The sequence below is a fragment of the Oryctolagus cuniculus genome, chromosome 19, assembly GCF_964237555.1.
Source record: "Oryctolagus cuniculus chromosome 19, mOryCun1.1, whole genome shotgun sequence".
Taxonomy (NCBI): Eukaryota; Metazoa; Chordata; class Mammalia; order Lagomorpha; family Leporidae; genus Oryctolagus; species Oryctolagus cuniculus.
Window position 1 is genome coordinate 55103513 of NC_091450.1, and position 206578 is coordinate 55310090.

Sequence of the window (206578 nt, forward strand, 5' to 3'; positions counted from 1 at the left end):
TGTCTAAATCATTGTACGTCAAAGTATCAATATCACTAATATAGCTCACCTTTTAGGTACTCTGTTACCACAGATCAGGGAGAATATACAGTGTTTGTCTTTTTTTGGAAAGGGTTATTTTAAAGTGTAAGGTTTTACAGTTGCATCCATTTTTTTTCTTTTTGCAAATGACAGGTTTTTCTTTTTTCTTTTCTTTTTTTTTTTTTTTTTTTTACCAGAAAACGTTTCTTACCTGGAGCACATCGGAGATCAACACAGTCTTAGCCCGGAGCCAAGACTGCTGTCACCCACGTTTTTGACGCTGCCTGGCAGCTTCCGGTGCTGCTGTGCTTACTGGGAGGAAGAGGCGGGTCCTAGATGGCTGGCGCTTGTGCAGTCGGCCTGGTGGAGAGCAAGACGGTATTATCTGCTGGTGGCGGCATGTCGTCGGCTGCCGGAATTCTCGGCTGATGGCGGCGTTTTCGGCAGCTGTACTGGCCCAGAGAGTGCGGGAGTGAAGGTGAGTTTTTCTTATGAAACAATGAGAGGCCTGGGACCTCGTCGCGGGCGGGGGGGGGGGGGGGTCATGGCTCCTCGGAGCAGTGTAGACACTCATGTCCGCAGGCTGGCGGCCGTGGGGGCAGGCGGCAGCTCAGCTGTGGGAAGCGGAGAAGCGGGTAGCTGGGCTTGCGCTGGAGGACAGGACTGCGGGTTACAAGGTATGTTTATTTGTAACCTCTAACTTATTTATTTAGTCAGTTCTAGCAGTGTTTTTGGTGAGTGTTTTAGTTTTCATTGATTTTTATGAGTCTTTTTAGGTTGTCTATATCTTCTGGATTTAATCTTAGTAGGTCACGTGTATTTGTTATCCAGGGATTCCTCTGTTTCTTCTAGTTTTCCAGTTTATTAGCATATAGTACTGAATAGCAATTTCTCTGAAACCTTGTGTTTCAGTGATGTAGATTATAATCTCTGCTTTTTTTCTGTAATTTTATTTACTGGAGTTTTTATCATTTTTGTTAGTCTGGTTAGAAGATTATGTACTTTTTAAAATTTTATATCAGGTATGTAAATTTCATGTATTTCTTATATACAGATTCAAACATACTGATACTACTTCCCATGCTAGCATCTCTCAAGCCTGCACTCCCAGCCTTCTTCTTCCTCCTTCTCTTGTTCCCACTCTTAATTCTTCATCAGTTAAAGGTAGGGTGGGCAAGTTCCACGTGAGCTGCGTAGTGATCTTTTTTCAAAAAAATATATATTCTTAAGTGGCAGAGATCCAGAGATAGGGAAACACAGAGATAGAGGTCTTCCATCTGCTGCTTTGCTCCCGAAATGGCCACAGGGCCCATTGCTGGGCTGATCCAAAGCTAGGAGTCAGGAGTTTCTTCCAGGTCTCCCATATGGAGACTGCATTCAGTAAGAGTGGTAAAAGGGACATCTTTGTGTTGTTATATGTTTGACAAAATGATTTCACATTCTCCCCATCCAGCATGACATTGGCTGTTGGTTTGTCATACATAGCCATTATGATATTGATATGTATTCCTTCTGTGTATATTTTGTGTAGTTTTTAATCATTTTTTATTCTACTGATATCTGTATCTAATTAGATGATGTGGTTTTCAAAAGATTTATTTCATTTGTTTGCAAGATTTATACAGAGAGATATAAGTAGAGCAAGAGCAAAAGAGAAGGAGGGAGGGAGAGAGGTCTTCTGTTTGCTAGTTCATTCCCCAAAAGACCTTGATGGCCAAACTGAGCCATCAGGATCCAGAACCTTCTTCCAAGTCTCCCATGTGGCTGCGTGGCCCCAACTAATTGGGACATCCTCCGACATTTTCCCAGGCATGTTAGGAGGGAGCAGGATTGAAAGTGGAGCAGCCTGGATGCTAAATGGCACCCATATGAGATGCCGGCATTATGTGTTTTGGATTTAACCCTCTGTAACACAGCGCCAGCCCAGACAATGTGGTTTTATTCTTCCATTTTTTTGATAAAATTCATCATGCGTATTAATTTGCAAATGTGGAACATCATGGCATTTCTGATATAAATTCCAATTGAAGGTTTTATGTGAGCTTCAGCATGTGGTTTTGGTTTTGTTAGGCTAGAATTTTGTTAAGAATCTTTGCATCTTTTTCATTATGCATATAGGCCTTCAGTTTTCTTTGTATTTCATGTTTTGTTATCTTTTGTGGTTAAGGTAATGCCGGCCTCTCAAAAAGTGTTTGTTAGAGTTGAATCCTACTGCTTCCAGTTTATTATTTTGAAATAGTTGTAAAAGTATTGGAGTTGCTTTTTAAAGCTTCAAGCTCCTTGGATACCTTTATTCAAAGGTATTTAAATTTTAGTAGCTATTGTGAATGGAATGGATCTTCGAAGTGGTTTCTCAGCCCTGATATTGTGTGTATACAAATTCTATTGATTTTTGTGTGTTGATTTTATATCCTGCCACTTTTCCAAACTCTGTTATGAGTTTTAATGGTCTCGTGGTGGAGTTTCTTGGTTCCCCCATTTATAAAATCATGTCCTTTTGAAGGAGGGATAGCTTGACTTCCTCCTTCCCAATTTGTATCCATTTGATTTCTTTTTCTTGCCTAATGGCTCTAAAACTTCCAGATCTATATTGAATAGCAATAATGAGAGTGCATCCTTGTCTGTTTCCAGATCGTAGTTGGGAATGCTTCCAACTTGTCCCCATTCATAAGATGCTATCAGTCGGTTTGACATAAATTGCCTTGATTGTGTAGAGGAATGTTCTTTCTGTTGTCAGATTCCCTGAGGTTTTCTTTCTGAAAGGTTTTTGCATATTTTCCAGCTGTTTTCATCTATTGAAATAATTATGTTTTTTAAATATTTATTTAATTGAAAGTCAGATTTATGGAGTGAGGGAGATTTTCCAAGAATTTCCAATTCATTGGCAAACAGTACATTGTAGGAATTCCAGATAGTTGTTTTTATTATTGGGTTTCTATTATTACAGTTTGTTTTTCATTTCTGATTTTACTGATTGGGGTCTTATTCCTGTTTTGTTGTTGTTGTTGTTTTGGAGATTTTCAGCAATTTTCTAAAAAATATTTTTTAACCAGATTTTCATATCAGTGATCTTTTTATTTTTTTTTAGACAGGCAGATTTAGACAGAGAGAGAGACAGAAAGGTCTTCCTTTTCGTTGCTTCATTCTCTAAATGGCCGCTCTGGCTGGTGCACTGCGCCGATCTGAAGCCAGGAGCCAGGTGCTTCCTCCAGATCACCCACGCGGATGTAGGGCCCAAGCACTTGGGCCATCCTACACTGCACTCCCGGGCCACAGGAAAGAGCTGGACAGGAAGAGGTGCAACCGGGACAGAATCTGGCACCCCGACCAGAACTAGAATCCGGTGTGGCAGCGCCGCAAGTGGAGGATTAGCCTATTGAGACATGGCGCTGGCCTCAATGATCTTTTATAATGTTTTTCTTCAGCTTTGTTCATTTCTTCTCAAATTTCCATGATTTCTGTCATCCTACTAATTTGGAGTTTGATACGTTGTTTTTCTAGATTTTGTGATGCATTGAAAAGCTCATTTATTTGATTCCTTTCCAATATCTTGTTGTAGGCACAAGTTGTTATAAAGTTTCCTGTTAACATTGCATTTGCTGTGTCCCATACGTTTTGCTATGTTGTACTGTTATCTTTAATCATTTCCAGAAATTTCTGGATTTTCATTTTGATTTCTCCTAAGACCAACCATTCATTCAGGAGCATGTTGCTCGGACTCCACGTGTTTGCATATATTCTGGAGTTTCCTAAGTTGTTGATTTCCTGTTTCCTTTCATTTTGATCATAGAAGATGCATGAACTGATTTCAGTTATTGAGTTTTCTAGGCTTGCTTTATATCCTATCATATGTTGTGTCCTAGAGAAAGTTCCAGGGACTGATGAGAAGAATATGTATTCTGCAAGTTGTGGGATGAAATGTTCTGAGTTAGTATTTCAAACAAGGCAGCCTGTTCTCAGGGACAAAGTGATGAGCAACTGTGTCACCTACAATTTTGACATAGGGGAGGGGCTAGGAAACGACCAAGAGAAGACAGTTCAGGTGTTCTTGTAAGATACTGTTTTTTAGTTAAGAGATCCAAATTCCATGCATTTCATAAATGCAATTTAGGTACACAGTGATAGTCCCTACCCTACCTCCCTGTCAGGGGCATAACACATTGTGCACTTGTTTGTCTGACTCCGGGCAGCAACCCTGGCACTGACCAGGCCAAGGATGCTGGGCAGGTATCTGCCGTTCAGTAGCCCTGGCCATGGGCAGTTTGGCAGAGCTGTGCGTCATGTGGGAGAGGCTGGGTGTTAGCCCGGGAGGTGTAGAGAGCTCCACACTGCCCTGAGCTTCTGGTGGGCTGGATTGGGAGCAACGATGCCCTTGGAGTGCTCCTGATCATGGTGAGCACAGGAAAGGCATGTCAGGCTGGGGCTCAGGCTGCAGCCCCTGGTTCTTCAAGGCAGTGCGGCCTGTTCTGCTGACGCTGTGTTTCTCGGAGGAAGGGATGGGTGTTAGTTGAGTGGTACTTACGCAGTAGGCCTAGGGGAGAAGTAGGCTATATCCAAGGCAGTGTCGTTGTTGGCTGGCATTGGCAGTAGCGGTTCAGTAGGCTTGTAGAGTGCAGGATGGACTTGTTGTGTTTAAGTTTTTGGACAGAGAGATGCCCAGGGCCTGCCTCAAAGGATGGGGGATCCCGGTGCTTCCCAGCAGTGTTTTCCCTGCAAATCCACTGGTTCAGAGGCAGCGGGGGTTGGGCAGGGGCTCAGGTGTGAGGAAGCCATGATGCAGCTGTCTGCCTCACCTCCCCCCCTAAGAAGGACTCAGATGTGAAACTAATGCAGAGTGGACACTTAACCTCAGCTGCCAGGCAATCTTGTTCTTCTGGAGACTCTCGACTTCCTGTCATCAGTTCATGGACATCAGGTTTTATTCCATATCTCAGCTATTGTGAACTGAGCTGCAGTAAACCTGGAGGTACAGATAACCCTTTAAAATCTGCTGATTTCATTTCCTAGGGGTAAATCACCAGGAGAAGGATTGCTGAGTCATATGGAAGATTTATTTTCAGCTTTCTGAGGTATCTCCATACTGTCTTAGGCAGTGTCTTCCCCAGGTTACATTTCTACCAACAGTGTATTAGGGTAGCATAGTGCCAGATCCTCAGCAGCATTTATCATTTGTTGATTTTAGTATGAGAGCCATTCTGACTGTGGTGTGGTGAAACCTGATGGCTAGCGATCCTGAGCCTTTTTTCATGTGTCTGTTGGCCATATGAAGTTCCTCTCTTGAAACATGCCTGTTCAAGTCCTTTGCCTATTTTTAAATGGAATTTTTGTTTTGTTGTTGTTGAGTTCCTTGAACTCTTTGTAGATTGTGGCTATTAATCTTTTATAAGTTTTATAGTTGGCAGATTATTTTCTCTTATTCAAAGCCTCTTGACTTTGCTCTTTTTAGATTCTGGATATTAATCTTTATTTTTTGACAGGCAGAGTTAGACAGTGAGAGAGAGGGAAACAGAGAGAAAGGTCTTCCTTTTTCCATTGGTTCACCCCCAATTGGCTGCTGCGGCTAGCACACCACGCTGCTCCAAAGCCAGGAGCCAGGTGCTTCTCCTGGTCTCCCATTTGGGTGCAGGGCTCAAGCACCTGGGCCATCCTCCATTGCACTCCTGGCCACAGCAGAGGGCTGAACTGGAAGAGGAGCAAGAGGGACAGAATCTGGCGCCCTGACCGGGACTAGAACCCAGAGTGCTAGCGCTGCAGGTGGAGGATTAGCCTATTGAGCGGCAGCGCTGGCCTGGATATTAATCTTTTATCAGTTTCATAGTTAGCAAATAGTTTCTCCCATCCTTTTGGTTGCCTCTTTACTTTTCTGAGTGTTCCTTTTGTAGTGCAGAAGCTTCTCAGCTTGATGGAATCACATTTGTTTGTTTCAGCTTTTATTGTGCTACTGGCATTTTTTCCCAGAAATATTTCTTTAAGCCAATGTTTTCCAGTATTCCCCAATGTTCTCTAATAATATGATGATATTGAGGTTTAGATTTTGTTCCTTGACGTGTTTTAGTTGCTTTTTGTATAAGGTGGAAAGTATGGGTCTTCTTTCATACTTCTGCATGTAGAGGTCCAGTTTTCTCAGGACCTTTTTATAAAGAAACGGTCCTTTGAACCTGGGATTGATCTTTAGCTCCTTCTTGAAAGATAGATTAGTTGTAGATGTGTGCGTTATTTCAGGTGTTTCTTTTCTGTTCCATTGTTGTCATTTTTTTTTTTTGCCTATAGCATGCTGTTTTGATTGTAACTGTCCTGTGCCGTGTCTTGCAATCTGTTATTGTGATGCTTCAAGTTTTGTCAATGTTGTTTAAGGTTGCCTTCTCTATTCAGATGTTCTGTGTTTTCATATGAATTTTAGCATTGTTTTCTCTCCATCTGGGCAAAATGCTATTTGACCTTTGCTTGGGATCCCATTGTGTCTGTAAATTGCTTATGGTAGAATGGATATTTGCATTATGTTGATTTTGCCAATGAGTCAACGTGGAAGATTTTTCCATTTTTGTGTGTCGTCTTCCATTTCTTAATGTTTTGTAACTTTATTGTAGACATTTTCATGGATATGAAATTGGACACAGAGTTGACAGAGAAGTTCAGCTGCTGGGTAATCTTCCATTTCTGGGGACTGCTCTGCTTTCTTGTAAAACCCAGCTGTGCCTTCACCCTGGACAGGAGCAACTGGTTAGTAGTACATGTGGCTGTGTCCTGTTGATGGCAGCCCTTGGGCCCAAGGAGGAGAGAAGGGAAGGGAAGGGAACCCTGTGCCCTGGGGTTGGGCTGCCAGGCTGACAGCAAAGTGGACTTCCAGACTTTGTGAAGGAAGGTCAAGTGGTGGGAGCCCTATATACATGTGGAGACAGAAATGTGGGGGTCTAGTGTTCCTAGAATAGAGGAACCACAGAGACAGAGTTGAATAAGATATTGGGGAATGATTTCCCTGGGGCTTTGCCGAGAATTGTGGGGCAAAGAACATGCTAAGAAGGGAAGAATGGTTGTCCAGGCAGTGGGAGGGGAATCTGGGAGGAAAACTGTCAAATGTTTAATCAGAGGAAAAACATAAGAGTCTGGTTTGGAGAGATGTGGTAATAGTTGTTTGGGTTTTAGATTTTCAGGCTAAGGACGATGGGATTGCAAGTACTTCATGCAGTGGGAGTGGAGGGTTAGATGCCATGGAAGAACCTGGGGCGTGCAAGGTTTTGGGAGCTGAAAACAGTTTGTGTCTGTATGTCACCATCCTATGATAGAAAAAGGAAAATGGAAGGATTGTGGGGAGGAAGGCAGGCAACTTTGAGGAGAGTTGTAATAGGGAAGAGCTGTAATAGGTCTGCTTGTAAGAACTAGTGGAGTATCAGAGTGTGAGGTCCAGGATAGGCCCTGGGGAGAAACCTTACGAAAAGTGAGGGAAGGGATATCAGGAGGCGGGCAGAGGGAACTTTCAGGAGGGACTGGGGAATGGGTGCTGAGTTAATCAGGAAATTTGACCAAAGTGTGCAGACTACCAAGAGATAGAGAAGATGTTATCTGAAAGAAAACTGGGTTGATAGGGGTCTTGGGAACAGGGAGAACCTGTTTTAGCCTATGAATGAAGTTTGTGGCTTGTGGAAGTCAGAATATGGGCAGAGGAGTTTCTCTTGGTAAATATATTTTTCTTGGCTTTCAAAGGAGTGTCTGCTATGTGCCCACATTTGTTCTAGTTATTTAAGATATTGCAGAGAGCATCATGAGGGTCAATGAAAAAGTCTGTGGAAAGAGGAATTTGTAAGTTTGTTTCATTGTGTGTGTGTGTGTGTGTGTGTGTGTCTGTGTACAGAGAGATAGAGAATTATTCTTATCCATTCAACTGATGATGTTTGAAGTCCTTGACAATTTCTTGTTTTCCCTGCCATGAAGCATACTGCAATAAATATTGTGGTGAACGTATCTCTGATACAATACGTTCATGTATTTTGGGTTATATCAGTAGAGGAATTGTTCCATCATATGACAAGTCTGTTTTTATTTTCTTAAGAAATCTTTATATCGTTTTCCACAGTAGTTGCACTAATTTAAATTTTTACCACCAGTGTGTAAGTGTTCCACTTTTCCCACATCCTCCTCCTCATTGTGACTCTCTGTCCTTTCGGTTTTAGCCAGTATATACGTGTGAGCTGATATCCCATTGTGGTTTGGACTTGCATTTCCCTGATAGCTTGTGATGTTGAGCATTTTTTCCTATATTTGTTGGCCATCTGTATATCTATGGGGAACTGTCTGTTGCGTTCCTTTGGCAATTTCATAACCTGATTGGTGGTTTTTTTGCTGTTTTTTTTTTAAGTTGCAAATATATTCTTTTCTTTCTTTCTATTTTTTTAAACTTTTATTTAGTAAATATAAATTTCCAAAGTACAGTTTATGGATTACAATGGCTTCCCCCCATATCTTCCCTCCCACTCGCACCTCTCCCATCTCCAGCTCCCTCTCCCATTCCATTCACATCAAGATTCATTTTCAATTATCTTTATATACAGAAGATCAATTTAGTATATATTGAGTAAATATTTCATCAGTTTGCACCTGCACAGAAACACAAAGTGTAAAATACTGTTTCAGTACTAGTTATAGCATTACTTCACGTAGGACAACACCTTAAGGACAGATCCCACATGAGGAGTAAGGACACAGTGACTCCTGTTTTTGACTTAACAATTTGGCACTCTTGTTTATGGCATCAATAATCTGCCTAGGCTCTAGTCATGAGTTACTGAGGCTATGGAAGCCTTTTGAGTTCGCCAACTTCGATCTTATTCCCACAGGGTCATAGTCAAAGTGGAAGTTCTCTCCTCCCTTCAGAGAAAGGTACCTCCTTCTTTGATGGCCCCGTTCCTTCCACTGGGATCTCACTCGCAGAGATCTTCCACTTAGGTCTTCTTTTTTTTTCTTACCCCAGAGTGTCTTGGCTTTCCATGCCTAAAATACTCTCATGGGGTCTTCAGCCAGATCTGACTGCCTTAAGGGCTGATTCTGAGGCCAGAGTGCCATTTAGGACATCTGCCATTTTATGAGTCTGCTGTGTATCCCGCTTCCCATGTTGGATTGTTCTCTCCCTTTTTGATTCTGTCAGTTAGTATTAGCAGACACTAATCTTGTTTTTGTGATCCCTGTGATTCTTGGACCTATCGGTGTGATCAGTTGTGAACTGAAATTGATCACTTGGACTAGTGAGATGGCATTGGTACATGCAATCTTGATGGGATTGAATTGGAATCCTCTGGCAGATTTCTAACTCCACCATTTGGGGCAAGTTCAAATGAGCATGTTTCAAAATGTACATCTCCTCCCTCTCTTATTCCCACTCATATTTAACAGGGATCACTTTTCAGTTAAAATTTAAACACCTAAGAATAATTGTGTGTTAATTACAGAGTTCAACCCAATAGTACTAGAACAAAATGTACTAAAAGGGATAAAGTATTAAATTGTACAGCAACAGTGATGACAAGGGCTGATCAAGTCACTGTTTTTCATTGTGTCCATTTCACTTCAACAAGTTTTCCCTTTGGTGCTAAGTTCGTTGTCACTGATCAGGGAAAACATATGATATTTTCCCTTTTGGACTGGATTAATTCATTCAGCATGGTGTTTTCCAGATTCCTCCATTTTGTTGCAAATGACCTGATTTCATTATTTTTGATTGCTGTATAGTATTCTATAGAGTGCATTTCCCATAATTTCTTTATCCAGTCTACTATTGATGGGCATTTCGGTGATTCCAGGTCTTAGCTATTGTGAATTGAGCTGCAATAAACATTAGGGTGCAGACCGCTTTTTTGTTTGCCAATTTAATTTCCTTTGGGTAAATTCCAAGGAGTGGGGTGGCTGGGTTGAATGGTAGGGTTATGTTCAGGTTTCTGCTGAATCTCCAGACTGACTTCCATAGTGGCTTTACCAGTCTACATTCTCACCAACAGTGGGTTAGTGTCCCTTTTCCCCACATCCTCGCCAGCATCTGTTGTTGGTAGATTTCTGTATGTGAGCCATTCTAACCGGGGTGAGGTGAAACTGCTTGTGATCTTGAATATTTTTTCATGTGTCTGTTGGCCATTTGGATTTCCTCTTTTGAAAAATGTCTATTGAGGTCCTTGGCCCATCTCTTAAGTGGGTTGTTTGTTTTGATGTTGTGGAGTTTCTTGATTTCTTTGTAGATTCTGGTTATCAACCCTTTATCTGTTGAATAGTTTGCAAATATTTTCCCATTCCGTCCATTGCCTCTTCACTTTCCTTACTGTTTCTTTTGCAGTACAGATACTTCTCAATTTGATGCAATCCCAAATGGTAATTTTGGCTTTGACTGCCTGTGCCTCCCGGGTCTTTTCCAGAAATTCTTTGCCTGTGCCAATATCTTGAAGGGTTTCTCCAATGTTCTCTAATAACTTGATGGTGTCAGGTCGTAGATTTAGGTCTTTAATCCACGTTGAGTGGATTTTTGTGTAAGGTGTAAGGTAGGGGTCTTGCTTCATGCTTCTGCATGTGGAGATCCAGTTTTCCCAGCACCATTTATTGAATAGACTGTCCTTGCTCCAGGAATTGGTTTTAGATCCTTGATCAAATATAAGTTGGCTGTAGATGTTTGGGTTGATTTCTGGTGTTTCAATTCTGTTCCATTGGTCTATCCATCTGTTTCTGTACCAGTACCATGCTGTTTTGATAACAACTGCCCTGTAGTATGTCCTGAAATCTGGTATTGTGTTGCTTCCGACTTTGTTTTTGTTGTACAAGATTGCTTTAGCTATTCAAGGTCTCCTGAGTCTTCATATGAATTTCAGCATGGTTTTTTCCAGATCTGAGAAGAAGGTCTTCGGTATCTTGATTGGTATTGCATTGAATCTATAAATTACTTTTGGGAGAATGAACGTTTTGATGATATTGATGCTTCCCATCCATGGGCATGGAAGATTTTTCCATTTTTTGGTATCCTCTTCTATTTCTTTCTTTAAGGTTTTGTAATTTTCATCGTAGAGATCCTTAACATCCTTGGTTAAGTTTATACCAAGGTATTTGATTGTTTTTGTGGCTATTGTGAACGGGATTGATCTTAGCAGTTCTTTCTCAGCTGTGGCATTGCCTGTGCATACAAAGGCTGTTGGTTTTTGTGCATTGATTTTATATCCTGCTACATGGCCAAATTCTTCTATGAGAACCAATAGTCTCTTAGTGGAGTTCTTTGGATCCCCTAAATAAAGAATCATATCATCTGCAAAGAGGGATAGTTTGATTTCTTCCTTCCCAATTTATATCCCTTTAATTTCTTTTTCTTACCCAATAGCTCTGGTTAGAACTTCCAGAACTATGTTGAATAGCAGTGGTGAGAGTGGGCATCCCTGTCTGTTACCGGATCTCAGTGGAAGTGCTTCCAACTTTTCCCCATTCAATAGGATGCTGGCTGTGGGTTTTTCGTAAATTGCTTTGATTGTATTGATGAATGTTCCTTCTATACCCAGTTTGCTTAGAGTTTTCATCATGAAAGGGTGTTGTATTTTATCAAATGCTTTCTCTGCATCTATTGAGATAATCATATGGTTTTTCTTTTGCAGTGTGTTAATGTGGTGTATCACATTGATTGTTTTGCGCACATTAAACCATCCCTGCATACCAGGGATAAATCCCACTTGGTCTGGGTGGATGATCTTTCTGATGTGTTGTTGCATTCTATTGGCGAGAATTTTATTGAGGATTTTTGCATCTATGTTCATCAGGGATATTGGTCTGTAATTTTCTTTCAATGCTGCATCTTTTTCCGGCTTAGGAATTCAGGTGATGCTGGCTTCCTAGAAAGAATTTGGGAGGATTCCCTCTTTTTCGATTGTTCTGAATAGTTTGAGTAGAATTGGAGTCAGTTCTTCTTTAAATGTCTGGTAGAATTCAGCAGTGAATCCATCTGGTCCTGGGCTTTTCTTGTTGGGAGGGCCTTTATTATTGTTCCAATTTCTGTCTCAGTTATTGGATTTTTAGGTTTTCAATGTCTTCCTGGTTCAATTTAGGTAGGTTGCATGTGTCCAGGAATCTATGTGTTTCTGATAGACTTCCCTGTTCGCTGGCATGCAGGTCCTTGTAGTAATTTCTGATGATTCTTTTTATTTCTGCGGTGTCTCTTGTTACATTTCCTTTTTCATCTCTGATTGTATTCATTTGGGTCATCTTTTTTTAGTTAGTTGGGACAGTGGGGTGTCAATTTTGTTTATTTTTTCAAAAAACCAGCTCCTCGTTTGGCTGATTTTTTGTAATGTTGTTTTGGATTCAATCCTATTGATTTCTTCTCTGATTTTAATTATTTCTCTTCTCCTACTAGATTTGGGTCTGGTTTTCTGCAGTTGTTCTAGATCCTTGAGATACAAGTCCAGTTAAAAGACACCGAATGGCTGAATGGGTTAAGGAACAAAACCCATCTATTTGCTGCTTACAAGAAACACATCTTTCCAACAAAGATCCATACAGACTGAAAGTGAAAGGATGGAAAAAGATATACCATGCCAACAGAAATGAAAAAAGAGCGGGTGTAGCCATCTTAATATCGGACAACATAAACTTTACCACAAAAACTGTTAAGAGAGACAAAGAGGGACACTATATAATGATTAAGGGATCAATACAACAAGAAGATATAACAATTATCAAGGTATATGCATCTAACTACAGGGCACCAGTTTATCTAAAAGATTTTAACGGACTTAAAGGGAGACTTAGACCCCAATACAATAGTACTGGGGGACTTCAATACTCCATCTCAGAAATAGACAGATCAACAGGACAGAAGATCAACAAGGATACAGTAGATTTAAATGACACTATAGCCCAAACAGATCTAACAGATCTATACAGAACTTTCAATCCTACAGCTAAAGATTTTACATTCTTCTCAGCAGTACATGGAACCTTCTCTAGGATTGACCACATACTAGGCCATAAAGCAAGTCTTAGCAAATTCAAAAGAACTAGAATCATACCATGCAGCTTCTCAGACCATAAAGGAATGAAGTTGGAAATTAGCAACTCAGGAATCCCTAGAGCATACACAAACACATGGAGATTGAACAACATGCTCCTGAATGAACAATGGGTCATAGAAGAAATTAAAAGAGAAATCAAAAATTTTCTGGATGTAAATGAGGATAAGAGCACAACATACCAAAACTTATGGGACACAGCAAAAGCAGTGTTAAGAGGCAAGTTTATAGCAATAGGTGCCTACATCAAGAAATTGGAAAGGCACCAAATAAATGAGCTTTCAATGTATCTCAAGGATCTAGAAAACCTACAGCAAACCAGACCCAAATCTAGTAGGAGAAGAGAAATAATTAAAATCAGAGAAGAAATCACAACAGGATTGAATCCAAAAAAAAAAAAAAAACATTACAAAAAATCAGCCAAACGAGGGGCTGTTTTTTTGAAAAAATAAACAAAATTGACGCCCCATTGGCCCAACTAACTAAAAAAAAAGAAGAGAAAGACCAAATCAATAAAATCAGAGATGAAAAAGGAAACGTAACAACGGACACCACAGAAATAAAAAGAATCATCAGAAATTACTACAAGGACTTGTATGCCAGGAAACAGGGAAACAAATCTATCAGAAATGGATAGATTCCTAGACACATGCAACCTACCTAAATTGAACCAGGAAGACATTGAAAACCTAAATAGATCCATAACTGAAACAGAAATTGAAACAGTAATAAAGGCCCTCCCAACAAAGAAAAGCCCAGGACCAGATGGATTCACTGCTGAATTCTACCAGACATTTAAAGAAGAACTGACTCCAATTCTACTCAAACTATTCAGAACAATCGAAAAAGAGGGAGTCCTCCCAAATTCTTTCTATGAAACCAGCATCACCTTAATTCCTAAGCCGGAAAAAGATGCAGCATTGAAAGAAAATTACAGACCAATATCCCTGATGAACATAGATGCAAAAATCCTCAATAAAATTCTCGCCAATAGAATGCAACAACACATCAGAAAGATCATCCACCCAGACCAAGTGGGATTTATCCCTGGTATGCAGGGATGATTTAATGTGCGCAAAACAATCAATGTGATACACCACATTAACAGACGGAAGAAGAAAAACCACATGATTATCTCAATAGATGCAGAGAAAGCATTTGATATAATAGAACAACCGTTCATGATGAAAACTCTAAGCAAACTGGGTTTGGAAGGAATATTCCTCAATACAATCAAAGCCATCTATGAAAAACCCACAGCCAACATCCTATTGAATGGGGAAAAGTTGGAAGCACTTCCACTGAGATCCGGTAACAGACAGGGATGCCCACTCTCACCACTGCTATTCAACATAGTTCTGGAAGTTCTAGCCAGAGCTATTGGGTAAGAAAAAGAAATTAAAGGGATACAAATTGGGAAGGAAGAAATCAAACTATCCCTCTTTGCAGATGATATGATTCTTTATTTAGAGGACCCAAAGAACTCTACTAAGAGACTATTGGAACTCATAGAAGAGTTTGGCAAAGTAGCAGGGTATAAAATCAATGCACAAAAATCAACAGCCTTTGTATACACAGACAATGCCGTGGCTGAGGAAGAACTTCTAAGATCAATCCCATTCAAAATAGCTACACAAACAATCAAATACCTTGGAATAAACTTAACCAAGGATGTTAAGGATCTCTACGATGAAAATTACAAAACCTTAAAGAAAGAAATAGAAGAGGATACCAAGAAATGGAAAAATCTTCCATGCTCATGGATGGGAAGCATCAATATCATCAAAATGTCCATTCTCCCAAAAGTAATTTATAGATTTAATGCAATACCAATCAAGATACCGAAGACCTTCTTCTCAGATCTGGAAAAAACCATGCTGAAATTCATATGAAGACTCAGGAGACCTCGAATAGCTAAAGCAATCTTGTACAACAAAAACAAAGTCGGAAGCAACACAATACCAGATTTCAGGACATACTACAGGGCAGTTGTAATCAAAACAGTATGGTACTGGTACAGAAACAGATGGATAGACCAATGGAACAGAATTGAAACACCAGAAATCAACCCAAACATCTACAGCCAACTTATATTTGATCAAGGATCTAAAACCAATTCCTGGAGCAAGGACAGTCTATTCAATAAATGGTGCTGGGAAAACTGGATCTCCACATGCAGAAGCATGAAGCAAGACCCCTACCTTACACCTTACACAAAAATCCACTCAACGTGGATTAAAGACCTAAATCTACGACCTGACACCATCAAGTTATTAGAGAACATTGGAGAAACCCTTCAAGATATTGGCACAGGCAAAGAATTTCTGGAAAAGACCCGGGAGGCACAGGCAGTCAAAGCCAAAATCAACTATTGGGATTGCATCAAATTGAGAAGTTTCTGTACTGCAAAAGAAACAGTCAGGAGAGTGAAGAGACAACCGACAGAATGGGAAAAAAATATTTGCAAACTATGCAACAGATAAAGGGTTAATAACCAGAATCTATAAAGAGATCAAGAAACTCCACAAAAACAAAACAAACAACCCACTTAAGAGATGGGCCAAGGACCTCAATAGACATTTTTCAAAAGAGGAAATCCAAATGGCCAACAGGCACATGAAAAAATGTTCAAGGTCACTAGCAATCAGGGAAATGCAAATCAAAACCACAATGAGGTTTCACCTCACCCCGGTCAGAATGGCTCACATTCAGAAATCTACCAACAACAGATGCTGGCGAGGATGTGGGGAAAAAGGGACACTAACCCACTGTTGGTGGGAATGCAAACTGGTCAAGCCACTATGGAAGTCAGTCTGGAGATTCCTCAGAAACCTGAATATAACCCTACCGTTCGACCCAGCCATCCCACTCCTTGGGTTTTACCCAAAGGAAATTAAATTGGCAAACAAAAAAGCAGTCTGCACCCTAATGTTTATTGCAGCACAATTCACAATAGCCAAGACCTGGAACCAACCTAAATGCCCATCAACGGTAGACTGGATAAAGAAATTATGGGGTATGTACTCTTTAGAATACTATACCACAGTAAGAAACAACGAAATCCAGTCATTTGCAACAAAATGGAGGAATCTGGAACACATCCTGCTGAGTGAAATAAGCCAGTCCCAAAGGGACAAATAGCATATGTTCTCCCTGATCGGTGACAACTGACTGAACACCAAAAAGGAAACCTGTTGAAGTGAAATGGACACTATGAGAAACGGTGACCTGATCAGCATAGCCCTGACTGTTAATGAAGTACTTAATTCATTATCCCTCTTAGTAGTTCTTTTTTTTTGGTCTGTTCTACTTAATATGACTGGTTTTATTCTGTAATTAATACACAGTTATTCTTAAGTGTTGAAATTTAACTGAAATGTGATCCCTGTTAAACATAAGAGTGGGGATAAGAGAGGGAAGAGATGTACAATTTGGGACATGCTCAAGCTCACTTGCCCCAAATGGTAGAGTTAGAAACATACCAGGGGACTCCAATTTAATCCCATCAAGGTGGCATGTACCAGTGCCATCTCACTATTCCAAGTGATCAATTTCAGTTCACAATCGTCATAATGAAAGGACTAAGAGTCAAAGGGAGCACATAAACACGTCTAGTACCTGCTAATACTAACCGATAGAATAAATAAAGGGGAGAGTGATCCAACATGGGAAGCGAGATACTCAGCAGACTCATAGAATGACGGATGTCCTAAATAGCACTCTGGCCTCAGAATCAGCCCTAAAGGCATTCCGATCTGGCTGAAAAGCCCATGAGAGTATTTCAGGCATGGAAAGCCAAGACACAATGGCAAAAAAAACAAAAAACAAAACAAAACAAACAAACCTAAATGAAAGATCTCTGTGAGTGAGATCCCAGTGGAAAGAACAGGTCTTCAAAGAAGGAGGTACCTTTCTCTGAAGGGAGGAGAGAACCTCCACTTTGACTAGGACCTTGTCTAAACAAGATAAGAGTCGGAAAACTCAAGGGGCTTCCATAGCCTTGGAGACTCATGACTGGTGCATAGGGAGATTACTGATGCCATAAACAGGAGTGTCAATTTGTAAAGTCAACAACAGGAGTCACTGTGCACTTACTCCTCATGTAGGATCTCTGTCCTTAATGTGCTGTACATTGAGACTTAATGCTATAACGAGTACTGAAACAGTATATTTCACTTTGTGTTTCTATGGGGGTGCAAACTGTTGAAATCTTTACTTAATGCATACTAAACTGATCTGTTGAAGAAATTAGCAATTCCCAACTTGACTCTCACTGGGATTAAACATGACAATAGGTCTGATCTGATTTCATCATCATTTAAAAAATCATCTATTATTTTTCACTTTATGTTTCTGTGTGGGAGCAAACTGTTGAAATCTTTACTTAATGTATGCTAAACTGATCTTCTGTATATAAAGAGAATTGAAAATGAATCCTCATGTGAGTGGAAGGGGAGAGGGAATGGGAAAGGGGAGGGTTGCGGGTGGGAGGGACGTTATGGGGGGGAAGCCATTGTAATTCATAAGCCGTACTTTGGAAATTTATATTCATTAAATAAAAGTTAAAAATAAAATCTAGCTCCTGAAGGAGAGTTAAGTCATGTGGAGTCTTACTATCCCCCCAAACCAAGTGATCTACCTATAGGCATTTGTATCGTCTTCACAATTTTTAATTATTGGAAATCATTGCCTTAAGAATAAAGATGCTGAGTAATAATAATAAAAAAAAAACAACCAGCTCCTCATTTGGCTGATTTTTTTTGTAATGTTGTTTTGGATTCAATCCTATTGATTTCTTCTCTGATTTTATTTATTTCTCTTCTCCTACTAGATTTGGGTCTGGTTTGCTGCAGTTTTTCTATATCCTTGAGATACATTGAAAGCTCATTTATTTGGTGCCTTTCCAGTTTCTTGATGTAGGCACCTATTGATATAAACTTGCCTCTTAACACTGCTTTTGCTGTGTCCCATAAGTTTTGGTATGTTGTGCTCTTATCCTCATTTACTTCCAGAAGGTTTTTGATTTCTCTTTTGATTTCTTCTGTGACCCATTGTTCATTCAGGAGCATGCTGTTCAATCTCCATGTGTTTGTGTATGCTCTAGGGATTCCTGAGTTGCTAATTTCCAACTTCATTCCCCTATAGTCTGAGAAGCTGCATGGTATGATTCTAGTTCTTTTGAATTTGCTAAGACTTGCTTTATGGCCTAGTCTGTGGTCAATCCTAGAGAAGGTTCCATGTACTGCTGAGAAGAATGTAAATTATTTAAATGTAGAATGAAAAGTTCTGTATAGATCTGTTATATCTGTTTGGGCTATAGTGTTGTTTAAATCTACTGTTTCCTTGTTGATCTTCTGTCCTGTTGATCTGTCTATTTCTGAGATGGAGTATTGAAGTCCCCCAGTACTATTGTATTGGAATCTAACTCTCCCCTTAAGTCCCTTAACATATCTTTTAAATAAACCAGTGCCCTGTAGTTAGGTGCATATACATTGATAATCGTTATATCTTCCTGTTGAATTGATCCCTTAATCATTATATAGTGTCCCTCTTTGTCTCTCTTAACAGTTTTTGTGGTAAAGTTTATGTTGTCTGATATTAAGATGGCTACACCCACTCTTTTTCATCTCTGTTGGCATGGTATATCTTTTTCCAGCCTTTCACTTCGTCTGCATGCATCTTTGTTGGAAAGATGTGTTTCTTGTAAGCAGCAAATAGATGGGTTTTGTTCCTTAACCCATTCAGCCAATCTGTGTCTTTTAACTCTAGAGTTGAGGCCATTAACGTTCAATGTGACTATTGATTAGTAGTAACTTTGCCCTGCCATTTTCTCAAAGATATTTTCTAATATGTGCTTTGAACTTCCTCTGATCTTTTGCTGTGAGGTTTCCTTACTTTACCTTCTTTCATATTGATGCCCGTGTTTATATCTTTGTGTTTAACACATCTTTAAACATGTTTTGCAGTGCTGGACGAGTGGCGACATATTCTTTCAATTTCTGTTTGCTCTGAAAGGTCTTTACTTCACCTTGATCCACAAATGAGAGCTTTGCAGGATATAATATTCTGGGCTGGCAGTTTTTCTCTCTTAATATCTGGGCAATGTCTCACCATTCCCTCCTAGCCTGTAGATGCTGTGAGTCTAATTGGAGATTAGATTTCTCTTCACTATCACACTTTCCTTTTCCACTAATTTCTGCATTTCATTTTGATTCCTCTTTAAGATTTCATTTTCATGAGAGAGATTTTCTATCCTGTCCAGAAAGGATTTCTGCAGTTCAAGAATTTGTTTTTGAAAAATTCTAAATGTTTTTATCATAAATTTTTTTGAAATCCGTATCCTGCATTTCTTCTATCTCATCATCTTCATAATCTTGGCTTGGGGTGTCTTGTTCATTTGGGGGCATCATAATGTCTTCCTTGTTCTTGTTTCCTCGGTTTCTGCATTTGTTGCTTGGCATTGTGGAGATATTCTTTGGATTCTTCTTCCCTCGCTGTGGTGTTTTTTCTTGTTATATACTATGACTGTATTAAGTGGACTGTCTGCTTTTGATGGAGCCTTAGAGGCTTGAGATGGGTGTGGCCAGAGTGCTCTGTTTGGTTCTTCAGGGTTAAGGGTCTGCCAAAGGTGACACACCCAGGTTAGGCATGGTAAATCTCTCTCTCTCTCTGTCTCTCTCTCTCTTTCTTTTTTTTTTTTTTGATTCAGAAGGGAAGAATTTCCGCACAGCTGAGCGGAATATTAGGCAGTCAGCTTCTGATCTCTGGCTCCTGTGGGTTCAACATTCATCTGCTCTTTCCCAAGGATGACACCAAGACTCTGTGGTACCCCGACTGTGGGCTCAAATTCCCTTGCAGTCTCCCACCAGGTTGCCAAGGTTACCAAATTGTAGCGTCTCTGGCGAGTACTCACATAAACTCTGAGTTCTCTCACCCACCATCTCTTTTTTCACAATCTCAGTTCATTAGCTCCATGCATTCACTAGGTCCTAACCTTCTGTTATTTCACCCCCCCAGAGTCAGGTTTTTCTGGTTGGCTGATGGCGGGCACTGCTTTAAGTATGTCCAAAATGACGCCTGCTCTTTGTCTTGCTTGCTTTTTAGAGGTGAGCGGAGAGAGAGAGACTTGTGTCCATACTGGTCCCCCCTTTTTTTTCCTCTCTCCTCTAGTTAGCCTGATGAACTTTCCCCCACAAGACTTCAAGCCCTTAATGAGAAACCACTACAGATTTTTTGGTTTGTTTGGGGGATTTATTTGTTTATTTGAAAGTCAGAGTATCAGAGAGGGAGGGAGAGACAGAGATGTTTCATCCACTGGCTATAAGAAGCCAGGAGCCGGGGGCCCCACGTTGTCTCCCCACAAGGGTGACAGAGGCCCAAACAATCGACCCACCCTCAACAGCCATTCCTTAGGCCTCTAAAAGGGTGCTGGATCAGAAGTGGAGCAGCCAGGGCAGGCACTGTTCCCCACAATGGATTCCAGCGCTGCTGGTGGCCCTACCCACTACACCACAACACTGGTATCTGGCCTCACTGTTTTTGACCATACTTGTAAGAACAGTCTTCTGAGAAGTGCACGGCTGCCCCATCTCAGTTTATTTTTTATAAATGATGAGAGATATGGATCTAATTCCATTCTTCTACACGAATACATCGAGCTTTGCCAGCACCGTTTGTTGAAGAGATTATCCTTACACTGATGAAAGGTCTGAACCCTTTTGTCAAAAATCAGGTGGCCATAAGTATTTAGATTAACTTAGGGATTCTCTGTTTCGCTCCATTGGTATGTATCAGTTTTTTTATTGCCAGGCACATGGTGTTTTAATTAGTACACTTTTTTAGTACGCTGTGAAGTCAGGTATTGTGATGTCTCCAGCTTGATTTTTATTTCTTCAGGATCACCTTAGTGGTTCTGGATCTTCTGTGGTTCTGTATGAATTGGAGGGTTGTTTTTTCTAATTCTGTAAAGAATGTCATTGGTATTCTGTAGATTTCTTTCCATGAAATAGATATTTTAATGATACACATTCTGCCAATCCACAAGTAAGGAATATCTTTCCTTTTTTTGTGTGTGTCCTTGATTATTCTTTGGTCAGTGTTTGATAATTTTTATTGTAGAGCTCTTTCACTTATTTGATTAAATTTATTCCTAAATATACTGATTTTTGTTCCCTCTTAACATTGCATTTGCTGTGTCCCATACATTTTGTTATGTTGTACTGTTATCTTCAATCATTTCCAGAAATTTCTTGATTTCCATTTTGATTTCTCCTACGACCCACCATTCATTCAGGAGCATGTTCCTCGGTCTCCATGTGTTTGCATATGTTCTGGAGTTTCTTGAGTTGTTGATTTCCCGTTTCCTTGCATTTTGGTCATAGAAGATGGGTGAAATGATTTCAGTCATTGAGTTTACTAGGCTTGCTTCTGGCCTATCATATGTTGTGTCCTAGTGAATGTTCCAGGGACTGATGAGAAGAATGTGTATTCTGCTAGTGTGAGATGAAAAGTTCTGAGTTAGGACTTCAAACAGGGCAGCCTGTTCCCCAGGACACAGTGATGAGTGACTGCGTCATCTATAATTGTGACATAATGAAAGGGCTAGGAAACGACCAAGAGAAGACAGTTCAGGTGTTCTTGTAAGATACCGTTTTTTAGTTAAGAGATCCAAATTCCATGCATTTCATAAATGCAATTTAGATACACGGTGATAGTCCCAACCCTCCCTCCCTGTCTGTGGCACAACACATTGCACACTTGGTTGTCTGACTCCAGGCAGCAGCCCCGGAACTGACCAGGCCAGGATGCTGGGTGGGTATCTGTCGTTCAGTAGCCGTGACCATGGGCAGTTTGGCAGAGCTGTGCACCATGTGGGAGTGGCTGGGTGTTAGCACGGGAGGTGTAGAGAGCTCCACACTGCCCTGAGCTTCTGGTGGGCTGGATTGGGAGCAACAATGCCCTTGGAGTGCTCCTGATGATGGTGAGCACAGGAAAGGCATGTCAGGCTGGGGCTCAGGCTGCAGCCCGTGGTTCTTCAAGGTAGTGTGGCCTCTTCCGCTGACACTGTGTATTCTTGGAGGAAGGGGCAGGTGTTAGTTGGATGGTGCTTGCATAGTAGGCCTCGGGGAGAAGTAGGCGATGTCTGTGGGAGTGGTGTCGAGGTTGAGGCCAGCTGGCAGTGGCATTGGCGGTAGTGTTACGGTAGGCTTGGAGAGTGCATGAGGGATTTGCTGCGTTTAAGCTTACGGACAGAGAGATGCCCAGGGCCTGCCTCAAAGGATTTGGGAACTGGGGCTTCCCAGTGGCATTCTCCCCCGAAATCTGCAGGTTCAGAGGCAGTGGGGGTGGGCGGTGGCTCAGCCATGAGGAAACCGAGAAGCAGATGCCTGCCTCCCCTCCTGCCTCCCAGAGGACACGGATGTGAAATTAACCCAGAGTAGACTAGTGTTCTCTAGTAATTTGATGATACTGAGTTTTAGATTTCGTTCCTTGAAGTGTTTTTAGTTGCTTTTTTTTTTGACAGGCAGAGTGGACAATGAGAGAGAGATAGAAAGGTCTTCCTTTTCCGTTGGTTCATCCTCCAATGGCCACTGCAGTCGGCGCATTGTGGCCAGCGCACCACACTGATCTGAAACCAGGAGCCAGGAGCCAGGTGCTTCTCCTGGTCTCCCATGTGAGTGCAGGGCCCAAGGATCCGGGCCATCCTCCACTGCACTCCTGGGCCACAGCAAAGATCTGGCCTGGAAGAGGGGCAACCGGGACAGAATCCGGTGCCCCGACCGGGATTAGAAACCGGTGAGGTGCGCCGCAGGTAGACGATTAGCCTATTGAGCCACAGCGCCAGCCATTTAGTTGCTTTTTGTATAGGTGTAAGGTATGGGTCTTCTTTCAGAGTTCTGCATATCTGTGCAGTTTTCTCAGGACCATTTTTTGAAGAAACTGTCCCTTGTACCTGGGATTGATCTTCGGCTCCTTCTTGACAGATAGATTAGTTGTAGATATGTGTGTGTTATTTCAGATGTTTCTTTTCTGTTCCTTTGTTCTGTATGTCAGTTTTTTTACTATACCAAGCTGTTTTGATTGTAACTGTCCTGTTCTGTGTCTTGCAATCTGTTATTGCGATGCTTCGAGTTTTGTCAATGTTGTGTAAGGTTGCTTTCTCTATTCAGATGTTCTGTGTTTTCATATGAATTTTAGCATTGTTTTCTCTCCATCTGGGCAAAATGCTATTAGACCTTTGCTTAGGATCCCATTTTGTCTGTAAATTGCTTATGGTAGAATGGATATTTGCATTATGTTAATTTTGCCAGTGAATCAGTATGAACGATTTTTCCATTTTTGTGTGTCTTCTTCCATTTCTTTAATGTTTTGTAACTTTTTTGGCTGGTGCCGCGGCTCACTAGGCTAATCCTCTGCCTAGCGGCACCAGCACACCGGGTTCTAGTCCCGGTCGGGGTGCCGGATTCTGTCCCGGTTACCCCTCTTCCAGGCCAGCTCTCTGCTGTGGCCAGGGAGTGCAGTGGAGGATGGCCCAAGTGCTTGGGCCCTGCACCCCATGGGAGACCAGGAAAAGCACCTGGCTCCTGGCTCCTGCCATTGGATCAACGCGGTGCGCCGGCCGCAGCATGCCAGCTGTGGCGGCCATTGGAGGGTGAACCAACAGCAAAGGAAGACCTTTCTCTCTGTCTCTCTCTCTCTCTCACTGTCCACTCTGCCTGTCAAAAAAAAAACTTTTTTGCAGACATTTTCATGGATATGGAACTGGACACCGAGTTGACGCTGAATTTCAGCTGCTGGGTAATCTTCCATTTCTGGAACCTCCTTGGCTTCCTGGTAAAACCCAGTTGTGCCTTCACCCTGGACAGGAGCAGCTGGTTAGTACATGTGGCTGTGTCCTGTTGATGGCAGCCCTTGGGCCCAAAGGGGAGCGGAGGGAATGGAAGGGAACCCTGTTCCTGCAGTTGGGCTGGCCAGGCTGAGAACAAGGTGGACTTCCAACCTTTGGGATGGAGGGTCAAGTCGGGGAGCCCTATATACATGTAGAGACAGAAATGTGGAGGCCTAGCATTCCTAGAATTGAGTGGGGGCCACAGAGACAGAGGTGAATAAGATGTTGGTGAATGAGTTCCCTGGTTCTTTGTAGTTTATTAAGGGCCATAGAACATGCTAAGAAGGGAAGACTGGTTGTCCAGCCAGTGGGAGGGAGACCTGGAAGGAGAACTGCATGTGTTGACTCAGAGTACAAAACATAAGATGTATGGTTTTGGGAGACATGGTAGTAGTTGTTTGGGTTTTAGAGTTTCAAGCTAAGGACAATGGGATTGTAAGTACTTCATGCAGCGGCAGTAGAGGGTTAGATTCAATGGAAGAACCTAGGGCATGCAAGGTTTTGGGAGCTGAAAACAGGTTATTTCTGTATGTCACTATCCTGTGATAGGGAATATGGAAGGATTGTATGGAGAAAGGCAGGCGACTTTTAGGAGAATTGTAATAGGGAGGAGCCGGTAGGTCTACATGTAAGTACTAGTGGAGGCCGGCGCCGAGGCTCACTATGCTGATCCTCCGCCTTGCGACTCCAGCACACCGGGATCTAGTCCTGTTTGGGGTGCCAGATTCTGTCCTGGTTGCCCCTCTTCCAGGCCAGCTCTCTGCTGGGGCCTGGGAGTGCAGTGGAGGATGGCCCAAGTGCTTGGGCCCTGCACCTGTATGGGAGACCAGGAGTAGCACCTGGCTCCTGCCTCGGATGAGCGCGGTGCGCCGGCCACAGCACGCCAGCCACGGTGGCCATTGGAGGGTTAACCAACGGCAAAAGGAAGACATTTCTCTCTGTCTCTCTCTCTCACTGTCCACTCTGCCTGTCAAAAAAAAGAAAAGAAAAGGAAAAAAAGAACTAGTGGAGCATCAGAGTGTTAGACCCGGGACAGGGCCTGGGGAGCAACCTTAGGAAAAGTGAGGGAAAGGGTATCAGGAGGCAGGCCGAGGGAACTTGCAGGAGGGACCTGGGAATGTGTGCTGATTTAATCATGAAATTCGACCAAAGTCTACAGAGTACCAAGAGTTGGAGAGGATCTTATCTGAAATAAAATAAGGGTTAATAGGGGGCTTGGGTACATGGAGAACCTGATTTCGCCTGGGAATGAAGTTTGTGGCTTGTAGTCAGCTTATAGAAGTCAGAATTATAGCAGAGGACTTTTTCTTGGTAAATGTGTTTTTTTTTCTTTTTTTTTGCTTTCAAAGGAGTGTCTGTGATGTACCCACATTTGTTCTAGTTATTTAAGGTATTGCAGAGAGTGTCATGAGGGTTTTTGAAAAAGTTTGTGGAAAGAGGGATTTGTAAGGTTGTTTCACTGTGTGAGAGTGCACACGCGTGTGTGTGTGTGTGTGTGTGTGTATGTAGAGTATTATGCTTACGCATTCATCTGATGAAAATTTCTTGTTTTCGCTGCCGTGAAGCATACTGCAATAAATATTGTGGTGTACGTATCTCTCTGATACAATATGTTCATGTGTTTTCGGTTATATCCAATAGATGGGTTGCTCCATCATATGGCAAGTCTATTTCTGGTTTCTTAAAAATCTCCATACCATTTTCCACAGCAGCTGCACCAATTTACATTTCCACCACCAGTGTGTAAGTGTTCTTCTTGTCCCACATCTTCCTCATCATTGTGACTCTCCATCCTTTGGGTTTTAGCCAGTATGTACGTGTGAGCTGATATCCCATTGTGGTTTGGATTTGCATTTCCCTCATAGGTTATGATGTTGGGCATTTCTTCCTGTATTTGTTGGCCATCTGTATATCTATGGGAAACTGTCTGTTGAGTTCCTTTGGCCATTTCATATCTGGATTGGTTGTGTTTTTCTTGCTGCTATTTTTTTCTAAGTTGCAGATGTATTCTTGATATTTATCCTTTGTCAGATAGGTAGCTGACAGATATCTTCTGCTCATTCTGTTGTATGTCTCTTCCATCTGTGATGACTTCCTTTGCTGTGCAAAGCTTTTAATTTCATTTAATCCCATTTGTTTAGTTTTGATTTTTCTGCTGGTCTTTGAGGGTCTTTTGCAAGGGCCATTGCCTATTCCAGTGCCTTCGAGCTTTTCTTTGTATTACCTTCAAAAAGCTTCATAGTCTCGGGTTATAGATTTAGGTCTCTGATCCGTTTTGAGTTGATTTTCCTATTTTATGGGAGTTATGAATCTAATTTCGATGTTCTACACAGATACATCCATTTTTGCCAACAGCATTTGTTGAAGAGTTTTTCCTTACTCCAATGGATAAGTCTGAATCCTAAAAATCTGGTGTTGTACATATTTGGATTAATATTGGAGCTCACCTTGTTTTCTTCCATTGGTCTGTGTGTCACTTTTTCTGCAAGTGCTTTGATATTTTGTTTAGTGTACATTTGTAGAATACTTTGGATCAGGTATTGTGAGGCATCTAGGCTAATTTTGTTTTGTCTTTTTTCTCAGGAACACCTTATCTATTCTGGATCTTGTGTGATTTTGTATGAATTTTCGGTTTGTTTTATGTAATTCTGTAAAGAATGTCATCGGTGTTTGGATACACATTTAATTGAATCTTTAGGTAGCTTTAGGTGGGTTAGAGATTTTAATTATACTGATTCTTCAAATCCACCAAAAGGGATATCTTTCCATTTTTTGTGTCCTTTGTGATTTCTTTCATCAGTGTATGGCGATTTTCATGATAGAGCTCTTTGGCTTCTTTGGTTACATTTAGTCTTAAACATTTGATTTCTGTTGTTATTATCTTTGGGATTTTTTTGATTGCTGTGTCAGTGAGTTCATCATTAAGGAATAAACACTGCTGCTTACACAGTATGCTTATTTGTAACCTGTGACTTCACTTAATTGTTTCACCAGTTCTAGCAGCGTGTTTGGTGGATTGTTTTCATTTTTTCTCGTACCATAGCATGTCACCTGCAAGCATTTAGAATTTCAATTTCTCTTATATAATCTAGGTGCTATTTCTTTCTTTCTACTCCTTTCTTTCTCTTGTGAAAATTTACAGTACTGCATTCTGTCAGAGTGGTAAAAGGGGACATCCTTGTGTTACATGTTTGACAAAAATGCTTTCACTTTTTGCCCATCCAGCATGCCATTGGCTTCAAATTGTCATACATAGCCTTTATGATTTTGATACCTATTCCTTTTATACCTACTTTGTGGCGGTTTTTTTTTCTTAATAATGAATGGGATTGAATCTTTTCAGGTTATTTTTCTGTATCTAATGAGATGATAATGTGTTTTTTTTTTTAAAAAAAAGCTTTATTGCATTTTTGCAAGAATTACAGAGAGAGAAACATTGTGAGAACAGGTGAGCAAGAGAGAGAGGGAGAGAGAGAGAGGTGTTATAGGCTGCAGCAGTATGGTAGGCTTGGAGAGTGCAGGAGGGATTTGCTGCATTTAAGCTTATGGGACAGAGATGCCCAGGGCATCTACCCAGCAGCATTCTCCCCCCAAATCTGCAGGTTTGGAGGCACAGGGGGGCAGCAGATCTATTGTGAGGAAGCCAAGAAGTGGATGTCTGTCTACTCTGCTCCCTCCCACAGAGCACGGATGTGAAACTCACCCAGAGTGGACGCTGAAGCTCAGCTGCCGGGTGTTCTTCCAGTTCTGGAGACTGCACAGCTTCCTGCTCAATGTCAGCTGGACCTTCTTCCGGGAGAGAAGCAACTGGTGAGCATATGTGGCCCCCTTAGTTGTGTCCATGTCCTGAGTGCACAAGGGGAAGGGAAGGGATAGCCCGTTCCCAGGGGTTGGGCGGCCCAGGCTGACACGATGTAGACTTCCACCCTGTGGCAGGGAGGGTCATGTGGGGTAGCCCCACAGGCATGGGGAGAAATGCAGGGGCCTGGTGGGCTTCAGCAGAGTGTGAGAGCATGGAAACAGGAGTGGGTAGTATGTTGGAGAATGAGTTCCCCAGGGCTCTGCAGAGCACTAGGGGCCAAAAAACATGGTAATAGGGGAATACTTGGGTATGCAGGAAATGGGAGGGAGACCTGGAGGACAAGTGTGTGCTGTTGAGTCAGAGTACAAAACCCAAGAAGTCTGGTTTGGAGAGATGTGTTAATAAAAGTTTGGGTTTTAGATTTCGGGGCTAAGAATGATGGGATTGGAAGTAAATTGTGTGGTGTGATTGGATTGTTAGATGCCATGGAAGAACCTGGGGCATGCAATGTGTTGGGAGCTGAAATCAGGTAATTTCTGTATATTGCCATCCTGGATATAGACAGGGAAATGGAAGGATTGTATGGAGGAGGTCAGGTGACTTTCAGTAGAGTTGTAATAGGGAGGAGCTGGTAGGTCTACTAGTAGAACTGGTGGAGTCTCCAAGTGTTAGATCTGGGACAGACCTTAGGAAAAGTGAGGGTAAGAAAATGGTGAGGGGTATAGTGTGGTCTTTCTTAGGGACTGTGGTATGAGTGCACGGTTAATTAGGAAACTTCAACAAAAGTCTCCGGAATACCAGGGATGGAGAGAGGCTTATGTGAGAGAAAACTGGATTGGTGTGTGCTTAGGAAGACAAGAACCTGATCTAGCCTGGATTGAAATTTGTGGCTTGAGGTCAGCTTATAGAATCTGAATTTGGGCAGAGGACTCTCTCTTGGTAAAGGTGTATTTCTTTGTCTTTCAAAGATGTTTCTGTTATGTGCCAGCATTTGTTCTCGTTATTTAATGTAATGCAGGGGCCAACATGAGGTACTTTGAAAAGTTTGTGGAAAGAAGTGGTTGCGAGTTTGCTTTCAAGACATTTTGATGAACTGCACACAGCTTTGTCGTGGTGCATATTTTCCATATCCTTCTAGGCAGCTCTGTGTGAAAGCTTCTGCTTTCATGGAGTTTTTGTTCCGATTGCTGTTTGGGGGCTGGGGATGACTTAGTCCTGCAGCACTTTACCAGGTAGGAGTTCTTGAAATATCTTCCCCTTATGTTGCAATGTATACTTTCTAGTACTTGCTATTCCTCATTTGATTTTTTCCATCTCTGATATTTCCTTTATTTTATGATCTGTCAAACCATGTCTTTTTGTTTTACACTGTCACATTGTTTAGGAATGCAAATTCTTCCTTATGTTTTACTTTATAGGATGTGTCATTCTTTACAATGCAGTGTTATTTTTGAGTCACACTTATTCTGAATTATATAGCCTTTATACTCTTATTTTTTAGGTTATTTCTACAGAAAGATATGCAAGCTTACATTTTTATGAAAGTCAGGATTTTCCATGTACAGAATTTTATGAATGTGCAAATTTTATGTATTTAATTTTCCTGAAATGTGAGTGCTTACCTGTTTTATATAAATTTCTATTAAAGATTGATGTTGTCTGCAGTGGATGTATTTGGTTTTTTATTTTTTTATTTTTGACAGGCAGAGTGGACAGTGAGAGAGAGAGACAGAGAGAAAGGTCTTTCTTTTGCTGTTGGTTCACCCTCCAATGGCCGCTGCGGCTGGCGTGCTGTTGCCGGCGCGTCATGCTGCTCTGAAGGCAGGAGCCGGGTGCTTCTCCTGGTGTCCCATGAGGTGCAGGGCCCAAGGACTTGGGCTATCCTCCACTCACTCCTGGGCCATAGCAGAGAACTGGCCTGGAACAGGGGCAACTGGGACAGAATCTGGCGACCCAACCGGTACAAGAACCCGGTGTGCCGGCACCTCAAGGGTGGAGGATTAGCCAATTGAATCACGGCGCCGACTTGTATTTGTTTTTTTTGTTTTTGTTTTTGTTTTTTTTTTATTTTTTTATTTTTTTATTTTTTGACAGGCAGAGTGGACAGTGAGAGAGAGAGACAAAGAGAAAGGTCTTCCTTTGCCGTTGGTTCACCCTCCAATGGCCGCCGCGGCCGGCGCGCTGCGGCCGGCGCACTGCGCTGATCCGATGGCAGGAGCCAGGAGCCAGGTGCTTTTCCTGGTCTCCCATGGGGTGCAGGGCCCAAGCACCTGGGCCATCCTCCACTGCACTCCTGGGCCACAGCAGAGAGCTGGCCTGGAAGAGGGGTAACCGGGACAGAATCCAGCACCCCAACCGGGACTAGAACCTGGTGTGCCGGTGCCGCTAGGCAGAGGATTAGCCTAGTGAGCCGCGGCGCCGGCCTGTATTTGTTTTTTAGGCTAAAATAATTCTTGGGTATATTTTATAGAATAATTCTAAGAATAAACGACATTCCTTTTTTTTTTTTTTTGACAGAGTGGACAGTGAGAGAGAGAGAGAGAGACAGAGAGAAAGGTCTTCCTTTGCCTGGTTCACCCTCCAGAGGCCGCCGCAGCCAGTGCACTGCGGCTGGCATATTGCGCTGATCCGAAGGTAGGAGCCAGGTGCTTCTCCTGGTCTCCCGTGGGTTGCAAGGTCCAAGCACTTGGGCCATCCACCACTGCACTCCTGGGCCATAGCAGAGAGCTGGCCTGGAAGAGGGGCAACTGGGACAGAATCCAGCACCCCGACCAGGACTAGAACCCAGTGTGCGGGTGCCCCTAGGCGGAGGATTAGCCTGTTGAACCACGACGCCGGCTGACATTCCCTTTTCTGCTCTGCTTTCAAAACTGTCTTTCCCAGTGTACCTCTTCCTTTCTTTCTCCCTTTGTTCCTCCCTTCCTTACTTCCTTCCTTTCATCCATTTTTGGATGGTTTTTATATTTGCATTTTAGTAAAAGGCTAAGTGCTTTACCAAATAAGAAGTTCAGTAACCAAAAAGTAGGGTTGAGGCAATATTTGGCATCCCATACAGGTGCTGGTTCAAATCTCATTTACTCCACTTCTTTTTTTTCAAGATCTATTTATTTATTTCAAAGACAGTGTTATAAAGAGGCAGAGGTAGAGAGAGTGAGTAAGAGGTCTTCCATCCACTGGGTCACTCCCTGGAAGGCCACAGCTACCGGAGGTGCACTGATCCAAAGTCAGGGGCCAGGAGCTTGCTCAGGGTCTTCCTACACAGTTGTAGGGGCCCAAGGACTTGGGCCATCTTCTACTGTTTTCCCAGGCTATAGCAGAGAGATGGATCAGAAGTTGAAAAGCTTGGACTTGAACTGGCACCCATATGGGATGCCGGCACTGCAGGAGGTGGCCTTACTCATTATGCCACAGCACGGGTCTCTACTCCATTTCTGATCCAGCTCCATGCTAAAGCACCAAAGCATCAGAGGACAGCCCAAGTGCTTGTGACTTAGGAGCCATGTGGGACACCTGGAAAAAGCTCCTGGCTCCTGTCATCATCTTGGTGCAGTCCTGGCTGTGTTGGCCCTTTGAGAAGTGAACCAGCAGATGCAAGATCTATCCCTCTTTCTCTCTCTCTGTATGTAACAGTGTCTTTGTAATAAACAAAGTAAATCTCATAAAATTAAGGGAAGAACAGAAACCCTAGTTTATAGGGAATATAAGCAACAAGTATAATCAGTGGAATGAAAAAATGACCATTTTTCCCATACACCCTAAATTTAAAGTAATCACAGATCATTACAACTATACTAATGCTACATTCTTTTTTCTTTTCAAAATTTTTTTTAAGATTTACTTTTACTTACTTAAAAGACAGAATTACTGAAAGAGGTGCAGAGGTAGAGAGAGTGGTCTTCCCTTTGCTGGTTCATTCCCCAAATGGCCACAATGGCTATAAATGAGCCGATCCAAAGTTATGAACCAGGAGCTTCTTGCGGGTCTCCCACGTGGGTTCAGGGCCCCAGGACTTGGGCCATCTTCTACTGCTTTCCCAGGCCATAACAGAGAGCTAGATCAGAAGAGGAGCATTGGGGTCTAGAACCTGTGCCCATGTGGGATGCTCACCTTTCAAGCCTGGGATTTAACACACTGCCACACAGCCCCTACCCCTTCAATTGTTTTTAAAATGAATGAAAAGAGAACATATTTCATGAATTGTGTAGGTACAGTTCTAAGAATAAACCCAGAATTTCCTCTCTTCCCCTTTCCCCTCCTTCCTTTGCTCTTTTCATCTATTTTTCATGATATGATTATAATCCATGTAATATTCAGGGTAACAATAATATTCATAGGAAAAAGGTACAAAGAATAAAGTTCTACTGGAGCAGTATGATCTTTTATTTTAGGACATTAAATTTAAAAAAAAAAACATTAGTTTTCTTGAGATGTATTGTTACAGAGAGAGGGAGGCGTAGAGTTAGAGGTCTTCCATAAATATGGGCTCATTCCACAGATGGCCACAATGTCTGGAGGTGGCCCAGTGCAAAGCCAGGAACCAAGAGTTTCTTCCATCTTTCCCACTATGCTGCAGGGGCCCAAGCCTTTGGGCCATCTTCCATTGCTTTCTCAGGCCATCAGCAAGGAAGAGGATTGGAAGTGGAGCAGCTGGACTTGAACTGGTGCCCATATGGGATGCCGGCACTACAATGGATGCTTAACCTACTATGCCATAATTCCAGATCCAGTATTCTGTTGTTAACCATTGTTTTGTCCAGTTTTCAAACAAAGTTTTATAGGAGTATATTTGCGACAGTAGTGATACACATTCACATTTATATTTCTTTTTTTGTGTTTTGATTTTTTTTTTCAAAAAGTTAACTTTCACATGTAAGGTAATACATGTGGGTATTTTTCTTTTTCTGGCTGATTTCTCTAAGATGAAGTCCTCCAGTAACTCCATTTTGATGCACTTGATAAAATTTCATTATTTTTAAATCCTGAAATACATTTCATTGTATATCTATACCATGTTTTCCTTATGCATTCATCTGATGATAGAAATCTTTGTTTAATCTTTATAAATAAATCCATGTTTATTCCTTGTGATTGCTGTGAACCATATTGCAATCCACATGGTGGTGGAGGTATCTCTTTGATAGAATAATGTTCATTTCTTTTGGGTGTAGACCCAGTGGTGGGATTGCTGAAGCATATGGCTGGTTTGTTTCTGTTTTTTTTAAAGATCTGTTTATTAGAGAGGCAGAGTTACAGACAGAGGGAAAGACAGATAGAAAGGTCCTTCATCAGCTGGTTCACACTTGAAATGGCTGTAGTGGCCCAAGCTGTGCCAGGCCAAACTTGGGAGCCAGGAGTCCCTACTCATGTACCCACGGTTCTGCATGGGCATGCAGATGTCCAAGCTCTTGGACCATCCTCCACTCCTTTATGCAGGCCATCAGCAGGGAGCTGAATTGGAAGTGGGGCAGTTGAGACGTGAACTGATGAATATATGGGGTACTTGTGCTGCAGGTGAAGGTTTAGGCTGCTATCCACAGTGCCAGCCCCTCCTTTCCTTTTCTGTAGTGTCTTCTTCCAGTGTAAATTGAAATAGTAAAGCTTTATATTTATACGTGCCATCAACACTTAGGCAAAGCAAAGTATGGGCTGGGGATAAAGTCAACATTTTTTGAAAATTTGAAATTTTTGAAAATTTTTATTCATTTATTTGAGAGGATGGGAATTAGAGAAAGAATCTCATCCACTGATTGAATTCTGAGATACCTGAAATAGCCAAGGCTGCACTGGTGCCAGGAGCTGTTTTTCTCTCCCGGTCTCCCAAGCACTTGGGCCATCCTCCACTGCCCTCTCGGGCCACAGTAGAGAGCTGGACTGGAAGAGGAGCAACCGGGACTAGTACCCGGCACCCCAACTGGGACTAGAACCCAGGGTGCCGGCGCTGCAGGTGGAGGATTAGCCAAGTGAGCCACAGTGCCAGACTACTTCTTTGTAATCTTATGATCAATTTTTTGAATTCCATTTCTTTCAATTCTTCTATCTCATCATCTTCACAATCTAGCATTGAAGTGTCATGTTCTTTGTTTTAAGCTTTGATTATTATTTATTTGAAAGTCAGCACTACTGAGAGAGAAGGAGAGGCAGAGAGAGAGAGAGGTCTTCTGTCAGCTGCTCACTACCATGTTGTCTGCAATGGCCGGAGCTATGCCGATCTGCAGCCAGGAGCCAGGAGCTTCTTCTGGGGTTCTCCCATGTGGCTGCAGGGGCCCAAGGACTTTGACCATATTGCACTGCTTTTCCAGGCCAGAGCAGAGAGCTGGATTGGAAGCAGCACAGTCAGGACTCAAACCAGTGTCCATATGGGATGTTGGCACTGCAAATGCAGCTTTACCCACTGTATCACAGTGCTGGCCCCAAAGTATCACATTCTTTTGGTGACATTATGTTGTCTTCCTATTCTTGTTTCTAGAATTGGTGCATTTATTGTTTGGCATTTGTGGAGATACTTGTTGGTTTCCACTTTCTCTCTTTTTTTGGGGGGTGTGTGGCAACTTTTATCTTTGGACTATGACTGTGAAGATAGTGGAAAGTCTACTTTTCAGTGAAAATCTAGAGGCTTATAGTGGGTTTGGCCAAAGAGCTCTGTTCAGTTCTCCAGGGATAAGGGCATGCGCAAGTTTGTGTTACATTTATTCGCTCTGTCCCAAGAGTCACACAAAGGATCTGTGCATTCCTCAGTGTAAGATCAGTTTCCCTAACAGTATCTCTAACAGGTAACCAGGAAACCCTGAGCATATGGAGTCTCCCATTGTAACTGCTCAAAGTCCTAGCCACACTGTGAGTCCTCCCACACACCCTGAGTTTTTTCCCTGTCCAAGTACAGAAGCCTCACACAGTCACAAGCTGTCGGCCCCCTGTTAGTTCTCCCCAGCAGAATCAAGAGTCTCCACTTGGCTGATTGATGGGTAGAGACACGAGCTGGCTCACCTGTGATGTGTATCCAAAATCACACACCTCTACTGACATGTTACAGGATGCTGTTGTAAAGTTATTGGGGAGAGAGAAATGTGTCCATCCCATTCTTTTTCTTTTTTTCCTCTAGTTTGTCTAGTACAGTATCTCCCATGGGGCTCCAAGCCTGGTTCCCTCTAGACTCTTCCTGCAGCTTTTTCACCAGTGGCTGGTCTGCTGTGGTCTGGTCTAACTTCACTTTCCAGTGCTGGTCCATAGGCTCTTGGCTGAGTAGGCTGGAGTCCTGAGCCGTGGGCATCCATGCCTGCCACGTAGGTCCACCCTGTCTCTCTAATTTTGGTAGAGTTTCCTCTGCCATTTTCTCCCTAACTCTTCCCTGAGACTACCCTTTCCACATTTTTTAAACTATAATTTCCTGGGCTACAGCAGTAAGCTCCTCCCTGCTCTGCCATATTGGGACCACCTATGGGTTCTAATAGTCTCTGAGTGGAGTCTTTGGATCCTCTATATACATAATCATGGCATCTGCAAATAGGGATAGTTTGACTTCCTTCTTCCTGATTTCTATCCCTTTGATTTCTTTTATTGCATAATGACGCTTGCTCAGACATACAGGACTGTATTGAATAGCAGTGATGTGAGAGGGAAGCAACCGTTTTCTGGTTCCAGATCTTAGTGGGAATGGTTACGACTTTTCCCATTCAGTAAGATGCTGGCCATTGGTTTGTTATAAATTGTCTTGCTTGTGTTGAGGAAAGCTCGTTCTATACCTGATTTGCTTCAGGTTTTCATCATGAAAGGGCGTTGTATTTTATCAAATACTGTCCGTGCTAATGAAGAGATAATCATATGTTTTTTGTTCTTCAGTTTGTTAATGTGGTGTATCACATTGATTTGTGAATGTTTATAATCGCTGTGTACCAGGGATAATACCCCCTTTGTCCAGATGAATGATCATTTCTTATATGTTGTTGTATTCAATTGGCTAGTATTTTGATGATGATTTTTTTGTGTGCTTATCAGGGACATTTGTGTGTAATTTCTCTCTTGTATCCTTTTCTGATTGGAATTAAGGTGATGCTATCTTCATGGAAGGAGTTTGGAAGGCTTCCCTCTCTTTCAGTTGTTTTGAATAGCTTGAGAAGAATTGGTTTTAGTTCTTCTTTGATTGTCTAATAGAATTCAGCAGTGGAACTGTCCAATCCTAGGTTTTTCTTTGTTGGGAGTGTCTTCATTACTGATTCAATTTCTTTTTTGTTTATTGGTATGTTTGCTTTTGTGTGTGTTCCTGGGTCAATTTTGGTGGGTTGTGTGTGTCCAGGAATGTTTTTCTTCTAGGTTTCCTGATTTGTTGGGCTATAGCTCTTTGTAGTAATTCCTGATGAGAAGTCAGCTGTGAGTCTAATTGGAGATACTCTGATAGTAATCTGATATTTGTCTTTAGCACATTTTGGAATCTTTTCTTTATGTTTTACTGTGGAGCATTTGACTACAATATGTTGTGGAGAAGGTCTTTTCTGGTCATGTGTATTAGGAGTGCTGTATGGCTGGCGCCATGGCTCAGTAGGCTAATCCTCCGCCTGTGGCACTGGCACCCTGTGTTCTAGTCCTGGTCAGTGCTCCAGATTCTGTGCCATTTGCTCTTCTTCCAGTCCAGCTCTCTGCTGTGGCCTGGAAGTGCAGTGGAGGATGGCCCAAGTGCTTGGGCCCTGCACCCGCATGGGAGACCAGGGGAAGGACCTGGCTCCTGGTTTCAGATCAGCATGGTGCCTCATCCGCAGCACGCTGGCTGCAGTGGCCATTATTGGGTGAACCAATTGAAGAAGGAAGACCTATCTCTCTGTCTCTCTCTCTCTCTCTCACTGTCCACTCTGACTGACCGAAAAAAAAAAAAAAAAGAGTGCTGTGTGTTTCCTGTACTTGGACATCACTTTCTTTCTCCAAATTCGGCAAGTTTTCTGTAATCATTTCACTAAAAGGCCTTCTAATCCATTTTCCCTCTCCATGCCTTCAGTAAACCCTAAGACTCTATATATTATTCATTTGATAGTATCCCATAAATCTCAAACCCTATTTTACATTTTTCTAATTTCTTCTTCTTTTTGTTTGACTCTTAATTTTACAGAGATTTGCCTTATGGAGTCTGTTGTTAAGGCTTTCCATCACATTTTTTAAATTTGATCTATTGTACTCTTCATTTCTAATATTTAATTTTGATTTTTCTTTCAAATCTCAATTTCATGGGAAATTTTTCATGCATATCAGTTATGGATTTATTTAATTTGTGGTTTTGCTTCTGATTACTTCCGAGTAAGCCTACAGTTAATTTTTTGAAATATATTCCCTGAATTTTATGAATTTCTTCACCTTCCAATATTGCAGTGTTGTGTTTTTTTTCAGGGGCATCATGTTATTTTCTTTATTCTTGTTTCTTGAATTTCTGCATTTTATATTTATGCATTTGTGGAGATACTTAATTTTTTCCCTCTGATGGCTTTTATTATTGGACTGTGTCTCTGTGAATTAGTGGAGTGTCTGCTGTTTCAATGAATACCCAGAGGTGTGTGCTGCTTGTGACTAGGCAGCTCTGGTCACTGCTCCACGGTGGGACCAGTGTCCAGGATGACACCCATATTGGGCATGTTAGATCTCCTCTTGTTAATAGAAAAGAGGATATGGTCACTGCTGTTGGCATAATCACGCCCTCACTCCTCTTTTCCAAGGTGAGAATAACCCAGGTGTTAGCCCTCAGTGGGTACTATTCTGTTCTGTGGTTCTGCATGAATGGCACAAAGGATCTGTGCAGTGTTCAGTGTGAGCACAGATCCTGCTGCAGTGACCCACCCCAGGCAGCCAGGGTGCTGAGCTTGTGGAGCTACACACAGTAATCTCCCAGAAATGCAGCTACACCAGGCAGCCTCTCCTGCATGCATGGGTTCCCACAGTCTCAGTACCAGGGCTCCCATAGACACAGGGTGCAGAAGATCCACACCACCCCACTAACCTGTTCTGTCCATGGAGAAGCTGAGAACTTTGGAGAGCCAGTTGCCTATGGCTGCTCCACTAGGGAGTTTGAGCTCCAGAGCCTGCATTATGTTGAGAGGCTAAGGGCTCGTGATAGTCATAGGTGCATTTGCAGCCCCCTGTCAGTCTTTCCACCCAGACTGAAAGTCAGTGGGGAAGACAGACTTTTCCCTGTGGTGAAATCCCTGGTCATACACGTCCACAAGAGCTACTGGCCACAGCACTGCTTGTTTCACAATCATGCCTTCTTCCCGCCAGTTTATGGACACTTAGAAGAGTCTCTGCAGCTAGTGATGATGTCAGAATGGCTCCTTCTCCCTGCCTGTTGCTGGGTGTGTGCACCTGGGCTGTTGCTACTTGAGACAAGATGGCGCCTTTTCCCTGACTGCTGCTGGGAGCCTGCACGAGAGCTGCTGCAGCTACTAGCTACTTACATCCAACATGGTTGCTGCCCTCTCTGAGCTGCTAGTCAGGGTCTGTTGTGAGGGGATGGGGAGAATTGTCTCTCTTTTCTGCTGGGGTAGAGGATACCCTGTTACTCACAGGGTCCATGACACATCCAAGACAGTCTGCTAGGCTAGCTATTTCAGCATTGGCATGGGCCACTGCAGTGTGATCTCACCTTGTTCTTCAGAGCTGGCACTTTCTCCAGCTCTCACCTGCTGGGTCTTGTGTTGTATCAGTGCTTGTTGCAGCTTCCACACAGATCCACAGCATCTCTCCTCCTCTTACAGAATCTGCACTCTCCCCTGGGAATGCACTTTCTCTGCCTTTTTTCCTATTTTATCCTAGCTTATAGCAGTCCTCCTTTTCCCTATTCCTCTGTATGGAACCCCCTCCGAGAATTATCTGTTTTGTTTATCTTCTCAAAAAGCCAATTTTTGAGCATGTGTTGAAATGTAATACTCTGTGTGTTGTTATTTAGGAGCAGAGATGCTGGGAGCTGACTAGATCATGAGGGCAAATCTGAGACTGCTGTCACTGCCCTTATTTTTTAAAAAAGGTTTTATTTCCTTATTTGAGAGGCAGAATTACAGACAGAGAGAGGGAGAAACAGAGAGAAAGTGTTCCTTCTGCTGGTTCACTCCCCAAATGGCCACAATGGCCAGAGCTGAATCAATCTGAAGCCGGGAGCCAGGAGTTTATTCCAGGTCTCCCAGGTGGGTGCAGGGGCCCAAGGACTTGGGTCAACTTCCACTGGTTTCCTAGGCCAGAGCAGAGAGTTGGATCAGAAGTGGAGCAGCTGGTACTCAAGCCCGTGCCAATGTGGGATGCCAGACCTGAAGGTGGCTTTACCCACTATGCCACAGCACCATTTGAAGAATGGATTGGTGGAGCAGCTTGTTTATACCTTTGCAATTCTGCCATATGACAGTGCACGGACATTAGCCACCGAAGTTTCACCAGACACCGAGTCCCCTAACACTGTGACCTTGGACTTACCAGCCTCCAAAAGAGTGAGTAATAAATCCCTGTTGTTTATAAACTTCCCAGTGTAATGTGTTTTCTTACAGCATCCAAAATGGACTAAGATGGAGTAATAATCTGAAAAGTTTAGAAATGCGTGGGCATTGAGGCACAGCAGGTTAAACTGGCATTTGTGTTGTCAGCATCCTACATCAACCTGCCTGTTATGAGTCCCAGCTCCTCCATTTCCAATTCAGTTTCCTGGTAATTCCTCGGGAGGCAACACACAATGGCCCAAGTGCATAGTTCCTGCCACCGACATTGGAGACTGAGATGTAGTTCCTGGCTCCTGGCTTCTGCCTGGCCCAGTCCTGGCTTTTGGGGGCATTTGTGGAGTCAGTCAGTCATGAGGTAGAGGCTCTCTCTTTGTGTCTCTGTCACTCTGCCTGGCAAATGAACACATAAAACCTTATGAAAAACATCGTTGATGACATGACTTTGGTAAATGCTTTTTCAAGTAAGAAGTTTAAAAAGTAAAACATGGGGCTGGCACTGTGGTATCACATACAAGCTCTGGTTCAAATCCTGGCTGTTCTACCTCTGATCCATCTCCCTGCTAATGCACGTGGGATAGTAGCAGAGGATAGCTCAAGTGCTTGGGAGAGGGAGAGGGGGAAGGGGGGATGGGGAAGGGGGAAGGGGCTCCTGGCTTCATCCTGGCTTCATCCTGGCTGAACCCTGGCTGAATCCTGGCTGTTGTGGCCATTTGTGGAGTGAAGTGAGCAGATGGAAGATCTCTTTTTCTGTCTCTCCCTCTCTGTATGTAACTGTTCCTTTCAAGTAAATACAGTAAATAAAGTAAATATTTTTTTTTTTGACAGGCAGAGTGGACAGTGAGAGAGAGACAGAGAGAAAGGTCTTCCTTTGCCGTTGGTTCACCCTCCAATGGCCGCCGCGGGTGGCGCGCTGCGGCCGGCGCACTGCGCTGATCCGATGGCAGGAGCCAGGTACTTATCCTGGTCTCCCATGGGGTGCAGGGCCCAAGCACCTGGGCCATCCTCCACTGCACTCCCTGGCCACAGCAGAGAGCTGGCCTGGAAGAGGGGCAACCGGGACAGAATCCGGCGCCCCGACCGGGACTAGAACCCAGTGTGCTGGCGCTGCAAGGTGGAGGATTAGCCTAGTGAGCCACAGCGCCAGCCAGTAAATATTTTTTTTTTAAAAAAAAGGGTAAAAGAAACAGAAACCCTAGTTTAGTGGAAAATAAGCAACAGGTATGAACAGTTCAATGGAAAATGACCATTTACCCATATAGCATAAATTTTAAAGTAATCACAGATCATTAAAACTATACTAGTATAATGTTCTTTATTTTTAAATTATTTTTGAAATAAATTCTCATGAATTTCATAGGTGCTGTTCCAGGAAGACAGCCACATTTTTCTCTCCCCCATCCTCTCCCTCCCTTGTCTCTCTTCTTTTCATTATTTTTTATGAGGTATAGTTTTAATCCACTTTATTATTCACAGTCTTAATTCACCACTATCCATAGTATTCAACAAGGAAAGGTAGGAAGACCACAGTTCCACAAGAGTAGTATAATTGTCTTAACCATAGGTTTGACAAGGTTATAAAACAAAGTTTTGAGCAATAGTGATGTACAAAAGCATTCTTTATGATTTTGTGTTTTGATTTTAAAAATGTTAGCTTCCACATATAAGAGAAGACATGTGATATTTGTATTTCTCTGGCTGATTTCACTAACTGATGTCCTCAGTTGCATCCAGTGTTGTTATTTTTTTCTTCAACAGGCAGTCAGACAGAGAGAGAGACAGAGAAAGAGTTATAGACAGTGAGAGCAAGAGAGAGAAAGGTCTTCCTTCCATTGGTTCACTCCCCTAAGGGCCGCTGCGGCCGGCGCTGCGCCGATCTGAAGCCAGGAACCTGTGTGCTTCCTCCCTGTCTTCCATGCGGGTGCAGGGACCCAAGCACTTAGGCCATCCTCCGCTGCCCTCCTGGGCCTCAGCAGAGAGCTGGAATGGAAGAGAAGAAACCGGCACTAGTACCTGGCGCCACAACTGGGACTAGAACATGGGGTGCTGGCGCCACAGGCGGAGGATTAGCCAAGTGAGCCTTGGCACCGGCCAAGTGTTGCTATGTTTTATACCTGAATAAAAATTCCATTATAGATATATACCGTATTTTTCTTATGCATTATCTTGCTGTGTCTGTTGTGAACAGTGCTGCAAAAAACATGGTGGTGGAGGTATCTCTTTGATACATGATGCTAATACCTTATATGTATAAACCCAGTGGGATTTCAGGATCATATGACAAATTCCTTCTGGTTTCTTAAGAAATCTCCATACTATTTTCCACGGTCTTTGAACGAATTACATTCCCACAGTTGGTATACCAGAGTTCCCCTTTTTTCACATCCTCTCATCATTTGTTATTCTATATCATGGATTTTAACAATTAATAAAAGGCAGTTATTTATCATTGCAGTTTTGATTTGTATTTCCCTGTTGGCTAGCGGTGTAGAGCATTTTTTCCAAGATTTGTTAGACATTTGTAGTTCCTTAGAGAACTGTTTGTTGAGTTCCTTTGGCCACTTTTTAACTGGTTGTTGGTTTTTTGTTGTTCTTGTTCTCTTTTTTAAGTTGCTGATGTACTCTGATGATTAATTCTTTATCAGATGGTTAGCTTACAAATATTTTTCTTCATTCTGTTGATGATTTCCTTTGCTGTGCAGAAGCTTTTGACTTACATATAATGCCATTTGTTTAGTGTTGATTTTGTTGCCTGTGCTTTGAGGGTCTTGTCTAAGAAGTCATCCCCTCTCCAGTGTCTTGGAGCATTTCTTCTGCAGTTGCTTCCAAAAGCTTCATAGTCTCAGTGCTTAAATTTTGGTCTCTGACCTATCTTTGTTCTGTTTATTAAATAAATAGATTCTTTCCCTTGATCAATTAACGCTCATCAGCACATTTTTTAGAGGAAAGTGGCTTGATGAATGCATCAAATAAATATATACAAGATCATTCTACTTTGCTGTTTCATAAAAATTGGTTTTATTGCTGTACATAATTTTTTATTTATTTATTTTTTATTTTTTGACAGGCAGAGTGGATAGTGAGAGAGAGAGACAGAGAGAAAGGTCTTCCTTTGCCGTTGGTTCACCCTCCAATGGCCGCCGCGGCCGGCGCGCTGCGGCCGGCGCACCGCGCTGATCCAATGGCAGGAGCCAGGAGCCAGGTTCTTTTCCTGGTCTCCCATGGGGTGCAGGGCCAAGCACCTGGGCCATCCTCCACTGCACTCCCTGGCCACAGCAGAGAGCTGGCCTGGAAGAGGGGCAACCGGGACAGAATCCGGCGCCCCGACCGGGACTAGAACCTGGTGTGCCGGTGCCGCTAGGCGGAGGATTAGCCTAGTGAGCCGCGGCGCCGGCTGCTGTACATAATTTTCATCAACCATGTAGGAAATGCATCCATAACAGAATCCCTTGTGATGTTACTATATCATTGCTAAAGGCAATGTGACTTTGGTAAAGAATAAAGGAGTTTTACAAAAATTCATTGCATGTTCAAAATCTCTACTTCATGCATTTAATGTATTTTAGAGGGAGACACATAGTTATCAGAGTACATGACTTCTGCCTAGAGAACTTTCCAATTTACATTCCTCTTATTTTGTTTTACTAGTTGAACTTCCAAATATTTTTTTTTCTTAAATTTTATTAGTAGATGATGTTTCCTAAATAGAAATACCTGAAATAGACATGCATTAAGACCAGATTCAATTTATAGCAGAAACGTTAGATTTCAGTCTCTTTCAAGCAAATATATTTCATACATCCATGTAACCACCCATTCAGTTTCATTGTCTACAACACTAGTGGCTAAAATACGCTGCAGCCAAAATAATATATTTGAGATTTTAAGAATTTGAATGTCAGACTTCCGCTCTCCAGGCAAAAAATCAGATGTGAATTCCCTCAAGAAAATGACCAAGCTAGGAGGAAAGATAGCAAGATAACAACACTGCGGACTTCCCAAGGAAATAGTCTGCCTGCCTTGCCCTGGCAAACCTAAGGCAGCTCAGCAGCAGTCCAAGAGAAAATGTTCATTGCAGACTGGGGAACGAGGAGTCTCACACACTGCGGAATGGGGAGTCTCACACAGATCTGATTGAATGGTTTATCTGCCTATGGTGGACTGCCCTTAATGAGAAACCACTACAGAGTTTTTGGTTTGTTTGGGGGATTTGTTTGTTTATTTGAAAGTCAGAGTTACAGAGAGGGAGGGAGAGACAGAGATCTTTCATCCACTGGTTATAAGAAGCCAGGAGCCGGGGGCCCCACGTTGTCTCCCCACAAGGGTGACAGAGGCCCAAACAATCGACCCATCCTCAACAGCCATTCCCCAGGCCTCTAAAAGGGTGCTGGATCAGAAGTGGAGCAGCCAGGGCAGGAATTGGTCTGATCAATGGATGCCTGTGCCACTGGTGGCCCTACCCACTACACCACAGCACTGGCACCTGGCCTCACTGTTTTTGACCATACTTGTAAGAACAGTCTTCTGAGAAGTGCACGGCTGCCCCATCTCAGTTGATTTTTATAAATGATGAGAGATATGGATCTAATTCCATTCTTCTACACAAATCTATCGAGCTTTGCCAGCACCGTTTGTTGAAGAGATTATCCTTACACCAATGAAAGGTCTGAACCCTTTTGTCAAAAATCAGGTGGCTGTATGTATTTACATTAACTTTGGGATTCTCTGTTTCGCTCCATGTGTCTATGTCTCAGTTTTTTTATTGCCAGTCACATGATGTTTTAATTAGTGTAGCTTTTTAGTATGCTGTGAAGTCAGGTATTGTGATGTCTCCAGCTTGATTTTTATTTTCTCAGGATCACCTTAGCGGTTCTGGATCTTCTGTGGTTCTGTATGAATTTGAGGGTTGTTTTTTGTTCCTAATTCTGTAGAGAACATCATTGGTATTCTGTAGATTTCTTTATGAGGTAGACATTTTAATGATTTAGATTCTTCCAATCCACAAAAAAAGGAATACCTTTCCAGTTTTGTGTCCTTGATGGTTCTTTGGTCAGTGCTTTATAATTTTCATTATAAAGAGCTTTCATTTATTTGATTAAATTTATTCCTAAATATACTAATTTTTGTGGTTATTGTAAATTGGATTTTTTTGTTGCTCTCTTTGTCAGTGAGGCCATCGTTAATATGTAAAAAGGCAGCTATTTTTGTCTATTTGTATGTAAACTTTACTGAATTGGATTATCAGTTGAAGCAGCATTTTGGTGGAATGTTTGTGTTCTAGGAACAACATCATGTTTTCTGCAAACATTGATTATTTGACTTGTTCTTTTCTAATTTTAGTGCGTGTTATTTTGTTCTCTTCAATTGCTCTTGTGAAAATTTACAGTACTATATTCAGTCAGAGTGGTGAAAGTGGACATCCATGTGTTTTTACAGATTTTGATGAAATGCTTTAATCTTTTCCTCATTCAGCATAAAATTGGCTGTTGGTTTGTCAAATATAACCTTTATGATTTTCAGGAGTAACCCTTCTTTTCTTTATTCATTTGACAGGCAGAGTTACAGAGAGAGAGAGAGAGAGAGAGAGAGAGGAGCGAGAGAGAGAGAGGAGAGGGAGAGAGAGGAGAGAGGAGTGAGGGGAGAGGGGAGAGAGAGAAAGAGAGAGAGAGAGAGAAAGAAAGAGAAAGAGAAAGAAAGAGAAAGAGAAAGAGAAAGAGAAAGGTCTTCCTTCCATCGGTTCATTCCCCAAATGGCCGACATGGCCTGAACTGTGCAAGCCAAAGCCAGGAGCTATGAGCCTCCCCCAGGTTTACCTCATGGTTGTAGGGGCCCAAGCACTTGGTCCATCCCCCACCACGCTCCCAGGCCACAGCAGAGAGCTGGTCTGGAAGAGGAGTAACCGGGACTAGAACCCAACACCCATATGGGATGTCCGCGCCGGAGGTGGCGGATTAATCAGGTGAGCCATGGCGCTGGCCCCGAGGCATATTCCTTCTATATCTACCATCAAAGGGTAATGAATCATACCCAGTGCTTTCTCTGCATCTAATGAGAGTAGGGTTTTTATTCTTCCATTATGTTGATTAATTTATGATGTTGATTGGTTTGCAAATGTGGAACCACCGTGGCTTTTTCTGGATAAATTCCAGTTGATAGTTATGTATGAGCTTTTTGATGTTTTGAATTGTTTGGCTAGTACTTTGTTGAGAATCTTTGCATCTGTCTCCTTCGAGGATATAGGCCTGTAGTCTTCTTTCCCTTTTGTGTCTTTGTTTTTGGTGTCTAAGTGATGTTGGCCTCCTAAAAGGAGTTTGGCAGCGTTTCATCCTGTTCAGTGTTTTCAAATACTTTGAAAAGTGTTGGAGTTTGTCTTTAAATGTTTTGTGGAATTTGATAGTAAAACCACCAAGTCTTGGGCTTTTCATTGATGGAAGAATTTTGATTACTGCTACAATCCCATTACTTTTTATGAGTCTGTCAGATTGTGTTTATCTTCTGGATTTAATTTGGTAAGTTATTTGTATTTATAAACGTCTCCATTTCTCCAAGGTTTTCCAGTTTATTAGCATATAGTATTGGATAGCTATGTGTTTTGAAGCCTTTTATTTCAGTAGTGTTGGTTATAATGTCTACTTTTCCATCTAATCTTATTTACTTGAAATTTTGAGGGTTTTTCCTCTTTTTTTCTTTGTCAGTCTTGTTAGCAGATTATCTATTTTTTTAAAATGTTATGTAAAGTAAACAAATTTCATGTACTTGCTATATACATATTCAGGAGCATATTGATTCTTCGCATCCAATATTTCCTATATCCCATGCTTCCATACTTCTTCCTCCTCCCTCTCCCATTTGCACTGTTAATTCTTACAGATACCTATTTTCAGTTAACTTTATACTCATAATATTAACTGTACACTAAGTAAAAGTTCAAGAAATAGTCTGAAGAAAATAAATTGTTCCTCAAAGTGAGACAAGGCTTGTAAAAAAGCATCATATCTCAAAATGCCCATTTCACTCCTACACACGTGTTAAGTACTCTGTTAATTACCACAGATCAGGGACAACATACGGTATTTTTCTTTTTGAGACTAGGTTATTTCACTAAGTATAATGGTTTCCAGTTGCATCCATTTTGTTGCAAGAGACAGCATTGCATTTTTCCTGCTAAATAGTATCCCATATTGTGTGTATACCACAATTACTTCTTTTCAAGAGTTATTTATTTTAGAGGCAGAGTAAGAGAGAGGGAGAGACAGAGAATGAGAGGTCTTCTATCTGAGAATGAGAGGTCTTCCATCTGGTTACTCACTAAATGGCTGCAATGGCTAGAACTGGGCTGTTGTGGCCGGCCCTGCGGCTACCGTGCTAATCCTCTATCTTTTGGCCATGGCACTCCAGGTTCTAGTCTTGGTTGGGGTGCTGGTTGTGTCCCTGTGGCTCCTCTTCCAGTCCAGCTCTCTGCTGTGGCCCAGAAGTGCAGTGGAGGATGGCCCAAGTGCTTGGGCCCTGCACCCATGTGGGAGGCCAGGAAGAAGCACCTGGCTCCTGGCTTTGGATCGGCACAGTGCGCCAGCCATAGTGGCCATTTTGGGGTGAACCAATGGAAGGAAGACCTTTCTCTCTGTCTCTCTCTCTCTCTCTCTCTCTCTCACTGCCTAACTCTGCCTGCCAAAACAAAAGAAAAAAAAACAAAACAAAACAAAAGAACTGGGCTGTTCCAAAGCCAGGGGCCAGGAGCTTCTTCTGGGTCTCCCACGTGGGTGCAAGGACTTGGGCCATCTTCTACTGTTTTCCTAGGCCATCATCAGGGAACATCCAGGCTTAAAACTGGCACCACTATGGGGTGCTGGTGCAGTAGACTGAGACTTATCCCACTTTACCATGGTGCCTGCCCCCATAATTTCTTTACCTAGTCATCATTTGACAGAGATGTGGGAATGGTCCTCAGAAACGGGTAAGATACTCAGCATCCTGTACCAACCTAAGACAGGGCTCTAGGCCAAGCTGCCAGAGTTACCAATGACGGGTAAGGGCAGAGATGACTGAGGGCAGCCTAAGACAGAGGCCGTTCTCAATAAAATAAAAAAGGGGAAGATGTAGGCAGCCTTTGGACAAATCAGGGCCAATCTTGGCTTGAGAAATTTCTAGGATAAGAAAGTCACATACTCCCATCCTGAAGGAGGATGATAATCAAGAACACCCTGTTAAAATTATCTTTGCTGCCGGATGCCCCAATAACTTGCTTACGTATGTTACTATTTTTTGTGGTTCTTTGTGATTCTTTGTTCTGCAGCTGGATATGGATAAATGCCGCTGGGACTTTAGAATAAACGAGCCTTGATCAGCCTTGTTGTCTTGGCTCCATTCTCTGCACCCTTGTCCCTCTTTACAGTCCCACTCCCTCCTTCAGGTTCCATTCAACTGGTGCGGCAGGCCCGCACACTCAGCTCTGTGGGCATTTGGAGAGTGACCCATTAGATGAAAGTTCTCTCTTCTATCTGCCTTTCAAATAAAATAATTAATTAAAAATATTTTTTAGAAAAACAAAAATGGGTATGTTAAAAATCCTAACACCTGGTACCTCAGAATTGTGTTGGGTTTTGAAAGCATCCGAAGGTCTTTGGCTTGATTTAAGCTTGTAAATATCTGCAAAGAGGGGCTGCTTATTGCAGCAGTCACCTTGCAAATACAACTACTCTCATGTTTTCTGAGTCTTTTTGCAGGTGGAAAATCCAGAAAGCCGGGCATTAAAAAACATTATTAATATAAAGAACAGATTTCATGTATTTCATAGGTACAATTCTTTTTTAGAAAAGATTTATTTTAAGATTTATTTTATTTCTTTGAAAGAGTTACAGAGATAGTTAGAGACAGAGAGAAGGTCTTCTACCTTCTTGTTCGCTTCCCATATGGATGTAATGGCTTGAGCTGTGGTGATCCAGAGCCAGGAGCCAGGAGCTTCTTCCAGGTCTCCCATGTGGGTGCACGGCCCCAAGGACTTGGGCCATCTTCTACTGCTTTCCCAGGCCATAGCAGAGAGCTGGATCGTAAGAGGAGCATCTGGGATTAGAACTGGCACCCATACAGGATGCCGGCGCTTCAGCCCAGGTCTTTAACCCACTGTGCCATAGCACCAGCCTTATTTATTTATTTATTTATGTCAGAGTTACAGAGATTAAGACCAAGAGGGAATCTTACTTATTTAAGATTTTATTTATTTCAGAGATGGAGTTACAGACAGATGGAGAGAGAGACAGAGAGAGAGGTCTTCCATCCACTGGTTCACTTCCCCCCAAATGGCTGCAATGGCTGGAGCTGGGCTGATACCAGGAGCTTCTTCCAGGTCTCCTACACCGGTCCAGGGGCCCAAGCATTTGGGCCATCATCTACTGTTTTCCCAGACCATCAGCAGGGAGCTGAATGTGAAATGGAGTAGCCATTGGGACCATCTGGGGAATGAACCAGCAGATGGAAGACCTCTCTCTCTATCTCTCTGCCTCTCCTTCTCTCTTTGTGTAACTTTAACTGTCAAATAAATTTAAAAATCTTTAAAAAAAAAACTACATATAGCCAAAGACAACACACTTTTGCTTTCTTTTTATATTTTATTCAATTCTTTACTTAATTATTTTTGTATTTGAGGGACAGAGAATCTAGTAGTGGTGGGGAGGAGAGAGAGAGAGAATTTCTTACCAGCTGATTGATTTCCCAATTGCCTACAACAGCTGGGGCTGAGCCAGGAGCTTACAGTCCAATCTGGATCTCCTCCCACGTGCGTGTCAGGGACCCAAGTACTGGAGCCATCACCACTGCCTCCCAGGATGTGCATGAGCAGGAAGCTTCAGGAGTGGAGTGGGGACTCACACCCAGACACTGGGATGAGGGATGCTGGTGTCTATGTGGTGTCCTAACAGCTGCACCAACTGCCCGCCCCAGACAGCAGACTTCTAACAGGGAGTTGCAGGCTGTGTCCTCATCACCTAGTTATGAAGAAGGCCTTGTGGTCGATGTATGTTATGGTATTTAGCTAACACTTTAAATCTCATGAAAATTTTAATACGCAGCATGTAAATGTGTACTGCATTTGCACAGATAATGGTGTGTTTGGATGAGGTCACAGGCATTAGCACAAAGGGGTTGTTTAACAGTTATCTGCCATCCCCACTTGTCTTCAAATACTGTGATTGAGATGGAACTCTAGCACATGAAAGCACTTGTTCACAGAGCCATTTTTAGAACATAAATTGATATTATAACAGAAGCCCTCTCTTAGCTCAGCATAATAGATAGGAGCCATCATGTATTCCTGATCCAGGTTATGCTATGAGAATGAATTATTTTATTAACAGCTCTTCTAAGTAGCATTAGTGCTGATAAATGAAGAGATTTAATGTAATATTGATAATATTATGCATGCAGAATAGCATACTTCATCTCAGTAAAATAATTAAAATATACTTGAGGATGTTTTACACGCCATCCACACTTGAGAGTGTTTATTGGTTGTTACTGAGTACATCAGCATTAGCCAGGAATGCCAATGATCTCATAAACATCCTATATTCAGAATTCTGAAAAAAATTCTGAACAAAAGCATTTTTTAAGATTTATTTATTTACTTGAAAGTAAGAGTTACACAGAGAGAGGAGAGAGAGAGAGGACTTCCACCTGCTGGTTCATTCCCAAATTGGTCGCAACAGCTGGAGCTGTGTCAATCTGACCCAGGAGCTTCTTCCAGTTCTCCCGCATGGATGTAGGGGCCCAAGGACTTGGGCCATCTTCTACTGCTTTCCCAGACCATAGCAGAGAGGAGGATGGGGAGTGGAGCAGCCGTGACTACGGAAATTTGAATGCTTGTTTATGTTGTGCTCCGCTGGTCTCAGGAGGCCATCTTCTCTTTTGTTCCTTTTGTCTGACTGGTATATTTAAAAAGACTCGTCTTTGAGTTCAGATATTCCTTCTTTTGCTCAGTCTAGTCTCTGTTGTTGAGATTTGTAACTTTTTTGACTCAATCACTTCATGCTTTCTAAGATTTCTCTTTAGTTCTTTTTCAAGGTCTCTGTCTCTGTTGAAGTTTTCATTCATTGATATCATGCATAACGTTCAGCTAACTGTCCATATTCTCTTGTGTCTCTCTGAGGATCCTTATAGCCTGTCTTTTGAATTCGTTATCTGGCATTTTACTCACCACCTTTTCTTTGTGTTCTTGTACTGTAGTGTGGTTATATTCTTTTTGGGTAGCATATTGTTTCACTTTTCACTCTTCTGTCCCTATGTTGATTGTTGCACATCTGATAGATCAGTTTTTTTGTATCATTTTTAAGGGATGGTTTTCCAGGATGGAAGGATTTTTCCTGAATGTCTGTCTTTAGGTATTGACTATGTAGCATGTTTTTGTCTCCATTTCAAGTTAAATACCATAGCGGCCTCTCCGTATAGCTTATTTGGCTGTAGTTCACTACAGCAGCATCAAGGGTGTGGGTATTTCTGGGGTCCATTGGAGTTGCTTGGCCCCGTGGTATGGAGTCTCTCAGCCACCACTAGAGTGAGGGAACAGAGTTGCAGAAATGACATTCTTTCTGGAAGCACACCTGGCTGGCTCTGTGAGTGGGCCCAGTGACGGCTCACCACCCATCACCCAAATGTGATACAAGAAGTGCTAGAGACCACTGGTTCTGGGAGCAGGCCAAGCTGACCCTGGGACAGCCTGGTTATGTGGCCTGAGCCATTGCCTGATGTGCCAGAGCCCCAGGAGTAGCAGTGAAGCCCATTAGACGGGGCAAGCAGACCCCTAGTCACTGCCAGAGGGTGGGGCTGGAGCTGCTGTATTGTATTTGAGGCTGGGATTTACAGGCCACAGGACCTCCAGAGGGGCAGAAGTGACAGGAGTAGTGCTGGCGCTGGGCACAGATGATTTTTCTACTCATTTATTTATTTATTTATTTATGTACAGGCAGAGTGGACAGTGAGAGAGAGAGAGAGAGAGAGAGAGAGAAAGGTCTTCCTTTTTGCAGTTGGTTCACCCTCCAATGGCCGCCGCGGCCAGGAGCCAGGTGCTTCTCCTGGTCTCCCATACAGGTGCAGGGCCCAAGCACTTGGGCCATCCTCCTCTGCACTTCCCGGGCCATAGCAGAGAGCTGGCCTGGAAGAGGGGCAACCGGGACAGAATCCGGTGCCCTGACTGGGACTAGAACCCAGTGTGCCAGCACCGCAGGTGGAGGATTAGCCTATTGAGCCGCGGCGCCAGCCAATTTTTCTACTCTTAAAGAGAACCTGTTTGTGTTTCTTGTGGTAACATTTCCAAAACTATTTCCAAAACTCCACCTTGACCCCAATTTAAGAAGCAGACTCACAGAGAATGATTAATAACTGTTCACTTCCACTGAACTGTGATGCACTGGGTGATTCCAACTATGCCAGACATGGAAGCTGGGAACTAAATCCAGGTCTCCCATTTGCATGGCAGTGATAGATTTCTGTGAGTCATCATCTGACTCCCAGGGTCTTCGTTGGCAGAACCTGGATTCAAACTGAGGCACTGTAATTGTGGGTGTCTCAATGGGTGTTCCAACTACAAGGCAAAATGCCCATTCACAAAAATGTTTTTAACTGTCAAGGCAGGTCACCTCCAGCCTCCAGCAGTTGGACAGTTACTATGGAAGTGTCCTTACCATTTGCTGCATTCAGCAGCTTCTCTCTTCCTGGTAAGCTTGTATTTCTTGTAGTGGCCCATATTTCTCATGTTCAGGGACGCTGTTTTCCTTATGACCTCAATTTTTGGGCTAATCTAAGAAGAGAATTGGTGTTTAGTATGTTGTACTATTTTCTTGTCTTTACAAGTGACTATTTAGTTATTTACATTTTGGAGCAGAAATTTGACATTTCCTTTGAAATTAATTAAAAGAAAAATCACCAATTACAGATGCATAACACCTTGGTGTTAGTAGATTCATGTAATTGTGCAACCATCACTAGGGTTCTGTTGTAAAAATTTTTATTGCCTTCCAAAGACCAGGGAATCCTCTTTGTAGTCATTCATTTCCCATTCATTGATTACCATGACTGCAATTGAAAAGATCAAAAATCTGGAAAGCAGGTATCATCAAATTTGAATCATTAAATTTGAATTTTATTAGATTATGCCCTCATCCAATTGATCTTTTTCCTACTTTTGAGATAAACAGAGGAGAGATCTCATTATATCTATTGGGAATAATTTAAGGAAACAAGCCATCTAATAGAGCAGATCTGAAAAACCTAAAGGAGAATGGTGGAGTAAAGTCATAGTGAATGTGTTTTCTTAAGTAGTATTTAGTGTGTTCCTTAGTCTCAGCCTGTCAGAGAGTGGTTGAAAATCAGCTGAGTATTAATAATAGGGCTTTCTGAGCTCTGATAAAAGAGTAGTCCCATCTCATATATTTGAACAGTGGAAGTAGCTATGTTTGATCTAAAGTAAGCTGAAATACAGATAATAGATTCTGGGTGATGAGTTACATTCTTGGGACAGGGAGCCTTGAGGGCAAGGCTTGTGTGTGAATTCTGCTGCCAATCAGTTGCCACAGGAGTTTGCAAAATTCTCACGGCAATCATTTTCGTCAGTTTGTCAAGAAATAGGATAAGATCTTTGTACCTCTCTGGTGTCCGTTCTTCCGAGATTTCTCTGAGTTCCTGGGGTCCAGGGATGTGTGTAAAACACGCCTGGGGAACTGAAGATGAGACCTGATGTTTGTCATTACTCTGTGTCTCCTGCAGCAGCCTGGGCTTAGTCTACATTCTGAGCTCAAGAGCTGAGGGAGTGCATCAGAGACAGCATGTTTGTGGGACAGGAGTTAGCCCAAGCAACACCAGGTGACATTAGAGCAAGTGGCACCCAAAGAGGGTGCAGATAGGGATAAGCCCAGTCACAAACTTCAGGGGACTCTCACATATGCCTGATCCACTATCCAACTCCTCCAGGGGCATCCTGAGTTGAGCAGTAAGGACTGGGAGAGGAACTTATTCCACAGTGATGTGTGTACCTGTCCAGGGAGCTTCTCTGATGGATCCAGATTAGGTTTGTAGAGGAGTGGATGCACTCCCTCCTGTAGGATGAGGCTGTGAGCCTGAGGCTCTGACCAGACACAGGAGGCTCAGTTCTGGGGCTGTCCTTGCAGGTGATGCCCTCTAAGGAGAGTTGACTTAGAGAGAGCAGGTGGAACTTGAGGAAGGGATGGGTATGTCTGTTCTTACGTTAAATAGTTCTTCCCTAAAGTCAGGTATATCAGGGTAATGGGGCCCTTCCTCTGACGTGTTGGTACTAAGGATATTCTTCCAGGCTTTGAGTTGAGAAAGACTACACACAGTACTTTTTAGCTGTAAGAAGTATTTGGGATTCAGCTATCAATGTGTCCCTGCAGAAACTCAAGTCCATGAATGGTAGATCCCAGGTTGTTTTGCTAACAATGTGATGTTTCTGATACACTGGAGCCTGGCAGGGTAAGAAAAGTACATTGGCGGTCATGATAGTAAGATGAGGAGAGGAAACCTCTGTGCCATTCTATTTTTTTATTTGACAGAGTTAGACAGTGAGAGGAGGGAGAGAGAGAGAGAAAAGTCTTCCTTTCGTTGGTTCACCTCACAAATGGCTGCCACGGCCCAAGCTATTCTGATCCAAAGCCAGGAGCCAGGTGCTTCCTGCTGATCTCCCATGTGGGTGCAGGGGCCCAAGCACTTGAGCCATCCTCCACTGTTTTCCCAGGCCACAGCAGAGAGCTGGACTGGAAGAGGAGCAACCGTGACTAGAACGTCACACCCATATGGGATGCCGGCACCGCAGGCAGAGGATTAACCAAGTCAGCCAAGGCGCCAGCCCCTGTGACATTCTGTTTCACTGTCCTTCCTTGGATGGTGCAGGGTCCTCCTTAATGAAGTGGGTTTTCTGCCTCTGTGCTGAGAGCACTGTACACTTGACAGGGCCTTAGGGAAGGAGTCAGTCTCTCAGGGTATTGCCATCACTTTGACTCTCTGTTGACACACAGAAATTTATGCTGCCAAGATTGCCCAGGAAACTAATGTTAATTGTAACTATTATGTCCTGGCCAGCCAGGGAAATATGAAGGTAATATAAAAAAATCAAAGGACATCTTTTTCATACTGATGAAATAGGATTTGTTGTCTCCTTTATAAGTTAAGTAGAATCCAGCCCTCAAGATTCTCTCTCAATATAAAAAAATAAGTGTATATCAGCCATCTTATGAAAATTTTATAATTCAGTATTTTATCATCAAATTATAATTTATGTAAGTAGAAGTAAAGTAACTCCAAAGTTGATAGTGAGGTCCATGTAGCAGAATCTGGGGTTGAAGGTCATTCCATCATGGTTTTTATGCTTAGAAAGAAAAGAAATGACCTCTGTGTTGTTTATCTGCTTTTCCAACCCAGTTCTGTAACCTGTCCCTCACTGCCTATTGAAAAAACCTGAATTCTAAATGAATCAGGCCCATCTCAGGTATTTCCTGAGCAAACTGAGGGTCACACATGGTGCCAGTTAATGGGGCTCTGGGGAGATAGGGGTATCACAGAGCAGTCCTGTCAAAAATATCTTAGTGTCCCTTTCTCTAGTTTAGCCTGGGTTATCTGTGGGTGAGAATACCAGTAGTAAAAATGCATAGGCTCTTGTCGCATAACAGGAAGATGGTAATGAATGCTGTTGTCTGTCATGGATGCCGCTCATCCTCCCAAAAATTGAGGACCAGAAAGGTCTAAAGATTCTCCTGCACAGTACTTGAGTGCCCCCTGTAGTATGGGGATAGACAAGTAAACAGTTGTACTGCCTGGGTAGCGCATGACTTAAAAAGAAATCACTGGGGGTCTGCTCAGAAAGTGAAATTTTACGTAATACTGCACATAGATGGAATGAAGTTTAATTCAGTGCAAGATACCTCAGCATTCAGCAACGGAGGCCCCTCCTGTTGTGATGGTTGTCCATGCCAAATAGGAAAAAGAACTACTTGATTTCATTGGTCTTACAGAACTAGGAGGACCTGAATGCATTTCAGCAAGTTGAAAAAACAGCTCTGCCTCCAGGGGCCTTCCAATAGAATTGGTTTCATTGTGAGTGCCATACAAGGTGGTAGAATAGAGGTAATAATATCCTTGAGATGAACTGACTGAGAGCAGCACTACATAATTTCGAATCAACAAGGAGAGAAAATTTTTGCCTTGGTAGACATTGCACATTGAGCCCACAATCTGCAATCATCCTTTCACAGAATATATTCATTGTTACAGCTGCCAAGGCAAGTATTCATTACAAAGCCAACTTAGTTTAGTAAGAATCTCAGTGGGTGACCCCACGATCATACACTACTTCTGTTTTTAATAAATAAATAGTGATTTTTGAGCAATTTTACCCATTGCTACATTTATTCCACCAATAACTGCTATCCTTTATCTTTGAGTGGTTGGACATACCCTATGGACAAATGGGTAGTTTGTAAGTCTTCAGAATGGTTCTGAAGGCATATATTGATAGGAGTCAATTGTATTACAATGGTAGTAATTTGGTGTAGAGAGCTCCAGCTCTAGCGTTGCTCATGAATCTAGACACACAGGTGGAAATACACCTCACCAGGAGTTAGTATTGTCTTCTCAAAATCACCTGGTGATTCTAAACACTCAGCTTTGAACTGATTGATGTTGTATCTTTCCCTTTGAAATAAGCATGCAGCTTCTGCCGAGCCAGCTTCAGGCTATTGAATAACAGGAAAAAAACTGCCAAGTGTTGCCAGTTAAAATTTGCCTTTGGGTTTAGAAAGACTTACCTCCACAACCGGTCTGTGGCAGCCCTAAGCTGTGTAATGATGGGAAAATTACTTATCCTCTCTGAGCTTGTGTTTTTTTTTAACCTTATAACAAGAAGTGGCATATCTTAAAATTGTGATCAATGATTTATTAACAGTAAAGAAAAATAAAGACTCTTACAGGAGGCATCTAGCAGAGTCCCTATCACTCAAGAAATGGTACTATTTTTCAGTTACTATCTTGTCTGCTTTTGGTGGTTTGAAGGAAACAGGGCCAGTTATAATTTGCAGAATTGTTTCTGTTTATTCTTTGTCCAAAGTGCATGTCAAGGACCAAATTATTTGAGTCATTACCACTGCTTCCTAGGTTCTGCATTGGCAGGAAACTGGAATCTAGGGCAAAGATGGAAGTTGAGACCAAGTACTCAGGTATGGGACATGGGCAACCCAACCAACAATTTAACCTCTAGGCCAAATGTCTACCTCTGATTCCTAAATCTGTAGTTACCCTGTATCTTTTATTTTGGCTCCTTTTTCTTCTCCTCCTCCTCCTCTACCTTCTTTGTGTGGAGATAGGCACACTACTTCTGCATTTGCAAAATTACTTTCTTTTCTTATATCTAATGTAACATTATTTCAAAATGTGATGACTTAATAATATATCATTTTCTTACAGATTTATCTTTATTTATTTGGATGAGAGAGGTAGAGACAGAGAGAGAGAGGCCTTCCATCCGTTGGTTCACTCCCCAAATGGCTACAACAGCCAGAGCTGGGCTGATGCAAAATCAGGAGCTAGCAGCCTCTTCTGGGTCTCCCATGTGGGTGCAAGGGGCTCAAAGACTTGGGCCATCTTCTGCTTTCCCAGACCATAGCAGAGAGCTGGATTGGAAGTGGAGCTAGAACTGGCGCCCGTATGGGATGCTGGCACTTCAGGGTAGGGCCTTAACCTGCTGTGCCACAGCACCGTCCTGAATAATATTCTTTTAAAAGGGTTATTTATTTATTTGAAAGGCAAAGCTACAGAGAGAGGGAAAGATAGACATTTTCTTTATTTTTTTAAGAAATGTTTGCATCCCTCATCAGGGCCACTTTTCTTTCTTTTTGATTTATTTGACAGTTACAGAGAAGCAGAGAGGGAGAGGGGAAGGGTGGAGAAAGGTCTTCTGGCTGCTGGTTCACTCCTCAAATGGCCTCAATGGTCAGAGCTGGGCATATCTGAAGCCAGGAGCCAAGATGTTCTTCTGGTTCTTACACACAGGTGCAGGGGTAGAAGTACCTGGGCCATTTTTTTACTGCTTTCCCAGGCCACAGCAGAAAGCCGGATTGGAAGTGGGGTAGCCAGGGTACAAACTGGCACCTTGGGCACTTGCACTGCAGGTGGTGGCTTTACCCACTACCCCACAGCACTGGACCCCAGAGAGACATTTTATACCCTCTGGTTTATACCCCAAATGGTCACAAGAGCTTGAGCTGGGCCAGTCTGAAGCCAGGAGCCTGTAACTGCATCCTGATCTTTACCATAGGTAGCAAGGTCCCAAGGACTTGGCTCATCTGCTGCTCTCCCAGGCACATTAGCAGGGAGCAGCTGGGACTTGAACTGATACTTGTATGGGATGCCAGCCCTGCAGGTGGTAGCTTTACCTGAAATGCCATAATGTTGTCTCCAGGAATAGTTTGTTTTGCACTCTCATGCCTCAGTGGATTTAGTGAGCTTTCTGGACTCCGTTGATCAGTTCCTGTCTGTGACCCTTCAGGGGGTTATGATTATGTCAGTTGAGACTACTGGTGTTTGGGCTCACTCAGAAGACTGGTAGTTGACACTGTCTGTTAATGGGACACTAAGATTATAATGTGTTTTGCTTTCTTGTATTTGTTTAATTTTTCTTTTTGCAGATCTTGGAATCACTTATTTTTTAATTTTATTTAAGTTATACAAGTTTCATGTATTTCATATATACAGATTTAGGAACACAGTGATACTTGCTACCCTATCCTCCCTCCCACCCATGCTCTAACCCTTCTTCCTATTCCATTCCCACTCTTAATTTTTTAGCTTTTATTTAATTAATACAAATTTCATAGGTACAGCTTTAGGAATATAGTGGTTCTTCCCCCCCAGAGCCTCCCTCCCACCCCAACTCCCGTCCCACCTCATACTCCTCCCATCCCATTCTTCATTAGGATTCATTTTTAATTATTTTTATATAGAATACCAAGTCTATACTAAGTAAAGATTTCAACAGTTTGCACCCATACAGACACAAAGCACCCACACAGACACAAAACGTATAAAGTACTGTTTGAAGACAATTTGCAGCAGTGGGGTGGCTGGATCATAGGGTAGGTCTATAGAGGTATCTCCATACTGTCTTCCACAGTGGCTGCCCCTGTTTGCATTCCCACCAACAGTGGACCAGAGTACCTTTTTCATCGCATGCTCGCCAGCCTCTGTTATTTGTTGATTTCTGTGTGAGTGCCATTCTATGTGGAGTGACATGAAACCTCATTGTGGTTTTGATTTTCATTTCCCTAATGATTAGTGATCCTAAGTATTTTTTCAAGTGTTTGTTGGCCATTTTATTATTATTATTTAAAAGGCAGAGTGACAGAGAAAGAGGGGGAGACAAAGAGACATAGTGGGAAAAGAGATCTTTCTCTGGTTCACTAACAGAATGGCTGTAATCCCTGATGGAGTCAGGAGCCTGGAACTCCATCCAAGTTTATAATGTGAGTGGTAGCACTTAAGTATTTGGACCATGTTCATCTCATTTTCCAGGTGCACCTTACTGGTCAAGAATATATTATGGGGCCAACTAGAGTTCAGAAGATATTGGGGGCAGGCGCTGTGATGTACAGGTATAGCTGCCACCTGGAGTACCAGCATCCCATATGGGCACAGGTTTGAGTCCTGGCTGCTCCACTTCTGATCCAGCCCTCTGCTATGGCCTGGGAAGGCAGCAGAAGATGGCCAAAGTGCTTGAGCCTCTGCCCCAGCGTGGGAGACCTGGAGGAAGCTCCTGGTTCTTGGCTTCGGATCAGCGCAGCTCCTGCCATTGCAGCCATCTGGGGAGTGAACCAGTGGATAGGGGACCCCCCCCTTCACTCTTTCTCTGCCTTTCAAAAAAATAAAGACTTTTACAAATGATATTACAGAATGCTGGGTGAATGTGCAGAGGGTGTAACATCTTTTATATTGGGTGCAACGTTGTTTTCCAGTTTTGGAATTGTTGCCAAGAAGAAGTAGAATATGCCAAATACATGATTTCCTGGTGTGTATTACCCCTAGGGTAGACATATGCTGTCAGTGTAGCCAAACACAGACAGCTGCCCTCAGCTGGAAAGAAGCTGCTAAGTTGTCATTTCTGGCAGTGACTTCAGCAGTTGTAAGGTCACTGAGCTTTCACAGGCAGCAGTGCCTGCACTGGTATGATAGTGACACCAAAAGCCTGCATCAGTGACAGTGGGAGCCTTCGGTAAGCAAATCAGAAAGATCAAGATCTGGGGACAAGTTGTAGTTTAGAATCTCAGCCACACAGAGGACTCTCTTTGTGTCTTGCTCCTGGTTGTGGTTCACTATCTTCTTCAGGGGTTCTTTTGTATGCTGCCTATGATCCTTCAATGCACTTTTCAAAAATTTCTTGAATCAAGGTTTAATTCTCATTTTTTATGTCTTAGAATTCTAATTCACACAAAATAAATTATTTTAATGTTGTTTTTATGAGGCAATAAATCTTGGTCTAATGCTAAACTATATACCATGATCATATCAGGAAATCTGTAGTCAGAAACAAATAATTGCATCATTCTAACATTTTGGATATTGGTATTATTATATTATTCTCAAACATATGATATTTCAGCTTTACTGCTGCTTTTTGTTGAGGCTTTTGAAAATAAATACCACATTCCATAAATGTTTATTGTAGTATATGCATGGCTTAGCCCTTAGAGTGCTTATATTCCACTACAGAAATAAATTTGAAAAACAAAGATAAGATATGCAATATATGTATATAACTTAATTTCAACCTTTTCTCATTTTGCCTTCAAAATCTTTTTTGGTTAAAATATTTTGAAAGAAGTCAGAAAATATTCTAGGGAGTGCAACTGCTGAGTAGGGCTTTCAAAAGGCTGAGTCATCTCACCTGAGCTGCCAGGAGTCAGAAAGCAGAATATTCATGATAGTCGTGATTCCAGGAGCAAGAAGTGAAGACAACTCCTCATAAACAGCATTACCAAAAGCAGTGGGTTAAAATAAGTGAAGTAAAGGAATTGCTCCAGAAAAAAACTAACCCATCAAATTTTCTCAGACTATCAAAGGTGTTAAAATAAGTATCACATAGTGGAGTACTGGTAGCAATGCCACATTGCAATGTTAACTCTTGTACAGATATTTAAAGGAAGATTACCAAAAACATGAAAAAAAAATCTAAAAGCACAGCTAAATGGAAAACCAGAAGGGGAAAAGCTGTTATCATATGATCCCCTAAAACAGACATCAGACCGGCAGTGAATCTTCATCGTGTTTGATATAATTGTAGAGCAGTGAATTTTTCTCTCCTTACACTCTACTCTCTACATTGCTCACGTCTCAGTTAATTGGCTCGATTCTCTGTACAGACTACTTTATATCAGAGGAATGTGTGTGTGTGTGTGTGTGTGTGTGTGTGTACAAGTGCATTCTGAAGAGGAAAGGAGACCATAAATAGTTGAGAACAAAGTACTATCTAAATCAAAATGCAAATGTCACTCCTGTCTCTCCCTTTGTATTTTCAGCAGCAGAGTTGTTTGCCAAAGAGTGACTATCAAGGCCTTCACTAATGTTCTAAGGAGGGCACAATGTTCCACTCCCAAAACAATGTAACCCAGTGGTTTTCAGCAAGGAAACTGCTAAATTTCCCAAAGGATTCCTTACTGTTAGTAAGACTTCTGAAAATTAACTAGTGAGAATAAATGCCACGAAATCTAACATTAGTACTCTGAACTGAATTTGCTTATGCCGGACCTCTAAACAATAAATTGTGTTCTGCTGTGTTGCTATGCCCGTTCATGAGGCATAGCCATTTTAAAGTAAAGCATCTTGGAGATTCCAAAAGAGCAGAATGGGGAAGGGGTGTACTGCTTTAGGCTAGGGGAAAACAGCAAAAAAAAAAGTGGATGAAGTATATTCTTAGGGGAGACTTGGAGAGCAAACTACAGGAAGTGCTGAGGAAGGAAGAAGGACACCGTGGATCATGGTGGAAGGCCCACGTGGACGCAAAGCAGCAAGCACAGACACAGCACATGACCCCAGGAGCCGAGAGCAGGAGACTGCACCAGCTTTGGAGAGTGAGTGAGATCAGAGTGCAGAAACCTGTGACACTGGTGATCTAGCTGGAGGGAGAGCCTGGTCGACTGCGCTGTCTGTGAATGCGGCCTGGAGTCCTGATTGCGACAGGGCATCCACTTACCCAGTGGGACAAAGGGGCACATTTCCCTCTCCCTGTTTCCCCACAAACAGGTGGCTGAGAGAGGGCAGGTGGAATTATGGGTGTAAGTAGCAGCTGAGCAGGTCTCAGGCATGTGCCCAGCAGCTGGCAGTTCAGCTGGAGGATGGTGGGGAGAAGGTGCCATTGTGAAACAAGGAGGGGCTGTGGCGAGTGACTCTTGGTGCACGTGTGGGATCCAGGGATATTGCCAGAGAGCAAAGTCCCTGTTCCCCACTGACCTTGAGTCTGGCTGGGAGGATTGATGGGGGCTGTGTACCCAGGTAAAACTGTGAGGTACTCCCAGGCACTCAACATAGCAGAGGCTCAGGGGCTCAAAACCCAAGGTGGAGCAGCCACAGAGAGCTGGTTCTGGGAACATGGCTCTCTCTCCATGGATGGGTGGAGCAGATCTTCTGCACGCCATGGCTCAGAGAGCTTCCCCCAGGTGTCCCAGTTGGATTCAGAGGCCCAAAGACATGGGCCATCTTCTCTGCTTTCCCACGTGGGAGATGTGAATGAAGCTCCTGGTTGCTGAGTTCAGTCTAGCCCAACCATGGCATCCAGGATTCTCCTGGTAAACTTCTCTCTGGGGGAGGGTGTGTGGCACAGCGATGACACCACCTGTTGGGACGCTCCCATCCCATAACAGAGGACCTGAGTTCAAGTCCCAGCTCTCCTTCCAGTTCCAGTTTCCTGTAATACCCACCCTGGGAGACAACAGGTAGTGGCTCAAGTTGTTGGGTCCTTGCCACCCACATGGACCCAGGTTGAATGCCTGGGTCCTGGCTTCTGCCTGGCCCAGCCATGGATGTTGTACCTATTTGGAGGGCTAAACAAGGATGGACGTTCTCCCCATCTGTCTTTTTCTCTTTTGTGTGTCCCTGCCTTTCCAATCAATAAAAAAATTGGGGGCCAGTGTTGTAGCATAGTAGGTTCAGTCACCTTTTGTAATGCCAGCATCCCATATGGGTACTGGTTTGTATCCAGGCTGTTCCACTTCTGATCAGGATTCTCTCGAATGTCCTGGGGAAAGCAGTGGCAGATGGAACAAGTGCTTGGGGCCCTGCCACCCTCATGGGAGACCGGGAAGTCTCGACTCCTGACTCCTGACTCCCGGCTTTGGCCTGGTCCCATAGTGGTTGATGCAACCACCTGGGGAGTAAACCAGTTGGATGGAAGATCTCTCTATGTCACAGTCTCTGTATCTTGGGCTTTCAAATAAATACCTAATCATAAAAAAAATAAAAAAATTGTTTGGCACACTGGTCTTCCCCTGGCCCAAAGGGCCTCTAACCTTTGGCCAGCAGGACTGCCACTTTCCTGCATTCTGTCCTGTGAAGTTTGCTCTTTTTACTGGTGAGGACTTGAGCATGGGTTCCTTGCTCTCCCCTCAGCACCATGTCCAACAAACCAAACTGCTGGTTTTGATAGACACCTTTACCCACCCTGGTAGCACCACAAGCTCAGGGTGGGGAGGAAAGGGACACAGCTCCAGGCCAGCATACCACCTTCTCCCACTCTTCTTTCCTGGGCAGTCAGCAATTCTCCATCAATCAGTGCTGTCTGTTTTGTGGTTGGTTGGTTTGGGGTTTTTTTGGTGGATTCCCAGAGGCCTTAAAAGTTGTTGGTTTTGTCGTGTTTCATAGCTGTCGGACACATTGCTGGGGAAAGCCAGACATGAGCCTCCTTCAGCACCGGACACAGCCTAGGATCCTGCTGGGCTCAGGACCTCCCCTCCCATCTCTAGTCCCACGAGGTGAGTCGGCCCTCTTCAGTGAAGCTCTCCACTCAAAACCAGGCCTCCCTCAGCTGGCAAGGGGAGGTGCCAAAGATTTTATGTATGCCTGTGGGGGTCCCAACACTGTCTCAGGCAGTAGTACCCAGTGTGGTGTGCACGTGAACTAGCAGATGGAACATCACCTTCCATCCCTAGGGTGTGCAAACTCTTACACTCACTGACACTTCACAAGGGAGCCAACCTTTTTGGAGCTTCTGCTCAGCTAAGCTCCCACGTTGGAGCACTATTTCAAGTCTCAGCTGCTCCACTTCCCATCCAGTCTTCTGCTTGTGTGCCTAGGAATACAGCAGATCCAGGCCCAAGTACTTTGGCCCTACCACCCATTTAGGAGAGTAGTAGGAGTTCCCTGCTCCAGGCTCCATCCTGGCCCCTACCTGACTGTTGGGGTCCTGTGGGAAGTGAACCAGAGGAAGGAAGACCTCTCTGTCACCACCTCTTTTGCTCATTTCTGTTTCCAATGCATAAATCTTTGTGGAAAAATTACACACCACATGGTAGTTTTCAGATCAATGTGGAACCTTTATTTATAAACACAGGCAATGAGTTGGATCTGGTTCCAGGGATTCAAACCCTTGCCATTTCACAAGGGAGGGAAGGCCAGGTTGGGTTGAGAAATACCCAACACTCTCCCCACGTACCCATGGTGCAGCATGAATGCTACAGAGAGCCCCCCATTGCCCCCCCAGTCTCCTCTTCCACTGCTCTCCCCATTGTCCTGGATCCAGTGCCCCATTCCATGCCTGCCACCACCATCACCCCGTGTTCCCCTTCTCCCTCCCAATTCCACAAGAAGCCCATGCTCAGCCTCCCTCGGCCCACCCTCGGCCCACCCTCGCCCTCCCTCGCCCACCCTCGGCCCACCCTCGCCCTCCCTCGGCCCACCCTCGCCCACCCTCGCCCTCCCTCGGCCCACCCTCGCCCTCCCTCGGCCCACCCTCGCCCACCCTCGGCCCTCCCTCGGCCCACCCTCGCCCACCCTCGCCCTCCCTCGCCCTCCCTCGGCCCACCTTCGGCCCTCCCTCGCCCTCCCTCGCCCTCCCTCGGCCCACCCTCGCCCTCCCTCGGCCCACCCTCGGCCCACCCTCGCCCTCCCTCGGCCCACCCTCGGCCCTCCCTCGGCCCACCCTCACCCACCCTCGGCCCTCCCTCGGCCCACCCTCGCCCACCCTCGCCCTCCCTCGCCCTCCCTCGGCCCACCTTCGGCCCTCCCTCGCCCTCCCTCGCCCTCCCTCGGCCCACCCTCGGCCTCCCTCGGCCTCCCTCGCCCTCCCTCGGCCCACCTTCGGCCCTCCCTCGCCCTCCCTCGCCCTCCCTCGGCCCACCCTCGGCCTCCCTCGCCCTCCCTCGCCCACCCTCGCCCACCTTCACCCTCCCTCGGCCCACCCTCACCCACCCTCGCCCTCCCTCGGCCCACCCTCACCCACCCTCTCCCTCCCTCGGCCCTCCCTCGCCCTCCCTCGGCCCACCCTGGCCCACCCCTGAACCACTCTGTTTGTCCCCATCCTCCATTACCCTGCCTGTGCCCATACCCCCATCCTGCCTTCTCCCTTGCCTCACCCATGTCCACCACTCCCTTGCTCCCCAGGCCCTCTCCCCACAGACCTGCTCTCCCTGCTCTGTCCCTGCCCTCGGCGCCTGTCCCTGTGCCACTGTGCTGGCAGCAAGGCCTAATAACTGCCACGGAGGATGACATCACAGAAGTCTGGCCTGTGCCAACATTCTGTGCAGGTGAGGTCATTGCCCTCAGTGGGACTGTGAGCCACGTGTGGAGCACACTCGCTCTTGTGCACTGGCCACTCTCTCCACATTGGTCCACTTCCCAGCCCATCACGGGGTGGCAGGTGTAGATGGGCTCTTACAGGGCTCATGACCAATGGAACCTAGTTTTAAACTAACCCCAGAGCAGGGATGAGTAAGTGTACAGCATTCCTTCAAATCAATCACAACAGAGCTGCCCCTTTTCTGCTCGCAGGTCTTCCTCAGGCTGGGTAAGAGGTCAGTGCTGTGGGCTTTACCCTCAATTGACAGTCACCAGAAAACGATGACAAATTGAACATACCACAGTGGGACAAGGACACTGGCAGATGAACCTTGCCCAAATCTTTTATGTTATCTAAGATCTTAGCTAAGGACAGTATGATGTTTCAGTTGCCAAGGTATTCTAAACTCTACTTCCCTATTTTCATACACATGAGTAGACCCATGATGCATTTAATTAGACCCATGATGCAGTGTGTGTAAACTGCTTGGGCAATCTTTGGGCCCAGCAGTGAGAGCACCAGGATGAGACCTGGGGTTTCCATCCAGGCTCCACTCTGGTTTCCAGCTTCATCCTGGGGCTCCAGCAACTTCAGACACCTAGGAGGAGCATGCGCTCTCGCTCCCTCCTTCTTAAATAAATAAAGAAAAAATTCTTAGAAAATGAAATCTTCAAATTATAGAGTCTAGGCAGATTGAACATCAATGCTGGCCTCGGCTCCACACTGGCCCAGTGCCAAGGGAAGGGCCTAGAACAATTGGAGCAGTGGGCAGTGGAGCAAACTGCCCATGGACAGGCACCTGCCCAAGAGTCACCGTGCCCGGCCACTAGAGTACCTCCAGCTGCCAGGCCACACCCCCCCACCCTCTTGGAACCATTTCTCCCTCCCCACCCCAAGGGGTCCCACCCAGGTCTCTGCCCCTCAGTGACTTTGGGGGAGGGGCTCATATACACGGACCCAGTGCCAAGAGGGACAGCAGGTTCTGCCACCCACACCCACCCGTTGAAACCTCCAGAGTCAGCAACTGGGACTGTGTTGTGTTGTGGGAAGTTGCCTTGCAGGATCTGGGCTGCTGGGGTCCCTGGTGCATCTGTCAGCGAGGCCAGGCCCTCCTGGGGAGCTTCCACAACCACAGTGGGGGAAGGGGCACAGTTAGAGGGAGACAGAAGCCACAGAAGCTGACACTGTGCCCCAACCCCTGTAGCCTCTGTATCCCTGCCCTACCTGCCCAGGCCTGGCTGGCCCTTGCAAAACCTGGTTTCTCCCCAGGAATGTTTGTTCCCGTTCTCTGCTGGGGGAGTTTTTTCATGGCGGGGCCTCATCCTCGACAAAGCTGTGGGACTCAGAGCCAGGCTCTATGTGGCCCGACGATCCTGCTGACCCCGGCCTCCTGCAGACCATGGGCCGCCATACCCCTGGCCACATTTCTAGCTTTTCAAGTGGGAAGAAACCACCCCGCGTCCCAGGACTTGCACTTCTGTGGGCCATCCTCAGCAAGGTCAGTGAAGTGTCTATAGCTGCCTGGACCATTTCTATGAAGAACGCTGTTTGAAGCCTTGGCTGAGGGGGTCCAGGGGTGTGGAGTTGGGGGTGAGAACCCTGCAGGGAGAGAGGTGGTCACTGGTGTCCAGGAGCCAGCTAAGGTAGCCATGGGCCTCCCTAACCTGTCCTCGCCCACAGTGTTTCACGGTTGGTTTGGCATTTGTGGCCTCAGATCACGGGCTCCTTCACTGATAGGTATGTACCCTGCAAGCATGTGGGCCCCACCCTTAGGAACCTGCTGGGCGCTAGAGGCTGGGAGCTGCCAGAGGACAGGCGATGGCCTCAGGAGCTGGTGGACACTGGGGGCAGCTGCTGAGCGTGGGTGCCCTGAAGTACGCTTAAAGGAAGAGGAGCCCAGGTCCCTCCTATTCCCTATGGAGTTTTGAATGCAGCTTCTGGAACACTGTCCCCTCTGGAGCTCCTGAGTTTGTTTTACATGCAGCCAGTTGTAGCCTGGCTCTGAGCTCTGCAGTCACACATATGCAGTGCACACACACTCAGTCCAGAAGTGAACTCTGAATGGGCTGTGCACGGATGCATACTTCAGCCCACAGGCCCTTCCTGCACATGGTTCAACTGGCATGGGCTGGGGGGTGTGTGGGACAGACCCCCTCAGTGAGCCTGAGCAGCAGGCGGGTCGCTGGCCCTAGTGGAGGGCTGCTGAGGAGGGGGCAGTGGGCTCAGGGGTCTGTGGGCTCCACTCAGAAATGCACCCAGAGAAGGGACCCAGCAAAGCGGAAAGGACACCAGCACCTGTCCTGGACACAGGTGACTGCAGATGTCCAAAAGGGCCCAGATTAAGGGGCTGCCTCCCCCCCGCCAATCTCCTTGTGATGCTCACCTTGGAGAGGACGCAGGGCCATGCTGGTACCGGCACTGGAGAACCCAGGACCCTAAGTCTCCACCCACACCCCATGGCTGCTTTCATCCTGGTGAGTGTCGGAGACCCTGAAGGGCCAGGCCATGGTCCCAGGCAGAGGCCTGTCCTCAGTGCGCTGGCCCTGGCCTCTTGTTCCCTCTCTCTGGATGTGTTTGTGTCTTGCACTGGAGGAGACACAGCCATGCAGGTCCTGATCAAGAGTCAGAGCTGGCCTGGTCAGGGAGTCTTCCTCCTGGCCCAGACCCACCTGGGACCAGGAACGTTCTCAGTGCCAAGGGGTTCCACACATTCCTGCAAAAACCAATGTGAAACCCAGTCCTCGCAGCTGCCCATTAGGGCCCCAGGACTCCATTTCCTGAAGGCGGGGAGGGGCAGAGCACATTGCTGCACCTGGACTCTGCTCAGAGCCCCAGCGTCAGAGTTATGCCCACCCTGGTGGCTCCAGGGTGTGGTTACTGCTTCTGTTTTCCCTGTGGACCACAGCAGGCAGGCCACCCCCTTCCTGGAATAAGATCACCTGTGTGGACCGTGACGGTGATGTTAGTGTGTGTGTATGTGTGTGTTCTGTGTGCATGTAGGTTCACATGTGTATGTGTACTGTGCAAGTGTGTGGTGTGCACATGCATAGTTAATGGCTTCATCCTGGCGCAGCCCTTGTTGCTGTAGCCATTTGGGGAATGAACCAGCAGGTGGAAGATCTCTCTCTCTCTCTGCAAATCTGCATCTTAAATAAAAAAAAAGAATCTTAAAACCCTAAAACCCCACCATTTTCAGCACTGGGGACGCCTTCAGAGCTCTAGGAGCTCAGGCACTTGATGTTTGGTGGAATCAGGGACAGCGAGGTGGCACAGCTGGGCCTACAGCCAACACTGGCATGGCCTTCGGGTGCCAGCTTGAGTCCCAGCTGTTCCCAGCTCCTGTCTTGGGTGCTTGTGAGCCGGGAGAGACGCTGTGGAGTGGTACAGGTGCTTGGGATTCCTGGCTGCCCCAGGCCTGTCCATGTCTGGACCTCCCCTCGCCCCTCATCAGCACCAGTAATGCTGTGTCCTTGGTCGCTGGCATCTCTAGGGCCTCTCAGGTGATTCTGGGTCCTTAACATGGGGTCTGAAGCTGCTCTTACCGTTGGCTTCCACATGGCTGCTGTCTGTCGCTTTTGTGGCCACCATGGCTCAGCCATGGCCACACTCCCTGAAGAGTGGTTTAGGGGTGGGGCTTTTGTGTCCTCTGACCCCTGCCTTCCCAGGTGTGTTCACAGGGGGCAGCCAGGACTGGAACCAGTGCCTACGATGATGGCACTCCACCCACCACACCCAGCATTGATCCCTCACCTCACCTTCCCAACCTGTGTTCAGCTCAGTGGACAGGAGAGGGCGAACGGTGTGGGCCTCTCTGGTCAGGTGGCCAATGACAGGAGGAGGTGTCGAGCCAGGCCTGCTTTGTGTCTAGCTCTAGTTTTCAGGGTGGCAGCTCCCACTGGTGGGCACCTGACCAGCCACCTCATAGTGGTCTCCAGGGATTGCCTGTTGGGGGATGTGGGAAGGGAGTTCTGGCCCCCATGGTGGCATCTGCCACCCACCCTGTCACTTGCAGCTCTGTGGGAGATGGGTGAGGGCGCCCCTCTTCTGAGCAGGACCCAGAAGGGAGCTGTATAGATAGAGGTGCAGGCTGAGTGGTGGAGTTAGGCATGGCTGACAGGTTTATAAATGAAGACCTGGGGTCCCCATGGACCTAGATTGAGACCAGGACCTCCCCCAGGCCCTGCCTTCCAGTGGGAGTCTGCAGCCCAGCCTGCACACACCATGCTACCCTCCCCTGTCCCCCACCTTTCTTCCCCTCCCCTCTCCACCTGCCCCTTCCACAGGTGCTTCAGGCGCACCGGCCCCAAAGGCCATTCTCTCAGGTTCCTCCAGCCCCCAGGGAGTAGTCTTCCTGCAGTTTTCCATAGCACCTGCACTAATTTACATATTTAACAGCAGTGTGTAGGTGTTCCCCTTTTCCCACTTCCACCTTATCATTGTGACTCTGTCCTTTGGAGCTTAACCATTTTGAAAGGGCTAGCTCATATCATTGTGGTTTGGATGGCATTTCCATGATGGCTTGTGATATTGAGCATTTTTTTCATAGAATTGTTGGCCATTTGTATTTCTTTTTTAAAATTTTTTAACACAGTGGACAGTGAGAGAGAGAGACAGAGAGAAAGGTCTTCCTTTGCCGTTGGTTCATCCTCAATGGCTGCTGTGGCCGGTGCACTGTGGTTGGCACACCAAGCTGATCCGATGCCAGGAGCCAAGTGTTTCTCCTGGTCTCCCATGTGGGTGCAGGGCCCAAGGACCTGGGCCATCCTCCACTGCACTCCCGGGCCAAAGCAGAGAGCTGGACTGGAAGAGGAGCAACCGCCACAGAATCTGGCACCCTGACCAGGACTAGAACCTGGTGTCTGGTGCCGCAGGTGGAGGATTAGCCTAGTGAGCCGCGGCACCAGTGGCCATTTGTATTTCTATGGAGAACTCTGTTCAGCTCCTTTGGCCATTTCATATCTGGATTCATTGTTTCATTTTATTTTTTTTTAAGTTGCGGATGTATTCTGTACATTAATCCTTTTTCAGATAGGTAGGTAGCTCACAGATATTTTTGCTCATTCTGTTGGAGGACTCTTTATTGATGATTTCCTTTGCTGTCCATAAGCTGTTGACTTTGATATAATCCCATTTGATTAGTTTTGATTTTGTTGCTTTGCCCTGAAGGTCTTTTCTAAGAGTCAATCTGTACTTAAGTGTCTTCTAGTACTTACTCTACATTTGTTTCCAAAAGCTTCATAGTCCCTGGTCTTACATTTAAGTCCTTGATCCATTTTGAGTTGATTTTCTTCTTTTCTGTGAGTAATGGATCTAATTTCAATCTCGTACATAAATGCAGTTTTGCCAACACCAGTTTTTGAGGAGATTTTCCTTATAGCAGTGAATATCTGAGACCTTTTATCAAAAATCAGATGTCTCTACATATTGGTATTGATTTTGGGACTTGCATTGTTTTTTTTCCATTGGTCAATGTGTCACATTTTATGCCACTGCTGTGATGTTTTAATTAGTGTTGATTTGTAGTATGCTTTGAATCAGGTGTTGTGAGGCATCCAGGTACTTTTGTTTTGTTTTGTTTTGTTTTTTGGTAAGGAACCCCCAAGATGTTCTGGATCTTCTGTGATTTGTATGAATTTTAGGCATTTTTTTTGTTTTTCCACAAAGAATGTCACTGATATTTTGATAACAATTTAATTGAATTTTTATATTGCATTAGGTAAGGTTGACATTTTTTTTTTGACAGGCAGAGTAGACAGTGAGAGAGAGAGAGACAGAGAGAGAAAGGTCTTCCTTTTACCGTTGGTTCAACCCCCAATGGCTGCTGCGGCTGACACGCTGTGACCGGTGCACCATGCTGATCTGAAGCCAGGAGCCAGGTGCTTCTTCTGGTCTCCATGCGGGTGCAGGGCCCAAGGACTTGGGCCATCCTCCACTGCACTCCCGGGCCACAGCAGAGAGCTGGACAGGAAGAGGAGCTACCGCCACAGAATCTGGCGCTCCGACCGGGACTAGAACCCGCTGTGCCGGCTCCGCAGGTGGAGGATTAGCCTATTGAGCTGTGGCACCGGCCAAGGTAGACATTTTAATGATACTCATTCTTCGAATCCATCAAAAGAAATATCATTTCATTATTTCTGTTCTTAGTGATTTCTTTTATCAAGATATGGTAATTTTGATTATAGAGCTTTAAAACATCTTTAATGTATTAAACACTGCTGTTTCTACAGTATGTTTATTTGTAACCTGTAACTTCACTTAATTGTTTCACCAGTCCTAGCAGTGTTTTGGGTTCATTGTATTAGTATTTCTGTTACAATATCATGTCACCAGCAAGCCCTTAGAATTTGATGTTCAATTTTCAAACCTATTTACTGATTCTTTCTTTCTTCTCCCTCATTGTTTTTGTGAAAATTTACAGTACTACATTCAGAAAGAGTGGTAAAAAGGGACATCCTTGTGTTGTTACATGTTTGACAAAAATGCTTTCACATTTTCCCCATCCAGCATGACATTGGCTGTTGGCATGTCATACATAGCCGTTATGATTTCGATATGTATTCCTTCTGTATCTATTTTGTGTAGTTTTTTAATCCTTTTTTATTCTATTGATATTTCTGTATCTAATTAGATGATAATGTGGTTTTTCAAAAGATTTATTTCATTTGTTTGCAAGAATGATATAGATTGATAGAGATAGAGCAAGAGCAAAAGAAAGGGAGGGAGGAAAAGAGGGAGAGGGGTCTTCTATTTGCTAGTTTATTCCCTAAATGACCTCAATGGCCAGACTGAGCCAGTATGAAGTCAGGATCCAGAACCTTCTTCCAAGTCTCCCATGTGGCTGAAAGGGCCCAACTAATTGGGACATCCTCTGCCACTTTCCCAGGCACATTAGAAGGGAGCTAGATTGGAAGAGGAGCAGCCTGGATGCGAAATGGCACACATATGAATGGAGGCATTGTGTGTTGTGGCCTTAACCCACTGCAATACAGTGCTGGCCCTGACAATGTGTTTTTTTTTTCTTTTTTTTTTTTTACATGCAGAGTGGACAGTGAGAGAGAGAGAGAGAAAGGTCTTCCTTTTGCCGTTGGTTCACCCTCCAATGACCACCACGGCCGGCATGCTGTGGCCAGCGCACCCACTGATCCGATGGCAGGAGCCAAGTGCTTCTCCTGGTCTCCCAGGGGGTGCAGGGCCCAAGTACTTGGGCCATCCTCCACTGCACTCCCAGGCCAAAGAAGAGAGCTGGCCTGGGAGAGGGGCAACCGAGACAGAATCCGGCGCCCCGACCGGGACTAGAACCCGATGTGCCGGTGCCACAAGGCGAAGGATTAGCCTAGTGAGCCACGGTGCTGGCTGACAATGTGGTTTTGTTCTTCAATTAGTTTGATATAATTTATCATGTGTATTAATTTGAAAATGTGGAACATCATGGCATTTCTGGGATGAATTCCAATCAAAGGTTATACATGAGCTTTTGCGTGTGATTTTGGTTTTGTTTGGCTAGAATTTTGTTGAGAATGTTTGCATCTTTTTCATTTAGGATCTAGGCCAGCAGTTTTATTTACATTCAATGTTTAGCTATCTTTTGTGGTCAGAGTAATTCTGGCCTCACAAAAAGTGTTTGTTAGAGTTGAATCCTATTCCATCCAGCTCAATATTTTAAAATAGCTGGAAAAGTATTGGAGTTGCTTTTTAAATCTTCAACCTCCTTGGATACCTTTATTCAAAGGTATTTAAATTTTAGTAGCTATTGTGAATGGAATGGATCTTTGAAGTTGTCTCTCATCCATGACATTGTGTGTATACAAATTCTATTGATTTTTGTGTGTTGATTTTATATCGTGCCACTTTTCCAAACTCTGAGTTCTAATAATCTCATAGTGGAGTTTCTTGGTTCCCCCATTTAAAAAATCATGTGCTTTTGAAGGAGGGATAGTTTGACTTCCTCCTTCCCAATTTGTATCCATTTGATTTCTTTTTCTTGCCTAATGGCTCTAAAACTTCCAGATCTATATTGAATAGCAATAATGAGAGTACATCCTTGTCTGATTCCAGATCATAGTTGGGAATGCTTCCAACTTGTCCCCATTCATAAGATGCTATCAGTCGGTTTGACATAAATTGCCTTGATTATGTGGAGGAATATTCTACTGTCAGTTTGCCTAAGGCTTTCTTTCTGAAAGGTTTTTGCATATTTTCCAGCTGTTTTCATCTATTGAAATAATTATATGTTTTTTTAATATTTATTTAAATGAAAGGCAGACTTATTGAGTGACCAATTCATTGGCAAACAGTACATTGTAGTAATTCCCGATGTTTTTTTTTTTTTATTTATTGGGTTTCTGTTATTACAGTTTGTTTTTTGTTTATGATTTTACTCATTGGGGTCTTATTCCTGTTTTTTTGTTTGTTTGTTTGTTTTGGAGATTTTCAGCAAGTTTGTAAAAAATTTTTTTAATGAGCTTTCATTTCAGTGATCTTTTGTAATGTTTTTGCTTCAACTTTGTTTATTTCTTCTCAAATTTCCATGATTTCTGTCATCCTGCTAATTTGGAGTTTGATATGTTGGTTTTCCAGGTTTTGTGATGCATTGAAAAGCTCATTTATTTGATGCCTTTCCAATATCTTGTGGTAGGCACAAGTTGTTATCAAGTGTCCTCCTAACATTGTATTTGCTGTGTCCCATACGTTTTGCTGTGTTGTGCTGTTGTTATCTTCAATCATGTCCAGAAATTTCTTGATTTCCATTTTGATTTCTCCTATGACCCACCATTCATTCAGGAGCATGTCGTTTGGTCTCCATGTGTTTGCATATGTTTTGGAGTTTCTTGAGTTGTTGATTTCCCATTTCCTTGAATTTTGGTCATAGAAGATGCGTGAAATGATTTCAGTTACTGAGTTTACTAAGCTTGTTTTATGGCCTATCATATGTTGTGTCCTAGAGAAAGTTCCAGGGGCTGATGAGAAGAATGTGTATTCTGCAAGTTGTGGGATGAAAAGTTCTGAGTTAGGACTTCCAGCAAGGCAGTCTGTTCCCAGGGACACAGTGATGAGCGACTGAGTCACCTACAATTGTGACATAGGGGAGGGGCGAGGAAATGACCAAGAGAAGACAGTGCAGGTGTTCTCATAAGATATGTTTTGTATTTAAGAGATCCAAAGTCCATGCATTTCATAAATGCAATTTAGGTACACAGTGATTGTCCCCACCCTACCTCTCTGTCCGGAGCGCAACACATCGTGCACTTGGTCGTCTGACTCCTGGCAGCAGCCCTGGGACAGACAAGGGCAAGGATGCTGGGCGTGTATCTGCCGTTCAGTACCCTGACCACGGGCAGTTTGTCAGTGCGCTGCCCCATGCAGGAGTGGCTGGGTGTCAGCCTGGAGGTGTAGAGAGCTCCACACTGCCCTGAGCTTCTGATGGGCTGGATTGGGAGCAACGATGCCCTTGGAGGGCATTTGCTCATGGTGAGCACAGGGCAGCCATGTCAGGCTGGGGCTCAGGTCGCCGCCCCTGGTTAATCAAGGCAGTGCGGCCTCTTCCGCTGACGCTGTGTATTCTGGGAGGAAGGGGCGGGTGTTAGTTGGACGGCACTTGAGCAGTTAGTTGGACGGCCTCGGGAAGAAGTAGGAGATGTCTGTGGGAGTGGCGTCGTGGTAGGCTGGCGGTGTTATTGGCAGCAGTGGCACGGGAGGCTTGGAGAGTGCGGGAGGGATTTGCTGCTTTTGAGATTATGGACAGTGAAATGTCCGGGGCCTTCTTCAAAGGATGCGGGATTCAGGGCTTCCCAGCGGTGTTTTCCCCCCAAATCCACAGGTTTGGAGGCAGTGGGGGTGGGTGGGAGCTCAACTGTGAGGAAGCCGAGACGCTGGTGTCAACCTCCCCTCCCCCCATGGAGGACACGGATGTGAACCTGTACCCATAATGGACTAGTGTTCTCTCGTAATTTGATGATACTCAGTTTTAGATTTTGTTCCTTGAAGTGTTTTTCGTTGCTTTTTGTATAAGGTGTAAGGTATCGGGCTTCTTTCAGAGTTCTGCATGTGGAGGTCCAGTTTTCTCAGGACCAGTTTTTGAAGAAGCTGTCCTTTGCACCTGGGATTGATCTTTAGCACTTTTAAAAGACAGAGTAGTTGTAGATGTGTGCGTTATTTCAGGTGTTTCTTTTCTGTTCCATTGTTCTATATGTCATTCTTTTTTTGCCTGTACCAAGCTGTTTTGATCGTAACTGCCCTGTTCTGTGTCTTACAATCTGTTATTGCGACGCTTTGAGTTTTGTCAATGTTGTATATGGTTGCTTTCAGTATTTGGATGTTCTGTGTTTTCATATGAATTTCAGCATTGTTTTCTTTCCATCTGGGCAAAATGTTATTTGTCCTTTGGTTGGGATCCCATTGTATCTCTAAATTGCTTATGGTAGAATGGAAATTTTCATTTTGTCGATTTTACCAATGAATGAACATGGCAGATTTTTCCATTTTTGTGTGTCTTTTTCTATTTCTTTAATGTTTATTAATTTTCATTGTAGACATTTTCATGGATATGAAACTGGACACCGAGTTGACGCTGAAGTTCAGCTGCTGGGTAGTCTTCCATTTGTGGAGCCTGCTCATCTTCCTTGTAAAACCCGGCTAGGCCTTCACCCTGGACAGGAGCAACTGGTTAGTAGACATGGATGCGTCCTGTAGATGGCAGCCTTTGGGCCAAGGGGGAGAGAAGGGAAGGGATGGGACCTCTGTTCCCTGGAGTTGGGCTGGCGAGGCTGAGAGTAAGGTGGACTTCCAAGCTTTGGGAAGGAGGGTCAAGTGGGGGAGCCCTATAGACATTTGGAGACAGAAATGTGGGGGCCTAGCATTCCTAGAATAGAGTGTTGGCCACAGAGACAGAGGTGAATAAGATGTTGGTGAATGCATTCCCTCGGGTGCTGCAGAGAATTAGGGGCCAAAGAACATGCTAAGAAGGGAAGATTGTGTCTCCAGGCAGTGGGAGGGAGACCTGGGAGGAAAACTGCATGTGTTGACTCAGAGTACAAAAGATAAGAAGTCTGCTTTGGAGAGACGTGGTAGTAGTTGTTATGTTTTAGATTTTCAGGCTAAGGACGATGGGATTGCAAGTACTTCATGCAGCGGGAGTGGAGGGTTAGATGCCATGGAAGAACCTGGTTCATGCAAGGTTTTGGGAGCTGAAAACAGGTTATTTCTGTATGTCACCATCCAGTGATAGAAAGGGAAAAGAGAAGGATTGCATGGAGGAAGGCATGCCACCATGAGGAGAGTTGTAATAGGGAGGAGCTGGTAGATCTACTTGTAAGAACTAGTGGAGCATCAGAGTGTTAGATGCAGGACAGGGCCTGGGGAGAAACCTTAGTTAAAGTGAGGGAACGGATATCAGGAGGTGGTCAGAGGGACCTTTCAGAAGGTACTGGGGAATGTGTGCTGAGTTAATCAGGAAATTTGACCAAAGTCTCCCGACTACCAAGAGATGGAGAAGATCTTAGTTGAAATCAGATAAGTGTTGATAGGGGGCTTAGGTACATGGAGAAACTGGCATAGCCTGGGAATGAAGTTTGTGGCTTGTATTCAGTTTGTAGAAGTCAGAATTATAGCAGAGGACTTTCTCTTGGTAAACGTGTTTTTCTGGGTTTCAAAGGAGTGTCTGTGATGTGCCCACATTTGTTGTAGTTACTTAAGGTAATGCAGAGAGCATCATGTGGGTCCTTGAAAAAGTTTGTGGAAAGAAGGATTTGTAAGGTTATTTCACTGTGTGTGTGTGTGTGTAGTATTATTCCTACCCATTCAACGATGATGTTAGAAGACTTCGTCAGTTTCTTGTTTTCACTGCCGTGAAGCATACTGCAATAAATATTGTGGTGGACGTATCTCTCTGATACAATATGTTCATGTGTTTTGGGTTATAGCCAGTAGAGGGATTGCTCCATATCGTATGGCAAGTCTGTCTGGTTTTTTAAGAAATCTCCATACCGTTTTCCACAGCGTCTGCACTAATTTACATTTTTACCACCAGTGGGTAAGTTTTTCCCTTTTCCCACATCTTCCTCCTCATTGTGACTCTCCGTCCTTTGGGTTTTAGCCAGTATGTACGTGTGAGCTGATATCTCATTGTGGTTTGGATTTGCATTTCCCTGATGGCTTGTGATGTTGCGCATTTTTCCTATATTTCTTGGCCATCTGTATATCGATGGGGAACTGTCTGTTGAGTTCCTTTGGCTACTTCATAACTGGATTGGTTGGGTTTTTTATTGGTGTTTTTTTTTTAAGTTGCAGATGTATTCCTGATATTAACCCTTTTCATATAGGTTGCTGACAAGTATCCTTTGGTCATTCTTGTGAATGAATCTTCACTCTATGATGATTTCCTTTGCTGTGCAAAGCTTTTCATTTCATTTGATCCCATTTGTTTGGTTTTGCTTTAGCTGCCTGGGCTTTGAGGGTCTTGTCTAAGAGTCATCCCCTATTCCAGTGTCTTGGAGCTTTGTTTGTATTTCCTTCAAAAAGCTTCACAGTGCTGGGTCATAGATTTAGGTCTCTGATCCATTTTGAGTTGATTTTCATATTTTGTTGGAGTTATGAATCTAATTTCAATCTTCTACACAAATACATCCATTTTTGGCAACACCACTTGTTGAAGAAATCCAATGGATGGTCTGAGACCTTTTGTAAAAATATGGTATTGAACATATTTTGATTAATATTGGAGCTCGCCTTGTTCTCTTCCATTGGTCTGTGTGTCACTTTTTATGCAAGTGCTATGATATTTTGTTTAGTGTCATTTGTAGAATGCTTTGAATCAGGTGTTGTGAGGTATCCAGGCTAATAACTTTGTTTCACTTTTTGCTCAGAAACACCTTATCTTTTCTGCATCTTCTGTGATTTTGTTTGAATTATAGGTTTGTGGTATATAATTCTGTAAAAAACGTCATTGGTGTTTTGATGAAAATTTAATTGAATCTTTAGGTAGCATTAGGCAAGGTAGAGATTTTAATTATACTGATTCTTCAAATCCACCAAAAGAGACATCTTTCCACTTTTGTGTCCTTGGTGATTTTGTTCATCAGTGTGTGGTGATTTTCATTTAGAGCTCTTTGACTTCTTTGGTTAAATTTTTTCCTAAACTTTTTATTTTTGTGGTTATTGTCCTTGGGATATTTGTTGATTGCTCTGTCAGTGAGTTCATCATTAATGTATAAACACTGCTGCTTACACACTATGTTTATTCATAACCTGAAACTTCACTTAATTGTTTCACCAGTTCTAGCAGTGTTTTTGGTGGATTGTTTTAGTTTTTTTCTGGTACCATATCATGCCATCTGTAAGCTTTTAGAATTTCACTTTCTCTTTTATAACATTGGTGCTGTTTATTTCTTTCTTCTCCTTTCTTTCTCTTGTGAAAATTTACTGTACTGCATTCAGTAAGAATTTTAAAAGGGGATATCCTTGTGTTGTTACATGTTTGACAAAAATGCTTTCACTTTTTGCCCATCCAGCATGGCATTGGCTGTTGAGTTGTGATACATAGCCTTTAAGATTTTGATGCATATTCCTTTTATACCTACTTTGTGGAATTTTTTTTTATCATGAATAGGATTGGATCTTTCAGGTTATTTCTCTATCTAATGAGATGATAATGTGGCTTTTTAATAAAAACATTTCTTTTTTTCTAATTTTTTTTAATTTTTTTTTATTTTTTGACAGGCAGAGTGGACAGTGAGAGAGAGAGACAGAGAGAAAGGTCTTCCTTTGCCGTTGGTTCACCCTCCAATGGCCGCCGCGGCCGGCGCGCTGCGGCCGGCGCACTGCGCTGATCCGATGGCAGGAGCCAGGAGCCAGGTGCTTTTCCTGGTCTCCCATGGGGTGCAGGGCCCAAGCACCTGGGCCATCCTCCACTGCATTCCCTAGCCACAGCAGAGAGCTGGCCTGGAAGAGGGGCAACCGGGACAGAATCCGGCACCCCAACCGGGACTAGAAGCCGGTGTGCCAGCGCCCCTAGGAGGAGGATTATCCTAGTGAGCCGCGGTGCTGACCTATTTCATTTATTTCTAAGAATTAGAGAGAAGGCCGGCAATGTGTTTCACTTGGCTAATCCTCTGCCTGTAATGCCGGCATCCCATATGGGCACCAGGTTCTATTCCCAACTGCTCCTCTTCCAGTCCAGCTCTCTGCTGTGGCCCAGGAGGGCAGTGAAGGATGGCCCAAGTGCTTGGGCACCTGCAGCCGCGTGGGAGAACAGGAGGTGGCAGCTGGCTCCTGGCTTTGGATTGGTGTAGCGCTGGCCATAGTGGCCATTTGGGAGGTGAACCAACAGAAGGAAAACCTTTGTCTCTGTCTCTCCCTCTCACTAACTCTGCCTGTCAAAAAAAATCAATAAAATAAAAAAAAAGAATTAGAAACAGAACAAGTGCAGGTGAACGAGATTGAGAGAGTATGAGAGGGAGAGAGGTCTTCCATTTGCCAGTACACTCCTGGAATGACCGTGATGGCCAAACTGAGCCAATATGAAGTCAGGATCCAGGACCTTCTTCTGGGTCTCCCATGTGGCTGCAGGGGCCCAAGGAATTGGGACATCCTCCACCGCTTCCCCAGGCATGTTAGGAGGGAGCTGGATTGGAAGTGGAGCAGCCAGAACACACACTGGCACCGACATGGAAAGACAGCACTGCATGCCGTGGCTTTAACGCGGTGTAAGGCAGCACCAGCCCTGCTTGTCTGACTCCGGGCAGCAGCCCCGGCCACCGACTAGGCCAAGGATGCTGGGCAGGTATCCTCCATTCAGTACCCTGACCACGGGCAGTTTGTCAGAGCGCTGCACCAACGGGATTGTCTAGGTGTCAGCCCAGAGCTCTAGAGAGCTCCATACTGCCCTGAGATTCTGGTGGGCTGGATGGGAATCGACGATGTCCTTGGAGCATTTCTGATTGTGATGAGCACAGGGCTGCAGTGCCATTTAGAGCTAAGGCCACTTCCCCTGATTCATCAAGGTAGCTTGGCCTCCTCCACTGACACTGTGTTTCCTGGGAGGAAGGGGGAGGTGTTATTTGGATGGCACTTGCGCATTTAAGCTAACAGGACAGAGATGCCCAGGGGCTGCCTCAAAGGAGATGGGATCCCGTGACTTCCAGCAGCATTCTCCCTCGAAATCCACAGGTTCGGAGTCAGCGGCTCAGCCATGAGGAAGCCGAGAAGCGATGTCTGCCTCCCCTCCTCCCTCCCAGAGGATCTGGATGTGAAACTAACCCAGAGTGGATGCTGAAGCTCAGCTGCCAAGTAATCTCCCATTCCCAGAGAGACTGCACAGCTTCCTGCTCAACGCCAGCTGGGTCTTCTTCCTGGAGAGGAGCAACTGGTGAGCAGATGTGGCTGCCCCAGTAGTGGCCATGTCTGGATGCACAAGGGGAAGGGAAGGGAAAGCCCATTCCCTGGGGTTGGGCGGCCCAGGCTGACAGAGATGCGGACGTCATTCCCATGGCAGGGAGGGTCATGTGGGTAGCCCCACAGGCATGGGGAGAAATGTAGGGGCCTGGTGGGCTTCAGTAGAGTTGGATAGCATGCAGACAGGGATGGATAGGATGTTGGGGGAATGAGTTCCCCCGGGCACTGCAGAGAATTAGGGGCCAAAGAACATGGTAATAGGGAAAGACTTGGGTATCCAGGAAATGGGAGGGAGACCTGGAGGAAAAGTGTGTGCTGTTGAGTCAGAGTACAAAACCCAAGAAGTCTGGATTGGAGAGACGTGTTAATAAAAGTTTGGGTTTGAGATTTCGGGCCTAAGAATGACGGGATGGAGGTATTTAGTGTGGTGTGAGTGGAGGGTTAGATTTCATGGAAGAACCGGGGCATGCAATGTGTTGGGAGCTGAAATCAGGTAATTTCTGTATATTGCCACTCTGTGATATAGACAGGGAAATGGAAGGAGTGTATGGAGGAGGTCAGGTGACTTTCAGTAGAGTTGTAATAGGGAGGAGCTGGTAGGTCTACTAGTAGAACTGGTGGAGTCTCCGAGTATTAGACCTGGGACAGCATCTGGGCAACAACCTTAGGAAAATGAGGGTAAGAAAATGGTGATGGGTGTGGTGTGGTCTTTCTTAGGGACTGTGGTATGGGTGCACGGTTAATTAGGAAACTTTGACAAAGCTCTCTGGAATACCAGGGATGGGAGAGGATTATCTGGGAGAAAACTGGATTGGTGGTGTGCTTAGGAAGACAAGAACCTGATCAAGCCTGGAATGAAATTTGAGGCTTGAGGTCAGCTTATAGAAGTCTGAATTTGGGCAGAGGACTCTGTCTTGGTAAAGGTGTATTTCTTGTCTTTCAAGATGTTTCTGTTATGTGCCAGCATTTGTTCTCGTTATTTAATGTAATGCAGGGGGCAACGTGAGGTACTTTGAAAAGTTTGTGGAAAGAAGCAGTTGTGAGTTTGTTGTCTTTCAAGACATTTTGATGAACTGCACACAGCTTTGTCATGGTGCATGTTTTCCATATCCTTGTAGGCAGCTCTGTGTGAAAGCTTCTGCTTTCATGGAGTTTTTGTTCTGATTGCTGTTTGGGGGCTGGGGATGACTTAGTCCTGCAGGACTTTACCAGGTAGGAGTTCTTGAAATATCTTCCCCTTATGTTGCAATGTATACTTTGTAGTACTTCCTATTCCTCATGTGTTTTTTTATACCATCTCTGATGTTTCCATTTGCTTTTATGAGCCATTATACCTTGTCTTATTTCACGCTGTCACATTTATTAGGAATGCAAATTCTTCCTTATGTTTTTCTTTTCAATGCAGTGTTATTTTTGAGTAACACTTATGCAGAATTTATATAGCTTTTATACTCTCACTTTATAGTTTATTTCTACAGAAAGACTTTCAAACTTACATTTTTATAAAAGTCATGTTTTCCTTGTACAGAATTTTGTGAACATGCACATTTTACATTTTTAATTTTCCTGCAATTTGAGTGCTTACCTATTTTATATAAATCTCCATCAAAGATTAATACATCCCAGTAGATGTATTTGTTTTTTAGGTTAACAAAATTCTTCAATATGTTCTATAGAACAATTATGAATCAACATTCCCTTCTTTCTGCTCTCCTTCCAACGCTGTCTCTCCCAGTGTACCTCTTCCTTTCTTTCTCCATTTGTTCCTCCTTTCCTTACTTTCATCCATTTTTGGACAGTTTCTATATTTGCATTTTAGTAAAAAAGCTAAATTCTTTACCGTATAAGAAGTTCAGATACTAAAAAATGGGGGGGGGGACAATGTTTGGCATCCCCTATGGGTGCTTGTTCAAGTCCCATTTAATCCACTTCTTTTTTTTTTCTAAGACGTATTAATTTATTTGAAAGACAGTGTTATAGAGAGGCAGAGAGAGTGAGTGAGAGGTCTTCAATCCACTGGTTCACTCCCTGGAAGGTCCATATGGCCAGAGGTGCACTGATCCGAAGCCAGGAGCCAGGAGCTTCCTCAGGGTCTTCCAGTGCAGGTGTAGGGGCCCAAGGACTTGGGCCATCTTCCACTGCTTTCCCAGGCCATAGCAGAGAGCTGGATCAGAAGTCGACCAGCTGGGACTTGAAACCGGCACCCATATGGATGCCGGCACTGCAGGAGGCACCCTTACTCGTTATGCCACAGCACCGGTTTATACTCCATTTCTGATCCAACTCCATGCTAATGCACCAAAGCAGGAGAGAGCAGCCCAAGTGCTTGTGACTTTGCAACCATGTGGGAGACCTGGAAATGTGAACCAGCAGATGGAAGATCTCTCCTTCTTTCTCACTCTCTGTATGTAACAATGTCTTTGTAAAAAAAAAATAGATCTTCTAAAAATAAGGAAAGATTAGAATCCCTCGTTTATAGGGAATATAAGTAACAAGTATAATCAGTTGAATGGAAAATTGACCATTTTATTTATATACCCTAAATTTAAAGTAATCACAGATCATTAAAACTATACTAATGTAACATTCTTTTTTCTTTTTAAAATTTTTTAAAATTTACTTTTACTTACTTAAAAGACAGAATTACTGAAAGAGGTGTAGAGATAGAGGGAGAAGTCTTCACTCTGCTGGTTCATTTCCCAAATTGCCACATGGCTAGATATGAGCCGATCGCAAGTTATGAACCAGGAGCCTCTTCCAGGTCTCCCACGTGGATGCAGGGGCCCAAGGACTTGGGCCATCTTCTACTGCTTTCCCAGTCCATAGCAGAGAGCTAGATCAGAAGAGGAGCAGCGTGAACTAGAACCTGTGCCCATGTGGTGGGATTCCCACCTTTCAAGCCTGGGCTTTAATACACTGCCACACAGCCCCTGCCCCTTCAATTATTTTTAAAATGAATGCAAAGAGATCATATTTCATGAATTGTGGAGGTACAGTTCTAAGAATAAACCCAGAATTTCCTCTCTTCCCCTTTCCTCTTTTCATCTATTTTTCATGATATGATTATAATCCATGTAATATTCAGGGTAACCATAATATTCATAGGTAAAAGGTAGAAAGAATAAAGTTCCACCAGAGAAGTATGATGATCTTTTATTTTAGGACATTAAATTAAAAAAAAGAAACATTAGTTTTCTTGAGAGGTATTGTTACAGAGAGAGGGAGGCGTAGAGTTAGAGGTCTTCCATAAATATGGGTTCATTCCACAAATGGCCACAATGTCTGGAGGTGGGCCAGTGCAAAGCCAGGAACCAAGAGTTTCTTCTGTTTTTCCCGCTATGTTGCAGGGGCCCAAGCCTTTGGGCCATCTTCCATTGCTTTCTCAGGCCATCAGTAAGGAAGAGGATTGGAAGTGGAGCAGCTGGACTTGAACTGGTGCCCATATGGGATGCCGGCACCACAATGGATGCTTAACCTACTATGCCACAGTTCTGGCCCCAGTGTTCTGTTCTTAACCACTGGTTTGTCCAAGTTATCAGATAGTGTTTTCTAGGAGTATATTTGCAGCAATAGTGATACACATTGGCATTTTTTTTTGTTTTTGTGTTTTGAATTTTTCAAAAAGTTAACTTCCACATGTAAGGTAATACATGTGGTATTTTTCTTTTTCTGGCTGATTTCTCTAAGATGAAGTCCTCCAGTAACTCCATTTTGATGCACTTGATAAAATTTCATTATTTTTAAGTCCTGAATAACATTTGATCATCAATCTATACCATGCTTTCCTTAGTAATTCATCTGATGATGGAAATCTTTGTTTAATCTTCATAAATAAATCCTTGTTTATTCCTTGTGGCTGCTGTGAACTGTATTGCAATAAACATGGTGGTGGTGGTATCTCTCTCTTTTTTTTAAGACAGGCAGAGTTAGTAAGAGAGAGACAGAGAGAAAGGTCTTCCTTTCTGTTGGTTCACCCTCCAAATGGCTGCTACAGCTGGTGTGCTGCACCAATCCAAAACGAGGAGCCAGGTGCTTCCTCCTGTCTCCCATGCAGGTGCAGGGCCCAAGGACCTGGGCCATCCTCCACTGCCTTCCCAGGCCACAGCAGAGAGCTGGACTGGAAGAGGAGCAACTGGGACAGAATCTGGCACCCCAACTGGGACTAGAACCTGGGGTGCTGGTGCCGCAGGTGGAGGATTAACCAAGTGAGCCGTGGCACCGGCCAATCTCTCTTATTTTTTTGTAAGAGGAGAGAGTTTTATCAGTTCTGTTGTCATACTCTCATGCTCACCTTCTCTGCTCCAAGGAGACCAGTTGCAGAGCTCTAGCCCCAGTGAGTGTTGTATTCGTCCACACTGCCACAAGAACACACAAAGCATCAGTGCAGTTCGCAGTGTGAGCCTGGATCCTGCAGCAATGACTCTCACCAGAGAATCAGGGCAACCTGAGCATGTGGAGCAGCCCAGAATGACTGCTCAGGGACCCGGCCACACCCTGCACCCTTCCATGCAGCCACAGTGTTTTCACAATCCCAGCACACAAGGCTCCCGCAGTCAAAACCGCCCAGACCCATGTCAGTTCTCCCAGCCAGACTCAGGCGTCTCATCTCAGCTGGTTGCTGGGTACTGTCGCTCCCCCTCTTCGTGGAGGAACGACACAGGACCCTGCGTTGTTCTTTCGTCTGCTCGGCCCTCCCCGGGTTTGCTGCTGGTTCTTCCCGGGTTGGCTGCCGACCCTTCCACCTCCGTGGAAGGGTGGTTCCCCCTGCCACATCCCCCACTTCCGTGGGGGAGCGGCACACCGCCGGCCGGCTCTCTTGGGGGCTGCACAGGTGTTCCCCTTAGATGTTCCTTCTCCTCCTTTATAGTCCTCTTCCGCCAATCCCAACTCTGCTACCCACACGCCGAGTACGCTGCTCTCCTCCAATCAGGAGCAGGTCCCACAGTTTATTGGTTGAACTGGAGGCAGCTGTGTAGAAGCTGTTTCCCTTCTCAGCGCCATATTGAGGGAAAGCAGATGCATAGAATAAGTCTTAATTCCAGTAACTTAGTCTAGTCCGAGTTGCTCCCAGTTGCTCCCGACAGATCCCCCTTTCTTTTTATTTTTGGCGTTGTTACGCGCCTGTCTTCGGTGCCCCGCGGCACACACTCTGCTCTGCTTGCTAGAGTTGCCCACAGTTGCTTACAAGTCCTATCAATCAGGCAAACCGAATCCGGGTCCTCTCTTTGCCATGTTGTGAGGAGGTTTTTAGGCGCTGATGCGTGCCTGTGTTCGGTGCCCTGCAGCGCATGCTCTGCTCTGCCTGCAGGTGCTTACAAGCCCTATCAGGCAAACCGAATCCAAGCCTTCTCATTGCCATATTGTGGGGAGGCTTATTGGTGTTGATTCGTGCCTATCTTCGGTGACCTGCAGCTCATACTCTGGTCGAGCTGCCTACTGGTGCTTATCGCCTTACTAATCAGGCAGACCAAATCCAAGCCTTCTCATTGCGGTATTGTGGGGAGGCCTTATTGATGTTAATTCGTGCCTGTCTTCGGTGACCTGCAGCGCATAAGCTGCTAGCCGCCCGCAGGTGCTCACCGCCTTCCTAATCAGGCAGACCGAATCCAAGCTCTCTCATTGCTGTGTTGTGGAGAGGCCTTTCTCTATTTCTCTATCTCCGGGCATTCCTATTTCTCCTATTTTACTTCTATCTACCAGCATTCCTATTTCTCTCATTTTACTTCTAAACTTCTGTTTCTCTTATCCCTGCGGCGTCCCGGAGCCCGCCCTGAGGCTGCTTCTCGGCGGCTTCCCGGCTGAGCCGCTTCAGCCCGCTTCTCTTATCTGCGCGGCTTCGCGGCTCTGCGCGGCTCGGCTTCGCGCGCACACTCCGCGGTCTCGCACTAGCCCAGCATTCCCTATCTACTTGTGCCCCGTGCTCTCTCTGCACACGGCGGCTTCCGCGAGTCACACAGCGTAGCTTACGTCTCCGCCACTAGCATTCAATCTAAGTTCCCCGGGCTAACCTGGCGAATTCAACCCAGCTCACGTTTCCACCCCACGATCTGGCTTCCCGTCCTCTGCTCCTCGGGCTAATCAGACGGATCCCAACCTGGCTTACGTTTCCGCTTCTGGTTTCAACTCTTCGCCCCCCATTCCCGGGCTAACTTGAGAATATCCAAAGTGGCTTTCGTCTCCGCCTCGGCCTGCCCCCCGCGGCTTCAATTTCCCTAACATTTTTCTCTACCCAGTATGTTTCCCCAAGCTTTCCTCCAACGATACTCATTTCTCCTGGCCTCTCCCCACAGTCCGTATCTGAGTCTGTTTGTTCTAGCTTTCGCTTTCGACCTTAGAGATTTCTCCCAGCTTCCCCCCGTAGTCCGTATCCGAGTCTATGCCTAGGCTTTCAATAGCTTCTTCCGGCACCTTTTTCGTCCGGCTTTTCCCTAGGCTGTTTGCTAGTCTCTCTCTCCGATATTTTCCCATTTCTTCCCGTTTCTTCCCTCCTAAGTTTCCTATCCGAGTCACGGCCCCACTATGTCGCTCCCCTCTTCGTGGAGGAACGACACTAAACCCTGCCTAGGCTTCATATCCAAGTCACGGCACCATTATGTTGCTCCCCCTCTTCGTGGAGGAACGACACAGGACCCTGCATTGTTCTTTCGTCTGCTCGGCCCTCCCCAGGTTTGCTGCTGGTTCTTCCCGGGTTGTCTGCCGACCCTTCCACCTCCGTGGAAGGGTGGTTCCCCCTGCCACATCCCCCACTTCCGCGGGGAAGCGGCACACCGCCGGCCGGCTCTCTCGGGGGCTGCACAGGTGTTCCCCTTAGATGTTCCTTCTCCTCCTTTATAGTCCTCTTCCGCCAATCCCAACTCTGCTACCCACACGCCAAGTACGCTGCTCTCCTCCAATCAGGAGCAGGTCCCACAGTTTATTGGTTGAACTGGAGGCAGCTGTGTAGAAGCTGTTTCCCTTCTCAGCGCCATATTGTGGGAAAGCAGATGCATAGAATAAGTCTTAATTCCAGTAACTTAGTCTAGTCCGAGTTGCTCCCAGTTGCTCCCGACAGGTACATGGACAGAAGCTGGAACAGCTGATAATATGTCCAAAATGGTTCCTGCCATACCTCAGCTAGTTACAGGATACTGATGCAGGGTGGTTCAGGGAGATAGAAACATATGCCCCCCCTTTTTTCTTCTAGGTGGCAGGTACACTATTCCCCACAGGGCTCCGAGCCAAACTCATTCCAGGCTGTTCCCTCAGCTTTATCGCCAGTGGCTCAGGCTACTTCAGTGATCTCAGCTCACTCTCCAAAGCTGGTGTTGATGCTCTCGGCCACTTGGTTACTGAGTTCTGTGTGTCCACACCCTCCTCTACTTTGCGTGGAGTGTCCTCTGAAGTTTCTTCCCTTTCCTAAGATTGCAATCTCAAAATTTTCCCCCTCTTCTTTAAACTATCTTCTAGACTAGAACAATAAGCTCCCTCTCTATTCTACCATCTTGCAGTCTTGCAATCCTGTTGATTTCTTCTCTGATTTTAATTATTTCTCTTCTACTAGGTTTGGGTCTGGTTTGCTGCAGATTTTCTAGATCCTTGAGATGCATTGAAAGCTCATTTATTTGGTGCCTTTCCAGTTTCTTGATGTAGGCGCCTATTGCTATAAACTTGCCTCTTAACACTGCTATTGCTGTATCCCATAAGTTTTGGTATGCTGTGCTTTTATCCTCATTTACTTCCAGAAAATTTTTGATTTCTCTTTTGATTTCTTCTATGACCCATTGTTCATTCAGGAGCATGTTGTTCAATCTCCGTGTGTTTGCATATGCTCTAGGGGTTCCTGAGTTGCTCATTTCCAACTTCATTTCTTTATGGCCTGAGAAGCTTGACCCCAATTTAAGAAGCAGAGAGACTCAGAATGATTTTTAACTGTTCACTTCCACTGAACTGTGATCCACTGGGTGATTCCAACTCTGCCAGAAATGGAAGCTGGGAACTAAATCCAGGTCTCCCATTTGCATGGCAGTGATAGATTTCTGTGAGTCGTCATCTGCTGACTCCCAGGGTCTTCCTTGGCAGAAAGCTGGATTCAAACTGAGGCACTGCATTGTGGGTGTCTCAGTGGGTGTTCCAACTACAAGGTAAAATGCCCACACACAAAAATGTTTTTAACTGTCAAGGCAGGTCACCTCCAGCCTCCAGCAGTTGGACAGTTACCATGGAAGTGTCCTTACCATTTGCTGCATTCAGCAGCTTCTCTCTTCCTGGTAAGCTGGTATTTCTTGTAGTGGCATATATTTCTCATGTTCAGGGACGCTGTTTTCCTTATGACCTCAATTCTTGGGCTAATCTAAGGAGAGAATTGGTGTTTAGTGTGTTGTACTATTTTCTTGTCTGAGAGTCTGAGACCTGAGGTTTATCTTTACTCTGTTGTCTCCTGCAGCAGCCTGGGCTTATTCTACATTCTGAGCTCAAGAGCTGAGAGAGTGCATCAGAGACAGCATGTTTGGGGGACAGGAGTTAGCCCAAGCAACACCAGGTGACATTAGAGCAAGTGGCACCCAAAGAGGGTGCAGATAGGGATAAGCCAAGTCATAAACTTCAGGGAACTCTCACATATGCCTGATCCACTATCCAACTCCTCCAGGGGCATCCTGAGTTGAGCAGTAAGGACTGGGAGAGGAACTTATTCCACAGCGACGTGTGTACCTGTCCAGGGAGCTGCTCTGATGGACCCAGATTAGGTTTACAGGGAGTGGATGCACTGCCTCCTGTAGGATGGGGCTGTGAGCCTGAGGCTCTGACCAGACACAGGAGGCTCAGTTCTGGGGCTGTCCTTGCAGGTGATGCCCTCTAAGGAGAGTTGACTTAGAGAGAGCAGGTGGAACTTGAAGAAGGGATGGGTATGTCTGTTCTTACGTTAAATAGTTCTTCCCTAAAGTCAGGTATATCAGGGTAATGGGACCCTTCCTCTGACGTGTTGGTACTACGAATATTCTTCCGGGCTTTGAGTTGAGAAAGACTTTACACACAGTACTTTTTAGCTGTGAGAAGTATTTGGAATTCAGCTATCAATGTGTCCCTGCAGAAACTCAAGCCCATGAATGGTAGATCCCAGGTTGTTTTGCTAACAATGTGATGTTTCTGATAACACTGGAGGATTCTGTCAGCCCAGAGCCTGGCAGGGTAGGACAAGCACATTGGAGGTCATGACAGTAAGATGAAGAGAGGACTCCTCTTGTACAGATATTCTAGAAAATTACCAGCAACATGAAGCAAATCTGTAAGCACATGTGAATGAAAAAACCAAAAGGGGAAAAGCTGTTATCAAATGATCCCTTAAACATACATCAGACAGGCAGTGAATCTGCTGCATGTTTGAATATAATTGTAGAGCAGTGTATTTTTCTGTTTTTATCATAGCTCCCAAAGAGGAGTTCACTATCTTTGCATGGTGCAGTGCAGAGTTCTCCTTCATGAAGGGATCGTGCTGCATCTGTGCTGAGAGCACAGTACACTTGACAGGACCTTAGGGAAGGAGTCTGTCTGTCAGGGTATTGTCATCACTTTGACTCACTGCTGACACACAGAAATGGATGCTGCCAAGATTGCCCAGAAAACTAATGATAATAATAGCTAATTTTTTTGGTTAAAATATTTTGAAAGAACTCAGAAAGTATTCTGGGGAGTGCAACTGCTCAGTAAAATTTTGGAAAGGCTGAGTCATCTCACCTGACCTGCTGAGAGTCAGAAAACAGAATATTCAGGATCCTGGTGCTTCTGGTGCAAGAAGTGAAGGCAGCTCCTGTCAACAGGACTACCATAAGCAATGGGTTAAAATAAGTGAAGTAAAAGGAATTGCTCCAGAAAAAAATGTTACCCATCAGATTTTCTCAGAATATCAAAGATGTTAAAATAATTATCACATAGCAGAGTACTGATAGCAATGCCGCATTGCAATGTTAATCTTGTACAGATATTCTAGAAAATTACCAGCAACATGAAGCAAATCTGTAAGCACATGTGAATGAAAAAACGAAAAGGGGAAAAGCTGTTATCAAATGATCCCTTAAACAAACATCAGACAGGCAGTGAATATGCAACATGTTTAAATATAATTGTAGAGCAGTGTATTTTCCTCTCCTAAGACTCTAGTCTTTACATTGCTCACATCTCAGTTAATAGGCTCGATTCTCTGTACAGAATACTTTATATCAGATGAATGTGTGCGTGTGTGTGTGCATGTACAAGTGCATTCTGAAGAGGAAAGGAGATCAGAAATAATTGAGAACAAAATACTATCTAAATCAGAATGCAAATTTCTTTTTTTTTTTTTTGACAGGCAGAGTGGACAGTGAGAGAGAGAGACAGAGAGAAAGGTCTTCCTTTGCCGTTGATTCACCCTCCAATGGCCGCCGCGGCCGGCGCACCGCGCTGATCCGATGGCAGGAGCCAGGAGCCAGGTGCTTTTCCTGGTCTCCCATGGGGTGCAGGGCCCAAGCACCTGGGCCATCCTCCACTGCACTCCCTGGCCACAGCAGAGAGCTGGCCTGGAAGAGGGGCAACCGGGACAGAATCCGGCGCCCCGACCGGGACTAGAACCTGGTGTGCCGGCACTGCAAGGCGTAGGATTAGCCTACTGAGCCGCGGCGCCAGCCAGAATGCAAATTTCATTCATGTCTCTCCCTTTGTATTTTCAGAAAAGAGTTATTTGCCAGAGAGTGAATATCATGGCATTGACTAATGTTCTGACGAGGGCATAATATTCTACTCGAAAACAATGTACCCGGTGGTTTTCAGCAAGGAAACTGTTAAATTTCCCAAAGGAATTCCTTACTGTTAGTAAGACTTCTGAAAATTAACTAGTGAGAATAAATGCCACAAAGTCTAACGCTAATACTCTGAACTGAATTTGCTTATGCCATACCTCTAAAAAATAAATTGCATTCTGCTATGTTGCTATGCCCGTTCATGAGGCATAACTATTTTAAAGTAAAGCATCTTGGGGATTCCAAAAGAGCAGAATGGGGAAAGGGTGTACTGCTTTAGGCTAGGGGAAAACAGTAAAAAAATAGTGGATGAAGTACATTCTTAGGGAAGACTTGGAGAGCAAACTATAGGAAGTGCTGAGGAAGGAAGAAGGACACTGTGGATCATGGTGGAAGGCCCACGTGGATGCAAAGCAGCAAGCACAGACACAGCACATGACCCCAGGAGCTGAGAGCAGGAGACTGCACCAGCTTTGGAGAGTGAGGTAAGATCAGTCTGCAGAAACCTGTGACACTGGTGATCTAGCTGGAGGGAGAGCCTGGTCGACTGCACTGTCTGTGAATGCGGCCTGGAGTCCTGAGTGTGATAGGGTACCCACTAACGCAGTGAAAAAAAAGGGGGGACACATTTCCCTCTCCCCGTTTCCCCACAAACAGGTGGCTGAGAGAGGGCAGGTGGAATTATGGGTGTAAGTAGCAGCTGAGCAGGTCTTGGGCAGATGGTGGGGAGGAGAAGCCAGTATGAAATGAGGAGGGGCTGTGGCGAGTGACTCTTGGTGCACGTGTGGGATCCAGGGATATTGCCAGAGAGCAAAGTCCCTGTTCCCCACTGACCTTGAGTCTGGCTGGGAGGATTGATGGGGGCTGTGCACCCAGGTAGGACTGTGAGGTACTCCCAGGCACTCAACATAGCAGAGGCTCAGGGGCTCAAAACCCAAGGTGGAGCAGCCACAGAGAGCTGGTTCTGGGAACATGGCTCTCTCTCCATGGATGGGTGGAGCAGATCTTCTGCACCCCATGGCTCAGAGAGCTTCCCCCAGGTGTCCCAGTTGGATTCAGAGGCCCAAAGACATGGGCCATCTTCTCTGCTTTCCCACGTGGGAGATGTGAATGAAGCTCCTGGTTGCTGAGTTCAGTCTAGCTCAACCATGGCATCCAGGATTCTCCTGGTAAACTTCTCTCTGGGGGAGGGTGTGTGGCACAGCAATGACACCACCTGTTGGGACACTCCCATCCCATAACAGAGGGCCTGAGTTCAAGTCCCAGCTCTCCTTGCAGTTCCAGTTTCCTGTAATACCCACCCTGGGAGACAACAGGTAGTGGCTCAAGTTGTTGGGTCCTTGCCACCCACATGGACCCAGGTTGAATGCCTGGGTCCTGGCTTCTGCCTGGCCCAGCCATGGATATTGTACCTATTTGGAGGGCTAAACAAGGATGGACGTTCTCCCCATCTGTCTTTTTCTCTTTTGTGTGTCCCTGCCTTTCCAATCAATAAAAAAATTGGGGGCCAATGTTGTAGCATAGTAGGTTCAGTCACCTTCTGTAATGGCAGTGTCCCATATGGGCACTGGTTTGTATGCAGGATGTTCCACTTCTGATCAGGATTCTCCCGAATGTCCTGGGGAAAGCAGTGGCAGATGGAACAAGTGCTTGGGGCCCTGCCACCCTCATGGGAGACCGGGAAGTCTCGACTCCTGACTCCTCACTCCTGGCTTTGGCCTGGTCCCATAGTGGTTGATGCAGCCACCTGAGGAGTAAACCAGTTGGATGGAAGATCTCTCTATGTCACAGTCTCTGTATCTTGGGCTTTCAAATTAATAAGTAAATCATACAAAATTTTAAAAAATTTATTTGGTACATATTACTTATGTTGTAGAAACTGGAATGGATTAGAATCTGTGCACGCTGGGTCCAAGCAAATAGGTAATCAGTTGGCATTCCCTTACTTCTTCATGATGAACATAAATGTGGAAGTTTTCATAGTGACTTTGCCAACCTATCAGTGCCTACAGAGCAAGCATCATCTGCTGTGGGTGTGATCTACGGAAAGTGGAGTATCATCATCCCATTTAACACTAATTCTGTGTATTATAAAGAGTTTATTCATTTCATCGAAATTATTTAACTGGTCAGCATGAATTCCATCTTATTTCTATATTATTTTAATATCTGTAGGATATAATTTTTATTTCTGCTATTTGTTATTTTTGTATTTCTTTGTTAAATTATTCTAGTAAAGTTTTAGAAATTCCCCTTTTTTCCAATAGACAATAGTTACCATCATTAGTTTTCCTGTGTTCTTTGCTTTCAATTTAATTTTGTTTCACTCCATTACTCTCTTTCTCTTTTTTTGTTTTTATTGGTTTTATCTACTTTCATTTACTTCCTTAGGGTGTGTCATTGATTTAAACATTTTCTAATAATATGATCATTTTAAACATTAATTTTCCTATAAATTCTGCTATTTCTGTATGCCACAGATTTCAAAAACCCATGTTTTAATTATATTCAACTCAAAATATGTTTCAGTCCTGAGATTTCTTTTGGATTTGAAGATTTATGTAGAAGTGTATTGCTTAAAATGGTTGGATATTTTAAAAATATTTCCTTCTTACTGATTTCTAATATAGTCCTGTTACATTTTGACTGTTTTACTTTATCTCTTTCAAATTTATTGAGATTTAACTATGACACTTTAAAATACTGTCTAATGAGTCAACGTTTCATGTGTACCTGAAAATAACATGTATTTACATTTCTGCAAATAGAATTCTGTAAATGTTGATTAGGATGAGCTTATTGACAATGATTTTTTTTAAAGATTTAATTTATTTATTTGAAAGGCACAGTTACAGAGAGAGGTAGAGAGAAAAGAGAGGTCTTCCATCTGCTGCCTCAGTCCTCATAGGGCTGGAAGTGCTGGAGCTGAGCCGATCCGAAGCCAGGAGCCAGAAGATTCTTCTGGGTCTCCCACGTGGGTGCAAGGGCCCAAGGATTTGGGCCATCTGCTGCTGCTTTCCCAGGCACATTAACAGGGAGCTGGATCAGAAATGGAACAGCTGGGACTTGAACCAGTGCGTATATGGAATGCCAGTGCTGCAAGCTAGGCTTTAACCTGCTGCCCCACAGCGCCAGCCACGACAATGATTTTTGAAATGCATGTTTTGTGCTCTTTTTTTCTAATTTCAACAGTTACAAAAATTATGTGAGAATCTGCAACTATGATTGGAGATTTATCAGTTTATTTTCTCAGCTACATTTTAATTCAAATATTTTGAACTTACAGTATTATAGTGCTATATCTCATTGATATATTCACTATTTATCTTTATAGAATGGTATGCTTTATCTTGAGTTACTTTTTCCCTAGATATTAAGGGCACAGGAGTGACTGGGGATGGGGGGCATCTGCCCCAGGTGAGGATTGCAGGAGTGATGGAGGGGAGATCCACCCCAGGTGAGGGATGCAGGACTGATGGAGGGCAGATCCGCCCCAGGTGAGGGGTGCAGGAGTGACAGGGGCATCCGCCCCAGGTGAGCGGTGCAGGAGGGACAGAGGGGGCATCTGCCGCAAGTGAGAGGTGCAGGTGAGATGGAGGGCAGATCCGCCCCAGGTGTGGGGTGCAGGCATGATGGAGGGGGCATCCGCCCCGGGTGAGGGGTGCAGGAGTGATGGAGGGGGCATCTGCCCTGGGTGAGGGGTGCAGGGGTGATGGAGGGGGCATCCGGCCCAGGTGAGGGGTGCAGGAGTGACAGGGCATCTGGCCCAGGTGAGTGGTACAGGAGTGTCAGAGGGGGCATCTGCCCCAGGTGAGGGGTGCAGGAGTGAGGGAGGACAGATCCACCCCAGATGTGTGGTGCAGGCATGATGGAGGGGGCATCTGCCCCAGGTGTGGGTTGCAGGTGTGATGGAGGGGGCATCTGTCCCAGGTGAGGGGTGCAGGAGTGATGGAGGGAGCATCCGGCCTTTGCCCATTCTTAACTGGATTTTTTGTTTTCTTGTTGTTGAGTTCCTTGAGCTTTTTGTAGATTCTGGATATTAATCTTTTATCAGTTTCATAGTGTCCAGACCATTTTCTCCCATTCTTTCTGTTGCCTCTTCACATGGCTGAGTGTTGCTTTCTCAGCACAGAAGCTTCTCAGCTTCATGGAATCACGTTTGTCTGTTTCTGCTTTTGTTACTTGTGCTACTGGGATCTTTCCTCAGAAATCTTTGCCTATGCCAATATCTTTCAGTTTTCCCCAATGTTCTCTAGTAGTTTGATATTGAGTTTTAGATTTTGTTCTTTGGAGTGTATATAATTAAGGTATGGTTCTTCTTTCATAGTTCTTTATGTGGAATTTTCTCAGGACCATTATTTGAAGAGGATGTCCTTTGCACCTGGGATTGATCTTTAGCTCCTTCTTCAAAGATAGATTAGTTGAGATGTGTGCATTATTTCAGGTGATTCTTTTCTCTTTCATTTTTCTATATATCTTTTTTTTTGCATATACCAAGCTGTTTTGATTGTAACTGCCCTTCGAGTTTTGTTTATGTTGTCTGAGATTGCTTTCACTATTCAGATGTTCTGTGTTTTCATGTAAAATTTAGCATTGTTTTCTCTCACCTGGGCAAAATGTTATTTGACCTTTGATTGGGATCCCATTGTGTCTGTAAATTGCTTGTGGTAGAATGGATATTTTCCCTATGTTGACATTGCCAGTGAATGGGCATGGAAGATTTTTCCATTATTTTGTGTCTTTTTCCATTTCTTTAATGTTTTATAAATTTCATTGTAGACATTTTCATGGATATGAAACTGGACACCAAGTTGACACAGAAGTTCAGCTGCTGGGTAGTCTTCCATTTGTGGATCCTGCTTGGCTTCCTGGTAAAACCTAGCTGGGCCTTCACCCTGGACAGGAGCAACTGGTTAGTACATGTGGCTGTGTCCTGTTGATGGCAGCCCTTGGGCCCAAGGGGAAGGGGAAGGGAAGGGAACCCTGTTCCCTGGGGTTGGGCTGGCCAGGCTGAGAGCAAGGTGGACTTCCAAGCTTTGGGAAGGAGGGTCAAGTGGGGGATCCCTATAGACATATGGAGACAGAAATGTGGGGGTCTAGTGTTCCTAGAATAGAGTGTTGGCCACAGAGACAGAGGTGAACAAGATATTGGTGAATGAGTTCTCTTGGGCTCTGCCAAGAATTAGGGGCCAAAGAACATGTTAATATGGGAAGACTGTGTCTCCAGGCAGTGGGAGGGAGACCTGGGAGGAAAACTGCATGTGTTGACTCAGAGTACAAAAGATAAAAAGTCTGCTTTGGGGAGACATGGTAGTAGTTGTTATGTTTTAGAGTTTCAGGCTAAGGACGATGGGATTGCAAGTACTTCATGCAGCGGGAGTGGAGGGTTAGATGCCATGGAAGAACCTGGTTCATGCAAGGTTTGGGGAGCTGAAAACAGGTTATTTCTGTATGTCACCATCCTATGATAGAAAAGGAAAATGGAAGGATTGTGGGGAGGAAGGCATGCCACCATGAGGAGAGTTGTAATAGGGAGGAGCTGGTAGATCTGCTTGTAAGAACTAGTGGAGCATCAGAGTGTGAGATCCAGGACAGGGCCTGGGGAGAAACCTTAGTTAAAGTGAGGGAAAGGATATCAGGAGGCAGGCAGAGGGACCTTTCAGGAGGGACTGGGGAATGTGTGCTGAGTTAATCAGGAAATTTGACCAAAGTGTGCAGACTACCAAGAGATGGAGAAGATGTTATCTGAAAGAAAAGTGGGTTGATAGGGGCTTGGGAATGTGCAGACCCTGTCTTTGGCTGGGAATGAAGTTTGTGACTTGTAGTCAGTGTGTAGAAGTCAGAATTCTGGCAGAGGACTTTTCTTTTGGTAAACGTGTTTTTCTTGGGTTTCAAAGGAGTGTCTGTTATGTGCCCACATTTGTTCTGGTTTTTTAAGATAAAGCAGAGAGCATCAAGAGAGTCCTTGAAAAAGTTTGTGGAAAGAGGAATTTTAAGGTATTTTCATTTGTGTGTGTGTGTGTGTGGGTGGGTGTGTGTGTAGAGAGAGAGAGAGAGAGAGAGAGAACTTGTAAGAACTAGTGTCTACTTGTAAGAACTAGTGGAGCATCATAGTGTGAGATCTGGGACAGGGCCTGGGGAGCAACCTTAGTTAAAGTGAGGGAAACGATATCAGGAGGCGGGCAGAGGGACCTTTCAGGAGGGACTGGGGAATGTGTGCTGAGTTAATCAGGAAATTCGACCAAAGTCTCCAGACTACCATGAGATGGGGAAGATGTTATCTGAAAGAAAAGTGGGTTGATAGGCAGCTTGGGAACCCGGAGAACCTGATTTAGCCTGGGAATGATGTTTGTGGCTGAAGTCAGCTTGTTGAAGTCAGAATTCTGGCAGAGGACTTTCTCTTGGTAAATGTGTTTTTCTTGGCTTTCAAAGCAGTGTCTGTTATGTGCCCACATTTGTTCTGGTTTTTTAAAGTAATGCAGAGAGCATCATGTGGGTCCTTGAAAAATCTTGTAGAAAGAGAGATTTGGAAGTTTGTTTGTTTGTGTGTGTATTTTATTATTATTATTATTATCATCCATTCAACTTCTGTTTGAAGTCTTTGACATTTTCTTGTGTGGCTGCCATGAACCATACTACAATAAATATTGTGGTGGGCATATCTCTCTGATAAATATGTTTACGTATTCTGGGTTATAGCAGTAGAGGGCTTACTCAATCATATGCAAAGTCTGTTTCTGGTTTTTTAAGAAATCTCCATACTGTTTTCCACAATGACTGCACTAATTTGCATTCCCACCACCACTGTGTAAGTGTTCCCCTTTTCCCACATCCTCCTCCTCATTGTGACTCTCCTTTGGGTTTTAGCCAGTATGTACGTGTGAGCTGATATCTCATTGTGGTTTGGCTTTGCGTTTCCCTAATAGCTTGTGATGTTGAGCATCTTTTCCTATATTTGTTGGCCATCTGTGTATCTATGGGGAACTGTCTGTTGAGTTCCTTTGGCCATTTCATAACTGGATTGGTTAGGTTTTTTATTTTTTTTTGAGTTGCAGGTGTATTCATGTTATTAATCCTTTTTGTATAGGTAGCTGACAAGTATCTTTTGCTCATTCTCTTGGATGTCTCTTCACTCTGTGATGATTTTCTTTGCTTTGCAAAGCTTTTAATTTCATTTGATCCCATTTGTTAGGTTTTGATTTTGCTGCCTCAGCTTTAAAGGTCTTGTCTAAGAGTCATCCCCTATTCCAGTGTCTTGGAGCTTTTCTTTCTATTTCCTTCAAAAAGCTTCATAGCCCTGGGTTATAGATTTAGGTCTCTGATCCATTTTGAGTTGATTTTCATATTTTGTGGTAGTGATGAATCTAATTTCAATCTTCTCTACAAATACATCCATTTTTTGCCAACAGCATTTGTTGAAGAGTTTTTCCTTACCCCAATGGATGGTCTGAGTAATTTTGTAAAAATCTGGTGTTGTACATATTTTGATTAATATTGGAGCTCACCTTGTTTTCTTCCATTGGTCAGTATGTCACTTTTTATGCAAGTGCTTTGATATTTTGTTTAGTGTAGATTTGTAGAATGCTTTGAATCAGGTGTTGTGAGGCATCCGGGCTAACTTTGTTCCGTTTTTTGCTCAGGAACACCTTATCTATTCTGGATCGTGTCTGATTTTGTATGAATTTTAGGTTTATTTATGTAATTCTGTAAAGAACATCATTGGCATTTAGATGAAAATTTAATTGAATCTTTAGGTAGCGTTACGTAGAGATTTTAATTATACCGATTCTTCAAATCCACCAAAAGAGACATCTTTCCACTTTTGTGTCCTTGGTGATTTCTTTCATCAGTGTATGGTGATTTTCATTTAGAGCTCTTTGACTTCTTTGGTTAAATTTTTTCCTAAACTTTTTATTTTTGTGGTTATTGTCCTTGGGATATTTGTTGATTGCTCTGTCAGTGAGTTCATCATTAATGTATAAAAACTGCTCCTTACACAGTATGTTTATTTGTATCCTGAAACTTCACTTAATTGTTTTCACCAGTTCTAGCAGTGTTTTTGGTGGATTGTTTTAGTTTTTTTTCTGGTACCGTATCATATCACCTGCAAGCATTTAGAATTTCACTTCTCTTTTATAACGTTGGGGCAGTTTCTTTCTTTCTTCTCTTTTCTTTAACCTGTGAAAATTTACAGTACTGCATTCAATAAGAGTTTTGACATACTTGTGTTGTTACATGTTTGACAAAAATGCTTTCATTTTTTGCCCATCCAGCATGGCATTGGCTGTTGAGTTGTGATACATAGCCTTTAAGATTTTGATGCCTATTCCTTTTATACCTACTTTGTGGAAGTTTTTTTTTTTTTATCATGAATGGAATTGAATCTTTTCAGGTTATTTCTCAATCTAATGAGATGATAATGTGGCTTTTTAATAAAAATATTTATTTCATTTGTTTTTAAGAATTAAAGAGAGAGAAGGCCGGCGCCGTGGCTCACTCGGCTAATCCTCCGCCTGCAGTGCCAGAATCCCATATGAGCACCATGTTCTAGTCCCGCCTGCTCCTCTTCCAGTCCAGCTCTCTACCATGGCCCTGGAGGGCACTGGAGGATGGCGCAAGTGCTTGGACACCTGCACCTGCGTGGGAGACCAGGAGGCAGAACCTGGCTCCTGGCTTTGGATCGGCATAGCGCTGGCCATAGTGGCCATTTGGGAGGTGAACCAACAGAAGGAAAACCTTTTTCTCTGTCTTTCCCTCTGTCTAACTCTGTCAAAAAAATCAATAAAATAAAAAAAAAGAATTAGAGAGAAACAGAGCAAGTGCAGGTGAATGAGATTGAGAGAGAGTGAGAGAGGGAGGGAGGTCTTCCATTTGCCAGTACACTCCTGGAATGACCGTGATGGCCAAACTGAGCCAATATGAAGTCAGGATCCAGGACCTACTTCTGGGTCTCCCATGTTCCTTCAGGGGCCCAAGGAATTGGGACATCCTCCACCGCTTCCCCAGGCACGTTAGGAGGGAGCTGGATTGGAAGTGGAGCAGCTAGAACACACACTGGCACTGACATGGAAAGACAGCACTGCATGCCATGGCTTTAACGCAGTGTAACACAGCACCAGGCCTGCTTGTCTGACTCTGGGCAGCAGCCCCAGCCACAGACCAGGCCAAGGATGCTGAGCAGGTATCCTCCATTCAGTACCCTGACCATGGGTAGTTTGGCAGAGTGCTGCACCAACGGGAGTGGCTCTGTGTTATCTCGGAGGTCTAGAGAGCTCCCCACTGCCCTGAGCTTCTGATCGGCTGGATCTGGATCGATGATGTCCCTGGAGCTTTCCTGGTCATTATAAGCACAGGGACACAGTGCCATTTTAGAGCTAAGGCCACTTGCCCTGGTTCATCAAGGTAGCTCGGCCTCCTCCACTGACACTGTGTTCCCTGGGAAGAAGGGGGAGGTGTTAGTTGGATGGTACTTGCGCATTTAGCTTACAGGTCAGAGATGCCCAGGGGCTGCCTCAAAGGAGATGGGATTTGGGACTTCCGAGCAGCGTTCTCCCCTGAAATCCGCAGGTTCAGAGGCAAGGGGGGGTGGGCAGCGTCTCAGCCATGAAGAAGCCGAGAAGCGGATGTCTGCCTCCCCTCCTCCCTCCCAGAGGATCTGGATGTGAAACTAACCCAGAGTGGACGCTGAAGCTCAGCTGCCAAGTAATCTCCCATTCCCGGAGAGACTGCACAGCTTCCTGCTCAATGCCAGGTGGGGCTTCATCCTGGAGAGGAGCAACTGTTGAGCAGATGTGGCCGCCCCAGTGGTGGCTGTGGCCTGGGTGCCCGAGGGGAAGGGAAGGGACAGCCTATTCCCTGGAGTTGGGTGGCCCATGCAGACAGAGATGCGGACGTCATTCCCATGGCAGGGAGGGTCATGTGGGTAGCCCCACAGGCATGGGGAGAAATGTAGGGGCCTGGTGGGCTTCAGTAGAGTGTGAGAGCATGGAAACAGGGGTGGGTAGTATGTTGGAGAATGAGTTCCCCAGGGCTCTGCAGAGCATTAGGGGCCAAAGAACATGGTAATAGGGGAATACTTGGGTATGCAGGAAATGGGAGGGAGACCTGGAGGAAAAGTGTGTGCTGTTGAGTCAGAGTACAAAACCCAAGAAGTCTGGATTGGAGAGACGTGTTAATAAAAGTTTGGGTTTGAGATTTCGGGCCTAAGAATGACGGGATGGAGGTATTTTGTGTGGTATAATTGGATTGTTAGATGCCATGGAAGAACCTGGGGCATGCAATGTGTTGGGAGCTGAAATCAGGTAATTTCTGTATATCGCCATCCTGGATATAGACAGGGAAATGGAAGGAGTGTATGGAGGAGGTCAGGTGACTTTCAGTAGAGTTGTAATAGGGAGGAGCTGGTAGGTCTACTAGTAGAACTGGTGGAGTCTCCGAGTATTAGACCTGGGACAGCATCTTGGCAACAACCTTAGGAAAATGAGGGTAAGAAAATGGTGATGGGTGTGGTGTGGTCTTTCTTAGGGACTGTGGTATGGGTGCACGGTTAATTAGGAAACTTTCACAAAGTTCTCGGGAATACCAGGGATGGAGAGAGGCTTATGTGAGAGAAAACTGGATTGGTGGTGTGCTTAGGAAGACAAGAACCTGATCAAGCCTGGAATGAAATTTGAGGCTTGAGGTCAGCTTATAGAAGTCTGAATTTGGGCAGAGGACTCTGTCTTGGTAAAGGTGTATCTCTTGTCTTTCAAAGATGTTTCTGTTATGTGCCAGCATTTGTTCTCGTTATTTAATGTAATGCAGGGGGCAACGTGAGGTACTTTGAAAAGTTTGTGGAAAGAAGCAGTTGTGAGTTTGCTTTCAAGACATTTTGATAAACTGCGTACAGCTTTGTCGTGGTGCATGTTTTCCATATCCTTGTAGGCAGCTCTGTGTGAAAGCTTCTGCTTTCATGGAGTTTTTGTTCTGATTGCTGTTTGGGGGCTGGGGAGGACTTGGTCCTGCAGGAATTTACCAGGTATGAGTTCTTGAAATATCTTCCTCTTAGGTTGCAATGTATACTTTGTAGTACTTCCTATTCCTCATTTGATTTTGTCCATCTCTGATATTTCCATTTGCTTTTTTTTATTTTTATTTTTTACAGGCAGAGTGGACAGAGAGAGAGAGACAGAGAGAAAGGTCTTCCTTTGCCGTTGGTTCACCCTCCAATGGCTGCCGCGGCCAGTGTGCTGCGGCCGGTGCACCACGCTGATCTGATGGCAGGAGCCAGGTGCTTCTCCTGGTCTCCCATGGGGTGTAGGGCCCAAGCACTTGGGCCATCCTCCACTGCTTTCCTGAGCCTCAGCAGAGATCTGGCCTGGAAGAGGGGCAACCGGGACAGAATCCGGCGCCCCGAACGGGACTAGAACCCAGTGTGCTGCCGCCACAAGTCAGAGCATTAGGCTAGTGAGCCATGGTGCCGGCCTCCATTTGCTTTTGTGATCCATTAAAACATGTGTTTTTGTTTCACACTGTCACATTTATTAGGAATGCAAATTCTTTCTTAGGTTTTACTTTATAGGATGTGTCATTCTTTACAATGCAGTGTTATTTTTCAGTCATACTTACTCTGAATTATATAGCTTTTATACTCTTACTTTTTAGGTTATTTCTGCAGAAAGATTTTCAAGCTTACATTTTGATAAAAGTCATATAGGATTTTCCAAGTACAGAATTCTATGAACATACACATTTTATATATTAAATTTTCCTGTAATGTGAGTGCTTACCTATTTTATGTAAATTTCCATCAAACATTGATATTGTCTCGGATATATTTGTTTTTTCAGCTAAAAATTTCTTCAATATATTTTATAGAACAATACTGAGAATAAAGCAACATTCCCTTCTTTCTGCTCTCCTTCCAACACTATCTCTCCCAGTGTACCTCTTCCTTTCTTTCTCCTTTTGTCCCTCTCTTCCTTACTTCCTTACTTTCATCATTTTTGGATAGTTTTTAAATTTGCTTTAGAGTAAAAAGGCTAAATGCTTTATCAAATAAGAAATTTAAGAACTAGAAAACAAGGTGGGGGCAATGTTTGGCATCCCATACGGGCGCTGGTTCAAGTCCCATTTACTCCACTTCTTTTTTTTTCCAAGATGTATTCATTTATTTGAAAGACAGTGGTATAGAGAAGCAGAGGCAGAGAGAGTGAGAGAGACGTCTTCCATCCATGGGTTCACTCCCAGAACTGCACAATGGCTGGGGTTCACTGATCTGAAGCCAGGAGCCAGGAGCTTTCTCAGGGTCTTCCCATGTAGGGGTAGGTACCCAAGGACTTGGGCCATGTTCCACTGCTTTCCCAGGCCATAGCAGAGAGCTGGATCAGAAGCACCCTTACTCGTTATGCCACAGCGCAGGTCCCTACACCATTTCTGATCCAGCTCCATGCTAATGCACCTGGGAAAGAAGCAGAGGACAGCCCAAGTGCCCGTGACTTTGCACCCCAGTGGGAGACCTGGGAAATGCTTCTGGCTCCTGGCTTCCTTTTGGCCCAGTCCTGGCTCTCTTGGCCATTTGAGAAGTGAACCAGCAGATGGAAGATCTCTCCCTCTTTCTCTCTGTATGTAACGGTGTCTTTCTAATGAATAAAGTAAATCTAAAAATAATGAAAAAGCAGAAACCCTAAGTTAGTGGTAATATAAGCAGCAAATATAATCAGTTGAGTGTAAAAATGACCATTTTACCCATACACCCTAAATAAAAGTAATCACAGATCATTAAAACTAGACTAACACAATATTATTGTTTCCTTTAATTTTTTTAAGGTTTACTTTTACTTATTTGAAAGACAGAATTATGGAAAGAGGTATAGAGATAGAGAGAGGTCTTCCCTGTGCTTGTTCATTCCTCAAATGGCCAAAATGGATAGAGCTGAGCTGATCCAAAGTTCTGAACCATGATCTTCTTCCCTTCTTCCAGGTCTTCCACGTGGTTGCAGGGGCCCAAGGACCTGGGCCATCTTCTTCTTCTTCTTCTTCTTCTTTTTTTTTTTTTTTGACAGGCAGAGTTAAGAGAGAGAGACAGAGAGAAAGGTCTTCCTTTTCCATTGGTTCATCACCAAAGTGGCCGCTACAGCCTATGCGTTGTGGCCAGCGTGCTTCGCCAATCCGAAGCCAGGAGCCAGGTGCTTGCTCCTGGTCTCCTATGTGGTTGCAGGGCCCAAGGACTTGGGCCAGCCTCCACTGCACTGCTGGGCCACAGCAGAGAACTCGACTGGAAGAGGAGCAACTGGGATTAGATCCGGTGCCCATATGGGATGCCAGCACTGCAGGAGGAGGATTCACCTCATGCACCACGGCACTGGCCACTAGTGTACTGTTTTGCCACATCCTTTCCAACATTTGTTGTTTGTTGATTTCTGTATGCAAACCATTCTAACTGTGGTGAGGTGAAACTTCATTGTGGTTTTGTTTTGCATTTCCCTAATGGCTAGTGATCCTGAGCACATGTGTCTGTTGGTCATTTGCATTTCCTTCCTTGAAGAATGTCTGTTCAAGTCTGTTGCCCATTCTTAACTGCATTGTTTGTTTTGTTGTTGTTGAGTTTCTTGAGCCCTTTATACATTCTGGATATTAACACTTTATCAGGTCATAGTTTGCATATATTTTCTCTCATTCTGTCAGTTGCCCTTTACTTGCTGAGTTTTCAGCTTCTCAGCTTGATGTAATCCCATTTGTGTGTTTTTGCTTTTATTGCCTGTACGTCTGGGTTCCAAGAAGTCTGCATCTGGCAATGTCTTGCATCATTTCCACAATGTTCTCTAAGAATTTGATGGTATTAGGTTGTACATTTAGGTCTTTGATCCTTTTTTGAGTTGTTTTTTTTTTTGTAAGAATAAGGTAGGTTTTTATTTTCATACTTCTCCATGGGAGATCCACCTTTTATGCACCATTTTTTGAAGAGACTGACCTTGTCACATGGTTGGATTTTAGATCCTTTGTCAAAGATAAATTATTTGCAGATGTGTGGATTGAGTTTTGGAGTTTCTTTTGTGCTCCATTAGTCCACATGTGTATTCTTTACCAGTATCAGGCTGTTTTGTTTGTAACTGTCCTGAAGTATGTCTTGAATTCTGGTATTGTGATGCTTCTGGCTTTGTTGTTCACATATAAGATTCCATTAGCTATTCTGGGCCTCTTGAGTTTCCATTTGAATTTTAGCATCTTTTTCCCCTAGATCTGAAAAGAATGTAATTGGCATTTTAATTGGGATCACATGAATTTGTAAATTGCTTTTGGTACTATGGACATTTTGATTATATTGATTATTTTAGTCCTTGAATATTAAAGCTTTTTCCATTTTCTGTGTATTCTGTTTCTTTCACTAAGTTTGCTAATTTCCATAGTAGACATCTTTGGCATTCTTGATTAAATTTATTCCATGGTATTTAATTTTTTTGTTCCAATTGTTAATGGGATTGATCTTAGAAGTTCTTTCCCAGCCATGGTGCTCCAGGCCAGGGTGTTAACCTGCTTTGCCACAGCACCGGCCCTATTTCCCATCCCTCTTCATCCTCCATCCACTATTCCCATTCTTATTTAATACAAAAATCTATTTTCAATTATTTTATACTCATAATATAAAACCTACACTATGTAAAGAATTCAACAGTTTGAAAGAATTAAAAACATCCGTTCCTGAAGAGGCAAGACATGGTTTGTTTAAAATCATTCTATCTGCAAGACAAGAGTTGTCTAAATCATTGTATGTCAATGTATCAATATCACTAACATAGATCACCTTTTAGGTACTCTGTTACCACATTACCACAGATCAGGGAGAATATACGATATTTGTCTTTTTTTGGAAAGGCTTATTTTACAAAGTGTAAGGTTTTACAGTTGCATCTTGTTTGTTCTTTTTGCAAATGACAGGTTTTTTTCTTTTTTTGTACTTGAAAAGGTTTCTTACCTGGAGCACACCGGAGATCAACACAGTCTTAGCCTGGAGCCAAGACAGCTGTCGCCCATGTTTTTGACATGCCTGGCCGCTTCCGGTGCCGCTGTGATTACTGGGAGGAAGAGGCGGGTCCTAGATGGCTGGCGCTTGCGCAGTCGGCCTGGTGACTATCAAGAGGATGTTATCTGGTGGTGGCGGCATGTCGTCGGCTGCTGGAATTGTTTGCTGATGGCGGCGTTTTCGGCAGCGGTACTGGCCCGGAGAGTGCGGGAGTGAAGGTGAGTTTTTCTTATGAAACAATGAGAGGCCTGGGACCTCGTGGGGGGGGGGGTCGTGGCTCCTCCGAGCAGTGTAGACACTCATGTCCTCAGGCTGGGCGGCCATGGGGGCGGGCAGCGGCTCAGCTGTGGGAAGTCGAGAAGCGGGTGGCTGGGCTTGCGCTGGAGGACAGGACTGCGGGTTACAAGGTATGTTTATTTGTAAACTGTAACTTAACTTATTTCATCAGTCCTAGCAGTGTTTTTGGTGGGTGTTTTAGTTTTCATTGATTTTTATGAGTCTTTTTAGGTTGTCTATATCTTCTGGATTTAATCTTAGTAGGTTACGTGTATTTGTTATCCAGGGATTTCTCCATTTCTTCTAGTTTTCCTGTTTATTGGCATACAGTACTGAATAAGAATTTCTCTGAAATCTTGTGTTTCAGTGATGTTGATTATAATCTCTGCTTTTTTGTCTGTAATTTTATTTACTGGAGTTTTTATCATTTTTGTTAGTCTGGTTAGAAGATTATCTACTTTTTAAAATTTTATATCAGGTATGCAAATTTCATGTATTTCTTATATACAGATTCAAACATACTGATACTACTTTCCATGCTAGCATCTCTGAAGCCTACACTCCCAGCCTTCTTCTTCCTCCTTCTCTTGTTCCCACTCTTAATTCTTCATCAGTTAAAGGTAGGGTGGGCAAGTTCCACGTCAGCTGTGTAGTGATCTTTTATTCAAATAAGTGGCAGAGATGCAGAGATAGGGAAACACAGAGATAGAGGTCTTCCATCTACTGGTTTGCTCCTGAAATGGCCACAGGGCCCAGTCATGGGCTGATCCAAAGCTAGGAGTCAGGAGCTTCTTCCAGGTCTCCCATATGGAGACTGCATTCAGTAAGAGTGGTAAAAGGGACATCCTTTTGTTGTTATATGTTTGACAAAATGATTTCACATTCTCCCCATCCAGCATGACATTGGCTGTTGGTTTGTCATACATAGCCTTTATGATATTGATATGTATTCCTTCTGTGTATATTTTGTGTAGTTTTTTAATCATTTTTTATTCTTCTGATATCTGTATGTAATTAGAAGATGTGGTTTTCAAAAGATTTATTTCATTTGTTTGCAAGATTTATACAGAGAGATAGAGGTAGAGCAAGAGCAAAAGAGAGGGAGGGAGGGAGAGAGGTCTTCTGTTTGCTAGTTCATTCCCCAGAAGACCTTGATGGCCAAATTGAGCCATCAGGATCCAGAACCTTCTTCCAAGTCTCCCATGTGGCTGCATGGCCCCAGCTAATTGGGACATCCTCCGACATTTTCCCAGGCATGTTAGGAGGGAGCAGGATTGAAAGTGGAGCAGCCTGGATCCTAAATGGCACCCATATGAGATGCCGGCGTTGTGTGTTGTGGTTTTAACACCCTGTAACACAGTGCCAGCCCAGACAATGTGGTTTATTCTTCCATTATTTTGATAAAATTCATCATGTGTATTAATTTGCAATTGTGGAAGATCATGGCATTTCTGAGATAAATTCCAGTTGAAGGTTTTGCGTGAGCTTCAGCATGTGGTTTTGGTTTTGTTAGGCTAGAATTTTGTTGAGAATCTTTGCATCTTTTTCATTATGTATATAGGCCTTCAGTTTTCTTTGTATTTCATGTTTTGTTATCTTTTGTGGTTAAAATAATGCCAGCCTCTCAAAAAGTGTTTGTTAGAGTTGAATCCTACTGCTTCCAGTTTATTATTTTGAAATAGTTGGAAAAGTATTGGAGTTGCTTTTTAAATCTTCAAGCTCCTTGGATACCTTTATTCAAAGGTATTTAAATTTTAGTAGCTATTGTGAATGGAATGGATCTTCGAAGTTGTTTCTCAGCCCTTATATTGTGTTTATACAAATTCTATTGATTTTTGTGTGTTGATTTTCTATCCTGCCACTTTTCCAGACTCTATTATTAGTTCTAATGGTCTCGTGGTGGAGTCTCTTGGTTTCCCCATTTATAAAATCATGTCCTTTTGAAAGAGGGATAGTTTGACTTCCTCCTTCCCAATTTGTATCCATTTGATTTCTTTTTCTTGCCTAATGGCTCCTAAACTTCCAGATCTATATTGAATAGCAATAATGAGGGTACATTCTTGTCTGATTCCAGATCATAGTTGGGAATGCTTCCAACTTGTCCCCATTCATAAGATGCTATCAGTCGGTTTGACATAAATTGCCTTGATTGTGTAGAGGAATGTTCTTTCTGTTGTCAGTTTCCCTGAGGTTTTCGTTTTGAAAGGTTTTTGCATATTTTCCAGCTGTTTTCATCTATTGAAATAATTATGTTTTTTAAATATGTATTTAATTGAAAGGCAGATTTGTGGAGTGAGGGAGAGAGATTTCCCAAGAATGTCCAATTCATTGGCAAACAGTACATTGTAGCAATTCCAGATGAATGTTTTTATTTATTGGGTTGCTATTATTACAGTTTGTTTTTCCTTTCTGATTTTACTGATTGGGATCTTTTTTTTTAATTTTTTGACAGGCAGAGTGGAGAGTGAGAGAGAGAGAGAGACAGAGAGAAAGGTCTTCCTTTGCCGTTGGTTCACCCTCCAATGGCCACCGCAGCCGGAACGCTGTGGCCGGCGCACCGCGCTGATCCGATCGCAGGAGCCAGGTGCTTCTCCTGGTCTCCCATGGGGTGCAGGGCCCAAGCACCTGGGCCATCCTCCACTGCACTCCTGGCCACAGCAGAGATCTGGCCTGGAAGAGGGGCAACCGGGACAGAATCCGGCACCCCGACTGGGACTAGAACCCGGTGTGCTGGCACTGCAGGTGGAAGATTAGCCTAGTGAGCCGTGCGCCGGCCGATTGGGGTCTTATTCCTGTTTTGTTGTTGTTGTTTTGGAGATTTTCAGCAATTTTCTAAAAAATATTTTTTAACCAGATTTTCATATCAGTGATCTTTTTTTTTTTTTTTTGACAGGCAGATTTAGACAGAAAGAAAGAAAGGTCTTCCTTTTCATTGGTTCACTCTCCAAATAGCCACTATGGCTGGTGGACTGCGCCGATCTGAAGCCAGGAGCCAGGTGCTTCCTCCAGATCACCCATGCGGGTATAGGGCCCAAGCACTGGGCCATCCTACACTGCACTCCCGGGTCACAGGAAGGAGCTGGACAGGAAGAGGTGCAACCGGGACAGAATCTGGCACCCCAACCGCGAATAGAATCCAATGTGCTGGCGTCGCAAGTGGAGGATTAGCCTATTGAGCCACAGCATTGGCCTCAATGATCTTATTATAATGTATTTCTTCAGCTTTGTCCATTTCTTCTCAAATTTCCATGATTTCTGTCATCCTACTAATTTGGACTTTGATAAGTTGTTTTTCTAGATTTTGTGATGCATTGAAAAGCTCATTCATTTGATTCCTTTCCAATATTTTGTAGGCACAAGTTGTTATAAAGTTTCCTGTTAACATTGCATTTGCTGTGTCCCATACGTTTTGCAGTGTTGTACTGTTATCTTCAGTCATTTCCAGAAATTTCTGGATTTTCATTTTGATTTCTCCTAAGACCAACCATTCATTCAGGAGCATGTTGCTCGGACGCCACGTGTTTGCATACATTCTGGAGTTTCCTGAGTTGTTGATTTCCCATTTCCTTCCATTTTGATCATAGAAGATGCATGAACTTATTTCAGTTATTGAGATTTCTAGGCTTGCTTTATGTCCTATCATATGTTGTGTCCTAGAGAAAGTTCCAGGAACTGATGAGAAGAATGTGTATTCTGCAAGTTGTGCGATGAAATGTTCTAAGTTAGGACTTCCAGCAAGGCAGTCTGTTCCCAGGGACAAAGCGATGAGCGACTGTGTCACCTACAATTTTGACATAGGGGAGGGGCTAGGAAATGACCAAGAGAAGACAGTTCAGGTGTTCTTGTAAGATGCTGTTTTTTAGTTAAGAGGTCCAAATTCCATGCATTTCATAAATGCAATTTAGGTACACAGTGATAGTCCCGACCCTATCTCCCTGTCAGGGGCACAACACGTCGTGTACTTGGTTGTCTGACTCTGGGCAGCAACCCTGGCACCAACCAGGCCAAGGATACTGGGCAGGTACCTGCTGTTCAGTAGCCCTGACCATGGGCAGTTTGGCAGAGCTGTGCACCATCTGGGAGTGGCTGGGTGTTAGCCCGGGAGGTGTAGAGAGCTCCACACTGCCCTGAGCTTCTGGTGGGCTGGATTGGGAGCAACGATGCCCTTGGAGTGCTCCTGATGATGGTGAGCACAGGAAAGGCATGTCAGGCTGGGGCTCAGGCCGCGACCCCTGTTTCTTCAAGGCAGTGCAGCCTGTTCTGCTGACACTTTGTTTCTGGGAGGAAGGGATGGGTGTTAGTTGGGTGATACTTGCGTAGTAGGCCTAGCGGAGAAGTAGGCTATATCCAAGGCAGTGTCGTTGTTGGCTGGCATTGGCAGTAGCGGTTCAGTAGGCTTGTAGAGTGCAGGATGGACTTGTTGCATTTAAGTTTATGGACAGAGAGATGCCCAGGGCCTGCCTCAAAGGATGGGGGATCCTGGTGCTTCCCATCAGTGTTTTCCCTGCAAATCCACTGGTTCAGAGGCAGCGGGGGCTGGGCAGGGGCTCAGGTGTGAAGAAGACATGATGCAGTTGTCTGCCTCGCCTCCCCTCCTAAGAAGGACTCGGATGTGAAACTAACGCAGAGTGGACACTGAACCTCAGCTGCTGGGCGTGCTTGCCCTTCTGGAGACTCTCCACTTCCTGCCATTTTATGAGTCTGCTGTGTATCCCCCTTCCCATGTTGGATCATTCTGTCCCATTTTTATTCTGTCAGTTAGTATTAGCAGACACTAATCTTGTTTGTGTGATCCCTTTGACTCTTAGACCTATCAGTGTGATCAGCTGTGAACTGACATTGATCACTTGGACTAGTGAGATGGCATTGGTACATGCAATCTTGATGGGATTGAATTGGAATCCTCTGGCAGGTTTCTAACTCCATCATTTGGGGCAAGTTCAAATGAGCATGTTTCAAATTGTACATCTCTTCCCTCTCTTATTCCCACTCTTATATTTAACAGGGATCACTTTTCAGTTAAAATTTAAACACCTAAGAATAATTGTGTGTTAATTACAGAGTTCAACCAATAGTACTAGAACAAAAATTACCAAAAGGGATAAAGTATTAAATTGTACATCAACAGTGATGACAAGGGCTGATCAAGTCACTGTTTCTCATAGTGTCCATTTCACTTCAACAAGTTTCCCCTTTGGTGCTCAGTTAGTTGTCACTGATCAGGGAGAATATATGATATTTGTCCCTTTGGGACTGGATTAATTCACTCAACATGGTGTTTTCCAGATTCCTCCATTTTGTTGCAAATGACCTGATTGCATTGTTTTTGACTGCTGTACAGTATTCTATAGAGTGCATTTCCCATAATTTCTTTATCCAGTTTACTGTTGATGGGCATTTGGGTGATTCCAGGACTTAGCTATTGTGAATTGAGCTGCAGTAAACATTAATGTGCAGACAGCTTTTTTGTTTGCCAATTTAATTTCCTTTGGGTAAATTCCAAGGAGTGGGATGGCTGGGTTGAATGGTAGGGTTATGTTCAGGTTTCTGAGGAATCTCCAGACTGACTTCCATAGTGGCTTGACCAGTTTGCATTCCCACCAACAGTGGGTTAGTGTCCCTTTTTCCCCGCATCCTCACCAGCATCTGTTGTTGGTAGATTTCTGAATGTGAGCCATTCTAACTGGGGTTAGGTGAAACTGCCTGTGATCTTGAATATTTTTTCATGTGCCTGTTGGCCATTTGGATTTCCTCTTTTGAAAAATGTCTATTGAGGTCCTTGGCCCATCTCTTAAGTGGGTTGTTTGTTTTGATGTTGTGGAGTTTCTTGATCTCTTTGTAGAGTCTGGTTATTAACCCTTTATCTGTTGCATAGTTTGCAAATATTTTCCCATTCTGTCCATTGCCTCTTCACTTTCCTGACTATTTATTTTGCAGTACAGAAACTTCTCAACATGATGCAATCCCAAATGGCAATTTTGGCTATGACTGCCTATGCTTCCGGGGTCTTTTCCAAGAAGTCTTTGCCGGTACCTATATCTTGCAGGTTTCTCCAATGTTCTCTAAGAATTTGATAGTGTCGGGTCGTAGATTTAAGTCTTTAATCCATGTTGAGTGGATTTTTGTGTAAGGTGAAAGGTAGGGGTCTTGCTTCATGCTTCTGCATATGGAAATCCAATTTTCCCAGCACCATTTATTGAATAGACTGTCCTTACTCCAGGGATTGGTTTTGGATCATTGATCAAATATAAGTTGGCTGTAGATGTTTGGGTTGATTTCTGGTGTTTCAATTCTGTTCCATTGGTCTATCCATCTGTTTCTGTCCTTGTACCATGCTGTTTTGATAACAACTGCCCTGTAGTATGTCCTGAAATCTGTTATTGTGTTGCTTCCGACTTTGTTTTTGTGGTACAAGATTCCTTTAGCTATTCAAGGTCTCCTGTGTCTCCATATGAATTTCAGCATCATTTTTTTTCCAGATCTAAGAAGAATGTCATTGGTATTTTGATTGGTATCGCATAGACTCTAGAAATTGCTTTTGGGAGAATGGACATTTTGATGATATCTTTTTTAACTTTTATTTAATGAATATAAATTTCCAAAGTACGATTTATGGATTACAATGGCTTCCCCCACATACTGTCCCTCCCACCCACTACCCTCCCCTTTCCCACTCCCTCTCCCCTTCCATTCACATCAAGATTCATTTTCGATTATCTTAATATACAGAAGATCAGCTTAGTATACATTAAGTAAGGATTTCAACAGTTTGCTCCCACACAGAAACATAAAGTGAAAAACAATAGATGATTTTTAAATGATGATGAAATCAGATCAGACCTATTGTCATGTTTAATCCCAGTGAGAGTCAAGTTGGGAGTTGATAATTTTTTTTTTTACAGAGGATCAGTTTAGTATACATTAAGTAAAGATTTCAACAGTTTGCACCCGAATAGAAACACAAAGTGAAATATATTGTTTGGGTACTCGTTATAGCATTAAATCTCAATGCACAGCACATTAAGGACAGAGATCCTACATGAGGAGTAAGTGCACAGTGACTCCTGTTGTTGACTTTACCAATTGACACTCCTGTCTATGGCATCAGTAGTCTCCCTATGCTCCAGTCATGAGTTTCCAAGGCTATGGAAGCCCTCTGAGTTCTCTGATTCTTATCTTGTTTAGACAAGGTCATAGTCAAAGTGGAGGTTCTCTCCTCCCTTCAGAGAAAGGTACCTCCTTCTTTGAAGACCTGTTCTTTCCACTGGGATCTCACTCGCAGAGATCTTTTGCCAGAGTGTCTTGGCTTTCCATGCCTGAAATACTCACATGGGCTTTTCAGCCAGATCCGAATGCCTTTAGGACTGATTCTGAGGCCAGAGTTCTATTTAGGACATCTGCCATTCTATGGGTCTGCTGAGTATCTCGCTTCCCATGTTGGATCACTCTCCCCTTTATTTATTCCATCGGTTAGTGTTAGCAGGTACTAGACTTGTTTATGTGCTCCCTTTGACTCTTAGTCCTTTCATTATGATCAATTGTGAACTGAAATTGATCACTTGGAATAGTGAGATGGCATTGGTACATGCCACCTTGATGGGATTGAATTGGAATCCCCTGGTATGTTTTTAACTCTACCATTTGGGGCAAGTCAGCTTGAGCATGTCCCAAATTATACATCTCTTCCCTCTCTTATTCCCACTCTTATGTTTAACAGGGATCACATTTCAGTTAATTTTTAACACTTAAGAATAACTGTGTATTAATTACAGAATTAAACCAGTCATATTAAGTAGAACAGACAAAAAAAAACTAAGAGGGATAATGTATTAAGTTGTTCATTAACAGTCAGGGCTATGCTGATCAAGTCACCGTTTCCCATAGTGTCCATTTCACTTCAGGAGGTTTCCTTTTTGGTGTTCAGTCAGTTGTCACCGATCAGGGAGAACATATGGTATTTGTCCCTTTGGGATTGGCTTATTTCACTCAGCATGATGTGTTCCAGATTCCTCCATTTTGTTGCAAATGACTGGATTTCGTTGTTTCTTACTGCGGTATAGTATTCTAAAGAGTACATATCCCATAATTTCTTTATCCAGTCTACCGTTGATGGGCATTTAGGTTGGTTCCAGGTCTTAGCTATCGTGAATTGAGCTGCAATAAACATTAGGCTGCAGACCGCTTTTTTGTTTGCCAATTTAAATTCCTTTGGGTAAATTCCAAGGAGTGGGCTGGCTGGGTCGAACGGTAGGGTTATCTTCAGGTTTCTGAGGAATCTCCAGACTGAATTCCATAGTGGCTTGACCAGTTTGCTATCCACCAACAGTGGGTTAGTGTCCCTTTTTCCCCACATCCTCGTCAGCATCTGTTGTTGGTATATTTCTGTATGTGAGCCATTCTAACCGGGGTGAGGTGAAACCTCATTGTGGTTTTGATTTGCATTTCCCTGATTGCTAATGATCTTGAACATTTTTTCATGTGCCTATTGGCCATTTGGATTTCCTGTTTTGAAAAATGTCTATTGAGGTCCTTGGCCCATCTCTTAATTGGGTTGTTGGTTTTGTTTTTGTGGAGTTTCTTGATCTCTTTGTAGAGTCTGGTTATTAACCCTTTATCTGTTGCATAGTTTGCAAATATTTTTTCCCATTCCGTCGGTTGTCTCTTCACTCTCCTGACTGTTTCTTTTGCAGTACAGAAACTTCTCAATTTGATGCAATCCCAATAGTTGATTTTGGCTTTGACTGCCTGTGCCTCCCGGGTCTTTTCCAGAAACTCTTGGCCTGTGCAAATATCTTGAAGGGTTTCTCCAATGTTCTCTAGTAACTTGATGGTGTCAGGTCGTAGATTTAGGTCTTTAATCCTTGTTGAGTGCATTTTTGTGTAAGGTGTAAGGTAGGGGTCTTGCTTCATGCTTCTGCATGTGGAGATCCAGTTTTCCCAGCACCATTTATTGAATAGACTGTCCTTGCTCCAGGAATTGGTTTTAGATCCTTGATCAAATATAAGTTGGCTGTAGATGTTTGGGTTGATTTCTGGTGTTTCAATTCTGTTCCATTGGTCTATCCATCTGTTTCTGTACCAGTACCATGCTGTTTTGATAACAACTGCCCTGTAGTATGTCCTGAAATCTGGTATTGTGATGCCTCCGGCTTTGTTTTTGTGGTACAAGATTGCTTTAGCTATTAGAGGTCTCTTGTGCCTCCATATAAATTTCAGCACCAATTTTTCCAGATCTGAGAAGAAGGTCTTCGGTATCTTGATTGGTATTGCATTGAATTTATAAATTGCTTTTGGGAGAATGGACATTTTAATGATATTGATTCTTCCAATCCATGAGCATGGAAGATTTTTCCATTTCTTGGTATCCTCTTCTATTTCTTTCTTTAAGGTTTTGTAATTTTCATCATAGAGATCCTTAACGTCCTTGGTTAAGTTTATTCCAAGGTATTTGATTGGTTTTGTAGCTATTGTGAATGGGATTGATCTTAGCAGTTCTTTCTCAGCTGTGGCATTGCCTGTGTATACAAAGGCTGTTGATTTTTGTGCATTGATTTTATACCCTGCTACTTTGCCAAACTCTTCTATGAGTCCCAATAGTCTCTTAGTAGAGTTCTTTGGGTCCCCTAAATAAAGAATCATATCATCTGCAAAGAGGGATAGTTTGATATCTTCCTTCCCCATTCGTATCCCTTTAATTTCTTTTTCTTGCCCAATAGCTCTGGCTAAAACTTCCAGAACTATATTGAATATCAGTGGTGAGAGTGGGCATCCCTGTCTGGTACCAGATCAGTGGAAGTGCATCCAACTTTTCCCCATTCAATAGGATGTTGGCTGTGGGTTTTTCATAGATTGGTTTGATTGTATTGAGGAATGTTCCTTCCAAACCCAGTTTGCTTAGAGTTTTCATCATGAACGGGTGTTGTATTTTATCAAATGCTTTCTCGGTGTCTGTTGAGATAATCATATGGTTTTTCTTCTGCAGTCTGTTAATGTGGTGTATCACATTGATTGTCTTGCGCACATTAAACCATCCCTGCATACCAGGGATAAATCCCACTTGGTCTGGGTGGATGATCTTTCTGATGTGTTGTTGCATTCTATTGGTGAGAATTTTATTGAGGATTTTTGCATCTGTGTTCATCAGGGATATTGGTCTGTAATTCTCTTTCAATGCTGCATCTTTTTCCGGCTTAGGAATTAAGGTGATGCTGGCTTCATAGAAAGGATTTGGGAGGATTCCCTCTTCTTCGATTGTTCTGAATAGTTTGTGAAGAATTGGAGTTAGTTCCTCTTTAAATGTCTGGTAGAATTCAACAGTGAATCCATCTGGTCCTGGGCTTTTCTTTGTTGGGAGTTCCTTTATTACTGTTTCAATTTCTGTCTCAGTTATGGGTCTGTTTAGGTTTTCGATGTCTTCCTGGTTCAATTTAGGTAGGTTGCATGTGTCCAGGAATCTATCCATTTCTGTTAGGTTTCCCTGTTTGCTGGCATACAAGTCCTTGTAGTAATTTCTGATGATTCTTTTTATTTCTGTGGTGTCTGTTGTTACATTTCCTTTTTCATCTCTGATTTTATTGATTTGGGTCTTTTCTTTTTTTAGTTAGTTGGGCCAATGGGGTGTCAATTTTGTTTTTTTTTTTTTTTTTCAAAAAACCAGCTCCTCGTTTGGCTGATTTTTTGTAATGTTTTTCTTGATTCAATCCTGTTGATTTCTTCTCTGATTTTAATTATTTCTCTTCTACTAGATTTGGGTCTGGTTTGCTGTAGGTTTTCTAGATCCTTGAGGTGAATTGAAAGCTCATCTATTTGGTGCCTTTCCAATTTCTTGATGTAGGCACCTATTGATATAAACTTTCCTCTTAACACTGCTTTTGCTGCGTCCCATAAGTTTTGGTATGTTGTGCTGTTATCCTCATTTACTTCCAGAAACTTTTTGATTTCTCTTTTGATTTCTTTTATGACCCATTGTACATTCAGGAGCATGTTGTTCAATCTCCATGTGTTTGCATATGCTCTAGGGATTCCTGAGTTGCTAATTTCCAACTTCATTCCTTTATGGTCTGAGAAGCTGCATGGTATGATTCTAATTCTTTTGAATTTGCTGAGACTTGCTTTATGGCCTAGTATGTGGTCAGTCCTAGAGAAGGTTCCATGTACTGCTGAGAAGAATGTAAAATCTTTAGCTGTAGGATTGAATGTTCTGTATATATCTGTTAGATCCATTTGGGCTATAGTGTTGTTTAAATCTACTGTATCCTTGTTGATCTTCTGTCCTATTGATCTGTCTGTTTCTGAGAGTGGAGTATTGAAGTCCCCCAGTACTATTGTATTGGGGTCTAAGTCTCCCTTTAAGTCCGTTAACAAATCTTTTAGATAAACCGGTGCCCTGTAGTTAGGTGCATATACATTGATAATTGTTATATCTTCCTGTTGAATTGATCCCTTAATCATTATGTAGTGTCCCTCTTTGTCTCTCTTAACGGTTTTGGTGGTAAAGTTTATGGTGTCTGATATTAAGATGGCTACGCCCGCTGTTTTTTTCATTTCTGTGGGCATGGTATATCTTTTTCCAGCCTTTCACTTTCAGTCTGTATGGATCTTTGTTGGAAAGATGTGTTTCTTGTAAGCAGCAAATAGATGGGTTTTGTTCCTTAACCCAATCAGCCAATCGGTGTCTTTTAACTGGACAGTTCAGGCCATTCACGTTCAATGTGACTAATGATAAGTGGTAACTTCGCCATGCCATTTGCCAAAGATAAGTTCTAATATATGCTTTGAATTCCCTGTGATCTTTTGCTGTGTGCTTCCCTTCCTTGGTTTCCTTCCTTTACCTTCTTTCATATTGATGACCGTGTTTCTTTGTTTCTGTGTGTAACACATCTTTAAGCATCTTTTGCAGGGCTGGACGAGTGGCAACAAATTCTTTCAATTTCTGTTTGCTATGAAAAGTCTTTATTTCACCTTCATTCACAAATGATAGCTTTGCAGGATATAATATTCTGGGCTGGCAGTTGTTCTCTCTTAGTACCTGGGCTATATCTCGCCATTCCCTCCTAACTTGTAGAGTTTCTGATGAGAAGTCAGCTGTGAGTCTGATTGGAGATCCTCTGAGAGTAATCTGACGTTTCTCTCTTGCACATTTTAGGATCTTTTCTTTATGTTTCACTGTGGAGAGTTTAATTACAACGTGTCGTGGTGAGGATCTCTTTTGGTCGTGTTTATTAGGGGTTCTGTGAGCTTCCTGTACTAGGATTTCTCTGTCCTTCTCCAAACCTGGGAAATTTTCTGCTAATATCTCACTACAAAGGCCTTCTAATCCTTTCTCCCTCTCCATGCCTTCAGGAACTCCTAGAACCCGAATGTTGGGTTTTTTAATAGTATCCTGAAGATTCCCGACAATATGTTTTAGATTTCTAATTTCCTCTTCTTTTCTTTGGTCTGACTGTATCCTTTCCTGTTCTCTGTCTTCTAAGTCCGATATTCTCTCTTCTGCTTCACCCATTCTGTTTGTAAGGCTCTCTATTGTGTTTTTCATTTGATCTATTGAATTCTTCACTTCAGTCACTATCCCAGTTTCCTGTTGTACTAGTTGTTTCGTTTCATTTTGATTCCTCCTTAATATTTCATTTTCACGAGAGAGATTTTGTATCTTGTCCATTAAGGATTTCTGTAGTTCAAGAATTTGTTTTTGAGAACTTCTTAATGTTCTTATCAATTTTTTGAGATCTGCTTCTTGCATTTCTTCTATGTCATCATCCTCATAATCTTGAATTGGGGTGTCTCTTTCATTTGAGGGCTTCATGGTGACTTCCTTGTTTTTATTACCTTGGTTTTTGCGTTTGTTATTTGTCATATTGGAGATATTTGGTTTCTTCACTGTGGTGCTTTTTCTTGTTATACTATGACTCTAGATTAAGTGGACTATCTGTTTTTGATGGAGCCTTAGGGCTTGAGATGGGTGTGGCCTGAGAGCTCTGTTTGGTGTGCCAAAGGTGACACTCCCAGGTTAGGCGTGGTAAACCTCTCTCTCTCTCTCTCTCTTTCTTTTTTTTGATTCAAAAGGGAAGTTATTCTGCACAGCTGAACGAAGTTGGAGGTAGTTAGCAGGCAAATGATATACCCACAGGAGCCAGAGATCAGAAGCTCTTTCCCAAGGACCACACAGGGAATCTGTTCAGCCCTCAGAGTGGGCTCAAATTCTCCTTCAGTCTCCCACTGGGTTGCCAAAGTTACGGAATTGTAGTGTCTCTGGAGAGTGCTCACGTGAATTCCGTGAGTTCTCTCCCCCACCGTCTCTTTTTTCACAGTCTCAGTTCAGTAGCACCACAAATTTACTAGGTCCTAATCTCCTGTTAATTCGCCCCGCCCAGAGTCAGGTTTTTCTGCTAGGCTCAGGGCCGGTGCAGACCTGAGGTCGCTCTGCTTATGAGGTATGTCCAAGATGGCGCCTGCTCTTTGTCTTGCTCGCCCTTGAGAGGTGAGCGGAGAGAGAGAAACCCGTGTCCGTACCAGTCACCTTTTTTTTTCCTTTCTCTTTCTTCCAGTTAGCCTGGTGAAGTTTCCCCCACCCGGGGGTCGTTCCCTCTAGTCTCCTCTCTCCACTTGCCTGCCGGTGTCTCGGGCTATTGAGGTTCGGTTCACCTCGTGTTCCAGCGCTGATGTGTTGAGTCTGCTGCTGGTGTCCCGAACTGTGGGCTCCCACGCTCTCCACACAGGTCCGCTCCCCTTCCAGCGCCGATGTGTGGACTCGGAGCCCTGGATGTCCCAAGTCTCCCTGCTGTTGTCTGTGTGGCACGCACTCCCCTTCGAGCACTGGCACGCAGACCCTGCGGCTTGCGCAGCTCGGTCCCGCGGCTCGGTCCCGCAGCTCGGATTCCGCGCAGTGGGTTACCTTATTCTCCCAGTAGGTCCTCTGATTCACGGCCACTTGATCCAGAAGAGTTTCCTCTGCAATATTTTCCTGGTTCTTTTTTCTGAGGCTACTGTAACTCCCCTTTTATTAAACTAAATTTTCCCAGACTATCGGTGCACGCCCTCACTATTCCACCATCTTGGCTCCCAGCCACTGACATTTTGATGATATTGATTCTTCCAATCCATGAGCATGCAAGATTTTTCCATTTCTTGGTATCCTCTTCTATTTCTTTCTTTAAGGTTTTGTAATTTTCATCGTAGAGATCCTTAACGTCCTTGGTTAAGTTTATTCCAAGGTATTTGATTGGTTTTGTAGCTATTGTGAATGGGATTGATCTTAGCAGTTCTTTCTCAGCTGTGGCATTGCCTGTGTATACAAAGGCTGTTGATTTTTGTGCATTGATTTTATACCCTGCTACTTTGCCAAACTCTTCTATGAGTCCCAATAGTCTCTTAGTAGAGTTCTTTGGGTCCCCTAAATAAAGAATCATATCATCTGCAAAGAGGGATAGTTTGATATCTTCCTTCCCCATTCGTATCCCTTTAATTTCTTTTTCTTGCCCAATAGCTCTGGCTAAAACTTCCAGAACTATATTGAATATCAGTGGTGAGAGTGGGCATCCCTGTCTGGTACCAGATCAGTGGAAGTGCATCCAACTTTTCCCCATTCAATAGGATGTTGGCTGTGGGTTTTTCATAGATTGGTTTGATTGTATTGAGGAATGTTCCTTCCAAACCCAGTTTGCTTAGAGTTTTCATCATGAACGGGTGTTGTATTTTATCAAATGCTTTCTCGGTGTCTGTTGAGATAATCATATGGTTTTTCTTCTGCAGTCTGTTAATGTGGTGTATCACATTGATTGTCTTGCGCACATTAAACCATCCCTGCATACCAGGGATAAATCCCACTTGGTCTGGGTGGATGATCTTTCTGATGTGTTGTTGCATTCTATTGGTGAGAATTTTATTGAGGATTTTTGCATCTGTGTTCATCAGGGATATTGGTCTGTAATTTTCTTTCAATGCTGCATCTTTTTCCGGCTTAGGAATTAAGGTGATGCTGGCTTCATAGAAAGAATTTGGGAGGATTCCCTTTTTTTTTGATTGTTCTGAATAGTTTGAGGAGAGTGGAGTTTTTCTTCTTTAAACGTCTGATAGTATTCAGCAGTGAATCCATCTGGTCCTGGGCTTTTCTTTGTTGGGAGTTCCTTTATTATTGTTCCAATTTCTGTCTCAGTTATTGGTCTTTTTAGGTTTTGTATGTCTTCCTGGTTCAATTTAGGTAGGTTGCATGTTTCCAAGAATCTATGCATTTCTGATAGACTTCCCTATTCGCTGGCATACAAGTCCTTGTAGTAATTTCTGATGATTCTTTTTATTTCTGTGGTGTCTGTTGTTACATTTCCTTTTTCATCTCTGATTTTTATTGATTTGGGTCTTTTCTTTTTTTAGTTAGTTGGGCCAATGGGGTATCAATTTTGTTTATTTTTTCAAAAAACCAGCTCCTCAGTTGGCTGATTTTTTGTAATGTTGTTTTGGATTCAATCCTATTGATTTCTTCTCTGATTTTATTTTATTTCTTTTCTCCTACTAGATTTGGGTCGGGTTTGCTGCAGTTTTTCTAGATCCTTGAGATACATTGAAAGCTCATTTATGTGGTGCCTTTCCAGTTTCTTGATTTAGGGACCTATTGATATAAACTTTCCTCTTAACACTGCTTTTGCTGTGTCCCATAAGTTTTGATATGTTGTGTTGTTATCTTCATTTACTTCCAGAAAGTTTTTGATTTCTCTTTTGATTTCTTTTATGACCCATTGTACATTCAGGAGCATGTTGATCAATCTCCATGTGTTTGCATATGCTCTAGGGATTCCTGAGTTGCTAATTTCCAACTTCATTCCTTTATGGTCTGAGAAGCTGCATGGTATGATTCTAGTTCTTTTGAATTTGCTAAGACTTGCTTTATGGCCTAGTATGTGGTCAGTCCTGGAGTAGGTTCCATGCACTGCTGAGAAGAATGTACATTATTTAAATGTAGAATGAAAAGTTCTGTAGATATCTGTTAGATCTATTTGGTCTATAGTGTCATTTAAATCTACTGTCTCCTTGTTGATATTCTGTCCAGTTGATCTGTCTATTTCTGAGATGGAGTATTGAAGTCCCCCAGTACTATTGTATTGGAATCTAACTCTCCCTTTAAGTCCCTTAACATATCTTTTAAGTAAACCAGTGCCCTGTAGTTAGGTGCATATACATTGATAATTGTTATAGCTTCCTGTTGAATTGATCCCTTAATCATTATATAGTGGCCCTCTTTGTCTCTCTTCACAGTTTTTGTGTTAAAGTTTATGTTGTCTGATATTAAGATGGCTACGCCCACTCTTTTTTCATTTCTGTTGGCATGGTATATCTTTTTCCAGCCTTTCACTTCGTCTGCATGCATCTTTGTTGGAAAGATGTGTTTCTTGTAAGCAGCAAATAGATGGGTTTTGTTCCTTAACCCATTCAGCCAATCTGTGTCTTTGAACTCTAGAGTTGAGGCCATTAACGTTCAATGTGACTATTGATAAGTAGTAACTTTTCCCTGCCATTTTCCCAAAGATATTTTCTAATATATGCTTTGACTTCCCTGTGATCTTTTGCTGTGAGGTTTCCTTCCTTTACCTTCTTTCATATTGATAACCGTGTTTCTGTGTTTCTGTGTGTAACACATCTTTAAGCATCCTTTGCAGGGCTGGATGATTGGTGACATTCTTTCAATTTCTGTTTGCTGTGAAAAGTCTTTACTTCACCTTGATCCACAAATGAGAGCTTTGCAGGATATAATATTCTGGGCTGGCAGTTTTTCTCTCTTAGTATCTGGGCAATGTCTCACCATTCCGTCCTATCCTGTAGGTGCTGTGAGTCTAATTGGAGATTAGATTTCTCTTTACTATCACACTTTCCTGTTCAACTAATTTCTGCATTTCATTTTGATTCCTCCTTAAGATTTCATTTTCCTGAGAGAGATTTTCCAGTTTATCTAGTAAGGATTTCTGTAGTTCAAGAATTTGTTTTTGAAAAATTGTAAATGCTTTTATCATAATTTTTTTTTGAAATCCGTATCCTGCATTTCTTCTATCTCGTCATCTTCATAATCTTGGCTTGGGATGTCTTCTTCATTTGGGGGCATCATAATGTCTTCCTTGTTCTTGTTTCCTCGGTTTCTGCGTTTGTTGCTTGGCATTGTGGAGATATTCTTTGGATTCTTCTTCCCTCACTATGGTGTTTTTTCTTGTTATACTATCACTGTATTAAGTGGACTGTCTGCTTTTGATGGAGCCTTAGAGGCTTGAGATGGGTGTGGCCAGAGTGCTCTGTTTGGTTCTTCAGGGTTAAGGGTCTGCCAATGGTGACACACCCAGGTTAGGCATGGTACATCTCTCTCTCTCTCTCTCTTTCTCTCTGTCTCTCTCGCTCTCTCTCTCTCTTTTTTTTTTTTTTTGATTCAGAAGGGAAGAAATTCCACACAGCTGAGCGGAATATTAGGCAGTCAGCTTCCGATCTCTGGCTCCTGTGGGTTTAACATTCGTCTGCTCTGCTCTTTCCCAAGGATGACACCAAGACTCTGTGGTGCCCCCAGTGTGGGCTCAAATTCCCTTGCAGTCTCCCACCGGGTTGCCAAGGTTGCTGAACTTTAGCGTCTCTGGCGAGTACTCACATGAACTCTGTGAGTTCTCTCACCCAACGTCTCTTTTTTCACCGTCTCAGTTCATTAGCTCCATGCATTCACTAGGTCCTAACTTCCTCTTATTTCACACACCCCCCCCAGAGTCAGGTTTTTCTGGTTGACTGATGGCGGGCACTGCTTTAAGTATGTACAAAATGGCGCCTGCTCTTTGTCTTGCTCGCCTTTGAGAGGTGAGCGGAGAGAAAGACTCATGTCCGTACTGGTCACCCCCTTTTTATTCCTCTCTCTTCTAGTTAGCCTGATGAACTTTCCCCCACGAGGCTTCAAGCCCTTAATGAGAAACCACTACAGATTTTTTGGTTTGTTTGGGGGATTTATTTGTTTATTTGAAAGTTAGAGTTACAGAGAGGGAGGGAGAGACAGAGATCTTTCATCCACTGGCTATAAGAAGCCAGGAGCCAGGGGCACCACATTGTCTCCCCACAAGGGTGACAGAGGCCCAAACAATCGACCCATCCTAAGCAGCCATTCCCCAGGCCTCTAAAAGGGAGCTGGATCAGAAGTGGAGCAGCCAGGGCAGGCACCGGTCTGATCAGTGGATGCCTGTGCCGCTGGTGGCCCTACCCACTACACCACAGCACTGGCACCTGGCCTTACTGTTTTTGACCATACTTGTAAGAACAGTCTTCTGAGAAGTGCATGGCTGCCCCATCTCAGTTGATTTTTATAAATGATGAGAGATATGCATCTAATTCCATTCTACATGAATACATCGAGCTTTGCCAGCACCATTTGTTGAAGAGATTATCCTTACACCAATGAATGATCTGAACCCTTTTGTCAAAAATCAGGTGGCCATATGTATTTAGATTAACTTAGGGATTCTCTGTTTCTCTCCATTGGTCTATGTCTCAGTTTTCTTATTGCCAGTCACATGATGTTTTAATTAGTATAGTTTTTTAGTATGCTGTGAAGTCAGGTATTGTGATGTCTCCAGCTTGATTTTTATTTTCTCAAGATCACCTTAGCGATTATGGATCTTCTGTGGTTCTGTATGAATTTGAGGGGTTGTTTTTTCTAATTCTGTACAGAATATCATTGGTATTCTGTAGATTTCTTTCACATGAGATAGATATTTTAATGATACAGATTCTTCCCATCCACAAGCAAGGAATCTCTTTCCATTTTTTGGAACAGTGCAGGGTCCTGTGTCGTTCCTCCACGAAGAGGGGGAGCGACAGGCGACTTTGAGGAGAGTTGCAATAGGGAGAGCTGGTAGGTCTACATGTAAGAACTAGTGGAACATCATAGTGTGATATCCGGGACAGGGCCTGGGGAGCAACCTTAGGAAAGGTGAGGGAAAGGATATCAGGAGGTAGGCAGAGGGAACTTCCAGGAGGGACTGGGCAATGGGTGCTTAGTTAATCAGGAAACTTGAGCAAAGTCTACAGAGTACCAAAGATGGAGAGGATCTTATCTGAAATAAAATACGGGTTGATAGGGTCTTGGGAACATGGAGACCCTGTATTTGGCTGGGAATGAAGTTTGTGGCTTGTAGTCAGTTTGTAGAAGTCAGAATTCTGGCAGATGACTTTCTCTTGGTAAACGTGTTTTTCTTGGCTTTCAAAGGAGTGTCTGCTATGTGCCCACATTTGTTCTAATTACTTAAGGTAATGCAGAGAGTATAATGAGGGTTTTTGAAAAAGTTTGTGGAAAGAGGGATTTTTAAGGTTGTTTCATTGTGTGTGTGAGTGTGTGTGTGTGTGTGTGTGTGTATGTATGTATGTACAGTATTATGCTTACGCATTTAACTGATGAAAATGTCTTGTTTTCACTGCCGTGAAGCATACTGCAATAAATATTGTGGTGTACGTATCTCTCTAATAGAATATGTTCATGTGTTTTGGGTTATATCCAATAGATGGGTTGCTCCATCATATGGCAAGTCTGTTTCTGGTTTCTTAAAAATCTCCATACCGTTTTCCACAGCAGCTGCACCAATTTACATTTCCACCACCAGTGTGTAAGTGTTCTTCTTGTCCCACATCTTCCTCATCATTGTGACTCTCCATCCTTTGGGTTTTAGCCAGTATGTACGTGTGAGCTGATATCCCATTGTGGTTTGGATTTGCATTTCCCTCATAGGTTATGATGTTGAGCATTTCTTCCTGTATTTGTTGGACATCTGTATATCTATGGGGAACTTTCTGTTGAGTTCCTTTGGCCATTTCATATCTGGATTGGTTGTGTTTTTCTTGCTGCTATTTTTTTCTAAGTTGCAGATGTATTCTTAATATTAATTCTTTGTCAGATAGGTAGCTGACAGATATCTTCTGCTCATTCTGTTGTATGTCTCTTCTATCTGTGATGACTTCCTTTGCTATTCAGAGCTTTTAATTTCATTTAATTCCATTTGTTTAGTTTTGATTTTGCTGGTGGTCTTTGAGGGTCTTTTCCAAGGGTCATCGCCTATTCCAGTGTCTTGGAGCTTTTCTTTCTATTACCTTCAAAAAGCTTCGTAGTCTCAGGTTATAGATTTAGGTCTCTGATCTGTTTTGATTTGATTTTCCTATTTTATGGGAATTATGAATCTAATTTCAATGTTATACACAAATACATCCATTTTTGCCAACGGCATTTGTTCAAGAGTTTTTCCTTATTCCAATGAATAGATCTGAATCCTAAAAATCTGGTGTTGTACATATTTGGATTAATATTGGAGCTTGCCTTGTTTTCTTCCACTGGTCTGCGTGTCACTTTTTCTGCAAGTGCTTTGATATTTTGTTTAGTGTAGATTTGTAAAATACTTTGAATCAGGTGTTGTGAGGCATCTAGGCTAATTTTGTTTTGTCTTTTTTCACAGGAACACCTTATCTATTCTGGATGTTGTGTGATTTTTATGAATTTTCAGTCTGTTATATGTAATTCTATAAAGAATGTCATTGGTGTTTGGATACAAATTTAATTGAATCTTTAGGTAGCTTTAGGTGGGGTAGAGATTTTAATCATACTGATTCTTCAAATCCACCAAAAGGGATATCTTTCCATTTTTTGTGTCCTTGGTGATTTCTTTCATCAGTGTATGGCAGTTTTCATGATAGAGCTCTTTGGCTTCTTTGGTTACATTAATCTTTTTTTTTGGGCAGGCAGAGTGGACAGTAAGAGAGAGAGATAGAGACAGAGAGAAAGGTCTTCCTTTTGCCATTGGTTCACCCTCCAATGGCTGCTGTGGCCAGAGCACTGCGGCCGGTGCACCTTGCTGATCCAGTGGCAGGAGCCAGGTGCTTCTCCTGGTCTCCCATAGGGTGCAGGGCCCAAGCACTTGGGCCATCTTCCACTGAACTCCCTGGCCACAGCAGAGAGCTGGCCTGGAAGAGGGGCAACCGGGACTAGAACCCAGTGTGCCAGCACCGCAAGGCAGAGGATTAGCCTAGTAAGCCGTGGCACCGGCAAAATTTAGTCTTAAACATTTTATTTCTGTCGTTATGTCTTTGGGATTTTTTTGATTGCTGTGTCAGTGAGTTCCTCATTAATGTATAAACACTGCTGCTTACACAGTATGCTTATTTGTAACGTGAGACTTCACTTAATTGTTTCACCAGTTAGCAGCGTTTTTGGTGGATTGTTTTAGTTTTTTCTGGTACCATAGCATGTTACTTGCAAGCATTTAGAATTTCAATTTCTCTTTTATAATCTAGGTACTATTTCTTTCTTTATTCTCCTTTCATTATGAAAATTTACAGTACTGCATTCTGTCAGAGTGGTAAAAAGGGACATCCTTGTGTTACATGTTTGACAAAAATGCTCTCACTTTTTACCCATCCAGCATGCCATTGGCTTTGAATTGTCATACTTAGCCTTTATGATTTTGATGCCTAATCCTTTTTTTTTGACAGAGTGCACAGTGAGAGAGAGAGAGAGACAGAGATAAAGGTCTTCCTTTTGCCATTGGTTCACCCTCCAATGGCTGTTGCGGCTGGCATGCGGCAGCAGGCAAACCATGCTGATCCGATGGCAGGAGCCAGATACTTATCCTGGTCTCCCATGGGGTGCAGGGCCCAAGCACTTGGGGCCATCCTCCACTGCACTCCCTGGCCACAGCAGAGAACTGGCCTGGAAGAGGGGCAACCGGACAGAATCTGGCGCCCCGACCGGGACTAGTACCTGGTTTGCTGGTGCCGCAAGGCAGAGGATTAGCCTAGTGAGCCGCGGCGCCGGCCTGCCTATTCCTGTTATACCTACTTTGTGGAGGTTTTTTTTTTAATAATGAATGGGATTGAATCTTTTCAGGTTATTTCTCTGTATCTAATGAAATGATAATGTTTTTTTTAAGAAGCTTTATTGCATTTTTTGCAGAATTACAGAGAGAGAAACATAGTGAGAACAGGTGAGTGAGAGAGAGTGAGAAAAGATGAGAGTGAGAGAGAGAAAGAGGTGTTATAGGCTGCAGCAGTATGGTAGGCTTGGAGAGTGCAGGAGGGATTTACTGCATTTAACTTATGGGACAGAGTTGCCCAGGGCATCTACCCAGCGGCATTCTCCCCCCAAATCTGCAGGCTTGGAGGCCGTGTGGGTGGGCGGCAGATCTATTGTGAGGAAGCCAAGAAGTGGATGTCTGCCTCCCCTGCTCCCTCCCAGAGGACCTGGATGTGAAACTCACCCAGAGTGGACGGTGAATCGCAACTGCCGGGTGTTCTTCCAGTTCCAGAGACTGCATGGCTTCCTGCTCAATGACACCTGGACCTTCTTCCTGGAGAAGAGCAACTGGTGAGCAGATGTGGCCCCCTCAGTTGTGTCCATGTCCTGGGTGCCCAAGGGGAAGGGAAGGGACAGCCCGTTCCCTGGGATTGGGCGGCCCAGGCAAACAGTGATGTGGACTTCCACCCTGTGGCAGGGAGGGTCATGTGGGTAGCCCCACAGGAATGGGGAGAAATGTAGGGGCCTGGTGGGCTTCAGTAGAGTATGAGAGCATGGAAACTCGGGTGGGTATTATGTTGGGGAATGAGTTCCCCGGGGCTCTGCAGAGCATTAGGGGCCAAAGAACATGGTAATAGGGGAATACTTGGGTATGCAGGAAATGGGAGGGAGACCTGGAGGACAAGTGTGTGCTGTTGAGTCAGAGTACAAAACCCAAGAAGTCTGGATTGGAGACATGTGTTAATAAAAGTTTGGGTTTTAGATTTCGGGGCTAAGAATGATGGGATTAGAAGTAAATTGTGTGGTGGGAGTGGAGGGTTAGATGTCATGGAAGAACCTGGGGCATGCAAGGTGTTGGGTGCAGAAATCAGGTAATTTCTGTATATCACTATCCTGTGATATAGACAGGGAAATGGAAGGAGTGTATGGAGGAGGTCAGGTGTCTTTCAGTAGAGTTGTAATAGGGAGGAGCTGGTAGGTCTACTAGTAGAACTGGTGGAGTCTCCAAGTGTTAGACCTGGGACAGGGCCTGGGCAATAACCTTAGGAAAAGTGAGGGTAAGAAAATGGTGAAGAGTATAGTGTGGAACAACAGGGACAGAATCTGGCGCCCTGACCGGTACTAGAACCCGGAGTGCTAGTGCTGCAGGTGGAGGATTAGCCTATTGAGCAGCAGCGCTGGCCTGGATATTAATCTTTTATCAGTTTCATAGTTAGCAAATAGTTTCTCCCATCCTTTTGGTTGCCTCTTTACTTTTCTGAGTGTTCCTTTTGCAGTGCAGAAGCTTCTCAGCTTGATGGAATCACATTTGTCTGTTTCAGCTTTTATTGTGCTACTGGCATTTTGTCCCAGAAATCATTGTCTAAGCCAATGTAATTCAGTATTCCCCAATGTTCTCTAATAGTTTGATGATACTGAGTTTTAGATTTTGTTCCTTGACGTGTTTTAGTTGCTGTTTGTATAAGGTGTAAAGTATGGGTCTTCTTTCAGAGTTCTGCATGTGGAGGTCCAGTTTTCTCAGGACCTTGTTTTGAAGAAACGGTCCTTTGAACCTGGGATTGATCTTTAGCTCCTTCTTGAAAGATAGATTAGTTGTAGATGTGTGTGTTATTTCAGGTGTTTCTTTTCTGTTCCTTTGTTATATATGTCATTTTTTTTTTTGCCTATAGCAAGCTGTTTTCATTGAAACTGTCCTGTGCTGTTTCTGCAATCTGTTATTGCAATGCTATGAGTTTTTTATGTTGTATAAGGTTGCTTTCTCTATTCAGATGTTCTGTGTTTTCATATGAATTTTAGCATTGTTTTCTCTCCATCTGGGCAAAATGCTATTTGACCTTTGCTTGGGATCCCATTGTGTCTGTAAATTGCTTATAGTAGAATGGATATTTGCATCTTGTTGATTTTGCCAATGAGTCAGCATAGAAGATCTTTCCATTTTTGTGTGTCTTCTTCCATTTCTTAATGTTTTGTAACTTTATTGTAGACATTTTCATGGATATGAAACTGGACACCGAGTTGACACGGAAGTTCAGCTGCTGGGTAATCTTCCATTTCTGGGGACTGCTCTGTTTCCTTGTAAAACCTAGCTGGGCCTTCATCCTGGACAGGAGCAACTGGTTAGTAGATGTGGCTGTGTCCTGTTGATGGCAGCCCTTGGGCCCAACGAGGAGAGGGAACGGAATGGAACCGTGTGCCCTGGGGTCAGGTGTCCAGGCTGCCAGCAAAGTGGACTTCCAACCTTTGGGATGCAAGGTCAAGTGTTAGGAGCCCTATATACATGTGGAGACAGAAATGTGGGGGTCTAGTGTTCCTAGAATAGAGGAACCACAGAGACAGAAGTGAATAAGATATTGGGGAATGAATTCCCTGGGGCTTTGCCGAGAATTAAGGGCCAAAGAACATCCTAAGAATGGTAAACTGGTTGTCGAAGCTGTGGGAGGGGGAAACCGGGAGGAAAACTGCCATATGTTGACTCAGATACAAAACATAAGAGTCTGGTTTGGAGAGACGTGGTAATAGTTGTTTGGGTTTTAGATTTTCAGGCTAAGGACGATAGGATTGCAAGTACTTCATGCGGCAGGAGTGGAGGGTTAAATGCTTGGAAGAACTTGGGTCATGCAAGGTTTTGGGAGCTGAAAACAGTGTGTGTCTGTATGTCACCATCCTTTGATAGAAAAGCAAAATGGAAGGACTGTGAGGAGGAAGGCAGGCGACTTTGAGGAGAGTTGTAATAGGGAGGAGCTGTAATAGGTCTGCTTGTAAGAACTAGTAGAGTATCAGAGTGTGAGATCCTGGACAGGCCCTGGGGAGAAACCTTAGTTAAAGTGAGGGATAGGATATCAGGAAGTGGGCAGAGGGAACTTTCAGGAGGGATTGTGGAATGGGAGCTGAGTTAATCAGGAAATTTGACCAAAGTGTGCAGACTACCAAGAGATGGAGAAGAGGTTATTGGAAAGAAAATGGGTTGACAGGGGGCTTGGGAACATGGAGATCCTTATTTAGCCTATGAATGAAGTTTGTGGCTTGAAGAAGTCAGAATCTGGGCAGAGGAGTTTCTCTTGGTAAATATATTTTTCTTGGCTTTCAAAGGAGTGTCTGCTATGTGCCCACATTTGTTCTAGTTATTTAAGGTACTGCAGAGAGCATCATGAGGGTCCATGAAAAAGTCTGTGGAAAGAGGGATTTGTAAGGTTGTTTCATTGTGTGTGTGTGTTTTTGTGTATATATAGAGAGAATTATTCTTATCCATTCAACTGGTGATGTTTGAAGTCTTTAACAATTTCTTGTTGTCGCTGCTGTGAGCCATACTGCAAGAAATATTGTGGTGGACGTATCTCCCTGATAACAATACGTTCATGTATTTTGGGTTCTAGCCAGTAGAGGGCTTGCTTCATATCATATCACAAGTTTGTTTCTGGTTTCTTAAGAAATCTCCATACTGTTTTCCACAGTGACTGCACTAATTTACATTCCCACCACCAGTGTGTATGTATTCCCCTTTTCCCACGTCCTCCTCCTCATTGAGACTCTCTGTCCTTTGGGTTTTAGCCAATATGTACGTGTGAGCTGATATCTCATTGTGGTTTGGATTTGTGTTTCCCTGATAGCTTGTGATGTTGCTATTTTTCCCTATTTTTATTGGTTATCTGTATATCTATGGGGAACTGTCTGTTGAGTTCCTTTGGCCATTTCATAATTGGTTGTTTTTTTGCTGTTGTTTTTTTAAAGTTGTAGATGCATTCTTGATATTAATGCTTTGTCAGATAGGTATCTGACAAATATCTTTTTCTCATCCTGTTGGATGTCTCTTCACTCTATGATGATTTCCTTTGCTGTGCAAAGCTTTTAATTTCATTTAATCCCGTTTATTTAGTTTTGAATCCAGCACCCCAACCGGGACTAGAACCCGGGGTGCCAGTGCCGCAGGCCTAGGATTAGCCAAGAGAGCTGCGGCGCCGGCCTTGTTTCGTTTTTTGCCCAGTAACACCTTAGCTATTCTGGATCTTCTGTGATTTTCTATGAATTTTAGGTGGTTTTATGTAATTCTGTAAAGAACGTCATTGATGTTTTGATATAATTTTGGTTGAATCTTTAGGTAGTGTTAGGTAAGGTAGAAATTTTAATTAGGCTGATTCTTCAAATCCACCAAAAGGGATATCTTTCCATTTTTTGAGTCGTTGGTGATTTCTTATATCAGTGTATGGTGATTTTCATGATAGAGCTCTTTGGCTTCTTTGGTTAAATTTAGTCTTAAACATTTGATTTCTGTGCTATTGTCCTTGGGATTATTGTTGATTGCTCTGTCAGTGAGTTCATCATTAATGTATAAGCACTGCTGCTTACACACTATGTTTATTTGTAACCAGTGATTTCAAGAATTGTTTCACCAGGTCTAGCAGTGTTTTTGGTGGATTGTTTTAGTTTTTTTCTGGTACCATATCATGTCACCTGCAAGCATTTAGAATTTCACTTCTCTTTTATAATGTAGGTGCAGTTTCTTTCTTCTCCTTTGTTTCTCTTTGAAAATTTACAGTACTGCATTCAGAGTGGTAAAAGGGGCATCCTTGTGTTACATGTTTGACAAAAATGCTTTCACTTTTTGCCCATCCAGCATGGCATTGGCTGTTGATTTGTCATACATAGCCTTTTTGATTTTGATGCCTATTCCTTCTATACCCACTCTGTGGTTTTTTGTTTGTTTGTTTGTTTAGCATGACTGAGAGTGAATCTCTTCTGATTATTTCTCTGTATGTAATGAGATGATAATGTGGTTTTTTAAAAAAAAGTTTTCATGCATTCATTTGCAAGAAAAACAAAGAGAGAAACAGCAAGAGCACGTGAGTGAGAGTGAGGGAGGATGAGAGTGAGAGAGGGAGAAGGTCTTCCATTTGCCAGTACACTCCCCGAAAGACCGTGATGGCCAGACTGAGCCAATATGAAGTCAGGATCCAGGACCACCTTCTGGGTCTCCCATGTGGCTGTAGGGGCCCAAGGAATTGGGACATCCTCCACCGCTTCCCCAGGCGCATAAGGAGGGAGCTGGATCGGAAGTGGTGTTGCCAGAATGCACACTGACACCCACATGGAAAGACAGCACTGCATGCCGTGGCTTTAACGCGGTGTAAGGCAGCACCAGCCCTGCTTGTATGACTCCGGGCAGCATCCCCGGCTCCGACCTGCTCAAGGATGCTGGGCGGGCATCCGCCGTTCTGTACCCTGACCACGGGCAGTTTAGCAGAGCACTGCACCAACGGGAGTTGCTGGGTGTCAGCCCGGAGGTCTAGAGAACTGCACACTGCCCAGAGCTTCTGGTGGGCTGGATGGGGATCCACGATGTCCCTGGAGCACTGCTGATCGTGGTGAGCACAGGGCGGCCATGCCAGGCTGTGGCTACTAAGGTGGTTTTCCCTGGTTCATCAAGGCAGTGGGGCCTCTTCCGCTGACGCTGTGTATCCTGGGAGGAAGGGGCGGGTGTTAGTCGGATGGCGCTTGTGCAGTAGGCCTCAGGGAGAAGTAGGTGACGTCTGCTGCAGTGGCGTCGTTGTCGACTGGCGGTGTTATTGGCAGCAGTGTTATGTTAGGCTTGGAGAGTGCGGGAGGAATTAGCTGCACTTAAATTTACGGGACAGAGATATCCAGGGCATCTTCCCATGGCGTTCTCACCCAAATCCGCAGGTTCAGAGGCAGCACGGGTGGGCAGCAGCTCAGCCATGAGGAAGCCAAGAAGCGGATGTCTGTCTCCCCTCCTCCCCCGCAGAGGACACAGATGTGAAACTAACGCAGGGTGGACGCTGAAACTCAGCTGCTGGATAATATTCCAGTTCCGGAGACTACACGGCTTCTGCTCAACACCAGCTGGGCCTTCATCCTGGAGAGGAGCAACTGGTGAGCAGATGTGGCCGCCCCAGTGGTGGCCGTGGCCTGGGTGCCCAAGGGGAAGGGAAGGGACAGCCCGTTCCCTGGGGTTGGGCAGCCCAGACAAATAGTGATGTGGACTTCCATCCTGTGACAGGGAGGGCCATGTGGGGTAGCCCCACAGGCATGGGGAGAAATGTAGGGGCCTGGTGGGCTTCAGTAGAGTTGGAGACCATGGAGACGGGGGGGTGGATAGGATGTTGGGGAATAAGTCCTGGGGCTCTGCAGAGAATTAGGGGCCAAAGAAGATGGTAAGAGGGGGAGATTTGGGTATCTAGGAAATGGGAGGGAGACCTAGAGGAAAAGTGTGTGCTGTTGAGTCCAGAGTACAAAACCCAAGAGGTCTGTCTGGTTTGGAGAGATGTGTTAATAAAAGTTTGGGTTTGAGATTTTGGAGCTAAGCATGACAGGATTGGAAGTATTATGTGTGGTGGGAGTGGAGGGTTAGATGTCATGGAAGAACCTGGGGCATGCAAGGTGTTGGGAGCTGAAATCAGGTAATTTCTGTCTATCACTATCCTGTGATATAGATAGGGAAATGGAAGGATTGAATGGAGGGGGTCAGGTGACCTCAGTAGAGTTGTAATAGGGAGGAGCTGGTAGGTCTACTAGAAGAAGTGGTGGAGTCTCCAAGTGTTAGACCTGGGACAGGGCTTGAGCAAAAACCTTGGGAAAATGAGGGTAAAAAAAGCGTGAGGGGTGCAGTGTGTTCTTTCTTAGGGACTGTGGTATGGGTGCACGGTTAATTAGGAAACTTCTACAAAGGTCTTGGAATACCAGGGATGGAGAGAGGCTTATGTGGGAGAAAACTGGATAGGTGTTGTGCTTAGGAAGACAAGAACCTGATCAAGCCTGGAATGAAATTTGAGGCTTGAGGTCAGCTTATAGAAGTCTGAATTTGGGCAGAGGACTCTCTCTTGGTAAAGGTGTATCTCTTGTCTTTCAAAGATGTTTCTGTTATGTGCCAGCATTTGTTCTCTTTGTTTTATGTAATGCAGGGGCCAGTGTGAGGTACTTTGAAAAGTTTGTGGAAAGAAGCAGTTGTGAGTTTGTTGTCTTTCAAGACATTTGATGAACTGCGCACAGCTTTGTTGTGGTATATGTTTTCCATATCCTTCTAGGCAGCTCTGTGTGAAAGCTTCTGCTTTCATGGAGTGTTTGTTCTGATTGCTGTTTGGGGGCTGGGGATGACTTAGTCCTGCAGGACTTTACCAGGTAGGAGTTCTTGAAATATCTTCCCCTTATGTTGGAATGTATACTTTGTAGTACTTCCTATTCCTCATTTGATTTTTTCCATCTCTGATATTTCCATTTGCTTTTGTGAGCCATTAAACCATGTGTTTTTTTTTCACACTGTCACAGTTATTAGGAATGCAAGTTTTTCCTTAAGTTTTTCTATAGGATGTTCATTTTTTACAATGCAGTGTTATTTTTGAGTAACATTCAGAATTATATAGCTTTTATATTCTTACTTTTAGGTTATTTTTACAGAAATATTTTCAAACTTATATTTTTATAAATGTCATAGGATTTTCCAAGTACAGACTTTTATGAACATGCATATTTTATATATTAAATTTTCCTGTAATGTGAGTGCTTACCTATTTTACCTATTTTATATAAATTTCTATTAAAGATTGATATTGTCCCAAGTGGATATATTTACTTCTTAGGTTAAGAAATTCTTCCATATATTTTATAGAACAATACTACTAATAAAGCAACATTCCGTTCTTCTGCTCTCCTTCCAACACTGTCTCTCCCAGTGTACGTCTTCCTTTTTGTTTTTTTTTTTTTTGCCCTTTGTCCCTCCCTTCCTGACTTCCTTACTTTCATCCATTTTTGGATAGTTTTTAAATTTGCATTAGAGTAAAATGGCTAAATTCTTTACCAAATAAGAAGTTCAGGAACTAAAAAACAGGTGGTCCAATGTTTGGCATCCCCTACGGGTGCTGGTTCAAGTCCCATTTACTCCACTTCTTTTTTTTTTTTTCAAGATGTATTCATTTATTTGAAAGGCAGTGTTACAGAGAGGCAGAGGCAGAGAGAGTGAGTGAGAAGCCTTGCAATCCATCTGCTAGTTCACTCCCTGGAAGACCACAGTTGTTGGAGGTGCACTGATCTGAAACCAGGACCCAGGAGCTTCCTCGGGGTCTTCCCATGCAGTTGTAGGGGCGCAAGGATTGGGTCATCTTCCACTACTTTCCCAGGCCATAACAGAGAGGTGGATCAGAAGTCCTCCAGCTGGACTTGACCCAGCACCCATATGGGATGCCGACACTGCAGGAGGCACCTTTACTTAGAATGCCACAGCTCTAGTCCCTAGTCCATTTCTGATCCCGCTCGATGCTAGTGCACCAAAGCATCAGAGGACACCCCAAGTGCTTGTGACTTTGCACCCATGTGGGACACCTGGAAAAGGCTCTTGGTTCCTGTCTTCATCTTGGTCCAGTGCTGACTGTTTTGGCCATTTGAGAAGTCAAGCAACAGATGGAAGATCTCTTCCTCTTTCTCTCTCTCTGTATGTAACAGTGTTTTTGTGGTAAACAAAATAAATCTTCTAAAAATAAGGAAAAAACAGAAACACTAGTTTAGTGGGAATATAAGCAACAAATATAATTGGTTGAATGGAAAAATAACCATTTATTCAATACACTCTAAATTTAAAGTAATCACAGATTGTCACAACTATACTAAAGTAACATTCTTGTTTCTTTTTCACTTTTTTAACAGGCAGAGTGGACAGTGAGAGAGACAGACAGAGAGAAAAGTCTTCCTTTTACCGTTGCTTCACCCTCCAATGGCCGCTGTGGAGTGGCAGGACTAGAACAAACAGCAACCAGGACTAGAACCCAGTGTGCCGGCACTGCATGCAGAGGATTAGCCTATGGCACTGCAGTGCCGGCCTCTTTTTCATTTTTTAAAGATTTATTTATTTGAAAGATAGAATTTCTGAAAGAGGTATATATATATATATATATATATATATATATATATATATATATAGAGAGAGAGAGAGAGAGAGAGAGAGAGAGAGAGAGAGAGATCTTCCCTCTGCTGGTTCATCCCCAAATGGCCACAATGGCTTGAAGTTAGCCGATAAAGTTATGAACAAGGAGCTTCTCCCAGTCTCCCACGTAGGTGCAGGGTCCTAGGACTTGGGCCATCTTCTACCGCTTTCCCAGTCCATAGCAGAGAGCTAGATCAGAAGAGGAGCAGCGTGAACTAGAACCTGTGCCCATGTGGGGTGCCCACCTTTCAAGCCTGGGCTTTAACACACTGCTGCACAGCACCTGCCCCTTCAATTATTTTTAAAATGAATGAAAAGAGAACATATTCCATGCATTCTTTAGGTACAGTTCCAAGAATAAACCCAGACCTTCCTCTCTTCCCCTTTCCCCTCCCTTCATGGCCTCTTCTTTTCATCAATTTTTCAAAATATGATTTTAATCCATGTTATATTCAGGGTAGCCATAATATTCATAATATTCATAGGAAAAAGGTAGAAAGAATAAAGTTCCACCAGAGCAGTATACTTTTATTTAAAAATTATTTTCTTGAGAGGCATTGTTACATAGAGAGGAAGACATAGAGATAGAGGTCTTCCATCCATATGGGTTCATTGCACGAATGGCCACAATGTCTGGAGCTGGACCAGTCCATAGCCAGGAACCAAGAGCTTCTTCCATCTTTCCCAGTAGGTTGCAGGGGCCCAAGCCCTTGGGCCATTTCCACTGCTTTCTCAGGCCATCAGCAGGGAATTGGATTGGAAGTGGAACAGCTGGACTTGAACTGGTGTCCATATGGGATGTCGGCACCACAGTGGATTCTTAACCTACTATGCCACCATTCCGGCCCCAGTACTCTGTTCTTAACAATTGGTTTGTCCAGGTTATCAAACATTGTTTTCTAAGAGTATATTTGCAGCAGTAGTGCTACACATTGGCATTTACTTTTTTTTGTTTTTGTGTTTTAATTTTTTAACAAAGTTAACTTACATGTGGTATTTTTCTTTTTCTGGCTTATTTCATTTTTCTTTTTTCTTTAAAAATTTTTGACAGGTAGAGTTATAGACAGTGAGAGAGAGACAGAGAGAAAGGTTTTCCTTCTGTTGGTTCATTACCCATATGGTCGCTACGGCCGGCTTTGCACCGGCCCTCTGGCTTATTTCTCTAACTTGAAGTCCTCCAGTTACTCCATGTTGATGCACTTGATAAAATTTCATTATTGTTAAGTCCTGAATAACATTTCATTGTAGATCTGTACCATGTCTTCTTATTCTCCTGATGACAGAAATCTTTGTTTAATCTTTATAAATAAGTTCTTGTTTATTCCTTGTGATTGCTGTGAACCATATTGCAATCAACATGGTGGTAGAGCTATCTCTTTGATACAATAATGTTCATTTCTTTTGGGTGTATATCCAGTAGTGGGATTGCTGAAGCATATGGCAGGTTTGTTTCTGTTTTTTTTAAAGATCTGTTTATTAGAGAGGCAGAGTTACAGACAGAGAGGGAGAGATAGATAGAAAGGTCCCTCATCAGCTGGTTCACACCTGATGTGGCTGCAGTGGCCCAAGCTTCATCAGGCCAAACCCGGGAGCCAGGAGTCCCTGCTTCCTGCACCCACGGTTCTGCATGGGTATGCAGAGGTCCAAGCTTTTGGACCATCCACCACTCCTTTGCTCAGGCCATTAGCAGGGAGCTGAAGTGGAAGTGGGGCAGTTGAGACTTGAACCGATGAACATATAGGGTGCTGGCGCTGCAGGTGAAGGCTTAGCCTGCTATCCACAGTGCCAGCCCCTCCTTTCCTTTTCTGTAGTGTTTTCTTCCAGTGTAAATTGAAATAGTAAAGCTTTATATTTATATGTGCCATCAACACTTAGGCAAAGCAAAGTATGGGCTAGGGGATAAAGTCAACATTTTTTGAAAATTTGAAATTTTTGAAAATTTTTATTTATTTGAGAGGATGGGAATTAGAGAAAGAATTTCTCATCCACTGATTGAATTCTGGGATACCTGAAATAGCCAAGGCTACACTGGGGCCAAGTATGGAGCTGAGAACTCAATCCCAGTCTCCCACGTAGGTCTCAGGAGCCCAGTTACTCGGAACCATCACCCCTGCCTCCCAGGATTTGCACTACCTGGAAACTGGAATCAGTCAAAGCAGAAGCCAGGAAGGAAACCAAGGCACTCCATTATGGCCATGGCTTCCTAACCAGTGTGTTATCTGTGAGGCCAAATACCACAATTGCCCCCAATGTTTTATAATATAGGATATAAAGAACATATTTTAGTAAAGTGCAGAACAAAAGACTAATAAGTTTCTGGCAGCTATGTCTGATAATAAAGCAAGGTCACAAACAGAAGTTGGCACTGAAGGGGGCTGGTGTTGTGCCACTGGGTAACACTGGCATCCCCCATCAGAGTGCTGTTTCAGACAGTCCCAGATGCTCTGCCTCTCATTAAATTCCCTGCTAATGCAGCTAGGAAAGAGCAGAGAATGGATCAAGGACCAGGACCCCTGTCACTCAGATGGAGCTCCAGGGTCCTGTCTTCAGCCTGGCCAGTCTGGCTATAGAGGGAGTGAAACAGCAGATGGAAGATCCATCTCTATCTCTCTCACTCTCACTCTTCTTCTCTCCCTGCCTACCAAAAAGATAATTTTATCTCTAAACTGCAAATTACCTGATTGTTTTCCCCCAGAAACCTTTTATTTAAGGAATATAAACTTTATATATTCCATAATTGCAACTTTAGGAACTTGGTGATTCTTCTCATGGTACCCAGAATCCCACCAACATTCTCACCCCTCTTCCTCCTTCCTCTACTATTCTCATACTAATTTTTTGCTAAGATAATTTTATTTGAATATTTATTTTTAATTAGTATGAAATTATTCACATTTTCTTCTTTGCTTTCTCTTGCTTGTTTCTTTCCTTCCCTCTATAGAGCTCAGAAAATATTAGTGAATATGTTTAGATGTGTGAATAACCATTTTTGCACTTCCTTTTTGGAAAGGATTTTTTTAAAGATCTATGACATATTAAATTTTACTGATAACTGATTGATAACACTATACCAGGAGATATCAGAGTTCTTGGAATTTGACATTTCCTGGAGCATTAACAATAACTACATATGTCCATACAAATATAGCATAAGGTTAATCATCACTTTTATTTTAAGGTGCTTTCCATTCATTTTAGCATATCAAGTTAACTGTATTAGCTTAATATTTTTTATAAAGTGAGAAAACTGTTTCTTTTTGAGAATCTTCCAAGGACCCTGTGGAAAATCCTAAAGTTAGTTTGAGGTCAAGAAGACTTCATTTATGGACCAGTGTTGTGGTCCAGTGAATTAAATCTCAGTCTAAAAAGCTAGCATTTCTTCTGGGCATTGGTTCATATCCTGGCTGCTCCACATCCGATCCAACTCCCCACTTACGCACCTGGGAAAGCAGCAGAAGGTGGTGCAAGCAATCAGGCCCCTTCAGCAGACAGGGAGGCCTGGATGGGGTTCCAACCCCTGACCCCGGCCTGGTTCATTACCAGCTTCTGTGGTCATTTGGGGGAGTGACCCAGCCGATGGAAGATGCCCCCCCTCCCACTCTGTGTCACTTCCATTGATTTCTTTTTCTTGCCTCATGGCTCTGGCAAAAACTTCCAGGGCTATGTTTAATAGCAGTGGTGAGAGTGGGCCTCCTTATCTGGTACCAGATCACAGAGGGAAAGCTTCCAACTTTTCCCCATTTAATACAGTGCTGGCGGTGGGTTTGTCATAAATTACCTTGATTGTGTTCATGAATGTTCCTTCTCTACGCAGTTTGCTTAGAATTTTATCATTGAAGAGTGTTGTGTTTTATCAAATGCTTTCTCTGCATCTATTGAGATAATCATATGGTTTTGTTCAGCAGTTTGTTAAAGGAGTGTATCACATTGATTGATTTGCAAATGTTGACTCATCCCTGCATACCATGGATAAATCCCACTTGGTCTGAATGCATGATCTTTCTGATGTGTTGTTGGATTCGGTTGGCTAGAATTTTATTTAGGATTTTGCGTCTATGTTCATCAGGAAAGTTGGTCTGTAATTCTCTTTCTCTGTTGCATCCTTCTCAGGGTTAGGAATTCAGGTGATGCTGGCTTCGTAAAAGAATTTGGGAGGATTCTCTCTCTCAGTCGTTTTGAGTAACTTTAGAAGAACCTGAGTTTGTTCTTAAATGTCTGGTAGAATTCAGCAATGAAGCCCTCTGGTCCTGTGTTCTTTGTTAGGAGGGCCTTTATTACTGATTCAATATCCATCTTTGTTATGGGTCTGTTTATGTTTTCTGTGTCTTCATGGTTCAATTTAGGTAGGTTGTATATGTCCAGGAACCTATCCATTTCTTCTGTGTTTCCTAATTTGTTGGCATACAGCTCTATGTAGTAATTCCTGATGATTCTATTTTATTTCTGTGATATCTATTGTTGCATTTACTTTTTCTTGTCTAATTTTATTGATTTGGGTCTTCTCTCTCCTCCTCCTTTTAGTTGGACCAGTGGTGTGACAATTTTGTTTTATTTTTCCAAAAAAACACAATTCTTCATTTTGCTGATCTTTTGTATTGTTTTTTATTTGGGTTCAATTTTGTTGATTGCTTCTCTAATTTCAATTATTTCTTTTTTCCTGCTAGTTTTGGGTTTGGTTTGCCGTTGTTTTTCTAGATCCTTGAGATCCATTGATAGCTCATTTATTTAGTGTTTTTCCAATTTCTTGATGTAGGCCGTTATTGCTATAAACTTTCTTCTTAATACTAATTTTGCTGTATCCCATAAGATTTGACATATTGTGTTTTTGTCTTCACTTGTTTCCAGAAAAGTTTTTATTTGATTTGATTTCTACTGTGACCAATCTTTCATTCAGGAGCATATTGTTCATTCTCCTTTTGTTTGCATATGCTCTAGAGATTCCTGAGTTGCTGATTTCCAGCTTCATTCATTGTGGCCTGAAAAGATGCATGATATGATTTCAATTTTTTGAATTTACTGAGACTGTTTTATGGCCAAGTATGTGTTCAATCCTAGATGAAGTTCAATGTACTGTTGAGAAGAGTAGGATGAAAAGTTCTCTAGATATATGTTAGATCCACTTGGTCTGTAGTGTCGATTAAATCTACTGTTTCCTTGTTGATTTTATGTCTGGTTGATCTGTCCATTACTGAAAGTGGGGTGTTGAAGTCCCTCATTACTATTGTATTGGAGGCTAAGAGTCCTTTTAAATCTCTCAAAATAACGTTTAAATAGCCATATACCCTGTAATTAGGTGCATACATGTTTATAAGAGTTATATCTTTCTGTTGAATTGATCCCTTAATCATTATGTAGTGCCCTTCTTTGTTTATTTTAATAGTTATTGTGTTAAACTCTGTTTTTTCTGATATTATGATGGCTACACCAGCTCTTTTTTGTTTTTTGTTGGCATGGACTATTTTGTTGGCATGGAATATCTTTTTCCATCCTTTCACTTTCAGTCTACATTTTCTTTGTTGGTGAGATGTGTTTCTTGTAGGCAGCAAATAGATGTGTTTTTTTTTTATTTGACAGATATAGTTAGAGACAGAGAGAAAGGTCTTTCTTCCGTTGGTTCTCCCCCAGATGGCCGCTATGGCCAGAGCTACGCTGATCCGAAGCCAGGAGCCAATTGCTTCTTCCTGGTCTCCCACGCGAGTGCAGGTGCCCAAGCACTTTGGCCATCCTCCACTGCCTTCCCAGGCCACAGTAGAGAGCTGGACTGGAAGAGGAGCAACCGGGATTAAAACCCGGCACCCATATGGGATGCCAGTGCCGCAGGCGGAGGATTAACCCAGTGGGCCATGGCTTCGGCCCTGGGTTTTGTTTTTTAATCCACTCAGCCAGTCTGTGTCTTTTCACTGGGGAGTTTAGCCCATTTACATGCAAGGTGAGTATTGATAAGTGATGACTTTGCCCTGCCATTTTTCCAAAAATATTCCTATTTTTTTTACATTGTGTTTCCTTTGAGCTTTTACTGGGAGCTTTGCTTCCTTTACTTTCTTCATAGTGATGGCCATGTTTCTGTGTGTGTGCGTCTGCAACACACCCTTAAGCATCCTTTGTAGGGCAGCATGGGTGGTGATAAACTCTTACAGTTTCTGTTTGTCATAGAAGGTCTTTATTTCACCTTCATTGATAAATGAGAGCTTTGTAAGGTATAATATTCTGGTATGACAGTTTTTTCTCTTAAGACTTGGACTGTATCTTACCATTCTCTCCTAGCCTACAAGCTTTCTGATGGGAAGTCCACTGTGAGTCTAATTGGAGATCCTCTGAAAGTAATCTGGCCCATTTTAGAATCTTCTCTTTATGTTTTCCTGTGCTGAGTTTGATTACAGTGTGTCATGGCAAGGATCTTTCCTGGTCACATCTATTAGGAGTTCTGTGTGCTTCCTGTAGTTGGATGTCCCTTTGGTTTTCCAAACTAGGGACAATTTCTGTGATTTTTTCACTAAAAGGGCCTTCTTGTCCTTTCTCTCTTTCCATACCTTCAGGAACTCCTAGGACCCGTATATTGGGTCTTTTTATAGTATCCTGTAGATTCCCAACAGGCGTTTTTGTTTTCTAATTTCCTCTTTTGAACTGTGTAGTTTATGGTGCTTGGCCTTCTATGCCGACATCTTTCTTCTGCTTCATCAATTCTGTTGTTAAGAGTCTCCACTGCATTTTTATTTGTTCTATTGAATTTTTCATTTCATTGAGATTTCTCTTTATGATCTCCATTTCATGGGAGAAATTTTTTTTTCATGTCCTGTATGGATTTCAGTAGTTTGTGCATTTCTTTTGATAACTTCTATGGCATCTTATTTTTTTTCTTTTTGACAGGTAGAGTTATAGACAGTGAGAGAGAGACAGAAAGAAAGGTCTTTCTTCCATTGGTTCACTCCCCTATTGTCATCTGTGGCAGGCACTTCGCCAAACTGAAACCAGGAGCTGGGTTTTTTCTCCCAGTCTCCCAAGCACTTGGGCCACCTCCACTGCCCTCCCGGGCCACAGCAGAGAGCTGGACTGGAAGAGGAGCAACCGGGACTACTACCCGGTGCCCCAATTGGGACTAGAACCCGGGGTGCCGGTGCTGCAGGCAGAGGATTTGCCAAGTGAGCCACGGTGCTGGCCTACTTCTTTGTAATCTTATGATCAATTTTTTGAATTCCATTTCTTTCATCTTTCTTCTGTCTCATCATCTTCACAATCTAGTATTGAAGTGTCATGTTCTTTGTTTTAAGGTTTGATTATTATTTATTTGAAAGCACTACAGAGAGAGAGAGAAGGAGAGGCAGAGAGAGAGAGGTCTTCTATCTGCTGGTCACTACCATGTTGTCTGCAATGGCTGGAGCTACGCTGATCTGCAGCCAGGAGCCAGGAGCTTCTTCTGGGGATCTCCCATGTGGCTGCAGGGGCCCAAGGACTTTGACCATATTGCACTGCTTTTCCAGGCCAGAGCAGAGAGCTGGATTGGAAGCGGCACAGCCAGGACTCGAACCAGTGCCCATATGGGACATTGGCACTACAAATGCAGCTTTGCCCACTATGTCACAGATCTGGCCCTGAAGTGCCATGTTGTTTTGGTGACATCATGTTGTCTTCCTATTCTTGTTTCTAGAATTGGTGCATATATTGTTTGGCATTTGTGAAGATACTTTTTGGTTTTCTCTTTCTCTTTTATCTTTGGACTATGATTGTGCAGATAAGTGGAAAGTGTACTTTTCAGTGAATATCCAGAGGCTTGTAGTGGGTGTGGCCAGAGAGCTCTGCTCACTTCTCCAGGGATAAGGGCATGCCCAAGGTTACACCCAGCTTTGTTGTGGCAAATCTCTCTCTCTTTCTCTTTCTCTCTCTCTCTCTCTCTCTCTCTCTCTCTCTCATCAGAAGGGAATTTATTCCGTGCAGCTGAGATCTTCTACTCACTGGAGACCAGTGCCTGAGTGCTAGCCCAAGTTTGTTACATTTATTCGTCTGTCCCAAGGGTCACACAAAGGATCTGTGCATTCCTCAGTGTAAGATCAGTTTCCCTAACAGTATCTCTAACAGGTAACCAGGAAACTGGCATATGGAGTCTCCCTCTGTAACTGCTCAAAGTCCTAGCCACACTGTGAGTCCTCCCACACACCCTCAGTTTTTTTCCCTGTCCAAGTACAGAAGCCTCACACAGTCACAAGCTCCCAGCCCGGTGTTAGTTCTCCCCAGCAGAATCAAAAGTCTCCACTTGGCTGATTGATGGGTAGAGACATGAGCTGGCTCACCTGTGATGTATATTCAAAATCACACCCCTTTACTGACATGTTACAGGACGCTGTTGTAAAGTGATTGGGGAGAGAGAAACGTGTCCATCCCATTCTTTTTCTTTTTTTCCTCTAGTTTGGCTAGTACAGTATCTCCCATGGGGCTCGAAGCCTGGCTCCCTCTAGACTCTTCCAGCAGCTTTTTCACCAGTGGCTGGTCTGCTGTGGTCTTGTCTCACTTCACTTTCCAATGCTGGCGTCTATGCCTGTCACATAGATCCACCCTGTCTCTCTAATTTTGGTAGAGTTCCCTCTGCCAGATTACCCTCTCCACTTTTTATTTATTTATTTATTTATTGACAGGCAGAGTGGATAGTGAGAGAGAGAGACAGAGAGAAAGGTCTTCTTTTTGCCATTGGTTCACCCTCCAATGGCCGCCGCAGCCAGCGCGCTGCGGCCGGCGCACCGCGCTGATCCGATGGCAGGAGCCAGGTGCTTCTCTTGGTCTCCCATGGGGTGCAGGGCCCAAGCACTTGGGCCATCCTCCACTGCCTTCCCTGGCCACAGCAGAGAGCTGGCCTGGAAGAGGGGCAACCGGGACAGAATCCGGCACCCCGACCGGGACTAGAGCCCGGTGTGCTGGCGCCACTAGGTGGAGGATTAGCCTATTGAGCCGTGGCACCGGCCCCTCTCCACATTTTCTAAACTGTCATCTCCTGGGCTAGAGCAGTAAGCTCCCACCCTACTCCACCATATTGGAACCGCCTATGAGTTCTGTTAGTCTCTGAGTGGAGTCTTTTGGATCCTCTATATAGATAATCATGGCATCTGCAAATAGGGCTATTTTGGCTTCTTACTTCCTGATTTCTATCCCTTTGATTTCTTTTATTGCATAATGACGCTTGCTCAAACATACAGGACTGTATTGAATAGCAGTGATGTGAGAGGGAAGCAACTGTTTTCTGGTTCCAGATCTTAGTGGGAATGGTTACAACTTTTCCCATTCAGTAAGATGCTGGCCATTGGTTTGTTATAAATTGTCTTGCTTGTGTTGAGGAAAACTCGTTCTGTACCTGATTTGCTAATGATGATATAATCATATGGTTTTTGTTCTTCAGTCTCTTAATGTGGTGTATCACATTGCTTTGTGAATGTTGATAATCGCTGTGTACCAGGGATAGTACCCCCTTTGCCCGGATGAATGATCATTTCTTTTTTTTAACAGGCAGAGTGGACAGTGAGAGAGAGAGACAGAGAGAAAGGTCTTCCTTTGCCGTTGGTTCATCCTCCAATGGCTGCCCTGGCTGGCGCGCTGCAGCTGGTGCACCGCACTGATCCGATGGCAGGAGCCAGGTGCTTCTCCTGGTCTCCCATGGGGTGCAGGGCCCAAGCACTTAGGCCATCCTCCACTGCACTCCCAGGCCACAGCAGAGAGCTGGCCTAGAAGAGGGGCAACCGGGACAGAATCCGGCACCCCGACTGGGACTAGAACCCGGTGTGCTAGCGCCGCATGGTGAGGATTAGCCTAGTGAGCCACGGCGCCAGCCAGGATGAATGATCATTTCTTATATATTGTTGGATTCAATTGGCTAGTATTTTGAGGATGATTTTTGTGTGTGTTTATCAGGGACATTTGTGTGTACTTTCTCTGTTGTATCTTTTTCTGATTTAGGAATTAAGGTGATACTGTCTTCACAGAAGGAGTTTGGAAAGCTTCCCTCTCTTTCAGTTGTTTTGAATAGCTTGACAAGAATTGGAGTTAGTTCTTCTTTGAATGTCTAATAGAATTCAGCAGTGAAGCTGTCCAATCCTAGGTTTTTCTTTGTTGGGAGTGTCTTTATTACTGATACAATTTCTGTTTTGTTTATTGGTATGTTTGGTTTTTCTGGGTGTTCCTGGGTCAATTTTGGTGGGTTTTAAGTGTCCAGGAATCTTTTTCTTCTAGATTTCCTGATTTGTTGGGCTATAGCTCTTTGTAGTAATTCCTGATGAGAAGTCAGCTGTGAGTCTAATTGAAGATACTCTGAGAGTAATCTGACATTTCTCTTTTGCACATTTTCGAATATTTATGTTTTACTGTGGAGCATTTGACTACAATATGTTGTGGGGAAGGTCTTTTCTGGTCATGTATATTAAGAGTGCTGTATGGCCGGTGCCATGGCTCAATAGGCTAATCCTCCGCCTGTGGCACCGGCAGCCTGGGTTCTAGTCCCGGTTGCCCCTCTTCCAGTCCAGCTCTCTGCTGTGACCCGGGAGTACAGTGGAGGATGGCCCAAGTCCTTGGGCCCTGCACCCGCATGAGAGACCAGGGGAAGCACCTGGCTCCTGGCTTCATATCAGCACACTGTGCCAGCCACAGTGTGCCAGCTGCAGTGGCTATTGGGGGATGAACCTCAGAAAAAGGAAGACCTTTATATTTTTGGAGATAAATATATTTGTGGAGATACTTATTTTTTTCCCTGATGGCTTTTATCATTGGACTGTGTCTCTGTGGATTAGTGGAGTGTCTGCTGTTTCAATGTGCTACTTGTGATTAGGGAGCTCTGGTCACTGCTCCAGGGTGGGGCCAGTGTCCAGGGTGACACCCAAATGGAGCAAGTTAGATCTCTTCTTACTAATAGAAAAGAGGATATGGTCACTGCTGTTGGCATAATCACACCCTCACTCCTCTTTTCCAAGGTGAGAATAACCCAGGTGTTAGCCCTCAGTGGGTGCTGTTCTCATCTGTGGTTCTGTGGTTCTGCATGAATGGCACAAAGGGTCTGTGCAGTCTTCAGTGTGAGCACAGATCCTGCTGCAGTGACCCACCCCAGGCAGCCAGGGTGCTGAGCTTGTGGAGCTACACACAGTAATCTCCCAGAAACGCAGCTACACCAGGCAGCCTCTCCTGCATGCATGGGTTCCCACAGTCTCAGTACCAGGGCTCCCATAGACACAGGGTGCAGAAGATCCACCCCACCCCACTAACCTGTTCTGTCCATGGAGAAGCTGAGAACTTTGGAGAGCCAGTTGCCTAGGGGTGCTCCACTTAGGCAGTTGAGCTCCAGAGCCTGCATTATGTTGAGAGGCTAAGGGCTCGCGATAGTCATAGGTGCATTTGCAGCCCCCTGTCAGTCTTTACACCCAGACTGAAAGTCAGTGGGGAACACAGATTTTTCCCTGTGGTGAAATCCTTGGTCATACATGTCCACAAGAGCTACTGGCCACAGCACTGCTTGTTTCACAATCATGCCTTCTCCCCACCAGTTTATGGACACTTAGAAGAGTCTCTGCAGCTAGTGATGATGTCGGAATGGCTCCTTCTCCCTGCCTGTTGCTGGGTGTGTGCACCTGGGCTGTTGCTACTTGAGACAAGATGACGCCATTTCCCTGACTCTTGCTGGGAGCCTGCACGAGAGCTGCTACAGCTACTAGCTACTTACATCCAACATGGTGCCTGCCCTCTCTGAGCTGCTAGTCAGGGTCTGTTGTGAGGGGATGGGGAGAATTGTCTCTCTTTTCTGCTGGGGTAGAGGATACCCTGTTACTCACAGGGTCCATGACACATACAAGACAGTCTGCTAGGCTGTCTCTGCAGCTATTTGAGCATTGGCATGGGCCACTGCAGTGTGATCTCACCTTGTTCTTCAGAGCCGGCACTTTCTCCAGCTCTCACCTGCTGGGTCTTGTGTTGTATCAGTGCTTGTTGCAGCTTCCACACAGACCCACAGCATCTCTCCTCCTCTTACAGAATCTCCACTCTCCCCTGGGAATGCCCTTTCTCTGCCTTTTTTTCCTATTTTATCCTAGCCTATAGCAGTCCTCCTTTTCCCTATTCCTCCATATGGAATCCCCTCTGAGGATTATCTGTTTTGTTTATCTTCTCAGAAAACCAATTTTTGATTTGTTGATCTTTTTTCTTTCATTTATTCATGCTCTGACATATATTATTTCTCATATCCTTTCCGGTTAAAGGTTGTGTTCTTATTTATCCCTGCGCAGCTGGGACTCGAACCAGTACCCCCTATGGGATGTCAGCACTGCAGGTGGCGGCCTCATCTCCTATGCCATAGCGCTGGCCCCTGAACTGATTCTCAACAATATATTGTGAACTAAAAAAATATCATCAATGCAAACAGTGGTAAATTTTCACCAAAATCATTCACATGACTAGTGAACAGGACTAAAACAGTAGTCTTATTGCACCATGCATATGGCCAATCTTAGGATTCTCCCATTAGTATCTATATAGTTTCAGATTATTTTTGGGTTTCCAGGTAAAATATAATAGTAATATAAATTATGTTTACAGAATCATTTCATCTGTAGTATTTTATGGCATGTTTTACATGTTTTATAACATGTTTTTATAATTAAATACTCATTGAGGGTTCATAATCAGATGATTTCGGGTGCTGTTGCTAAATGATTGTGTCCCTCAATATGCATGTGCTGAACTGTAATACTCAGTGTCTTGTTATTTAGGAGCAAGGGTGCTCAGAGCTGACTGGATCATGAGGGCAGATCTGAGAATGCTATCACTGCCCTTGTGTTTTAAAAAAGGTTTTATTTACTTATTTGAGAGGCAGAGTTACAAACAGAGAGAGAAACAGAGAGAAAGGTCTTCCATCAGCTGGTTCACTCCCCAAATGGCCACAATGGCCAGAGCTGAGCCTATGTGAAGCCAGGAGCCAGGAGTTTATTCCAGGTGTCCCACATGCATGCAGGGGCCCTAGGACTAGGGGCATCTTCCACTGCTTTCCCAGGCTGTAGCAGAGAGTTGGATCAGAAGTGGAGCAGCTGGTACTCAAACCCGTGACAATATGGGATGCCAGGCCTGAAGGTGGCTTTACCCACTACACCACAGCACCCTTTTAAGAATGGCTTGATGGAGCAGCTTGTTTACCCTTTTGCGATTCTGCCACATGAGAGCACACAGACATTAGTGAGCAAAGCTTCCCCAGACACTGAGTCCCCCTAACACTGTGATCTTAGACTTAACAGCCTCCAAAACAGTGAGTAATAAATCCCTGTTGTTTATAAACTTCCCAGTGTAATGTGTTTTCTTACAGCATCCCAAATGGACTAAGATGGAGTAAATAATCATAAAAGTTTAGAAATGGGTGGTATTGAGGCACAGCAGGTTAATCTGACATTTGGGTTTTCAGCATCCTACATCAACCTGCCTGTTGTGAGTCCTAGCTCCCCCATGTCCAATTCAGTTTCCTGGTAATTCCCCTGGGAGGCAACAAACAATGGCCCAAGTGGATGGTTCCTGCCACCTACTTGGAGACAGAGATGTAGTTCCTGGCTCCTGGCTTCTGCCTGGCCCAGTCCTGGCTGTTGGGGGCATTTGAGGAGTAAGTCAGCAGGTAGAAGATCTCTCTTTGTGTCTCTGTCATTCTGCCTGTCAAATGAATACATAAATCTTATGAAAAACATCATTGATGGCATGACTTTGGTAAATGCTTCATCAAGTAAGAATTTAAGGAGTAAAACATGGGGCTGGCACTGTGGTATCACATACAAGCTCTGGTTCAAATCCTGGCTGTTCTACCTCTGATCCATCTCTCTGCTAAGGTATCTGGGATAGTAGCAGAGGATGGCCCATGTGCTTGGGCCTCTGCACCTTGTGGGTGACATGGAAGAAGCTCTTGGCTCCTGGCTTCATCCTGACTGAACCCTGGCTGTTGTGGCCATTTGTGGAGTGAAGTGAGCAGATGGAAGATCTCTTTCTCTCTATCTCTCCCTCTCTCTGTATTTAACTGTGCCTTTCAAGTAAGTAAAGTAAATAAAGTAAATCATTTTTTCAAAAAAGGGTCAAAAGAAAAACCAGAAACTCTAGTTCCCTAGTTTAGTGGGAAATAAGCAACAGGTATAAACCGCTGAATGGAAAATGACCATTTTACCCATATACCATAAATTTTAAAGTAATCACAGATCATTAAAACTATACTAGTGTAATGTTCTTCTTTATTTTTGCATTATTTTTGAAATAATTTTTCATGTATTTCATCGGTACTGTTCCAGGAAGCCAGCCACATTCTTCTCTCCCTCTTCCCCTCCCTCCCATGTCTCTCTTCTTTTCATTATTTTTACGAGGTATAGTTTTAATCCACTTTATTATTCGCAGTCTTAATTCACCACTAAACATAGTATTCAACAAGGAAAGGTAGGAAGACCACAATTCCACAAGAGTAGTATAATTTTCTTAACCATAGGTTTGACAAGGTTATAAAGCAAAGTTTTGTGGATTTACATTTTAAGCAATAGTGATAGACACAAACATCCTTTATGTTTTTGTGTTTTGATTTTAAAAATGTTAGCTTCCACATACAAGGGAATACATGTGATATTTGTATTTCTCTGGCTGATTTCACTAACTGATGTCCTAAGTTGCATCCAGTGTTGTTTTTTTTTTTTTTAATTTTTTGACAGGCAGAGTCAGACAGTGAGAGAGAGAGACAGAGAGAGAGTTACAGACAGTGAGAGAGAGTGACAGTGAGAAAGGTCTTCTTCCATTGGTTCACTCCCCTAATGGCCACCTCAGCCAGGGCTGGGCTGATCCGAAGCCAGGAACCGGCATGCTTCCTCCCTGTCTTCCATGCGAGTGCAGGGACCCAAGCACTTTGGCCATTCTCCACTGCACTCCCGGGCCACAGCAGAGAGCTGGACTGGAAGAGGAGCAACCAGGACTAGTACCCAGCACCCCAGCCAGGACTAGAACATGGGGTGCCGGCGCCACAGGTGGAGGATTAGCCAAGTGAGCCTTGGTGCCGGCCAAGTGTTGCTATTTTTTATACCTGAATAAAAATTCCATTATAGATATATACATATTTTCCTTATCCATTATCTTGCTGTGTCTGTTGTGAACAGTGCTGCAGTAAACACGGTGGTGGAGGTATCACTTTGATACATGATGCTAATACCTTATATGTATAAACCCAGTGGGATTGCAGGATCATATGGCAAATTTCCTTCTGGTTTCTTAAGAAATCTCCATACTATTTTCCACGGTCTTTGAACTAATTACATTCCCACAGATGGTGTACCAGAGTTCCCCGTTTTTCACATCCTCTAATTTGTTATTCTATATCTTGATTTTAACAATTAAGAAAAGGTGGTGATTTCTCATTGCAGTTTTGCTATGTATTTCCCTGTTGGCTAGTGATGTAGAGCATTTTTTCCAAGATTTGTTGGACATTTGTATTTCCTTAGAGAACTGTTTGTTGAGTTCCTTTGTCCGTTTCTTAACTGGCTGTTTGTCTTTTTGTTATTTTTGTTCTCTTTTTTAAGTTGCTGATGTACTCTGATGATTAATTCTTTATCACAAATACTTTTCCTCATTCTGTTGGATGTCTCTTCATTCTGTTGTGGTTTCCTTTGCTGTGCAGAAGCTTTTGACTTGCATATAATGCCATTTGTTTAGTGTTGATTTTGTTGCCTGTGCCTTGAGGGTCTTGTCTAAGAAGTCATCCCCTCTCCAGTGCCTTGGAGCATTTCTTCTGCAGTTGCTTCCAAAAGCTTCATAGTCTCAGTTCTTAAATTTCGGTCTCTGACCTATCATTTTTGTTTATGAATTAAATAGATTCTTTCCCTTGATCAGTTAATGCTCATCAGCACTTTTTTAGAGGAAAGTGGCTTGATGAATGCATCAAAGAAATGTATATACAAGATCATTCTACTTTGCTCTTTCATAAAAATTGGCTTTAGTGCTGTACATAATTTTCATCAACAAGGTAGGAAACGCATCCATAACAAAATCCCTTGTGATGTTACTTTATCATTGCTAAAGACAATATGACTTTGGTAAAGAATATAGGAGTTTTACAGAAATTAATTGTATGTTCAAAACCTCCACTTCATGCATTTAATGTATTTTAGAGGGAGATACATAGTTATCAGACTATATGACTTCTGTCAAGGGAATTTTCTAATTTACATTCCTCTTATTTTGTTTTACTTCCATATATTTTTGTTTCTTCAAGTTTATCAGTAGATCATGTTTCTTAAATAGAAATACCTGAAGTAGACAGGCATTAAGACCAGATTCAATTTACAGCAGAAATATTAGGCTTCAGTCTGTTTCAAGCAAATGTATTTCATACATCCATGTAACCGCCCATTCAGTTTCATTGTCTACAACACTAGTGGGTAAAATACACTGGAGCCAAAATAATATAATTGAGCTCTGTTTGTCCCATGGCTGGGTGAATACTGTTACAGCTTTTTTTCCTCTGCACAATTATTGTAACAATTCTCTGAAAGGCAGATAAGTAGAAAAATGTGACTAGAGAGCCTCAAACAAAGAGCTATTCAAAGGTATCCAGACCAAGAGAATTAATTCAGAAAAAATACATGAGCAAAGTTCCCAGATAAACCATAGGAACCATAAATAAAGGAAAAGAAAAATGATTATACTAACTAAGGAAGTACAGTAAGTATCTTATTACATATGAAAGATTACTGGTTTCCCTACAGAGTCTAAAAACATGATTATAAAAGTATCTTGTTTGGCCAGTGCCGCGCCTCACTAGGCTAATCCTCCGCCTTTCAGCGCCAGCACACTGGGTTCTAGTCCCGGTCAGGGCACCGGATTCTGTCCGGGTTGCCCCTCTTCCAGGCCAGCTCTCTGCTGTGGCCAGGGAGTGCAGTGGAGGATGGCCCAAGTTCTTGGGCCCTGCACTCCATGGGAGACCAGGATAAGTACCTGGCTCCTGCCATCGGATCAGCGCCGTGTGCCGGCCGCATGCGCCGGCCGTGGTGGCCATTGGGGGTGAACCAATGATTAAATTTATTCCTATTAATGCTAATTTTTTGGTTATTGTAAATGTGATTTTTTTATTTCTCTGTGAATCCATCATTAATATGTAAAAAGGCAGCTATTTTTGTCTATTTATTTGTATGTAAATTTTACTGAATTGGTTCATCAGTTCAAGTAGCATTTTGGTGGAATGTTTGTGTTCTTCCAGGAACAACATGTCATCTGAAACATTAATTATTTGACTTGTTCTTTTCTAATGTTAATGCCTTTTATTTTGTTCTTCTCTCTGATTGCTCTTCTGAAAATTTACGGTACTGTATTCAGTTAGAGTGGTGAAAGTGTACATCTTTGTGTTTTTACAGATTTTGACAGAATGCTTTCATCATTTCCTCATTCAGTATGATATTGGCTGTTGGTTTGTCAAATATAACCTTTATGATTTTCAGGAGTAATCCTTCTTTTCTCTATTCATTTGACAGGTAGAGTTACAGACAGTGAGAGAGAGAGACAGAGAGAAAGGTCTTCCTTCCATCGGTTCATTCCCCAAATGGCCGACATGGCCTGAACTGTGCAAAGCCAAAGCCAAGAGCCAGGTGCCTCCCCCTGGTGTCCCACGTGGGTGCAGGGGCCCAAGCACTTGGGCCATCCCCCACTGCCCTCCCGGGCAACAGCAGAGAGCTGGTCTGGAAAAGGAGCAACTGGGACTAGAACCTGGCACCCATATGGGATGTTGGTGCCGGAGGTGGCGGATTAATCAGGTGAACCACGGCACTGGCCCCCGGGCATATTCCTTCTATATCTAATTTGTGGAGGCATTTTTTTTTGTACCATCAAAGGGTAATAAATCATACCCAATGCTTTCTCTGTATCTAATGAGAGTATGGTTTTTATTCTTCCATTATGTTGATTAATTTATGATATTTGTTGTTTTGCAAATATGGAACCACAATGGCTTTTCTGGGATAAATTGCAGTTGATAGTTATGTATGAGTTTTTTTGATGTTTCGAATTGTTTGTCTAGTACTTTGTCGAGAATCTTTGCATCTGTGTTCTACAAGGATATAGGCCTGTAGTCTTCTTTCCATTTTGTGTCTTTGTTTTTGGTGTCCAAGTGATGTTGGCCTCCTAAAAAGAGTTTGGCAGCATTCCATCCTGTTCAGTGTTTTCAAATACTTTGAAAAGTGTTGGAGTTTGTCTTTAAATGTTTTGTGGAATTTGATAGTAAAACCACCAAGTCCTGGGCTTTTCATTGATGGAAGAATTTTGATTACTGCTACAATCCCATTACTTTTTATGAGTCTGCTAGATTGTCTTTATCATCTGGATTTAATTTAGTAAGTTATTTGTATTTACAAACTTCTCCATTTCTCCGAGGTGTTCCAGTTTATTAGCATATAGTATTGAATGGCAATGTTTTGAAGCCTTGTATTTCAGTAGTGTTGGTTATAATGTCTGTTTTTTCATCTAATCTTATTTATTTGAAGTTTTGAGGGTTTTTCTCTCTTTTTTTCTTTGTCAGTCTTGTTAGCAGATTATCTATTTTTTAAAAATCTTATGTAAGGTAAACAGATTTCATGTACTTGCCATATACATATTCAGGAACATTGATTCTTCGCACCCAACATTTCCTGTATCCCATGCTTCCATACTTCTTCCTCCTCCCTTTCCCATTTCCACTGTTAATTCTTACAGATATCTCTTTTCAGTTAACTTTATACTCATAGTATTAACTATACACTAAGTAAAAAGTTCAACAAATAGTCTGAAGAAAATAAATTGTTCCTCAAAGTGAGACAAGGCTTGTAAAAAAGCATCATATCTCAAAATGCCCATTTCACTCCTACACATTATTACGTGTTAAGTACTCTGTTAGTTAACACAGATCAGGGACAGCATACAGTATTTTTCTTTTTGAGACTAGGTTATTTCACTAAGTATAATGGTTTCCAGTTGCATCCATTTTGTTGCAAAAGACAGTATTCCATTTTTTCCTGGTAAATAATATTCCATGATGTATATATACCACAATTACTTTTTTTCAAAAGTTATTTATTTCAGAGGCAGAGTAAGAGAGAGGGAGAGACAGAATGAGAGGTCTTCTATCTTAGAATGAGAGGTCTTCCATCTGGTTACTCCCTAAATATCTGCAATGGCTAGAACTGGGCTGTTGTGGCCGGTGCTGCGGCTCACTAGGCTAATCCTCTGCCTGTGGCGACCACACTCCGGTTTCTAGTCCCGATTGGGGCGCCAGTTCTGTCCTGGTGGCTCCTCTTCCAGTCCAGCTCTCTGCTTTGGCCAAGGAAGGCAGTGGAGGATAGCTCAAGTGATTGAGCCCTGCACCCATGTGGAGGAAGACCAGGAGGAAGCACCTGACTCCTGGCTTCGGATCAGCAAAGTGTGCCAGCCATAGCAGCCATTTGGGGAGTGAACCAACGGAAGGAAGACCTTTCTCTTGGTCTCTCTCTCTCACTGTCTAACTCTGCCTACCAAAACAAAACAAAAAAAGAACTGTGCTGTTCCGAAGCCAGGGGCCAAGAGCTTCTTCTTGGGTCTCCCAAGGTCTTGGGCCATCTTCCACTGTTTTCCTAGGCCATCATCAGGGAACATCCAGGCTTAAAACTGGCACCACTATGGGATGCTGGTGCAACAGACTGAGACTTATCCCACTTCGCCATGGTGCCTGCCCCCATGATTTTTTAATCTAGTCATCATTTGACAGACATGTGGGAATGGTCCTCAGAGACGGGTAAGACACTCAGCATCCTGTACCAACCTAAGACAGGGCTCTAGGCCAAGCTGCCAGAGTTACCAATGACGGGTAAGGGCAGAGATGGCTGAGGGCAACCTAAGACAGAGGCCATTCTCAATAAAATAAAAAAGGGGGAGATGTAGGCAGCCTTTGGACAAATCAGGGCCAATCTTGGCTTGTGGAATTCCTAGGATAAGAAAGTCACATACTCCCATCCTGAAGGAGGATGATAATCAAGAACATCCTGTTAAAATTATCTGTGCTACCAGAGGCCCCGATAAGTTGCTTATGTATGTTATTGTCCTTTGTGCTTCTTTGTTCTGCAGCTGGATAAGTATAAATACCGCTGAGACTTTAGAATAAACGAGCCTTGATCAGCCTTGTTGTCTTGGCTCTGTTCTCTGTGCCCTTGTCCCTCTTTTCAGTCCCACTCCCTCCTTCAGGTTCCGTATGACTGGTGCGGCAGGCCTGCACACTCAGCTCTGTGGGCATTTGGAGAGTTACACATTAGATGAAAGTTCTCTCTTCTATTTGCCTTTCAAATAAAATAATTAATTAAAAATTTTAGAAAAATAAAAATACTAAAATGGGTATGTTAAAAATCCTAACACCTGGTACCTCAGAATTGTGTTGGGTTTTGAAAGCATCCGAAGGTCTTTGGCTTGATTTAAGCTTGTAATATCTGCAAAGGGGGCTGCTTATTGCAGCAGTCACCTTGCAAATATAACTACTCTGATGTTTTCTGAGTCTTTTTGCAGGTGGAAAATCCAAAAAGCAGGGCATTTAAAAAATTTTTTTATTAATATAAAGATAACAGATTTCATGTATTTCATAGGTACAATTCTTTTTTAGAAAAGATTTATTTATTTGTAAGATTTATTTTATTTCTTTGAAAGACAGAGTTACAGAGAATGGTAGAGACAGAGAGAAGATCTTCCACCCACTTGTTCACTTCCCAGATGGCTGTAATGGTCAGAGGTGTGCTTATCTGGAGCCAGGAGTTTCTTCTGGGTCTCCCACGTGGGTGCTGGGGCCCAAGGACTTGGGCCATCTTCTACTGCTTTCCCAGGCCATAGCAGAGAGCTGGATCGGAAGAGGAGCATCTGGGATTAGAACCAATGCCCATACGGGATGCCGTCGCTTCAGCCCAGGGCTTTAACCCACTGTGCCATAGCGCCAGCCCTATTTATTTATTTATGTCAGAGTTAGAGAGAGAGAGAGACCAAGAGAGAATCTTATTTTTTTAAGATTTTATTTATTTCAGAGATGGAGTTACAGACAAAAGGAGTGAGAGACAGAGAGGTCTTCCATCCGCTGGTTCACTCCCCCCAAATGGCTGCAGTGGCTGAAGCTGCGCTGATCTGATCTGAAGCCAGGAGCCAGGAGCTTCTTCCAGGTCTCCTACATTGGTCCGGGGGCCCAAGCATTTGGGCCATCATCTACTCTTTTCCCATACCATCAGCAGGGAGCTGAATCAGAAATGGAGCAGCCATTGGGACCATCTGGTGAGTGAACCAGCGGATGGAAGACCTCTTTCTCTCTCTGCCTCTCCTTCTCTCTTTGTGTAACTTTAACTGTCAAATAAATTTTAAAAATCTTTTAAAAAAGACTACATATAGCCAAAGACAACACACTTTTGCTTTCTTCTTACATTTTATTCAATTCTTAATTATTTTTGTATTTGAGGGACAGAGAGTCTAGTAGTGGTGGGGAGGAGAGAGAGAGAGAGAATTTCTCATCAGCTGTCTGAGTGCTAATCTGCTTCCCGACCAGCATCACCTATTGTGCATCCCAGAGGCAGCCAGTAATGGCTCAGGTACTTGGATCTCTCACTCCTCTCACATGAGAGGCCTAATTCCTGTCTCCTGGCTTTCAGCATGACTTCAGCATGGCTGTTGTAAGCATTTGGAGAGTGAACTAGCAGATGGAAGATTTTGCTATGTGTCTGTATCAGATAAAGTGAACATTTTTAACTTAGAAAAAATTTCTTGGCAAATAGGTAATATGAAAAAAATGCAGAGATTTGAAATATTTTTGTGCCAAAATAAATTATTTTTTATTCCACTTCCTGCAAATTTTTAAAATTATTTTTATTGTTTAGTGTTTACTTATTTGAGAGGCAGAGAAAGAGAGTCAAGTGCCTCTGTGCTGGTTCACTCCCCAAATGCCCAGGAGTTGGAAACTCCATCCAGGTCTCCCACATAGGTGGTGGGAACCCAGTTACTTGAGCCACCACTGCTGCTCCCAGAGTGCACCTTAGCAAGAGGTTGGAGTTGGGTATTGAACCCTGGCACTAGGGGACGCCAGTATACCCTTAACTGTTAGGCCAAGCACCCATGCCTCTATTATCTTCTTGAAGTACCCTTGTTTGGTCCTGATTACACTATCTTCCTCTAGTCTCTTCAAAATTTAAATTCATCAAAGCACTATTCCCATCATAACACTTTTCTGTTACATAATGCACTAATTTAAAAATTGTGTTTGGAGTTAAAAATTGTCCAGTTTCACTGCTTATTAAACTTCATGACCTTGGGCAAGTTGTTTAACCCACTAGGCCTGTTTCCCCCTCATCTGTTACATCCGCATGATAATGAGATCTACTGTTGATGGTAATGAGGATGAAATATAGCCAACCATGTAAAGGGCTTAGCATCGCGCCTTGTGTTCAGAATGCTGTAAATGTTAGCACTTGTGGTTCTTACTGTCTTTCTCCAGTCTTCTATGTAATATAAGCCTTCTACTCCAATAAAGCTGGATCTATTTTTTAATGACCCCTTGATTTATTTTTCTATTGACTCCTATCCTCTAAGACTCTCCTCTCTTGCTGCTATAATTCATATTCTCTTTTCTGTGTTGCCAATATCACTTCTTATCTACCCATTACACTTGAGTTTATGGGGTCAGGTGTTCTCAGGCTGCTCTTACACAAATAGGAATCTCACTTTCCTGACCAGCTTGGTAACTTTCCATAGGTTGGGAACCATATTTTTGCGTTTTTAAAGATTTATTTATTTGAAAGGCAGAGTTATAGGCAGACAGAAGCGGGGGGAGTGGGAGGTATTTTCCATCCACTAGTACACTCCAAATGGCCACAATGGCTAGGGCTGGGGCAAGCCAAAACTGGGAACCTGGATCTTCATCTGGGTTTCCCACATGGGTGCCAGAGGCCTGAGAACTTGGACCATCTTCTGCTGCTTTCTCAGGTGCATTAGCAGTGAACTGGAGCAGAAATGGAGCAGATGTGATATACATGTTATTGTATTAAAAATAGTGTTTTATTTAAGATCTTTTGGTGGAATCTGTTTCACACCCCATGGAATCATGCCAACTGCAAACAAGGATATTTTTATTTTCTTTTTTCCAATGGCATGTTTTTGATTTCCTTGCCTTGCCTAATCGCTCTGGCTAAGACCTCAAGTTTCTTTTTTTTTATTTGACAGGTAGAGTTATAGACAGTGAGAAAGAAAGAGAGAAAGGTCTTCCTTCCGTTGGTTCACTCCCCTAATGGCCGCTATGGCTGGCGCTGCAGTGATCTGAAGCCGGGAGCCGGGTGCTTCCTCCCAGACCCCCCCCATGTGGGTGCAGAGCCCAAGTACTTGGGCCATCCTCCACTGCCTTCCCAGGCCGCAGCAGAGAGCTGGACTGGAAGAGGAGCAAGCAGGACTAGTACCTGGCACCCCAACCAGGACTAGAACCCGGGGTGCCGGCACTGCAGGCAGATTAGTCAAGTCAGCCACAGCACCATCCAAGACATCTAGTTTCCTATTGAATCAGACCAGTCAGAGTACTCTCTGCCCACTGTTATCTTTATCTGGTCAAAGATGTTAGAGGAATGTTTTTGAATTCCCCATTTCATATGATATTGGCTGTGGGTTTGTCATGTATGGGTTTATTAAGTTGAGAAATTTTTTCCATATGCATGTGTTCATGATTTTAATCATGACTGGATTTTATATTTTATGAATCCTGAAAGCTTTGTGGGGAAAATGTGCTAATAATCTAATCGGGGTTTCCCTTAAAAGGGACCACTTGCTTTTCTGATTCAATTCTGTTTCTTTGTGTTGTTCTTTTGAGTACAAATATAAGGTGACAGAAATTTCTCTGGTAACTTCTCATACACTTTTGGGGCCTTCTATACATCAGTGTCCGTATATTTCTCCAGCATGGGGAAGTTTTCAGCTATTACCTCCCTGTCCTGGTTCTTCTTCTCTCCCTCAGCGACTGTGGAAATTTGAATACTTGGTTATGTTGTGTTCCCCTGGTCTCAGGAGGCCATCTTTTTGGTTCCTTTTGTCTGACTGGTATATTTAAAAAGGCTCTTCTTTGAGTTCAGGTATTCTTTGTTTTGCTCAGTATAGTCTGTTGTCGATATTGGTAACTTATTTCACTTAATCACTTCATGTTTTGTAAGATTTTTCTTCAGTTCTTGTTCAAGGTCTCTGTCTCTGTTGAAGTTTTCATTCATTGATGTCATTCATCACTTGCATAACATTCAGGTAACTGTCCATATTCTCTTGTGTCTCTCTGAGTATCCTCATGAAGCCCGTCTTTTGAATTCTTTATCTGGCATTTTATGCACCACCTTCTTTGTGGTCAGCCATTATAGTGTTGTTATATTCTTTTTGGTAGCATATTGTTTAATTTTCACTCTTCTGTCCCTATGTTGATTGTTACACATCTGGTAGATCAGTTTTTTTGTATCATTTTTAAGGGATGGTTTTCAAGGATTGAAAGATTTTTCCTGAATGTCTGTCTTTAGGTATTGACTTTGTAGCATGTTTTGTCTCTGTTTCAAGTTAAAAATCATAATGGCCTCTCCCTATAGCTTATTTTTGCTGTGGTTCACTCCAGTAGCATCAAGGGTGTGGGTATTTCTGGGGTCCATTGGAGTTGCTTGGCCCCGTGGTATGGAGTCCCTCAGCCACCACTAGAGTAAGGGAACAGAGATGCAGAAATGACATTCTTTCTGGAAGCACACCTGGCTGGCTCTGTGAATGGGCCCAGTGATGGCTCACCACCCATCACCCAAATGTGATACAAGAAATGCTAGAGATCACTGGTTCTGGGAGCAGGCCAAGCTGATGCTGGGACAGCCTGGTTATGTGGCCTGAGCCATTGCCTGATGGGCCAGAGCCCCAGGAGTAGCAGTGAAGCCCATTAGATGGGGCAAGCAGACCCCTAGTCACTGCCAGAGGGTGGGGCTGGAGCTGCTGTATTGTATTTGATGCTGGGATTTGCAGGCCACAGGACCTCCAGAGGGGCAGAAGTGACAGGAGTAGTGCTGGTGCTGGGCGCTGATGATTTTTCTACTCTTAAAGAGAACCTGTTTATGTTTCTTGTGGTAAAATTCCGCAACTGTTTCCAAAACTCCACCTTGACCCCAATTTAAGAAGCCGAGAGACTTACAGAGAATGACTAATAACTGTTCACTTCCACTGAACTATGATCCACTGGGTGATTCCAACTATGCCAGAAATGGAAGCTGGGAGCTAAATCCAGGTCTCCCACTTGCATGGCAGTAATAGATCTCTGTGATTCGTCATCTGCTGACTCCCAGGGTCTTCGTTGGCAGAAAGCTGGATTCAAACTGAGGCACTGCATTGTGGGTGTCTCAATGGGTTTTCCAACTACAAGGCAAAATGCCCACACACAAAAATGTTTTTAACTGTCAAGGCAGGTCACCTCCAGCCTCCAGCAGTTGGACAGTTACCATGGAAGTGTCCTTACCATTTGCTGCATTCAGCAGCTTCTCTCTTCCTGGTAAGCTGGTATTTCTTGTAGTGGCATATATTTCTCATGTTCAGGGACACTGTTTTCCTTATGACCTCAATTCTTGGGCTAATCTAAGAAGAGAATTGGTGTTTAGTATGTTGTACTATTTTCTTGTCTTTACAAGTGACTATTCCGTTATTTACATTTTGGAGCAGAAATTTAAAATTTCCTTTGAAATTACTTAAAAGAATAATTACCAATTAACAGATCTACCACTCCTTGGTGTTAGTAGATTCATATAATTGTGCAACCATCACTAGCGTTCTGTTGTAGAAATTTTTTAATGCCTTCCAAAGACCAGGGAATCCTCTTTGTAGTCATTCATTTCCCATTCATTGATCACCATGCCTGTAATTGAAACGAACAAAAATCTGGAAAACAGGTATCATCAAATTTGAATCATTAAATTTGAATTTTATTAGATTATGCCTTCATCCAGTCGATCATTACCCTACTTTTGAGATAACCAGTGGAGAGATCTCATTATATCTATTTGGAATAATTTAAGGAAACAAGCCATCTAATAGAGCAGAACAGAAAAACCTAAAGGAGAATGGTGGAGTAAAGTCATAGTGAATGTGTTTTCTTAAGTAGTATTTAGTGTGTTCCTTAGTCTCAGCCTGTCAGAGAGTGGTTGAAAATCAGCTGAGTATTAATAAGAGGACACTCTGAGCTCTGATAAAAGAGTAGTCCCATCTCATGTATTTGAACAGTGGAAGTAGCTATGTTTGATCTAAAGTAGCCTGAAATAGATAGTAGATTCTGGGTAATGAGTTACATTCTTGGGACAGGCAGCCTTGAGGAAGGGCTCTGCTGCCCTTGAACCCTCTGCGGTGCTGGGCCCTCCACTGCTCTAGGGGGCTCCCTGCATCCTGCCAGCCCCACTTGGGCTTCCTGTGACCTGCACTGCTCTGGGGGGCTCCCTGTGCCCTTCCAGCCCCCCTTGTGCTCCCTGCACCCTGCATAGCTCTGGGGGGCTCCCTACGCCCTGACAGCCCCCTCGGGCTCCCTGCACCCTGCACTGCTGTGGGGGGCTCCCTGCACCCTGCATAGCTCTGGGGAGCTCCCTGCATCCTGCCAGCCCCCTCATGCTCCCTGTACCCTGCACTGCTCTGGGGGGCTCCCTGCTGGCCTCCCCAGGCTCACTGCACTGCTCTGCGGGGGGGCTCCCTGTTCTGCTGACCCCATAGCACCTCCCTGCTCCACCTGCCCACTGATGCCGCAGCACAGAAGCAGAGCAATGGACCTTCCGCCCGCTGGTGCCCTCCCCGGATGTGTGTGGAGCTGGGCCAGGCTGGAGCCAGGGGCTCGTCTGAGTCTCCTGCGTGACCATGCCTGGGAGCACCCCAGGTGCATTAGCAGGAAGCTGCCTCAGAGCCGAGCAGCCGGGACTCAGGCCGGGCACGTGGGTGAGGGCGTCCGAGAGGCAGCCTCACCTGCTGTGTGCCGCGGTGCCTGCCCGGATCCCTTCCTGCCAACCGCTGTATGGGACTGACCTGTTTGGGTGGCTTTCTCGGTTGATATCCGTGGTACTGCAGAAGGACCTGGAAAGAAGTCAGGCTGTGGTGGAGTGGGCGGAGCCTCTGCCTGGAGTCCTGGCTGCACCTCCCCCATCTGGCCTAGGAGCAGTGAGGAAGCGCCTGGCTCCTGGCTCTGGATCCACCCAGTTCTGGCCACCGTGGCCGTCTAGGGAGTGAAGCAGTGGATGGAAGATCTCTGTGTGTGTGTCTCTAACTCTGCCTCTCAATTTTAAATAAATAAAATATTGGAGCAGGCACACTGGGCTGGGCCTCTGCTCGTGGTACTGGCATCCCATGTGGACGAGAGTTCGAGTTCTGGTTGCTCCACTTCCGATCCGGCTCTCTGCTGTGGCCCGGAGGGCAGTGGAAGCACCCGCGTGGGGGACCGGGAGGGAGCCCCTGGCTCCTGATCAACGCGGCTCTGGCCATTGCAGCCATTTGGGGGGTGAACCAGTGGATGGAAGGCCTCTCTGTCTGTCTTTCCCTCTCACTGTCTGTAACGCTACCTCTCAAATAAATAAAATCTTTAAAAATAAATAAATAATTAAATATTAACAAAAGCTTAAAAATGCAATTAATCTATCTGAAAGACATACTTTCAGCGGGGAGAAACGGAGGGAAGGGGAGAGAAGGCGATGGAGAGAGCAAGAGTGGGAACAACACCACTTTAATTTTGAAGATATCATAAATAGTTTCACAGTCTGCATTGCAAGAACTCAGGAGCCTGGAGGAGCGACAATAGGTCCGTTACCTTCCCCAGGAATCCTCCCTCAGGAGGAAGACAGGAGCTGAGTGAGGCTGAGGCTGAGGCTGTAACCTGCTGTTCTATGGGGCAGGAAGCATGGCTTGTTTGTGCAGCATCTCCAGTAACATTGTTTCTATTCTCTCCATGTGTGCTCTGAGTGTTTCACCTTCAGAAGACAAACAGAGCAGCAGGCTGATGGTGGGCAGCACCACCAGAACTCAGTTTGCAAATGCTCAATTCCTCTAAAGGGACACCTTTATGCCTCTAGTTTTGTTTTTGAACATACAAGTACATATGTGTGTGAGTGAATGTATACATGAGTGAGGGAGCCACAATCTGTTCAAGCCATGGCAGAGCTTGGAAATCATTTGGGACAGTGAGCTGAGCCTGCCTGGGCTAAGAGGAGCAGTTGACTCCTCTTACTGGACGTCTTTAATGGACAGGAACCAAGAGGAAATGAAAAAGGGGGTGGGAATGGGGGTGGAATTAGAGACTGGGAGGATCAGTGCTTCTATACGTGTATTGAAACAATAGAAAACGCCTGAAGAGGACTGTGCTAATTTATCAAATCCTAAATACCGATCTCCACCACCAACTTAAGCCAAAAGCTTTTGGGGTCCTTTCTCTTTAACCAAGTAGAAAGTTTCTTGAGAAAACCAGCCTGGTGTGTCCCCAGCTGTGATTGGTCTAGAGCCTGCTCTGCCCTCAGGGGGGCCATTGTGATGTCATTCCAACTGCCTTAACAGTTCCCTGCTTGGGCTTGGTTCTGGTCAGTTGGCCCAGGAAGCTCTGTGGAGACTGCCTGAAGGATTGGACGACATCACTGGTTTTCCCTTGTCCTGTCATTTGTGGTGTTGTTTTGTGTCGTCTATTAGTTCTCTTTACTGTAGTGAATCTTTCAGGTTTTTTTTTTTTTTTTTTTTTGCTATTTTGTCAATTTCTCTCCCCCTCCCATTTTTACATTGTGTGCTTGTGTATTTTCTTTAAATATTTATTTATTAATTTTTTCTTTTTCTTTCACAGGCTAAATGTACTTGATGCTGTGTTCATTTGTCCTTCTTGTGTTTCCTCCATTTTCTGACTATTTTCTCATTTTTTTAATGCTTTGACTTAGATAAGACTGTTATAAGACTTATTGATTAGCATTGTTACCATAGTTACCATAGTTGGTGTTGCTTTCCTTCACCATTTTTAGTATTCTGTGTATTTTATAACTTTTAATTCTTAGTTTTGATAGTGTTAGTGATTAGTATACCATAGTTCATAGAGTTAGCATTCTCTAGTAGAAATATTAGCATATTGAGTTGTCAATTTTGGTTACCATTTAGCTTGTTTGATTTCTGTTTGTTTCCCAGTTTTTGTTGTTACTTTAGGTGACTAGTAAGTGTTCCCAGTGTCAGAGTGCAGGGTGGGGGGTGGGGTGGGGATCCCACCATGGAAGGCCTCACCGCCTTCAGCAGTGAGGAGGAGGTCCTGGATGGGTACCAGGTCCTCAGGGTCCTCGGCCAGGGCGGTTTTGGGCTGGTGATGCTGGCCTATCATTGGGAAAGCAGGACCCAGGTGGCTGTGAAGGTTGTGGAGAATGGTGGCCAGCACTCCTGCAGCTTCCAGCAGTTGTGCACAGAAGCAGAAATAATGAAGGGGCTGCATCACCCTCACATCATTCAACTACTGCAGGTCAGACACACCACAGAGAGGGGCTACATTTTCATGGAGTGCGCAGTCAGGGGGGACCTTAGATGTTACATGGTAGAACGAGGGTACCTACTGGATGGAGAGATTCGTCAGCTATTTAAACAAATTCTATCCGCTGTGCATTACTGCCATTCGCAGCACGTGGTGCACAGGGATTTAAAGTTAGAAAACCTGCTTCTCGACGCCCACCTAAACATTAAGTTGAGCGATTTTGGTCTCAGCTGCAAACTGGCTGGTGGAGAGCGCCTGAAGAATCTGTGCGGGACCTTTGCCTACTGTGCGCCCGAGGAATTCTTAGGTGAGGAGTTCTGCGGGTACAAGGCTGATGGCTGGAGTGTGGGCGTGATCCTGTACGCCATGGTGGCAGGCTCACTGCCTTTTGTTGGAGAGGATTGTGTGGAGCTGCGGGCAGCCATCCTGTCTGGATACTACAGAATCCCCCACTATGGAAACCCAGAGCTGTGTAACCTGGTGGACAGCTTACTGACCCAGGACCCTGAGGCCAGGCCCACAGTGGCAGACATCATGGGCCACCCATGGCTCCATGCAGGACATGGAGCAGCTGGAACCAGTGACGAGTTTCTGTTTCTTCCACAGGAGCAGGAAGGATGGGAATTCCCATGGGGCCTCTGCCCTCCACTGTGGCTTCATGAATGGGATGACCCCTTGCCCCCTGTGCCACGCTGGGGGATCTCCCAACAGCAGGGCTTCAGCATCCCAGAAATACATGGGCAGGGCCAAGTGGAGCCTGCAGTACCTCCTCAGGGTCCTGAAGCTCTAAGCTCCCTTGAGGACCTGGGATGCCAGCTGGGCCATCAAGCAGGCTCCCTGCCACCCAGGCTCCCAGCCAGTGCCTTGTGCCCAGGACTTCAGCAGGATCACAGCAAAGGGAAGCCCATGCCTCAGGCCATCCCCGGTGCTCAGAGCTGTCCCATTCTCCAGTGCCTCCAGGGACACTCAGGCTGCAACAGCAGAGCCCGTGAGTGTGCTGCTCTCAGCTCCCAACCACTGGTGCTTGCAGAAGGCCAGTCGGGGCAGACTCCTTGCCATGGGACTCCCAGTGTGAGCAGCAGTGAGTCCTGCAGGACGGACAGGTCCCAACGGGCCGTGTGGACAAGGAGCCCCGCTGCCTGTGCAGTCCTCAGCCAGGATGCTCTGTCCTCTCTTTCCACCACACTGAGCACCAACAGCAGTGAGGCTGATGTAGAAGTCAGGAGCGGCTCCCAGGGTGCCTCAGAGGAACAGAGCATCCCAGGAATGCAGCAGCAGGAGGAGGAGGCAGGGACCTCAGACACGCAGGCCAGAAAGGGCAAGGGGCGCCTGGGGATTGGCAGGAGGATCATCCAATGCTTCAGCTGGATGTGTTGTGTCCTGCCAGCCCCAGAGGAAAGCCCTTGAGTGCAGAGAGGAAAGTGGCCTCTTAGTAGCCTCTTGGGAAATGCCCCCGAGGAGGGGCCCTTCCCTGAGGAGTGAAGCAATGAAGGGATAGTCATGGACTCCTGTCTGGGAGGAGGGCAGGTGAGGAGGCAGTAAGAGAAACTGCAGGCAGAGAGGGAAGATATTGTTGCATTTTTCAGATGGCCATAAGGAAACATGTTTGCATGGTTAGGGGTCATGACCTTTTCCTAAGATAGAAGAACATGGTGTTGGATTTTGTTTAGAAGATTAATCCATGAACATCACTCCCTAGTTAAACTTCCTGTACGCAGGCTTTATTGGACCCCTCCCTTAGTCCCCCTTCTGGCTGGCAGGGGTGTCATTTTCTCACAAAAACCTACTTTTGCTTTTTCTCCCTCACCCTCATGATCCGTGTTGGGATTATGTGAGAGAAAGAATGGACTTGAACTTCCCGCAGCATCGTTGGTGCCTGACGTGGATGGACTCAGCTCCATGGGAAAGGTGAGTAAGGCAGACTGCTTCTCTGGTGTTTGGAAAACCCCTGATCTTCTACATACTCATTTATATTTTAGATTCCCCAGGTCTCTGAGCCAGTTCAAAGCGATTGGTGTGGGATGCTGGTTGTAAGATACAGGGCCCACGTTGGATGACACTCTTTGTCCTCCTCCCACTTTATTCTGTCTTTGATTATTGCCTGCACTCTGTGCTCAGGCGGCTCTCTGCCCTGGGAAGTCTTCTCACCCTGAGTTTCCTTCTCCAAGCCCAAGTTCCCAGGTCCCTGGATGAGAAACTCCTGTGACAACTTAGAGCTCCTAGATCTGAACTGAGGAGCCTGCATTGCAGACCGAGGTGGCCTCTCCCATTGAGCTGCCTTCTTGTGTGCCCCAAAGAACTCAGGACCCACATGTCTGGGAAGAAGTCACCTGGCACCTTAACTCGTGCCCATGCTTTCCGTTTTCCTGCCCAGGGTTTTCTTTGGCAAACAACATGTTGGAAGTCATTCCTGCCCAGAGCCATGCTCTTAAAGGTGACTCACAGGGGAAATTTCTATCGTCATGCCACACCCATGTTCCCCCTCTGCACATTCAACAGTCCTGCAGCAAGGACCACTTGCCCACCCTCCACACTTGGGCAACAAGAGAGTTAGTTGAGACCCCCTTTGTAGAGCCTCATTTCCAAGTTCAGACATGATGCAGGGACAGCAGGAGTGACAGAGGACTGAGGCAATGACTGCTAGGGACTGCGGGAACCCCAAAGACTCGGTGACTTCTGGGAGAATGGGGGGTCCTAAAACTCGGCTGCTGGGGGGGGCGAGGAAGGAGGAGGCAGCTGCTAGGGTCCACGTGGTGACCTAGTGATGCAGTGGCAGTGGGAGTGCCCAGGGAAGGAGCTGGTGGGGCCTGGGGACCATGTGGTGGGGCCTGGGGGCTGCACAGAGGGCTCAGGATAACCACAGGGGAGCCCAAGAAGAAGTAGGAAGAATCCTCACGCAATCATAGGGAGGCTGCTGGGGACCGTGCTGGGGGCCCCATGATGGGTGGCTCCTGGTGGCTGCACCCCAGTGCCCCAGCACAAAGACGTGGCTTCACTGGGTGTGCCTGAGGAAGCAGGAGGCAGCCAAGGCAGGCCATGAAGTGGTAGGTGCTGGGGAACTGTGTGGGGTGCCCAATGCTGCTCCTGGAGGGGGAAGAGGAGAGCAGGGCCTGGCCCTGGAGATTGAGGAGGAGAGTAGGGTCTGGCCCTGGTGGGTGAGGAGGGGAACAGGGTCCAGCCCTGGAGGGCAGCGAGTTGAGCTGGGCCCAGGCTCTGGTTTCAAGGTGGGGAGCAGGATCCAGGCCTGGAAGGTGACGAGCAGAGTGGGCCCAGGCCCTGGAATGCGAGGAGCGGAGCAGGGCCTGCCCAGGAGGTGAGGAGGGTAGTGGGGCCTGGCCCTGGAGGGAAGCCCTGAAGTGGGGCCCAGCCCTGGAGTGTGAAGGTTGGAGTGGGGCCCAGGTTCTGCAGGGCAAGGAGAGGTGCGGGACCCAGGCCCTGGAAGGCCAGGAGCAGAATAGGGCCTGGCCCTGAAGGTGAGGAGGGAAGTGGGGTCTGGCCCTGGAGGGAGGCTAGGGATGGGCCTGTGGGGAGAAAGGCCTGGCTCTGGAGGGGGAGGAGGGGAGCAGGCCCAGACCAAGGGTGTGAGGAGGCTTTCGGTGCCAGCACTGGAGTATGAGGAGGGGAACACTGGCCCTGGAGGTGAGGAGGGGAGCAGGGTCTGGCCCTGGAGTGAGGCCAGGGATGGACCTGAGGGGAGCAGGGCGTGGCTCTGTAGGGGAGGAGGGGAGCAGGGTCTGGACTTGGAGGGTGTTGAGGTTAGTGGGGCCCAGCCCTGGAGGACATGGAGAGGAGTTGGGCCAGGCCTGGTGGCTGGCTAGTGCCGTGCCCGAGGGGAGCAGGGCCCAGCTCTGTAGGGCATGAGAGGAGCAGCGGCCCAGCCCTGGAGGGTGGCCAGGGCTGGGCCTGAGAGGCAAAGGGTCCAACCCTGCAGGGTGAGGAGGGGAGCGGGGCCCAGCCCTGGAATGTGGTGAGGGGAGCGGGGCCTGGCCCTGAAGGACAGCAATGGGAGCTGGGCCCAGGCCCTGGTGGGCAACTAGGGGAGTGGGGCCCAGGCCCTGGAGGACAAGGAGAGTGGGGCAGCTCTGCTGGGTGTCTAGTGCCACACCTGAGGGGAGCAGGGCCTGGCTCTGTAGGGCATGGAGAAGAGAAGGAGCCCAGCCCTAGAGGGTGGCCAGGGCCCTGCCTGAGGGGATCATGGCCCTGGAGGGCAAGGAGGAGGGAGGGGTTTGTCACTGGAGCATGGCCAGGGCCCTGCCCGTGCCCTGGAGCCTATGTCCTGGGGCCTGTGACCTGTGTCCTGAAGTCTGTCCTGTGTCCTTAGCCTGAGTCCTTTCTCCTGTGTTCTAAGTTGTGTAGCCTGTATCTTGTAGCCTGTGTGTTGTGTTGTAGGCCTGTGTCCTGTGGCCTCTGCCCTGTGTCCTGTATCCTGTGTCCTATGTTCTGCAGCCTGTGTCCTGTAGCCTGTGTCCTCTGTCCTATGTCCTGTGGCTGGTGTGCTGTGTCCTGTGGCCTCTGTCTTTTTTCCTGTAGCCTGTGACCTATAGTTTGTCCTATAGAGTGTAGCCTGTGTGCTGTAGCTTGTGTCCTCTATCCTGTGTCCTGTGTCCATTAGCCTGTTCATGTGGCCTGTGTCCTTGTCCTGTAGCCAGTGTCCCATTGCCTGTGTCCTATAGCATGTGTCCTGTACCCCGTGTCCTGTGTCCTGTAATCCGTGTCCTGTGTCCTCTGGCCTGTTTCTTTCTGCATGTGTCCTGTGGCCTATGACCTGTGTCCTGCTGCCTCTGTCCTCTAGCCGGTGTCCTGTGCCTTGTTCCCTCTCTCCTTTAGCCTGTGTCCTGTAGCCTGTGTCTTGTGTCCTGTAACTTGTTTCCTGTGGCCTATGTCCTGTGTCTTGTGTCCTGTAGCCTGTGTCTTCTGTCCTGTGTTCTGTATCCTGTATCATGTGGGCTATGTCCTGTGTTCTGTAGCCTGTGACCCTTGTCGTGTTTCTTGTTTCCTGTAGCCTGTGTCTTATGTCCTGTGTTGTGTGTCCTGTAGCCTGTGTATTATGTCTGATAGTCTGTTTCCTTTGTCCTTTGTCCTATAGGCTATGTCCTATCCTCCGTGTCCTATGGCTTGTATCCTGTGTTCTGTGTCCTGTAGCTGTGTCGTGTGTTCCATATTCTGCATCCTGTAGCCTCGGGCCTGTGTCACGTGTCCTATGTTGTATAGCCTGTGCCCAGTGTCTTGTAGCCCCAGGCCTATGTATGCAACCTGTGTCCTGTGGCCTCTGTCCTCTAGCTGGTGTCCTATGTCCCCTAGCCTGTGTCCTGTGTCCTGAGCCTGTGTCGAGTGTCCTGTCGTCTGTGTCCTGTGTCCTGAGCCTGTGTCCTGTGTCCTGTAGCCTGTGGCCTGTAGTCTTTGTTCTAGAGCTGGTTTCTCTTTGTAGTAGCCTGTGTCCTGTGTACTGAAGCTGCTTTCTTGTAGCCTGTGGACCATGTCCTGTGGCCTGTGCCCTGTGCTCTGGATCCTATGTCCAGTAGCCTGATGCCTGTGACCTGTGGCCTCTGTCTTGTGTTGTGTAGCCTGTGTCCTGTAGTCCGTGGCCTATGTCCTGTAGCTGTAGCCTTTGTCCTGTGGCCGGTGTGCTGTATGCTGTGGTGCAGGATATTGGACACAGGCTACAGAACACAGGTTACAGGACCCAGGACAGAGGCCACAGGCTACAGGATTCAGGGCATAGGCCAGAGAACACAGAATATAGGACAAAGAATACAGAACCCAGGAGACAGGCTAGAATACAGGCTACAGGACATAGGTTGCACGCTACAGAACACAGGATCCATGATAAAACCACAGGATACAGGACATAGGAAACAGGCTACAGGGCACAGAACAGAGAGGCTACAGGCCACAGGCTCGGGACACAGGACACAGGACACCAGCTATAGGACAGAGGCCACAGAACACAGGATGCATACATAGGCCTGGAGCTACAGGACATAGGACACAGGCTACACACCATAGAACACAGGATACAGGATACAGGACATAGACAAATGGACATAGACCACAGACTACAAGACAAAGATAAACGCCACAGAACAGAGGCCACAGACTACGACACAGGACACAGGCTAGACCACACAGTGGGAGGGAACCACTCAGGACACAGGCTAGACCACATGGGGAGGGAACCACTCAGGACACAGGCTAGAACACAGGCTATGGAACAAGGTTATAGGCTATAGGCCACAGGATATAGAACACAGGATACAAGACATAGGACACAGGACACATACACAGGACAGAGGCAAAAGGACAAGGACACAGCAACATCACACAAGATACGGGACATAGGCTATAGGAAAAAGGACAAAGGAAATAAACTACCAGACACAATACACAGGCTACAGGACCCAGAACACAGGACATAAGACACAGGATACAGGACTCAAGACACAGGACATAGGCCACAGGTTACAGGACACAGGACATAGCCCAGATGACACAGGATATAGGACACAGAATACTGAACAAAGGACACAGGCTATGGGACACAGGTTAAAGGCTACAGGACACGAGCCAAAGGCTACAGGACACAGGTTACAGGCTATACAACATAGGACACAGGTCACAGGACAGAGGCTCAGGACAGAGGCTATGGGACACAGGACAGAGCTACAGAACACAGGATACAGGCCACAGGCTACACGACACAGGACACAGGCTACACAACACAGGCTGAAGGAAAGAGGGAACAAGACTCCAGACACTGGCTATAGGATAGTGTGTCCTGTAGCCTGTGTCCTGTAGCCACTGTCCTGTGGCCTCTGGCCTGTGTCCTAGATTGTGGAGCCTGTGTCCTGTCTCCTATAGCCTCTGTCCTGTATCCTGTAGCTTGTCGCCTATGTCCTGTGTCCTGCAACCTGTGTCCCGTAGCCTGTGTCCTCTAGGCTGTGTCCTGGGTTCCATATTCTGTGTCGTATATCCTGTGTCCTGTGTCATCTGGGCTATGTCCTGTGTCCTGTAGCCTGTGGCCTCTATCCTGTAGCCTGTGGCCTCTGTCCTGTGACTTAAGTCACAGACTACCGGACACAATACAGGCTACAAGACCCAGAACACAGGACGTAAGACACAGGCTACAGGACTCAAGACACAGGACATAGGCCACAAGACACAGGCTACAGCACAGAGGCCACAGGCTACAGGACACAGGACATAGCACAGACACAGGACATAGGACACAGAATATCGAACACAGGACACAGGCTACAAGACACAGGTTACATGCTACAGGATATAGTACACAGGCTACAGGACATAGGCCACAGGCTACAGTACACAGGACATAGCCCAGACGACACAGGACAAAGATATAGGACACAGAATTTTGAACACAGGACACAGACTATGGGATTCAGGTTACAGGCTCCAGGATATAGTCCACAGGCTACAGGACACAGGTTACAGGATACAGGACACAGGACAAAGGTTAAACAACATAGGACACAGGGACAGGCTGCAGGACTCAGGATACAGGACACAGGACCCAGGCTACAGGACACAGGAGAAAGGCTAAAGGACGAGGACACTGGCTAGAGGTCACAGGACACAGCCACAGTATACATCACACTGGGCACAGGACAAAGGCCACAGCTGCAGGATATAGGACATAGACTACAGAACCCAGGACACAGGGTTGAGGACATGAACACAGGCTGCAGCACACCGGCGACAGGACACAGGCTACACAAGATAGAACACAAGCTACAGCATTCAGGGCATAGGCCAGAGGGATACAGGACACAGGATACAGGACACAGAGCACAGAACCCAGGACACAGGGTAGAACACAGGCTACGGGACATAGGTTACACACTATAGGCCACAGGATTTAGAACTCAGGATACAAGACATAGGACACAGGACACAGGAGGCAGGACAGAGGCTACAGGACACAGGACACAGGATACTCAAGGCATACATAGGCCACAGGCTACAAGACAGAGAATGAAGGCTACATGATGCTTGATGAAGGACACAGGAAACAAGACACAGGACACAGGCTATATGACAGAGGACACAGGACACAGGTCAAAGGCTGCACGACATACTCCACAGGCTACAGGAGCCGGGCTGCAGGACACAGGATACACAACATAGGACACAGGGCACAGATTACAGGACACTGGTTAAAGGATGCAGACTACAGGACACATGACACAGGATGCAGGACACAGGACACAGGCTACAGGACACAGACTGAAGGAAAGAGGGAACAAGATACAGGACACCAGCTATAGGACAGAGGCCACAGGAGACACGACAAAGGCTGCAGGGTAAAGGCCACTGGCTACAGGACATAGGACAAAGAATTTAGGACAAAGGACACATGATACAGGATATAGGCCACAGGACATAGGCCACAGACTGCAGGACACAGGCTGCATGACATAGGACAAAGGCCAAGGTCACAGGACACCTGCCACAGGACCTAGGCCCCAGAGCTCAGAGAACAGGCTACAGAACACAGGACACACACTACAGGACATTGTCCACAGGCTATAAGAAACGGGCTTCAGGACACAGGACACAGACTACAGCAAAGAGGACACCAGCACTAGGACAAAAACTACAGGCCACAGGCTCAGGACACAGGACACAGGCTAGGGGACACAGGACACCAGCTAGAGGACAGAGGCCACAAGATTCAGGATGTGTACATAGGCCACAGTCTACAAGACACAGGACACAGGCTTCACAACATAGGACACAGGACACAGGACAGAGGCTATGGGACACAGGACAGAGCTACAGAACACAGGATGCAGGCCGCAGGCTACACGACACAGGGCATAGGCTACACGACACAGGCTGAAGGAAGAGGGAACAAGACACAGGACACTGGCTATAGGACAGAGTGTCATGTAGCCTGTGTCTTGTAGCCACTGTCCTGTGGCCTGTGTCCTAGATTGTGGAGCCTGTGTCCTGTAGCCTCTGTCCTGTGTCCTATAGATGTCGCCTATGTCCTGTGTCCTGCAACCTGTGTCCCGTAGCCTGTGTCCTGTAGCCTGTGTCCTGGGTTCCATATTCTGTGTCATATATCCTGTGTCCTGTGTCATCTGGGATATATCCTGTATCTTGTAGCCTGTGGACTCTGTCCTGTAGCCTGTGGCTCTGTCCTGTAGCCTGTGTCCTGTATGCTGTGGCCTCTTCCTGTAGCCTGTGTCCTGTGACTTGTCACAGACTACTACACAATACACAGGATATAGGACCCAGAACACAGGACATAAGACACAGGCTACAGGACTCAAGACACAGGACATAGGCCACAGGACACAGGCTACAGCACAGAGGCCACAGGCTACAGGACACAGGACATAGCACAGACGACACAGGACATAGGACACAGAATACCGAACACAGAACACAGGCTACTGCACACAGGTTGCAGGCTACAGGATATAGTCCACAGGCTACGGGAACAGGTTACAGGCTGCAGGAGACAGGACAAAGGCTAAACAACATAGACAGAGGACACAGGCTACAAGACACAGGGACAGGCTACAGGACTCAGGATACAGGACACAGGACCCAGGTTACATGAGCAGGCTAAAGGACGAGGACACTGGCTACTGGGCACAGCACAGAGGCCAAAGTGTACAGCACACTGGCCACAGGACAAAGGCCAGAGCTGCAGGATATATGACACAGACTACAGAGCACAGGACACAGGGTTGAGAACATGAACACAGGCTGCAGCACACAGGCTACAGGACACAGGCTACACAAGATAGAACACAAGCTACAGCATTCAGGGCATAAGCCAGAGGATATAGGACACAGGATACAGGACACAGAGCACAGAACCCAGGACACAGGCTAGAACACAGGCTACGGGACATAGGTTACACACTATAGGCCACAGTAGTTAGAACACAGGATACAAGACATAGGACACAGGACACAGGAGGCAGGACAGAGGCTACAGACCACAGGACACAGGATACTCAAGGCATACATAGGCCACAGGCTACAAGAGAGAGGACGCAGGCTATATGACACAGGCTGCAGGACACAGGAAACAAGACACAGGACACAGGCTATATGACAGAGGACACAGGACACAGGTCAAAGGCTACAGGACATAGTCCACAGGCTACAGGAGCCAGGCTACAGGACACAGGATACACAACATAGGACACAGGCCACAGATTAAGGACACTGGTTAAAGGATACAGACTACAGGCTACAGGACACAGCATACTCGACACAGGACACAAGCTACACGACACAAGCTGAAAGAAATAGGGAACAAGACACAGGACACCAGCTATAGGACAGAGGCCACAGCACAAAGGCTACAGGGTAAAGGCCATAGGCTACAGGATATAGGCCACAGGACATAGGCCATAGATTACAGGACACAGGCTACATGACATAGGACAAATGTCACAGGATACGTAGGCCCCAGAGCTCAGAGAACAGGCTACAGAACACAGGACACACACTACAGGACATTGTCCACAGGCTATAAGAAACGGGCTTCAGGACACAGGACACAGACTACAGCAAAGAGGACACCAGCACTAGGACAAAAACTACAGGCCACAGGCTCAGGACACAGGACTCAGGCTAGGGGACACAGGACACCAGCTAGAGGACAGAGGCCACAAGATTCAGGATGTTTACATAGGCCACAGTCTACAAGACACAGGACACAGGCTTCACAACATAGGACACAGGACACAGGACAGAGGCTCAGGACAGAGGCTATGGGACACAGGACAGAGCTACAGAACACAGGATACAGGCCACAGGCTACACGACACAGGGCAGAGGCTACACGACACAGGCTGAAGGAAAGAGTGAACAAGACACCGGACACTGGCTATAGGACAGAGTGTCCTGTAGCCTGTGTCCTGTAGCCACTGTCCTGTGGCCTCTGTCCTGTGTCCTGTGTCCTGTGTCCTAGAGCCTGTGTCCTGTGCCCTGTAGCTTATCACCTATGTCCTGTGTCCTGCAACCTGTGTCCCATAGCCTGTGTCCTGTAGCCTGTGTCCTGGGTTCCATATTCTGTGTCCTATATCCTGTGTCCTGTGTCGTCTGGGCTATGGCCTGTGTCCTGTAGCCTGTGTCCTGTGTCCTCTGTCCTGTCTCCTGTAGCCTTTGGCCTATGTCCTGTAGCCTGTGGCCTCTGTCCTGTAGCCTGTGGCCACTGTCCTGTGACTTAATGTCACAGACTACCGGACACAATACACAGGCTACAGGACCCAGAACACTGACATAAGACACAGGCTACAGGATTCAAGGCACAGGACATAGGCCACAGGACACAGGCTACAGCACAGAGGCCATAGGCTACAGGACACAGGACATAGCCCAGACTGCATAGGACACAGGATATAGGACACAGAATACCAAACACAGGACACAGGATACTGAATGCATACATAGGCCACAGGCTACAACATAGAGGATGCAGTCTACATGACACAGGCTGAAGGACACAGGAAACAGGACACAGGACGCAGGACAGAGGCTACAGGAAACAAGACATAGGACATAGGCGAAAGGACATAGTCTAAAGGACAAAGGATAAAGGCCAGTGCGTGCTCTCCTCCTCACCCACCACTGGTTGAGCTGACACTTTCTTGTTGAGAAAAATAAAGCAGAGGAAAAGAAATAATATTGTGGGAAACCGAACCTTTTATTCTGTAACAGGGTTAGCTGCAGAAAGGTCTCTGGACCTTGGACCTACAGGACACAAGACATAGGACATACGCGAAAGGACACAGTCTATAGGACAAAGGACGAAGGTCACTTCATGCTCACAGCCTCACTGTTCAGACCTCACCAAGCCATGAGCAATGTTTCCAAATCAAAGCAGATATTGTCCAAGGTCCAGAGACCTTTCTGGATCTCACCCTGTTACAGAATAAAAGGTTCGGTTCCCTGCAATATTATCTCTTTTCCTCTGTTTTATTTTTCTCAACAAGAAAGTGTCAGGTCAACCCTGGAGGGTGAGGAGGAGAGCAGGCACTGGCCTTGGAGGGCAAGGAGGGGACTGGGGCCAAGGCCCTGGAGGGTGAGGAGGGTAGTGGGGTCTGGCCCTAGAGGGCATTGAGGGGATTGAGGGGAGTGGGGCTGGGCCATGGATGGCAGTGTGGGGAGGGGTGTCCAATACTGGAGGTCTAGGAGTGGAGCAGGAACCAGCCCTAGAGGGCGTTGAGGGGAGTTGGGCTAGGCAATGGATGGCAGCGTGGGGAATGGAGTCCAATCCCTGGAGGTCTAGGAGTGGAGCAGGAACCAGCCCTGGAGGGTGTTGAGGGAAGTGGGGTCCAGCCCTGGAAGGCCAGGAGGGGAAGCATGGTCCAGCCCTGGAGGGCAGCGAGCAGAGCATGCACAGGCCCTGGAGGGCAAGGAGGGGAGCAGTGTCCGGCCCTGGGGGCCCTGGAGAGTAGTGTGGGTGGCAGGGCCAATGCCCTGAAGGGAGAGAATTGAAGTGGAGACCATGTGCTGGAGGGCAAGGAGGGGTGTGGGGTACAGGCCCTGGGGAGTGAGGATTGGAGTGGAGCCCAGACCCTGGAGGTCTAGGAGTAGAGCAGGGTCTGGCCCTAAAGGGTGTTGAGGGCAGTGGGGCCCTTCCCTGGAGGGATGCGATGGGAGGGGGCCCAGGCCCTGGAGGGATGCGATGGGAGGGGGCCCAGGCCCTGGAGGGTAAGGAGAGAGCGGTGCCCAGGCCCTGGAGGGTGAGGAGGAGATCGGTGTCCTGCTCTGTAGGGCTTTGAGAAGAGCAGGGCCCGGCCCTGGGGGGCAAAAAGGGGAGCAGGGCTAGGCCCAGGAGGACGAGGAGTGGAGCAGGGTCCGGCCCTATAGGGCATTGAGGGTAGTGGGGCCTGGCCCTGGAGGGCTGGGATGGTAGGGGGTCCCATGCTCTGGAAGGGGGGGAGGGGAGTGTGGCCCAGGCTCCCAGATGAGGGCCAGGATGCCTGGGTCCTGGTGAGCCTGCTGTGTCACAACCTCATCCCGGTGAGAAGGGGCAGAGGCAGACGTGGTGGTCGGCCAGCCCATGAATGGGGACTGCAGACGCCACCCTGGGAAGAGTTGGGAGCAGGTGCAGGGCTGCACCCTTGCTACCTGGGTGGGGGGGACGGCCGGTTTCCTGAGAGTGACCCCAGCAGGTGCCATGTGGAACCCTGATGCCATACGGAGTGTCCTGTGTGTGTGTGATCGCAGGGGGTGGTTTTGTTTTTTAGCTTCATTTTTATTTATTGGAAAGAGTGAAAGAGATAGCTCCGTTCACTGGCTCACTCCCAAACACCCACAACAGCTGGGAGCTGGGAGCTCCACCTGGTCTGGGGTGGGAGGCAGGGACATGAGGACTTGAGGCCCCACCTCGGGCCCTGCTGTGACACTGCAAACATCGCCTTCCACCCCGCTCTGAGCTGGCTGCCTGGGAGGTGCGTGTGGATCTTGCCTTCAGTGGTCGTCTGCCCAGGCCTTAAGGAAGGCCCCGCGGTCCCTGTCTGGGCTTCTCTTAGGCTAACCAGGTTTCCCAGAGGTGTTCTACCCCTGCCTGGGGTCTGGCCCCCGGGAGCTCAGTGCAGAGGGTGGCAGTGAGCTCGGTGGCCGCGGTGAGCTGTCCCCTGCACTGCACTCTCAGGACACGACAGCCCTGAGCTCACCACTGCCCCTGCACTGTGCTCCACCACGGCCCCCAGCCCACCATGGCCCCCTGCACTGTGCTCCACCACGGCCCCAGCACTGTGCTCCACCAAGGCCCCCAGCACTGTGCTCCACCACAGCCCCCAGCTCACCACTGCCCCAGCACTGTGCTCCTCCACAGCCCCCAGCTCACCACTGCCCCAGCACTGTGCTCCACCACGGCCCCCAGCTCACCACTGCCCAAGCACTGTGCTCCACCACGGCCCCCAGCTCACCACTGCCCCTGTACTGATCTCCACCACAGCCCCCAACTCACCACTGCCCCAGCACTTTGCTCCACCACAGCCTTCAGCTCACCACTGCCCCTGTACTGATCTCCACCACAGCCCCCAACTCACCACTGCCCCAGCACTGTGCTCCACCTCAGCCCCCAGCACTGTGTTCCTCCACAGCCCCCAGCACTGTGCTCCACCACAGCCCCTTGCTCACCACAGCCCCCAGCACTGTGCTCCACCACAGCCCCTTGCTCACCACAGCCCCCAGCACTGTGCTCCACCATGACCCCCACTCATCATGGCCCCTGCACTGTGCTCCACCACAGCCCCCAGCTCACCACTGCCCCTGCACTGTTCTCTACCATGGCCCCCAGCTCACCACTGCCCCAGCACTGTGCTCCACCATGGCCCGCAGCTCACCACTGCCCCAGCACTGTGCTCCACCACATCCCCCAGCTCACCACAGCCCCAGCACTGTGCTCCACCACAGCCCCCAGCTCACCACTGCCCCAGCACTGTGCTCCACCACAGCCCCCAGCTCACCATGGCCCCCAGCACTGAGCTCCTCCACAGCCCCCAGCTCACCATGGCCCCCAGCACTGTGCTCCACCACAGCCCCAGCACTGTGCTCCACCACAGCCCCTTGCTCACCACAGCCCCAGCACTGTGCTCCACCACAGCCCCTTGCTCACCACAGCCCCCAGCACTGTGCTCCACCATGACCCCCACTCATCATGGCCCCTGCACTGTGCTCCACCACAGCCCCCAGCTCACCACTGCCCCTGCACTGTTCTCTACCATGGCCCCCAGCTCACCACTGCCCCAGCACTGTGCTCCACCATGGCCCGCAGCTCACCACTGCCCCAGCACTGTGCTCCACCACATCCCCCAGCTCACCACAGCCCCAGCACTGTGCTCTACCACAGCCCCCAGCTCACCACTGCCCCAGCACTGTGCTCCACCACAGCCCCCAGCTCACCATGGCCCCCAGCACTGAGCTCCTCCACAGCCCCCAGCTCACCATGGCCCCCAGCACTGAGCTCCTCCACAGCCCCCAGCTCACCACCTTCCCCAGCACTGTGCTCCACCACAGCCCCCAGCTCACCACTGCCCCAGCACTGTGCTCCACCACAGCCCCCAGCACTGTGCTCTCAGGACACCACTGTCCCTTGTGCTATGCTCTCACGACATCACGGTCCCCAAGCCCCCAGCTCACCACTGCCTACTACACTCATCTATTACGCCCTCTCCTGCTGCCTGCAGGAAGTCTTCTGGCACTGGAGAGACTCCTGGTCTGTTTCCTTTTAAGATTGATCGTGGACCAGCGCTGCGGCTCACTAGGCTAATCCTCCGCCTGCGGTGCCGGCACCCTGGGTTCTAGTCCCAGTTGGGGCGCCGGATTCTGTCCTGGTTATCCCTCTTCCAGGCCAGCTCTCTGCTGTGTCCCGGGAGAGCAGTGGAGGATGGCCCAGGTGCTTGGGCCCTGCACCCGCATGGGAGACCAGGAGAGGCACCTGACTCCTGGCTTCAGATCGCCACAGGGCGCCTTTGGTAGCAGCCATTTGGGGGATGAACCAATGGAAAAGGAAGACCTTTCTCTTTGTCTCTCTCTCTCTGCCTAACTCTGTCTAAAAAGATTTATTGTGTTATTTGGAAGCGTTTCAGAGAGGGAGAGACAAACAGAGAGAGCTTCCATCCACTGGTTCACTCTCCAGATGGCCCCAGCAGCTGGGGCTGGGCCAAGCCAAAGCCAGGAGTTCCATCCAGCTCTCCATGTGGGTGCCGGGGCCCCAGCTCTTGGGCATCTTCCGGTGCTTTCCCGGGCCATCAGCAGGGAGCTGGAGCAGAGGTGGAGCAGCCAGGACCTGAACCAGCTACCACAGGATTCAGGATGCACAGGTTGCAGCCTCACTGCTGGGCCCAACCCTGGCCCGTGGAGCTATTTATTTATTTATATTTCATTGGAAGAGTTGGAGAGAGAGAGAGAGAGAGAGAGAGAGAGAGAATGAATCTTCATCTGCTGGTTCACTCCCCGGTTGGCCACAATAGCTGGAGCTGGGCTGATATGAGGCCAGGGAGGGGCCAGAGGCTTCCTCCAGGTCTCCCGTGCGGGTGCAGGGGCCCAAGGACTTGGGCCATCTTCCGCTGCTTTCCCGGGTTGTAGCCAGGAGCCGGATCGTAGGTGGAGCAGCCGGGCCTCGAGCTGGCCTCTGGATGGGATGCCGGGACTGTAGGCGGTGGCTTTACCCACTATGCCTGCTGGTGCTGGCCTCAGGAGTGGTTACTTAGACTTGAGACCTGTTGGAGCAGCTCCTCTGCCTAGAGCTTCCACAGTGACCTCCGTGGCCTTCCTGCCCCTCACAGCTTGACCTTGACCTGCCGTCCACTGTCACTCACCCATGAGCCTCTTAGCTTCTGAGGCATCAGAGCTGCGTGCTTTCCGTTCTTGGCCTTGAGGGTTTATCCTTTCTCCGGAAGTTTCTTTGATGCTGCTGTTGATGCTATTTTAGGAGCAGTGTGTGTGTTTGGGTCACCCCCTCCAGCCAGGCGTCTGGGGAGACATACTGGAGCTGCTTTTTGTGGGTTGCGTGTCTGTGGTGTCCCCCAGGACACCAGCTGGGTAGGCTGAGCCCCGTGCCCGCCCCTGGGCCCTGCGATTTTTTTGCGTGTTCCCTCTGGGCTGATTGCTGCTCGGGGGTGGGGCCTTGCCATGCCAGGCTCACCAGCACGGGCCTTGGGAGCTGCCAGCTGCAAAGAGCTTTTCTGGGGCAGGCACTGGCCTGTGGGTGCAGTGGCAGTTAGGACACTCGTGTCCCATGTCAGGGGACCTGGGTCCTCCTGGCTCTGCCTCCCGATTCCAGCTTCCTGCTAGTGCAGACCCTGGGCTGCATCAAGTCCCCAGCCCAGTGCGTGCCATCGTGGACACATGGAGAAGGGTAGAAGAGCGCCCCCCCACATCAAACATTTAAAAGATCCTTTTTCCCTAAGGAGTTGGCCATCTGGCTGACGTGAGATCTGTGAAGTCTCATGTTTCAGGGTCCAGCTTGGGCTAAAACCACCAAGCCCCACTGTCTGCCACACACAGCCTGATCCCTGCTGCACACCCCCAGGATGGGGCTGCCCCCCCCAGCCCTGTGCCCTCCTGTGCACCCCCAGCTCAGCCCTGTCCCCTCTGTACCCCCAGCTCAGCCCTGTCCCCTCTACACCCCCAGCTCAGCCCTGTCCTCTCCTGTGTACCCGAGCTCAGCCCTGTCCCCTCGTGTGCACCCCAGCTCAGCCCTGTCCCTTCTGCACCCCCAGCTCAGCCCTGTCCCCTCTGTACCCCCAGCTCAGCCCTGTACCCTCGTGTGCACCCCCAGTTGTACACCTGTACCCATGGGGCTACCATGAGTCACTGGGCTGCTGGCGAGACGCTGACCGAGGCTGGCTCTGTGGGCAGTTCCTGTCCCGGTCCTCTTAGCATCGCTGGGCTGGGGCAGGTGCTGACCGAGGCTGGCTCTGTGGGCAGTTCCTGTCCCGGTCCTCTGAGTATCTCTGGGCTAGGGCAGGTGCTGACCGAGGCTGGCTCTGTGGGCAGTTCCCATCCCGGGGCCTCTGAGCATCCCTGGGCTGGGGCAGGTGTTGACCGAGGCTGGCTCTGTGGGCAGTTCCCGTCCCGGTCCTCTGAGCATTGCTGGGCTGGGGCAGGCGCTGACTGAGGCTGCTTCCTCAAGTCCTCAGGTTCCGATGCTCCCGAGAGGGGTGCAGGAGGAGACGTGCTGCAGCAGGCCTGTGCCCAGTGCCGGGGAAGTTTCTGCATCCGGCACAGACACCCTAGACCACAGCTGCATCCACGGGAGCCGCCCCACCGTCAAGGCTGGCTGAGGGGCCGTGCAGGGACACCTGAGACTCTCGGGGCCTGGTCACTGCCCAGCCCAGCATCAACCTTATGTGCCTCGTGTCAGGGCCGTGGTGAGCGTAATAAAGCTGCCGTCTCCTTCTGTCAGCATCGCCGGCTGTTGTACTGCACCGCACCCGGCAGGGAGTGGCAGAAGGTGAAGGCAGGGCGGCTGCTGAGCCTGGGGAACCTGTTGTGTGTGGCGTCCCCTGTGCGTGCCCAGGGCCTCCAGCACTGCCGTGTGTGGCGTCCCCTGTACGTGCCCAGGGCCCCCAGCACTGCCGTGTGTGGCGTCCCCTGTGCGTGACCAGGGCCCCCAGCACTGCCGTGTCGGCGTCCCCTGTGTGTGCCCAGTGCCTCCTCCAGCACTGCCATGTGGCGTCCCCTGTGTGTGCCCAGGGCCTCCTCCAGCAGTGCAGTGTGTGGCGTCCCCAGTGCATGCCCAGGGCCTCCAGCACACTCTGAGCCCCTGTCACAATAGGGGTCCAGGGTTCCAGCTGCAGCTGTGAACTGGTGTTTGTCGTCAGCTGACCTGTGAGCTGAACCCGCCGTTGTGGAGAAGGGGAGGGGGGAGCTGCTCTCCACGGCGTCTGGCTGTGTCTGTGCTGCCCTGAGGTGGCCTGGTGAGTGCGTGACACCGGTGTCAGTGCACACTGTCTACGGATGAGCCCTCAGTGCCTTCGGTGCCCGTATCCCTGCTGGCTACTCGATGGCTCAGGTGCTGTCCAGGTGGTGCAGGTGGGCTGAGCGACCAGGGTCACAGGAGGGGCCAGGTCCCAGGTCTTTGCAGCACAGGGGCGACCGTGCACCCGATCCTGAAGCCACTCATCTGGGGTCTTGGAGGCGGGGACATGGCATTGCCCGTCTCCCGGTCCTGTCCCCCTGCGGCTTCTGTGGTGATGCCCGCCTCTCCAGGGCCAGGGGGGATCTAATGTGACGCCCCCATTCTGCGGAGGAGGGAGGTGCAGTGATGCCCCCCACCCCCTGTGCTGGGGTGTTGCCCGTCCTGTGCTTTGTTCTCCTGGGAATGGCTTCCGTGCCTGAGACCCTACAAAACCCTTCCAGCAAAACACAAACCCCTCAGGCAGAGGCCGCGAGTGCACGCAGGTGAGTGGTTTGGCAGCAGAATAAAGACTAAAGTGGATTACAGAGCAGAGGAGCCGAGGGAGCCGGGGCAGGGGGCAGCCTGGCCTGGGGTCAGGTCGGTCAGGGGCCCGGGCTTCTGGAAGCTTCTGTCCGCAAAACACCAGACAGCGTGCCCCTGGAGGCCACACCCGGCCGACCGCCACCGTGACAAGCCGGCCTGTGAGCACTCAGAGAAACTTCCAGAAGTGGCTTCACACTCCAGCAGCAGGAAGAGCACTTCCCCGAGCAGCAGAACTCATCCAGGCTTGGGCCAACGTTGGAGTTTGGAAGAGGAACAAGCAGAGGGGTCGGCAGGGGCTGAGCCAGATGGCGGGCGGAATGGATGCCCTCGTGCCCAGGGCTGAGCGAGGAAGGCAGATGCCAGCACTCAGGTCCCGGGCACAGGGAAGCGAGTGACAAGGTGACCGTGCCCCTGGCCTGCACAGCCACCCCATGTGCACCCACATTCACTGCCTTTGCTTCTGCAGCTTGTGTGTGTGTGTGTGTGTGTGTGTTTACAGATGTGTTTGAGAGGCACAGTTACAGACAGAGGGAGAGAGGTCCTCCATCCACTGGTTCCCTCCCCAGTTGGCTGCAGCGGCTGGAGCTGGGCCGATCTGAAGCCGGGGGCTTCCCCCAGGGCTCCCACATGGGTGCAGGGGCCCAAGGACTTGGGCCGTCCTCCACTGCTTTCCCAGGCCACAGCAGAGAGTGAGCAGCCGGGGCTGGAACTGGTGCCCATGTGGGATGCCGGTGCCATGGGCAGAGACTTAGCCCGCTACGCCACAGCGCCAGCCCCAGAAACACCCATTCGAGTGGCCTTTAGAGAAACCAAACCGTAGCACAGGCAGGTGAGCCCCAGTTAACACTCAGGCTTCATCCCGCACCGAGTGCTCCCTGGCCAACAGGCGTTGCTGTTGCAGGGTCTGCCTGGTCCCTAGGGAGGGGCTCCCTCTCCTGGCTTCTGGACGCATGACCCCGAGAGCATGGTGCTGCCGCTGTGGCCTGTGGGATCCTAGAGCAGTGGGAGGCCTGCCAGGCCCCCGGGCCTCATTGGCACACGGCGCTGGCTGCGGGTTGCTGACGTGTGGCTGAGAGGTGGCTTCTGCCCGGTGCTTCAGGGCGGCCAGGGCTCTGCTCGCCCACCTAGCAGGGCCGGCAGCTTTGGGTCTTGGCTCTGCTAAAGCCCAGTCTCTCCAGCTTGTCCGCATCTGCCCGCCACAGCCACAGGCTACCAGGGGAAGGGGACTCGGACTCTGGGGAGCTTTGTCTAAAAGCAGCCAAAGTTTTCCAGCTCAGGTGTGGGTGGTGGCGTGGGTGAACACTGGGAAGCTGTGTCCCCCAGCTCAGGTGTGGGTGGTGGCGTGGGTGGACACTGGAATGCTGTGTCCCTCAGCTCAGGTGTGGGTGTTGGTGTGGGCTGGATGCTGGGACGCTCTGTTCTCCAGCTCAGGTGTGGGTGGTGCCGTGGGGTGGATGCTGTCATGTTCTCTCTGTGTTGGAGACTCCCTGTACCCTTCACTGCTCTGGGGGGCTCCCTGCTGGCCTCCCCAGGCTCCCTGTACCCTGCACTGCTCTGGAGGGGCTCCCTGTTGCCCCCCTCGGGCTCCCTGTTCTGTTGACCCCATAGCACCTCCCTGCTCCACCTGCCCGCTGATGCCGCGGCACAGAAGCAGAGCAACGGACCTTCCGCCCGCTGGTGCCCTCCCCGGATGTGTGTGGAGCTGGGCCAGGCTGGCGCCAGGGGCTCGTCTGAGTCTCCTGCGTGACCATGCCTGGGAGCACCCCAGGTGCATTAGCAGGAAGCTGCCTCAGAGCCGAGCAGCCGGGACTCAGGCCGGGCACGTGGGTGAGGGCGTCCGAGAGGCAGCCTCACCTGCTGTGTGCCGCGGTGCCTGCCCGGATCCCTTCCTGCCAACCGCTGTATGGGACTGACCTGTTTGGGTGGCTTTCTCGGTTGATATCCGTGGTACCGCAGAAGGACCTGGAAAGAAGTCAGGCAGTGGTGGAGTGGGCGGAGCCTCTGCCTGGAGTCCTGGCTGCACCTCCCCCATCAGCCTGGGAGAAGTGAGGAAGCGCCTGGCTCCTGGCTCCGGATCCACCCAGTTCTGGCCACCGTGGCCGTCTAGGGAGTGAAGCAGTGGATGGAAGATCTCTGTGTGTGTGTCTCTAACTCTGCCTCTCAATTTTAAATAAATAAAATATTGGAGCAGACACACTGGGCTGGGCCTCTGCCCATGGTACTGGCATCCCATGTGGACGAGAGTTCGAGTTCTGGTTGCTCCACTTCCGATCCGGCTCTCTGCTGTGACCCGGGAGGGCAGTGGAAGCACCCACATGGGGGACCGGGAGGGAGCCCCTGGCTCCTGATCAGCGTGGCTCTGGCCATTGCAGTCATTTGGGGGGTGAACCAGTGGATGGAAGGCCTCTCTGTCTGTCTTTCCCTCTCACTGTCTGTAACGCTACCTCTCAAATAAATAAAATCTTTAAAAATAAATAAATAATTAAATATTAACAAAAGCTTAAAAATGTAATTAGTCTATCTGAAAGACATACTTTCAGCGGGGAGAAACGGAGGGAAGGGGAGAGAAAGGGATGGAGAGAGCAAGAGTGGGAACAACACCACTTTAATTTTGAAGATCTCATAAATACGTTTCACAGTCTGCATTGCAAGAACTCAGGAGCCTGGAGGAGCGACAATAGGTCCCTTACCTTCCCCAGGACTTCTCCCTCAGGAGGAAGACAGGAGCTGAGTGAGGCTGAGGCTGTAACCTGCTGTTCTATGGGGAAGGAAGCCTGGCTTGTTTGTGCAGCATCTCCAGTAACATTGTTTCTATTCTCTCCGAGTGCTCTGAGTGTTTCACCTTCAGCAGACAAACAGAGCAGCAGGCTGATGGTGGGCAGCACCACCAGAACTCAGTTTGCAAATGCTCAATTCCTCTAAAGGGACACCTTTATGCCTCTAGTTTTGTTTTTGAACATACAAGTACATATGTGTGTGAGTGAACGTATACATGAGTGAGGGAGCCACAATCTGTTCAAGCCATGGCAGAGCTTGGAAATCTTTTGGGACAATGAGCTGAGCCTGCCTGGGCTAAGAGGAGCAGTTGACTCCTCTTACTGGACATCTTTAATGGACAGGAACCAAGAGGAAATGAAAAAGTGGATGGGAATGGGGGTGGAAATAGAGACTGGGAGGATCAGTGCTTCTATACGTGTATTGAAACAATAGAAAAAGCCTGAAGAGGACTGTGCTAATTTATCAAATCCTAAATACCGATCTCCACCACCAACTTAAGACAAAAGCTTTTGGGGTCCTTTATCTTTAACCAAGTAGAAAGTTTCTTGAGAAAACCAGCCTGGTGTGTCCCCAGCTGTGATTGGTCTAGAGCCTCCTCTGCCCTCAAGGGGGGCATTGTGATGTCATTCCAACTGCCTTAACAGTTCCCTGCTTGGGCTCGGTTCTGGTCAGTTGGCCCAGGAAGCTCTGTGGAGACTGCCTGAAGGATTGAACGACATCACTGGTTTCCCCTTGTCCTGTCATTTGTGGTGTTGTTTTGTCTCGTCTATTAGTTCTCCTTACCGTAGTGGTTCTTTTAGTTTTTCTTCTTTTTTTTTTTTTTTGCTATTTTGTCAATTTCTCTCCCCCTCCCATTTTTACATTGTGTACTTGTGTATTTTCTGTAAATATTTATTTATTTATTGTTTTTTCTTTCACAGGCTAAATGTACTTGATGCTGTGTTGATTTTGTCCTCCTTGTGTTTCCTCCATTTTCTATTTTCTCATTTTTGATTCTTTGATTTAGATAAGACTGTTATAAGACTTATTGATTAGCATTGTTACCATAGTTACCATAGTTGGTGTTGCTTTCCTTCACCATTTTTAGTATTCTGTGTGTTTTAAAACTTTTAATTCTTAATTTTGATACAGTGTTAGTGATTAGTATACCATAGTTCATAGAGTTAGCATTCTCTAGTAGAAATATTAGCATATTGAGTTGTTAATTTTGGTTACCATTTAGCTTGTTTGATTTCTATTTGTTTCCCAGTTTTTGTTATTACTTTAGGTGACTAGTAAGAGTTCCCAGTGTCAGAGTGCAGGGTGGGGGGTGGGGTGGGGATCCCACCATGGAAGGCCTCACCACCTTCAGCAGTGAGGAGGAGGTCCTGGATGGGTACCAGGTCCTCAGGGTCCTTGGCCAGGGCGGTTTTGGGCTGGTGATGCTGGCCTATCATTGGGAAAGCAGGACCCAGGTGGCTGTGAAGGTTGTGGAGAATGGTGGCCAGCACTCCTGCAGCTTCCAGCAGTTGTGCACAGAAGCAGAAATAATGAAGGGGCTGCATCACCCTCACATCATTCAACTACTGCAGGTCAGGCACACCACAGAGAGGGGCTACATTTTCATGGAATATGCAGTCAGGGGGGACCTTAGATGTTACATGGTAGAACGAGGGTACCTGCTGGATGGAGAGATTCGTCAGCTATTGAAACAAATTCTATCCGCTGTGCATTACTGCCATTCGCAGCACGTGGTGCACAGGGATTTAAAGTTAGAAAACCTGCTTCTCGACGCCCACCTAAACATTAAGTTGAGCGATTTTGGTCTCAGCTGCAAACTGGCTGGTGGAGAGCGCCTGAAGAGTCTGTGCGGGACCTTTGCCTACTGTGCGCCCGAGGAATTGTTAGGTGAGGAGTTCTGCGGGTACAAGGCTGATGCCTGGAGTGTGGGCGTGATCCTGTACGCCATGGTGGCAGGCTCACTGCCTTTTGTTGGAGAGGATTGTGTGGAGCTGCGGGCAGCCATCCTGTCTGGATACTACAGAATCCCCCACTATGGAAACCCAGAGCTGTGTAACCTGGTGGACAGCTTACTGACCCGGGACCCTGAGGCCAGGCCCACAGTGGCAGACATCATGGGCCACCCCTGGCTCCATGCAGGACATGGAGCACCTGGAACCAGTGACGAGTTTCTGTTTCTTCCCCAGGAGCAGGAAGGATGGGAATTCCCATGGGGCCTCTGCCCTCCACTGTGGCTTCATGAATGGGATGACCCCTGGCCCCCTGTGCCACGCTGGGGGATCTCCCAACAGCAGGGCTTCAGCATCCCAGAAATACATGGGCGGAGTGAAGTGGAGCCTGCAGCACCTCCTCAGGGTCCTGAAGCTCTAAGCTCCCTTGAGGACCTGGGATTCCAGCTGGGCCATCAAGCAGGCTCCCTGCCACCCAGGCTCCCAGCCAGTGCCTTGTGCCCAGGACTTCAGTGGGATCACAGCAAAGGGAAGCCCACACCTCAGGCCATCCCCGGTGCTCAGAGCTGTCCCGCTCTCCAGTGCCTCCAGAAACACTCAGGCTGCAACAGCAGAGCCCGTGAGTGTGTCGCTCTCAGCTCCCAACCACTGGTGCTTGCAGGAGACCAGTCGGGGCAGACTCCTTGCCGTCATGGGACTCCCAGTGTGAGCATCAGTGAGTCCTGCCGGACAGACAGTTCCCAACGGGCCGTGTGGACAAGGAGCCCCGCTGTCTGTGCAGTCCTCAGCCAGGATGCTCTGACCTCTCTCTCCACCACACTGAGCACCAACAGCAGTGGGGCTGATGGAGAAGTCAGGAGCTGCTCCCCGGGTGCCTCAGAGGAGCAGAGCATCCCAGGAATGCAGCAGCAGGAGGAGGAGGCAGGGACCTCAGACACGCAGGCCAGAAAGGGCAAGGGGCGCCTGGGGATTGGCAGGAGGATCATCCAATGCTTCGGCTGGATGTGTTGTGTCCTGCCAGCCCCAGAGGAAAGCCCTTGAGTGCAGAGAGGAAAGTGGCCTCTCAGTAGCCTCTTGGGAAATGCCCCCGAGGAGGGGCCCTTCCCTGAGGAGTGTAGCAATGAAGGGTAGTCAGGGACTCGTGTCTGGGAGGAGGGCAGGTGAGGAGGCAGTAAGAGAAACTGCAGGCAGAGAGGGAATATATAGTGTTACATTTTTCAGATGGCCATCAGGAAACATGTTTTCATGGTTAGGGGTCATGACCTTTTCCTAAGATAGAGGAACATGGTGTTGGATTTTGTTTAGAATTGATCCATGAATATCACTCCCTAGTTAAACTTCCTGTACCCTGACCTTATTGGGCCCCTCCCTTAGTCCCCCTTCTGGCTTGCAAGAGTATGATTTTCTCACGAAAACCTATTTTGCTTTTTCTCCCTCACCCTCATGATCCGTGTTGGGATTATGTGAGAGAAAGAATGGACTTGAAGTTCCTGCAGCATCGTTGGTGCCGTGACGTGGATGGACTCAGCTCCATGGGAAAGGTGAGTAAGGCAGACTGTTCCTCTGGTGTTTGGAAAACCCCTGATCTTCTACATGGTCATTTTTCTTTTAGATTCCCCAGGTGTCTGAGCCAGTTCAAAGCGATTGGTGTGGGATGCTGGTTGTAAGATACAGGGCCCACGTTGGATGACACTCTTTGTCCTCCTCCCACTTTATTCTGTCTTTGATTATTGCCTGCACTCTGTGCTCAGGTGGCTCTCTGCCCTGGGAAGTCTTCTCACCCTGAGTTTCCTTCTCCAAGCCCAAGTTCCCAGGTCCCTGGATGAGAAACTCCTGCGACAACTTAGAGCTCCTAGATCTGAACTGAGGAGCCTGCATTGCAGACCGAGGTGGCCTCTCCCATTGAGCTGCCTTCTTGTGTGCCCCAAAGAACTCAGGACCCACATGTCTGGGAAGAAGTCACCTGGCACCTTAACTCGTGCCCATGCTTTCCGTTTTCCTGCCCAGGTATTTCTTTGCCAAAGAACATGTTGGAAGTCATTCCTTCCCAGAGCCATGCTCCTGAAGGTGACTCCCAGGGAAAATTTCTATCCTCATGCCACACCCACGTTCCCCCTCTGCACATTCAACAGTTCTGCACTTGCCCACCCTCAAACTTTGGCCACAAGAGAGTTAGTTGAGACCCCCTTTGTAGAGCCTCATTTCCAAGTTCAGACATGATGCAGGGACAGCAGGAGTGCCAGAGGACAGAGGCAATGACTGCTAGGGGCAGCGCGAACCCCAAAGACTCAGCGACTTCTGGGAGAATGGGGGGGTCCTAAAACTCAGCTGCTGTGGGGGGGCGAGGAAGCAGGAGGCAGCTTCTGGGGTCCACGTGGTGACCTAGTGATTCAGTGGCAGTGGGAGTGCCCAGGGAAGGAGCTGGTGGGGCCTGGGGGCCGTGTGGTGGGGCCTGGGAGTTACAAGAGGGCCCAGATAACCACAGGGGAGCCCAAGAAGAAGTAGGAAGAATCCTCGGGCAATCATAGGGAGGCTGCTGGGGACCGTGCTGGGGCCCCATGACGGGTGGCTCCTGGTGGCTGCACTGGGGCATAAAGATGTGGCCTCACTCGGTGTGCCTGAGGAAGCAGAAGGAGGCAGCCAAGGCAGGCCATGAAGTGGCAGGTGCTGGGGAACCGTGCGGGCTGCCCAATGCTGCAGTGACAGCAGGGGCGCACAAAGATGGAGGCAGTGGCTGCTAGGGACCACCGAGTGACACCAGTGACTTATTGGCAGCAATGGGAGCCGGGCCCAGCCGCTTAAGGTAAGAGGTGAGCAGGGTAAGGCCCTGGAGGGTGAGGAGGGCAGCTGGGCCAGGTCGTGGAGGACAAGGAGGGGAGCAGGGTTTGGCCCTGATGGTGTTGAGGTTAGTGGGGCCTGGCCCAAGAGAGCAGCGTGCTGAGAGGGGCCCAGCCCTGGAGGGGGAAGAGGAGAGCGGTGCCCAGCTCTGGAGGGCGAGGAGGAGAGTAGGGTCTGGCCCTGGAGGGTGAGGAGGGGAACAGGGTCCAGCCTTGGAGGGCAGTGAGTGGAGCTGGGCCCAGGCTCTGTTTTCAAGGTGGGGAGCAGGGTCCAGCCCTGGAAGGTGGCGAGCAGAGTGGGCCCAGGCCTTGGAGGGCGAGGAGGCAAGCAGGGCCCGGCCATGGAGGGTGTTGAGGGTAGTGTGGCCTGTCCCTGTAGGGAAGCCCTGAAGTGGGGCCCAGGCTCTGGAGTGTGAAGGTTGGAGTGGGTCCCAGGTTCTGCAGGGCAAGGAGAGGTACGGGACCCAGGCCCTGGAAGGCCAGGAGCGGAGCAGGGGCTGGCCCTGAAGGTGTGGAGGGAAGCGGGGTCTGGCTCTGGAGGGAGGACAGGGATGGGCCTGTGGGGAGCCTGGCTGTGGATGGGGAGGAGGGGAGCAGAGCCAGACCAAGAGTGCGAGGAGGAGATTGGTTCCTGTGGGGAGCAACTCGGACTATACTGTTACTGGAATTAAGAGTTATTCTATACATCTGCTCTCCCACAATATGGCGCTGGGAGAGGAGCAAACAGCTTCTACCCAGCTGCCTCTCACCAACTTGATTGACTGAGCTGCAGGAGCTGATCTTGCTCCTGATTGGAGGAGAGCAGCGTACTCGGCATGTGGGTAGCAGAGTTGGGATTGGTGGAAGAGGACTATAAAGGAGGAGAGAGACAACATGCACCAGGAACATCTAAGGGGAACATCTATCTGAAGAAACACCTGTGCAGCCCCCGAGAGAGCCGGCCGGCGGTGTGCCGCTCCCCCGCGGAAGTGGGGAATGTGGCAGGGGGAACCGCCCTTCCACGGAGGTGGAAGGGTCGGTAGCCACCCCGGGAAGAACCAGCAGCAAACCCGGGGAGGGCCGAGCAGACAAAAGAACAGCGCAGGGTCCTGTGTCGTTCCTCCATGAAGACGGGGAGCGACAGTGCCAGCCCTGGAGCATGAGGAGGGGAACACTGGCCCTGGAGGTGAGGAGGGGAGCAGAGTTTGGCCCTTGAGGGAGGCCAGGGCCGGGCCTGAGGGGAGAAGGGCCCGACCCTGCAGGCTGAGGAGGGGATTGGGGCCCAGCTCTGGAATGTGGTGAGGGGAGCAGGGCCTGGCCCTGAAGGACAGCAATGGGAGCTGGGCCCAGGCTCTGGTGGGCAACTAGGGGAGTGGGGCCCAGGCCCTGGAGGACAAGGAAAGTGGGGCAGCCCTGCTGGGTGTCTAGTGCCACAACTGAAGGGAGCAGGGCCTGGCTCTGTAGGGCATGGAGAGGAGAAGGAGCCCAGCCCTAGAGGGTTGCCAGGGCCCTGCCTGAGGGGATCATGGCCCTGGAGGGCAAGGAAGAGTGAGGGGCATGTCACTGGAGCGTGGCCAGGGCCCTGCCTGTGCTCTGGAGCCTATGTCCTGTGGCCTGTGACCTGTGGCCTGAAGTCTGTCCTGTGTCCTGTAGCCTGAGTCCTTTCGCCAATGTTCTATGTTGTGTAGCCTGTATCTTGTAGCCTGTGTGTTGTGTTGTAGGCGTGTGTCCTGTGGCCTCTGCCCTGCGTCCTGTATCCTGTGTCCTATGTTCTGCAGCCTGTGTCCTGTGTCCTGTTTTGTGGCTGGTGTGTGTGTCCTGTGGCATCTGTCTTTTTTCTTATAGCCTGTGACCTATAGTTTGTCCTATAGAGTGTAGCCTGTGTGCTGTAGCCTGTGTCCTCTATCCTGTGTCCTGTGTCCATTAGCCTTTTCATGTGGCCTGTGTCCTTGTCCTGTAGCCAGTGTCCCATTGCCTGTGTCCTATAGCATGTATCGTATAGCCTGTGTCCTTTGTCCTGTAGCCTGTGTCCTGTGTCCTCTGGCCTGTTTCTTTTTGCATGTGTCCTGTGGCCTATGTCCTGTGTCCAGTGTAGTGTTGCCTCTGTCCTATAGCTGGTGTCCTGTGTCTTGTTCCCTCTGTCCTTTAGCCTGTGTCCTGTAGCCTGTGTCTTGTGTCCTATACTTGTTTCCTGTGGCCTATGTCCTGTGTCTTGTGTCCTGTAGCCTGTGTCTTATGTCTGATAGTCTGTTTCCTTTGTCCTTTGTCCTATAGGCTATGTCCTATCCTCTGTGTCCTATCTCTTCTATCCTGTGTTCTGTGTCCTGTAGCTGTGTCATGTGTTCCATATTCTGCATCCTGTAGCCTCGGGCCTGTGTCCCGTGTCCTATGTTGTGTAGCCTGTGTCCAGTGTCTTGTAGCCTGTGGCCTATGTATGCAACCCATGTCCTGTGGTCTCTGTCCTCTAGCTGATGTCCTATGCCCCCTAGCCTGTGTCCTGTGTATTGAGCCTGTGTCCTGAGCCTGTGCCGAGTGTCCTGTAGTCTGTGTCCTGTGTCCTGAGCCTGTGTCGTGTGTCCTATAGCCTGTGGCCTGTAGTCTTTGTCCTAGAGCTGGTGTCTCTTTGTAGTAGCCAGTGTCCTGTGTAATGAAGCCGGTTTCTTGTAGCCTGTGACAATGTCCTGTATTCTGTGTCCTGTAGCCTGTAGCCTGTGCCCTGTGCTCTGGATCCTAGCTCCTGTGGCCTGTGGCCTCTGTCTTGTGTTGTGTAGCCTGTGTCCTGTAGTCCGTGGCCTATGTCCTGTAGCTGTGGCCTTTGTCCTGTGTCCACTGTGCTGTATGCTGTTGTGCAGGATATTGGATGTAGGCTACAGAACACAGGTTACAGGACACAAGACAGAGGCCCAAAGCAAAGGCCACAGTCTACAGGATTCAGGGCATAGGGCAGTGGACACAGGACACAGGATAGAGGACACAGAATACAGAACCCATGACACAGGCTAGAACACAGGCTATGTGACATAGGTTGCACGCTACAGAACACAGGATCCAGGAGAAAGGACACAGGCTACAGAACACAGGCTACAGGACATAGGACACAGGCTACAGGGCACAGAAGAGAGGCTACAAGACACAGACTATGGGACACAGGACACAGGCTATGGGACACAGGACACAGGACATAAGATACAGGCTATGGGACACAAGACACAGGACAAGGCCACAGAACACAGAACACAGGACATAAGACACAGGCTATGGGACACAGGACACAGGCTACAGGACACAGAGCACAGGACATTAGACACAGGCTATGGGACACAGGACACAGGCTAAAGGACACAGAACACAGGATATAAGATACAGGCTATGGGACACAAGACACAGGACATAGGCCACAGGACACAGGACATAGGACACAGGACACATACTACAGGACATTGTCCACAGGTACAAGCCACCGGCTTCAGTATACAGTACACAGGCTACAGCAGAGAGGAAGTCAGCACTAGGACAAAGAATACAGGCCACAGCTCAGGACACAGGACACTGGCTTCGGGACACAGGACACCAGCTAGAGGACAGAGGCCACAGAACACAGGATGCAGACATAGGCCTGAGGCTACAAGACATAGGACACAGGCTACACAACATAGAACACAGGATACAGGATACAGGATATAGACAAAAGGACATAGGCCACAGACTACAAGACAAAGATAAACGACACAGCACAGAGGCCACAGACTGTACGACACAGGACACAGGCTAGACCACACAGTGTGAGGGAACCACTCAGGACACAGGCTAGAACACAGGCTACGGAACAAGGTTATAGCCTATAGATCACAGGATATAGAACACAGGATACAAGACATAGGACACAGGACACATACACAGGACAGAGGCTAAAGCACAGGACACAGCGACATCACACAGGATACAGGACATAGGCTATAGTAAAAAGGACAAAGGAAATAGACTATCAGACACAATACACTGGCTACAGGACCCCGAACACAGGACAGAAGACATAGGCTACAGGACTCAAGACACAGGACATAGACCACAGGACACAGGCTGCAGCACAGAGGCCACAGGCTACAGGACACAGGACATAGCCGAGATGATATGGGACACAGGATGTAGGACACAGAATACCAAACACAGGACACAGGCTATGGGACACAGGTTACAGGCTACAGACAAGGACACAGGCTACAGGACACAGGGACAGGCTACAGGACTCAGGACACAGGCTATACAACATAGGACACAGGTCACAGGACAGAGGCTCCAGGACAGAGGCTATGGGACACAGGACAGAGCTACAGAACAAAGGATACAGGCCGTAAGCTACAGGACACTGACACATGCTACACAACACAGGCTGAAGGAAAGAGGGAACAAGACACCAGACACTGGCTGTAGGATAGAGTGTCCTGTGGCCTGTGGCCTAGATTGAGGAGCCTGTGTCCTGTGTCCTGTAGCCTCTGTCCTGTGTCCTGTAGCTTGTCGCCTATGTCCTGTGTCCTGCAATCTGTGTCCCGTAGGCTGTGTCCTCTAGGCTCTGTCCTGGGTTCCATATCCTGTGTCCTATATCCTGTGTCCTGTGTCGTCTGGGCTATGTCCTGTGTCCTGTAGCCTGTGTCCTCTGTCATGTAGACTGTGGCCTCTGTCCTGTAGCCTGTGTCCAGTATCCTCTGTCCTGTAGCCTGTGACCTGTGTCCTGTAGCCTGTGTCCTGTGACTTATCACAGACTACTGGACACAATACATAGGATACAGGACCCAGAACACAGGACATAAGACACAGGCTACAGGACTCAAGACACAGGACATAGGCCACAGGACACAGGCTACAGCACAGAGACCACAGGCTACAGGACACAGGACATAGCCCAGACAACACAGAACACAGGACATAGGACACAAAATATGGAACACAGGACACAGGCTACGGGACACAGGTTACAGGCTACAGGATATAGTCCAAGGCTACAGAATACAGGTTACAGGCTACAGGAGACAGGACAAAGGCTAAACAATATAGGACACAGGACACAGGATAAAAGACACAGGGACAGGCTACAGGACTCAGGACACAGGACACAGGCTACAGGACACATGATAAAGGCTAAATGACAAGGACACTGGCTACAGGACAAAGCACAGAGGCCAAAATGAACAGCACACTGGCCACAGGACAATGGCCACAGCTACAGGATATCAGACACAGACTACAGGACACAGGACACAGGGTTGAGGACATGAACACACCTGCAGCACACAGGCTACAGGACAAAGGCTACACAAGATAGAACACAAGCTACAGCATTCAGGGCATAGGCCAGAGGATAGAGGACACAGGATATAGGACACAGAACACAGAACACAGGACACAGGCTAGAACACAGGCTACGGGACATAGGTTACACACTAGAGGCCACAGGATTTAGAACACAGGATACAAGACATAGGACACAGGACACAGGATGCAGGACAGAGGCTACAGGACACAGGACACAGAATACTCAATGCATACATAGGCCACAGGCTACAAGACAGAGGATGCAGGCCATACAGGCTGAAGGACACAGGAAACAAGACACAGGACACAGGCTATAGGACAGAGGCCACAGGACACAGGACACAGGACACAGGACACAGGAAAAGGCTGCATGGCATAGTCCACAGGCTACAGGAGCCGGGCTACAGGACACAGGATACACAACATAGGACAGAAGGCACAGATTACAGAACACTGGTTGAAGGATATAGACTACAGGCTAAAGGACACAGGCTACAGGACACAGCACACTCGACACAGGACACAAGCTACACGACACAGGCTGAAGGAAAGAGGGAACAAGACACAGGACACCAGCTATAGGACAGAGGCCACAGGAAACAGGACAAAGGCTGCAGGGTAAAGGCCACAGGCTACAGGATATAGACCACAGGACATAGGCCATAGATTACAGGACACAGGCTACAGGACATAGGACAAATGTCACAGGATACAGGCTACAGGACCTAGGCCCCAGAGCTCAGAGAACAGGCTACAGGACACAGGACACAGACTACGGGACATTGTCCACAGGCTACAAGAAATGGGCTTCAGGACATAGGACACAGAGTACAGCAAAGAGGACACCACACTAGGACAAAACTACAGGCCACAGGCTCAGGACACAGGCTAGGGGACATAGGACACCAGCTAGAGGACAGAGGCCACAAGATTCAGGATGTGTACATAGGCCAAAGGGTACAAGACACAGGACACAGGCTACACAACACAGGACACAGGACAGAGGCTCCAGGACAGAGGGTGTGGGACACAGGACATAACTACAGAACAAAGGATACAGGCCACAAGCTACAGGACACTGACACAGGCTACACGACACAGGCTGATGGAAAGAGGGAACAAGACAGCAGACACTGGGTATAGGATAGAGTGTCCTGTAGCCTGTGTCCTGTAGCCACTGTCCTGTGGCCTGTGGCCTGTGTCCTAGATTGTGTAGCCTGTGTTCTGTCTCCTGTAGCCTCTGTCCTGTGTCCTGTAGCTTGTTGGCTTTGTCCTGTGTCCTGCAACCTGTGTCCTGTAGCCTGTGTCCTCTAGGCTGTGTCCTGGGTTCCATATTCTGTGCCCTATATCCTGTGTCCTGTGTCGTCTGGGCTATGTCCTGTGTCCTGTGTCGTCTGGGCTATGTCCTGTGTCCTGTAGCCTGTAGCCTGTGGCCTCTGTCCTGTGACTTATGTCACAGACTACCGGACACAATACACAGGCTACAGGTTCCAGAAACAAGACCTAAGACACAGTTAATAGGACTTAAGACACAGGATATAGGCCACAGGACACAGGCTACAGCACAAGGGCCACACGCTACAGGACACAGGACATAGCCCAGACGGCACAGGACACAGGATATAGGACACAGAATACAGAACCAAAAACACAGGGTAGTACACAGGCTACGGGACGTAGGTTACACGCTACAGGCCACAGGATATAGAACACAGGATTCAAGACATAGGACACAGGACACAGGATGCAGGACAGAGGCTACAGGACACAGGACACAGGATACTCAATGCATACATAGGCCGCAGACTACAACACAGAGGATGCAGACTACATGACTCAGGTTGCAGGACACAGGAAAGATGACACAGGACACAGGCTATAGGACAGAGGCCACAGGACACAAGACGTAGTACATAGGCGAAAGGACATAGTCTATAGGACAAAGGACAAAGGCCAGTGCGTGCTCTCCTCCTCACCCACCACTGGTTGAATTGACACTTTCTTGTTGAGAAAAATAAAGCAGAGGAAAAGAGATAATATTGTGGGGAACCGAACCTTTTATTCTGTAACAGGGTTAGTTTTAGAAAGGTCTCTGGACCGTGGACCTACAGGACACAAGACATAGGACATACACGAAAGGACACAGTCTATAGGACAAAGGACAAAGGCCACTTCATGCTACATCCTCACTCTTGAGACCTCACCAAGCCATGAGAAATGTTTCCAAATCAAAGCAGAGATTGTCCAAGGTCCAGAGACCTTTCTGGCCTAACCCTGTTACAGAATAAAAGGTTCGGTTCCCTGCAATATTGTCTCTTTTCCTCTGCTTTATTTTTCTCAACAAGAAAGTGTCAGGTCAACCCTGGAGTGTGAGGAGGAGAGAAGTCACTGGGCTTGGAGGGCAAGGATGGGAATAGGGCCAAGGCCCTGGAGGGTGAGGAGGGGTGTGGGGTCCGGCCCTGGATGGCGTTGAGAGGAGTGGGGCTGGACCCTGGATGGCAGTGTGGGGAGTGGAATCCAATCCCTGGAGGTCTAGGAGTGGTGCAGGATCCAGCCCTGGAGGGCCTTGAGGGCAGTGGGGTCCAGCCCCGGAAGGCCAGGAGGGGAAGCAGTGTCTAGCCCTGGAGGGCAGCGAGCAGAGCATGCCCAGGCCCTGGAGGGCAAGGAGGGAGGCAGTGTCTGGCCCTGGAGGGCCTTGAGGATAGTGGGGCCCAGCCCTGGAGAGCCATGTTGGGGGCAGGGCCCAGGCCCTGAATGGTCATGAGGGGAGCGGGGTCTGACCTTGGATTGCATTTCAGGAGCAGGACTGAGCCCTGGATAGAGAGAATTGGAGTGGGGCCCAGCCCTGGAGGGAGAGGATTGGAGTGGGGCCCATGTCCTGGAGGGTGAGGAGGGAGTGGGGCCTAGGCCCTGAAGAGTGAGTATTGGAGTGGGGCCCAGGCCCTGTAGGTCTAGGAGGGGAGCAGGGTCTGGCCCAATAGGGTGTTGAGGGCAGTAGGGCCCGAAAATGGGGGTTGCAATGGGAGGGGCCCCAGGACATGAAGGGTGAGGAGAGAGTGGGGCCCAGGGCCTGGAGGGTGAGGAGGGGAGCAGGGTTCATCCCTGGAGGGCTTTGGGAGTATTGGGCCCAGCCCTGGAGGGCAGTGTGGGGTATGAGGTATGGCCCTGGTGTGCAGCGTGGGGAGTTGAGCCCAGGCCCTGGAGGATGAGGATTGGAGTCGGGTACAGGCCCTGGAGAGTGAGGACTGGAGTGGTGACCAGGCCCTGGAGGGGTGCAGGTTGAGCAGAGCCCAGGCCCTGGAGGTCTAGGAGGGGAGCAGGGTCTGGCCCTATAGGGTGTTGAGGGCAGTGGGGCCTGGCCCTGGAGGGCAGTGTGGGGTGTGAGGTATGGCCCTGGAGGGCAAGGAGGGAGTTGGGCCCAGGCCCTGGAGGGCTAGGAGGGAGTTGGGCCCAGGCCCTGGAGGACGAGGAGGGGTGTGGGATACAGGCCCTGGAGAGTGAGGATTGGAGCAGAGCCCAGGCCCTGGAGGTCTAGGAGGGGAGCAGGGTCTGGCCCTATAGGGTGTTGAGGGCAGTGGGGCCCGGCCCTGGAGGGATATGATAGGAGGGGGCCCGGCCTTGGAGGGATGTGATGGGAGGGGGCCCAGGCCCTGGAGGGCGAGGAGGCTGTGGATTCAGACCCTGGAGGGTGAGGAGGAGATTGGCGTCCAGCTCTGGAGGGCTTTGAGAAGAGCAGGGCCAGGCCCTGGAGGGCAAAATGGGGAGCAGGGCTAGGCCCAGGAGGATGAGGAGTGGTACAGGGTCCGGCCCTATACAGATGGCACTGAGGGTAGTGGGGCCCAGCCCTGGAGGGCTGGGATGGGAGGGGGGCCCATGCCCTGGAAGGGGAGGAGGGGAGTGTGGCCTAGGCTCCCAGATGAGGGCCAGGATGCCCGGGTCCCGGTGAGCCCCCTGTGTCACAACCCCGTCCTGGTGAGAAGTGGCAGAGGCAGACGTGGTGGTGGGTGAGCCCATGAACAGGAACTGCAGACGCTACCCTGGGAAGAGTCGGGAGCAGGTGCAGGGCTGCACTCCTGGTTCCCTGGGGAGGTGGGGACGGCCGGTTTCCTGAGAGCGACCCAGCAGATGCAACGTGGAACCCTGATGCCACACGGAGTGTCCTGCGTGTGTGTGATCGCAGGGGGTTGGTTTCATTTTTTTAGCTTTCTTTTTATTTATTGGAAAGAGTGAAAGAGATAGCTCCGTTCACTGGCTCACTCCCAAACACCCACAACAGCTGGGAGCCGGGAGCTCCACCTGGTCTGGGGTGGGAGCAGGGACATGAGGACTTGAGCCCCCGCCTCGGGCCCTGCTGTGACTCAGCAAACATTGCCTTCCACCCCTCTCTGATCTGGCTGCCTGGGAGGTGCGTGTGGATCTGCCTTCGGTTGGTTGTCTGCCCAGGCCTTAAGGAAGGCCCCGTGGTCCCTGTCTGGGCTTCTCTTAGGGCTAGTCGGGTTCCCAGAGGTGTTCTACCCCCTGCCTGGGGGGCTGGCCCCCGGGAGCTCAGTGCAGAGCTGGCAGTGATCTCAGCGGCCGCAGTGAGCTGTCCCCTGCATTGCGCTCTGAGGACACCACGGCCCCGAGCTCACCACTGCCCCCACACTGTGCTCCACCACAGCCCCCAGCTCACCACGGCCTCCAGGTCACCACCTCCCGCTGCTCTGTGCTCCACCATGTCCCCCAGCTCACTACTGCCCCCGCACTGTGCTCCACCACGGCCCCCAGCTCACGACTGCCCCCGCACTGTGCTCCACCACGGCCCCCAGCTCACCACTGCCCCCTGCACTGTGCTCCATCACGGCCCCAGCTCACCACTGCCCCCACACTGTGCTCCACCACGGCCCCCAGCTCACCACTGCCCACGCACTGTGCTCCACACAGCCCCCAGCTCACCACGACCCCCAGTACTGTGCTCCATTACAGCCTCCAGCTCATCACGGTCCTGCACTGTGCTCCACCACGGCCCCCTGCACTGTGCTCCAACACAGCCCCCTGCACTGTGCTCCAACACAGCCCCTAGCTCACCACGGCCCCCAGCACTGTACTACACCATGTCCCCCTCTCACCGTGGCCCCAGCACTGTGCTCCACCACGGCCCCCAGCTCACCACGGTCCCCAGCGCTGTGCTCCACCATGGCCCCCAGCTCACCATGGCTCCAGCTCACCATGGCCCTCAGCACTGTGCTCTCACGACACCACAGCCCCTGAGCCCCAAGCTCACCACTGCCCCCTGCACTCGTCTGTTACACCCTTTCTGCTGCCTGCAGGAAGTCTTCTGGCACTGGAGAGACGCCTGGTCTGTTTCCTTTTTCTTTTAAGATTTATCGTGGGCTGGCGCCGCGGCTCACTAGGCTAATCCTCCACCTGTGGCGCCGGCACCCTGGGTTCTAGTCCCAGTTGGGGTTCCGGATTCTGTCCTGGTTGTCCCTCTTCCAGGCCAGCTCTCTGCTGTGTGCCAGGAGTGCAGTGGAGGATGGCCCAGGTGCTTGGGCCCTGCACCCACATGGGAGACCAGGAGAGGCACCTGACTCCTGGCTTCGGATCGGCACAAGGAGCCTTTGGTAGCAGCCATTTGGGGGGTGAACCAATAGAAAAGGAAGACCTTTCTCTCTGTCTCTCTCTCTGTCTCTGCCTAACTCTGTCTGTCAAAAAAGATTTATTGTGTTATTTGGAAGCGTTTCAGAGAGGGAGAGACACACACAGAGAGAGAGCTTCCATCCACTGGTTCACTCCCCAGATGGCCCCGGCAGCTGGGGCTGGGCCAGGCCAAAGCCAGGAGTTTCATTCAGCTCTCCATGTGGGTGCAGGGGCCCCAGCTCTTGGGCAGCTTCCGGTGCTTTCCCGGGCCATCAGCAGGGAGCTGGAGCAGAGGTGGAGCATCCGGGACCTGAACCAGTATCCCACAGGATTCTGGACGCACAGGTGACAGTCTCCTGCTGCGCCAACATGGCCCGTGGAGCTATTTATTTATCTATTTATTCATTTATTTTTAGTTGGAAGAGTTAGAGAGAAGTCTTCATCTGCTGGTTCACTCCCTGGTTGGCCACAATAGCTGGAGCTGGGCTGATCTGAGGCCAGGGGCCGGGGGCTTCCTCCAGGTCTCCCGTGTGGGTGCAGGGGCCCAAGGACTTGGGCCATCTTCCGCTGCTTTCCTGGGCTGTAGCCAGGAGCCGGATCGTAGGTGGGGCGGCCGGGACTCGAGCTCGTGCCCGGAGGGGATGCTGGGACTGTAGGCGGCGGATTGGCCCACTATGCCACCTGGTGCTGGCCCCAGGAGCGGTTACTTAGACTTGAGACCTGTTGGGGTAACTCCTTTGCCTGGAGCTTCCACAGTGACCTCCATTGCCTTCCTGCCCCTCACAGCCTGACCTTGACCTGCCGTGGGTGGACACTGGGATGCTGTGTCCCCCAGCTCAGGTGTGGGTGGTGCTGTGGGTGGACACTGGGACGCTCTGTTCTCCAGCTCAGGTGTGGGCGGTGGTTTGGGTGGATGTTGGGATGTCCTCTGTCCAGCTCAGGTGTGGGTGGTGGTGTGGGTGGACACTGGGATGCTGTGTCCCCCAGCTCAGGTGTGGGTGGTGCCGTGGGGTGGATGCTGGCATGTTCTCTGTGTGTTGGAGACTCATGCTGGGTGCTCTGTGAGGAAGTCACAGTTTGCACCAGAGGTCCTGGAGTTTGCAGAGGGGCCCGGCGCTGTGGTGCAGTGGGTGAAGCCGCCTGTGGACCCGGCATCCCGCGTGGGTGCTGGATCGAGGACGGCTGCCCCACTTCTGATCCCGCTGCCTGCTGGTGGCCTGGGGGAAGCCCTGGAAGACGGCCCAGTGTGTTCTGTCCCTGCACCCATGTGGGGGGCCCAGAGGGAGCTCCTGGCTCCTGCTCCTGCCCAGCCCTTTGCAGCCATTTTGGGACTGAACCAGCGGACACGAGCCGTCTCTCCGCCTCCCTCTAATCTCGCTTTCAAGTAAAGGAAATAAACATAAATCTTTTTGATAAAGAAGTAGTTCACATACCTGCTTATTTTTGCCAGGGGAAACTCAGGATGGTGGGAACTCATGGGATTGCTCACGTGGTGGTGTGGACAGGCAGGAGTGAAGTCATGGGGGGGAACCACGGCTCTGCCAAGCCTTCCTGTGCTTCGCTTACCTGAGCTGGACTGGGGGCGTGTACAGGCTCTGCTGGCTCCGGCGTGAGCACCGGAACCGCATCTGAGGGCAGAGGGGATGGGCGGGAGGTTTTTCTAGAGTGAGCCGCCTGGTGTGCAGGGTTCACAGTCGCCACAGGGACGACTCAGCTGCTGGGTGCCTTCCGGCTCCTGGACCTCCACTCCCACCAGGAGGAGCCCTGAGCCCACTGGGACCCCAGCCCCTCAGTCCTGGCCGCACCGCTCCGCCTCCTGCCCCGGACGTTTCGTGGGAGAGGAGCCTGCTGCCTTCTGTGCCCGGCTTCCTTCACTGATCCTGTCGTGTCTGTCCATGTGGCCACGCGTGTCTGTCCATGGTGGGGTCATGTAGCACTATGTGGAGGCACAGCCTGGGGGCCGTCGCTGCCTTTCAGTTCCTGTGGGTGGGGCTGTAGGAGGTAGGGCCTGGGCTGGGAGATGCAAGGTGGGGGGTTGTGGAGGGAGGGTTGGGGCTGGGGGAGGCAGGGTGGGGGCTGTAGGAGGCAGGGCCGGGGGGGTGGGAGATGCAGGGTGGGGGGCTGCGAGAGGCTGGGTGCGGAGCTGGAGAAGGCAGGGCCAGAGGCTGGGGGAGGCAGGGGAGGGGGCTGGGAGAGGCTGGGTGCAGGGCTGGGGGAGGCTGGGCCGGGGACTGCCACCCCACAAAGGAGCTCCCAGCTAGGACCCAAGGTCTTGAAGTGCAGAGCCTGGGTGGTGCAGCAGGGTCAGGGGCGCAGTGGATGAGTGACCCCAGCAGGCAGAGGCCGC

At 46.2% G+C, this 206578-nt stretch overlaps 1 protein-coding gene across 1 annotated transcript; it reads left to right on the forward strand.

Annotated features, from left to right (window-relative positions):
* Positions 1-483: 483 nt before the first annotated feature.
* Positions 484-167551, forward strand: LOC127486036 (uncharacterized). The gene is made up of 12 exons (XM_070063826.1): positions 484-499; positions 27612-27738; positions 63082-63191; positions 66263-66491; positions 75523-75655; positions 80156-80354; positions 95908-96040; positions 106073-106347; positions 128546-128756; positions 130390-130522; positions 134082-134291; positions 167417-167551. Exons 3-8 carry the CDS (start codon positions 63113-63115, stop codon positions 106146-106148), a joined length of 849 nt encoding a protein of 282 aa, XP_069919927.1. The 5' UTR covers positions 484-499; positions 27612-27738; positions 63082-63112; the 3' UTR covers positions 106149-106347; positions 128546-128756; positions 130390-130522; positions 134082-134291; positions 167417-167551.
* Positions 167552-206578: the final 39027 nt, after the last annotated feature.

Excerpts from the sequence above, each read along its gene's own strand:
- LOC127486036 (XM_070063826.1), top strand. The coding sequence starts at position 63,113 with ATGAGCCTCCTTCAGCACCGGACACAGCCTAGGATCCTGCTGGGCTCA. Across the intron at positions 63,192-66,262 it reads CCCATCTCTAGTCCCACGAG|GAATGTTTGTTCCCGTTCTC; the intron begins GTGAGTCGGCCC and ends GTTTCTCCCCAG. Across the intron at positions 80,355-95,907 it reads TTCCTGGAGAGGAGCAACTG|ACATTTTCATGGATATGAAA; the intron begins GTGAGCAGATGT and ends ATTTCATTGTAG.